Source organism: Rutilus rutilus (assembly GCF_951802725.1).
Source record: "Rutilus rutilus genome assembly, chromosome: 13".
In the NCBI taxonomy this organism is placed as follows: Eukaryota; Metazoa; Chordata; class Actinopteri; order Cypriniformes; family Leuciscidae; genus Rutilus; species Rutilus rutilus.
The window spans coordinates 4,810,517-5,035,546 of NC_140218.1; the positions used below are offsets into that span (position 1 = coordinate 4,810,517).

The following is a 225,030-nucleotide window of genomic DNA, read 5'->3' on the forward strand; positions in this document are numbered from 1 at the left end:
TATTCATTGATATTAATCTATTACTAGCTTTTTTCCCCAAGTGCATTGAAGTGTATGTATTAAAATGGATCTAAAATATGTAATAAACCATTCTTATTTTGTATTTGGTTCAGTTTGTTTATTATAATAGAAGTTTATGGTAACCGTAGTAACAACATGAAATTAATTTAATACAAAAAAAAAATAATAATAGAAATTTGGTTCCTGGAGGCACCCACAGTGGTTCCACACATACCCCTTTTCCACCAAGGCAGAGCTGGTGCTGGTTCGGAGCCAGAGCCTAGTTTCAAATCGGTTCTTTGTTTTTCCACCGCCAAAGCACCAGCTCCGAACCAGTAAAACTGGTTCTTAAGTAGCACCAAATCATTGCAGGGTCTAGAACGGAGCCAAGAAAGAACCGCTTGCGTCAGGGGCTGGGGGCGGGGTTACCGTGACCAACAAGACGAATAGAAACTTGTGACCGCCATTTTTAAATAGCAGCTAGTCGAGCTAATAGCAGCTCGATTATAATATCCGTCTATGTAAGTTACGGCGAGCTGCACGAACGCGTTGGATTCCGATGTATTTTTGCAAACCCATGAGCGTCCATAGTATTGCAACGTCCGTTATTGTTGATGGCTTGTTCGAGATGCATCGGAGCGGCGAGGACCGATCGGAGCTGCGGGAGTGTTTGGAGAGCATACGACTCCTTGTGCTTTTAGATCGCTATCGCAGTGCTTTTATGTCATGCGGCGATCGATCTGCGAGAAGCCGATGCATCTCGAACAAGCCTGGCGTGTTTGTGTTTGGCGCTACCGCACTAGCGGTTGCTGGGCAACATGAGACGTATACAGTGACGTAAGATCTGGCTCTGTTGTGGCTCTCTAGCCGGTGGAAAGGCAAACCGGTTCTTAGTAAGCTCGTCAGTCGAACCAACTCTGAACCAGCTCTGGCTCTGGCTCTGAACCAGCACCCGGTTCTTGTTGGTGGAAAAGGGGTAACAGTGCTTCATATAAGAGTTCCTCAGGAAACTTGTGTGGTTCCTCAGAGAACCACCCCTTTTTAAAGGGTGCCTAGAGGATCTACAGACGGTTCCGCCGGTGTGGCGAAGTGAAGAACCCCAAAAGGTTCCTCCAGGCACCTTTCATTTTTACAGTGTGATATGACCTTTGAACCGAGGCGTCGGAGCTGTAAGGGTATTGTAAATGACTTCTTTAGTTGTGATGTTCTATCCAGCCCACTAGGGGGACTCGAGGAGTACGGAATGCTAAAGTCACAAGAAAGTGAATAATGTATGTAAACAATGTATGTAAACAAGATGAAGACAGTATTGTGGTTCCATGCGGCTCTTCAATAAACATAATAGAGACGATTAATGCCTCCTTGCAAATGCATACAAGACATGGTGTCAGAAGTATAAGGACAAGGATTTTTTTATTTTATTTTTGTCAAAAAAGAAGGTGATACACGAGCGGGCGTGTTTTCACCAGAGAGTGCAGAGGCCCGGGGAAAAGGCGGAGTGCTACATCAGAGCCCTCTATGAACTCAGTGAGAACTGTGAATTCGGTGCAAGTCGAAACGAACATATAAGAGACAGACTTGTAGTAGGAATTCGGGATAAAGAGCTTTCGAGGAGGATGCAGCTAATGACAGCACTTACACTGGAAACTGCGGTGCAGATGACGCGGCAGGCCGAGGATGTCGATCAGCAGATCAGCCAGCAGGAGGGGCAGTCAACAAGAAGTGTGCAAGAGGTAGCCTCCAGGCGTTCATCAAAAGCGGCAGATCGGCCCTGGACGAGAGAGAAACACAAAAGAGCTGGTGAGAAAAGAAGAGCGGATACAAGAAAATGAGTGTGGCAGGTGTGGTAAGACAGGACACAAAGACATCAGAAAATGCCCAGCAGCAGATACTGAATGCAGAAAATGTAAAAGAAAAGGGCACTGGGCGAGAATGCGCAAATCGAAAACTGTGAGACAAGTGACGGCGAAAGAAGTGAGTGAAGAGAGCTTTTACCTGGGCACAGTGAGTAATAAAAATGAGTCCGAAGAAGCTAAATGGATTGTGTTGCTCAAGATAGGTGAAACTCCAGTTAGTTTTAAGATCGATACGGGAGCGGAAGTTTTGCATAGAAAATAAACGTGCGCAGCGCAAGGAACCTCTCCAGTCAACACCACTGCCGGAAAGGCCATGGCAATGAACAGCCACAGATTTGTGTATGCATAAATTGAAACAGTATTTGGCGGTATCTGACTACGATTCGCGCTTCTTGGAAATTCTTCTGTTACATGTCACAACGTCTGAACATGTTATTCAGAGACTCAAAGCGTTATTTGCGAGATTTGGCATACCAGAACAAATAGTTAGCAACAATGGACCGCAGTTCTCCAGTGAAGCCTGGAGAAGCTTTTGTGGTGTGTACGATATTCAGCACATTACATCGAGTCCGTACAATCCACAAGGTAACGGACATGCAGAACGGGCCGTTCAGACGGCGAAGCGCATTCTGAAACAGGATGACCCGATGATGGCACTCATGTGTTTCCGAGCCACACCCGCCTCCTCTACAGGGGTCAGCCCAGAGGAATTGCTTATGGGAAGAAAAATTCATACCACTCTACCCAGCTTACCGAAACATCTGAGACCAAAGTGGCCAAACAAATCAAGTGTGAGAGAGAAAGACAAAGCAGCAAAAGAAAAGCAAGCAAACTACTTCAACAGACGACATGGTGTGAAGGACTTACCTGTTCTCAGGCCAGGGAATTCAGTCTTGTTAAAGCTGGATGGTGAATCTCAATGGAAAGGACCTGCTACGGTGCTGGCAGAGAGCACTACACCAAGGTCACATGAAGTTTTCAACGAAAAGGGGGGAGAGACACGAAGAAATCGCAGGCATCTTCAGTTGCTGCCTGATGGAGTTCTGGGAACTATTGTAAAGATAGTGGAGAGTTCAGAGCAGTCGCCACAGAAAGCTCAGCTTCAGAGAGACTCTGATTCATCAGCAGAGACAACTGGAGTGAAACATAAAATCTCTAGGTCAGGTAGAGTGAGTAAGCCTGCCGAGCGGTTGGACTTATGAAGAGAGTGATAATATACTGTCGTTAATAAATGTCTTTATTGCTTTATATGGCCAGGCTTGGTTATACCTAAACATAATAATTAATATTCTGACACTTGATGTGAAGAATTAAGAAACTGACAGGTGATAGCAAGGACAGAGTAATGTTGTGTTTAAAGAAAATATGTGCTGGTAAGTGAGTTCTAGAGAGTTAAATACATTGTCATCTTTGTTATGTAAGGTTACTGAAACATGATGTTATAATCTGATAAACAGAATTGTAACCTGAAGTATTTGACTAAAAGGGGGAGCTGTAAGGGTATTGTAAATGACCTCTTTAGTTGTGATGTTCTATCCAGCCCACTAGGGGGACTCGAGGAGTACGGAATGCTAAAGTCATAAGAAAGTGAATAAGCGGCCCTTATGTAAACAAGCTGAAGACAGTATATTGTGGTTCCATGCGGCTCTTCAATAAACATAATAGAGACGATTAATGCCTCCTTGCAAATGCATACAAGACAGGAGCTTGTGTCGAGAAAAAATGGGCGTGCCAGATGAAGCCGCGATTCGAGGCTTGTGTTGTTAACGTGAAAATCACGTGACTAATGACAAACGAGGCCTCGGTTTGTGTGGATACGTCATCGGTTCGGTCTGAGTGTCGCTTCCGGATAAAGGGGTTCGAAACTCGCGCCACCTTGTGGCTGTTGCAGGAGTAGCAGAAGCAGTTGTAGTGTCAGAGAGTCAGAGAGTTAGAGAACTCCCATTGTCATTGTCGTTATTGTGTCATATATGTGTTAGGGCTGTATATTATTACATTATATCAGGTTAGAATAGTTATAGTATATTGTTATTATTAATTATAGTAGGCCTAGCTATATTATAGTCTTGTTATATTAATTAGATAGGATTGTTTGGATTGCTTTGTATTTTTGGATCTGGACTGGACTGCTTTTTGATTTGTTTGCTTTTTGTGACCTCTTCCTTTTTCCTGGTAATGGAGCAGCAATAAAGAGGAGATCCTCCCCTGTCTGGGCTCAACAGAAGCATCAGTGTCCTCATTTACACCAGCTGGCACTGCCATTTTTATGTTCTCCTGCATCCTCTGTGGCTGGAGAGGTTTTGTCCAAGAAGAGGGACTTTTCCCACCCCAGACTATTCTGTTGCAGTTTACTTTATTACACTCCCTCCACCATTAGCACTGCACTCAACACAGTGTCACTTTTGCTGTTCATACTGTCACTATCCAAACAATTTATGAATAATTAATTAATTGTGTGTGTGACAGTTGTCTCTGCATAAATAAATTCAGACAGAGAAAGATACATATTTTATTTTATACCCAGGCAATGGAGAAATGTCTGCTCAGGTCATTGGTTCAAAATTAATTAATTAGTCTGCTATGTTTTTGCACAGTAGCTAGGTGTCACTAGTGAGCAATGCTGAATGAAGCTTCGAGTAATGAACCTTTGGGTGAAGCAATGGGCTGCGAGGTCTCAGTGGTTCAGGAAGCCTCTTTTTTTTTTTTTTTTTTTTTTTTTATTGAACAAAAAGCACAGGGGATACAGTATCAAGCACAAAAAAAAAAGTAAAATAAAATAAAAAATAAGTCAGTAAACTCAAAGTAAAGCAAGGCAGCAAATAAGGGATAGTCTACTAAAAAACAAAACATTCATAGAAACTACAAATACAAAAAAAGAATACAAGTAATTAGAAATAAATAACAATGGGAATACATAAATAAATAATCTTCAGAAAATCAGGAAGTAATTTACAATGAAACCATAATTTCTTTGAGCAACAAAGAAGATTTAGCAGCTTTCTTATTAGCTGATAAACAAAGAGAGTCATAAAATAATTTCAAATCAACACAAAAAAGTCTAAAATTGGGCTTAGAATCAGTAACTTTACACTTATGGAGATGAAACTCGCCACATAAAGTAAGTAGTTTTAATCTGTCATCCATCTCCTTTGACCCGGAGTCCCAAATCAAAAACAGCACATTCACAACCTCAGAAATAAAGAGTTTGTAATAAGCAGAAAAATACTTTTTCCCAGAACTCCTTTGCATAATCACATTCAAAAAACAAATGTGGTATTGCTTCAAGATTAGAATTACAGAATGCGCAGTCTGAAGAGATGTCTAACTTAAATTTAGAAAGAAGAGAGTTACAGGGATAGTAATTATGTAGAGTTTTAAAGTGAAGCTCTTTCCACTTGTTAGGTAACAGAAACGTATTAATGCCAGTCCATATATTAATGGTAGAAAGAGAAGGATCATTTAATTTCCATTTGAAAAAAGCTTTAGGATGACAGCTGATTTTCCCAATAAGAAATCTTCTAATCCAAAAATTGTTACATTTGACATTGGAAAGCTCCAAACCTCCAATAGACAACTGGGGCATTTCACAAACGGATACTCTGTAGCTACAGTATGACCTAACCATATGCTAAAGTTTAGGGGAAATAGAATTACTAACCCAGTTATAAACTTTAGGCGAGGAATCCACTCCAAAAAGGTTGATAAATTCATTGTAGGAATAAAAGCTGCCATCCTTCTTCAACAAATCCAAAACAAAAAGAACACCTTTGTCAACCCAATCCTTAATAAAGATAGATTTTTTTTCTGATTATTCCATATAATACTCCTATGAGGGGGGAAATTGTGGCAAAAGGCAAGCTTACAGGCCTCCAAGGCTTGCTTATGAAAATTAGCTTGAACGGAAGTTTGTTGCATTTAAAATCACAAGACAATAAAAAAATGTAACCCTCCACATTTTTCAAAGATAACTTTAGGTATGTGAAACCATAACAGATGAGAATCAGCATTCAGGCAGCGTTTAATCCAGCCGATCTTGAAAACCTGACTGAGAGTACTGAAGTCCACAGCATTCACACCTCCCTCCAAAGTATTTCTTATCAGAGTCTTCCTTTTAACATACTCAGTTTTATTTTTCCACAAGAATTGAAATAGTATAGAGTCGATAGATGAGCAAGTTTACGGGTTGACATATAAGGACAAAGCTGGGTAAACAATCCTAGAAATGCCTTCAGCTTTAGCTATCAAGACACGACCATAGATAGTTACATTTCTTTGTGGCCAGCAATTAAAGACATTCGTTCATTTTTTTTGTCCGTTGTGAAAAATGATCTAAAATTCTATCTTTGGGTGATTTACTTATTAAAATGCCTAAATATCTAACAGAACTTTTGACCTCAATACCTTCTATATGACCTTTTTCAAGACTGTGAATAGGTATAATTTCACTTTTATTTCGATTAACAGTGAGACCAGAAGCATTAGAAAATGTTTTTAAAGCTTCCAAAATAACAGGAACCTGTTTCTCATCTTTTAAAAACAGACAGGTGTGATCCGCCAGTTGACTAATTAGAAAAGTGTGTTCAGCTACAACAATACCCTGAACATCTACACAGCGAGTAATACAAATATTAAGAAACTCTGTGACTAATAAAAACAAGGACACCCTTGTCTGATGCCCCTGCTAATCGTAAACCGGGGAGAAACACCATTCACCAAAGATACACTGCTGTTAATATTTTAACAGACTTTGTTGAATTCTGTTATGATGCACTAACTCTGGATGTACTGGCGCTCGTTGTATATGTGTGTATGCAATGTATTTTTCCCTTCGGGGCTTGCCGTAGATAGGCATGTGTCATGCCGCATGCGCACCTGGTACTAGAGTGTCGCGGGTTTTTGGAGTTGGTGATCTGAGGTGTTGGATAATAAAGTGGAGGAGAGTGAAGAGGTCAAACTGCTATCGTTTATTATTTTATTATTTCTAAGTGTTAGGCGAACCCTGTTTGAACGCTCGGTCACAATATTTTTGTACAAAGTCTGAACTATTCTAATAAAGGAAGAGCCAAAACCAAATTTGCGCAAAGATTCAAACATAAACTCATGCTCGACCGTGTCAAAGGCCTTATAAAAGTCTAAAAATTAAATGATTGCACCATCGTTGATCAATTTATTATAATCTAAAATATCTAAAACAAGCCGAATATTATTTGCTATATGCCTACCTTTCATAAAGCCAGATTGGGAAACTGAGACAATTTCTTCTAAGCATGGTTTCAATCTATTTGCATAAAGGGAAGCTAACAATTTATAATCCGAATTAAGTAAAGTAATTGGACGCCAATTATCTAAATATGAAGAATCTTTGTTAGGCTTTGGGATTAAAGTGATCAAGCCCTGCTTCATGGACTCAGTTCATTCTCCTTTCTTTATACAGTCTTTAAAAACTTCCAAAACAAGCTTTTCTATGTCTTGCCAAAAGGCAGTCCATCTGGACCAGGGCTTTTACTGAGGGGGGCTTTCTGGATAATCATATCCAACTCTTCCATTGTCAAATCCATCTCACAAGACGACCGATTTCCATCACTTATAATAGGTGTGAATGCTTGAACCCTCTCAAAGAAACTATCAGAAAAACGAGGTTTAAATGAAGAAGAATAAAGCTGAGAATAAAAATGAGAAACTCTAGCTTCATCTGTGACCAAAGTGCCCTCAATATTTAGAGAAATTATTTCCCTCTTTTATTTTCTAAATTAAAAAAATATGCTGAATTTTTTTCTCCGAATTCGAGCCACTCTTGATCTAATAAAGGCACCCTTAGCCTTTTCTGCATAAAAGTTATTTAATTCTTCTTTAAGATTGTGCAGTTTTACTTTATCATCTTCACTTGTCTGTTGTTTGCCTAAAATTTGATTCATTTCATTTAATATAAAGGTATACTTTAAAGATTTTGCCTTCGCTAACTGTTTACTAAATCGAATAGAGAATTTTCTACACTGGTATTTAAACATTTCCCAATTAGAAGATATTGAAACACCAGCTTTTGCTTTAAATTCTTCAATGATGCTCTTAATACCTAAACAATAAGAGGGAACAATTTAGTTTCCAATATCCAGGGTTTGTGTGACAACCAGTACCAGAATCAGATCAAATAAGATGGATAAAAGCATGATCTGTGAGGGGAGCAGGACAGATACTCTGGGTTACATCAGTTTAATAGTGTTCTTGTGGGCTCCTGCTCATGTGGGACTGGAGGCCAATGAAGTGCTTGATAAACTAGCGACGCAAGCTGTAAAACACTACGAGATAAATATTCAAGTGACTCTGAGCAAAACAGTCAAATGAAAGAATTCATAAACAACAAATGGCAAGAAGAATGGAATAGTGATAACAAGGGTAGACAAATGTATAGTATACAGAAACAAGTAGGAGATGGAAGAAGTGTTTTTAGGAATAGAAAAGAAGATACAATTATTTCTGGCATTCGAATAGGGCACACTAGACTAAATCATTCAGTGTTCAAAATAGGAAAACATAAAACAGGTAAATGTAATTATTGTAATCAGGCAGAAACAATTGAACATGTTAATAAAATGTATAAAATATGTAAAAGAACGGTTAGAACTTATGAACGAAGTAAGAAAATTGGGGGTTGTATCATTTAATATGGAAAGCCTATTGAAAACGCATGCCGAACAAGATATATAGTGTTATTCTGAAATATATTAAAGTCTGCGTGAACCGGAAGTTGCAAACGACTTTTCTCCAGTGCTGTGACGTATTTCCCAGTGAAAAGAAATATTGAACAGAGGGCAGGGTTTTACTCTAGCGCTCCTCCTCTCCATCTCTCGCTCATAGCAGACTAGCCCTAACCCTAACCCTAACCCTAACCTCGACGCAGAAGTATAAATTGGCCTTAACGGTTTGAGGGGAGTGGTTAAGCGTTTCCCAAACCAAGCCGTCAAACATACGTCATCAGAGAAGGTCCTCCAAGGCAGAGGGGAGGGGCATTTTCAGATTTTGATTAAAGATTACAAAGCCAAAATTTTTTTTTGTGTGGATTGACTTGCATGGATGAATTGTTCACCACAAAACTAACAATTTAGGCAAACAAAATAAATATGGTCAATTTTGAATTCATGTGGACTTTAAAGCAATAGGAGTATACTGGAGAATTTAAAGTAATGGGTTTAAAATAATATAACATTTAAATATATATAGTCTTTTTTTTATTTTTTATATAATCTCTTCCACTATTTTGTTTAAGTTGTTAATTTCCAAATGATTATTAGTGCTTCACACTCCAGTCCAGTTGGTGGCGGTAATGCACCGAAAGTTGGTTTGCCAACCGCCATAAAACTCCATTAGAAGAAGAAGAAGAAGAAGATAAAAAGTAGAGGAACACTAAAGAAAAAGAAAACATGAAAACACATCATATGACCCCTTTAATACATTAATACACATGTAATGCAACCATTATTAAAAACATGATGTATAAACTTGAGCTTCCATTCAAAAGTGAGCTTGAACTGTTTCTTCTCATAATTATGAAAAATGAATTATCATCAGTCTTTGTCTCCCTCTGCTGGTACAACACAAACACTGAGATATTCAGGCTCTTTATTTACTCTGTGACAAAACTCAGAGCTTTTTGAGTTACTGTGCGTTTATACACATAAAATGATTAATCTATGAATGAGAAACTGTAATTTGCTGTGAAATAAAAGGTGTTTCACTGCCGCCTCATCAGGTCTGTCAGAGGATCGCTGAGATCTACATGAAGTCTTCATTTCTAACAGTGAAGTCACTGTATCTTCAGTCTCTGTTGATTCTGTTGACTGAGTCTCTGTAGTGGATCCTTATTCACCATCAGATGATCAGCACAAGATCACACTGCCATCAATAACCTATAATAAAACACACACACAGTCACATATGCAGTATGAGATATTACATCTGTCACATCTTTTCATAAGAAAACTAACTAGATAATCTATATTAATTCATTCTCAAGCATGATCATATCGCTTCTATCTGATGCTCAAAGTCACTTTACAAAATCAAAAGCACATGAAAGGTCACTTTCACACACCGGACAGCTGATCCAGAACCAGCAGAAATGACCATTACACTCACTACACATTTAATATCAGTTCATAACAACCCAGATCTCAGATTATCACACACATAAGGCGTCTTTACACACAAACCAAATCTGAAGCGGCATAAAATCACAAAATGTGCATTTACACAGAATGTTTATTGCTTCTCTGACGCCGAGAACATAAATGCATTTACACAGGAATTAGTTATTAAAATCGCGGGAAATAATACTTTGAACATTACTATTTTAAAACTACAGTTTTAATAAAGTGTTATAAAATGAATTTAAAAGTAATTAAATATTAAAGAAATAAAACTCAAGATAAATAAAAACACAGAATGTCAGATTTCCTCTGTGTGATATAGCGATCTCACGCTCTGATGTTCGTCATGATTCTGTGGTACTGAGAGATATTTTATATTTCTTAATAAAACTATTCCAGATGGAACAAATGCTACAAATATATTATGAATTATTACACCGGGTCGATCACCGCAGGATTCATTCATGTTTTTCAAAGAGCCAGAAAGAACAATTCTGCTGTCGTCAGCGTTTCAGGCAGTGTGTGTGTGTGTGTGTGTGTGTGTGTGTGTGTGTGTGTGTGTGTGTGTGTGAAATATCGTCCTCAAGAAGATGATTTCTGGAATATAATATCACACAGTGACGGCGAATAAGCATTAGCGTATCTGAGAGAAATGTAGAAGCGCGTTGATCTGCCAGTCTCTTTAGAGGAAGATTACAAACGGCGAAAGCCAATTGATTACACACGTCGACTCTGTTATTCTGGTGGTTTCTTCACGATCTGAGTACAGGACACTTTTACTTTATTGTCTCTTGTTGGCTGACATTTTTTAATTTGGCTAAAACAATATGGATTATGGCTGATATGTTTAGACTTCCGCTTCTTGATTCTCGCGCCGCGCGTTTGGTTGTCATGACAATGACGTAGTTTAGAGCGACACAAGATCGCGTTCATTTACACTGAACAAAACAATATCAGAGTCATCTTTGACACTCGGGGCTGAGGCGGGTCAGACCCGGCATATTTTAAGTCTGCTTTCATGCGGCATTGTGTCTTTCCACAGAACTTTGAGCAGACACAGAGCCGCTTAAGAGCAGCCTTAACTCGCTGTGGAAAGATGCCTATAGAGACAGTTAAAGGGGAAAAGCTGAAATAACATTAATATTATTTTCACAGTCAGTCACAACAGTATGAGCAGAATTACACTCATATTAAACACAGTTTAAAGCATTCCGCTGATTCCGCTAATCCGCTCCAGGTTTTCCCGCTCGCTCCGCAGCATCACTCACAGTATACGACAGTTAACGAAAGCGGTCGCATTAACAGGTAGGCTATGCAAGACAGTGGTTGAATCTGCGAAATTAGTCTTTTTTTTCTTTTCTTTTCTTTTTTGTATTTATGTCGGTAATGTTTTGCTCTTGGTCTTCTGGCTCTTTCTACTAGTGCTAACAACTTGTACAACCAGGGCTGGACTGGCCATCGGGCATACCGCGCACTTTCACGGTGGGCCGACGTGCTTTTTGGGCCGATAGATCTCATACTCATACATTATTTTTATTATTATTATTTTTTCTTTTTAACGGCCCATAAAATGTGTACATCGGCGGCCCATTCGTTTTGTTTTGTTTTGCTTAATTGGCGGTGCTGGGTTTGTGCCGGTGTAATGCATTGGTCAGAAAAAGTCAGCGTTAGGTTTTTTTTTTCTTTTTCTTCTGACAGACCAGCCCATGAAACACGTAGATCAGCGGCCCATTGGTTCTTTTCTTGATTGACACTGGGCTGGGCCAATCACAACTTTAAACGAGTGAGCGAGCGTGCAGCAGTGTCAGTGTGTATCTGTCAAAATAGTCAGCAAGATGGAGAAGAAACGCAAGGAATGTGCAGAAAAACAGCGTGAAAAAATAGAAACAGGCCCTTAAAGCAGACACTGTAAAATGTGTCAAAATATACACTACCATTCAAAAGTTTGGGGTCAGTAAGATGTTTTAATGTTTTTAAAATAAGTCTCTTCTGCTCACCAAGGCTGTATTTATTTGATAAAAAAACAAACAGTAATATTGTGAAATATTATGACAATTTAAAATGACTGTTTTCTATTTTAATATACAGTAAAGTGTAATTTATTCCTGTGATCAAAGCTGAATGTTCAGCATCATTACTCCAGTCTTCAGTGTCACATGATCCTTCACAAATCACTCTAATATGATGATTTGATGATCAAGAAACATTCATTATTATGATCAATGTTGAAAACAGTCGTGTACAATTTTTTTTTCAAAATTCTTTGATGAATAGAAAGTTCAAAAGAACAGCATTTATTTAAAATAGAATATTTTCTAACATTATAAATGTCTTTACTGTAACTTTTGATCAGTTTAACTCATCCTTGATGAATAAAAGTATTGATTTATTTTATTTCTTTCCCCCAAAAATAAAATAAAAATTCTTACTGACCCCAAACTCCTGAACGGTGGTGTTTAATGTTACAAAAGCTTTAGATTTCAGATAAATGCTGTTCTTTTGAACTTTCTATTCATCAAAGCATCATGAAATAAAAATGTAAATAACTGTTTTCAACACTGATGATAATCATAAATGTTTCTTGAGCATCAAATCATCATATTAGAGTGATTTGTGAAGGATCATGTGACACTGAAGACTGGAGTAATGATGCTGAACATTCAGCTTTGATCACAGGAATAAATTACACTTTACTGTATATTCACATAGACAACAGCTGTTTTACATTGGAATAATATTTCACAATATTACTGTTTTTGTTTGCATTTTTAATCAAATAAATACAGCCTTGGTGAGCAGAAGATACTTATTTTAAAAACATTAAAAATCTTACTGACCCCAAACTTTTGAACGGTAGTGTATGTTTCCTGCCCTTCATCAGCTCCTGTGGCAGATGATGATAGTGAGGAGGATCAGGAGAGAGATGAGAAAGTGTAGAGCCTGCGGTAAGCAGAACTACTTTCAAAACACTTAGGCTATGTCATGAGTGTAGGAACCCATAACCCAGTTAATTTCCACATCTGCATAGTTGACGATTACCGCAATTCACTAGAAATGTAATGAGAGGCGTTTGTAAACCATGTTTTCCGCCAAAATAAAAGCTTGATGCAGTTTCCGTCAAAATAAAAGATCATGTGCTTATCTCTTTCAAGTATAGAAATTGGTACAAAACTAATTATGAAAGTTTCCTTTATTGTTTTAGTGCATTTGTTTTACAAAATATGGCTATTACTGTCATTGGATTAATATTATAACTATTATTATGTAGTAGGTGTAATGTAAATAGACACTGTAACTAAAAGAGGTTTGAATTTTTCTTTGTTTAATTTGGACACTGAATATGGGTTGGAGCTTTTAATCTTGAACTCTCAAAGTGCACCAGATTGATGAATTTAACATTAAAATGCACAAAATTTTCTTACGGGGAGGCATGCCCCCAAACCCCCCTAAGGACCGAGGTCCACCCACCACAGTTTTACCAAAAATCCTGTGAGAAACACTGGTATTGCTATGCCAATGCAGATTATAGCTTTATTTAGGCTTCATCACTGTATTAATAAATGCCAAATTTTTACTTATTTCATCTGTTAACTCTCACTCGTTCATATACTCACTCATTACATGGCATTAGTGGTTTTAAGGAATTGGAGTTGGTATGCATATATTTAAGGGCGTGCAAATATGGGTGGTGTTTATGATCATATAGTGGGCCAGTCTGGGCCAAAATGCCAGGGCCGATTTTTAATTTTTTTCCCCAGTCCAGCCCTGTGTACAACATATCCACGTTCTTAGAATTAGCTGCTTGTCTAATCAAATTATTGTACTCTCGATCAGATCTAATACAAATAACTACATTTTTTGTTGTTGGCACACTTTGTAGTGTGCCAACCCCCCCAAAAAAACAAAATAGTGCCCCTTTTTTGGTTTAGGCCACTGCCCCTTAAAATGTCTGTGCACGGCACACACACACACACACACACACACACACACACACACACACACACACACACACGGTGTTACTGAACCTGGTACAATTTACTTATATTTCTAGTGAGTAAATCAGCCATTTGAACTTTAAATAAAAAGATGATGAAAATCGTTAAAAACTGTTCTTACTGCAGTGTCTTCAGTTTATAATGTGGATCATCCCTCAGATCCTCTAACAGCTTCACTCCTGAGTCTCCTAGATTATTATATGACAGATCCAGATGTCTCAGGTGTGAGGGGTTTGATCTCAGAGCTGAAGCCAGAGCAGCACAACCTTCATCTGTCACACCACAACTCTCCAACCTGTAGAGAACAATGACACACATTAAGCCTATATCCAGAGATAAACATGACACTTAAAAAATAACATAATCCTGTCAATATGAAATATATACAAATACTCATTAGTTCACATTGTGAAAATTCATCAGTTAGGATTAGGGGATTGATTATAGAGTTTGTAGAGTATAAAAATCATTATTTCTATGGAAAGTCCCCATAAAACATGTAAACCTAACGTGTGTGTGTGTGTGTGTGTGTGTGTTAGCAGGGGAGGATTGGGACGATTCTAAGGGTCCAGCAGAACTCCATAATTTCCTGGATGATTTTGGTATTTACTTTGAAAAATAATCTTATAGGAAGAACGCTATAAAGAACGGGTATTCATTATAGTGTGAGTGTGTGTGTGTGTGTGTGTGTGTGTGTGTGTGTGTGTGTGTGTGTGTGTGTGTCATCTGTCAGTGGCCCATGCCGGCTCTCACTACATATCAGGGGGAAACTGGAGGATTTTACAGCGGACAGTGAAAGTCCTACCAGATCATTCAACACAACCTGTATTTTCCATACATTCACTATAAATGCATATATACTGTATATGATAATCATTTTCTCACACAAATGTCATAAAAACCGGTTGCGTAGTTCACACATCTACGTCCCTTCAGGACACTGACAATAAAGATGGACAGAGAAGACAGAAATTCTCGTAGCTCTCCTCAGAAAGACGCTTGTTACACACACACACACACACGCACACATACACACACACACACACACGCACAAACACACACACACACACACACACACACAGTTTGATTGTGTCGGTAGTTTCTGGCCAACCAAACGCCCGCAGCGAGTCTCGGCCTGACAGCATCACGGGGGAAGCCTGCAACACACTCAACTCTTGCTCCATGGACACCAGTGATGCGCGGGTTGCTCCAAAATGAGCGGGTGCCTGCGGTCACCCGCGGTTACAAGTCATCCAAAAATATTTTTAATGATATTCGGGTCGCGGACGGTCGGGTCAAATTTATATAAAAAGATTTTTTTTTTAAAGAAAGAATAAGAAAAGAGTTTTTATAAAAAGATAAACCTCGCATATTTCAGCCTTTAAATCATTATTATAAAAAGATTGAGTCAAAAAAGATAAATTACTGACATTTACAATGCACATTAGCTTATCTTAATTCGGTCCGATTGTCGTTGCTCTGCAACCATGCACTGCGCTCTCCACAACGACAAAGACGTTTTAAGAGCTAATGGATTTCCACCATCGGAAAACGCTTGCTGTAGCTCTGCTACTAGATTTATTTACGGAGAAGAAAAAAACACCCGTAGTTTGGGTCATGTTGACTCGCTGCGCCTGGACAAAAGGAGCGCGTCGCTTCAGTTATTTGAAATAACGAACTTGAGTGCGCAAAATACGCGATTATTATTAACTTAAATAAATGCTGACGCAGGACAAAATGCCCGATTTCCCAACACGTTGAACTGAGCAATGCCATTGTACCATTTTAATAGGCTACTATTAAACGCATATAGCTCAGTAATGTCAGTTTTATGTATTTTCTGAGAGGGGGCGGGATTTTTGTTGGGAGAGTCGGGGGAGAGTGTGTTTAAAGTAAAGGCTGTTAAATGTTTATCACCATGTCAAAGTGTCAGAGATGGGAAGCACAAATACTTCGTTACTCAAGCAGATTTTTCAGATATTTTTAACCGATAATTCTTTTCATTTGAAAGCCGATAACCGATATATTGGCCGATAAATCTAAATTCATATTTTGATATACTTTGATAGCCTGTGTACATAAACAAAAGACTCAGCATTAAAAGCCATGTCCCAAACACTTCAACATAAATCAGACATATACAGTACAGTAGCCTAGCCCTCTGGGGTTCCTCATGTTTTCGTCACACTTGGGGTCTTCGGGTCTAAAATGACCCGGAGGGGGATTTTTTTTAGTAAAATCAATGAAATTTATTTTTGTTCAATAATATTTTTTCTTTTTTTCTGTGGTGTTTTGAGAGAATTTTATGATGATAATAAATATTTATGCAATAATTATGATCCATTTTTTCCCATTGAATATAATAGATTTTTTTTTATTTTCTTTTATTAATTCTGTATTTCAGGTTAAAGTAGAGACTAGGCCTATAGAAAACAATTTTTGAAGTCAGATTGGTGCCATCTGGTGGATGTAGTGAGCATAATTATCGTGCAATATCATATTTTAACCACTAGATGGATTTACAGCTCTCTGTAGAAAGGCTTGAGAATTCTAGTTGTTTTTGCACATATTTGCCTATTTTTTTCAGGTTGTGGATTTTAATATATAATAAGAGATTCTCAAAGACTATTTTTGTCAAGTTTTTTGTTTGTTTGGTTGGTTTAAATGGTAATTTGAAGTGCCAGTTTTACTTTATAATACAGTCAAACCTGAACACTGCATTAGAAAGAGAACAAATGGAAAGCATTTTAATTCCCATTGTTTTAATTCTAACTTAATAAAAATGCAATTCTTTCAGTCATAACATTTTTTATTAACCTTCTATAATAAACATTTTCATGAAAATTATTTTTTGTACAATTCAATGAACAGTAACTCTTATTCAAAATTGGCAACAGCAATTATGAACAAAAAACTAAGGCATTTTTAGAGTTTTGTCTGAGTGACACACACAAAACTAAAGACTCATAACTCCAAAACTATAACTAGGAGAGTCTAAAGGTAGGTATCGTTTGATAGAACACTTTTCAAATTTATTGAAAATATAAATTACATTACATTTGGACATTCTCCTGCCGAGAAACTGCTGATAAAAGACAGGAAATATATATAATTTTTATTATGATTTTGCATATCTCTCTTGTTTGACATGCAATAATTCGTGAAGGAAATACAGTAGGAGGAAAAATCTTTTTTGGGGGAAGTCCCTCTACATATGAGCTATATCTGTATGCAGTATGTTTCATGAAGTTATGAGCGGAAATGTGTCTAAAATTCAGTATCCACATATGGGTCTCTTGAGGGGCGTCTTTTACACAAACCCTCATTAAGTTTAGTAAAAAGCCTGAAACAATTATGCTTGTTGTATTCTACTCTTGGAGACCTTTCAAATGACATATGACACAGGACTATCTCAGCTGTATGATGTATTTGACATATTGCTGTATGTAGTACAAAAAAGTGGTTAAATATTCATTCATATAATAAATTATGAAAACTTTTTTTTCTATTTATCAGCAAATAACTCAGCACTACATAGGAGTTTATCAAATTGGCTACATTCATTGTAAATTTCAGACTATAAGCTTTCAAATGACACCTATTTTAAGTTGATCAATGTAATATTTTTGAAAAATATTATGATTATATTTTTCGCAGCTAGGTGGCGCCTGCGGGGGGTACACTCTGTTTTAGAGTGATTACTCAGTATTCTTTAGGAGTTGATCAAAGTGATTAGATACATTAAAAAACTGAGATTCTAAGCTTTAAAATGACACCTATTTTGTGTTATCGTGGCTGATTTGTAGATTGTACGCACAAAAAAACCCTCTGTATTTTCATATTTTTGCCAATTTTCCATTCATTTCCTATGGCGGGTCATTTGCATTAACAAATGACACCTTATTGTAAAGTGTTACATCTACAGATTTGAGGGCATACATCACTTGCCATTTTTCTTTTGCTGGATGTCTATTGTCTATTTTTGGACCACACAAACTCATTATTTTTAAAATCAAAGATCATGAAGTTTTGTGACATTGCTGAGTTTCAAACAGTACAGATGTTATACGAAGCAAGGCACAAATTGTTACCGAGCCAAATACAAAGAAGGTTCCAAGAACGTACTGGTTGTTATGAATTACGAGATGAATTTAACTTCAATTGTGGAATAATTTGGAGATGGAGATGAAACGATGTCCAAACATCAACCTGTTCAAATATAGATACAAAAAAGATTTTTGAAAAGTATAGAGAAGAAATGAGTTGCCACTAGGGGGAGCATTAGGATCAATTTACATTTTATTAATTAAGGAAGAGTGTTGTTGCTCTGAACGGTTATGATTCAATTGCTCAGAATTACAAAAAAAGAGAATTACTGTAGGCGATCTATGGATCTGTGGAGAGGGACCCTCCCAACGGGCTCATCAAACCTCGTCTTTTAATGCACCTCACAGCATAGGTGTAAATGTAAAGGCCAACTTGTAAATGGTCATTTCTTTTTGCTGTTGTTTCCTTGTTGTTGTTTTGTTTCTTTTTGCACTATGTTCCTGTGTATTATTGTGAAATGAGAAATTTTATTGTATTAATTTTGGGGGTGGGCGCTTATAAGCTCTTTTGCTTCGGCCCACTCCTTTTAAGCAGAATGTTTACTGCTCACATAAACAAATAAACTAAACTAAACTATTTGCATATCAATAAAGATTTTTTTAATACAATGCACATTGAATTTGTCATTTCTACAACTTTTATAGCACTTCAATTGTAAAAATTGTGAGCCTGACATATTACATTTATTAGCATCAGCACTCCATGTTCAAAGATTTACTAGCTGTCAGTTCATCTCTTATACGCTGCTGCCATCTAGTGGCTGTTAGTTGTAACTCTAAAAGTATGGGGAACTGCTTAATTAATGTCTGTTTAGTAATTCATATTTTATCCTTAATTTGCTCTCCAGAAGACATACTTGAGCGCACACACACACACACACACACACACACACACACACACACACACACACACACACACACACACACACACACACACACACACACACACACACACACACACACACACACACACACACACACATACATACATGTAGATTCCTTTAAATGTTAAGAGGAAGATTAAAAAAGAGAAACTGGATCTGTGAATTCTCACAGAATCACAATTGAATTCATATCTTGCTACTCAGTCAGAATCTTATTAACCTGGAGTCCCAGTCTCTGTCACAATAACCATATATGTAATGTTTTAGGCCTATTGGCAGACATCTGTTTAAAATGTAGGCAATGGCATATAAAGAAGCTTTTCTCCATATCCACTTCAGTTTCTCAGCTTGCACTTTAATTATTGATTAGGCTACTTCTGTACTGGTTTGCGCTTGGCAAAGATGTTCAGATATCTCTATGCCTAGTAGACCTACACCAAACGCTCATTAAAAGGGTCCTGTACAGGGCTGTACAGTGCGACATATATCTACACAAAGATTGGTCTGTGCGATGAATAAATGTGTGCGATACAGTTTTGTAAACTCTGTTACTTGTGTTTGTTTTCAGACATGATAACAGTCGTTTTATACTTGTGCTTATGCGATATCACGATTTTTGATGGTGGATGATTTAGGGGCTGTTTACACCTGGCCACTTCATGTGTTTTCTGTGAAAAGACCAGGTGTAAATGCCCTCCAAAACGCATTCCAGACGGATTTGAATCCGATCGCTCAAACCACTTCAGGAGGAGGTCTGGGCCGCATTTCAGACCAAACTGGACAAGTGTAAATGCATCTGGTTGTTGAAACCACATATGTACATTTTACTCCTCCCAAAAATGCTAAAAAATAAGCGTGTGAGAGCGTGTGATAGGCTATATGTCATGTTATAGCCAGATATGACGCCGCTACTGCAACACGCATCACCGCAGACGAGCAGCTGAGCATCTGTTCATCAAGACAACGTTCAAACTATCGCAAATCAAAGTGAAAGTAAGTCGCAGACGCTTAACACACAATCATCATCATTAAAAGTAAAGAAATGAAATGATCTTCCAGGGCTGTTGCTGCTCTCTCTTATTGCGGTCTTTGATTTAGAAATTTTAGCTGATGATCAATAAAATGCAGCTCATATCTGTTGCTTTCGGTGACGTGCCCTCCATTAAATCTGCATATAGCGCGGGAACTGAAGATCGGATTTAAATCCGTTTTGCAAAAACACATTTATGTGACCAGGTGTAGATGGAGTCGCTTTGATAAATAGAGCAAACGCTTTACAAATATGAATTCTCTTACATCATATGAACAGACGTAAAAATAATTTGATGAATTTGATCATGATGTTTTAATAGCTTTGCTTGTAATTAATGAAATAGTAGTTATTTCCCTGCATTTGATTCCATTTTGATTATACTTTATGAATTCACAGTAGCCGCGTTTCCATTACCCTTCAAATTGCGCAAATTAAAATTGCTAATTGAAAATACGCCCAATGGAAACACGTCAATTTCGCAAAAACACCCATTTATGGAAAAAAAGTTTTTACGCTCACATGAGGAGGTTTATCAGGCAATTCAAAAAAGAAATATTTCGCAAAACTGCAATGGAAACAGTGTTTGTGCATTTACAGTCACCTGACGTAGACGACGCAGTGTGTTTGGACAGAATACGAGACAGAGTTCTTTATTAAATTCATAAAAGGCAAAAGAATTACAGGAAAAATTGGATTCTAAACCTCAAATAAATGCCACAATCAAGACCTTGAAGCAGAACTGAGGGAGAAACACCCAGAAACTCCTCATATGTGCCGCTCACAAGTATAATAAGGGTCGTTCCTCACCATTAATGCTTGGAAACACACACACATCTCCTTCCATTAATAATAATGGCCAGTGCAGTGGCTGGGATATACATAATCCTACCAACGTCCGTTAACATGATTTTTGGAATGATTTTACTGATCGCGAGAGGAAACAATGAAGTTTTAGTCGCATAACATCAGTTAATGGAAACACCGTCATTTCACAACAGCTTTTTGTCAACATTTAGAAGAAGAAAAAAAGAACACAAAAGTTTTGCGCAAATCTGTAATGGAAACGCCCCTAGTGACAGTTTCATGTGAGAGTAACGTATGATCTTACCACAGTTTCTCCAGTTTACAGTGAGGATTCGCCAGTACAGCAGAAAACAGCTTCACTCCTGAGTCTCCTAGATTATTCACAGACAGATTCAGATCTCTCAGGTGTGAGGGGTTTGATCTCAGAGCTGAAGCCAGAGCAGCACAACCTTCATCTGTCACACCACACCTCATCAACCTGTAGAGAACAATGACACACATTAAGCCTATATCCAGAGATAAACATGACACTTAAAAAATAACATAATGCTGTCAATATGAAATATATACAAATACTCATTAGTTCACATTGTGAAAATTCATCAGTTAGGATTAGGGGATTGATTATAGAGTTTGTAGAGTATAAAAATAATTATTTCTATGGAAAGTCCCCATAAAACATGTAAACCCAACGTGTGTGTGTGTGTGTGTGTGCTTAATGTATTTGTAAGCATTTTAAGGAACGTGTGTGTCTGTTTGTGTGTGTGTCTGTTTGTGTTTTTGTGTGTGTGTGTGTGTGTGTGTGTGTTAGCAGGGGAGGATTGGGACGATTCTAAGGGTCCAGCAGAAGTTGTGCAGATGTGTCCATTAAGAATCACAGGGAAAGGGATTGGGCGATTCGGCCGTGGTGAAGTTCTCTGGCACATGCCGTACATCACCAGTAGGGGGCAGTCCTGTTTCTCTCTCAGTTATAGCGGCACTGAAGACAATAATGTGCAGCGATGTGTTAAACTCTCTCTGGTGCGTATTGACAGCAAGCGGCCGAGCTCATAAACGTGTGAGAAACACATTTTTAAGTAGAATATATTGTTTATGGACAGCTCAAATAGAAATAAAATATTAATGATTCAGTGATCAATGGTTCTTACATGCTTGTCATGGGCGTTTGTAGCATAAAAGAGTGTTACAATAACTTTTTAGTGAACTTACAAGTGCAAATATCCCGTCCCATTTTATCAACCCTAATTCCCACATTGTGGAATTATTACACTGTGAATTCATTTCTTTGACATTTAAATAACATATAAAAGATCTTTTGCAAGGACGCAATGACGAAAATGTGACTTATGTCAGTCTAACATAAAATGATATTGCATTTTAATGTCTATCTTTGCCAAAGATATTAACTTTTCAGACATATTAAAATAATTAATAATATTGTTCATTCATTGGCCACTTAAAAGTACGATCTGTAAAAATGAATAAATGAATAAAATCCCCCGGTTCACTCGAGCAGAACCAGTCCTATTTTAACGTTTCTGATCCTGCGTTTCTTCTGTATTATAAACGTTCAGAAACCGGTTTGATTAGAACAAATACAGATTAATAACGTTATTTTGTTTTACTTTTTTTGTACCCTAGTTTATAATAATAATAATAATAATATTTAGGCTATAATACTACTACTAATAATAATATCTCTCTTTTCTTTTCTTTGTTTAATGCCATGCCAGCTTCTATGGATATATATTAAAGGTGAAGAACAGGTTTTTTATTTAAATAAAAAACTAAATAAGATGCCAAACGAATTAATTAAAGTGAAAAAGCCTACATTCCTCATTCGGCACGAATCCAGATGTTTCATGTTTTACCAAAAACAGGGCCGTTGCTAGGAGGGCGCCAGCGCCTCTACCTTTCAGCACCTCTGCCTCGCGAGTGGATGATAGCCCTGAAGACGCCTAGCAATGATATTCCTTTAGTGGTAGTATACCTTTAGTTAAGTTATACCTTAAGAGTCTTTGTAGCGCGCTAATGTTATCGGAAAATGCAGCCCAGGTATGATGCGTAATGGAGATTCCAAAGCGCTCTTCTTTGGTCAGAACCATAGAGAGCGAACACACACACACACACACACACACACACACACACACCATGGAGAGCGATCGCGGATAGGTCTGTCCTATGCACCGAAACTTTTAACAATGCAACAAAATATTTAAAGAGCATCAAGCTATTCAAATTATGTATACGCACAGATAATATAACAGTAGGCTATATTAGTCAATATTTTTTATTAGGTTAAGCAGTGATTGGATAACGTTTTTATTTTTTTATTTAACGTTTTTAATTTAAGGCCCACCCACAATTGGTCTGGCCCATCCAAAACTGGAATCCAGGTGCCGTGCCTGGGCCACACTGAGCTGTGCGTAACGCTCACAGACGTGAAGTGAACGAGACAGAGGATGTCCGGTACTGTCTGAAATGGTTAACTCTGTGGCGATGCATGTGCAAAACAGATTTAACTAATCATAAAGTCAATCAGTATACATAACACAGACCTACACTAACTATCTGTAATATTTTAGTGAAATATATTTCAGCCTTTTTTAGAAGAATCTGTCTAATATTTATTTTCCCAACAAAACATTAAATAAATAGAAATAAAAAAGGTTTTAGTTTAATTTCATTTTTAGTTTCAACTGACCATAAAAATTTTATTTGTTCAAACTCACATTTACATTTATGCATTTGGCAGATGCTTTTATCCAAAGCGACTTACATTGCATTTCAAGACACACATTTACATTCCTATCAGTTCTTGCTTTCCCTGGGAATCGAACTCATGACCTTGGCGTTGCAAGCGCATCACTCTACTGTTTGAGCTACAGGAACGATTCCTTAATTTTTAAAATTAATTTTAAACTCCTGTGGCCAACTTTCTTTATTAAAAAATGGTAACACTTTATAATGGGCTAAGGTTTCATTTTGTTAGCATTAGTTAACATGAACCAACAATTAATGAACAATATTCTACAGCATTTATTAATCTTAGTTAATGTTAAGCTCAACATTTTATAAGACATTTTTAAGATCCAAAGTTGTATCTGTTAACATGCACTGTGAACTAACATGAACACTAATATTTTATTAACTAACATTAATAAAGGCTATTGCTCTCTGTTAGTTCATGTTAGTTAATGCATTAACAAATGAGACCTTATTGTAAAGTGTTACCAAAAATGTAATACAATTAAAATAAAATACCTAAATAATGCAAACAACTCATTGGATAACATTGGGCTGCATATAAAGAAACAAAATGCATGTGCCATGGAGAAATAAACACTTGCCATTTTTCTTTTGCTGGATGTCTATTGTCTATTTGCATATCAATAAAGATTTGTTTAATACAATGCAGATTGAATTTGTCATTTCTACAACTTTTATAGCACTTCAATTGTAAAAATTGTGAGCCTGACATATTACATTTATTATCATCAGCACTCCATGTTCAAAGATTTACTAGCTGTCAGTTCATCTCTTATACGCTGCTGCCGTCTAGTGGCTGTTAGTTGTAACTCTAAAAGTATGGGGAACTGCTTAATTAATGTCTGTTTAGTAATTCATATTTTATCCTTCATTTGCTCTCCAGAAGCCATATTTGAACACACACACACACACACACACACACACACACACACACACACACACACACACACACACATGTAGATTCCTTTAAATGTTAAGAGGAAGATTGAAAAAGAGAAACTGGATCTGTGAATTCTCACAGAATCACAATTGAATTCATATCTTGCTACTCAGTCAGAATCTTATTAACCTGGAGTCCCAGTCTCTGTCACAATAACCATATATGTAATGTTTTAGGCCTATTGGCAGACATCCGTTTAAAATGTAGGCAATGGCATATAAAGAAGCTTTTCTCCATATCCACTTCAGTTTCTCAGCTTGCACTTTAATTATTGATTAGGCTACTTCTGTACTGGTTTGCGCTTGGCAAAGATGTTCAGATATCTCTATGCCTAGTAGACCTACACCAAACGCTCATTAAAGGGTCCTGTACAGGGCTGTACTAGGGATGCAACGATACCATTTTTTCAGAACCGATCCGATCCGATACCAAAAATTCTGAGTATCGGCCGATACCGATCCGTACCGATACCAGCGCGTTTTTTTTTTTAATCACGTAGAATTTCTATAACTCTGTGTTGAACTGATAAGAACTGAAAAAAGAAAAACAACAACAAAAAATATGATCATAATCTGACATAAATGCTATTATAAACTAGATTAATGGATAATTCAGCAGTAAAATTTAGTCTAGAAAAATTACGAGTGCACAATAATTGTATAAAATTTGAACATTTTGTGAAAAAAAAAATGTTTAGTGCGGAACAAATTAGAGACAATAAGTGTAACACTAAATCTGGTAAAACTTTACACATTGCTCTTTGTATTGTTGTAAAATACATTCATGAAAAACAACAACAAAAATAAAAAATATAAATTATTTTATAGCCTACAATAAAATTGAGACATTTTTTAAATGTACAGCACAGCTGTTTAATGAGGTAGCTACATAATAGATAGGACAGAACAAGAACGGCTATTGATATTGTTTCATTGCGTCACTGTATTATGATATGAAAGGCTCCAATACAGAGCGGCACAAAGCGCTTATGCGCATCCCGAGCGCAGAATGATGCGCTTGAAGCAACATGAGTCACAGCGTGCAGCGCGTCGAGTCCGCATTGAAAAGTTTATAGCACAAAGAAAATACATATTGATGCGTAGTGTATTGTACAGTATCTATCTATGCAATAGTCTATTCAGCATTTTCTTTTAACAGTTTTAAATTTCAGTTACTGTGCGTGTGAAGAACAAATAGTGCTCTGACTTTACTCCAGTGTTGTGATCTAACAGACACCCGGTAGAAAGTAACATGATTAAGGTACAGCAATAAAGTCCAGCAAGATAAAGTTGTTTTATGCGAAACCATAGACCTTTATCTACAGATCAAGTATAATAATAGTAACACTGAATCATCTTGGAGAGAGTTTCATTGTGTTAACTGTTGTAACCGAACGCGACGCGCTGTTTGAATGAAGAATGATCGACAGCCGCAGCTGAGGGAAACGTTTACGTGATCTTGAATTTAACGACTTAAATATTAATTTATATCTCACATTATACTATATAATGGCTTCAGAACACTTATAATATTGTGCACGAAAACTTATGGTGCTTTATAATGTTTGTGTGCCTTTTGTGGGGCTTAACAATAACACTGAATAGTATACGCACAATATCGGATTTGGATCGGCCTTGTCTGACCGATACCCGATCCGCCAAAAATGGCAGTATCGGAGCCGATACCGATACTGAGTATCGGATCGGTGCATCCCTAGGCTGTACAGTGCGACATATATCTACAATATAGCCTGCGATTGGTCAAAAAAGAATAATACCATTTTATAATAGATGGATTGACTTTTAAATCATTCAGCCTTGCAATTAAAAGATGTGGTTCCAACATATTAAAAGCTGAGCTAAAATCTACAAATAAAAGACGTGCATACGAGCTAGGATCCTCTAGATGCCTATTTATGAAATGTGTTATAGCTATAACAGCATCATCTGTACTTCTATTGCTCCTATAAGCAAACTGAAATGGGTCTGATAGACCACTCACGTCTGTTTTTACAAAATTAATCATAATTTTCTCCAAACACTTCATTATTATTGAAGGAAGTGCTACTGGACGATAATCATTATTCTCCTCACAGCTAGCCTTTTCTGGGACAGGGATAATAGTGGAGCTCTTCCACATAGAGGGAACTGTATGCGTGTCTATAGATTTCTGAAAAATAGGGCACCAGGCTTCGGCCAGCTCTCTACTACAAGATTTTAGTAACCGCCCAGAGATGCCGTCCGGCCCAGAAGCCTTGTTAGGACAGACCTGTGAAAACAGTCTCTCCACCATGTTCTGGTCAATAATTGTTTTAGGATTATCCGATATAGACAAGGCATCCAGTGCATTTGCCTGCTCCTGTGAGAAGTCTCTTACATCAAATCTACAATAAAAGTCATTCAGCTCATTTGCCTTTGCAAATCACATTAATAGATCTCACATCTCATCTATCACATTGATAGATCTTTTGTCATGTTTGTCATATATTTCATAGAATCCCATAATTCTTTGGTATTCATAGTCAAACAATGGGCCTCAAATTTCTCCCTCTCCTTTCTCCTAGCTTTCCTTAGTTTATAATTCAGTTCCTTCTGTACATCTTTCATAGCTGCAAGGTCTCCTCTCCTAAAAGCCATTTTTTTCTGTACTATGCACTCCTTAATTTCCTTAGAGATATAAGATTTATTGTTTGGATATATAGTTATTATTTTTTGGTCTAACACATTATCTTTACAGAAAAGTATATAATCTGTCATAGTCTCTACGGCCTCCTCTAGATCCAAACTTTGAGAGACGTTCCAGTCAGTGCAAGAGAAGCATCCTTTTAACGTTTCAATTCCATCATCATTCCACACATATACAGTTTTAGTTTGTGGTTTACTGCTCCTAAGCATGGACTTATATGTCGGAATTAAATGGACAGCATTATGATCAGAGGAGCCTAATGGCAATTTAACCTTAGCTGTATAGGCATTCTTAACATTCCCATAACATTTGTCCAAGATGTTTTTGCCTCTCGTATTACAGTCCACATATTGATCAAATCCAGGCAACACAGCGTCAAGTTTACAATGATTAAAATCCCCTAAAATGAAACAAGGTGCTTCAGGGGTACGACTTAATTGTCTATGAACACAGTCTGCTGTAAGTTTAGCTGCATTTGCAGCATTCCCACTAGGTGGAATATAAACAGTACATATTAAAATGTTCCCGAATTCGCATGGAAGATAAAAAGGCCTAAGGCTTACACATACCAGTTCTATGTCGGAGTCACAGAGCCGCTCTCTCACGGAGAATTGCGAGCACCACTTTTGGTTCACGTAAACACAAATACCGCCCCCTTTGCTCTTGCCTGAGTTGTCGTTCCTATCAGAGCGTACCTGAGAGAAACCTTCCAGGGCAACGAACGAGTCCGGCACGTCCTCTCGTGCAGCTCAAAAATGCAGCTCATATCTGTTGCTTTCGGTGACGTGCCCTCCATTAAATCTGCATATAGCGCGGGAACTGAAGATCGGATTTAAATCCGTTTTGCAAAAACACATTTATGTGACCAGGTGTAGATGGAGTCGTTTTGATAAATAGAGCAAACGCTTTACAAATATGAATTCTCTTACATCATATGAACAGACATAAAAATAATTTGATGAATTTGATCATGTTGTTTTAATAGCTTTGCTTGTAATTAATAAAATAGTAGTTATTTCCCTGCATTTTATTCCATTTTGATTATATTTTATGAATTCACAGTAGCCGCGTTTCCATTACCCTTCAAATTGCGCAAATTGAAATTGCTAATTGAAAATACGCCCAATGGAAACACGTCAATTTCACAAAAACTCCCATTTATGGAAAAAAAGTTTCTACACTCACATGAGGAGGTTTTTCAGGCCATTCAAACAAGAAATATTTCGCAAAACTGCAATGGAAACAGTGTTTGTGCATTTACAGTCACCTGACGTAGACGACGCAGTGTGTTTGGACAGAAGACGAGACAGAGCTCTTTATTAAATTCATAAAAGGCAAAAGAATTACAGGAATAATGGATTCTAAACCTCAAATAAATGCCACAATCAAGACCTTGAAGCAGAACTGAGGGAGAAACACCAAGAAACTCCTCATATGTGCCGCTCACAAGTATAATAAGGGTCGTTCCTCACCATTAATGCTTGGAAACACACACACATCTCCTTCCATTAATAATAATGGCCAGTGCAGTGGCTGGGATATACATAATCCTACCAACGTCCGTTAACATGATTTTTGGAATGATTTTACTGATCGCGAGAGGAAACAATGAAGTTTTAGTCGCATAACATCAGTTAATGGAAACACCGTCATTTCGCAACAGCTTTTTGTCAACATTTAGAAGAAGAAAAAAAGAACGCAAAAGTTTTGCGCAAATCTGTAATGGAAACGCCCCTAGTGACAGTTTCATGTGAGAGTAACGTATGATCTTACCCCAGTGTCTCCAGTTTACAGTGAGGATTCGCCAGTCCAGCAGAAAACAGCTTCACTCCTGAGTCTCCTAGTTTATTCCCAGACAGATCCAGATCTCTCAGGTGTGAGGGGTTTGATCTCAGAGCTGAAGCCAGAGCAGCACAACCTTCATCTGTCACACCACACACACTCAACCTGTAGAGAACAATGACACACATTAAGCCTATATCCAGAGATAAACATGACACTTAAAAAATAACATAATGCTGTCAATATGAAATATATACAAATACTCATTAGTTCATATTGTGAAAATTCATCAGTTAGGATTAGGGGATTGATTATAGAGTTTGTAGAGTATAAAAATCATTATTTCTATGGAAAGTTCCCATAAAACATGTAAACCCAACGTGTGTGTGTGTGTGCTTAATGTATTTGTAAGCATTTTAAGGAACGTGTGTGTGTGTGTCTGTTTGTGTTTTTGTGTGTCTGTGTGTGTGTGTGTGTGTGTGTGTGTGTGTGTTTTTGTGTGTGTGTGTCTGTCTGTCTGTCTGTGTGTGTGTGTGTGTGTGTGTGTGTGTGTGTGTGTGTGTTTGTGTGTCTGTTTGTGTTTTTGTGTGTCTGTGTGTGTGTGTGTGTGTGTGTGTGTGTGTGTGTGTGTGTGTGTCTGTGTGTGTGTGTCTGTTTGTGTTTTTGTGTGTGTGTGTGTGTGTGTGTGTGTGTGTGTGTGTTTGTTCGCGGGTTATTCAGAAACGACGCAGGGCAGAAACGGAAAATCACCAAGTGACAATAAAACTAGTCCAGTGATGAATATATTTAGGCTTTCTGAAGACTTGGAGCCGATTTCTGTGAGGAATCGATCAACATTTACGATGTCGTTCTAGTCATAGATATACATTTGTAATGATGTCCGATTCGTGAATGAATCATTTGAGTCGGTTCATTGCCGTGAATAGGAGAAACCCGTTAATAAACCAGTCTAGATGATTCATTCATGAACAGAACTGATTTAGTTTACCGAGTTCAAATCACTGATTCAATGATCCTGTCAATGTTTTAGTGAAGACTGTCTCAGGAAAGACTGAATGGTCTGGTCATGCTGTCTATTAAACACGATTGAGCACGACGGCTTGATTTCAAAGATCTGATCAGAGAATGGTGTTGTACTGTATGCAGTGTGTCATTATTTGTATAGTTATAAATGTATAATTTTAGTTCATTTAATAAACTTTCATATTTAGTCCTTTATTTTCTTAAATAATAATCGCTATGCTTGTAGATAATAACCCGTCCTTCGGATGAGACATTAAACCGAGGTCCTGACTCTCTGTGGTCATTAAAAATCCCAGGATGTCCTTCGAAAAAGAGTAGGGGTGTAACCCCGGCATCCTGGCCAAATTTGCCCCTTGGCCTCTGTCCATCATGGCCTCCTAATCATCCCCATATACTGATTGGCTTCATCACTGTCTCCTCTCCACCAGTAAGCTGGTGTGTGGTGGGCGTTCTGGCGCAATATGGCTGCCGTTGCATTATTGGTGGTGGTTGAGGAGATTCCCCCTTCCTTGTAAAGGGCTTTGAGTACCTATTAAAATTATTATTATAATGATTGTTGTTATATGTGACAATCTTTACGAGATGACATGAACGCAGCATATGAGTGTTGAGTGTCGTAATATCCATGTCAAGTGGACGTGTGGAAGAGCCGTGAGACTGAAAGCACTGAAAGCCCTCGCGCTGCTCATATGCTGAGAGAGAGATAAGACAGTAGAGCTGCACGATTCATCTTTACTGGGATCTCCATTCAAACACACACACCATCTTCTTCAGATTCGTCTGTCTATTAAACCTTTGACTAAATAATTTTGCGATATTGTAAATCTGTGTTGGCGCTGCCGCTGACCCAGAGAGAGTCGTCATCAAACAGCTTATTGGGAACAGCGGGTTGGGAATCATAAGACATTTTCCGGTTCCGGTTCCCATTCAATAAAATGATTAAAACAACTAATAAAACACAGCAGTAAGGGGAAAATGCACAATCCTGTGTGTGTTTATTTCTTATACTTGTCAAATGAGTTTAACAGACTGGTAATGTCAACAAACTTTTGCAAAAATAAGGAAAATAAACATTTCAGCATCCTCTTGGAGAATGTGGGACTCTCCTATAGCTTACAGTGTCTCCAGCAGTGGAGAACACCCTCTCAGAAAGGGGAGAATATGCTTGAACACACATGTAAGATCCAGACAGGTGAAACATACTATTTTTAAAATGGGTTTGAATGATTGATTCATAAAGACTTCACTTGTTTCACTACTGGATGAATCAGCGCTCTATCAGTTAATAAACTTCTCTCTGTTTATGTCTCTGACGCGGTGAGTCCCGCAGGCGCTGGGCTAACGTTACTCCGCCGCGGTGCGACCCGACCGCTGTAAAGTAGTCCGAGTCTAAACGCTTATTACAGGCTTACCGTAGTGATTCAGGATAGGACAAAAACACGCTTTGAAAAAAGCCATTCATGATGTACTCGCTTATTGTATAATACAATACCATCATATTACAGACAACTGGTGTAATTATGCAGTTGTGGAGACGAATGATGATTCCAGAGCAACACATGCAGATACACTACCAGCCAAACGTGCGGGATCGCTAATATCTTTAAGGTTTTAAAAAGAAGTCTCTTCTGCTGCATTTATTTCATTAATAATAACAGTAATATTGTGAAATATTATTCCAATGTAAAACAGCTCTTTTCTACGTGAATATATAGTAAAGTGTAACTTTCTATTCATCAAAGAATCCTGAAAGAAAATTGTACACGACTGTTTTCAACATTGATAATAATAATAATGAATGTTTCTTGAGCATCAAATCATCATATCAGAATGATTTCTGAAGGATCATGTGACACTGAAGACTGGAGTAATGATGCTGAGATTCAGCTTTGATCACAGGAATAAAGTACATTTGAAAATATATTAAAATAAAAAAACAGTTATCTTAAATTGTCTTGATATTTAATAACATTACTGTTCTTTTGTATTTTTAATCCAATAAATGCAGCCTTGGTGAGCAGAAGAGACTTCAGATCCAGATATATGGATATATTTTCTTTTTGTATTACCGTCATGTTCACTTTGTTTCATTTTCCATAAGAGTGTTATAAACACTCACTTCCAGCCAATGGTCGCACACGGGTTAATGATATCGGCGTGAAGCGACACAAGTGCGTTCTGAAGCTCACACCAGAAGTGATGCGGAAGATGAGCGGCATTCCTGTGAGTTTCACAGTTCGCTTATATCACGCTTCAGAACGTGCTGACGTTTAAGACAAACATGAACTCCTGAATGTGTGTGTGTTGGCCGGAAGCAAAGGCTTATATTGTGAAAAGTTTGAAATATTTGTTTCACTTCAGAAGCACTGATTCATCAGCTGGGGTTTATGGATTACCGTCATGTTCACTTTGTGTGGTTTCTGAATCCACTTGCATTTCATGGACTCACAGAGATGATTATTTGCTTACACTACAATAAGGTTTCATTTGTTACACACTAGTTCACTACATTAGTTAACATGAACGAACCATGACAGAGTCTTCTACAACAGTTATTAATCTTAGTTGATGTTCATTTCAACATTTATTAATACATGTTTGAAATCAAAAGTTGTGCAGATGTGTCCATTAAGAATCACAGGGAAAGGGATTGGGCGATTCGGCCGTGGTGAAGTTCTCTGGCACATGCCGTACATCACCAGTAGGGGGCAGTCCTGTTTCTCTCTCAGTTATAGCGGCACTGAAGACAATAATGTGCAGCGATGTGTTAAACTCTCTCTGGCACATATTCTTGTTTAGAACAAATACAGATTAATAACGTTATTTTGTTTGACTTTTTATTGTAGCCTAGTTTATAATAATAATAATAATAATATTTAGGCTATAATACTCCTACTACTAATAATAATATTTCTCTTTTCTTTTCTTTGTTTAATGCCATGCCAGCTTCTATGGATATATATATTCAAGGCGAGGAACAGGTTTTTTATTTAAATAAAACTAAATAAGATGCCAAACGAATTAATTTAAATGAAAAAAGCCTACATTCCTCATTCGGCACGAATCCAGATGTTTCATGATTTGTGAATCAAGCTGAACCATTAGGCCTATTATGTAGGCTAAGCTTTGTACTCGGCATTACTGACATAAAATATCATCTTCCCCATATAACAGCGCAGTGAGGCGGTGGACACGCTGAACGCCACAGATTATATTACAGACTATTCAGATTGAGCGCTGGAACATTTTATATGTTTGACTGTATTTTATTCAGAGGCGGCGGCGCGACCACTGGATTTATTCCTGCCAAGAGAGTAAACTCTTACTCTGTAATTTATGCTCATACAAATAAAAGCAAGACATAATTCATACATTTACAAAAGATATTCAGATTTTGTAAAATAACAGAAACAAACGTAATGTCTCTGTTTCCTTTATAGATGTTTGGAGCGCGCCACAATGAGCTGAAACTCAGCACGGTTTCTTTCGTGTTTTAATCTGTAATATTTAAGTGAAATATTTTTTCAGCCTTTTTTAGAAGAATCTGTCAAATATTTAATTTCTCAACAAAACATCAAATCAATAGAAATAAAAGGTTTTAGTTTAATTCCATTAACACAAAAAATACGACAAAATGGTCACATCAAAGCTTTTATTTTTGAAAGTGGTCATATTTTTGTTAAGCATATTTTGCAGCGATTTTTGTATGAGCATATCAGTGAACACCCCTGACCACTCGGTGAGTTTCACGTCTTTGTAAATGAAAGTTTAATGCGTTTTAGGAAGGACTGTTCCAGTGCACCTAGACACCCATTCTGGATGTTGTTTGGGGAGGTTTTGGGGTAGTCCTACTATGATATTAGACTACATAGCCTATAATAAAATGAATTTTCAAACCTGAACCAAACATATTTTTATTCAAAGATCAACAGTCTGTCATTAATCTTTAGTCTGCCACAAAAAAACAACATTAAAATCATGAACTCAAATGTCATTGTGACAAAAAAAAAAAAAAAGACTGTTGTAACAGTGCGTAAATCAGACATTTCAGGCTAGCCTAATGCTAATAAACCTTATGCCAAATTATTATTATGACGAAATTGTCGGTCATTAAATATGAAAACTAAATAATTGTGTAGATGATTTGCTTTTTGTAACCCAACATCAGACATTAGGCTGAAGTATTTTTAGTGCAATTTTCCACCGGACAAAATTGCGATTAACAACTCATGATTTCTGTTCTGTTCTGTCTGTGCGCACCAATCTTGCACTTCTATCTACTCCTCAACCAGACCACCTAGAGACTTCGGGTTTTCGGCATTATGTTAAGGAAGGTCTAATCTCGGGAACGCACAAAAAAAATCCTGGAAAAGATTTTGGATTTCCTGGAAATTCCAGAAAAAATTCAGTTTTTTGCAAATTTCTCAGCAACCATAATAGCTATCGAGTTGAAACAAATTGCAATGGATAGCTTCTAACATTTACAATAATATTAGAAAAAAAGAATTGATCAAAAATATTTCCTTTATGCTTCAAAAATTAATTAAAACTTTATATGAAGGGAAATAAGAAAAATATTGCCTTTTCACCTATAAAACTATTGTTCCACAGAAATACGTAAGGAAGGTATTCACAAGAGTCATGAGCACAATTAATTCCACTGAATTACGGCAAGAAATCAATGAAGGTATCGATCAAGATTTGGAGAAGGAGCAAGAATATATGAGAAAACGACAAGAGGTTGTTGCAAAATAAATGGAAGAACGTTCAGCAAAGCGACAAAAGATGGCGACATCCACACCAACGGCTTCCTCATCAGGCGTATCTGATTTCTACGATGACTCGTGGCTTTCAGAGGATGTTTTGGCAAATATCTCGAAAGCAGAAGAAGAGTTTACAAAGTCACAAGCCAATAGTCAAGCAGAAAAGAAGGAAGAATCTGAAGAGGACAAAGCAGAAAAGGAAGCTGATACAGAGAAAATCGAGGATATTGAGTGAACACAAGATGTAAAAAATAATGAGCTAATAAAAAAAATGATGTTCATCTAGTCAAGTGATTGTGCCTTTTTTATTATCCATTGCTGATTTGATTTCAGAAAGTTCATTTGAATTTCTAGAGAAAGTTATATTCTCGAGCAACTTATTTTCTCTTTCATTTACTATCTCTTATTGTTGTGATCCCATGACGTGAGAAAATTGCGCTAAAACACTCACTGAGTTTTTATTACTTGTTTTGCACACAGTGCCGCGACCAATCAATCACTCCTTTATGACTGGATGCCTGCACATTCACTGTCCTCACGGCTGCGGCAACTTGCGCTCGCTTATCAATGCATTTAAATTCGCGCCAACAGTATCTTTGTAGAACTTTAAAAAAAAGGAAAAAAAGATGCTGCAGCCAATGAGCAGCCGGCGGGGGCTGACTGCAGGACGATTCAACCTCCACGGACAGTTTTTAATGTTTTATCAGACAATAACTACTCAAGAATTTGCTTTAGTATAATTTTCGGGACAATTAGGGCCGGATTCGGGATTCGGGACAACGGCTTAGATTTCGGGACTGTCCCGAATTTTTCGGGACGTCTGGTCACCCTACCTGTGACCTACTTTCTGTAAGATCTGAATTTTTGAACTTGAATTTTTGAACTTGAATTAAAAAAAAACTGAATTTGAAGTTCCGAATTTCTTCATCTTGAAAACTTGAATCTGTTTTTTTTTTTAACTGAATATTTGCAGTATATGAATTCAGAACAAAAAAACTAGCTGTTTGAAAATACATGTCTATAAAATTCAGCCATAAAAACATTTCAATTTGTTAAATTTCAAATGTTCAATATTCGTTTAAAAAAATCAAATTCAGAACTATTTAAACTACCACCTAAAATTAAATTTTGTTAGATTACACTTGTAAATAATTCAAATTTACACAATTCAAATTCAAATCATATTGTCATATTTTAAGCTCCATACAGAGAGTGAGTTGGTCTACTCTAGAGTATGAATATGACATCTTCAAGCTACTCCCCTTCACCTTTACCAGTGAATATGTTCATATTCGTTTTGTTCATATTACATTTTTATTGTTAGTTTGAATTACATTAATTTGACAGACAGCATTCGCTGATGTTGACCAAGCTATCGCCAACGTAACCAGAGCTGCCAACTCTCACACATTCACCGTGAGACACACGCAATTGACACTTTTCACACGCTCTCACGCCACACATCAATATTCTCACGCCACACATCAATATTCTCACGCCACACATCAATATTCTCACGCCACACATCAATATTCTCACGCACAGAAAAATCGCGAAGCAAAGAGGACACGGAGACCGTCAGACTAGACAGAGCAGGTTAGTTATGATATAAAAAAATCTCAGCTCTCAGATTCTGTCAATTTTATTACGCAATTCAAACAATAAATACCGTTTTGGCGCTTGTAAATGTTACACGACAGATCCCTAGCGCACGTGAACCGATCATCTCTACTAATAGTAAAAAAAAACACGAACACCGTTGAAAGATACAGTAGGCTACAACTTACCAAAATGTATTCCTCATATATAATATCGACCAATCAGTGTTTTTTATCAGCGTGAAGAGGTCAATAACAGCTGGAGAACAATTATGTCAGATTTACCTCAGGAAAGCCATTTAATAAACATAATATAGGTCACGTAGTTGGCAAGAAGAAAAGAGCTATAGAGATTGTGCTATATATCTGTACTATTACAATACTATATTTATGTACGTTATATATACGTTTATCGAACAGCCTTCGATACATTTCTATGTTATAACTTCCCGAAAAAACTACACAAACATATAAAACAAACTTCTAACGAAATACTAACAGCATCCAAAAGAAATGTTGCAAGTTCGGAGTCGAACCTCATCTCTTTCATGTCCATTAGTTGTCTCCAGCGATGGAAAGCAGTGCCAATGTTTACTCTGGTTCTGTTCCTTTTTTTATCATATTTTATTTGAATGTAGTAGTGGCCTGTACTTTCCACACGATTGACATCAGGTTCAAGTACGCCCACAAGCCGTGCGAGTTATTCGTGTATTGCATGTTTGGCTGGTGGTTATGTTGCCCGCATACCGCCTCCCATGGCCGAAACTGGTATTACGACACCTGTCGGGCCGTGGCTAGTAATGCTAATGCTAATTCAGGTTGATATCTCTGCAGCACTATAACTTGTCATTTTTTTAATGACATCTTCGCCCTTATTTCTTCTCATTCTTTTGATGCGTGTAGCGTGTATTTTTACCTCAATTCTGACACATGGCACCTTTAATACAATGCACATTGAATTTGTCATTTCTACAACTTTTATAGCACTTCAATTGTAAAAATTGTGAGCCTGACATATTACATTTATTATCATCAGCACTCCATGTTCAAAGATTTACTAGCTGTCAGTTCATCTCTTATACGCTGCTGCCATCTAGTGGCTGTTAGTTGTAACTCTAAAAGTATGGGGAACTGCTTAATTAATGTCTGTTTAGTAATTCATATTTTATCCTTCATTTGCTCTCCAGAAGCCATATTTGAGCGCACACACACACACACACACACACACACACACACACACACACACACACACACACACACGTAGATTCCTTTAAATGTTAAGGGGAAGATTAAAAAAGAGAAACTGGATCTGTGAATTCTCACAGAATCACAATTGAATTCATATCTTGCTACTCAGTCAGAATCTTATTAACCTGGAGTCCCAGTCTCTGTCACAATAACCATATATGTAATGTTTTAGGCCTATTGGCAGACATCCGTTTAAAATGTAGGCAATGGCATATAAAGAAGCTTTTCTCCATATCCACTTCAGTTTCTCAGCTTGCACTTTAATTATTGATTAGGCTACTTCTGTACTGGTTTGCGCTTGGCAAAGATGTTCAGATATCTCTATGCCTAGTAGACCTACACCAAACGCTCATTAAAAAAGTTTTGCGAAAAATCTGTAATGTAAACGCCCCTAGTGACAGTTTCATGTGAGAGTAACGTATGATCTTACCCCAGTATCTCCAGTTTACAGTGAGGATTCGCCAGTACAGCAGAAAACAGCTTCACTCCTGAGTCTCCTAGATTATTATATGACAGATCCAGATCTCTCAGGTGTGAGGGGTTTGATCTCAGAGCTGAAGCCAGAGCAGCACAACCTTCATCTGTCACACCACAATCATACAACCTGTAGAGAACAATGACACACTCTTCACTCTCTCAGATCAAAACAGAAATCTTTGCTTTTCTTGATTGTGTTTATAATTTGTGCAATATCTCTTTTTTAAAACAATGAATTCAATATATCAGTAAGTTTAACTGTTATTGTAAGAGATTATGTCTCTATGTGAGGGAGAAAGATTATATGAAACTGATCAAATGGAATACATTGAATACATTACATACATTAAATATAAATGTTTATATGCATACATTACAAATGCATATATTTGAATATAAATTTCTCACACATATATCATAAAAACTGGTTAAGTAGATCACAAATCAGGTCAGATAGGTAAGAGCTTAAATGTGACTCATATTTTTTGTTAAACCATTAATTTATAATGTTTAAGTAAGAACTGTTATAATGTTTTAACAGTGATGCTTGTTCTCAGTGTTACTTACCAAGCGCATCTAGTTGCTGTAACCACAGGCATCAGCTTCTGGAGAACTTCATCTGCTGTGTTCTGTGTGCCACTAATTGAAAATAAAAATTATTTAAACTTAATTAAAGTTAAAGTTAATTATTAATGCTACTAATAATAATATAATAATAATAATAATTCATATCATAAGTAAATAATACATTATACCTTCCTAAATACCCTCAAATAATTGTTTTAATGAAACACTGCTTTATAAAGGACATGTGAAAAAGTGGTTTTATATCTATAACTGTAGAAGCCTCGTATTCAGCCGTCACTGATTAGTCTCTTCTTCTTCTCGTTAGTGTTGCTGTGGCAGGGCTATTAGTCTGCATTTACACTACAACACTATTATGACACATCAGGTTTGTTTGTCCTGTCCGTTGCTATGGTTATCACCATGGAGACGTTTAACTCCCGAGTCGGGCGGGGGGGCAAGAAAAGGGTATTTTTGTACCTGCATCAGCAAATTATTCCTAGAAATTAAGCACACGAGTTTGTTTGCTTGTTACTTGCTTATTTACATACTTGTTCATTTAATAATTAGTTTTATTGTCACAGGAAATGATGCGCACAAAATGTGAATCATTGTCAGCAACTGGTGATGAAGAAAAATGATGATGAGACATTAATCTAATTTATTTTCTTAATACTTCTCTTGTATAATAATAATATTAAAACTTCATTTAGGAAAAATACTTCCTATTAAATATCTTTATATTAACTGGCTTTTTTATGAATGCAATACAGTGACTGACAGCCGTCTGTGTCTCCCAGTGTCTTACATTATTGTCAGTTTAGTGTTCAGTGATTCATTTACACAGAAACAAAAGATAACATGTATGCCTTCATCTCCGAATACATTATCTGTGTCTTACATTTCATAATGAACTCAGATAAACTCAGTGCCGACTCGTTTTCCATCAGTTCTTTTACATTAATTAGAATGTGTGCAAAGGATTGTGGGAGATTGAAGAACACGAAGGATATACTTGATGCATCCTTCAAAATGAGCTGAATTAAAGACACAAAATGAAGTCTGTCTTCAAAACATCCTTCAAACTGAGACGGCCTTCAGAGGCGCTTGATGACGTGGCAGTCGAGATATGCAGTCTTACTAGGACACAGCCACGGTTTGAGGAACACACGCAAATGATCTACAATATCCCAGAAATCAGTCTGTGCCCCGTGATTTAAACACCTCTGATCTCTGAGTTTCTCTTTGTTCATAATGTTTTAGACTGTAATGATTGCACTCAGTGTTACTTACCGATCATCTCTGACTCCAATTAAGATGTTCAGGTTAAACACCTGCAGTGTCTCCTCTGAGGACAACAACACAAACACTAAAGCTGACCACTGAGACGAGGAGAGTTTCACAGCACGTAATCCTCTAGAGCTCGTATGAGGTTCAGCTTCGTCCACTAGAGAAAGATCACCCAGTTCATTCAGACAGTGAAACAGATTGATGTATTTATCTGGAGAGGGATTCTCACTGATCTTTTCTTTAATATAGTCAGCTGTTCTCTTATTGTTGTGAGAGCTGTTTGCTGTCTGTGTCTTCAGTTCTTGTAAGAGACTCTGGTTAGACTTCACTGACAGACCCAGAAGGAAACGAAGGAAAAGGTCCAGATGCCCATTTTTACTGTGTAAAGCCTCATCCACAGCTCTCTGATGGAGATCCGATAGGGAAACTCTGCCTCCATTAGTTGGTCTGGTAATCTGGTCAAACACATTGATGTTATTGTTGATAAAGGAGAGATGCACATATAGAGCTGCTAGATGTTCCTGAATGCTCAGATGAACAAAGCTGAAGACTTTCCCCTGACACAAGCCCAACTCCTCTCTGAAGATCTGAGTGCACAATCCTGAGTAAACTGATGCTTCTGCCTCATCAATGCCACACTCGCTCAGGTCTTCCTCATAGAAGATCAGGTTGCCTTTCACAAGCTGCCGATAAGCCAGTTTCCCCAGTTTGACAATCATGTCTTCATCTTTCACTTTCTTCTCATAGTCCTTCTCATGTTTGATGTTGGTCTGAATGAGCAGGAAGTGTGTGTACATCTGAGTGAGAGTCTTGGGAATCTCTCCTCTCCGTGATTTCCTCAACATCTCCTCTAGAACAGTGGCTGAGATCCAGCAGAACACTGGGATGTGGCACATAATAAAGAGGCTCCTCGAGGACTTCAGGTGTGAGATGATCCTGCGGGCCAGACTCTCATCACTGATTCTCTTCCTGAAGTATTCCTGCTTCTGTGTGTCACTGAAGCCTCGTACCTCTGTCACTCGATGGACACACTCAGAGGGGACGAGATCCGCTGCTGCTGGTCTGGAGGTGATCCAGATGAGAGACGAGGGAAGCAGATTCCCCTCAATGAGGTTCTTCAGCAGCTCGTCCACTGAGGCTGATTCAGATATATCACACAACCTCACATCGCTCTTAAAGGTCAGAGACAGACGACACTCATCCAGACCATCAAAGATGAACAACACTTTATACTCATCACTGGATATGTCCATTTCTTTAGTTTCGGGGAAAAAGAGATGAAGAAGATCTGAAAGACTGAGTGTTTTGTCCTTCATCAAGTTGAGCTCTCTGAAAGCGAGTGGAAATATGAGCTGGACGTCCTGATTCTCTTTCCCTTCAGCCCAGTCCAGGATGAGCTTCTGCACAGAGACTGTTTTCCCAATGCCAGCGACTCCCTTTGTCAGCACAGTTCTGATGGGTTTGTCTTGTCCAGGTAAAGGTCTAAAGATGTCAGTGCATTTGATCGGTGTGTCCTCTGTTTCTGCTCTCCTGGACTGTGTCTCGATCTGTCTCACCTCATGCTCATTATTGATCTCTCCACTTCCACTCTCTGTGATGTAGAGCTCTGTGTAGATCTCATTCAGGAGTGTTGGGTTTCCCCGCTTTGATATTCCCTCATACAAACACTCAAACTTCTGTCTCAGATTTGATCTCAATGTGTTGAGGACTTCAGCAGGATTAGAGTCATGGCTGTAAGATTAAAATACCACATTATTACACAAGTCAGAGAAGTAAATAGCCATAAATTACAACACTATTTATGGGACACAGAACATCATTAGGTTTCTGAAATGTGTAAATCATTAATCATGTGTGTGAGTGATGTGTGATGTGAATTGCAGCACCTAAAATTAAACAACAACAAAGTCCTGAATTTTACCTGAAACCAGGAAACATGCTTTCATTAAAGTCTTGTGGTTGAATCACAGGCTTGGACACAGTTTTGTTTTTAACTGGTCTGGATGGAAGAGTTGACCTTAAATCAGAATGAAGAGGGTAAAGAATCAGACACACTGATATTGATGTAATTGTGTCATTAACTGAGTAACAGACCAACAGCTTTTACAGTGTGTGAATGTATTAACAATACAACACATAGAGCTTTACACAAGAGCACAATGATGATCATTAATAGACCCAAACCAGCAAGATTGTAACTCATTAAACTGCTGTATATTAATGACAATTTCATACAAATAAAATACAATAAGCACATCTTTTATAGAAATGATATACCTGAGATCAGGCCGTTTGTCTCCACTCTTAAAGTTTAGTGGCGGATCCATAGAGCGGTTACTCTTCATAGACACACAGCTGGACTCTGGGTTTGAGCTCTTCTGCTGGACTGAACTGGGTTTAAAACTAAGTAAAATATAAAGAATACAGACTTATAAAAGACCACATAAATGTTGTGTACTTTTGCTTTAATGTCTGTAACTGTTTTGCACTGTGTTTCAAACTTTGATTACAATTATTTTGAGAAATTAACTCACTGGTTTAAAAATGTTAAGCATGATTCAACAATTGTACCAAAGCGACTGAGAAAACCGGTAATATTAGGAATTAGGAATTCAAAGCAAACAAACTGAAATCAACTATAGAATTATAGAATGATTCAACTCAGATGAACATCAACCATGATCACATGACTCTTCTCAAAGGCACAATGGAGGACGAAGGCTCAACCGACTAAAGAGACCAATGTTTAGCTGAGCTTTAAAGATAAACCACCTTACTGTACTCTAGTAACGCTACTCTTGCTGTGAAACATCACTGTTCTGACCAGACACCGTGAAGCTTTCAACAAATCTGAACCCGTATTTATCAAGCCTCTGAGAATTACTCACAAGAACACTGCTAAGAATGGACTTAAGAGTAAAACAACTCTTGGCTCAAAGCTGTGCTTAGAAGTTAGTTATCAAGCATCTCAGTCGTAATGTAAGTGAAGTGTAGGACTAAATCTTAAGTGTCAGTCTTAGAGATGATTCACAACACTTTGCTGTGCCACAAACGGGATTTTGGATGATGACATAGGCATGGACCAATCACTGAATAGATTTCCTTATTTAAGAATATGCTCAGATAAATTCCCATTGAATGGTGAAATTCCTAAGAGGAGTTTACATTCAACACTAATAATCATTCAATAAATAATTTTCAAAAGAATACATTGTGATACTCATTGCAGGGCTGTACAGTTACGGAAAGATTGGTCTGTGCGATGAATAAATGCGTGCGATACAGTTTTGTAAACTCCGTTACTTGTGTTTGTTTTCAGACATGATAACAGTCGTTTTATACTTGTGCTTATGCGATATCACGATTTTTGACCGTGGATGATTTAATGTCTCCACGATCTGCTTTTGAAGAAATATGGTAGTATCACATTCTATCAGCTGCAGTTCTGGTGCTCAGTCCCAATACTGTAAAACTCACATCACATGTTAACGCAGCGCTAGAGTTACACTCACAGGACTCTGCACTTATTCGCAATCACAAAAGTTCATTATTTGCTCGTGCTTTAAAGCTTTGCCGGGTAAACATTTCATTAGCGTTCTGTTCTGACATGATGCACTTTCTCTGAGCGCGTACGCCCGAATGGAAGGCGATCGGGGACAAAAGTCTTTAAACGAAACGCATGAATTTTGTTCTGTCTCTGTGTTGTTTACAGTAAACATTGTCTTGGAAGCTGCAGGCTGATGAGTGCTATAATGAAATTAGTACATCATATTTAAAATATGTTTTAATATGCATTACAGGCTCAACATTTACGCTTGTCCAGTAACATCAACATCATACGACCAAGAGCACTGAATACCATCACGATTGAAAATGTGACACTGATTTCATATTGCAGTTCAATAAACAAGTCATTAATATTAAGTCACTTGAATTTTAGACACAATATTGACATTTTTTGTTCTATTTCAGCAGCGAAAATAGTTTAAAAAAAGATCCTAGAAGAACCACAGCGCATGTCAAAGGAAAACTCAACTGTGTTTCATTCCTGAATGATTCAGTGTTTTGAACGAATCGGTTGAGTCAAAGATTAAATGAATTCCTATTCATTTACAACTGCCTTATTCCTGAGTGAATCAGCCGTTTGAATGAATCGTTTGAGTAAATGACTCAATGACTCGGTCTCCTGCCGCCTCCTACTGGCGGTTTAGTTTCGTGTTTAAAAGTATCATTCTTATCAAAATTTCTTAATTGTATATTCAAAAAATATTTAAAATAATCTCATTACATTATTTAATGCAGTTTCATTTGATTGGTAACATCCCTTTAGCATCTTATTATTCTATTTTAATTTATTGATGAAATTTAAGAATTTTAACTGAAAGATGACGCATTAGGGAAGCGATTAGGGAAATAAGCGATTAGGGAATCGATTAGGGATGAGGGAAAAATGCCTTTTATAAAGGTTAAAATATCATGAATATGCCGATTTATATATGTCAAAGCTGACTGAACAGTGATGAGAATATTGAATTCAGAATAAATTATATTTAAAACACACACAATGTTGAGACCTGATTTTTTTATTTTATTATTTATTCATTTATTTACCCATAAACTTGTCTTTAGGAAGCCATACGTTACAGTGGCAAGAATAACTTTGTGAAAGCTTTGTGGGTGGTGGACTGGGTTTACATTAAGACAGGAGTATGCCTTAATCTAGTTAATCGTGCATTTCTTTTCTTTTATTCCACAGCTGATGTGTGCAGTTTTTTTATTGCTTGCATTAAAATAATTTTCTCTTGTTTTGCTGTTTAAGGTTTTTTGGCAGTTTGATCAAATAAAAGAGCCTTTCTAAGAGCCATCGTTTAAGCTGTTGGCTTTTCTACCTTGAGAAAGAACGTTAAACGAACAACCAATGATGAACCACGAATCAAACCAACCACTGGAGTCACATGGACTATTTTAACAATGTTTTTACTACTTTTCTGGGCCTTGAAAGTTGCAATGACGTTGCAGTCAGTGGAGGGACAGAAAACTCTCAGGTTTCATCAAAAATATCTTCATTTGTGTTCCGAAGATGAACAAAAGTCTTACGGGTTTGGAATGACATGTTTTTTATTTTTAGGTGAACTAACCCTTTAAGACTAAAATGACACTTTGAGAAGCTTGATAAATACGGGCCCTGAACCAGCAGTTAAAAAAATCCACTCAGTTTTACACCTACTCCATTATATAAAGGTGGAAAAGATCTCAGCTTACATTTACTCGATGTCATTGCTAGTGTTAGACTGACTGACTGAGAAAAATGATGATTCTAATTCAAAAGTGTCGTACTATAAGCACATCTTTTATAGAAATGATATACCTGAGATCAGGCCGTTTGTCTCCACTCTTAAACGTTATTGGCGGATCCATAGAGCGGTTACTCTTCATAGACACACAGCTGGACTCTGGGTTTGAGCTCTTCTGCTGGACTGAACTGGAACAGAGAACAGATTCAGTTTAATCCTTTAGATTACTGTGAATACATTTATCCTGCATCAAAAAGTACTTTGAGGAAACAATTATCTTTTTACTGAATATTTCATTTTAGTAAAAAAAAAAAAAAAAAAAAGGCAAAAAATCATATTTTTTCTGTAAACTGTCTTTGATCTGTTTGTGTGTGTGTGTCTGTGGAGGGGTGGAGGTGTGGGGGTAATGGTAATGTAATGTTTGTTGAAAGTACCTGCATCCTGGAGAACAATCTCCATCTCTGGATCCTTGTGAATCAGCCATGATGAAGCTGCAGGAGAATCTGATGAGTTTGATCTCCTCCACTGACTCTGAATGAAGAAACATTCACATACTAAATTAAATGATTAAATTAAACAACCTTCATAATTGAGCTGAACATATCTGGAGTGTGTGAGAAAAGGATCATGTGACTGCGTTAACTCAAGCTCACAGGGCCTTTTCACACACACAAGTCGACCGTTGATGTTCGGGTGAAAAATAAAACAAACCCCGACCCACATCGACACACACTGATCCGATACAAAAAAAAAAAAAAACGTGTTTGTTGACGTTTTGTGTGAATTGGCCTATGTGTGTTTACACATAAGCTAAACTTCTGGAGAATCACAAACATCACGAAACACAAAGGAAACACTGAAGTAAAAAAAATTAAAAACCTTTAAGGTTTCATATCAAACAATCACGTAAAATATCCTCCAGAGATTCATATTAATATGAGAAAGTCACACATGAACACTCACCTTGATCAAACTTTTACAAGATACAGGATCTCAAATCCTGCAGCTTTAACATCATAAAACTACACTTAAATCCCTTTATAATGGCTGATAAACACTTTGATGTTCTGTTTTTTCCGTGTCGTATTTCGCATTTCTCCTGCTTAAAATGGCGACAGGTAAACTTTTTTTTTTTTTTTATGGCGACAGGTAAACTTACTTTCACTTTCTATGTGTGACGAGAGAGAGAGAGAGAGAGAGAGACAGAGAGTATGGCAGGCGATCGGGGTCAAAAGTCTTTAAACGAAACGCGTGATTTTGACCGTGTCAACTATAGACTGTAAAAAATATCCTCATGCTTGGAAAATTTTGTTCACAAATCTAAATATCTAAAGATGAAACCAATGTTCTGTGCATTTCATGGTGAAAATGTTTCTTATACAAAAGCCCTCAAAGTGATAAAAAAGAAAAACGCAATTAGTCTTTTTTCCACCATAGAAGAATGATTTAAAAGAAAAACATTAACCCCTTAATTCTATTTATTTATTTATTTATTATTTTTTGTTATGTGTATTTGTGGTTCTTTCATGCACCTGTCTTGTATGTTTTTTTTATGTAAAGATTTATTAATATTGCCATATTGTTTGTACATGAATAATTGTTCAATAAAAAAATAAAAACATAGACTGTAAAAAAATATGGACGACGCCCCTTCGCTCTCTTCCATCGGTGAGAAGTGAAGCTTTTTTTTTTTTTTTTTAAGAATAAACTTTAATCCAAAAATAAACATACAAAAATAAACATACAACAATACGAAATTTGGCAGCCCCTGACAGACGACTGCTGCATAAACTAAAACAAAATAGCCTATACGTGTCCGGGCCTGGTCACCTTTCGTCCTTTTTAATTTGATTTATTTCGTCCTTCATTTTTTACATTTTATTCTTTTTTTTTTTATTGAAAATATCAAGATTTACAAGCAAACATGGCTGCATAAAATCCGTTTCTTCAGAATAGGACACAGAGAAGATATAGCCAGAGGGAGCAGCTCTTAATACAAACAGGAAATATATATGTAGTCTTAGTAACAAAAATAAGGATGATTTATAAAAGGAAAAGAAACTTTCATATAAACAAATTTAAATAGAAAAAAAAAAAAACGTAAGAAATTATGACATAACATAAGGGGAGAATTCAGTCATTGTTCAGCTATTAACCTCAGCTGGGACGTGTTTTAGGGTATTATATATTTTTGTGCTTTAGGACCTTTCAGAGTTTTTAAGGATTTCATATACAGTTTAAATTCAATAAAAAAAAAAAAAAAAAAATTTGGGAGATGATTTCACAATTCTACATTTGTGAATGAAGAATTTAGCTAGACACACAGTTGTATTAGTCCAGAGCTCATCACCCTTGCTTTGCAATATCAGTCCAAATGTTATGTCGTCACTGGAGACAGAGTTTGGGAATGAAGACATCTGTTGCTTAACCCGTTTATGTATATCACACCAAAATATCTGTATCACGTTACATGAGAAAAACACATGGTCCGTAGTATCGACATCATTTTCACAGAATGCACATGTATTATCATCTGTACCAAAGCGACGTCTCAGTAATTCTTTAGAGGGGTAAATGTTGTTCATTACTTTGAAGTGCGTTTCTTTCACTTTAGGAGGTATAGGGAGTGTTAGATACATTGTTCTTAATTTAGTGATTGAATATTTATCAAATTTTTGTAGGATGTTATTTTTATTTGGCCTTTTAGGGTAAATATAATCAATAAAACAATTTCTAATAAAGTGGTTAGTGCATTTTTTATCCAGAACAAAGATCCCTTGAATTGATAGTGGGGCCAATTGTGGTTGTATCGGATAATATGCCAAAATGTTTCTTGTTAGAAGGACAAATTATTGGGCTAGTGCTTTATGTAATTTAGTAAAGTCTGATTTTAAGGGTTTGAAATTATGTTTGATGCAAAATTGTCCATAATTTAACAACTGTCCGTCGGTATCCATTAAGTCGGCTATGGACCATATATTTCTCCCACACCAATCCTCAAAGAACAGAGATGTGTTGCTGTGCAGAATATATCTGTTGTTCCAGAGTACAGATTTGTGGCGTGAGAAGTTATGCACGTATAACATTTTCCAGTACAAGAGTATTTATCAGTGAAACTCTGACAATGATATCGGTAATTTGTTAACACTAAAGTCCGCTCTAAGAAGAAATTCTAATCCTCCAATTCTCTTGAATAAGGTCTTGGAATACAATACCAAAAGGAGTTGCTGTGTTTGATCCAAGATTTTAACCAGTTTATTTTTAAGGTTCCATTAAGGCAGTCAAAATCAATAACTTTTAGTCCTCCATCCTTTGTGTCTTTGACCATATTGCTTTTCTTCATATAATGTGGTCTGTTTCTCCAAATGAAGTTTAGGTTGATTTGGTTGATAGATGTAATCAGTGTTGTTTGGAGTGGCACTGGAATAGGCTGGGCAAGAACATCTGGATAAATATTCATCTTAGTTAGGTAAACTCGGCCTAGTATTGATAGGTCCCTCTGTAGCCATATATTTAGTCTTGATTTGCATTCTTTAATTGTATTTTCTACATTCAGAAGCTGGCTTTGTTTTTGGTCCTTAGAGAGGTAAATCCCCAGGTATTTGATTTCTGATTTAATAGGGATATTACAGATGTTTTTCAGTGAAGTGTTGTAAGTTTAATGTTAGACCTGAGGCTTTTGAGAATTTTTCAATTTTGGCAATAGTTGTTGAAATTTGGTATCTATCTTTTAAGAATATTGTTGTGTCGTCGGCTAGATGGCTGATTATTATTTCTGTGCCAAGTACATTAAGTTTTTTAATATCATTACAGGTTTTAATATAGATTAGCATAGCATTTCTGTGGCTAAGATGAACAGGTATGGTGAGATGGGGCAACCTTGAGGAATACCCACATTAATCTTGAAGCTTGGGGTGGTACCACTAGGTAATAGGACACAGATATTAATATCTCGATATAATCCACCAACCCATTCTCTAAATTTGATTCCAAAGCCAAAGTGTTCGAGCGGCGAAAGAATAAATGGATGCTCCGCGGAGTCGAATGCTTTATAGAAGTCTAGAAAGAGAAGGAAACCATCATCCTCTATTTGGCTTCTACACTCAATGATGTCCATTACCAATCTTATATTATTATGTATTGACCTTCCTTTTAAGAGCCCTGACTGTGTATCTGCAATAAGATCTGAAATCCCTGTTTGAAGACGAGAAACAAAGATGTAAGTTAGGAGTTTGTAGTCTGAATTTCTGAGTGTAATGGGTCTTCTGTTATCTATAATTCTGGGATCTTTCCCAGGTTTTGGAATTGAGACGATAACTCCATGTCTCATTGTTGGTGCAAGCACTCATGTTTCAAATATTTGGGTAAAGACTTGTAGCAGCAGGTCTCTTAAATCTACCCAAATGTCTGTAAAAGTCACCTGTGAGAGCGTCGGATCCGGGGGCTTTGTTAAGAGAGAGGCGACCAATTACTGCGTCAAGTTCTGGAATTGTTATTTGATTATCACATGTTTGTTTGAGGCCATCCTCTATTTGTGGAATATGTTTTGCTCTATCCTGAAAAACATGTTGACAGTCCACGCTAGAAAATGTAGAGCTATAGAGCTGGCTATAGAATTCCCAGATTTCTGAAGAGATCAATTTTTCATCTGTGACTTCATTATTATCAACCATCAGGGATCTGATGCTATTTTTTTCCTGTCTTCTTTTTTCAAGACCACAGAAATACGCTGAATTGTTTCCCCCTCCTCTATCCACTAGCTCTGGGTCTAATAAAGCCCCCTTGGGCCTTACGACTGTGAACTTCATCTAGTTTTGGTTGGAGGTTTAATATCTTCTGTCTATCGTCTTCAGTTGGGTTTGGCCTATTGCAGTACATATTGAACTGATTAATAATGTCTACTTCTTCTTTTTTTAACTGTCTTTTTTAATTATTTTACTGAATGAGATGGTAAATTGGCGTATTTTATATTTTAAGAATTCCCACTTTTTGGTAGCAGTTGTGAGCTCCTCAGAATTGGCATTTTCTTTAATTAATAATTAGATTTTTTGGCAGTATCATTATTTTTGAGCAGACTGGAATTGAACTTCCAATATGTGTGTGAGTGGACATTGTTGTCATTGGGTTTGATCTGTAGTAAAATAACACTATGATCTGTTAGTGGTGCAGAAGAAATATCAGAGCTAATATTATAAAACAGCAAATGATTTGCAATTAACCAGTGATCAATTCTGGATTTATAATTGTGGCTTGAGCTAAACCAGGAGTATTTAGATATTTATGGATTTAAGTGTCTCCAAGTATCAACCAAATTTTGTTTTTCGCAAAAGTCTGTGAATATGGTGTTTGGATGACTGGCAGAGTATCTGAAAGGATATTTATAAAAAATTCATCATGAACTAGGTTTAGATCGCCTCCAATGATGATGTTATCAGTTGAGTGTGTTCATTTGAGATTGTCTAAATGTAAACCAATTTGTTCAATAGGGTTCGGTTTTCTCTACTGATGTTATATCCATAAATGTTGACTAAGATGAATTTCAGACCATCTATGTTTATGATAAGAATCAGCCAGTGAGCAAATTCATCTGCCATATGGGACACAATATGACCTTTGAAGTTACTTAGGAGGATGGCGACTCCTGCTGACCTTGAAGTGCCGTGGCTAAAGTAAGCTTCATCTCCTCATCGTTTAGACCAAAATATAACATCATCAACCTTAGAATGCGTTTCCTGCAAAACAATTATATTTGACTTCTTCCCTTTACAAAATAAGAAAATACTTTTTCTCTTTGTCATGTTTCTTAAACCCCTTGCAGAAATTAGAGAAATGTTACTCTTTAAACTGAACATAGAACAAAAACAAATTAATAAACAATCAACAACAATGGATTGCTGAACTTACTTAAAACAACAGTAGAAGTTTCCTATCAGGAATTTGTAATAGTAGCAAAACCCCGAGAATTTTCATTCAAACTCACTTGTTTTCGGGATTCAAAACCCCTGGATAGTTGTGTCTATGGTGAGACTCTTTGTCCATTAATGAAAGCATGGGGGGAACACTGTCTTTAGTCCTGCCTTCCTTGCCTGTTCAACTTTCGGCCACACAGCCCTCCGTGCCTCTCTGTCTTCCTTGGTGAGGTCTTCTGCCAAGCGGATGTTGAGATGCTTGCAGACGGGGGGGAAGTCTGGTGATCCGCCAGAGTTCGTCCCTGAAGTGGCGTCCTGTGAACTGCATGATGATCTGACGAGGGCGGCTGGTGTTACTCGGCCCCAGTCGGTGCACCGAATCCAGGATGAAATCCATCTTCTCCCTCCAGTGTGGCACAATCTTTCCGATGATATCAGAGATGATTTGTCGTGTGTTTTCGTCTTTTCCCTCCTGTAAGCCATTTACTCGCAGGTTCTTCTTTTATAACGCTCCGACTCTGCAGCTCTTTCCCCCAGATCTGTGTTCTCCTCTTTGAGTTGTTTCACCTCGACGTGCAGTTTTTGGCACTGGTCTTTACATTCTTTGATTTCGGCAGAGTTAAACTCTACCGCTTTAGCGATGTTGGCTATGGTCAGCGTGTTCTGCTTTAGCTCCGCTTTGAAGTCCTGCATCATGTTTTGAAGAGTGCCGATAGCAGGATCGCAGCGTTAGAGGCGTCTTCAGCATGGGCTCCAGCAGTCACGGCGTCGTCTGGTTTTGACTTCTTCTGTGGTGCTGGTGGTTTGGAAGGAGATGCTAAGGTGTTTTTGGTTCCTCTGGTGTTAGTTTCCATCCTTTCTGGACCACCATAGTCGTGTTCTTGGAGAGCCTTCAATTTAGCATTAGCTTTTGTGCTAGCCATGTTATAGCCTGCAATATCGTACTCCAGGAGGTGCTCAGGGTCACTCACACGTTTCTGAATTATTATGATAAGTTCCCTACGGTTTTACATCTGATATTTCAGGGTTTTGTTGAGATAAAAGTTTATTCCGTTGATTTTCAAGGCTTTGCTACTCTGAGCTATTCACAATGTGTCTGCTCTCTCCGCCATCTTCGTGAGAAGTGAAGCCGCCAGTGTCCCGATATGGCGCTGACATCTTGGGGCTTGAGTCTGCGCAGTAGCGATCTCGGGACCAGACCTGCGCAGTCGTGAGCAGGAAGTAAAGCCACGAAATCAAGGCCCCGTCCTCACTCTCAGTGTGAAATAATTAATTATAGAAATTTAGATATTAAATTTTAAAGCTCCGATCTCATCAGTCCTCCGAAGATCCCGAAAAAAGTCTGTTGGTGCTTCAGTGACTACTTCGCTCAAAAAACCTGTCAATCACAGCTGTCAATCATGACGTCAGACCACCGTTTTTATAGCATCAAATAACTAACTCAAAACAAACTTATTTTAAAAACAAACACTTGAATTTACATCAGCGTGATAAAAACTACAGTAAATGACAGAAACCACCTTCGGAAAAAAGATATTTGAAGTGTAATTAAATTGTTTAGTTGGTCTCAAGTCCCGTTGAATAACACGGGGAGGCGGGGCTTATGACCTATAATAGGACCAGCCACTGGGGGGCGATCAAGACGTTTTGGCTTCACTTTTCAGGGCTTGTGCGGCACACTTGGTGTCAACACGCACCATAATACGCCAATTAAATTGGACAATAGGTGTGTTGGACATCGGCTGGATGTAACCGATCGGCGAGAGTAGCCGCGTGCCGGCGGGAGGAGCTGCAAACAGAGATGTGAAGTCGGACACTTTCTGGTTCCCGTGGTGACCGCTCACTTGGTGTTTGCATACTTTACCACAGCTGAAGTGAAATAAATGCAATATTTACCAAATAATACACAGATGTTTCAGAGACATTTTCATTCAACACTTTATGTACTGCTTCGTACAGCGTCTGTTTGAACAAGAATACAGTTCAACATAAGCTACTATCAATGAAGTGGAGTCTACGTTTTTTAATCAGTTTTAATTTGATAAACATGACACAATATAACATCGTAACTACATGAAAAGAGTGTTTACTGTTATAAAAAAACTGATTTGTGAGCTTTAGAGGAACTAAAGGTGTTCGAATAAACACGAAACACATGTGATCGTTGTCATGCGGTGAATCCGGCCAATCGTGTAACAGCTTTGTCGTCATCAGCCCTCCTGCAGCCGCTCTTGAAAAGCTGCGTTGGCTGAGTTCTCCGGCTACTCTCGAATCGCTCTCGTGGTACTTTGATGGCATACGTCACAGTCACGTGGCGTCGGCGCTGTATCAGAGAGCGTGGCCACTCCCTATTAAGTCCTATTGTACCGAACTTTGGTTGTAGTTCCACCAGAGCTCCACTGGGGGCGATCGCCCATGAGTGCAGAATGAATGGGAGTCAATGGGGCTAGACGGCTAAATTTGTCTCTTTCACCCGATTGCCGTTGAGAAATCTCAGATTTGATTGTAGGTTTTGCAAGTTCAACATGGGTTATAGGTCGAAAGTTGAATGAACGAGTACTTATGTCCTTTCGATTTCTTACTGGTTGAGTTGTTGTTGACCAGAGATACCGCTTGATGGCATTGTGGCATCCGAAGCGGGACCAGAAACAAACAAAACAAAAACTCTTCTAGCGCGTGTATTTCCCTGTGTCAGCTGTGTTGTGTGTTTACCTGTGTGTTTACCTGTGTCAGCTGTGTTGTGTGTTTACCTGTGTGTTTACCTGTGTCAGCTGTGTTGTGTGTTTACCTGTGTGTTTACCTGTGTCAGCTGTGTTGTGTGTTTACCTGTGTCAGCTGTGTGTGTTTGCCTGTGTCAGCTGTGTTGTGTATTTCCCTGTGTCAGCTGTGTTGTGTATTTCCCTGTGTCAGCTGTGTGTGTTTGCCTGTGTCAGCTGTGTTGTGTATTTCCCTGTGTCAGCTGTGTTGTGTATTTCCCTGTGTCAGCTGTGTTGTGTATTTCCCTGTGTCAGCTGTGTTGTGTATTTCCCTGTGTCAGCTGTGTTGTGTATTTCCCTGTGTCAGCTGTGTTGTGTATTTCCCTGTGTCAGCTGTGTTGTGTATTTCCCTGTGTCAGCTGTGTGTGTTTACCTGTGTCAGCTGTGTTGTCGATGCCTCGAGAGAAAAGAAAGTGCAGAGCGCGAAAGCACCAAAGTGACTGAAGGATCGCCATAAAGCAGTATCTCTGGTCGTACGATGTGTATGACGTCATTGACATTTTAAAAGACTTTTTAAAGCAATTATGTGACTCTAAAAAATCTAACAATCTGATTAATTTCTTTGCATCTCCTTTTAAATACAACATTAAAATTACTAGGCAATAAATTATAGATTTCGAGGGGTATAGCTTCATAGACCTCCGTTCATTCTGCACTCGTCCTGTGAGCGCCCTCATGTGGAGCCAGAGTGGAACTGCAACTGGAAGTTTACTGAGAGTGGCACTTCTCCCCGTATTAGACATTCTCTGGCTGTGTCAAGTTGGACAAAATTTCAAACCTTCATGCAATGCTTCAAGTCAGCCACCGATCGGTCTGCGCAGAGCTGCATGAAGTCGAACAAGCCTTATATTTGCATATATGACGTGATGGTACGTTGGTATACAAACATCAGAGGTCATGTTCATTCACGAAGAATGTCGTAATGGTATACTGGTATGCACGTATGCAAACATCAGACGTTATATTAGTTCATCAGTACGTTGTGAGTGATGTCAGTCTTATGTCATGATTTGTCAAAAAAAGTATTACAAACAACAGAAAAAGGTGCTATTTTATACAACATCATCCCTGCTTACAATGCTATCAGCTCTAATTGCCTTTTCACTTGTGCAATTACACAAAACAGAACAATAAAGCTTCAAATCATTTTTAAAGCAAGAAAAATTAGGTTTGGAGACCATTTCATTTTATGAATATGAAACTTCCCCATTAATATTAACAATTGTATGAAGTATGCCTTATCTTTCTCAATCCCATTATCATTGAAGTGTATCATTATGTCAAATCCACTCAGCTGTAAATCAATGTTCAATTTGTTCTTAATTAAACACTCCACATCAATCCAAAATATGTTTGTATGTATGAAATGGAAAAATAAATGAAAAATTGTTTCCTTTTCACCTTTACAAAAATTGCAGGAGTAATCAATATCTAATTTAAACCGTTCCAGCACATGTTTTACTGGATATATTCTATGCATTATTTTAAAAGAGACTTCTTTTACTTTGTTATTAATGTAGAATTGATCTACTGTTCGCCATCATTACGCCAGTTTACATCTCCAAACACAGATGACCAAACGAGCTGGAGGGTAAACAATATTATTAAGTATATTCCTAATGTAGTTATTTGAGACTTTATTTTGTAAAATATTTGTATTACCAAGAAATATTTCCCCCATGATATCTGTCAAATGTAGATCTTCCTCCTGTGATGCATTTCTAAGAAGGATCAATACTTTCCTGGGAATTGCATCCATTACAACTGCAAAGTCTTTAGGTCTGACTGGTATTTTAAATTTACTCAAAAATTCTCTATATGTTAATAAATTTCCATCATTATTCAAAAGCTGACTAACTAATATAATATTGTTTTTAAACCAGTAATCAAAAAAGAGAGATTTATTTTTGTAAAGGATGTCTTTGTTGTTCCAAATATAATATCTCCTGGTGAAAAGTTATGTTAGTAGGCCCGTGTCCATGCCATGAGAGCCTGTTTATTCAATTTTGCTATTTTTTCAATTGAATAATTACACTTCAGTGAAAATGAGAGGTCGCCCAATTGTTTAAATAGAGAGTTAGGAAAGGAATTCCAGATACTGTCTTTATTTTTTAAATACTGAATAAGCCGATTTATTTTAAATACATTGTTCAAAGCGTCATAACTCTAAACCTCTAAACCACCATGATCTTTGGGGTTGCATAACATTTCTTTTCTCAAATAATGTGGCTTGTTTTTCCATATAAAATCAAAAAGCATTTTTTCCAATTGTTTGGTAACTTTAGGGGGAATATCCAATGATAGACACATAGACTGATCTGGAGATTCCTTCAGCTTTTGACAGAAGTACCCGTCCCTGAATTGACAGATCCCTTTGTAACCACGCATTAAACCTCTCACTAGTTTAAATTGTTACGCAGATTTTCATCTTTACATATAACAACTCCCAGATATGTTACTTGATTTGCAATTGGAATATTAAAAATAAATCGTTAAACTACATTCTTTAAGAGGAAACAGATTTATTCATATTCATTCCTAGCCCTGATACATCTGACAATTATTTTATGCATTTCACTGCTTTAATGATTTCAATCCTATCTTTCAGAAATAAAGCAGTGTCATCTGCAAACTGACACAACTTCAATGTTTTCCCTAATGCTGTAATTCCTTGAAAATGTCCTTTTTTAATGTGAAGGGCCATTATTTGCGTTGCTAACAAAAACCAAAATGGGGAGATGGGACACCCTTGTCTGATCCCTCTACCTATCTCAGATCTGCCAGAAGTCCCCCTTGATCATCTTCCAGAGCTGGGACATCCTCTCTATAGGGGTTTGATAGCTTTCTGGAAATAACTGCCAAACCCAAACAATTCAGTCGCTTTAAATAAGAAGTGATGTTCTATGTGTGACCCCTAGGCGGCGCTCAAACGCACGCAATTTGAATATCTAAACTAGAAAATCCAAACAGCGCTCCCCTTTACACTATTCAGGCAGGTTGTGTCCAATGAAGGAACAGAAATGGGACTGATGTACTCAAATATAATTGTATTAAACACTAAACACCATGATACACTGATAGGCAATCAGAGCAGACAAATGTTCCCTGTAGATAACAGTGAACACTTCTACAATAAATAAATCACAGTGTATAAAAGTCTCATAGTGAATGAGTTACAGGATATAAAGTCTAACAATACCTAGACTACAGTGAATAAAGTCAAATAAATAGATACGGTCCACATACACACACTCAAACACTGCAAGAGACACTTCAAACCAAATCATTGCCGTGCATACACACACCTAACACAGCATTTCACACTTCACACTAGTGAACATTGCAAAATAAACACTGTCCCCAAAGGAGATATTACACAATGCCCATGGGCCGAATATTGGAGTATGATGATTGCCAAACAGACAAAAAACAAACATTTAAATTAATAAGCTACCAGTAGCAGGACTCCATCAGGTCCAGGTCATCACAGAACGGTGTAGCAGATCCCCCAGACACACACACACACACACACACACACACACACACAAAGAAATAAAAAGTAAAACAGAATGATTAAATCCAGGAAAAACAGTGGCTAGTGACAGACGAAGGCAATCCTCCTGTAATCACAAGCATAAGTGGTTTATGATGCGATGTTTGATAGCATCGTGACAATTTAAAACAATATTAAATCTCTGATTGAAAGATTAGGACAAAAAAAAGGATTAGATAAACTTACGTTTTTTCTTTGGACACCTGCCAGTTAAAAGTGTTCAAAACACATAAATAACCCCTTTATTGTAGATTTATCCTGCAATGAACTTGTAAGGCATATTTTGATGTGTGTTTGGCGTCGAGTGTGTTATATTATATCGAGTTATTTTGACATTGTAAGTATTACGAGGCACAACCGCAATTAATTTGTGCATTGTCTTGTGTTTTATGTAGAATTGATTCTATTCTCTGTGAAGTGAAACCCCTATTTCCACGTTTGTATCTCCATTGTGCAGGTAATGTGTATAAAATATATTGTTATAATGTGTTTTATGGATTAATTGCTTTATTCATGTAGAATTGTGCACGTTCACCACTAGGTGGGGGTGTTTCCCTTTCTATTGAATTTAATTGAATTGAATTGGTCTGTTTTTCATTGAGTTGATTTGTGATTAATTCACTGAAAATGTTTTATAATTGTCAATCTGCAAACTTGTACTCATCATACGATCACAACGCAAAAGAAAAAGATTAAAAAGAAAGAGTACTGTTTTAAATAAACCGCAGAGATAACGAGATATGCTGTGGAACTGATTTATTCTCTGTGAAGTGAAACCCCTATTTCCACGTTTGTGTCTGTGCAGACGGCCCAGGCCACACCGTCACACTGGTGCCGTGAAGTTGTGATGCCGCTGTGTTGTTATGGGTCGCGTCTTCAAGCAAGTTGATGGAAATCACCGTCATCAGTTTAACAGCTCGTCCTTGGGTCACAGCCGTTCGTGTTCAAGAGACACTTTCACTTGATCCTTTTTCAGTTTATGGGACATTTCGCTCTGATCATTGACATTGAGTTTATGTTTATATGTGTGTGTGAACTTGCAGCACATTTGTTTCGTTCATAATGAGTAATAGCAGGAGATATTTGCCTGACCAATTCAGTCCTAGTCCAGTAGGCAGAGCAGAGGCAGAGGGGTTTTAGGTGTACCACTTCCCTTTTCAATGGACAGCCCCAATACTGGGAATAGTGATAGCAGACCTGACATTACCAGTAGGGTGTGTACTGTGTACTGTGGGAGATTGTGATGCAGCAGACATGCAGTCAAACGTCAATCAGAAGTCTAGAGATTTCAGCACGTCAACACCTAATGCTGACCATGGTGTGCCTGATATGTTAGGACAAATGAGTTCAATTGTCCATCAAATTGGCCAACAGTTAGCAGACAACATTATGTCCCATCTTAATCCTTTTAGCTTGGACATTGACATGCCAAATAGACAACTGGCGATTCTAAGGCTATTAACAGCCCATCAGGCATGGTAAATCTGTGGCAAAGTCAAGTAATTCAGCACAGAAAAGTCAAGGAGCCACCTTCATTCAGAGGGGATAGTTCTGACACAGTTGAAATTGAGGAATGGGAAGATCTGTTGAGGACATTTGTTAAAAAGAGCAACATGAATTCTGACGAACATGTGGAAGAGATTCTTGTGCACCTGCGTGGTAAAGCAAAGGATGTAGTCAAACTCTGGATCAGGACCTGTGATTCTGCCACCACTGTCTGTCCAAACTCTGTCTATAGCCTGTTGCGCAAACATTTCAGTTGTAATCATTACTCGCCGGTCCCGCTTGCTGATTTTTACACTACCTTGCCTGAGGAGGATGAGAATCCGTACGACTACTGGCTGAGACTCAACAAGGCAGCGGATGTTGCTTCAGAATGTCTTCGAGAGCACGGTAAAACACTTGACAAGCCCAGTGTGGAAGTGGTGCACATGTTTATCAGACACTGCCCGAGTAAGTCCATCGGTCCAAACCGATTGACAAGTGGTCAGCACATGAAGTACAGGCTGTGCTTAACGACTATCAGTCAGAGTTGTCTTTCAAAGCCACCAGTACAGGGCATGGTAATCAAAATGAGAGAGTTTCAGTCAACAAGACTGATTTTAATGCAGCTCCAGTGCCCGTTCCCACAGTGTGCGAGCAACGACAGAAATGTACAGATTTCTCTGCTCTTGAAAAGGTCATTGACATGCTTGGAAAAGTCCTGCTGACCAACACTAACAGACCTCAGTCTCATCCAAAACGCCAGCCTTCTAGGAGTCTCCCTAGGATCGAAGGTTTTGATGCTTTAAGCCTGGCTCACACTACAGGAGTTTTACAATCCTAACCGATTGTGAAATCTGGTTGCAGCACACACACTTAAGGAGAATCTCTGCAGATATTCTTCCCTCAGATCTTAAACATGCTCACACTACAATATTTGAGAATAGTGGCGCATCACACACTACAAGATATTCTTAAGATTTAGCACCTCACGTGACGCGATCTCACGGGGAAGCGCATGCAAACAAAATGGATAGTGTGTCGCGGCAACTTGCTGTATTAATACTTATTCTTTGTAGCAATAAAAAACAAAAGAAAATCAAACGAAGCGTGGACGAGAAAATGGTTGGGAAGTCGGGATCAGCATGGTGTCAGAACCAGGACCTGAACTCGGGTCTCCGGTGTGAGAGTCAGACTCTCAAACGTTGAGCCACTGGAGGATGGTGAACCCAACAGTAAGACGCACGATGGAGAACTTGATGCAGAAAGTCTTTTAATAAGTGTTCAAGCAATAGTCCACAACTGGAGCAAGAAAACAGCAAAAAGTAGTTCTCAAACAAAACAAGTCCAAAAAGGGTATTCCAGAAAAATATACAAAAGATTCAAAAAATCTTAAAGCAAAAACCTCCAGAGGAGAAAGTCCACAAAAAAATAAAACTGATAAGGAAAAAATCCACAGGCAAAAGGAAATACAATGTCTCAGAGTTAGAGAACACTTACTCAGGCAACTGGCTTCAGAACAAATAAACACCAAGCAGAGACAGAGTCACTTAAATACACAAGGCAGAACGAGACACATGTGAACCTAATAACATAATTACAAGCTGAGTAAGCTGGGCATGAGGGCACCATGAGGACCTCTAGAGGCCAAAACACAACATAAGCAAAATACTGACACATGGATTGTCTGTTCTTCAGCGAGAACTAGAGGTACGATTTTTAACTGTTTTAAAATGTTTACAGTAGTGCGCTAGCAAGGGCTAGATTGTTTACAGTTGTTTGGCAACATGTTAGCACTAGTTTATATGATATTTTTTCTGTATGCTTACATTTTTTATTAATTTAAGTTCCACAGCAACTTGATGTCCAAAGGAACTGTAAGGATCTGGAGTGGCAAGAACTGAAGTAACTTGCTGTAACATATTAAAGGGATAGTTCACTTTGAAATTAATTTTTGATATGTTTTAGCTTACCTCAAGGGCATCCAAGATGTAGGTGTCTTTGTTTCCGCAGTAGTTTCAATTTTGATATTTTTAGGTCAAACCGTTCTTGTCTGTCAGTCATATAATGCAGGTCGATGGTCACTGTCTCAAAACACAAGCACAGAGTCCAAATTAAAACAATTCCCCATCGTCCAAATGAAACAATTCCCCATCATAAGTACACATTGATGGCCTAAGACACGAAACGAGCGGTTTGTGTGAGAAAATGAACAGTATTTATATCGTTGTTATCTCTTGAAAACAGCACACGTCCAAATGATCTGACGGCGCGGGCGGGTATAGATATATACATAGATGTCGCCTTGGCTACGGTTTCGTTCCAATGAACTGCAGTAGCCAAGGCGACATCTATGTATATATCTATACCCGCCCGCGCCGTCAGATCATTTGGACGTGTGCATGCTCTTTGAGACAGTGACCACAGACCTGCATTATATGACTGACAGACAAGAACGGTTTGACCTAAAAATATCAAAATTGAAACTACTGCGGAAAAAAAGACACCTACATCTTGGATGCCCTTGAGGTAAGCTAAAACATATCAAAAATTAATTTCAAAGTGAACTATCCCTTTAAGTTTCTGTCGCTCGACAGAATCTGCATCCCCTTTGTGACGTTTCGATCCCGATTTGGGAGTGGGAAAAGAGGTGGTGAGTTCTTCACCCCTTCTTTGGGCAGAGGGATGTGGTGCTGTGGTTAATGAGATGATAATTAAAGTAAGAGAAATTACATTGTTATTACAGCACAGTAGAGAATCCAAAGATCTTGCATTTAGAAATATATCAGAGCATATAGTAGAATATTTATAAATGATTAAATATCTCCATAACATGTAAAAGAATAATAATATGTAAAGAATAATTAATAAAATAAATCATTTGAATAAAGACATTATCATAAACATTGACCATTTTGGATACACCAGTTATGAAAATGTCACTGCTTGATCTGTTTTGTGCAAACTTTTAAAATAGGACACCTGGCATCCTGAATGACAAAACAACTAATCTGTCATCACTTTTTCAGCATTTTATTAGTCTTTACATCTACAATTGTTATTTTACCTGGTGCCTCGGATGTATTTATAATGTCCTCATCGCTGGTGGGGTCATCCATGTCCTGCCCGTCAATCAAGTCTTTGACAGATTGATCAAGCTGAAAAACAATTTTATGTCAGTGCAAGAATTTAAAGGATTAGAAAATTTCCTGATAATTAATATCTAATTATGCAAATATCTCCATTACTTAAGCACACAATATGCCTGTCCATAATACTGCTCTGCTTACACTGGTCTCACTGGGGCGTTGGGCAACATGTTTTTTGAGGAACTCCAGATTCCTCAACAGCCAAGCCTGCTTATGAGTGAGCCCTTTCTCCACACTCCCACTTGGTTTAGGTTTGAGAAGCTTGGTGTATTGTGTCCGTAATGTTGTTGCTCTTGTTTTCACCTCCTCCACTGAAAATATACACTGACATACACTGTGTTTCCTCTCTAAATTCAACTGAACTAATATCATTAAATATTAGTAATATTATTCAAACTAACTAACTGTGCAATTCATCTTTTGTTAGACCTGAATGTAGCAGATGATCATTGACCTCGATCTAATGTTTACATTTGCTAGCTAGTGCGCTAGCAACTTTTTACACTCACCCGGTACGTTCAAATCTGAAGCGATCTCTCCCCAGCTCTTCTCTTTGTCACTCCGGTTGTGGTACTCTTTTGAGGAGACATTAAATAGGCACTCATACTGTTGCCACATCTCCACCATCCGTTCTTCCATCTGCTCACTTGGACGTGGCTGTGTACAAGAGTTAAAAACGATATAAATACTGTTCGTCTTCTCACACAAACCGCTCGTTTCGTCCATCAATGTGTACTTACGATGGGGAATTGTTTAATTTGGACGATGGGGAATTGTTTTAATTTGGACTCTGTGCATGCTCTTTGAGACAGTGACCACAGACCTGCATTATAGGACTGACAGACAAGAACGGTTTGACCTAAAAATATCAAAATTGAAACTACTGCGGAAAAAAAGACACCTACATTTTGGATGCCCTTGAGGTAAGCTAAAACATACCAACAATTAATTTCAAAGTGAACTATCCCTTTAAAGTCCCCCTGTAATCAATAATTGTATCCCTTAAAGGTAGGGTAGGTAGGAATTGTCTAAAAAACTTCTTTTCCAAATTTGTTTAAACTTTATTTATATATCAATACATAATTAAAATGTAAGTACTCTGAAAAAGAAAGTATAAAAATCGAGTGTCTGTAGACCTCTCACGACTGTTTTAAAGACAGCTCATTATTTCCATTCACTCCACCCCCTCCCTTCTGGGCTCCTTCCAAAGCCACGCCCCCAAAACACATGAACGTGCGACTCCGACCGCTGAGCTGGAAGACGCATTATTTACCTGAGACGAGCTGAGAGGAAGGAGCACAGTGCATGTAGTGACATCATGTCCGAATCACATGTAATAAAAAAATCTAACTTTATCATTATGAATATAAACAAATAAGATGTATTTTAGTACTCACTATCAAGCTAGCATATTGATATTGGTAAAGTTTAAAATATATATTTTTTGATTCGCTAACGAGGTAGTTATATCTATAAGGCAAAGCTAAAAACAGGTTGCATTGATACACGTTTTTCCATTACCATCAGTTACATTGTGATGAAGATGAATTTCGTGTAAGATTCATAACATATATGGTGTTCTGCATGTAGGGGTGGGAGATATTGACAAAAATGAATATCTCGATATTTTTTCCCAATATCTCGATATCGATATTCAGGCGATATTTTTGCCATCCTTCAAAGAAATGTGTGCAAACTGGCAAAGAAGGTCCAGTTGGTCTTTTGACTTGCTGCATTTGACCTATTATTGTAGGCTTTAGAAAAATAAAAAACAATAAAGGATCCGAGCTAACTAAACAGAATCTGAGGTAGCCCCTACTTTTTCCACTCACTAAAAAAGAAAAGAAAAACGGAACTAGGTATCTCTTGCAACAGTGATTATTAAATCAAACAACAATATTGTTGATGATCAATTCAAAGTAAAAAAATATATATATATTTTCAAAACGCTATAAATCCATCCATTTTTTTCCCCAAAACGCTATAAATCCATCTTTTTTATTTTTTCAAAAATGTATGGTTTGTCTTTTTAAAAAAGTCTTGCATTTATGAGGAAAAACAATATTACGTGACAGTTCTCCATTATGGACGTGAGCGCTCTGAAAGCGCACTAAAAGACTTTCAAACTTTCACAGAGACCTCAAAACAGAAAGCACAAAGCCTTTCTTTAAAACGAATTTCGTTTTGTTTTAATTGTATCTTAATTTTAATATTTTTTTCATTAACCAATTTCCTGGATTTATTACATAAAAGTAAATATATCAATCACAACATAAGGTGCTTGAACTGGAGATTATATCATCACCTCGCCTCACAGGCCTAAAAAATGTGAAATATATTTACAGAAATCTGGTTCTAAACAAAACCATCCAAAAATAAAATAAAACTATGTAATAAATGTGCATTTCTCCGGTGCGTTCACTACTGCGAAGATCGTGAGTCAATAGCCTATCGTCAATTTCATCTTTGCAGCCGACACAGAAATTAATAAACAATTAAAATGTCTTATTGCAATATTTTACATATTCATAATCATTACTTTTGCCGGTTCTTTGAGGCAGCTTTTTAGGTTTATGGCGTTTTGGAAAAGAGCTCTTCACGTAGGCTACAAACACCGTTTCACCAAGGCACAGCAGCCCTTCAGCACATAAGAAAAAAAAGAGAAAAAGCACGGACTTACTAATTACGAAACTTTGATGTGGTTGAACATGTGAAACAGTCACAAATTCCTCTGCAACTCAAACCTTCTCAGTACGAGTTATGAAGGAAGAGAACAGCATTACAGTTTTCAGCGCGTCCTCCTCTGATTGCGGTGTTGTGACTGGAAAAGTGCGTGCAGAAGCACATGCAAAACGTAGGTTTGTAAAATGTCCTTTTGTCTTCCTTTTTTAGCCTTGTTTGCTGGTAATGTGAATTTTGATTGCTCTTTCTCTGCCATTGTTTTGCTCCTAGGTTCCGTGCCTTTTGAATTCCTCAAATCAAACGTGCGCGCGCAAGTGGGCAGATCGCGTGGCAAAAGGGTGGTTGCTATGGTTGCGAGAGAGAGTGACAGTTGCCTAAGCCAATCCTTTGTTTCGTCCCGAATGGAAATAATGAGCTGTGTTTAACACAGATTAAACGGTCTAGAGTCACGCGATTTTTATACTCTTTTTTTTCAGAGTACTTACATTTTAATTATGTATTGATATATATAGAAAGTTTAAACAAATTTGGAAAAAAGTATTTTATAAAATTCCTACCTACCCTGCCTTTAAAGCTGGGGTAGGTAAGAATGGTCTAAAAAACTTATTTTTAAAATTTGTTTAGACTTTATGTATATATCAATACATAATTAAAATGTAAGTATTCTGAAAAAGAAAGTATAAAAATCGAGTGTATGTAGACCTCTAACGACTGTTTTAAAGACAGCTCATTATTTCCATTCAGTCCACCCTCTCCCTTCTGGTGTCCTTCCAAAGCCACGCCCCCAAAACACATGAACGCGCGACTCCGACCGCTGAGCTGGAAGACGCATTATTTACCTGAGACGAGCGGAGAGGAAGGAGCGCAGTGCATGTAGCATCATGTCAGAATCACATGTAATAAAAAAATCTAACTTTATCATTATGAATATAGACAAATAAGATGTATTTTAGTAGCCTACTCACTATCAAGCTATCATATCGATATTGGTAAAGTTTAAAATATATATATTTTTGATTCGCTAACGAGCTATAACTATAAGGCAAAGCTAAAAACAGGTTGCATTGATACACGTTTTTCCATTTCCATTAGTTGCACTGTGATGAAGATGAATTTCGTGTAAGATTCATAACATATAACGTTAGGCCTACTAGCTGTTAAACATGTATTTTGTTATGTAAAGTTCCCCCCACAGCGGAGCCTGCCGTGAACGCGCAGGCTAGTAAACATGCAGGGTCATCACCGATGACGACGGATAAACAGTTATGGCACATTCACTGGTAGGGACGAAATGCTTTACATTGACTGGCCTGCCCATACTTTGACCACAAACTTCGTCCTCAAATCATTACGTATTATGCAATACATGCAATGTAACTTTATAACGTTGCACTCTTTCTATGAGTTATAAATAGCTTGTAAGATAGTATAATGGTAACTAACGTTGCAGTAGGCTATGTAAATAATTATTCTAGCGATATGTAATGCTAAATAAGGTTTGCTAGTACATTATTTTAGCAACATGACAAGCCAGTGAATTAGCAGGTTTCAATTGTTGCTTTGCACAGTGCGTGACATTTTATCTGTATGTTATGCGGCTAGAGTTTTAACACTGAGTCAATGGGCTCCGACGGGCTTGTTTATCGTCATCGGTCTTTTTCCGTTTACCTGTCTTTGTTGTATGAGCAGGTTCCACTCGAGAAATTGGCAGTTTTGGTTGTTTGTCCGCCATTAGCACAGCTGCTCAGCACACCGGCAATCTTGATTTTGAATGACGGTACGCGCTGTGCAAGAGAGGGGCGATCAGCGCGTACGCGAACTTGATTGACACTGCTAAGACACTCCTCCTGGCTCTGAAGGCATCTGATTGGTTCTTTACACTCGGACCGAGTGGCAGTGATTGGTCAGAGTTTTTACTGTCCTGCAGCTGCTACAGAGGTCTGATTGTTTTCATTCCTTTTTCTGAACACATAATGTATTGACTACTCTCAGGATGGAAGGACCATTTCACCCAGTATTAAAAAAAGTGTTTCTGAACAGGATCACCTACCCTAGCTTTAACCCTCTGATTATCTTCATTTTGGCCGACACTCGTTGTATTTGGGTCTCCAGGGACCCCAGAATATAACATGCAATTTTGAAACAGAATAATAGTTTTTTTTTTTTAACAAATGTAATTTTACTCTGTTTATTAATGTTTTTACTCTACATTTGTGCTGTATTTATGCTATATTTTAAAGTTATATACATTTTAAAAAGTTTTTTTTTTTAAATAGGTTTTTATACAAAAACAGCTTTTTATGTAAAATTCACTTTATAAAAGACCCACATTTCTAAATTTAATTTATAGGGATAACATGGATAATTGTACATGGTTGGTTTAGTGTAACATTTTTGCCCATATTTTGGAAAATGTAGTTTTAAAAGTAAAAAATGATAATTTTAGCCACTAAACAAAATTTAGAAATTTGGGTCTTTTATAAAGTGAATTTTACATAAAAAGCTGTTTTTGTATAAAAACCTGTTTTTAAAAAAAAGAAAAAAAACTTTTTTTAAAAATATATCATAAATCCTCCAAAACTGCATAAATGTGGAGAAAAACCATTAATAAACAGAGCAAATTTACACTTGTTAATAAAAAAACTATTATTCTGTTACAAAGTTGTACAAATGTTATTGTCTGGGTCCCTGGAGACCCGTAAGACAATGAGTGTGACTATTTTTTTTACGCTAACATAAAATAAAAATGTGTAGATCTATAAAGGGTTGAGAGTCGTACAAAGTTTCATGCCATTTGGACAAAGAGAACATTTTTTAAAATTCAGCAAAAGTCATTTGCGGGTTAAAAGGACCCCGAAGAAACCCAGAGGGTTAAAGGGATGGTTCGGAGTAAAATTAACCTAGGGTCCTTTGCACCATGAGCCCGAGCCAAACACCCCCAGAAGCCTTTTCCCCCTCGGTCGAACATTATTACAGTTAGAGCTTATTTAGAGACATCAGCCGGATGGTTTAGTGCAGGCGCTAATGGATCCAATGATGAATCTCGTAAATTACCCCACTAATAATGCCCAGAATGGCACCAAACTTCTACAGTAAAACAAATAGGTTCTGTACTCATAAAACGAGGCTTTGGAAAGTTTGTAAGTACATCAGGAGTTTATTTAAATAACACTTGCCTGACGGCTCATGCTAGCGCTAACCCGGACACCGACGTCACTTCAGTGAGTTGAGGAAAGCCCGTAAAAGTCCTGCAGAAAGCGATCATGAGGATGGAGTGTGACGACGCCCAGCTCCAGGAGTGCACTCATATTTTGTTGGTAGTACCAGTTTATAACAATTATTAGTTAACACGAAGTTGTTAACACTTCGGAAAAAATAATAAATTGTCGTTAGTTTTGTTCACATTTTCATGTTAATTATAACCGAATGCATTTTGTTTTATTGACCACAATATTATCATTGATATTTGTTTGAGAGGGGCACTTCTGATTCATTTTGAAAAAGGGGCTCGAGCACCAAAATCTTTTGTAGGAGACTTTGAGCTTTGTAAGTTTGTAGATCTTATACATGCAAAAACATCTACATAACACACTAAAGAAAAAGAAAACATGAAAACACATCATATGACCCCTTTAATACATTAATACACATGTAATGCAACCATTATTAAAAACATTATGTATAAACTTGAGCTTCCATTGTTTTCCAAAAGTGAGCTTGAACTGTTTCTTCTTCTAAAATATTGCAAGAATTAGATGCTTTGTTTCCAGACAAGACTTAGAGAAACTTGTTCATGCTTTCATCACCAGCAGGGTGGATTACTGTAATGGACTCCTCACTGGCCTTCCCAAAAAGACCATAAGACAGTTGCAGCTCATACAGAACGCTGCCGCCAGGATTCTGAGCAGAACCAGAAAATATGAACATATCACACCAGTCCTCAGGTCTTTACACTGGCTCCCAGTTAAATTTAGGATTGATTTTAAAGTATTATTAATGGTATATAAATCATTCAATGGCCTAGGACCTCAATACATAGCAGATATGCTCACTGAATATAAACCCAACAGATCACTCAGATCATTAGGATCATATCAGCTAGTGTAGCTGCCAGCAGAGACAGTTGCATAATTTAAGTTCCATAAAAGAATAGTTTTAATTTAATAAGTAACCATGCTTAAATATATCATAATATATTTATATTTATCTGCATTTCTTTTACTTTGAAATATGTGTACAAGCTGACTTGTTTATGTAGGCTTGTATAGCGGAACTATTGTTCTGAGGTTCGGTTGGTTCAGAACTTTATTGATGTCACACCAGCATCGGAGAATGTAGCGCAAGCCGAGCTAACTGCGGCTCGTTAAGTTTTTGGTAATGTTATTACATTTGTAAGTTTATCGAGAGACACACGGAAGAGAAGTTGCCTTTGTTACCTGTTTTTCACTCCCTGGAGTTAACGCGGTCAATGAGGTATGCATAGTTCTTTCAATGTGTAATTATCAATGTAAAGCATAACTGTGTGACGGTTTATTAACAGTCTGTCTAACGTTGTGTTTATTTATTTAATATGCTATTCTCTGTGAGAATATTATTCCTGTAACTTTTATTCTTATTTCTGTGATTTTTATGTTTTTATTTAGTTCTCACGGCATGTTTGATGGCATTAAGGATGACATGGTTTGACCAATAAATGCCCGTAAAAGAGAACGCCTTGTGTCCGTGTCCGTTGACTGAAGGGGGTTACAGTGAGAACTCAGCCTGCTCGACACGAGGTGGAGACGTGGGGGAGATGATGATCCGCGCCTGCCGTCCGTCGACGGAGCTGCACGCACGTTTACATTGAATGTGAGCGTCAAAAGATAAAACTGTGCATACAATGTTAACATATTAAGAGGCAAGCAGAACCCGGGAGCATTGCATGGTTAAACCTACAAGAAGCTGAATATTTAAAACAAGTTAAATATTAAGAAGTGGAATAGCCTTCAACTGCTAAAGGGGCTCTATAAGTGCTAAAAGTTAAATGTTCATTGTGATGTGCATGTTTACATGTTGAAGTGATTACTCTACTCACCAAGTTATTTACTGCTAAGCTATTTGAAGGGTAAATAATTATTTAAAGGGACCAGCATAATATTTCAAATTTTTTTTTTCTCTTTCTTTTTTTTATTATTTTGGTGTTAAAGAGAAGTGTTTATTCTGTTTTAAGTGAAAATAAGTTAATTAGAGTGGAAAGTGTTTCTAGCAGAGTACACTGTAAAACATACTTGCTTAAATCTAACGTTAAAGTTAAGGTACATTATTACAATGTAAACAAAAGCTTACTGGTAACATTAAGTTAGGTTTGTCACTTATTTTATTTAGCCCATTTTAAGTTTTAGCTACTGCCAATTCAAAAATATAAAAATGTCTGAGCACGAGTATGAGACAAATGAAAAGGGCTTAGATGCTAATAATGGAGCAACAGGTTTACAGCAGCAGTTTAAAGACCTTGATATAGATGCAAACCCATCAAAAGAGACTGAGGTAGCTGTAGAGACCCAAGCTGCTGTAGAGGAAAGTCTAAGAAGAAGCCAAAGAACCCGAGAGCGTACTGAAAAGGGTCAAGAACTGTATGACAGCCAAACTAAAAAGCTTCAACATCGCTTTACTACCTCTTATGACAAATGGAAAGTTCTTGCTAAAGAGACTAGGAAAGCAATTGATGGAACATTCTCCACTGAAATCCTGCAAACCTACATAACCAAGATCAGTAACGCTTCAACAAGTGTAAAACAAGCTTATCAAGATTTACGCCAACACACTACTCCGGATGGCAAGACGCGCCGCCGAGTAGACACGTGTGATGCTGTCTCAGGAAAGCTATTGGAACATGCAGAGGATTCTCTTGAATTAAGAGAAAGGGTACCAGATACTCACAAAGAACGAGCATACTGGACTGAGACTGGCTCAGTGCTTACACGCACAACCTCCAAAAGGTCTAGTATATGTTCACGAAGTTCAAAGTTTGCAAGCATCAGTTCAAAGCAATCAAGCCTGACCTCTTCAAAGAAACTGGAAGCTGCAGCAGAACTAGCTGCAACTCAAGCCACATTAAAGGTATTAGAGGACATGGAACTTAAGGAACAAGAGCTTGGGAACCTCGAAGTTGAGAACAGAAAGAGGCTTGCACTGCAAGAAGAAGAAAATGCTGCAAGAAAAAATTTATTAGAAGAGAAGCGTAGGCAGTTAGAGCGCTTAGAGACAGTTAAGAAAATGAATGCTGCAAAAGCACGTCTACAGGTCTATGAACAGGAAGTGGGTTCGGACGAAGAGATATCGGAGTTGCTCCATAGCAGTAAGCATGTGAAAAGCGAAGCTAAAACTACTCAAAGAAGTCTTTCTGTGCATCATGTGGCAACACCACAAAACGCCACACATGTACAACCTGCTATGGTGACACAGACTGTTGAAAGTGTGCAACCTGCTGCCATTGCTCATCAAGAAGATAGCACTACAGCTCTTGCCAAAGCAATAACAGAGTCGATCAACGCAAGCCATCTCCCAATACCAGAGCCTTCTGTTTTCAATGGAGATCCACTAAGGTATAAAGACTGGAAAACATCCTTTGAGACATTGATCGGTAGGAAGAATATTCCAGTGAATGAGAAGGTCTACTACCTCCGCAAGTATGTTGGAGGACCTGCAAAGAAAGCTATTGAAGGTTACTTCCTGTTAGGCACGGATGCAGCCTACTATTCAGCATTGGACATCATGGAAGAAAGGTATGGAAGCCCCTTTGTGATTGCCAAGGCCTTCAGGGATAAGATAACTTCATGGCCAAAAATAGGACCCAAGGACAGCATTGAACTAAGAGAATTTTCAGATTTTCTACGAAGCTGTGAAGCAGCAATGTTTCAGATTAAGAGTCTCGCAGTCCTAAATGACTGCGGTGAAAACCAAAGAATGCTCAACAAGCTTCCTGATTGGCTAATAGCAAGATGGAACAGAAAGGTCCTGGAGGTTGAAGAATCAACACATGATTTTCCAAGCTTTAGCGAATTTGTTCAGTTTGTTGCAAGAGAAGCCAAGATAGCATGCAACCCTGTGACATCTCTTCATGCTTTGAAGTCTGGTGATAGTGAAAAGGTTAAGACACCAAAGTTTCGAAATGTTGGTGCAAAGGTGCTGGCAAGCAGCTCAGAAGAAAACCCAGACTCTAAAACATGTGTCTTTTGTGAGAAGTTGCACCATGGCATTCAAACATGTCGAAAGTTCAAAGAAAAGTCAATCTCAGAAAGGGTCAAGTTTGTGCAAACTAAAGGACTGTGTTTTGGATGCTTGAAGACAGGACACCGTTCTAAGAACTGTGAATGGAGGAGTGTCTGCGACACATGTAAAAGGAAGCACCCAACCTGTTTGCATGAAGACCGGGTCAGGGATGATGGAAAGAAGGATCACAGAGATGACGAGAGAAAGGAGAGCTGGAAACAAGCCAAAGAGAAGGAGAGGTCAAAAGAAAGGACGGATTCTAAGCAGTCAAAGGAAGCATCTAAGGAAGCCACCTCCAACCGTGTGCTGCAAAACATGAATGGAACATACACGTCCACCGTTATTCCAGTGTGGTTGTCAACAACAAGTAGCCCAGAGCATGAAGTTCTCGTATATGCTTTACTGGATAACCAAAGTGACACCACCTTTATCCTGAAAGAAAAGGCAGACACTCTGGACACACAGAAGGAGCCAGTGCAACTAAAGCTCTCAACATTGTCATCGAGAAGTACAGTCATTCCAAGTCAGAAAGTAACTGGGTTGCAGATCAGAGGTTTTTATTCAGCGAAGAAAATCACTCTTCCGGTAACCTATTCAAGAGACTTCATTCCTGTCAATATAAGTCACATCCCAACGCCCAAAACAGCAAGAGCATGGCCTCATCTAGAGCATCTTTCAGAAGAGATTGCTCCTTTAATTGACTGTGACGTTGGTCTGCTTATAGGTTACAATTGTTCTCAAGCCCTGTTACCCAGAGAAATTGTGGCAGGCAGAGATGAGGAGCCTTTTGCTCAAAGAACAGACCTCGGCTGGAGTATTGTTGGCCCTGGAAGTTCCTGTGTCGACTACGGAGATGCAATTGGAAGCAGCCACAGAACTATTGTCAAACAAGTAATGCCATGCCTTCAGTCGTCTGCCAATCTGACAAGTGAAGTCCGATACATATGTCGAACACAAGTCAAGGAGTTAGTCACTCCGCCAAATGTTATGAAGATATTGGAGTCAGACTTCAATGAAAGAAGCGTGGAGGATGCTCACTTCTCACAAGAAGATCTTCGCTTCATTTCAATAATGGAGGAAGGAATCAAGATCAAGCCTGATGGTCACTGTGAAATGCCTTTGCCATTTAAAGAAGACAGGCCAAGTCTGCCTGACAACAGGAAATGTGCTGTTCATCGCCTTAAGTGTTTGAGGAGGAGATTTGAGAAAGACAAACAGTACCACAAGGACTACTTAATCTTCATGAACGAAACAATGACGCGTGGAGATGCTGAGAAAGTTCCTGAAGAAGAAATGAACAAGAGCCCTGTTTGGTACATCCCTCATCACGGGGTGTATCACCCACAAAAACCAGGCAAGATACGCGTTGTGTTTGACTGCTCAGCAAAGTTTCAAGGCGTGTCATTGAACGATTATCTGCTTACGGGGCCAGAGTTGACCAATTCATTGATAGGTGTTCTCTGTCGTTTCCGCAAGGGTCCAGTAGCAATAATGTGCGACATAGAGCGCATGTTTCATCAATTTCACGTAAGAGCAGAAGACCAAAACTATCTAAGGTTTCTCTGGTGGGAGAATGGGGACTACGACTTCGAACCATCCGTCTTTCGGATGAAAGTGCACTTGTTTGGTGCAGCATCGTCTCCCGGCTGTGCAAACTACGGCCTCAAACACATTGCTGCACAAGGGCAAGGTCGTTTCAGTGAAGCATCCATCCGCTTCATTGAACGAAACTTTTATGTGGATGATGGGCTGACCAGTGTGTCGACGGAAGAAGAAGCGAAACAGCTAGTCAGTGAAGCAAGACAGCTTTGTAGCGATGGCAAGCTACGCATCCATAAATTTGTTTCTAACAGCCAGGAGGTGCTAGAATCAATCCCCAAAGAAGAGTGTGCTCAAACAGCAATACATCAAGACCTAGCCTTGGGAGAGTACCAAATGGAGAGAGCCCTAGGGGTTAACTGGTGCATTACCTCAGATCAGTTCAGATTCAGAATAGTGGTGAGTGAACAACCGTTCTCTAGAAGAGGAGTGTTATCGACTGTTGCGTCTGTCTATGACCCTCTTGGCTTTGTTGCACCGTTCGTTCTAGTCGGAAAGCAGATGCTTCAGCAAATGTGCCGGGACAAAGTCGGATGGGATGAACCACTGTCAGATGATCTTCGACCACAATGGGAATCCTGGCTCTTGGACCTACAGAATCTAGGTGATCTCAAGATAGACAGATGTTACCTTCCAGCAAGTTTTCCAGAAGACCGGAAATATGAGCTCCATCACTTCTCTGATGCTAGCATCACAGGATATGGAGAGTGCAGCTACCTGAGAGTGACTGGGACATCAGGACAAACTCACTGTGCTTTGGTGATGGGAAAAGCCAGAGTGGCTCCTACGAAAGTCACAACCGTTCCAAGACTTGAGCTTTCAGCAGCTGTTGTTGCTGTGCGCACAAGTGATCTGCTCAGAAAGGAGTTGGATATAGCAGAGGTCCAGGAATTCTTCTGGACTGACTCCAAGGTCGTCCTTGGATACGTCAACAATGATGCAAGAAGATTCCATGTTTTTGTGGCAAACCGGATTCAGCGCATCAAGGACAGTACCAAACCAAGTCAATGGAGATACGTGTCCTCGGAAGAAAATCCAGCTGACCATGCGTCAAGGGGCCTTAAGGCAAAAGAGCTCATTGCTTCTAACTGGGTTAACGGTCCAGATTTTCTTTGGTGTGAAGAGCTTCCCAGTGGAGATAGTAAGGTGGGAGACATTGCAGTTGAAGACCCAGAAGTTCGTAAGGTCATTGTGCATAAAACATTGACAACAGAAGATTCAATGCTTAAACGCTTCCTCAAGTTCTCCAGCTGGACGAGGTTGGTCAAAGCCATCGCTAGACTTAAGCGATGTGTCAAAGAGTTCAAAGGGTTGACATCGAGAACCAACGAAGCCAGCAGCCTGGAAGAGAGAAAAGATGCAGAACTTACCATCATAAGCATCGTCCAGAGGAATAACTTCTCTGTGGAGATTCAAAGTCTTCAGTGCAAGGAGGAAATAACCAAAGGCAACCTGCAAAGGCTAAATCCTTTTGTGGATAGACAAGGCATCCTCAGGGTGGGAGGTCGATTAGAGCATGCTGCTCTGCACCCTCACATCAGGCACCCGGCAGTCTTACCAAAGACCGGTCACATAACAAAGTTATTGGTTGCACACTACCATCAGCGAGTGCAACACCAAGGACGTGGCATTACAATGAATGAGCTAAGGGCTAACGGGATCTGGATACTTGGATGCAGTCATGCGGTGTCGTCCTACATCTACAAGTGTGTCAAGTGTCGAAAGTTCAGAAGGTGTACAGAGGAACAAAGAATGGCAGACTTACCTCGTGAACGTATGGAGACAACGCCCCCCTTTACATATTGTGGGATGGATTGTTTCGGGCCATTCTACGTTAAAGATGGAAGAAGGGAAGTGAAGCGTTATGGCCTGCTATTCACTTGTCTGTGTTCTCGTGCTGTGCACATAGAAGTGCTTGATGATATGACGACCGATGCTTTTATCAATGCTCTTCGTGTTCTCATTGCTCTGCGTGGTAACGTTCGACAACTTCGTTCTGACCAGGGCACCAACTTTGTTGGCGCAAGACGTGAGTTCCTGGAAGCGGTTAAAGAGATGGATCAAGAATGCCTCAAGCAATTGGGCTGTGAGTTTGTCATGAACCCTCCGTCTGCTAGCCACATGGGTGGAGCCTGGGAAAGGCAGATCAGGACAATACGAAGTGTGTTGACTTCCATTCTAGATCAGGCATCCCAAAGACTGGACAGTTCATCTTTGAGAACTTACCTTTACGAAGTAATGACAATTATAAACAGCCGACCTTTAACAGCACATTTGCTGAGTGATCCAGCTGGGCCACAGCCTCTTACGCCCAATCACATTTTGACGATGAAGTCTTCCATAGTCTTGCCACCACCTGGAGACTTCGTGAAAGAAGACCTTTATCTTCGCAAAAGATGGCGTAAAGTTCAGCACTTAGCCAATGAGTTTTGGTCTAGGTGGAAAAAAGAGTACATGTTAAATCTTCAAGAGAGACAAAAATGGCGCAAAACCCGCAGAAATGCGCAGGTCAACGATATCGTGATCGTGCAAGATGACAATGCACCACGAAATGAGTGGAAACTCGCCAAGGTCACTGAAGTGTATCCTGGTGAAGATGGACATGTAAGAAAGCTGCGATTGCTGATCAGTGAATCAGCACTGGATGACCAAGGAAAGCGGGTCACAAAGCAGACTTACCTAGAGCGGCCTATTCACAAGACAGTAACCCTGCTTGAAGCTGATTAATGCAGTCTTGGTTGTTGCTACCTCACTTAAACTCAAGTCTCATAATTTTAATTTGGAATCTTTTGTTTATTAAGTTAATAAGAAATCACCAGTGATTTGGTGGGAGTGTAGCTGCCAGCAGAGACAGTTGCATAATTTAAGTTCCATAAAAGAATAGTTTTAATTTAATAAGTAACCATGCTTAAATATATCATAATATATTTATATTTATCTGCATTTCTTTTACTTTGAAATATGTGTACAAGCTGACTTGTTTATGTAGGCTTGTATAGCGGAACTATTGTTCTGAGGTTCGGTTGGTTCAGAACTTTATTGATGTCACACCAGCATCGGAGAATGTAGCGCAAGCCGAGCTAACTGCGGCTCGTTAAGTTTTTGGTAATGTTATTACATTTGTAAGTTTATCGAGAGACACACGGAAGAGAAGTTGCCTTTGTTACCTGTTTTTCACTCCCTGGAGTTAACGCGGTCAATGAGGTATGCATAGTTCTTTCAATGTGTAATTATCAATGTAAAGCATAACTGTGTGACGGTTTATTAACAGTCTGTCTAACGTTGTGTTTATTTATTAGTGGTGCTTTTTTAAAAGCATCACTATTGTTATTGCTCATACTTATTATTAGTGGTGCTTTTTTAAAAGCATCACTATTGTTATTGCTCATACTTATTATTCTTCTTCTTCTTCTTATTATTCTGGACAAAAGTTTGGCGCGTAACTCGCCCCGCACCGTTTGTCACAGACCCCTGAGTGAGGTGTCAAATCGACCGGCTCATTGAGGAGAGGTGTGCTATGACTTTTCTAAGCGATCGGGTGTACGATGTTCGCACAGCGGACGAAAAAGCGGCCAAAAAAGTCCCATTGACTTAACATGGGGCATTCTAAAAACATTTGAATCCAAACCGACGTTTTCACACACACAGACTCCAAAAGGGCCTGACACCCCTGCGTCTCTCCCTCTCTCTCTCCCTCAGAGGATTTATATTATCAAGCAGCCAATAAGTAATGGCCTAAAATCTTCATAGCCACACCCTAGCAACCAGTTTCAGCACCCTAGCAACCACTAAGAGCTCCCTAGCAACCACCCTAAACCAAAAAAAAATTGTTTTTACATTTTTTAGTATTTTTTAAAGCAATATTACACTCGTGGCCTTGCAATATCGCTCCATGCTTGTGCCTATTCGGCCATAGGCACGAGGCCGCAGGCCGAGTGCCGTACTGAAGGCACTAGTTATTAAAGATTTTAATAACTCTATAAAAACTCCATAGTAACCATATTTGACAACTACCAACCACCTAGTAACACCATAGCAACTAACAAAAATACCTTAGCAACCACCCTGAACAGCCTAGCAACGTCTAGAAATGCTCTAGTAACCACCAAAAAACTCTAGCAACCACCCAGAACACCCTAGCAACTGCCTAGCAACCACCCAGAACCCCTAGCAACTGCTTAGCAACCACCCAGAACACCTAGCAACTGCCTAGCAACCACCCAGAACACCCTAGCAACTGCCTAGCAATGCCCTAGCATCCACCCAGAATACCATAGCAACTGCCTAGCAACACCATAGCAACCACCCAGAACACCCTAGCAACCACCTAGCAACGCCCTAGCAACTGCCTAGCAACCACCAAGAATACCCTAGCAACTGCCTAGCAAACCTTAGCAACTGCCTAGCAACACCATAGCAACCACCCAGAACACCCTAGCAACCACCTGGCAACAGCATCTTGCTAAAAACATGCTATCAACATGCTAATCATGCTAGCATCATGCTAGCAACATGCTAATCAAGCTAGCATTATGCTAGCAACATGCTAATCATGCTAGCATTATGCTAGCAACATGCTAATCATGTTAGCATTATGCTAACAACATGTTAATCAAGCTAGCAACATGCTAATCAAGCTAGCATAATGCTAGCAACATGCTAATCATGCTAGCATTATGCTAGCAACATGCTAATCATGCTAGCATTATGCTAGCAACATGCTAATCAAGCTAGCAACATGCTAATCATGCTAGCATTATGCTAGCAACATGCTATTCATGCTAGCATTATGCTAACAACATGCTAATCATGCTAGCATTATGCTAGCAACATGCTAATCATGCTAACATTATGCTAATCATGCTAGCATTATGCTAGCAACATGCTAATCAAGCTAGTATCATGCTAGCAACATGTTAATCATGCTAGCATAATGCTAGCAAAATGCTAATAATGCTAGCATCATCCAACCAACATGCTAATCATGCTAGCAACATGCTAATCCTGCTAGCATCATTCTAACAACATGTTAATCATAATAAATCATACTGGAATGTGGTAAATCGTAGTAAATCATCTTAGAAACATGGTAAATCATGGTAAATGATGCTAAAATGTGGTATATCATGGTATCACAACATGTCAATTGTGTTAGCATCTGCCCAGTGGCGAATTTTGCCACTGCAAGCACCACTTCACATTTTTGTTGTGATTACTATTCACCTAGACAAAACTTCGGCGCGTAACTCGCCCCCCACCGTTTGTCACAGACCCCTGAATGAGGTGTCAAATCGACCGGTTTATTGAGGAAAGGTGTGCTATGACTTTTATAAGCGATCGGGTGTAAGATGTTCGTCTGGCGGGCGAAAAATTTGCCGAAAAATGTCCCATAGACTTAACATAGGCACAAAATTTGCAAAATCATATCTTTGGCTCAGAAGGTCATAGAGCCTTGGGGTTGGGCTCTTTTGATTCATCCTATCAAGCAGCCAATAAGTAGTGACATAACAACTTCATAGTCATGCCCTAGCAACCAGTTACAGGCCCCTAGCAACCATTGAACAACATTTACAAGCCATATCTCAGCAACAAAACATTGTAAAAACACAGAGTTGGGCATTTTCAGCACCAGAACATCGTATAGACATGGGGGTGTGTTTGTTTGTTTTGGTTGGGACACCAGTCTGTAAATATCATCATGGTAACTGTGTAACCACACCTTAGCAACCATTTAAAGCTACCTAGCAACCATATTGCAACATATAGAAGCCATATTTCAGCTCCACAACATCGTACAGACATGTTTGATGGCTTGTATGCAATCATGTACAACACCCTAGCAACCGGGTGGTGAGTTTTGCCACTGCAAGCACCACTTCACATTTTCTTCAGGAAATGTACATTCTAGTGTTGTGATTACTATTCACCTAGACAAAACTTTGGCGCGTAACTCGCCCCACACCGTTTGTCACAGACCCCTGAATGAGGTGTCAAATCGACCGGCTCATTGAGGAGATGTGTGCTATGACTTTTATAAGCGATCGGGGGTGCGATGTTTGCCCCAGGGGCAAAAATGCGGCCAAAAAAGTCCCATAGACTTAACATTGCGACCAACTTTGACGACTCATAGCTCAGAGCGAGGATTTCACATAAACTTGTGATTTGCCACATTTGAAGAGGCTGACAGGCTCTGTAAGAACATACCTCACAATGGGGTAAAAGTTGCACTCCTGGGGGGCAGAAGCTGCCCAAAGTTGCCCCATTGACTTACTATGGGGAAGGAACGTCCTGTGAAACACACTTGCTTTTCCTACTATGGTAAATTGCATAGGGATTTTGTATTGAACATAGCTCTGGATCACAGTGTCATAGAGACAAGGGGGCGGGCTCATTTTACTCAGACGACCAATCAGTCTCTCACGATCATTGTGACGCTATCAAGCCACGCCCTAGCAACCATTTAGAGCACCTTAGCAACAAGTCCCATAGACTTCCATTGAAAGAGATCAAAGGGATATCTCCGGACTGAATTGTCATAGAAACATGAGGGTGGTCTCGTTTGACTCGGGGCAGCAAACAGCCAATCATGAATCACCTCAACACTTCCTAGCCCCTCCCTAGCAACCATTGTCGAGCACCATAACAACCAAAATCCAAAGAGGGATATCTTCCATTCTGAATGTCACAGAGGCATGGGAGTTGGTTTATATCATTCACCATGACAAGAAGCCTTTGGAGTTTCATCATTGGCAGCTGTCAAGAAACTCCATAGCAACCAAACAGAGTACCCTAGCAACCAAAATCCAAAGAGGGATATCTTCCATTCTGAATGTCACAAAGGCATGGGAGTTGGATTATATCATTCATCGTGACAAGAAGCCTTTGCAGTTTCATCATTGGCAGCTGCCAAGCAACTCCATAGCAACCAACAGAGTACCCTAGCAACCAAAATCCAAAGAGGGATATCTACCATTCTGAATGTCACAAAGGCATGGGAGTTGGATTATATCATTCATCGTGACAAGAAGCCTTTGCAGTTTCATCATTGGCAGCTGCCAAGCAACTCCATAGCAACCAAACAGAATACCCTAGCAACCAAAATCCAAAGAGGGATATCTTCCATTCTGAATGTCACACAGGCATGGGAGTTGGTTTATATCATTCATTCTGGCAAGCAGCCTTTGGAGTTTCATCATTGGCAGCTGCCAAACCACGCCATAGCAATCAAACAGAGTACCCTAGCAACCATTTTGCAAGACATATATCTCTGCATCAGAACATTGTAAAGAGATGGGGGTTGGTTTATATCATTAATACTGACAAGCAGCCTTTTCAGTTTCATCATTAGCAGCTGCCAAGCAACTCCATAGCAACCAAATAAATATCCTTAGCAACCAAAATCCAAAGAGGCATATCTTCCATTCTGAATGTCACAGAGGCATGGGAGTTGGTTTATAGCATTCATGCTAACAAGCAACCTTTGGAGTTTCATGATTGGCAGCTGCCAAGCCACTCCCTAGCAACCAAACAGAGTTCCCTAGCAACCAAAATCCAAGAAGGGATATCTTCCATTCTGAATGTCACATAGGCATGGGAGTTGGTTTATATCATTCATAGTGACAAGAAGCCTGTGCAGTTTTATCATTGGCAGCTGCCAAGCAACTCCATAGCAACCAAATGGAGTACCCTAGCAACCAAAATCCAAAGAGGCATATCTTCAATTCTGAATGTCGCAGAGGCATGGGAGTTGGATTATATCATTCATACTGACAAGAAGCCTTTGGAATTTCATCATTGACAGCTGACAAGCTACTCCCTAGCAACCAAACAGAGGACCCTAGCAACCGTTTATCAAGACCCATGTCTCTGCATCAGAACACCGTGAAGAGATGGGGGTTGGCTCTTTTCTTTTGGTTGGGAAACAGTCTGTAAATATCCCCATGTTAACTTTTTATTCACACCCTAGCAACCATTTACAGCCACCTAGCAATCATATTGCAACATATAGAAGCCATATTTCTGCTCCACAACATCGTACAGACATGATTGTTGGCTCGAATGCAATCATGTACAACATCATACCAACCGAGTGGCGAGTTTTGCCACTGCAAGCACCACTCACATTTTCTTCAGGAAATGTACATTCTAGTGTTGTGATTACTATTCACCTAGACAAAACTTCGGCACGTAACTCGCCCCACACCGTTTGTCACAGACCCCTGAATGAGGTGTCAAATCGACCGGTTTATTGAGGAAAGGTGTGCTATGACTTTTATAAGCGATCGGGTGTAAGATGTTTGTCTGGCGGGCGAAAAATTAGCCGAAAAATGTCCCATAGACTTAACATTGGCACAAAATTTGCTAAATCATATCTTTGGCTCAGAAGGTCATAGAGCTTTGGGGTTGGGCTCTTTTGATTCGTCCTATCAAGCAGCCAATAAGTAGTGACATAAAAACTTCATAGCCACGCCCTAGAAACCAGTTACAGGCCCCTAGCAACCATTGAACAACATTTACAAGCCATATCTCAGCACCAGAACATCGTATAGACATGGGGGTGTGCTTGTTTGTTTTGGTTGGGACACCAGTCTGTAAATATCATCATGGTAACTGTGTAACCACACCTTAGCAACCTTTTAAAGCTACCTAGCAACCATATTGCAACATATAGAAGCCATATTACAGCTCCACAACATCGTACAGACTTGGTTGTTGGCTCGTATGCAATCATGTACAACACCCTAGCAACCGGGTGGCGAATTTTGCCACTGCAAGCACCACTTCACATTTTCTTCAGGAAATGTACATTCTAGTTCTTCTTCTTCTTCTTATTATTATTATTCCGCCCAAAGTTTGGCGCGTAACTTGCCCCGCACCGTTTGTCACAGACCCCTGAGTGAGGTGTCAAATCGACCGGCTCATTGAGGAGAGGTGTGCTATGACTTTTCTAAGCGATCGGGTGTACGATGTTCGCACAGCGGACGAAAAAGCGGCCAAAAAAATCCCATTGACTTAACATGGGGAGTTCTAAAAACATTTGAATCCCAACCGACGTTTTCACACACACAGACTCCAAAGGGCCTGTCACCCCTGCATCTCTCCCTCTCTCTCTCCCTCAGAGGATTTATATTATCAAGCAGCCAATAAGTAATGGCCTAAAATCTTCATAGCCACACCCTGGCAACCAGTTTTAGAACCCTAGCAACCACTAAGCGCTCCCTAGCAACCACCCTAAACCAAAAAAAATACATTTTTACATTTTTTTGTATTTTTTAAAGCAATATTACACTCGTGGCCTTGCGATATCGCTCCATGCTTGTGCCTAATCGGCCGGCCTCGTGCCGTACTGAAGGCACTCGTTATTAAAGATTTTAATAACTCTATAAAAACTCCATAGTAACCATCTTTGACACCCAGAACACCATAGCAACTGCCTAGCAACACCATAGCAACCACCCAGAACACCCTAGCAACCACCTGGCAACAGCATCTTGTTAAAAACATGCTAGCAAAATGCTAATCATGCTAGCATCATGTTATCAACATGCTAATCAAGCTAACATCATGCTAGCAACATTCTAATCATGCTAGCATCATGCTAGCAACATGCTAATCATGCTAACGACATGCTAATCATGTTAGCATCTAGCTAAAAACATGCTAGCAAAATGCTAATCATGCTAGCATCATGCTACCAGCATGCTAATCAAGCTAGCATTATGCTAATCAAGCTAGCATTGCTATCAACATGCTAATCATGTTAACATCATGCTAGCAAAATTGCTAATCATGCTAGCATCATGCTACCAACATGCTAATTATGCTAGCATCATGCTAGCCACATTCTAATCACGCTAGCATCATGCTAGCATCATGCTAATTATGCTAACATCATGCTAGCAAAATGCTAATCAAGCTAGCATCATGCTAATCATGCTAGCATCATGCTACCAACATGCTAATCAAGCTAGCATCATGCTAGCAAAATGCAAATTATGGTAGCATAATGCTAACAACATGTTAATTAAGCTAGCAACATGCTAATCAAGTTAGAAAACATGCTAATCATGCTAGCATCTAGCTAAAAACATGCTAGCAACATGCTAATCATGCTAGCAACATGCTACCAACATGCTAATCATGTTAACAACATGCTAATCATGCTAACATTATTCTAACAACATGTTAATCATAGTAATTCATCCTGGAATGTGGTAAATCATAGTAAATCATCTCAGAAAAATAGTAAATCGTGGTAAATAATGCTAAAACGTGGTATATCATGGTATCACAACATGGTAATTGTGTTAGCATCTGCCCAGTGGTGAATTTTGCCACTGCAAGCACCACTTCACATTTTCTTCAGGAAATGTACATTCTAGTTTAATATGCTATTCTCTGTGAGAATATTATTCCTGTAACTTTTATTCTTATTTCTGTGATTTTTATGTTTTTATTTAGTTCTCACGGCATGTTTGATGGCATTAAGGATGACATGGTTTGACCAATAAATGCCCGTAAAAGAGAACGCCTTGTGTCCGTGTCCGTTGACTGAAGGGGGTTACAGCTAGAAATACCAAGGGTTCACTCTAAGCATGGCGAATCTGCTTTTAGCCATTATGCTGGACCAGCTTCCAGAGGAGATCAGACGTGCTCCTACTGTAGTCACATTCAAATCCAGACTCAAAACACTTCTGTTTAGCTATGCATTTACTGAATGAGCAGTGAGCACTGTGCCAATGTTCGTCCGACTGTTTGTACTGTACTGTATTTTATTTTATTTTTCTAAACTGTTTTAATTATTCTTATTTCTTTTATTATTTTAATGTCTTCTATGTAAAGCACTTTGAATTGCCATTGTGTATGAAATGTGCTATATAAATAAACTTGCCTTGCCTTGCCTTGCCTTCTCATAATTATGAAAAATGAATATTTCATCAGTCTTTGTCTCCCTCTGCTGGTACAACACAAACACAGAGATATTCAGGCTCTTTATTTACTCTGTGACAAAACTCAGAGCTTTTTGAGTTACTGTGCGTTTATACACATAAAATGATTAATCTATGAATGAGAAACTGTAATTTGCTGTGAAATAAAAGGTGTTTCACTGCCGCCTCATCAGGTCTGTCAGAGGATCGCTGAGATCTACATGAAGTCTTCATTTCTAACAGTGAAGTCACTGTATCTTCAGTCTCTGTTGATTCTGTTGACTGAGTCTCTGTAGTGGATCCTTATTCACCATCAGATGATCAGCAGAAGATCACACTGTCTTCTGAAAGCCAATACTAAAATAAAACACACACACACAGTCACATATGCAGTATGAGATATTACATCTGTCACATCTTTTCATAAGAAAACTAACTAGATAATCTATATTAATTCATTCTCAAGCATGATCATATCGCTTTGAGCATCAAAGTCACTTTACAAAATCAAAAGCACATGAAAGGTCACTTTCACACACCGGACAGCTGATCCAGAACCAGCAGAAATGACCATTACACTCACTACACATTTAATATCAGTTCATAACAACCCAGATCTCAGATTATCACACACATAAGGCGTCTTTACACACAAACCAAATCTGAAGCGGCAGAAAATCACAAAATGTGCATTTACACAGAATGTTTATTGTTTCTCTGACGCCGAGAACATAAATGCATTTACACAGGAATTAGTTATTAAAATCGCGGGAAATAATACTTTGAACATTACTATTTTAAAACTACAGTTTTAACAAAGTGTTATAAAATGAATTTAAAAGTAATTAAATATTAAAGAAATAAAACTCAAGATAAATAAAAACACAGAATGTCAGATTTCCTCTGTGTGATATAGCGATCTCACGCTCTGATGTTCGTCATAATTCTGTGGTACTGAGAGCTATTTTATATTTCTTAATAAAACTATTCCAGATGGAACAAATGCTACAAATATATTATGAATTATTACACCGGGTCGATCACCGCAGGATTTATTCATGTTTTTCAAAGAGCCAGAAAGAACAATTCTGCTGTCGTCAGCGTTTCAGGCAGTGTGTGTGTGTGTGTGTGTGTGTGTGTGTGTGTGTGTGTGTGTGTGTGTGTGTGTGTGAAATATCATCCTCAAGAAGAGGATTTCTGGAATATAATATCACACAGTGACGGCGAATAAGCATTAGCGTATGAGAGAAATGTAGAAGCGCGTTGATCTGCCAGTCTCTTCAGAGGAAGATTACAAACGGCGAAAGCCAATTGATTACACACGTCGACTCTGTTATTCTGGTGGTTTCTTCACGATGTGAGTAAAGGACACTTTTACTTTATTGTCTCTTGTTGGCTGACATTTTTTAATTTGGCTAAAACAATATGGATTATGGCCGATATGTTTAGTCTTCCGCTTCTTGATTCTCGCGCCGCGCGTCTGGTTGTCATGACAATGGCGTAGTTTAGAGCGACACAAGATCGCGTTCATTTACACTGAACAAAACAATATCAGAGTCATCTTTGACACTCGGGGCTGAGGCGGGTCAGACCCGGCATATTTTAAGTCTGCTTTCATGCGGCATTGTGTCTTTCCACAGAACTTTGAGCAGACACAGAGCCGCTTTAGAGCAGCCTTAACTCGCTGTGTAGAGATGCCTATAGAGACAGTTAAAGGGGAAAAGCTGAAAATAACATTAATATTATTTTCACAATCAGTCACAACAGTATGAGCAGAATTACACTCATATTAAACACAGTTTAAAGTTCAGAGACCTACAGAAACTGAAGCTGAATTTAAGACTCATTATCTGATGATCTCAGACAAAATATCCACACACACACACACACACACACACACACACACACACACAGTGGTGTTACTGAACCTGGTACAATTTACTTATATTTCTAGTGAGTAAATCAGCCAATTGAACTTTAAATAAAAAGATGATGAAAATCGTTAAACTGTTCTTACCCCAGTGTCTTCAGTTTATAATGTGGATCATCCCTCAGATCCTCTAACAGCTTCACTCCTGAGTCTCCTAGTTTATTATCAGACAGATGCAGTTCTCTCAGGTGTGAGGGGTTTGATCTCAGAGCTGAAGCCAGAGCAGCACAACCTTCATCTGTCACACCACACCTCTGCAACCTGTAGAGAACAATGACACACATTAAGCCTATATCCAGAGATAAACACGACATTCAAAAAATAACATAATCCTGTCAATATGAAATATATACAAATACTCATTAGTTCACATTGTGAAAATTCATCTGTTAGGATTAGGGGATTGATTATAGAGTTTGTAGAGTATAAAAATCATTATTTCTATGGAAAGTCCCCATAAAACATGTAAACCCAACGTGTGTGTGTGTCTGTGTGTGTGCGCGTGTGTGTGTGTGTGTGTGTGCTTGTGTGTGTGTGTGTGTGTGTGTGTGTGTGTGTGTGTGTGTGTGTGTGTGTGTCATCTGTCAGCGGCCCATGCCGGCTCTCACTACATATCAGGGGGAAACTGGAGGATTTTACAGCGGACAGTGAAAGTCCTACCAGATCATTCAACACAATCTGTATTTTCCATACATTCACTATAAATGCATATATACTGTATATGATAATCATTTTCTCACACAAATGTCATAAAAACCGGTTGCGTAGATCACACATCTACGTCCCTTCAGGACACTGACAATAAAGATGGACAGAGAAGACAGAAATTCTCGTAGCTCTCCTCAGAAAGACGCTTGTTACACACACACACACACACACACACACACACATACACACACACACACACACACACACACACACGCACAAACACACACAACACACACACACACACACACACACACACACACACACACACACACACACACACACACACACACACACACACACATACACACATACACACACATACACACACACACACACACACAGTTTGATTGTGTCGGTAGTTTCTGGCCAACCAAACGCCCGCAGCGAGTCTCGGCCTGACAGCATCACGGGGGAAGCCTGCAACACACTCAACTCTTGCTCCATGGACACACACACTTGCGACCCATGAACGCCTCTCTAAACTACTGCCTGATTTTACAGTTTGAAGCGTCTGTCATAGAAAAACACCGTGTGCTGTCATGAAGAAGAGAAATGTCTTCTCATAGGATAAGAACACGCAGTCTCATTAATAATACACACACTGACGTGTCATCGATGTACTATAGTGTTTCTCCAGGTCATAATCTGTGACATTGACATGATGTAGACTTTAAACCTGGAGAAAAATCTCTACAGTTTCCAGTTTCCCCCTAAAATTAAAATGAATGGACTGTGTTAATTCTGACTGTGCTGAGATTGAGTGTGTTTAAAGTAAAGGCTGTTAAATGTAGATCACCATGTCAAAGTGTCAGAGATGGGAAGCACAAATACTTCGTTACTCAAGCAGATTTTTCAGATATTTTTAACCGATAATTCTTTTCATTTGAAAGCCGATAACCGATATATTGGCCAATAAATATAAATTCATATTTTGATATACTTTGATAGCCTGTGTACATAAACAAAAGACTCAGCATTAAAAGCCATGTCCCAAACACTTCAACATAAATCAGACATATACAATACAGTAGCCTAGCCCTCTGGGGTTCCTCATGTTTCCGTCACACTTGGGGTCTTCGGGTCTAAAATGACCTGGAGGGGGATTCAGATTTTTTTTTTTTTCAGTAAAATCAATGAAATGTATTTTTGTTCAATGATATTTTTCCTTTTTTTCTGTGGTGTTTTAAGAGAATTTTAAGATAATAATGAATATTTATGCAATAATTATGATCCATTTTTTCCCATTGAATATAATATAATAATTTTTTTTTTTTTTTTTTTTTATTAATTCTGTATTTCAGGTTAAAGGTCCCGTTGTATGCCCCTTTTCACAAGATGTAAAATAAGTCTCTGATGTCCCCAGAGTGTGTATGTGAAGTTTGAGCTCAAAATACCCAACAGATCATTTTTTACAGCATGTTTAAATTGACATTTTTTGGGGCTCAGAAAAACGAGCTGTTTCAGTGTGTGCCCTTTAAATGCAAATGAGCTGCTGCTGGAAGACCCAGGGGGCGGAGCTTCATGAGCTCGCGCTCAGTCTCTCAGGACAAATTCATCTCATGGAATGATGATAATATCAGAAACTCTCAGTAACGGCGTTCATTTCGAGTCGGACAATAATGCCTTCAGAGTCAGAGTGCTGTATAGAGATGAAACAGGTATGGTTTAGTAGTTTAATTACGGTTATTATAACGTATTGTCATCTGCTTGTATGTATCCATTATTTATTAACAGCCTACAAGTCTGCTGTTTCGGACCAGGTCCGAATGATGATCAAACATGTACTGATGAGTTTAATAAAGTTTATTGTACATCACACAAAAAATGAAGCGTCAGTTTTACTTCAGAAAATCACGGTAAGAGCTGAGTAAACACAGTAGCCTAAGTTATAAGAAGTGCGCAAGTAGCCAGTAGAGTTGAGGGAGCATTCCTGTGGGCGGAGGCTAGTCTAAACACGGTTCTGGTGATGTCACTAATGAAGGAAGTAGAGGGGTGTAGTCCAATCGAGCCGTTTTATGTAGTCAACTTCTGTTAAATAAAATATCTCGCTTGGCATTGAACTTTGAGCTTTATAATTTTACAGATATTATTTATACTCTAACAACAACATTACACACTAACTAAAGTTTGAAACATGGGATCACTTAGAACGGGACCTTTAAAGTACAGACTAGGCCTATAGAAAACAATTTTTGGAGTCAGATTGGTGCCATCTGGTGGATGTAGTGAGCATAATTATCGTGCAATATCATATTTTAACCACTAGATGGATTTACAGCTCTCTGTAGAAAGGCTTGTGAATTCTAGTTGTTTTTGCACATATTTGCCTATTTTTTTCAGGTTGTGGATTTTAATATATAATAAGAGATTCTCAAAGACTATTTTTGTCAAGTTTTTTGTTTGGTTGGTTGGTTTAAATGGTAATTTGAAGTGCCAGTTTTACTTTATAATACAGTCAAACCTGAACATTGCATTAGAAAGAGAACAAATGGAAAGCATTTTAATTCCCATTGTTTTAATTCTAACTTAATAAAAATGCAATTCTTTCAGTCATAACATTTTTTATTAACCTTCTATAATAAACATTTTCATTATATATTTTTTTTGTACAATTCAATGAACAGTAACTCTTATTCAAAATTGGCAACAGCAATTATGAACAAAAAACTAAGGCATTTTTAGAGTTTTGTCTGAGTGACATACACAAAACTAAAGACTCATAACTCCAAAACTATAACTAGGAGAGTCTAAAGGTAGATATCGTTTGAAAGAACACTTTTCAATTTTTTTGAAAATATAAATTACATTACATTTGGACATTCTCCTGCTGAGAAACTGCTGATAAAAGACAGGAAATATATAGAATTTTCATAATGATAATGCATATCTTTCTTATTTGACATGGAATAACTCAGGAAGGAAATAAGGTAGGAGGAAAATTATTTTTTGGGGAAGTCCCTCTACATATGAGCTGCATCTGGATCAAATGTTGTGGTGATTGGATAAAGGAATCAAAAGATACACCTTTTGTCGACATTTAGAAAAAAAAAAAAAAAAAATCGCAAAAGTTTTGCGCAAATCTGTAATGGAAACGCCCCTAGTGACAGTTTCATGTGAGAGTAACGTATGATCTTACACCAGTGTCTCCAGTTTACAGTGAGGATTCGCCAGTCCAGCAGAAAACAGCTTCACTCCTGAGTCTCCTAGATTATTCTCAGACAGATCCAGATGTCTCAGGTGTGAGGGGTTTGATCTCAGAGCTGAAGCCAGAGCAGCACAACCTTCATCTGTCACACCACACTCCCTCAACCTGTAGAGAACAATGACACACATTAAGCCTATATCCAGAGATAAACATGACACTTAAAAAAATAACATAATGCTGTCAATATGAAATATATACAAATACTCATTAGTTCACATTGTGAAAATTCATCAGTTAGGATTAGGGGATTGATTATAGAGTTTGTAGAGTATAAAAATCATTATTTCTATGGAAAGTCCCCATAAAACATGTAAACCCAACGTGTGTGTGTGTGTGTGTGTGTGTGTGTGTGTGTGTGTGTGTGTGTGTGTGTGTGTGTGTGTGTCTGTGTGTGTTTGTGTCTGTGTGTGTGTTTGTGTCTGTGTGTGTGTTTGTGTCTGTGTGTGTGTTTGTGTGTGTGTGTGTCTGTGTGTCTGTGTGTGTGTGTGTGTGTGTGTGTGTTAGCAGGGGAGGATTGGGACGATTCTAAGGGTCCAGCAAAACTCCATAATTTCCTGGATGATTTTGGTATTTACTTCGTAAAATAATCTTATAGGAAGAACGTTATAAAGAACGGGTATTCATTATAGTGTGTGTGTGTGTGTGTGTGTGTGTGTGTGTGTGTTCGCAGGTTATTCAGAAACGACGCAGGGCAGAAACGCAAAATCACCAAGTGACAATAAAACTAGTCCAGTGATGAATATATTTAGGCTTTCTGAAGACTTGGAGCCGATTTCTGTGAGGAATCGATCAACATTTACGATGTCGTTCTAGTCATAGATATACATTTGTAATGATGTCCGATTCGTGAATGAATCATTTGAGTCGGTTCATTGCCGTGAATAGGAGAAACCCGTTAATAAACCAGTCTAGATGATTCATTTATGAACAGAACTGATTTAGTTTACCGAGTTCAAATCACTGATTCAATGATCCTGTCAATGTTTTAGTGAACACTGTCTCAGGAAAGACTGAATGGTCTGGTCATGCTGTCTATTAAACACGATTGAGCACGACGGCTTGATTTCAAAGATCTGATCAGAGAATGGTGTTGTACTGTATGCAGTGTGTCATTATAAATGTATAATTATAGTTCATTTAATAAACTTTCAAATTTAGTCCTTTATTTTCTCTTATTGAATAATAATCGCTATGCTTGTAGATAATGATTGTTGTTATATGTGACAATCTTTACGAGATGACATGAACGCAGCATATGAGTGTTGAGTGTCGTAATATCCATGTCAAGTGGACGTGTGGAAGAGCCGTGAGACTGAAAGCACTGAAAGCCCTCGCGCTGCTCATATGCTGAGAGAGAGATAAGACAGTAGAGCTGCACGATTCATCTTTACTGTGATCTCCATTCAAACACACACACCATCTTCTTCAGATTCCTGTGTCTATTAAACCTTTGACTAAATCATATCGTGATATTGTAAATCTGTGTTGGCGCTGCCGCTGACCCAGAGAGAGTCGTCATGAAACAGCTTATTGGGAACAGCGGGTTGGGAATCGTAAGACATTTTCCGGTTCCGGTTCCCATTCAATAAAATGATTAAAACAACTAATAAAACACAGCAGTAAGGGGAAAATGCACAATCCTGTGTGTGTTTATTTCTTATACTTGTCAAATGAGTTTAACAGACTGGTAATGTCAACAAACTTTTGCAAAAATAAGGAAAATAAACATTTCTGCATCCTCTTGGAGAATGTGGGACTCTCCTATAGCTTACAGTGTCTCCAGCAGTGGAGAACACCCTCTCAGAAAGGGGAGAATATGCTTGAACACACATGTAAGATCCAGACAGGTGAAACATACTATTTTTAAAATGGGTTTGAATGATTGATTCATAAAGACTTCACTTGTTTCACTACTGGATGAATCAGCGCTCTATCAGTTAATAAACTTCTCTCTGTTTATGTCTCTGACGCGGTGAGTCCCGCAGGCGCTGGGCTAACGTTACTCCGCCGCGGTGCGACCCGACCGCTGTAAAGTAGTCCGAGTCTAAACGCTTATTACAGGCTTACCGTAGTGATTCAGGATAGGACAAAAACACGCTTTGAAAAAAGCCATTCATGATGTACTCGCTTATTGTATAATACAATACCATCATATTACAGACAACTGGTGTAATTATGCAGTTGTGGAGACGAATGATGATTCCAGAGCAACACATGCAGATACACTACCAGCCAAACGTGCGGGATCGCTAATATCTTTAAGGTTTTAAAAAGAAGTCTCTTCTGCTGTATTTATTTCATTCATAATAACAGTAATATTGTGAAATATTATTCCAATGTAAAACAGCTCTTTTCTACGTGAATATATAGTAAAGCGTAACTTTCTATTCATCAAAGAATCCTGAAAGAAAATTGTACACGACTGTTTTCAACATTGATAATAATAATAATGAATGTTTCTTGAGCATCAAATCATCATATCAGAATGATTTCTGAAGGATCATGTGACACTGAAGACTGGAGTAATGATGCTGAGATTCAGCTTTGATCACAGGAATAAAGTACATTTGAAAATATATTAAAATAAAAAAATAGTTATGTTAAATTGTCATAATATTTAATAACATTACTGTTCTTTTGTATTTTTAATCCAATAAATGCAGCCTTGGTGAGCAGAAGAGACTTCAGATCCAGATATATGGATATATTTTCTTTTTGTATTACCGTCATGTTCACTTTGTTTCATTTTCCATAAGAGTGTTATAAACACTCACTTCCAGCCAATGGTCGCACACGGGTTAATGATATCGGCGTGAAGCGACACAAGTGCGTTCTGAAGCTCACACCAGAAGTGATGCGGAAGATGAGCGGCATTCCTGTGAGTTTCACAGTTCGCTTATATCACGCTTCAGAACGTGCTGACGTTTAAGACAAACATGAACTCCTGAATGTGTGTGTGTTGGCCGGAAGCAAAGGTTTATATTGTAAAAAGTTTTAAATATTTATTTCAGTTCAGAAGTGAAATTTATGGAAATTTATGGTATGTTCACTTTGTGTGGTTTCTGAATCCACTTGCATTACATGGACTCACAGAGATGATTATTTGCTTACACTACAATAAGGTTTCATGTGTTACACACTAGTTCACTACATTAGTTAACATGAACGAACCATGACAGATTCTTCTACAACATTTATTAATCTTAGTTGATGTTCATTTCAACATTTATTAATACATGTTTGAAATCAAAAGTTGTGCAGATGTGTCCATTAAGAATCACAGGGAAAGGGATTGGGCGATTCGGCCGTGGTGAAGTTCTCTGGCACATGCCGTACATCACCAGTAGGGGGCAGTCCTGTTTCTCTCTCAGTTATAGCGGCACTGAAGACAATAATGTGCAGCGATGTGTTAAACTCTCTCTGGTGTGTATTGACAGCAAGCGGCGAGCTCATAAACGTGTGAGAAACACATTTGTAAGTAGAATATATTGTTGATGAACAGCTCAAATAGAAATAAAATATTAATGATTCAGTGATCAATGGTTTTTACATGCTTGTCATGGGCGTTTGTAGCATAAAAGAGTGTTACAATAACTTTTTAGTGAACTTATAAGTGCAAATATCCCGTCCCATTTTATCAGCCCTAATTCCCACATTGTGGAATTATTACACTGTGAATTCATTTCTTTGACATTTAAATAACATATAAAAGATCTTTTGCAAGGACACAATGACGAAAATGTGACTTATGTCAGTCTAACATAAAATTATATTGCATTTTAATGTCTATCTTTGCCAAAGATATGAACTTTTCAGACATATTAAAATATTTTAATAATATTGTTCATTCATTGGCCACTTAAAAGTACGATCTGTAAAAATGAATAAATGAATAAAATCCCCCGGTTCACTCGAGCAGAACCAGTCCTATTTTAACATTTCTGATCCTGCGTTTCTTCTGTATTATTAACGTTCAGAAACCGGTTTGATTAGAACAAATACAGATTAATAACGTTATTTTGTGTTACTTTTTTTTGTAGCCTAGTTTATAATAATAATAATAATAATATTTAGGCTATAATACTAATAATAATAATAATATCTATCTTTTCTTTTCTTTGTTTAATGCCATGCCAGCTTCTATGGATATATATATTCAAGGCGATGAACAGGTTTTTTATTTAAATAAAACTAAATAAGATGCCAAACGAATTAATTTAAATGAAAAAAGCCTACATTCCTCATTCGGCACGAATCCAGATGTTTCATGATCTGCGAATCAAGCTGAACTATTAGGCCTATTATGTAGGCTAAGCTTTGTACTCGGCATTACTGACGTAAAATATCATCTTTCCCATATAACAGCGCAGTGAGGCGGTGGACACGCTGAACGCCACAGATTATATTACAGACTATTCAGATTGAGCGCTGGAACATTTTATATGTTTGGCTGTATTTTATTCAGAGGCGAATAGAGGAGATTCCTTAACTTTTAAAATTAATTTTACACTCCTATGGCCAACTTTCTTTATTAAAAAATGGTAACACTTTATAATGGGCTAAGGTTTCATTTTGTTAGCATTAGTTAACATGAACCAACAATTAATGAACAATATTCTACAGCATTTATTAATCTTAGTTAATGTTAAGCTCAACATTTTATAAGACATTTTTAAGATCCAAAGTTGTATCTGTTAACATGCACTGTGAACTAACATGAACACTAATATTTTATTAACTAACATTAATAAAGGCTATTGCTCTCTGTTAGTTCATGTTAGTTAAAGGAGTCATAATGTAGAAATTTCACTTTTCCACGAGAATCAATGTATGTTATGATTGCATAATGATTATACACTGGCCGGGAAGCCGATATTTAAAAGTGAAGCGTTTGTTTACCTCGGGGTTTGTAAAATAGGCCACGTGCACGCGCACGAAAAAACGAGATTTTGATTTCTTCCCCTTCTTGACGTCAAGACGGGGGAGGATATACCAAATATGGACACCGCAAACCTATGCCGCGGGAAGCCCGCCCCTCTCCCCCTCAGATTCAGTTTAGTTGACTCGAGAAAGATGGAGAAATCGAGTGCACACCTGAGATGCTCTGTGGGTGACTGCCACAAACAACATGCAAATGTGTTTTATCTACCAAAAACGGACGAAACTATCAGGGAACAGTGGAGGAAATTCATTTTTAATGACGCTGTCCCAACAACTCTTTCAAGTGGCGTATCGTTAGGTGTGTGTGCTAAACATTTTACACCGGAATCTTTTACAAATTTGGGGCAGTATCAGGCGAACTTGGCCTCGAAGCTCCGTTTGGGAAAAGGTGCCATCCCAACCATCAGGGACTTGCCAGAAATTGAAAAGGTAAGACTGTGTTTTTATTGCTCTACTGTGGTTAACAAATAGCAGCTAACAGCTAATGCGGCTATTGTATGTAACTTTACCTTCGAGGTAAACACGGGGAATGGACTCTACGAATGCTAGCCACATCTTTCGACTTTGTTTTACACTAGCAGCTACAGTAGTGACGGTACAGGAGTCCATGCTCAGTGGCTAAAACTGTTTAAATGCAAGTATGAAAACAATATACCACTAAACATTATTAGCCAAACTCATGCAAAACATGCAGTTTGAAAATAGCTTTCAGTTAGTGGGGCTTCTGTAAGAATGTATCTGGCAATGGTGTATTTTTTCTTTTTTCTTTGGTTGTGATTACAATTTCACTAACAATAAGTACCGTCACATTTATTGAGCTATTGCAGTATTTTGTCTATGTTTTTGTACCGCTTGGAAGTAGTAAAATACATTTTTTTTTTGCATATGAGTCTTTTTTTTTTTCAATCAACGCGCCCCTCATTTGCATTATTATAATGACCGTCCACGACAGCCAAAACATCGCATCAGATCTCGCGAGACAATAATGCCTTTAGAAATAAGGGTCTGAGGGGCTCTGTGTTGATTTTTTTTCCACTTTTCTTTTTTAGAAGTGCCTAAAATACTATAATAGAGCATTTGGGTATCCAAGGTAACACAACATTATGACTCCTTTAATGCATTAACAAATGAGACCTTATTGTAAAATCAAGTCAAGTCAAGTATATTTGTATAGCGATTGTATCAAAGCAGCTTCACAGTATTAAATTAAAATAATACAACAAGGTTTGTTTCTAGTGGAATTTATTGATTTATTGAATTAAATATCCCCAGAATATCCCCAACTGAGCAAGCCAAAGGCAACAGTGGCAAGGAACCGAAAAACTCCATCAAGTGACCTAATGGAGAAAAAAGATTGGAACTGGAGCTAAGCCGTTTAGGGCTTTATAAGTCAGTAGCAATACCTTGTAATTAATACGGAACTTTATAGGTAACCAATGCAGTGATGATAAAATCATATTTTCTTGATCTAGTAAGAACTCTAGCGGCGGCATTCTGGACTAACTGTAGCTTGTTAATTGAGGATGCAGGACAACCGGCTAATAAAGCATTACAGTAATCTAGTCTCGAGGTCATGAACGCATGAACTAACTTTTCTGCATCAGAAACTGATAGCATATTACGTAGCTTAGCAATGTTTCTAAGGTGGAAAAAGGCGGTTTTTGTAACATATGAAATATGATTTTCAAAAGACAGGTTACAATCTAGTATAACATCCAGGTCTTTTACTGTAGAGGATAAAGTAACAGGACATCCTACTATATTAAAGTTGTATTGTGAGAGGTTTTGTGGGCGGGTTTTTTAACCGATGATTAGTACCTCTGTCTTGTCTGGATTTAATAAAAGAAAATTACGCATCATCCAATCTTTTATATCGTTAACACACTCTGTCAATTTGGATAATTTAGCGTTTTCATCCGGCCGTGATGAAATATATATTTGAGTGTCATCAGCATAACAATGGAAACTAATTCCATGTTTCCTTATAATATTTCCAAGTGGCATCATATATACTGAGAATAATAGAGGGCCTAACACAGATCCCTGCGGCACTCCATAGTTTACTGGAGTTATGATCGATTTTTCTCCATTTAAATAGACAAAATGGTAGCGGTCAGATAAGTATGATCCGAACCAGCTTAATGCTTGTCCTTGAACACCAGTATAATTTTGTAGTCGATCTAAGAGTATTGTGTGATCTATAGTATCGAACGCAGCACTAAGATCAAGTAAAACTAGTATTGAGATACAGCCTTGGTCAGAAGCTAAAAGTAAATCATTTGTGATTTTAACGAGCGCAGTTTCAGTGCTATGATGCGGCCTGAATCCAGACTGAAACTTTTCATAGATATAATTTTCTTGCAAGAAAATGTTACCAAAAATGTAATACAATTTAAATAAAATACCTAAATAATGCAAACAACTCATTGGATAACATTGGGCTGCATATAAAGAAACAAAATGCATGTGCCATGAATAAATAAACACTTGCCATTTTTCTTTTGCTGGATGTCTATTGTCTATTTGCATATCAATAAAGATTTTTTTAAAACAATGCACATTGAATTAGTCATTTCTACAACTTTTATAGCACTTCAATTGTAAAAATTGTGAGCCTGACAAATTACATTTATTATCATTAGCACTCCATGTTCAAAGATTTACTAGCTGTCAGTTCATCTCTTATACGCTGCTGCCATCTAGTGGCTGTTAGTTGTAACTCTAAAAGTATGGGGAACTTCTTAATGTCTGTTTAATAATTCATATTTTATCCTTCATTTGCTCTCCAGAAGCCATATTTGAGCGCACACACACACACACACACACACACACACACACACACACACACACACACACACACACACACACACACACACACACGTAGATTCCTTTAAATGTTAAGAGGAAGATTAAAAAAGAGAAACTGGATCTGTGAATTCTCACAGAATCACAATTGAATTCATATCTTGCTACTCAGTCAGAATCTTATTAACCTGGAGTCCCAGTCTCTGTCACAATAACCATATATGTAATGTTTTAGGCCTATTGGCAGACGTCCGTTTAAAATGTAGGCAATGGCATATAAAGAAGCTTTTCTCCATATCCACTTCAGTTTCTCAGCTTGCACTTTAATTATTGATTAGGCTACTTCTGTACTGGTTTGCGCTTGGCAAAGATGTTCAGATATCTCTATGCCTAGTAGACCTACACCAAACGCTCATTAAAAGGGTCCTGTACAGGGCTGTACAGTGCGACATATATCTACAATATAGCCTGCGATTGGTCAAAAAAGAATAATACCATTTTATAATAGATGGATTGACTTTAAAATCATTCAGCCTTGCAATTAAAAGATGTGGTTCCAACATATTAAAAGCTGAGCTAAAATCTACAAATAAAAGACGTGCATACGAGCTAGGATCCTCTAGATGCCTATTTATGAAATGTGTTATAGCTATAACAGCATCATCTGTACTTCTATTGCTCCTATAAGCAAACTGAAATGGGTCTGATAGACCACTCACGTCTGTTTTTACTAAATTAATCATAATTTTCTCCAAACACTTCATTATTATTGAAGTAAGTGCTACTGGACGATAATCATTATTCTCCTCACAGCTAGCCTTTTCTGGGACAGGGATAATAGTGGAGCTCTTCCACATAGAGGGAACTGTATGCGTGTCTATAGATTTCTGAAAAATAGGGCACCAGGCTTCGGCCAGCTCTCTACTACAAGATTTTAGTAACCGCCCAGAGATGCCGTCCGGCCCAGAAGCCTTGTTAGGACAGACCTGTGAAAACAGTCTCTCCACCATGTTCTGGTCAATAATTGTTTTAGGATTATCCGATATAGACAAGGCATCCAGTGCATTTGCCTGCTCCTGTGAGAAGTCTCTTACATCAAATCTACAATAAAAGTCGTTCAGCTCATTTGCCTTTGCAAATCACATTAATAGATCTCACATCTCATCTATCACATTGATAGATCTTTTGTCATGTTTGTCATATATTTCATAGAATCCCATAATTCTTTGGTATTCATAGTCAAACAATGGGCCTCAAATTTCTCCCTCCCCTTTCTCCTAGCTTTCCTTAGTTTATAATTCAGTTCCTTCTGTACATCTTTCATAGCTGCAAGGTCTCCTCTCCTAAAAGCCATTTTTTTCTGTACTATGCACTCTTAATTTCCTTAGAGATATAAGATTTATTGTTTGGATATATAGTTATTATTTTTTGGTCTAATACATTATCTTTACAGAAAAGTGTATAATCTGTCATAGTCTCTACGGCCTCCTCTAGATCCAAACTTTGAAAGACGTTCCAGTCAGTGCAAGAGAAGCATCCTTTTAACGTTTCAATTCCATCATCATTCCACACATATACAGTTTTAATTTGTGGTTTACTGCTCCTAAGCATGGACTTATATGTCGGAATTAAATGGACAGCATTATGATCAGAGGAGCCTAATGGCAATTTAACCTTAGCTGTATAGGTAACATTCCCATAACATTTGTCCAAGATGTTTTTGCCTCTCGTATTACAGTCCACATATTGATCAAATCCAGGCAACACAGCGTCAAGTTTACAATGATTAAAATCCCCTAAAATGAAACAAGGTGCTTCAGGGGTACGACTTAATTGTCTATGAACACAGTCTGCTGTAAGTTTAGCTGCATTTGCAGCATTCCCACTAGGTGGAATATAAACAGTACATATTAAAATGTTCCCGAATTCGCATGGAAGATAAAAAGGCCTAAGGCTTACACATACCAGTTCTATGTCGGAGTCACAGAGCCGCTCTCTCACGGAGAATTGCGAGCACCACTTTTGGTTAACGTAAACACAAATACCGCCCCCTTTGCTCTTGCCGGAGTTGTCGTTCCTATCAGAGCGTACCAGAGAGAAACCTTCCAGGGCAACGGACGAGTCCGGCAAAAGTTTTTACGCTCACATGAGGAGGTTTTTCAGGCCATTCAAACAAGAAATATTTCGCAAAACTGCAATAGAAACAGTGTTTGCGCATTTACAGTCACCTGACGTAGACGACGCAGTGTGTTTGGACAGAAGACGAGACAGAGCTCTTTATTAAATTCATAAAAGGCAAAAGAATTACAGGAATAATGGATTCTAAACCTCAAATAAATGCCACAATCAAGACCTTGAAGCAGAACTGAGGGAGAAACACCCAGAAACTCCTCATATGTGCCGCTCACAAGTATAATAAGGGTCGTTCCTCACCATTAATGCTTGGAAACACACACACATCTCCTTCCATTAATAATAATGGCCAGTGCAGTGGCTGGGATATACATAATCCTACCAACGTCCGTTAACATGATTTTTGGAATGATTTTACTGATCGCGAGAGGAAACAATGAAGTTTTAGTCGCATAACATCTGTTAATGGAAACACCGTCATTTCGCAACAGCTTTTTGTCGACATTTAGAAGAAGAAAAAAAGAACGCAAAAGTTTTGCGCAAATCTGTAATGGAAACGCCCCTAGTGACAGTTTCATGTGAGAGTAACGTATGATCTTACCACAGTGTCTCCAGTTTACAGTGAGGATTCGCCAGTCCAGCAGAGAACAGCTTCACTCCTGAGTCTCCTAGTTTATTATATGACAGATGCAGATGTCTCAGGTGTGAGGGGTTTGATCTCAGAGCTGAAGCCAGAGCAGCACAACCTTCATCTGTCACACCACAGCTCTTCAACCTGTAGAGAACAATGACACACATTAAGCCTATATCCAGAGATAAACATGACACTTAAAAAATAACATAATGCTGTCAATATGAAATATATACAAATACTCATTAGTTCATATTGTGAAAATTCATCAGTTAGGATTAGGGGATTGATTATAGAGTTTGTAGAGTATAAAAATCATTATTTCTATGGAAAGTTCCCATAAAACATGTAAACCCAACGTGTGTGTGTGTGTGCTTAATGTATTTGTAAGCATTTTAAGGAACGTGTGTGTGTGTGTCTGTTTGTGTTTTTGTGTGTGTGTGTGTGTGTGTGTGTGTGTGTGTGTGTGTGTGTTTGTGTGTGTGTGTCTTTCTGTCTGTCTGTCTGTGTGTGTGTGTGTGTGTGTGTGTTTGCGGGTTATTCAGAAACGACGCAGGGCAGAAACGCAAAATCACCAAGTGACAATAAAACTAGTCCAGTGATGAATATATTTAGGCTTTCTGAAGACTTGGAGCCGATTTCTGTGAGGAATCGATCAACATTTACGATGTCGTTCTAGTCATAGATATACATTTGTAATGATGTCCGATTCGTGAATGAATCATTTGAGTCGGTTCATTGCCGTGAATAGGAGAAACCCGTTAATAAACCAGTCTAGATGATTCATTCATGAACAGAACTGATTTAGTTTACCGAGTTCAAATCACTGATTCAATGATCCTGTCAATGTTTTAGTGAACACTGTCTCAGGAAAGACTGAATGGTCTGGTCATGCTGTCTATTAAACACGATTGAGCACGACGGCTTGATTTCAAAGATCTGATCAGAGAATGGTGTTGTACTGTATGCAGTGTGTAATTATTTGTATAGTTATAAATGTATAATTTTAGTTCATTTAATAAACTTTCATATTTAGTCCTTTATTTTCTTAAATAATAATCGCTATGCTTGTAGATAATAACCCGTCCTTCGGATGAGACATTAAACCGAGGTCCTGACTCTCTGTGGTCATTAAAAATCCCAGGATGTCCTTCGAAAAAGAGTAGGGGTGTAACCCCGGCATCCTGGCCAAATTTGCCCCTTGGCCTCGGTCCATCATGGCCTCCTAATCATCCCCATATACTGATTGGCTTCATCACTGTCTCCTCTCCACCAGTAAGCTGGTGTGTGGTGGGCGTTCTGGCGCAATATGGCTGCCGTCGCATCATCCAGGTGGATGCTGCACATTGGTGGTGGTTGAGGAGATTCCCCCTTCCTTGTAAAGGGCTTTGAGTACCTATTAAAATTATTATTATAATGATTGTTGTTATATGTGACAATCTTTACGAGATGACATGAACGCAGCATATGAGTGTTGAGTGTCGTAATATCCATGTCAAGTGGACGTGTGGAAGAGCCGTGAGACTGAAAGCACTGAAAGCCCTCGCGCTGCTCATATGCTGAGAGAGAGCTAAGACAGTAGAGCTGCACGATTCATCTTTAAAATACTGGGATCTCCATTCAAACACACACACCATCTTCTTCAGATTCCTCTGTCTATTAAACCTTTGACTAAATCATATCGCGATATTGTAAATCTGTGTTGGCGCTGCCGCTGACCCAGAGAGAGTCATCATGAAACAGCTTATTGGGAACAGCGGGTTGGGAATCGTAAGACATTTTCCGGTTCCGGTTCCCATTCAATAAAATGATTAAAACAACTAATAAAACACAGCAGTAAGGGGAAAATGCACAATCCTGTGTGTGTTTATTTCTTATACTTGTCAAATGAGTTTAACAGACTGGTAATGTCAACAAACTTTTGCAAAAATAAGGAAAATAAATATTTCTGCATCCTCTTGGAGAATGTGGGACTCTCATATAGCTTACAGTGTCTCCAGCAGTGGAGAACATCCTCTCAGAAAGGGGAGAATATGCTTGAACACACATGTACAGATGGTGGACAACCAGAGTGCCTATTACCGCCGCGCCAGCTGCCGCGGCGAAAATAATCCAGCCACATTTCAAAGTCGTTCCCGAAATGACCGCCAGGTGGCGCAAAGGGACATTGTGCAAAACAGCAGCAATTGCCGTATTTTAAAATGTAAGTGGGTTAAATATAAAACCCTAAGGCACTAATAGGCATATTTTTCATATATATAAATAGGCCTATTAGGCTACAACAGAATAGAACCAAAGATAGAATCAATTTTAGAACTGAAAAAATAGAATCAAAAGTTAAAAATAGAGACGATATTAGGAGCAATGACGCGGAATATTTTTACTATTCTATTGAGGAATTAGATAAATGAAGAGCTCTCGTGAGCGATACAATTGCATAGTAATTTATAGTGATTTCAAAAGCAGTCCTTAAAAAAAAAAACATGGAGTAGTGTGGCATAATTTTTGAGAGATTACTCGGAACGCATTTTAGTTAAGATCCTGGTTTCAATGCCCTTAATGTATAGGCTAGGCTACTGCTTTAAAAAAATGTCACAACGCGTTTTGAGATTGTTTTGAATTAAACATTGAAGTTTAAAATGTAGTGTTTTGGGCACACCAGGCCGAGTGGCGTTACGCATTGTTCAAAAATCAGGTTTTATTCTGGCATGTTGAATTGACGTTTTTTTTTTATTTATTAGATTTAGATTTTAGATTTCGTTAGATTTATTTTTCTCATAACAGCTAAAATAACTAATATATGCCTTGTCTTAATATGACTTAATATAGGCAATAGGCATATAATTTTGTAATTTAATTTTATTAAATTGAACAAGCGCAACAATCAGCATTTAATCAAATATTCTAAAAGATGTATTATTAATAATAATGTTATTTCAACATAATATTTCGTTTTTTTCGACATAATGTGTGCGTGCAACAAGCAAGATGTGTATTTGTAAATCCGGTGATGCGTGCATTGATTTTTATCAAGAAACTAGTGTTTTCTGACAGTGTCGACTGCAAAGATGAAGTTGACGATCGCCATATTTGTAGTGAACGCACCTAGAGATAAATGCACATAAAGACATAATCAGAGAGTAGCCTTTTTCTTTTCGTTTTGAATTATTTCGTTTGAAGACATTTTAAGCTTTGTGTATTTGATGTATTTATCATGTCTGTGTGAGGCATACGCTGAGTTTCGTTAAGTTAGGAGGATGAGATGCGCTCCAGCAGAAGCTGACATGCAACGCAAGTGACCGCGCGGGCGCCTCCATGACAATTGGTTGATGAAAAATTGATTAAAATTAAGATACAATTTATAGAAAACGAAATTCACTTTAAAGAAAGGTTTTCTACTAAACAAAACTTAATGAAGTGGTCAAAATCATGTCTGACCCACTCCATATCCATCTCTCGATATAATGCATCCTATCTTACTCATGCTGTTCACTTTTCATATATTCAACATAGATGGAAAAAAATAACATTATAATATTTTAACAAATATGATACTAAATGAGATTATTTAATGGCTACAACAGTATAGTAGGCCTATAGACTATAGTAGGCCTATTTTTTTAGAATAGAATTTTGCTGTGCACTTGCATATTAGTGTCAGCTGGGAAGGAAATATAGAGACCAGACCTCTTGGAACTTTAATTGAATACATAGCGTTGGTAAAGCATACTGAAATTACATCCCTACAAATTTATTGGGCCCTCCTGAAAATAAATGTATCGAATTTAAGCAAAGTAGCCTAAATGTTAAGAGTGTAAGCCCTTTGCTTTTTTACGTAGCCTATAAAGGACTCTTATAGCCGACTTTGTGTTCATTTAATTTGTAGAGGATTTTTTTAACTCAAACATTAACCCTGAAATAAATGAAACTAAATTATTGTAATTTTTTTGGCACACCACGACGAGTGGCGCTATGCATTGTTCTAAAGCCAGGTTTTATTCTGGCATGTTGAATTAGTGTTCGACAAACGCGGCGGCGCGTTCATTTGAATGAAGAGCGTTTGAGCGAACACACACTGGAACGTTAGGCCATGACGCAACGAGTGAATCGTGGCCGAGTGGTTGAACTTACGTTACGATCATTTAGATGACACGGGTTCGAATCTTGGACTACTGATATTTTTATATTAGCCTATTAAAGCATTTTATAGTCTATTGTTGATGCAGGGAGATTTGTCTAGTTCTAAAACATAGTTTTTTGCTTATAGCCTATTTACAAAATAAAATCACCATGCATTTCCATTTTACACTAAGGAACAAATATTATACAATGACTTTACTTATAGCCTATAATAATTCCAATCGTAATTTCAAAAGCAGTTCTGTTAAAAAAAAAATATATATATATATATATATATATATAGGGGAGAGCAGGGGCGAAAGTACCATTTTTCAGAAAAACATAATTTGAAAAGATGATGTTTTAGACAGAGATATATTTTTGCTGTGGTCAGTCACTCACAAGTGTGGTCTATCAATACCAGGTGGTATTTTGTAAAAATGTAGAAGGACTTCAGTATAATTTCACTTTGAACTTAAGACTGCTCATGTTACTTTCGACCCCGTCAGTTGGGACGAAAGTAACACACAGGTGGGTCAAAAGTAACACAACAATATACAAGCTAGATTGTTTGTGTTACTCTTGTTTTTTTTGTTTTTTTTTATTAGCCTAAATATACCTGAGTATATGACCTTGTTAACATGTAACTGCAAACATATTTTGGCCTTTATATTTGCAAAAAATTGTTAATTTACATTTTCATTTTAAATTTCAGTTTCATCAATGTTTCAAATAACCCAACAGTACAAACTTGAATTCTTTAGAATATTTTTTTTATTGGCAATGTCAATCTATTTTATAAAATGTGTTTTCAACATGAACAATATGAAAATTAAATTAAATTACCATAATATAAATTCTCAACATAATGTAACAATAGTCATGTTTCCATCAATTTTTTATGCATAAATTTAAAATCTGCATTAAAACATCAGGATGGAAACCCTGCAAATACATAGGTGGAGGTGGAAAAGCTATAAGGTATGGCTAAAACCTAAATGTGACTAAGGTAAATGGAATGGTGACAGAAATCAGCTGATTTAAATGTGAATGCCCTCTCTTAAAGCACATGCAAATAATAAACTTTTGTGAACTGCAGTGTCCCGTTCCTCTGCGTTAACATTTGATGTGCATATACGTCGTGCTGCAGTGTAGCCTAGATGAAGGCGCTGCAACTGAATAAATGCGCAGTTGTTTGGTGTGATTTTACGATTCCAAATTTAGGGGGGCCAGAGGGGGGGCCAAGCTTGTTGACACGGGGGCACTATAGCCCCCACTATAAAATATTAGTGTTCATGTTAGTTCACAGTGCATGTTAACAGATACAACTTTGGATCTTAAAAATGTCTGTTGTCTGTCTTAAAAATGTTGAGCTTAACATTAACTAAGATTAATAAATGCTGTAGAATATTGTTCATTAATTGTTGGTTCATGTGAACTAATGCTAACAAAATGAAACCTTAGCCCATTATAAAGTGTTACTATTTTTTAATAAAGAAAGTTGGCCATAGGAGTGTAAAATTAATTTTAAAAGGTAAGGAATCTTTCCTGTAGCTCAAACAGTAGAGTGTTGAAAACACACACACACACACACACACACACACACACACACACACACTACAGTAGAGTGATGCGCTTGCAACGCCAATGTCATGAGTTCGATTCCCAGGGAAAGCAAGAACTGATAGGAATGTAAATGTGTATCTTGAAATGCAATGTAAGTCGCTTTGGATAAAAGCATCTGCCAAATGCATAAATGTAAATGTGAGTTTGAACAAATCAAATTTTTATGGTCAATTGAAACTAAAAATGGAATTAAAATAAAACCTTTTTATTTCTATTGATTTGATGTTTTGTTGGGAAAATAAATATTAGACAGATTCTTGTAAAAAAGGCTGAAATATATTTCACTAAAATATTACAGATTAAAACACGAAAGAAAACGTGCTGAGTTTCAGCTCCAAACATCTATAAAGGAAACAGAGACATCACGTTTGTTTCCGTTATTTTACAAAATCTGAATATCTTTTGTAAATGAATGAATTATGTCTTGCTTTTATCTGTATGAGCATAAATTACGGAGTAAGAGTTTACTCTCTTGGCAGGAATAAATCCAGTGGTCGAGCCGCCGCCTCTGAATAAAATACAGTCAAACATATAAAATGTTCCAGCGCTCAATCTGAATAGTCTGTAATATAATCTGTGGCGTTCAGCGTGTCCACCGCCTCACTGCGCTGTTATATGGGGAAGATGATATTTTACGTCAGTAATGCCGAGTACAAAGCTTAGCCTACATAATAGGCCTAATAGTTCAGCTTGATTCGCAAATCATGAAACATCTGGATTCGTGCCGAATGAGGAATGTAGGCTTTTTTATTTTAATTAATTCGTTTGGCATCTTATTTAGTTTTATTTAAATAAAAAACCTGTTCCTCACCTTAAATATATATATATCCATAGAAGCTGGCATGGCATTAAACAAAGAAAAGAAAAGAGAGATATTATTAGTAGTAGTATTATAGCCTAAATATTATTATTATTATTATAAACTAGGCTACAAAAAAAAGTAAAACAAAATAACGTTATTAATCTGTATTTGTTCTAATCAAACCGGTTTCTGAACGTTTATAATACAGAAGAAACGCAGGATCAGAAACGTTAAAATAGGACTGGTTCTGCTCGAGTGAACCGGGGGATTTTATTCATTTATTCATTTTTACAGATTGTACTTTTAAGTGGCCAATGAATGAACAATATTATTAAAATATTTTAATATGTCTGAAAAGTTCATATCTTTGGCAAAGATAGACATTAAAATGCAATATAATTTTATGTTAGACTGACATAAGCCACATTTTCGTCATTGTGTCCTTGCAAAAGATCTTTTATATGTTATTTAAATGTCAAAGAAATGAATTCACAGTGTAATAATTCCACAATATGGGAATTAGGGTTGATAAAATGGGACGGGATATTTGCACTTATAAGTTCACTAAAAAGTTATTGTAACACTCTTTTATGCTACAAACGCCCATGACAAGCATGTAAGAACCATTGATAACTGAATCATTAATATTTTATTTCTATTTGAGCTGTTCATAAACAATATATTCTACTTAAAAATGTGTTTCTCACACGTTTATGAGCTCGCCGCTTGCTGTCAATACGCACCAGAGAGAGTTTAACACATCGCTGCACATTATTGTCTTCAGTGCCGCTATAACTGAGAGAGAAACAGGACTGCCCCCTACTGGTGATGTACGGCATGTGCCAGAGAACTTCACCACGGCCGAATCGCCCAATCCCTTTCCCTGTGATTCTTAATGGACACATCTGCACAACTTTTGATTTAAAACATGTATTAATAAATGTTGAAATGAACATCAACTAAGATTAATAAATGTTGTAGAAGAATCTGTCATGGTTCGTTCATGTTAACTAATGTAGTGAACTAGTGTGTAACAAATGAAACCTTATTGTAGTGTAAGCAAATAATCATCTCTGTGAGTCCATGTAATGCAAGTGGATTCAGAAACCACACAAAGTGAACATGACGGTAATCCATAAACCCCAGCTGATGAATCAGTGCTTCTGAAGTGAAACAAATATTTCAAACTTTTTACAATATAAGCCTTTGCTTCCGGCCAACACACACACATTCAGGAGTTCATGTTTGTCTTAAACGTCAGCACGTTCTGAAGCGTGATATAAGCGAACTGTGAAACTCACAGGAATGCCGCTCATCTTCCGCATCACTTCTGGTGTGAGCTTCAGAACGCACTTGTGTCGCTTCACGCCGATATCATTAACCCGTGTGCGACCATTGGCTGGAAGTGAGTGTTTATAACACTCTTATGGAAAATGAAACAAAGTGAACATGACGGTAATTCAAAAAGAAAATATATCCATATATCTGGATCTGAAGTCTCTTCTGCTCACCAAGGCTGCATTTATTGGATTAAAAATACAAAAGAACATTAATGTTATTAAATATTATGACCATTTAAGATAACTGTTTTTTATTTTAATATATTTTCAAATGTACTTTATTCCTGTGATCAAAGCTGAATCTCAGCATCATTACTCCAGTCTTCAGTGTCACATGATCCTTCAGAAATCATTCTGATATGATGATTTGATGCTCAAGAAACATTCATTATTATTATCAATGTTGAAAACAGTCGTGTACAATTTTCTTTCAGGATTCTTTGATGAATAGAAAGTTACACTTTACTATATATTCACGTAGAAAAGAGCTGTTTTACATTGGAATAATATTTCACAATATTACTGTTATTTTGAATGAAATAAATGCAGCAGAAGAGACTTCTTTTTAAAACCTTAAAGATATTAGCGATCCCGCACGTTTGGCTGGTAGTGTATCTGCATGTGTTGCTCTGGAATCATCATTCGTCTCCACAACTGCATAATTACACCAGTTGTCTGTAATATGATGGTATTGTATTATACAATAAGCGAGTACATCATGAATGCCTTTTTTCAAAGCGTGTTTTTGTCCTATCCTGAATCACTACGGTAAGCCTGTAATAAGCGTTTAGACTCGGACTACTTTACAGCGGTCGGGTCGCACCGCGGCGGAGTAACGTTAGCCCAGCGCCTGCGGGACTCACCGCGTCAGAGACATAAACAGAGAGAAGTTTATTAACTGATAGAGCGCTGATTCATCCAGTAGTGAAACAAGTGAAGTCTTTATGAATCAATCATTCAAACCCATTTTAAAAATAGTATGTTTCACCTGTCTGGATCTTACAGATGGTGGACAACCAGAATGAGACTTTTACCGCCGCCGTTCCCGCAGCGGCAAAATTGGGATGTGTATTTGTTGCCTTTTACCGCTGAGTGGCGCTGTAATCACAGACTTTGAAAAGTGTCAGTTTATTCTCTTTATGACGTAATCTGCCGCGGCAGTAATCTGAGCTGAGAGGCCACAGATAAATTCAAGATAAATATTGTGGTTGAACGAATTCAAATTCATTAAATTTAAACAAAGTAGACACGTTAAAATTGTGTGCCCAGTTTTTCTATAATTTAGAAAGGCTATGTCAATAGGTTACTTGTCATTTACTTACGTAAAATTAAAACATTTTCAGGACTTGCAGTTACTAACCGATGTTAGTTGGTTTAAGCATTCTTTGTTATATTCAGAATTAAATAGGCTTACATGTTGTTATGATTATCAATTGAATTATTTAATAAATAATCAACCACAATGCCTATTACTGCCGCAGCAAAAATAAACCAGTCGAATTTCAAAGTCGTTCGCGAAATGACTAGGCTAAACCGGGTGGCGCAAGTGACAGGGCAAAACAGCAGCAACTGCGGCATTTAAAAGGTAAGTTTCCTATCTGTTTATTTAAAAAAATTTTTTTGAAAAAAAAGAAACATGGCGCAAAAAAACACAAATTTTTTCATTATTTGAACAAAAATGAGACTGATTGAATATGTAAAAATATAAACAAACAAAGCAGAGAATAAAACAAACTTTTAGGGAAAAAATATAGGCCTATTATGCTACAACTGAATTGGTTAACATTAACGAAAGAAAAATATGAAAAAATACATTTAAAACAAAATAAAACAAAACAAATTCGTGGCCGAATTCAAATCGGTTCAAATCCCGACCAAACAGTAGTAGACCTAGGCTATTCAGACGATAGCTCTGTGGTCAAAGCATTAACAATAGCCTCTCGGAGCTTTAAACGATCTGAGATCGAATCTCAGTGCAGCCGACAGTGTTTATGTTTTTCCGTTCTTGATGCTTAAATATGCATCTGTTTAAAGTCAATCGTGTTGTTTAATTATCAATTGTACATAACAACATAAATTTGCAACATTCCAGTTGTGTCTGATGAAGGAAGACTGTCAGCCGATTGCACCAGAAAATGAAGATGATGAAGCTCGTCTTTAATCTGCTAAATTATTTTTTGTGTGTGTGTGAATCATTCACGAGATTGAGATGACTGACAGTGATACCCGGCCATAGCAACGGAAGACATTTTTCAAAACAGATCGAACAAATCAGAAAAATACTTTCAATACAGTATTACTTTCAATTAAAAAATAAACAATGAAAATGTAAAAGAAAAAGAAAATTAATTAAGTTTGAAAACCCATCGCACATTTCAAGGTATGAATAAAGTGTCGGGACAGTTTATTTATTTAAACAGGGTTGCATCGATAGTTTATAGTTTATTCCCTTTGTGATGCAAAATAAGAATCTTATTCTTGCAACATTTAAAATTTCTATTGTCAAAGAAATTGCAGCTAAATTAAAAAATTAAAACGGTACAAAACGAAAAAAGTTCAAAGCAACATAAATTAAGAACAGCCGTTTTTCTTTGCCTCTCTCGCGCTGGATATTTTTTTTGTAAGTTTGGTCTCCCTCACTGCGCGCGGCGGGTCTTTCTCGAAATTAAGCATTTCAGCGTAAAAAACACCATACAGCTGATAATACTGTATATGTCGCTGTGTGTCATCCACACAAATCACGAAAGAAAAAACTGTAACAAATAGCTTTTGTTCCTTCAAAGATACAACATGCCTTGCTGAATTCACCTTACAATAAAACGAGGTGGGTCGCGAATTAAAGAGCTCTGTATCTGCTAAATTGAAATTGTGTGTGGAAAACCTTTAAATACAATCAATAAAACTACAATATATAATTTAATAAGATATAGGGCCTACTGTACATAGGCTATGGACTTTTGGAGATTTTGAGATTAATCCTTAAAAGAATTTAGCCTTTGCCTGCTCATCAGGCTGGCTCCGACACTCTCCATATGAAAGACGGAACATTAACACCTCTGTCCTGCACCCCCACGATAAAGCAACTATTGCCTTCTCCAAACCCCCCACAGGCTAGCTGAGTTTGCAAAACAAAACAAAGAGTTTGCTACTCGTCGTGGTGTGCCAAAACACTTCATTATAAACTTCAATATTTCATTCAAAACAATCTCAAAACGCTTTGTGACATTCTGAAAAGCCGTGGATGCATTACTGCCACTGGAACCATGAACGCAAATACTGGTTCTGATTTTATTGTTTGTCGTTTAAACGTCATATATATATAGGCTATATATATATATATATATATATATATATATATATATAGGCTATATATATATATATATATAGGGGAGAACCGGGGCGAAAGTAACGCGGGACGAAAGTAACAAAGCGATTTTCTCAGAGCCCTGACTATATTAGCATTTCAAGCTATGACAGCACGTTCAGTACGCAACCCTTGACGGAGCTGCCAGATATCACGTGATTTCGTCATCGTTTCCCGCAGTTAGGTCCAGTAAGCAGTTTTCGAGTTCGATAAGTAAATTACTGAAGCGGTAGGCTACTTTTTTTCTAATTACAAGATGTGTTTTTCGTTTCATGTCAAACAGTAATGATCAATGAATCTACATGTTATTGAGTGCTGTAACACATCCTGAAGTTTGCCTTGTTAGAGTTTTTCATTATAAAAGTAAATCGGGTTTAAACGTCAGGAGTTCCTGTCGGGACGAAAGTAACACTTGTTACTTTTGTCCCGCTATAGTGAAAACAAGTGTTTCTTTTGTCGCGCTGCTAATGTGGTGACTTTCTCTGTGTTGCAGCATTTATTAAAACATGTTTATGTCATATTATACCAACAGAACATGGCAAGAGTGAGGGTCAGTAAGACAGATAGAGGTCTGATTCAGCCAGATGTTTAAAGCCTTGCCGGTTAAACGTCATTCGCTGCTGATGCGCTGTTCAAACATGCGCTTTACTGAGCGCGTACACTCGACGCGCACATGCACTAAAAGCCTGTTACTGGACTAAGTTATCTTTTGAGTCTTCTATTGCGCTAATACTGTCAAATACAGACATTGTTTACATAAACAAAGTTGGTTATGTCTAAAGTGAAAGCAAACAGAGAAAATTAATTAAAATCTGCTTGTCATATGTAGGCTATGTGTGTATATTAGACGCGTCGCGTGCAGTTCTTAAAGAGACAGTAGCCCTAATAATAAACATGCTGCCGCTTGTCCTTAAAGAGATAGTTCACCCAAAACCAAACAGTTGCTGGTCCCCATTGACTTCCATACATAGTAGGAAAAAATATATACTATGGAAGTCACAGGGGTACATCAACTGTTGTGGTTACTCGCATTCTTTCAAATAACGTTTATTTTCAACAGAAGAAAGAAACTTATTCGGGTTTAAAACAACTTAAGAGAGTAAATTATGACTTTTTTGGGGGAGAATTATCCCTTTAACCCTAAAACCGTATTCTGGACAAATGTGGGCAAAATAATTTTGATTTATTTTTAAAAAATACTTCCCTTGATCTGAGCGGTACAAGACTTGGCTACTTTTCCTAAGTTTGCCTCCTGAACACAATTTTTTTGACTCAATTCTACAATGTTAAGTGGGTGAAAAAAAAAACAACTCCTTAATCTTGTATTTGGGTCAAAAATGGGCACCCATAGAAATTAATGGGAAAAATTAATGGGAAAAACTGTAATTTAGAGCATTCTTCTTGTTTTTTTGTAAAAATAAATCAATAGATCCAATACAATGCATATCTAACATACACACAAATGAAGGGCTGATCCTGTACAACATTCTCATCATGGCAAAAACTCACACTCATACACACACACACACACACACACACACAAACAATGCTTTCAATGAGCCTATGTATGAGCCCTGTATGAGCTGGGCTTATATATAAATATATAAAAACTCACACATACAAAAACAAATAATTGAATGAGCCAATGTCTGACCATGTTTTTTGGTATGATCCAATCATCCACCTGGCTCATCACCCTCTCTCTCTCTCTCTCTCTCTCTCTCTCTCTCTCACACACACACAAACAATACATTCAATGAGCCTATGACAGAGCTGGGCTTTTTTTTTTTTTATATAAAAACTGAATTGAATGAGCTAATGTCTGACCATGTTTTTTGGTATGATCCAATCAACCACCTGGCACCTGACACCTTCAGAGTCAGATCATAGTCATGATAAATGATCTACTACTTTCGTCTTTTCCTTATAGCATGGTCATATTTATCTAAGCATATTTTGGCATCTTTGTATAGTCTCACCTAACACAGATATATATATATATTTTTAAATTACAATTTTAACTTGTGATAGTCAAAAACTTAAGAGGTCAAATTCATTTTATACAGTGGTTCATAGAGTTCAGCCTATATATGCAGCCATTAAGTACTATAGCCATCTAGTGGCTATTGATATTATTGTTTTTTTGTTAATTTAATACCAAAATAAGACACCAGGTGACAGCAAAGTCACTTCATCTTTAGGTTTCAGCTCTAAGAACTTATTGGAATGATATTTTAATGTAGTAAAAAAATTTAAAAAATAAGCATAATTTACATAGAAAATATGGTACTTTTTGAAGTAAATAAATTCAAAAATACCCCCCCCAAAAAAAAAAAAAACCATAAATGGATAGACAAAATTTTATCGAAGACAGTGATATAACATTTATAATAAATAAAACATAGGATCACACCTGAGTCCTCTGTGCCCACATTTGTCCACATTACAGGATTAAGGGCTATAAAGTGAATACGGTTTGAGGGTTAATGTTAATAAAACAACAAAACACACAGAGGAAATCATTCACTGCTCTTGACTGAGAACTTTAAGTCTGTTGTGTTTTATTTTCATATTTGTTCATTTAATTACTTTCTCATACTGTTAAATACACCTATAGCTGAAAAAATAAAGCAGTTTATTTCATTTGTATATTAAGTTGTGTATGTGTAATGTGTATCTCTGTTCTTAATTTTTAATAACAAAGAAAATAATGACAAAGATTTTTATCTTCGCCACTTTGGCCTAAATGTCTGCCATTCTTTTTTATTTTATATTTTGTTACCTATAAGGCTTTGTTTTTAAAATAGGGAAATGAGTTTGGCTGTAATGCTCAGTCACTTGCAAAATAGTAAAACCAACATGAAAAAAGAATCGTGATAAAATCGTGATTTTCCTGAAAAAAAAAAATCGTGATATGATATTATTGCCATATCGCCCACCCCAGGTGTAAAAAAGTGCCTAGATGTGCTTAGATGCTAAAAATGTGTTATTATTGATCATTATATCACACTACAATTAAACATAATGAAACATTCATTTGAATTGAAATTGTTTTATTAGCTTAGCTAATATAATTTATTAGCTTTTTCTAGAGATTGCAGTCATACATGACATGGTGAAATATGACTAGAAATAATACTGAAAATAGGTTAAGATGAATGTTAAAGGTGTGCCCCCTAAAAGCACAAGTGGCCCCTGCCTGGCCCCCCCAGTTACTGTGGTCTAGAACCGCCACTGATCCTATGTGAGATTAATCAGATATTTATATTTCATAAACTTAATATTACGACTTATCATATATCTGCACAAAGTGCCGTGAATGCACAAGTGAGCTTGACTGTGCTGGTCAGAACGTGTAATCGCTGTTCTGGACGCGCTATTTCTACAACAACGCGCTGAAACACGGCCACTAAACCCAGAGAATACACAACATTTTATTACAATAGAGTTCTCATTATAATGGCATGTATATGACAGTCCCAGTTATAGTTATAAATGCACATTGCTGTTTGAGCTGCGCACGCTAAAGATAAAGATGATCACACACACACACACACACACACACACACACACACGTTTTCTCACTCACTCACTCACTGTCCTACACACAATTACGTTATGACACGTTACACTATACAGAAGGTGTGTATACTCTAGTTGCTCCCGAGTTCTTGAAGGGATTCAGGACAAATCCATGCACATCTACAGATTTGAGGGCATACATCACTTGCCATTTTTCTTTTGCTGGATGTCTATTGTCTATTGTTGGAGATTTTCCTTTGCCTCATGTAAAAATCTGTATTTCTGTGTCTCAGTCAGAACCGAGGTTAAATCAGGATACATCAGGTCAAATTAGGTCAAGTGGTCTGTGAGGATGAAAGAGTACCTAACAAGCTCAGAGAGAAGATGTGTATGGGTAGCTGATAAGATGGTACTAAAAACGTCAATTAAAAATGATGGATGGTATGACAACACTGCAGGTGCATTGAATCATGTGACCAAAGATATTCTAGAAAATGGGTATGACCAAAGATTTTTCCACCAATAGAATAATGTCTCCGGGAAAGATGATGCTAACGGTAGCGAAATCTCGATAGCTGATTGGCTACCTAGTGATAAGAAAAGGTATAAAACCTGAGGTTCTGACCATTGCAGATCAGATGAACAGCTGCATCTCACTTTGTTGCTTGTCAATAAAGTTACTTCTTCTGAAACCTGGAAATTCGACTCTTGAGAGATTTCTTCGGGACCCGATTTGAGGAATTAGAATTTGCTACAACACTATTTGCATATCAATAAAGATTTTTTTAATACAATGCACATTGAATTTGTCATTTCTACAACTTTTATAGCACTTCAATTGTAAAAATTGTGAGCCTGACATATTACATTTATTATCATCAGCACTCCATGTTCAAAGATTTACTAGCTGTCAGTTCATCTCTTATACGCTGCTGCCTCTAGTGGCTGTTAGTTGTAACTCTAAAAGTATGGGGAACTGCTTAATGTCTGTTTATTCATTAATATTTTATCCTTTATTTGCTCTCCAGAAGCCATATTTGAGCACACACACACACACACACACACACACACACACACACACACACACACACACACACACACACACACACACACACACACACACACACACACACACACACACACACACACACACACACACACACACACACACACACACACACACACACACACACACACACACACACACACACACACACACACACACACACACACACACACACACACACACACACACACACACACACACACACACACACACACACACACACACACACACACACACACACACACACACACACACACACACACACACACACACACACACACACACACACACACACACACACACACACGTAGATTCCTTTAAATGTTAAGGGGAAGATTAAAAAAGAGAAACTGGATCTGTGAATTCTCACAGAATCACAATTGAATTCATATCTTGCTACTCAGTCAGAATCTTATTAACCTGGAGTCCCAGTCTCTGTCACAATAACCATATATGTAATGTTTTAGGCCTATTGGCAGACATCCGTTTAAAATGTAGGCAATGGCATATAAAGAAGCTTTTCTCCATATCCACTTCAGTTTCTCAGCTTGCACTTTAATTATTGATTAGGCTACTTCTGTACTGGTTTGCGCTTGGCAAAGATGTTCAGATATCTCTATGCCTAGTAGACCTACACCAAACGCTCATTAAAAAAGTTTTGCCAAAAATCTGTAATGGAAACGCCCCTAGTGACATTTTCATGTGAGAGTAACGTATGATCTTACCCCAGTGTCTCCAGTTTACAGTGAGGATTCGCCAGTCCAGCAGAAAACAGCTTCACTCCTGAGTCTCCTAGATTATTATCAGACAGATTCAGTTCTCTCAGGTGTGAGGGGTTTGATCTCAGAGCTGAAGCCAGAGCAGCACAACCTTCATCTGTCACACCACAATCATACAACCTGTAGAGAACAATGACACACTCTTCACTCTCTCAGATCAAAACAGAAATCTTTGCTTTTCTTGATTGTGTTTATAATTTGTGCAATATCTCTTTTTTTAAACAATGAATTCAATATATCAGTAAATTTAACTGTTATTGTAAGAGATTATGTCTCTATGTGAGGGAGAAAGATTATATGAAACTGATCAAATGGAATACATTGAATACATTACATACATTAAATATAAATGTTTATATGCATACATTACAAATGAATATATTTGAATATAAATTTCTCACACATATATCATAAAAACTGGTTAAGTAGATCACAAATCAGGTCAGATAGGTAAGAGCTGAAGTGTGACTCATATTTTTTGTTAAACCATTAATTTATAATGTTTAAGTAAGAACTGTTATAATGTTTTAACAGTGATGCTTGTTCTCAGTGTTACTTACTGAGCGCATCTAGTTGCTGTAACCACAGGCATCAGCTTCTGGAGAACTTCATCTCCTGTGTTCTGTGTGGCACTAATTGAAAATAAAAATTATTTAAAGTTAAAGTTAATTATTAATGATAATAATAATAATAATTCATATCATAAATAAATAATACATTATACCTTCCTAAATACCCTCAAATAATTGTTTTAATGAAACACTGCTTTATAAAGGACATGTGAAAAAGTGGTTTTATATCTATAACTGTAGAAGCCTCGTATTCAGCCGTCACTGATTAGTCTCTTCTTCTTCTCGTTAGTGTTGCTGTGGCAGGGCTATTAGTCTGCATTTACACTACAACACTATTATGACACATCAGGTTTGTTTGTCCTGTCGGTTGCTATGGTTATCACCATGGAGACATTTAACTCCCGAGTCGGGCGGGGGGGCAAGATAAAAGTCTTTTTGTACCTGCATCAGCAAATTATTCCTAGAAATTAAGCACACGAGTTTGTTTGCTTGTTACTTGTTTATTTACATACTTGTTCATTTAATAATTTACTTAGTTTTATTGTCACAGGAAATGATGCGCACAAAATGTGAATCATTGTCCATCATTTTGCCAGCAACTGGTGATAAAGAAAAATGATGATGAGACATTAATCTAATTTATTTTCTTAATACTTCTCTTGTATAATAATAATATTAAAACTTCATTTAGGAAAAATACTTCCTATTAAATATCTTTATATTAACTGGCTTTTTTATGAATGCAATACAGTGACTGACAGCCGTCTGTGTCTCCCAGTGTCTTACATTATTGTCAGTTTAGTGTTCAGTGATTCATTTACACAGAAACAAAAGATGACATGTATGCCTTCATCTCCGAATACATTATCTGTGTCTTACATTTCATAATGAACTCAGATAAACTCAGTGCCGACTCGTTTTCCATCAGTTCTTTTACTTTAATTAGAATGTGTGCAAAGGATTGTGGGAGATTGAAGAACACGAAGGATATACTTGATGCATCCTTCAAAATGAGCTGAATTAAAGACACAAAATGAAATTTATCTTCAAAACATCCTTCACACTGAGACGGCCTTCAGAGGCGCTTGATGACGTGGCAGTCGAGATATGCAGTCTTACTAGGACACAGCCACGGTTTGAGGAACACACGCAAATGATCTACAATATCCCAGAAATCAGTCTGTGCCCCGTGATTTAAACACCTCTGATCTCTGAGTTTCTCTTTGTTCATAATGTTTTAGACTGTAATGATTGCACTCAGTGTTACTTACCGATCATCTCTGTCTCCAATTAAGATGTTCAGGTTAAACTCCTGCAGTGTCTCCTCTGAGGACAACAACACAAACACTAAAGCTGACCACTGAGACGAGGAGAGTTTCACAGCACGTAATCCTCCAGAGCTCGTATGAGGTTCAGCTTCGTTCACTAGAGAAAGATCACCCAGTTCATTCAGACAGTGAAACAGATTGATGTATTTATCTGGAGAGGGATTCTCACTGATCTTGTCTTTAATATAGTCAGCTGTTCTCTTATTGTTGTGAGAGCTGTTTGCTGTCTGTGTCTTCAGTTCTTGTAAGAGACTCTGGTTAGACTTCACTGACAGACCCAGAAGGAAACGAAGGAAAAGGTCCAGATGCCCATTTTTACTGTGTAAAGCCTCATCCACAGCTCTCTGATGGAGATCCGATAGGGAAACTCTGCCTCCATTAGTTGGTTTGGTAATCTGGTCAAACACATTGATGTTATTGTTGATAAAGGAGAGATGCACATATAGAGCTGCTAGATGTTCCTGAATGCTCAGATGAACAAAGCTGAAGACTTTCCCCTGACACAAGCCCAACTCCTCTCTGAAGATCTGAGTGCACAATCCTGAGTAAACTGATGCTTCTGCCTCATCAATGCCACACTCGCTCAGGTCTTCCTCATAGAAGATCAGGTTGCCTTTCTCAAGCTGCAGATAAGCCAGTTTCCCCAGTTTGACAATCATGTCTTCATCTTTCACTTTCTTCTCATAGTCCTTCTCATGTTTGATGTTGGTCTGAATGAGCAGGAAGTGTGTGTACATCTGAGTGAGAGTCTTGGGAATCTCACCTCTCTCTGCTTCACTCAACATCTCCTCTAGAACAGCGGCTGAGATCCAGCAGAACACTGGGATGTGGCACATAATAAAGAGGCTCCTCGAGGACTTCAGGTGTGAGATGATCCTGTCGGCCAGACTCTCATCACTGATTCTCTTCCTGAAGTATTCCTCCTTCTGTGTGTCACTGAAGCCTCGTACCTCTGTCACTCGATGGACACACTCAGAGGGGACGAGATCCGCTGCTGCTGGTCTGGAGGTGATCCAGATGAGAGACGAGGGAAGCAGATTCCCCTCAATGAGGTTCTTCAGCAGCTCGTCCACTGAGGCTGATTCAGATATATCACACAACCTCACATCGCTCTTAAAGTTCAGAGACAGACGACACTCATCCAGACCATCAAAGATGAACAACACTTTATACTCATCACTGGATATGTCCATTTCTTTAGTTTCGGGGAAAAAGCGATGGAGAAGACCTGAAAGACTGAGTGTTTTGTCCTTCATCAAGTTGAGCTCTCTGAAAGCGAGTGGAAATATGAGCTGGACGTCCTGATTCTCTTTCCCTTCAGCCCAGTCCAGGATGAGCTTCTGCACAGAGACTGTTTTCCCAATGCCAGCGACTCCCTTTGTCAGCACAGTTCTGATGGGTTTGTCTTGTCCAGGTAAAGGTCTAAAGATGTCACTGCATTTGATCGGTGTGTCCTCTGTTTCTGCTCTCCTGGACTGTGTCTCGATCTGTCTCACCTCATGCTCATTATTGATCTCTCCACTTCCACTCTCTGTGATGTAGAGCTCTGTGTAGATCTCATTCAGGAGTGTTGGGTTTCCCTGCTTTGATATTCCCTCATACAAACACTCAAACTTCTGTCTCAGATTTGATCTCAATGTGTTGAGGACTTCAGCAGGATTAGAGTCATGGCTGTAAGATTAAAATACCACTTTATTACAAAATTACAACACTATTTATGGGACAGAGAACATCATTCGGTTTCTGAAATGTGTAAATCATTAATCATGTGTGTGAGTGATGTGTGATGTGAATTGCAGCACCTAAAATTAAACAACAACAAAGTCCTGAATTTTACCTGAAACCAGGAAACATGCTTTCATTAAAGTCTTGTGGTTGAATCACAGGCTTGGACACAGTTTTGTTTTTAACTGGTCTGGATGGAAGAGTTGACCTTAAATCAGAATGAAGAGGGTAAAGAATCAGACACACTGATATTGATGTAATTGTGTCATTAACTGAGTAACAGACCAACAGCTTTTACAGTGTGTGAATGTATTAACAATACAACACATAGAGCTTTACACAAGAGCACAATGATGATCATTAATAGACCGAAACCAGCAAGATTGTAACTCATTAAACTGCTGTATATTAACAACAATTTCATACAAATAAAATACAATAAGCACATCTTTTATAGAAATGATATACCTGAGATCAGGCCGTTTGTCTCCACTCTTAAACTTTAGTGGATGATCCATAGAGCAGTTACTCTTCATAGACACACAGCTGGACTCTGGTTTTAATCTCTTCTGCTGGACTGAACTGGGTTTAAAACTAAGTAAAATATAAAGAATACAGACTTATAAAAGACCACATAAATGTTGTGTACTTTTGCTTTAATGTCTGTAACTGTTTTGCACTGTGTTTCAAACTTTGATTACAATTATTTTGAGAAATTAACTCACTGGTTTAAAAATGTTAAGCATGATTCAACAATTGTACCAAAGCGACTGATAAAACCGGTAATATTAGGAATTAGGAATTCAAAGCAAACAAACTGAAATCAACTATAGAATTATAGAATGATTCAACTCAGATGAACATCAACCATGATCACATGACTCTTCTCAAAGGCACAATGGAGGACGAAGGCTCGACCGACTAAAGAGACCAATGTTTAGCTGAGCTTTAAAGATAAACCACCTTACTGTACTCTAGTAACGCTACTCTTGCTGTGAAACATCACTGTTCTGACCAGACACCGTGAAGCTTTCAACAAATCTGAACCCGTATTTATCAAGCCTCTGAGAATTACTCACAAGAACACTGCTAAGAATGGACTTAAGAGTAAAACAACTCCTGGCTCAAAGCTGTGCTTAGAAGTTAGTTATCAAGCATCTCAGTCGTAATTTAAGTGAAGTGTAGGACTAAATCTTAAGTGTCAGTCTTAGAGATGATTCACAACACTTTGCTGTGCCACAAACGGGATTTTGGATGATGACATAGGCATGGACCAATCACTGAATAGATTTCCTTATTTAAGAATATGCGCAGATAAATTCCCATTGAATGGTGAAATTCCTAAGAGGAGTTTACATTCAACACTAATAATCATTCAATACATCATTTTCAAAAGAATACATTGTGATACTCATTGCAGGGCTGTACAGTTACGAAAAGATTGGTCTGTGCGATGAATAAATGCGTGCGATACAGTTTTGTAAACTCCGTTACTTGTGTTTGTTTTCAGACATGATAACAGTCGTTTTATACTTGAGCTTATGCGATATCACGATTTTTGATCGTGGATGATTTAATGTCTCCACGATCTGCTTTTGAAGAAATATGGCAGTATCACATTCTATCAGCTGCAGTTCTGGCGCTCAGTCCCAATACTGTAAAACTCACATCACATGTTAACGCAGCGCTAGAGTTACACTCACAGGACTCTGCACTAGAGATGGCTCGATCCCACAATTTTGGTTTCGGTACGATACCAGAACCTAATACTTCGGTATCGATACTAAATCAATACCACAGCTGACAAATAACTAGCCTCAAAATTGAAGTGAGTTGAAACAATTTGATTAAAAAACACTGCTTGAAACTCTGCTGTATCGAATGTGCAAACAAAAAGTATGAAAATGTTAAGAAAAAATAACTAAAAGACAGTCAGGGAACATACAGTAGGTTAAATTTTGTTTTTGGGAAAAAAAACTGAAATGATACAATTAAAATAGGTTAATATCTATAATAATTGATTAATATAGAATAATAATAGAATACTGAAATTACATGTAAACCATTAGCTGTCACGCATCAACAGAGAATTATCAACATTTATAGCATTTATTCATCTTGGTTTGATTACTGTTTGGTTTGTGTTTGGGTTCATATTAGTTTAATGCATTGCATAATGTTAACATGCCAAACATGTATTAGTATGTTTAAATAATAATTACTGATTGATCTAGATTAATAAATGCTAAAATACTGTTAGGTCAGGTTAATGAATGTTGACAAATGTATCTGAAATGTAAAGTGTTATTCTAACATTCATATTAGTAATATCCATATATTACTATTACTCTCTCTCTCTCTCGGCTGATTCCTCTAGGGGTCGCCACAGCAGCAGCCATTCATTTTACTATCACTAATACTAAAATTAATATCACTAATCTCTTTATTCATTCAAAGTGCAAAAATTATGAGACCTGAACTTCATTGGTTCTAGCGTGTCATGCAAGCACATTTGAGCTTTCGTGTTTACCGTGTCATATTTAATTGATAAGCTCTGATGTAACTTATGTGCGCTGATCAGTGTTGTGAATAAAAGTCTAAATGAAATCAGTTGAATGACGGACTCACCTGTCGATCTCTGAACTCTTTGAACAAGTCAGGATGAGCAAGTGACAGTGCTTAGCCAGATTTGATGTGTTGCCTCCCGTGGCTAATTTAAAGCAGCGTTTGTGGAGTGGTGCATTGAGGTCTGTTGCTTCACCTTTCTCATTACTTTTGTAGGCAAAGTAATGCCATATTTCACTCCTACTGCTCTCTTTATTTATTCATTTCGGGCGTGTAGAATGAGCTTCATCTGTTTGATCCATCGTGTTCCTCTGTTGTCACCGTTTGCCGGTTTTGCGTGACCCGCGTCAGTTTGGATAGCGCACTGCCGCCTAGCGCATAGTTCGAATTACAGTATTATTACTATACCCCCCAAAGGGACAGAAATATCAGTTTTGGGGGGGTCAGATAATTTTTCTGATATTGTGAAAAAATATAATTACAGTTACAATACAAGTCAACTCCTATTTTCACTGTAGGAACATTTTAATGTAAAGCGATTTCAGACACCCCTATTGTGGACCGTACCATTTTTAACCACCGTGGCTAGAAGCAACGGAGATAGAGAACGACTTCAACTTCTCAAGCAAGTGTCAACGTTTAATGACAAAACGCTAGTTTCATAAAGTATCATTCTTTTCAACATTCCTTATTTGTATATTCAAAAATATTTAAAATAATCTAATTTAATACAGTTATAATTTTTCAATGTAAATTATTTAATTTTATTGGTAACAGCCAATATTTTAATTGAATATATTTATCAAATTTAAGAATTTGAAATGAAAGATGGAGCATACATTTAATAAAAATTAGGGGAAAATGCCCTTTATAAAGGTACAAAACATTATTCTGAGTGTTTTCAAACAGTGATGTAATGAAACATTGACAATTTAAGTTTGAAGGGAGTAAAGCCTCTGTTTAAGCTATTAAGGAAATGTAATTTTTCCAAAAGAAGAACTTTTATTTTAAATAAATGTTCATTTTAAAGCAGCCTACACAGTGTGATATGTTACCATATTATCGAATTTGAATAATTGTAATGTGATGATCAGATGCAGATATCTTAATCAAAGAATATAGGCGGTTTGCGGGTGGATTATTTATTTTTAATAGTGGATTCGGGTGACTCAAAGTGCACCAGATTAATGAATTTATCTTTAAAATGTACAACATTTTCTTCCGGGGGGGGGGCATGCCCCCGGACCCCCCTACAGATACCAAGCTCCACCAACCAAAAAATTTGGGAAACACATTAGGCTATATGATGATCTACAAAAAAAAAAAATACACATTTTATTATCTTATTATTAAAATACATTATTATGATTTTACCACCTCTGCCTCATTTTGAGCCAGGAAAAACCCTGGAATAGGCAATAGGCTTCTTGTAAAGGTATTACTTTTACCAGTAATTAGAATGGTATTTCAGTGCACTTAACTTCTAACTTTTGGTTAGAAGTTGATCAAAACAGTTCTCTTTGGATATATAATAACAATGAGATATTCTGTAGCCTACTGATTATCAGTTTGTGGCATGTTTAGACCTTGTATGTGTGTTGCACAACACATGTTGCACTTGGCGATCACGGTGGGGATTTATATGGTAGTGGACCATGATGGTCATAGAAGAAGTGAAGGAGCAGTACCCCCCAATTACGGTGGGGTAATTCGCACTCTGGGTGAACTTTGAAACAGCAGCCCATCAAATACCGAATTGAGCAAAATTATGATATTGTACCGTTTGAAATATAATATATACCGGTATTTTTGCAGTACCGGTATACCGCGCATCCCTACTCTGCACTTATTCGCAATCACAAAAGGTCATTATTTGCTCGTGCTTTAAAGCTTTGCCAGGTAAACATTTCATTAGCGTTCTGTTCTGACATGATGAATTCCTGAATGAATCATACGTTACAGTGGCAAGAATAACTTTGTGAAAGCTTTGTGGGTGATGGACAGGGTTTACATTAAGACAGGAGTGTGCCTAATCTAGTTAATCGTGCGTTTCTTTTCTTTTATTCCACAGCTGATGTGTGCAGTTTTTTTATTGCTTGCATTAAAATAATTTTCTCGTTTTGCTTTTTAATTGCAGTCTTTTTCTTCTGCCATTCATGCTTATCAGCTCCATGCAATCTTAAGCTTTTCTTGGTTCAGCTGCACACAGTCTGAAAAGGGTTTATGGCAGTTTGCTAAAATAAAAGAGCCTTTCTAAGAGCCATCGTTTAAGCTGTTGACTTTTCTACCTTGAGAAAGAACGTTAAACGAACAACCAATGATGAACCACGAATCAAACCAACCACTGGAGTCACATGGACTATTTTAACAATGTTTTTACTACCTTTCTGGGCCTTGAAAGTTGCAATGACGTTGCAGTCAGTGGAGGGACAGAAAGCTCTCAGGTTTCATCAAAAATATCTTCATTTGTGTTCCGAAGATGAACAAAAGTCTTACGGGTTTGGAACGACATGAGGGAGAGTAATTAATGACAGAATTTTTATTTTTGGGTGAACTAACCCTTTAAGACTAAAATGACACTTGGAGAAGCTTGATAAATCCGGGCCCTGAACCAGCAGTTAAAAAATCCACTCAGTTTTACACCTACTCAGGGGCGGTTCTAAGGTCAGTGGATATTCGGGGCTTTAGCCCAACCTAAAATTGGGTATTTTTATTTAAAGGAATTAATTAACTATAAAAAGCGATTTAAGGGAATAAAGAAAAAGAAAGGCTTATTGTATTAGTGAAATAATTGTAACTATTTGCAAATAATATTTTATTTTTAATTATGCATGCATTGTCTCTAAATGAATCAAGGAAATTATAGCATATTTTCAATTCAAAAAGGCAAAATTGTATAAATTTTTTTTAAAAGTTGAGTAATTTGCGTCACCGGATACTGTCGGTAGTTGAACATTTCTATTGTAAAACAGTCAAAAATTAAATGTTTTCCACTTACATTTTACCAGGCATTCGTTCACTTATTTAATCATTTTAACACTGATGAGCTAGACCGCTGAACTTTTAGTCATCCTAACAACAAACAGAGCGGTGCGTAATGGAGCGCATCAGAGCAGCATCAAGAATATCAAATACATTGCAGTGAATCTCTTATTTGCATCTTAAGTTTATTGCCAATAATAATGACATGTTTGCGAAAGTGTAGAACTCGGTGAGCTAGCACAAAACACACCTTCAGCACAGCGACTCATTTAAACGCCTCTGATTGGCCGATGCGTTCAACAGACATGTCTGTGATTGGCTACAATGCTCAACGCTGCAAACGCACGTCGTAAGTATCTTTAATGCAAAGGGAAAAATATAAATAAAACTGTAATATGCACTTTTCATGTTAATCGCAGCTGCTGTAATCTTATTCACGTTTGTTTTTCTGATTAATTGTTTTGCTCTATGAGAAAGACAAGGTAACAAAATATTTGGGGCTTCACTAAAAACATTCGGGGCTTAAGCCCTCTTAGCCCAGCCCTAGCGCCGCCCCTGCACCTACTCCATTATATAAAGGTGGAAAAGATCTCAGCTTACATTTACTTGATGTCATTGCTAGTATTAGACTGACTGAGAAAAATGATGACTCTAATTCAAAAGTGTCACACTATAAGCACATCTTTTATAGAAATGATATACCTGAGATCAGGCCGTTTGTCTCCACTCTTAAACGTTATTGGCTGATCCATAGAGCGGTTACTCTTCATAGACACACAGCTGGACTCTGGGTTTGAGCTCTTCTGCTGGACTGAACTGGAACAGAGAACAGATTCAGTTTAATCCTTTAGATTACTGTGAATACATTTATCCTGCATCAAAAAGTACTTTGAGGAAACAATTATCTTTTTACTGAATATTTCATTTTAGTAAAAAAAAAAAAAAAAGGCAAAAAAATCTTCTTTTTTCTGTAACTGTCTTTAATCTGTTTGTGTTTGTGTGTGTGGAGGGGTGGAGGTGTGGGGGTAATGATGAGATGAGATATACTTTATTGTCCCCGAAGGGAAATTTGTTTTGGACTCTGTCCATTCCATAGCTTTACAGAGACAACACACACACAAAAAAAAAAGACACTGTACAAAAAGAATGAGCATTTCATACGTTTAAATAGGTACGTATGTATAGTAGTAGACACATTAACGCCTTCCATTGGCACTTATAAAACTTTAAAACGGTTACTTATTTAAAAACTGGCATATTGCACACAAAAGCACACAACTGATATATTGCACACTCTCCATATGGCCTACAAAATACAAAACTGACATATTGCATACTCCATAGCACCCATTAAAATACACAACTAACATATTGCACTCTCCCTAAGGCCCATAAAATACACAATTGGCATGCTACACACTCCATAGTACCCATAAATACATAACTGATATATTCCACAAGGCCTATATAATACACAATTGGCATACTGCACACTCATAGCAGGGATGGAAATTAACTTTTTTGTCCACCGGCCACTGTGTTTCAAAATCTACCAGCCACTCAATGTTTTGCCAGCCACTTTCTTGTTTTTAACCGACAATGTGTAACTGCATGTGAAAATTAATACTACAAGATCTACAATACTTAAGCAGTTTATTTAATCTCAAGTCTCAATGAAATACTGACATTTTCTCTTTCTCTCTTATATATATATATTTCTTTTTTTTACCTGGATGTGGCATTTTAATGATTCGTGGTCTTTTATGGCTTCCAGTTTTAGGTTTTTAGTCCCAACAATGAAACTAGGGCTGGGCGATATGGACCAAAAGTCATATCCCGATTATTTAGGCTGAATATCGATATACGATATATATCACAATATTTTTTCCGCAAAGTGAGAGCAAATGTTCAGTCAAAGTCAAAGCCAAATATGACATGTCACAAGTAGTTTTATTGAAACCGGCTATTTCCACACACACAAGTACTGTCCCCCTTTACTTAACATAAATTGTAAGAATATGACTAATAGTAAAGACTAGTACTAATAAATAAACATTAGGCCTATGCTAAAGCTATTAAATAGCAGTCCCAAACTAGTTTTTGTTAATACAATGTTGGTATGAGCCACTAGAGTCATTTAAAAATATAAAAAATAACACAAAGAAAAATAAAGTGGCATTTTGGGGTTAATATGGAAACGACAGTTGCCATGGTGAATACACAATATTAAAAATAACTGTTAATGAACCATGGAAACTGCTCCTGATGAATAGTATGAAAATCATCCCTGCATTACTTTTATTTTGTGTAATTTACAACGTAACGGCGTTGCATGCTCGTAGTGTTCGCTACGAGAACAGGATAACGGCTGACCTGACAGGACAAGAAAGTCCGTTTTTCTGAGGTGAAAGACTTTATTTCAGCGTACACTTATGTCCTCTAAAAGTGTCCGCCGTCTGTGTGAAACAGTATATTTTTATTTACCCGCCACGGTGGCCGGTAGGTGAAGCGAGTTTACCCGCCACAACACAAAATCACCCGCATTTGGCTGGTGGCGGGTGCTAATTTCCATCCCTGACTCATAGTACCCCTAAGATTCACAACTTATGTATTGCACACTCTATCTGGCCTACAAAAATACACAATTGACATATTGCACATTCTCTATGGCCGACAAATCGCACAAATGACATATCACACACCTCAACAACCAACATATTGCACACCCCAAAAGCCTACAGATTGCAAGAAGAACACGTTACACACACCTACATATTAGAGTTAATGAGCTTAATAGACATAGGTAAAAAATGAGTTTTTATAACGGTTTAGCCTACATTTAGGAACTCTAAATCTTCTACCAGATGGTAAAAGCTGAAATTCTGGATGAAGAATGTGGGTCGGGTCAGAAACTATTTTTTGTGCCTGTCTGATAACCGACTGCTCATAGATTTTCTGGGGGGGCAGATAGTTTTTGACCCCCATAATCTTCATAGCTGTCTTTACTTGACAAGCGATCTGTGATTTTGATTGTACTGTCAGGTTACCATACCAGCTTGTAATACCGTACTTTAAAATACTCTCTAATATTGCATGATAGAACAACAACATACATTTTTGTTCTACTCCATACAATCGAAGTCTCCGTAAAAAATGCATCCTCTGCTGGAGTCTGGAGCAGGCAGTGTTTACATGGTCCTTCCAGGTCAGTGCATTATCAATATGTACACCCAGGTACTTGTAAGAGCTAACCTGAGTAATGGGTACATTGTTAATTACTACAGGCCTGGTATCGCCTATGGCTTTTGGGTCAAACACCATCTCCTGAGTCTTAGTTACGTTTAGCACAAGATAATTATCATCGCACCACTGAACAAATTCCTCAATTTCTGTATGATACGCGGTTGGGCTTTTATCTTTATGCTAGGGCTGCACGTTTTCAAGTTTTTCATTAACCGTTAACCGAGGCCCTTAGCGGTTAATACTCGGTTAACCATAGTGTGCGCGCCGCAACCCCGAGATAGGCGTAATTTGCGGGTGAGACATATCCCCACGACCCCACCACTATTTTCTAAGGTCGATATTGTATTGTCCCCACCACTTTTGAAATATCTCGCGGCAGGAATACCAATACAAATAAACAAAACATCTCCAGTTAACTAGCAGAGCATTCATTTCGTTCGTTTTTTTTTTTTTTTTTTTTTTTTTTTTGGCGATCTAGCGCTGAAATGTTTTGTTTTTTAAATCAAGTGATCAAAGTGCTCGTTGCCGCTGCGATCGAGAAGGGTCTTGTAAAACGTGCGGAGGTATTATTAATTCGTGGCCACGAAACAATTCACCTGAATATTCACCCGTTCACATCACACACACACACCAAAAAAAGGAATAAAAAGCTGTACGAGAATAGTCGGCCTTCACTGAAGAGCTATCTTCACAGGTAAGAAAAACAGTTTAATAATTATTATTAATTCGTGGCCACGAAATAATTCACCTGAATATTCACCAATTCACAAAAAATAGGTCTTTAGCATTCACTAATTAATAGTATCAAACTGTTTTTGGCCACGTTGTAATTCGTTAAATCAAAATGAGGGAGGGAATTTGTTCAACGTGTCCACGATTTATTAAAACGAGGGAACAAATAAGTCGTCGTAACAACTAATTATTTAGATCAGTGGACAGGGAGCATAAGAACAAACAGTGAGAGAGCCCCGGCCGCGCGCGCGCACTCTCACCGCCTTCAAACAACACGAGCGCTGTATTGCTCTCTCTCCCTCGCGCATATCAACACAATAGTAAAAGGTCGGAAGACCGATTGTGTTTTATAGATTAGTAGTTTGTTCAGATAAAGTGTTTGATTAGCAAGTACATGTTTAGGAAATGCATAATACAAATTGTATGGGTTAATGTAACGGTAAACGGACTCTGCGGGTAAAACTGTTGTGATGAAATTGCGCATGCTCGAGGTAAAACTGCTGGGGTAAAGCTGTGGCTCTGCGGCTCTGCAGACAGATATTATTGTGCTGCCATCAGTGGCGCGGATACTATGTTTGTTTCTGGCTCGCGCACGCTCGCGCACAGCCTTCACTCTCGCACAGCCTTCACTCTCGGACGCGCGCTTTCTTTGCCCGCTTCATATTAGAAAACTGGTCTAGCGGTCTCTGGTGGTGCAAAAATGTATTACAACTAAATTCAGTGCACGCCATTGACGCCACTTAACCGAGCAAAATGTTTCACTCGGTTACGCAATTTTTAACGGTTAATCGGTTAATCGGTTAACCATGGACACCCCTACTTTATGCATGAGGCCAAGGATTGCTGTATCATCGGAGAATTTAATAATGTAATTATCGGTATGAAGTCTAAGGCAATCGTTAGTATATAATGTAAAAAGGGCTGGCGAGCTGACACAGCCCTGCGGGACACCAGTGCTGATTGGCCTGGGCTCCGTAAGAGCATTATTCACTTTAACCTGTTGAGTACGGTTTGTTAAAAATGAAAAATACCAGTTAAGAATAAAAGAATTAACATTCATGTGTTTCAGTTTCTGAATAAGCATATAAGGCTGTAGAGTGTTAAAAGCCGAACTAAAATCAACAAATAAAATACGTGCATAGGCTTTAGGGTCTTCGAGGTGTTTACTGACCAGATGTGAAATGCTATTGATAGCATCGTCTATGCTGCGCCCCGGCCTATAAGCAAACTGAAACGGATCCAAAAATGCACCAACATCTTGTTTAAGAAATGACACCATTATCCTCTCAAAACATTTCATAACAATAGAAGTTAGCGCCACAGGCCTGAAATCATTATTCACATTTGGGCATGGTTTTTTAGGTACTGGTATAATTTCTGATTTCTTCCACAGAGTGGGTATGACGTGCAAATCTACTGATTTTTGAAAGATTGGAAACCATGCAGCTGTCAACTCATCTGCACATGTCTTTAGCAAAAATGCGGATATTCCATCCGGTCCCGTTGCCTTCTTAGTACATAAGTTTTTAAAATGCAATCTCACCGCCTTGGGTTCTATCACCAGTCTTACATCCTGCTCTGTGACAGCAATTGTCTCTAAAATATTCTTCCTTTCTAAAGAGAAGTCCTGAGTTTCAAATCTCAGATAAAAGTAATTCAGTTCATTAGCTCTTTGCAGGTCATCTGAAGTGCTGATGCTTTTTTGAGCCGGTGTCATATTCGTGAGCGGTGCGTAATGGAGCGCATCAGAGCAGCATCAAGAATATCAAATACATTGCAGTGAATCTCTTATTTGCATCTTAAGTTTATTGCCAATAATAATGACATGTTTGCGAAAGTGTAGAACTCGGTGAGCTAGCACAAAACACATCTTCAGCACAGCGACTCATTTAAACGCCTCTGATTGGCCGATGCGTTCAACAGACATGTCTGTGATTGGCTACAATGCTCAACGCTGCAAACGCACGTCATAAGTATCTTTAATGCAAAGGGAAAAATATAAATAAAACTGTAATATGCACTTTTCATGTTAATCGCAGCTGCTGTAATCTTATTCACATTTGTTTTTCTGATTAATTGTTTTGCTCTATGAGAAAGACAAGGTAACAAAATATTTGGGGCTTCACTAAAAACATTCGGGGCTTAAGCCCCCTTAGCCCAGCCCTAGCGCCGCCCTCCTACGTACTTCCGCTCAATTTCATTTTCCTTCAGTACTACGTCTGGGACTGCTGTATATTCTTAGGTTTCCAGAAACAAATTTTTTGTAGGACCAATCAGCGAATAGAGGGAGTGGCTGAGAACGATGACGTTGATGTGATCACACACATGACTAGCGTCGGCCAGTAGTGAGCCTACGTGTGACGTACAACACACAGACGCGCTGCTTTATCAAGACTCGAGGAACAGAGAGAAGGAAATGAATAGTGGAATAAAGTCGTTTTTTTTGTTTGTTTTTTTGCGCACAAAAAGTATTCTCGTCGCTTTATAAACTTTATAAAAGACAGACATCTTATTCTAAACATAATCCTCTGATCATTCGGACGACCACACGTTAGCGATTGGTTATGGCAGATCCTGAGTGACTCTGGGCAGATCCAATAGTTTTGAAATTTAACAGAGAACCCGCCTTCAAGGAAGTAAACGTTTCTCAATGGAGCGAGGCCAGACTCTCTGTACAAATGAAATGTACGAGAGTCTGGTAGAACCAGGCTACCTTAGCCCAGCCCTAGCGCCACCCCTGCACCTACTCCATTTTATAAAGGTGGAAAAGATCTCAGCTTACATTTACTTGATGTCATTGCTAGTATTAGACTGACTGACTGAGAAAAATTATGATTCTAATTCAAAAGTGTCACACTATAAGCACATCTTTTATAGAAATGATATACCTGAGATCAGGCCGTTTGTCTCCACTCTTAAACTTTAGTGGCGGATGATCCATAGACCAGTTACTCTTCATAGACACACAGCTGGACTCTGGGTTTGAGCTCTTCTGCTGGACTGAACTGGAACAGAGAACAGATTCAGTTTAATCCTTTATATTACTGTGAATACATTTATCCTGCATCAAAAAGTACTTTGAGGAAACAATTATCTTTTTACTGAATATTTCATTTTAGTAAAAAAAAAAAAGGCAAAAAAATCATCTTTTTTTCTGTAACTGTCTTTGATCTGTTTGTGTGTGTGGGGGGGGAGGGAAGGAGGTGTGGGGGTAATGGTAATGTAATGTTTGTTAAAAATACCTGCATCCTGGAGAACAATCTCCATCTCTGGATCCTTGTGAATCAGCCATGATGAAGCTGCAGGAGAATCTGATGAGTTTGATCTCCTCCACTGACTCTGAATGAAGAAACATTCACACACTAAATTAAATGATTAAATTAAACAACCTTCATAATTTAGCTGAACATATCTGGAGTGTGGGAAAAAAGGATCATGTGACTGCGTTAACTCAAGCTCACAGGGCCTTTTCACACACACAAGTCGACCGTTGATGTTCGGGTGGAAAAGAAAACAAACCCCGACCCACATCGACACACACTGATCCGATTATATATATAAAAAAAACGTGTTTGTTGACGTTTGTGTGAATTGGCCTATGTATGTTTACACATAAGCTAAACTTCTGGAGAATCACAAACATCACGAAACACAAAGGAAACACTGAAGTGGAAAAATAAAAACCTTTATTTAAGGTTTCATATCAAACAATCACGTAAAATGTCCTCCAGAGATTCATATTAATATGAGAAAGTCACACATGAACACTCACCTTGATCAAACTTTTACAAGATACAGGATCTCAAATCCTCCAGCTTTAACATCATAAAACTACACTTCAATCCCTTTAAAATGGCTGACTTTGATGTTCTGTTTTTTCCGTGTCGTATTTCGCATTTCTCCTGCTTAAAATGGCGACAGGTAAACTTTTTTTTTTTTTTATGGCGACAGGTAAACTTAGGCTGCGTTCGAAACCGCATACTCAATGAGTAGGTACTTAATTTCAATGAGTACTTACTTAACGAGCGCTAAAAGAGTAGATACTTTATAGCCAGATCTCGTTGAGTATGAATGAGAACCGGACATCTGCCATGTTGACGTTATCATGTGACCTACGACGCGTTATCACAAGCGCAACAACTTAAAAGATTTGAACGACACGCTTAATTAATCTGTCTGTAAATATCATGATATTGATTAAACTTGCTCATTTTGTGGTCTTTTTGAAAAAACTGCTTCCCATTTATTTTGTGAGTACATTTAGGGTTGATTTAAGTTCTTATATTTAACCCTACTAATGTGACCCACCGTTTTATCCTTAACGATATTTATTTTTATTACGAAATCCCAAAATTGTCATCTCTTGAATATGTTGTTAATTTCTTTATTTTATATCCAAACATTTTCATCCATAAGCAAAAGTGGCTTACTGCTTTGTTTTCCTCTTTTTCTTGTTAAATTTAACTCTCGTTTCATCCCTCAGGCCTATAAATAACAGAAAATGCTTTTTTTTTTAAATGTATTATATAATTAATTATTTAAGAAAATAAATATTGATATTCAACCTTATAGGTTTTTTCCTGTGTATAAAATATCATAATATGTTTGCAAACCCATGATTGATATATATATATATATATATATATATATATATATACATAGCCTACATGATATACCTCATAACATCAGTAACTCGACAGCCCTACCTAGAACGGTTTTCCTCAGCGTTTGTAATGTCTGCACAAAGGGAGATTCACCTTTGGGGAAAACTGTTGATTTTATACTCGAAAAATTTAAGTATCATTATTAAAAATTAATATTACCCCAGAATGAATTGCATTGCTATTCCAGCCCCAAAACATACAATAATAACAACGATAAATGCTGATCAATTAATTATATTACTTTTTACTGTAAATTATATAATTCAATAAAACAAACAAAATGTAATGTATGTCATTTGAAATAGCTATGCATGAATACACTCTAGATGTGTATATAGTGAACATCTACATTTTCATTCAAACAATAAATAAAGCATTAATTAATTGTATTTTATTTACTGACAACAATGAGAAATATTAATAAATTAGTAAAAGAATTAATCAAAGTCACCATCACACAATAAACAAATGCATATACAAGTCAACACATGAAACAAAGCTTTATTAAAACTACAGTCAATCATGTATGTATGTAGGCTACAGGCGCTGAACCACATCCTTCTGCCATCTCAACACAGCGGTTCCCATTCTGCGGCTCTGATGAATCAGCTGACCGCCAGAGGTGAGCCGTGCCTTCGTGCCGGAGGTTGTTGCGTGATGTGTTGTGCTTCACAATCTGAGGCAATAGAGCTTTTTTTCCACAAATGCCGCCACATCATCTTTCCTTGCAGGTCCTGCTCCACCACAAAAGCTGTGCAGCAAATGCACAGAAATCAAGAATCAGAAAAGTGCTGTAATAGCTCTGTTTGAAACTACAATAATTAAAATAAACTACAACTTAATATTTAAATAGTTGTTGTATTCATTTCTGTAATGTCACAGAGCCTTTGATTGTAGCATTCAGCTTCATGAGCCACTCTCCACCGGATAAACACACATCTGTTCATCTGTCCCTGTAACATCCAGACCAGACTCACATTACCTCTGTGATTTATGAGCTCAACACTACATTTACATGTTGAGGTTGTTTTAACTTTTTATCCTACATAAATGTTCCTGAATTTATCAACAGTACTAATGGACAAATAAAATAGATAACTTATGTTTAGTTACTTTATAGATTTGTTCTACATAATAGCACACATACATCACTCAGATGCCTATTTCATATCTATATTAGACGTAGTAATCTGCATTTCTTATAGAAGATTTTCTTGCCAGATATTAAATAGACATTTAGTAATTGTATTTAAGATGTATACGGTTTAAAATGTATGCAAATCCACTTTGGAGACGTATGTGTCCTTACTGGAGCTTCTCTGTTAGCTACATAATAAAATGTGATTTACAGCAAAATCACAAATATAGCGTCTTTACATCTTCAACAATTCAACAGTTTATTGTACAGTAGTTCAACACATGCGATCATTTGATTTGTAATACTCACATTTGAAAACAGTCTCGTCCGTCATCCTTTCCGTCACGTTCGAGTATGACCTATCCTTCTTCTTCTTTTTTATGACGTATCCTCTCGCGTGGCCTCCTGGGATAGAAGAGTATCCATCGTTGAGCACTCAAAAATCTGGGCGGAAGCGAGTAAGCCATCCGGGAACTTCTCGCCTACTCTTTTATGAATACTGATGTTTCGAACGTACTGCTTCCTTCACGTACTGTTTTCGCCTACTATATAGTAGGAAAGTAGGCATATTCGAACGCACTTAAGTCCGAATCTCGCGATAATTAGTACGTCACCCAGGTAATTCTCGCCTACTCTTTTGGATTCATACATACTTTTTCGCTCGCCTACTCTTTTTCCCATACTAAATAGTAGGGAAGTATGCGGTTTCGAACGCAGCCCTACTTTCACGTTCTATGTGTGACGACAGAGGGAGAGAGAGGGAGAGAGAGAGACGTAAACAGAGTATGGCAGGCGATCGGGGTCAAAAGTCTTTAAACGAAACGCGTGATTTTGACCGTGTCGACCATAGACTGAATAAATATCCTCATCCTCATATCCCCCAATCAAAATATCAATGAAATCATTGTTCTGTGCATTTCATGGTGAATTTGTTTCTTATACAAAAGTCCTCAAAGTGATAAAAAAGAAAAACGCAATTAGTCTTTTTTCCACCATAGAAGAATATGCTTTAAAAGAAAAACCTTAACCCCTTAATTTTGTTTATTTATTTCATTTTTGTTGTTGTTGTTGTTGCTGGTCCTCTTTCGTCCTTTTTTTTTATTATTATTATTTTTTTATTGAAAATATCCGTTTCTTCAGAATAGGACACAGAGAAGATATAGCCAGAGGGAGCAGCTCTTAATACAAACAGGAAATATATATGTAGTCTTAGTAACAAAAATAAGGATGATTTATAAAAGGAAAAGAAACATTCATATTTATAAACAAATTTAAATAGAAAAAAAAAAGTAAGAAATTATAACATAACATGAGGGGAGCAGTGTTAATTTTGACAGCAAATTTTGATTTAGTTTTAGTCATAGTCTTTTGACTAAAATGCCATTTAGTTTTAGTCATATTTTAGTCATCTGAATTGTTTTAGTTTTAGTCTAGTTTTAGTCGACGAAAATACAATAACATTTTAGTCGACTAAATCTACAGTATATTTAGTCGACTAAAATCGAATTTAAATTGTAATGCATTAATTTAGAATTTCTCTTAAATTTCCAAACCCATTATAGCCTACTCCCAAAACACTATTAACCTGTTAATATGAATAATTTGTAAAGTTTGAACATGCAATACAGACACATTTTTAACTGCTGTGAAATACAAAAAACATCTTAAAATTAAATAAAACCACTTCTCCTAAAGAAATAGCCTAGTCTTTTTTTTCAATGCATGATATATGTAGTATTCATTCTTTATTCTTTCAAGCAGACATATTTATATAAATTAAATATAATTAATCCTTATTACAGCTTTTAAAGAGCAGTGAGTGCTTTTCTCTTTTTATTTTGTTGTTTGATTAAGTGCACAGACGGCATTATGTGTATTACGCACTGTCACTTTAAGAACGAGTGTGCAGATCCAATGGCACTGATGCACATGATCCGCTATTCTCACAACGGTACATTCTTTATTCTCACAACAACGGTACATTCTTTAAAGACATAACCGACTGTGTTTACGTGAATACTCTCCAAAACTGACATTTAGACAATGTTGTGTGTATTTTATCCATTCAGACGCGAAAGAGAGCTCAGTTCAGTCCTCGCGCGCTGTATAGCTGTGCAGGCACGCTTCGGGTCGGGTGTGTGTGTGTGTGTGTGTGTGTGTGTGCGCGCGCGCACAGAAAAACATTCAGATCTATCCATGTCTGCTCTTCTCTTTCTCCCAGACGTTTACATTTTTTAACGATCTATAGACATGAATCAAGCGCATGCCAACTCCTGTCCGCGGGTAGATCAGCACGTCACAATTCAAATCTGCGCTTTACCACAAACGCATCAGTTATGACTGGATCTCTTCCTCAATCGTCCCTCCCCAACATTTTCGTCTAGTTTTTATTCGTTGACGAAAATGTCAATACATTTTCGTCATAGTTGTCGTCATTTAAAACTGTTTTTTATTTAGTTTTCGTCTCGTTTTCGTCACTGAAAAAATGTCGTTGACGAAAATAATGACGAAAATTATTCGTCAACAAAATTAACACTGGAGGGGAGAATTCAGTCATTGTTAAGCTATTAACCTCAGCTGGGACGTGTTTTAGGGTATTATATATTTTTGTGCTTTAGGACCTTTCAGAGTTTTTAAGGATTTCATATACAGTTTAAATTCATTTAAAAAAAAAAAAAAAATTAATTTGGGAGATGATTTCACAATCCAAATGTTATGTCGGCACTGGAGATAGAGTTTGGGAATGAAGACATCTGTTGCTTAACCCGTTTATGTATATCACACCAAAATATATGTATCACGTTACATGAGAAAAACACATGGTCTGTAGTTTCGCCATCATTTTCACAGAATGCACATGTATTATCATCTGTACCAAAGCGACGTCTCAGTACTTCTTTAGAGGGGTAAATGTTGTTCATTACTTTGAAGTGCGTTTCTTTCACTTTAGGAGGTATAGGGAGTGTTAGATACATTGTTCTTAATTTAGTGATTGAATATTTATCACATTTTTGTAGGATGTTATTTTTATTTGGCCTTTTAGGGTAAATATAATCAATAAAACAATTTCTAATAAAGTGGTTAGTGCATTTTTTTATCCAGAACAAAGATCCCTTGAATTGATAGTGGGGCCAATTGTGGTTGTATCGGATAATATGCCAAAATGTTTCTTGTTAGAAGGACAAATTATTGGGCTAGTGCTTTATGTAATTTAGTAAAGTCTGATTTTAAGGGTTTGAAATTATGTTTGATGGAAAATTGTCCATAATTTAAAAACTGTCCGTTGGTATCCATTAAGTCGGCTATGGACCATATATTTCTCCCACACCAATCCTCAAAGAACAGAGATGTGTTGCTGTGCAAAATATATCTGTTGTTCCAGAGTACAGATGTGTGGCGTGAGAAGTTATGCACGTATAACATTTTCCAGTACAAGAGTATTTATCAGTGAAACTCTGACAATGATATAGGTAATTTGTTAACACTAAAGTCCGCTCTAAGAAGAAATTCTAATCCTCCGATTCTCTTGAATAAGGTCTTGGGATACAATACCAAAAGGAGTTGCTGTGTTTGATCCAAGATTTTAACCAGTTTATTTTTAAGGTTCCATTAAGGCAGTCAAAATCAATAACTTTTATTCCTCCATCCTTTGTGTCTTTAACCATATTGCTTTTCTTCATATAATGTGATCTGTTTCTCCAAATGAAGTTTAGGTTGATTTGGCTGATAGATGTAATCAGTGTTGTTTGGAGTGGCACTGGAATAGGCTGGGCAAGAACATCTGGATAAATATTCCATCTTAGTTAGGTAAACTCGGCCTAGTGTTGATAGGTCCCTCTGTAGCCATATATTTAGTCTTGATTTGCATTCTTGTATTTTCTACATTCAGAAGCTGGCTTTGTTTTTGGTCCTTAGAGAGGTAAATCCCCAGGTATTTGATTTCTGATTTAATAGGGATATTACAGATGTTTTTCAGTGAAGTGTTGTAAGTGTAATGTTAGACCTGAGGCTTTTGAGAATTTTTCAATTTTGGCAATAGTTGTTGAAATTTGGTATCTATCTTTTAAGAATATTGTTGTGTCGTCCGCTAGTTGGCTGATTATTATGTCTGTGCCAAGTACATTAAGTTTTTTAATATCATTACAGTTTTTAATATAGATTGCTAGCATTTCTGTGGCTAAGATGAACAGGTATGGTGAGATGGGGCAACCTTGAGGAATACCCACATTAATCTTGAAGCTTGGGGTGGTACCACTAGGTAATAGGACACAGATATTAATATCTCGATATAATCCACCAACCCATTCTCTAAATTTGATTCCGAAGCCAAAGTGTTCGAGCGACGAAAGAATAAATGGATGCTCCGCGGAGTCGAATGCTTTATAGAAGTCTAGAAAGAGAAGGAAACCATCATCCTCTATTTGGCTTCTACACTCAATGATGTCCATTACCAATCTTATATTATTATGTATTGACCTTCCTTTTAAGAGCCCTGACTGTGTATCTGCAATAAGATCTGAAATCCCTGTTTGAAGACGAGAAGCAAAGATGTAAGTTAGGAGTTTGTAGTCTGAATGTCTGAGTGTAATGGGTCTTCTGTTATCTATAATTCTGGGATCTTTCCCAGGTTTTGGAATTGAGACGATAACTCCATGTCTCATTGTTGGTGCAAGCACTCATGTTTCAAATATTTGGGTAAAGACTTGTAGCAGCAGGTCTCTTAAATCTACCCAAATGTCTGTAAAAGTCACCTGTGAGACCGTCGGATCCGGGGGCTTTGTTAAGAGAGAGGCGATCAATTACTGCGTCAAGTTCTGGAATTGTTATTTGATTATCACATGTTTGTTTGAGGCCATCCTCTATTTTTAGAATATGTTTTGCTATATCCTGAAAAAAATGTTGACAGTCCACGCTAGAAACTTTAGAGCTATAGAGCTGGCTATAGAATTTCCAGATTTCTGAAGAGATCAATTTTTCATCTGTGACTTCATTATTATCAATCATCAGGGATCTGATGCTATTTTTTTCCTGTCTTCTTTTTTCAAGACCACAGAAATACGCTGAATTGTTTCCCCCTCCTCTATCCACTAGCTCTGGGTCTAATAAAGCCCCCTTGGGCCTTACGACTGTGAACTTCATCTAGTTTTGGTTGGAGGTTTAATATCTTCTGTCTATCGTCTTCAGTTGGGTTTGGCCTATTGCAGTACATATTGAACTGATTAATAATGTTCTTCTTTTTTTAACTGTCTTTTTTAATTATTTTACTGAATGAGATGGTAAATTGGCGTATTTTATATTTTAAGAATTCCCACTTTTTGGTAGCAGTTGTGAGCTCCTCAGAATTGGCATTTTCTTTAATTAATAATTAGATTTTTTGGCAGTATCATTATTTTTGAGCAGACTGGAATTGAACTTCCAATATGTGTGTGAGTGGACATTGTTGTCATTGGGTTTGATCTGTAGTAAAATAACACTATGATCTGTTAGTGGTGCAGAAGAAATATCAGAGCTAATATTATAAAACAGCAAATGATTTGCAATTAACCAATGATCAATTCTGGATTTATAATTGTGGCTTGAGCTAAACCAGGAGTATTTAGATATTTCTGGATTTAAGTGTCTCCAAGGATCAACCAAATTTTGTTTTTCGCAAAAGTCTGTGAATATGGTGTTTGGATGACTGGCAGAGTATCTGAAAGGATATTTATAATAAAAAAAAATCATGAACTAGGTTTAGATCGCCTCCAATGATGATGTTATCAGTTGAGTGTGTTCATTTGAGATTGTCTAAATGTAAACCAATTTGTTCAAGTAGGTTTCGGTTTTCTCTACTGATGTTATATCCATAAATGTTGACTAAGATGAATTTCAGACCATCTATGTTTATGATAAGAATCAGCCAGTGAGCAAATTCATCTGCCATATGGGACACAATATGACCTTTGAAGCGTCCTGTGAACTGCATGATGATCTGACGAGGGCGGCTGGTGTTACTCGGCCCCAGTCGGTGCACCGAATCCAGGATGAAATCCATCTTCTCCCTCCAGTGTGGCACAATCTTTCCGATGATATCAGAGATGATTTGTCGTGTGTTTTCGTCTTTTCCCTCCTGTAAGCCATTTACTCGCAGGTTCTTCTTTTATAACGCTCCAACTCTGCTGCTCTTTCCCCCAGATCTGTGTTCTCCTCTTTGAGTTGTTTCACCTCGACGTGCAGTTTTTGGCACTGTGTTTTACATTCTTTGAGTTCGGCAGAGTTAAACTCTACCGCTTTCGCGATGTTGGCTATGGTCAGCGTGTTCTGCTTTAGCTCCGCTTTGAAGTCCTGCATCATGTTTTGAAGAGTGCCGATAGCAGGATCACAGCGTTAGAGGCGTCTTCAGCATGGGCTCCAGCAGTCACGGCGTCGTCTGGTTTTGACTTCTTCTGTGGTGCTGGTGGTTTGGAAGGAGATGCTAAGGTGTTTTTGGTTCCTCTGGTGTTAGTTTGTTTATGTTTATTTGTTTAGTACAAGTACAAAACTATGCAAGGAGGGAACGAAGCCACTCTAGGCTTGTACAGAGTTCCACTCCTGCTCATATTCACTCATGAGACATGCAGACTAAACACTCAAACAAAAAAAACTAAATAAAAAAACAAACAACAATCGAAACAAAGCAAGAGCATAAGCAGAAAAAAACAAAACAATATAGAACAACAATTCAATAACAAAAAACAAAAAAGATGCAGAAAGAGCATGCAATACCTATAGAAAGAAATACTTAAAGGCGTCAGGCTGGCAATAGTAGTGTCTTCAAATGCTTTTTAAAAGCAGAATAAGAGGACATTGATCGCAAAGATGGACTTAAATCACTCCAGAGCTTAGGACCTCTAAAAAAAATATTAAATTGATGTCTTGCAGTTCGTGTGTAAGGTAAGAGTAGGTTATTATTGCTGTGTCTAGTTTGAAATGAGTGTACATGTGAAATGGGGATAAATTCTGAAAGGAGTCTGGAAGATCTTGTTTCCTATATATAAACTTATGCATAAATAAACATGTTTGATAAATATTTACCTTATCAATAGGGAGAACTTTGAATTTGTTATAAAGGGGTGCTGAGGGTGCATATCTATTTGAATGAGATATAAATCTAAGATATTTCTTCTGTATGACTGTTAATTTCTTCAGGTAAGTAGAATAGGTAGCTGCCCAAACAATATTGCAATAATTAATGAATGGGAAAAAAAAAACTATAATATAAGGTTAAAAAAGCTGAGGAGTGAACTAAAGGACAAACCCTCCTCAATATACCCAGCATTTTAGCTGACCTCTTAGATACGAAATTGATATGGTTAGACCATTAAAGACCACTATCTATAATGACTCCCAAAAATTTGGTATGCTGAACCAATTCAATTTGAATGTTATTAATAAAAATTTTCGATAATTCTTTAGGGTAATGTTTGTTAGTATTACAAAAAATCATAAAATTGCATTTTTTTATATTGAGGGTAAGTTTGTTCCATTGAAACCATTCCACAATGGAAGATAGTTCCTCATTGACCGTTTTGATTAAAATATTAAAGTCTTGGTGAGAAGCTACAAGATTTGTATCATCTGCAAATAGTACTGGTAGGAGTTTGGTGCAAGTCGTGGCCATGTCATTAATATAAATTAAAAATAAAAGAGGCCCCAAAATTGATCCTTGAGGGACACCAATCATAATTTGTGACTTCATGGAGGTATAGCCTTCCAGATATATACATATTGCTCTCTATCAGCTAAGTAGCTTCTAAACCATCTCAAGGCAACATCCTCCACTCCGTATCTGCTAAGTTTGGCAATCAGAATATTGTGACTGACCGTATCGAATGCCTTACTCAGGTCCAGGAAGACTCCAAGAGCAAATTTTTTATTGTCAAGAGCTAAAGAAATGTAGTTCACAAGTTGAATGAGGGCATGCTCAGTAGAGTGTCGCTTCCGAAAACCATATTGATGTTTATATAAAATATTATTGGCATCCAAGTGATTAAATAATCTTTCCAAGATTTTCGATATACACGGGAGAATTGATATTGGCCTATAATTACCAAATTCCTTGGAGTCACCGGTCTTGAAAATTGGTATAACCCTAGCAACCTTCAAATCCCGAGGGACAATTCCAGTTTTAAGAGACAGTGAGAGAATATGAATGAGGATTTAATGATATAGTCAGTTGTCTCTTTGATAAGAACACTTTTGATGCCATCATGACCATGGGCTGCATTTTTAAGTGATAAAATAATATTACGAACCTCTTGAACAGTTGGTGGGTCAAAATTATGGAATGAAGGATCCTGACCTTTGATTAAAGAACAGGGGTGTCTATCCGAGCCATTAGTGCTAAATGCTAGTTCAGAACCAACCGATATAAAGAAATCATTAAAGCCATTAGCACTATCAACAGGGTTGGAGAGAACCCCCTTCTTACTGTTCATTACTACAGGGGCGGTAAATGGGCATTTAGTACGGTTCAGTAAGTGATTAATGAGGTGCCATGTTGTTTTAATGTTTTTAGAAGCTTGTGCAAATTGATTTGAATAATATGCTTTCTTTGTTTTTCTTACTAAAGATGTGAAGTAGTTTTTACATTTCTTATAAGTTTCAGTATTAATTGAAGAAGGGTTAAGAATAGACCTCCTATAAAGTTTATTTTTTTTCCGGGAAAGGTTTTTTAGTTCATCAGATATCCACGGCTTCCCCTTAGAGTATTTATTTCTGGATTTTGTACTCATCAACGGAAATGATCAATCTAAAGCCTTATTAAAAGACTTTAAGAATAAGCTGTATGCACTGTTAACGTCTTGTGACACAAGTACCTCATCCCATATGGTATTGCCAATGGCAGACTTAAAAATGATCAATGCTGTTGTTTCTAGAGAATTTACGATATTTATTTGGCCCATTCTTAGGATAGCTAGACATTAGATGGCATGATTGGATAAACTGGAAGACAGGAAAGTGGTCAGAGACATCACACATCAGGAGGCCTGAAGTGACCTCAAAGTTATAAGAATTAAACAAAATATTATCAATGAGAGTATAGCAGATGAGGAGGTGATTCTGGAAGGTTTAGTAATAAGAGGGAAAAAAATAAAAGAATGGAGTGCATTTAAGAAATCAACTGTTTGTGTTAAATCACATTTGAGTAAATTAATATTGTAGTCACCGAGTAAAAAACATAATTTGCTTTCTTTGGTTGTTAACTCAAGTGTTGATTGAAGTGCATCAATAAATGTGTTATGGTCTGAATCTGGTGGTCTATAGATGCATCCGATCAGAATGCTCTTTCCATTGAATTGCTGACAAGATGGGATTTCAATAAATATAGACTCTGTGTTAGTGGTGTCAAATTCTGCACTAAGTTCATCTCTAACACCAGCATCAAAGGAATTCAAAACATATAAAGAGACACCCCCCTCCTCTTTTGTTTTTTTCTACAAGAATGAAATGATACATAATTAGGTAGGGGGAATAAAGTAAATACATCATCAGTCAGCCAAGTCTCAGAAAAGGCCAAGACTGAGAAGGAAAAACTTAAGCTAGACAGAAAAGTTCTCAATTCGTCATGATTTTTAGACATACTACGAATATTCCAGTGAAAAGTAGAGAAAAGATTTTTAGAAAAGTTTATGGTTTGATGCAGTGAGTTTACTTGCCCTTCAGAGTAATAGTTACAAGACAGTTTTAATAAGTTTAAATTAGGTTGATTTACATCAGGATTAAAGAAATTATCATAAATGCCACAACTGTCCATGTTCTGCTCAAACGGATTGAAAATAAAAGAGTTATCGTCAGAGATGGGCAAGTCAATAGAAGCCATAGAAATTAAGCTGGCAAGAACATCGACACAGACTCACGTGATAAAAACTGAGCGTCCCCTGGTTGTGAAGGCCTCCTACTTCAAAAAGGCTAATAACCAAAGTTAACTGAATATTCCATCTGTCCCGGAGGATTAAGTAATCTTCGTCCATAATCAGCGACACAAAAAAATAAAATAAAGTAGTAAGTCCACACATCCACAGCTCATATTGTGACTCAACTCTAATCATCATTTGTACAAGTTCAATTCGTCCATTTCTTTCACCATCACTGCTCTTTCCTCTTCTGGTGTTGCTCCAATCGTTCGGATATAAACTTTACCATTCCGAGACCAGGTCGCTTTGATCTTTTTAGCCTTTTTCAGTTGCCGCGCTGCATAAGCAATATTCCCGTTCTTCCTCGTTAGATGTTCATTCACAAACACTCCCGTGCCTTTTAACTTGAACCCCTGTTGTAACAAGCCGATCTTGTCTTTTCTGTTGACAAAGCGGATTATGATTGCCGGTGGAGTAGGACTATTTTTGTTATTCTTGTTATTCCGAGGGAGTGTATGACAGGCCGAGATCTGATTTCTGTGAATGGGAATATCCTTACTACCGAAGAATTGGATAACCTGGAATTCCAGGGTCTCCGTCTCAGCAGTTGTGTCATCAGCACTGATTCCCGCAGCGACACTGGAGTAGGCACGGTGTCGTGTTTTCAATCCAGAGATAATCAGATCATCCATACGGTAATATTGCTCTACATCATCCAGTCTCTTTTCCAATTCTTTGATCTGATCGTCTTTCTTCTTTAATTTAATTTCATAGCCGCTCACCCAGGTCCGTAGCCAGACTATTGAAAGGGGGGGTTCTTCTTTTCAAAAAAGTGGACCTTTTTGCAGTTTTTCTCGTCCTTTTGTATTTTGTTTGTTTTATTTCCTGCGCCCTGGGCATCAAGAGTCAAGGCCCCGGCGTAGTTAGGGGGGTTCGGGGGCATGCTCCCCCGAGAAAATTTGTATTTCTCTGATCTGCATATGTGCAATTTAGGGCTTTTGAAGGCCAAAAAATTATAAGAAATAGGCTTTAAAACCTATCATTAGATTATTTGTCAATACCTCTCCTCATCTTCATATTTCTTTTTTTCTCAGTCTTCTTATCCTGGCCTATTTCTTCCCCTCCTAAAGCTGAACTTAGTCTTTTCATTTTCGTCAGTGACGAAAGTTGGCTCAACTGATATTTATACGTTTTATGAATAATTTTCTTAGACAAGTTAATTTACTCAAGGCTAAAGCTGTAGCCTAAGTCAGTATTGACATTATGAACCTTCTGCAAGCTTTGGAATTTGAAAACGTCTGTTTTTAAATGTTAAAAGTAATTTTAAATCATACAAATTACGTTTACCGCAGTTGGTGGAATTGGCAGACGTTCCCTTAAGCATTGTGCGCTGTGGAAACGCGTCAAAGCATTTTCAGGTATAATTATGCAGCATTAATGCACGAATGATTTTGAATTAATATTTTAATCATGTCGATATACAATGGTCACATAATAATTATGTGACCATTGTATATCGACATGATTAAAATATTAATTCAAAATCATTCACAGGTCCGTAGCCAGACTATTGAAAGGGGGGGTTCTTCTCTTCAAAAAAGTGGACCTTTTTGCAGTTTTTCTCGTCCTTTTGTATTTTGTTTGTTTTATTTCCTGCGCCCTGGGCATCAAGAGTCAAGGCCCCGGCGTAGTTAGGGGGGTTCGGGGGCATGCTCCCCCGAGAAAATTTGTATTTCTCTGATCTGCATATGTGCAATTTAGGGCTTTTGAAGGCCAAAAAATTATAAGAAATAGGCTTTAAAACCTATCATTAGATTATTTGTCAATACCTCTCCTCATCTTCATATTTCTTTTTTTCTCAGTCTTCTTATCCTGGCCTATTTCTTCCCCTCCTAAAGCTGAACTTAGTCTTTTCATTTTCGTCAGTGACGAAAGTTGGCTCAACTGATATTTATACGTTTTATGAATAATTTTCTTAGACAAGTTAATTTACTCAAGGCTAAAGCTGTAGCCTAAGTCAGTATTGACATTATGAACCTTCTGCAAGCTTTGGAATTTGAAAACGTCTGTTTTTAAATGTTAAAAGTAATTTTAAATCATACAAATTACGTTTACCGCAGTTGGTGGAATTGGCAGACGTTCCCTTAAGCATTGTGCGCTGTGGAAACGCGTCAAAGCATTTTCAGGTATAATTATGCAGCATTAATGCACGAATGATTTTGAATTAATATTTTAATCATGTCGATATACAATGGTCACATAATATTAAAACTAATCTTGCTATTGATATCTTTCTTAGACTACCGACCCTATAGAACAAATGTCCGGCTAATATCGAACCTAAAACGAATTTACCGCGCTCAACCAGCGGGAGTGCATTTCACGAATTAGTAATCGCTGGCGTTCAGCGGGGAGGGAGGAAAGTCTGCGTGAACCCGCGTAGATGCACTTTATGCAGTGAAGACTGTAAAGTGTTTGATAACTTTATTAAATTTCTGTGTATTTCCTCCTACATGTAGCCTACCTGTCAGTGCCCCTTAGATGTCATGTGCCCCTGAGCAAGTGACCAGTTGCCCTAATGGTTAATCCGGCCCTCACCTGCCATGTCTATCGGCTCGCTTTCGGGTTATAGCCTACTTTCCGCGACTGCGCAACTGGGTTATAGGTTGCCAGGTTGAAGTGACAATAATGGGTTGAAATTGTAGGCTATATGATGTGTGGATTGTGTGAATATAATGCATTTAATACAAGATGTCTGGCAACTGGTCAACATTAGACAAACATATTGGTCCGATTATACATTAAAGGTGTTTGGGCCATGCAAATTACGGGGGGGGGGGGGTCTGGGAGATAGGGCTAAAAAACGGGAGAAACCCGGGAAAAACGGGAGTGTTGACAGGTATCCGCGGCACACACACACAAGTCCAGCTACAATAATCATATTAATTTGAAACGGCAACCCAGAATATTTGTCACAAGCATTGATTAAAACAATGATGACAAAATCACATAAAAAAAAAAAAAAAAAACACTTAAATTCTGGACCTTTGACAGTGAGGGGGGGTTCGTTCGAACCACCCGAACCCCCCCTGCCTACGGGCTTGTCACCTGAGCTTGTAGTAGATTCACCTGTTTCGTGAGCTGCAGGATCTCCGTTTGTTGCGTTGCGATTTTGCCGACCTCTAGTTGGATTGAGGCCAGAGTTTTTTTTAATATCTTCCATATTGACGATAATCGTAAGCTTTCTCGTTGTTGTAATACTAAACAGGCGCTTCGATCACTTTTGCTTGGTTTCTCTGGAGGATCAAATCCCCAACAGGGAAAATGCTGCAGTCAGCTCAAACACGAGCTGAACATGTACATACACTCGCTTTCCGAGCGCCATCTTGCAAATTACTAATGAGAGACAGATCCATCCTTTCTGGACCACCATAGTCGTGTTCTTGGAGAGCCTTCAATTTAGCATTAGCTTTTGTGCTAGCCATGTTATGGTCTGCAATATCGTACTCCAGGAGGTGCTCAGGGTCACTCACACGTTTCTGAATTATTATGATAAGTTCTCTACGGTTTTACATCTGATATTTCAGGGTTTTGTTGAGATAAAAGTTCATTCCGTTGATTTTCAAGGCTTTGCTACTCTGAGCTATTCACAATGCGTCTGCTCTCTCCTCACAGCTATTCTCTGGCTGTATCAAGTCGGACAAAATTTCTAACCGGCATGCAATGCTTCAAGTCAGCCAGCGATCGGTCTGCGCAGAGCTGCATGAAGTCGAACAAGCCTTATATTTGCATATGTGACGTGATGGTATATGTTGGTATATATGTATACAAACATCAGAGGTCATGTTTATTCACAAAGAATGTCGTAATGGTATACTGGTATGCACGTATGCAAACATCAGACGTTATATTAGTTCATCGGTACGTTGTGAGTGATGTCAGTCTTATGTCATGATTTGTCAGGCCCTTTTAAGTTGTTCGTTTAACGTTCTTTCTCAAGGTAGAAAAGTCAACAGCTTAAACGAGGGCTCTTAGAAAGGCTCTTTTATTTTATCAAACTGCCAATAAACCTTTTCAGACTGTGTGCAGCTGAACCAAGAAAAGCTTAAGATTGCATGGAGCTGATAAGCAGATACTGTCTTTATTTTTTAAATACTGAATAAGCCGATTTATTTTAAATACATTGTTCAAAGCGTCATAACTCTAAACCTCTAAACCATCATGATCTTTGGGGTTGCATACAATGTCTTTTCTCAAATAATGTGGCTTGTTTTTCCATATAAAATCAAAAGGCATTTTATCCAATTGTTTGGTAACTTTAGGGGGAATATCCAATGATAGACACATAGACTGATCTGGAGATTCCTTCAGCTTTTGACAGAAGTTCCCGTCCCTGAATTGACAGATCCCTTTGTAACCACGCATTAAACCTCTCACTAGTTTTGTTAATCATTGGATTGAAGTTTAAATTGTTACGCAGATTTTCATCTTTACATATAACAACTCCCAGATATGTTACTTGATTTACAACTGGAATATTAAAATAAATCGTTAAACTACATTCTTTAAGAGGAAACAGATTTATTGATATTCATTCCTAGCCCTGATACATCTGACAATTATTTTATGCATTTCACTGCTTTAATGATTTCATTCCTATCTTTCAGAAATAAAGCAGTGTCATCTGCAAACTGACACAACTTCACTGTTTTCCCTAATGCTGTAATTCCTTGAAAATGTCCTTTTTTAATGTGAAGGGCCATTATTTGCGTTGCTAACAAAAACCAAAATGGGGAGATGGGCCACCCTTGTCTGATCCCTCTACCTATCTCAGATCTGCCAGAAGTCCCCCTTGATCATCTTCCAGAACTGGGACATCCTCTCTATAGGGTTTTGATAGCTTTCTGGAAATAACTGCCAAACCCAAACAATTCAGTCGCTTTAAATAAGAAGTGATGTTCTATGTGTGACCCCTAGGCGGCGCTCAAACGCACGCAATTTGAATATCTAAACTAGAAAATCCAAACAGCGCTCCCCTTTACACTATTCAGGCAGGTTGTGTCCAATGAAGGAACAGAAATGGGACTGATGTACTCAAATATAATTTTATTAAACACTAAACACCATGATACACTGATAGGCAATCAGAGCAGACAAATGTTCCCCGTAGATAACAGTGAACAATTCTACAATAAATAAATCACAGTGTATAAAAGTCTCATAGTGAATGAGTTACAGGATATAAAGTCTAACAATACCTAGACTACAGTGAATAAAGTCAAATAAATAGATACGGTCCACATACACACACTCAAACACTGCAAGAGACACTTCAAACCAAATCGGCCGTGCATACACACACCTAACACGGCATTTCACACTTCACACTAGTGAACATTGCAAAATAAACACTGTCCCCAAAGGAGATATTACACAATGCCCATGGGCCGAATATTGGAGTATGATGATTGCCAAACAGACAAAAAACAAACATTTAAATGAACAAGCTACCACTAGCAGGACTCCATCAGGTCCAGGTCATCACAGATCGGTGTAGCAGATCCCCCAGACACACACACACACACACACACACACACACACACACACACACACACACACACACACAAAGAAATAAAAAGTAAAACAGAATGATTAAATCCAGGAAAAACAGTGGCTAGTGACAGACGAAGGCAATCCTCCTGTAATAACAAGCATAAGTGGTTTATGATGCGATGTTTGATAGCATCGTGACAATTTAAAACAATATTAAATCTCTGATTGAAAGATTAGGACAAAAAAAAAGGATTAGATAAACTTACGTTTTTTTCTTTGGACACCTGCCAGTTAAAAGTGTTCAAAACACATAAATAACCCCTTTATTGCAGATTTATCCTGCAATGAACTTGTAAGGCATATTTTGATGTGTGTTTGGCGTCGAGTGTGTTATATTATATCGAGTTGTTTTGACATTGTAAGTATTACGAGGCACAACTGCAATTAATTTGTGCATTGTCTTGTGTTTTATGTAGAACTGATTTATTCTCTGTGAAGTGAAACCCCTATTTCCACGTTTGTATCTCCATTGTGCAGGTAATGTGTATAAAATATATTGTTATAATGTGTTTTATGGATTAATTGCTTTATTCATGTAGAATTGTGCATGTTCACCACTAGGTGGGGGTGTTTCCCTTTCTATTGAATTGAATTGAATTGTTCTGTTTTTCGTTGAGTTGATTTGTGATTAATTCACTGAAAATGTTTTATAATTGTCAATCTGCAAAATTGTACTCATTATACGATCACAACGCAAAAGAAAAAGATTAAAAAGAAAGAGTACTGTTTTAAATAAACCGCAGAGATAACGAGATATGCTGTGGAACTGATTTATTCTCTGTGAAGTGAAACCCCTATTTCCACGTTTGTGTCTCCATTGTGCAGACGGCCCAGGCCACACCGTCACATCGGTGCCGTGAAGTTGTGGTGCCGCTGTGTTGTTATGGGTCGCGTCTTCAAGCAAGTTGATGGAAATCACCGTCATCAGTTTAACAGCAAAAAAACACTTGACAAGCCCAGTGTGGAAGTGGTGCACATGTTTATCAGACACTGCCCGAGTAAGGATTTAGCCCTAACCTTCAGGTCCAAACCGACTGACAAGTGGTCAGCACATGAAGTACAGGCTGTGCTTAACGACTATCAGTCAGAGTTGTCTTTCAAAGCCACCAGTACAGGGCATGGTAGTCGAAATGAGAGAGTTTCAGTCAACAAGACTGATTTTAATGCAGCTCCAGTGCCCGTTCCCACAGTGTGCGAGCAACGACAGAAATGTGCAGATTTCTCTGCTCTTGAAAAGGTCATGCTTGAAAAAGTCCTGCTGACCAACACTAACAGACCTCAGTCTCATCCACAACACCAGCCTTCTAGGAGTCTCCCTAGGATCGAAGGTTTTGATGCTTTAAGCCTGGCTCACACTACAGGAGTTTTACAATCCTAACCGATTGTGAAATCTGGTTGCAGCACACACACTTAAGGAGAATCTCTGCAGATATTCTTCCCTCAGATCTTAAACATGCTCACACTACAATATTTGAGAATAGTGGCGCATCACACACTACAAGATATTCTTAAGATTTAGCACCTCACGTGACGCGATCTCACGGGGAAGCGCATGCAAACAAAATGGATAGTGTGTCGCGGCAACTTGCTGTATTAATACTTATTCTTTGTAGCAATAAACAACAAAAGAAAATCAAACGAAGCGTGGACGAGAAAATGGTTGGGAAGTCGGGATCAGCATGGATTGTCTGTTCTTCAGCGAGAACTAGAGGTACGATTTTTAACTGTTTTAAAATGTTTACAGTAGTGCGCTAGCAAGGGCTAGATTGTTTACAGTTGTTTGGCAACATGTTAGCACTAGTTTATATGATATTTTTTTCTTTGCCCTGGTCTGTATGCTTACATTTTGTATTAATTTAAGTTCCACAGCAACTTGATGTCCAAAGGAACTGTAAGGATCTGGAGTGGCAAGAACTGAAGTAACTTGCTGTAACACATTAAGTTTCTGTCGCTCAACAGAATCTGCATCCCCTTTGTGACGTTTCGATCCCGATTTGGGAGTGGGAAAAGAGGTGGTGAGTTCTTCACCCCTTTTTTGGGTAGAGGGATGTGGTGCTGTGCTTAATGAGATGATAATTAAAGTAAGAGAAATTACATTGTTATTACAGCACAGAAGAGAATCCAAAGATCTTGCATTTAGAAATATATCAGAGCATATAGCATATATATTCTTCTTAGTAATTTTTGTGATGTGTTTTATGTATTGTGTTTTAGTAGAGTTGTGTATAGTGAGTATTTGTTATTGTGTGTACCTGCCTAGGGAATACAGACGTAAATTAGCAATATTGCTATAATCCGGCTTGTTTACATTTTGTATTTTGTACAAATGTTCATCAACATGTCCCTATCAAATAAATGAAAAATGAAATGAAATATAGTAGAATATTTATAAATGATTAAATATCTCCATAACATGTAAAAGAATAATAATATGTAAAGAATTAATAATAAAATAAATCATTTGAATAAAGACATTATCATAAACATTGACCATTTTGGATACACCAGTTATGAAAATGTCACTGCTTGATCTGTTTTGTGCAAACTTTTAAAATAGGACACCTGGCATCCTGAATCGTTCTTAGATATGGTACTATACTACCAACATTTTATAGAAAGATGTTCACTTAAAGCCAAACCCTTGTTCGATCTTATCTCGAAGACAGACACTAAGGGCTCCAGAGGCAGAAGGAGGAAACTCACCTCAAAGGCTGTGTGCGTTAAACTCTCACCTACAGACTGGACGGACAAATGCCAGAAAGCATTTGATACTTTGAAGGAGGACCTTCTCACAAGTGTAACGCTGGCACACCCAGACTTCGAACGTGACTTCATACTGGCGGTAGATGCCTCGTTTGATGGATTGGGTGCTGTTCTTTCCCAGATCCCAGAGGGTAGCACTATGGCCAGGCCGGTAGCATTTGCTAGCAAGACGCTATCACGTTCGCAGATAAATTACCCAGCTCACAGGCTAGAATTCCTCGCACTTAAATGGGCGATATGCTACAAGTTCCATTTTTGGTTAAAGGGGCGTCATTTTACAGCTTGGACGGATAATAATCCTCTCACCTACATACTCACCAAGCCAAGACTCGATGCTTGTGAGCAGCGCTGGGTTGCTAAGCTAGCCTCCTTCAGCTTCGACCCGAAATATGTACCCGGTTCTAAGAACATAGTCGCAGACGCATTGAGCAGGGAACCTTTCGTCCAATCGAGTGTAAGTCATCGACTGGTGACAGAACCTTACCAGTCTTTGCTTAATCAGGTTGATGGAGTTGTAGATCGAGTCGTCCAAGATTCCTTCCGATTTACCACTAACTGTCAAGTCCTGCTGATGATGCTTCTGGTGCAGCTGGAGTTGGGAGTCGATGTCAGATGTCTACAGATGCTTTGAGTTCACAGGATGTAGCTGCAGTATTGGACGCACATTCTTCTTGTGGTGTTGGACAATTCATGGGCGTGGAATCCATTCCGCAATTCCTCGATGTGGACCAGACTACTGCACTCAATGTGAGCACACTTTCAGCCGCACAAGAACAGGATCCCGCTGTGAGTAGAGCACTCTTTTACGTTCAGAGACACCGACGTCCTGACAAGCGTGAACGTGCTAGTGAACCTCATACTGTCCTGAGACTTCTTAAGCATTGGACTAAACTTATCATCAGAGATGGTATGCTTTTTAAAGTCAAAAGAGACAATCAAATGAACAAAAAGTTGTATCAATTCAGTGTCCCAGATGTTTTAAAACAACAAGTACTTCATGGTCTGCATGATGCAGCTGGTCATCAAGGGCGCTCCATGACTCTCTCATTGGCCAGACAACGGTTCTTTTGGACAGGCATGGAATACGACATAGCGAATTATGTGAGGACCTGCATGCGATGTATCGTAGGCAAGACACCTGAACCAAAAGATCATGCCCTCCTTGAAAAATACGCACCTCTGAGCCGATGGAACTCATCTGCGTTGATTTCTGGACAGCAGAGCAGGGTGATAAGAGTGTGGATGTCCTGGTAGCAACAGACCATTTCACCAAATTAGCCTACGCATTTCCCTGCAAGAACCAGTCTGCAAAGCAGGTTGCTCATCATTTATGGAATAGTCTCTTCTGCATTTATGGATTCCCTAGGCGTGTGCATTCAGATCAAGGTCCAAGTTTTGAGAGCAAACTGATGAAGGAGTTGCTGAATATGGCGGGTGTCATTAATTTGTGCATTGTCTTGTGTTTTATGTAGAACTGATTTATTCTCTGTGAAGTGAAACCCCTATTTCCACGTTTGTATCTCCATTGTGCAGGTAATGTGTATAAAATATATTGTTATAATGTGTTTTATGGATTAAAGCAGCACTCAGTAACTTCGGGATTTCTTCGCTGTATTCTCGCTTTTTGCTCGCAGGTTTCTCTCTAGAGCTCCCCCACAGCTTCGGAATAGATATTTGACAACACTGTTGTAAAAACTCGTTGGCTATTCTCAGACACCAGAGGCTAGTAGATCAACGACATCAAAGCAGATGGGACATTCTTTAAAACATCTTCTTCCTTCGGGTTCGAACAGCGTGAGGGAGCGCAATAATGACGGCATTTTAGCAGATTTCTTTTGGCCGTAAAGCAATTGTTTACATCGCGAGACCTGATATCACGCGATACTTCCTGACGCGGCGGCCGGCGGCCCGCCGTCTCAAAGTTGCAAGTGCGAATTTTCCGCTCACGGGCACCAGGGGGGTGCGAAACGACCACCATTCAACCCGAAATAAGTAATATAACCATTCCAATGACTCCGAAGCTGTTCAGTTAAGGTAAAAAAGTTACTTAGTTCACCTTTAATTGCTTTATTCATGTAGAATATATGTTCACCACTAGGTGGGGATGTTTCCCTTTCTATTGAATTTAATTTAATTGTTCTGTTTTTCATTGAGTTGATTTGTGATTAATTCACTGAAAATGTTTTATAATTATCAATGTGCAAAATTGTACTCATTATACGATCACAACGCAAAAGAAAAAGATTAAAAAGAAAGAGTACTGTTTTAAATAAACAGCAGAGATAACGAGATATGCTGAACTGATTTATTCTCTGTGAAGTGAAACCCCTATTTCCACGTTTGTGTCTCCATTGTGCAGACTGAGGCAACACCGTCACACATGACCTTCCAAAAAGACTCACGTTCTCCCGTTTACACAGCCAATACACCAAGAGGCTCACTCTTCAACTCACACCACATTAATGTTTTCCTGTCCATGTCTCGTCACGACACATTTAAAGGGACGCGTCACTTACGCCACCTGATCCGAATAATCAGTGCCAGTGAGCAGGCCTTAAAGGTACACTTCCCATCTCAACCACCCTACCCACTACATACGGTATCAAATGCCTTGTGAAAATCAATAAATAAGATAAAACTATCATCTAAAACACAATCATTGTAGTCTACCATATCAAGTATCAGTCTAATATTATTACTAATGTGTCTTCCTTGAATAAATCCAGTCTGTTCCTCATCTATAATATCTTCGGTACTATACGGTTATCCGGACCACATGTGATGACCCACCCCAACCCCGCCCCTAAACCTACCCGTCACTGGGGTTACGACCAACCAAGAGCGGTTGTGGTCACGTGTGGTCAGGTGTGGTCCGGATAACCGTATAGTACCGTATCTTCTAATCCTTTTTTCAGTCTCTTGGCAAAGATCAAAGCAAATCATTTGGCATCATTATTTAATAGACTAATGGGTCTCCAATTCTCTAAACAAAGAATATTTTTGTTTGGCTTTGGAATTAATGTAATAATACGGTGTTTTAAAGAGGAGGGCAGTTCCCCCTTTTCAATAGATTCTAGAAATACGGCCAGCAAAAATGGAGCCAACTTATCTCAAACACTTTATAAAACTCACTGACAAGTCCATCATTACCTGGAGAACGATTATCTTTAAGGTTGCCAATACACTCTTTAACTTCCTCCAACCTTAAATCACCATCACAAAACTATTTAACATCATCCTCAATAACTTTGGCTTTATCTAAGACATTATCTACAAAGTTATTCAGATCTGAAGACACAAAGTTGGGAGCGTACAGACCTTTGTAAAACTAAGTAACAAACTGTGATATATTTTTCTCATCCTCTGTGACTGTATTATTAATTAACTATTTGTTTATAGAGGTCAATTCGCCATTTCTTTTTTCCAAATTAAAAAAGTACTTAGTATTTCTTTCCCCCCAAATCCATTAGTTCTCGATAGGCGCATTATTCCTTTGATAACAATGTATTCTTTTTGTCTTTTAACTGAAGCAATCGATTCCCCATTGAAATAGCTAGGTTTCTAATTTAGTATTTCATTACTTCCCAATGTTCTCCATAGACATTTGTTATTTTAGCCTGAGACCAGTGCTTATCAATTAACTTTGATGCCATCAGTTTAAAATTGTGATCATCTAATAACTTTTTATTCAGTTTCCAATAACCCCTTTTAAATTTAGATTCGTCTGGACCGTGAATATTTATCAAGAGTGATATACCCTTATGGTCAGTTAAGACTGACGGCTCTACAGAAACCATCTGGACACACTGTTCCAGTTCATGTGATATTAGGAACAAATCAATGCGTGATTGTTTGGAATAATCTTTGTTATTGTTGTGGAAAAAATGTATAGTTTACTTTTAATTTATTTATTTCCTTAAACATTGTGTGGGTTTTCTTTCAATTCAATTATGTGTTTTCTCTCCTGGAATGAATGCACCTGGCAGGGACAATAATCACACAGTAAAACAAATGGTCAGATGAGCCTTTGAACTCTCTAGTGTGGGTAATTTGTGTTCAGGAAAGACAGAGGGATTGTTTAGCCACAAACAAAGACCTTTTGACCTCACGGGAGTGAGAACAGTAAAACCCCAGGGGGGTTTAGAAGACCACTGTATTCCTTAAATCCAGCTAGATCTGGTTTACTGGGGGAGCGGAAAATTACAGGAGAAGAGACTGTATAAAAAGACTGTCTGTTTTCTGTGTGATCAGGTTTTTGCTCCTCTCACCGGTTAGCTGCGGTGATTTGTGTGACCAAGCCTCTTAAAGAGAATAAAACTTCTTCTCTTTAATACAATTTGACCCTGAATGTTTCTAATGCCTTGATGCTGTTTGTTAATTATTGTTTTTGCCACAACAATTGGTGTCAGAAGTCGGGATCTCGTGGAAGTCTCTTCTGGTCCTGAGACAGCGGATTTGACGAATTGATCATCTCAAAACACCCGGCTTTGATCTTACCTCGAATATTGAGAGAGAAGAGCCAAACTGCTTACAGGGCCAGGAGGGACTCAACTGAGATCAGAAAGAACCCGGTGGCAGCAAAAGCATCTCGGGTAAGAGACAGTAAAATTATTTAAATTTGTGTGGTGTAATTTGATATGACTGTGAGTGAACCATAGTGGCTGAAACTATCTCTTTGGTACGGGCAGAGAAGATTTTCAAGGGGGATGTTGAAAAACTAGCTCGTAGAAGTGGACGGAAGAGCCACACCTGATAAATTAGGTTTACTCAAAATCTCTGTAACCTGAGGAAGTCTTGTAGAAGTGGACGAAAGAGCCACAAGTGGACGGAAGAGCCACACCTGATTAATTAGGTGAACCAGAATCAGTCGAGCGCTGGAAAGTACTCACGGAAAGATTTTGAGTAAACCGTAATTACAGGAAGCATATTTGCTAAACCTTGCCGATTTGAGGTGACAAAATCATATCTGTTGAAGACGTTTGACAGATTATTAGACGCGTGTCGAAGGAAAATCCAGGAGAGATAGTGTCGGCCAGTATGGGGTCACCTAACAGTAAGCCTAAGCTGAATAATTTTAATACACCAGTTTTCTGTCAAATGAAAAAGAATTACGGACATAAATGTATGCTGGACATAGAAAAATTTATTAAATATCATGATTTTCCCAAAGAAGGGACATTAAGCAAAGTAAGATTGAATGTTGTTAAACAGTCAGTTGAAAAAAGCAGTAGGGCTAAGAAGCAGCAGAGTTGTTGCGGTTGTTTTCGTCATGTGTGTAAAGAATGTGAGCAGACTGTGGATTGCTGGCTTGAAGAAGCTGACAGGAGAGTTTCCCAAAATGCAGCCGAGATTGTCTCGGCGCCGCCGGCATATAACCATCACTACCCCGGGGCAGAGCTGAAAGCACTGAAACTGGACCTCGATCTCGACTGCTCTCCAATGTTAGTCTTTAGAGCTTGGACAGTGTCTGATATGAGAGATGCGATGGCTCATCTGACAAACAAGCCTGCAACTCAACAAAAGACAAGAGGAAGAGGTGACGGAAAGAAATGGCGGTGCTACGTGTGTGCTACGAATGATCACACGGTCAGAAACTGTATGCAGAGTGTGCAAGAAAGACGAGCATTGGAGCAATGCGTGCCCAAATCTACATTCGGATTGAAACAAGAGGAGCCGTGGCGATCAGGTCGTGGGAAGACAGGGAAGTGACCATTTATTACTAACACGCAAACACGACACACACACAAACACTGATTTACATTCTGATATCTGCAATGAAGAAACTGCTTGCAAATCTTTGCGTGTGAATGACGACATTTTTGCAAAAGATGTGTCTGCTGAATTGTTTGAGAATGTATAAAAGTTCAGGGTTTCTTACAAATGCCCAGACTGTGGATTGCTAGCTTGAAGAAGCAGATAAAAAATTATGTAGAAAGAATTAGCATTTAGGGAAAGATAGTAGGAAAATGTGGGTTTTTCCTGATAGAATTTACAAACAGTGAATTGCTGGATTGAAAAAAGCAGATAAAAGAGAACAGACACAGAAGGAACTGAATGTAGGGAAAGATAGAATTCATGAAACTATTTATGAACGCCTGTTTAGTCAAATTAAGTTGAAATGGTATGAAAAGTGAGTTTCAGATAAAAATAAGGCATTGAGTATGATTAACAGGGATTAACATGATATAAAGATAAGGAATGTTTCATTAAGCAAAACGGGGAAAAAATTCTATATTTTAGTGGTAAAATAATGATTGAAATGATGTTTATTTTTAGTTTGACAACCATTGTCTTTTGAACCTAAAGTGTCCAGCAATGCTGGGAGTACAGCAACAGCGCTTGCTTGTTCAAACCGGCTTCTGGATGTTAAATGTATACTTGTTTTGTAATCAGTGTTGTTGATGATACTACCAAATTAGAAATGTCCAAAGATTGGATATTTTGTTGATATTAAGCCATTTAAGGAAAATATATTGTTTTATAAAGGAAATTATGGGTTGGAGATAATTTCCCCAGACACGTGTGACTAAAGTTAATCAGAAACTTTGTGAAACCCGCTTAGAATATTTTGATTTTCCGTGTCGATTATGAAAATTAATGTTCTGCCAATAATAATGATTTAAATGTGATTTATTGCATTAATGTTATGAAAACAAGAGTATTGAAGAATAGATTGCTATATTTTTTATAACAAGAGTTGAAGGTGCAAGCGGCTATGATAGCTGTCTGTGTAATTTAGGGACTGAGATATGAGTAATATAATCTTGTGATTTAAGTTGAATCTGCAAACTAACCATTTGATAGAAGAATAAGCTTTCAAACCAGTGTTAATGAAATTGATGACATGCTAAATTTCTTTATTCTGTATGAAGAGTAACTGAACAGTCCTGATACAAATAGTGAGACAGAAGAGAGCAAATGCTGTAAGCAGCTCTGCTCTGAAGCTCTCAGTTTAAAGAGATTTGCAGATGATGTTTTTGTAAAAGTTTGATTCTGATTGGAAAGATAAACAATAACTTGACTGGCTCCAAACAAAGAAAGTGCCAAAATGACTCAAATTTAAAGAAAAGTCTGTGTTAATATGGGTTAGAAAGTAGATTAATGTTAATATGATGAAGACTATGATTCGGCTATTGTAATTGAATTTGCAACTGGGACAGTGGGGGAAAATACAGAGAACTGCTTATCAGTGGCTCTGTTTGCATTTCCTGAATACAACACACTGCTTCAGGAGTGTGAAGTAGGGTGGAGCTGAGAAAGATCACAGTGATAAGACTATAGGCAGGATAACAGAGAGTGTTTTATTGTGGTCAGCGGGGTCATTTGGCAGTGACTGTAAATGCCCACTCGGTAGGTGTATTGATGTGGGTTTGAAAGTGGAACAGTGTTTGGATGACGATATTGAAGTTTTCGTCTGAGAAAGAACTAAGAATGTGAATGCAGTGCTAAGGAAAGTGAAGAGAATGTGCGAGTAAATGAGGGAGAAAAGAAAGTTGATAGATGGAACCTTTGAAAGTTGTAAGAAGATTGAAAGATTTAAGTGTAAGGAATTCCTTTTGAAAGGAAAGAACTATAAAAAGTACCGGTTGATGTAAAATTACAGATAAGACTAAATGAGTTGCAAAATATTTTAAAAGTACCGGTCACTAAAAGGATGACTGTGTTTAGAATGAAACACTTTGATAAGGTTTTAGATGATATGGAGAGACAAATCTAACGAATGATTTATAATGATAATTTAGGCAAAGATGCCTTAAGTTGGGCTAGAATTAAAAGTTTTCTGTTTTTGAAGATGCAAAGTCCTGAATGCCTCTAAACAGTCTGTCTCTCTCATTCAATGTCAGCTAGAAGCTGTAATCTGAGCCTGTGTCATAAGTGATAATAAGCTATTTATAGTAAAGCACAGTGTTTCAGTTGAAAACCGTATGTTAAAATAAATCATACTACAGGCAGTTCAGATCTGACATATTTAGAGGTCAATTTGTAAAACTGAATGATTTTAAAGAAGTGATTAAATACTGTTGTTATTAGCCTGTCTCCCTGTGAACACTATTAGGTCCGAATGGCTCTGTGTGACTCTTGAATGTGCCTTCCCTAAGCTCCAGAGAACAACTGATTCTGTTGAAGAAAACTGATTTTGTGATGGGAAAGAGCGGTTACCAGTGTGCATGAGGTGTTGACCCAGAGATGGGTAAGATTCTCCGATGGCCAGAGGGGGACAACCTAAGCCAGGGCTACGCCGCCACTGGGCACCTGCCCAATAGAGAAGGGAGGTGTTTTATGTGAGAAAGGTTAGAGTTGAGCGATGACTGTGTGAAGCCAACATCATCATAACATTGAGAGGGGGTATGGAGCTGTGAGGAGTTACAACAGTCTGCCCCAGAAATGTGAGTTCCTCTGTACCACTCACCAGAAACTGCGTTGATTGCTTGTTTTTCATCGTGACAAGCATTCTCCACTATGCCAGGGGACAACACCCTGAAGAAAATCAAGAAATTTGATGATCAAGAAACTATGTAGAATTGTTTTTCTGGAAACAGGGCGATGGTCACGTGTTCAATAAAGGAAAAACCTGCAAACTTTCCCAGCTGAGAATCCTCCCATTTGATCCCACTCATGAGTTTATGAATGTAAGAGGAAACAGAGATGAATGTCGGAGATGAGCAATAATGTAATAATAACTGAAAGGTCATGTGACATACCATAATGTTGAAGATGTAACAGTCTGGAAGCTCGTGATACCTAACTGTCTCCAGGTTAATGGATTTCAGAGTGAACTGTACAGTCACTGCCAACAACCTGACGAACGAAAAAAAAAAAAAAGTACAGGAAATCATTTTAATGGAAATCATTTAAAAAAAGAACTTGCTATAGGCCACATACTAATAAAGGTCAGGGTTTCAATTTGGTGACAACTAATGAAGAACAAGTTAAAAAGATCATCTGTTCTTTAAAGAATTCTAAAAGTAGAGATGCTTTTAACATGGATAGTATGTCAGTTAAGAAACATTTAGAGACTTTAACCCCCCCAATTACACATTTAATTAATCTTTCAATTACACACAGCTGCTTTCCTGATAACTGGAAGCATGCAGTTATCTCACCTATCTTCAAATCTGGAGACCACTATGAAGCAAGTAATTATAGACCGATAAGTATATTACCAGTTGTCACGAAACAGAAACTCAAGTTCCAATTGCAGTCTTTATTTGACAACTCCAAACACACAGTCTCAGTAGAAGTGCAGAATAATCCGGACATGCAAAGTCTTCAACGAAGACAAGGAATAACTTCATCCAGTCCTCACCATCCAGAGAATGAGAGAACAGCAAAGCAGTAGAATACAGACTCGAGTCACTAGAAGAGCTGACAGAGAGCAAGACAAGACATGAGCAACAACGATCCGATAACACACACACAGAACGCCAGCCAGATGAAGACAGTGTAGATGAGTTACACCTGTGCCCACTCTGATTAACTTATCAGGTGCGCAGTGATTAATTAACCCTAACAAGCCCAACGAGTGGACCTACACACAGACACACACACAGAAATGAGCATACGGATCCATGAACCGTGACAGTACCCCCTCCCTCAGGAGCGCCATCTGGCGCTTCAAGAGGAACTTACCTGACGGTTGTAATCATCGATAAGAGAATGATCCAATATGTCCCTTGCAGGCACCCAACTCCTCTCCTCCGGACCGTAACCTTCCCAGTCCACCAAGTACTGGAATCCTCGTCCCTCCGTCTCGAATCCAGAATACGATTTACCGAATAAGTTGGTTCCCCATCTACGAGTCGCGGCGGTGGGGGAACCAGGGCAGGCGGATTAATATCTGAACGAAATACAGGTTTCAATTTGGACACATGAAAAACGGAATGAATCCTCCTGTACGCCGGAGGAAGTTTGAGGCGGACTGCCACCAGATTAATGATCTTGGAGACAGTAACGGGGCCAATATATTTGGGAGCTAGTTTGTTAGAGACGGAGCGGAGAGGAATATTCTTGGTTGAAAGCCACACTTTTTGACCAATGACGTATACGGGAGGCTTCGACCGGTGGCGATCGGCCCTAGCCTTGGTGCGCGCCCCCACCTGGAGCAGAGTCTCAAGGGCTCTGGTCCACGTGCGGTGACACCTCTGGACGAAAGCGTGGGTGGAGGGGACTGCGACTTCGGATTCCAGACTGGGAAAAACTGGTGGCTGGTAACCTAAGCCACACTCAAACGGAGATAGGCCCGTGGATGACGCTGGTAACGAGTTATGTGCGTACTCAACCATCGAGAGCTGCTGACTCCAGGAGGAAGGATTCTTGGACACCAAACATCGCAATTTGGCCATTGCTCTGGGGATGAAAACCAGAGGACAGACTGACAGTCGCTCCCAGTAATCTACAAAATTCTCACCAGGACCCCTGTCGGAGACCACGTCTATCGGAAGGCCATGTAAGCGAAAAATGTGGTCAACCACAGCCACCGCTGTCTCCTTGGCAGAGGGTAATTTAGGCAAGGGAATAAAATGAGCCACCTTCGAGAACCGGTCCACTATGGTCAAAACGACCGTCATGCCCTGGGAGGGCAGGAGGGCGGTGATAAAATCTAGCGCAATGTGGGACCAAGGTTTTGAAGGGACAGACAGCGGTTGGAGTAACCCATCTGGGGGTCAAGTCAAGTCAAGTCAAGTATATTTGTAGGCTATAGCGCTTTTCACAATACAGATTGTATCAAAGCAGCTTCACAGTATTAAATTAAAATAATACAACAAGGTTTGTTTCTCGTGGACTTTATTGATTGATAAGATTAAATTAAATATCCCCAAAATATCCCCAACTGAGCAAGCCAAAGGCAACAGTGGCAAGGAACCGAAAAACTCCATCAAGTGACCTAATGGTGTCCTAAAACTCCATCAAGTGACCTAATGGTGTCCTGAAACTCCATCAAGTGACCTAATGGAGAAAAAAAAACCTTGGGAGAACCCAGGCTCAGTCGGGGGCCAGTTCTCCTCTGGTGTTTATGAACTAGAGACCGGAATTAACTAAGATTAAAAAAAATATATTATACGAATGCCTGGCTGAAGAGATGCGTCTTTAATCTAGTTTTAAACTGGGAGAGCGAGTCTGAGCAACGAACAGTATCAGGAAGGTTATTCCAGAGTTTTGGAGCTAAATGTGAAAATGCTCTCCCTCCTTTGGTGGACCTGAATATCCTAGGTATGACCAAAAGCCTCGAATTTAGTGTTCTTAACCCTCTGGGCTTCTTCGTAAAATAGTCACACTTAGCTTCCTCCCGCCCGAAAACGGGCGAAGCCTTAAAATTTTACTTTACTTTTTCCCAGGATAACCAATCAAATATATTTTTGTTCTATAATGTTTTCTGATTATTATTTAGAATTTTTAGAATTTTTTATGATACTTTGCATTAATTATATAATTTTTATGAGCTATTTTTTCCATTAGAATTAATATATATATTTTTATTTTATTTATTTTATTTTATTTTTCAATAAATGCAACATTTCACATCAAAATAGAGTGCAGGCCTAAAAAAAAATTTTTTTCAAGTGAGAAGAGCGCCATCTAGTGGCTTCAAAATGTATTAATTTGTGTCATGTCCTATTACCGCCTATAGGCGGCCTATAGCTTTTTTATTTATTTATTTGATTTATTCCCATTCGGAAAGTTTTTTTTTATTACTAAGCAACCACTGAATGGAACAACACAAATTATATATCATTTTAAAGCTTAGGATCTCAGCTTTTTAATGCATCTAATTACATTTATTAACTCCTAACGAGTGCTGAGTAATCCCTCTAAAACCGAGTGTACCGCCAGCAGGCGCCACCTAGCTGCGAAAATATTCTTTACCATATTTTAAAAAAATCTTGCCTTGATTAACACAAAGTTGATGTCATTTGAAAGCTTAGAGTCTGAACTTTACAGTGAATGTATCCACTTTGAAAAACTCTTAAGTATTGCTGAGTAAATAGAATTTCTTTTTTTTCATAATCTATAAAATAATGTACTGCAATGTGTCAAAAACATCATACAGCTCATGATTTCTCAGATAATTGAAAATGGCACTTCATTTTTTACAGCATATTATTACAATTAAAATGAGCCCAAAATTAACATAATCTATTGATTTTATGACAAGATATTCTTCATGGAGAAAAAATTGCCCATGAGGGGTGTCAAAGACTGTACAAAAAGGCTGTCTCTTTTCCAAATGCTGTAACTTTTGATTCCTTTATCCAAAAATTATCATTTTAATTCCAGATGCAGCTAACATGTAGGGGGACTTCACTAAAAAAGAATTTTCCTCCTACCTTATTTCCTTCCTGAGTTATTCCATGACAAATAAGAAAGATATGCAAAATCATAATAAAAATTATATATATATATATATTGTATTTTATCCGCTGTTTCTTGGCAGGACAATGTCCAAATGTAATGTAATTTATATTTTCAAAAAATTTAAAAAGAGTTCTTTCAAACGATACCTACCTTTTGACTCTACTTGCTATAGTTTTGGAGTTATTATGATTATATCATTTTTATATAGTTTGGGGCAAAATTTGCTGTTTCAGTCTTACCAGTTCATTTCTCTCTGTGTGTGTGTGTGTTTGTGTGTGTGTGGGTGTGTGTGTGTGTGGGGGTGTGTGTCTTATTTGCACTCTTGATGTTTTAGAGTGTCACCCCTTCATTGCTGTACACTTTTTTTCAGCACAGTGGCTGATCTGTAGCTTGTACCACCAAAAGTTTCTCTGAGTTTTCCTATTTTTTCGTATTTCCCATTCATTTCCTATGTCGCCCGTTTTCGGCGGGAGGAAGCTAAGTGTGACTTTTTTTTTTACGACCCTTTAACATATCAGAATCATCTCCTTGATTTTTTTGTGTGTTCATATAGGTAATAAAACAAAATTCACCAAGTTTCACCCCCATCCGATGAAGCAAAAAAATTAAACAATTCGAAACGTTCAAGTTTTCGCCCGTTTTCGGGCGAAGAAGCCCAGAGGGTTAAAGAGCGCGATGGATTATAGGGCGATAGAAGATCCGTTAAATAGACTGGAGCTAAGCCGTTTAGGGATTTATAAGTCAGTAGCAATACCTTGTAGTTAATACGGGACTTTAGTATCAACAGTATCACCTGTTGGGGACAGGCCAGTGAATCTGCCATTAGACCTCTAGAATCATTATATAAGCAAGCTATAAAAATCCTTGATAAAAAGCCATTTCGTCACCACCATTGCAAGATCCTAGAGAAACACAGTTTATTGAGTTTTGAAAATGTCAGACTCTTTTCAAACTGGACTCTAGTGTATAAGATTCTACACAGCCTGGCCCCTGCATGTTTATTGTTTTTTGTTTGCAATCGCCCTGCAATTTCTATACAATCTACCAGAATAGCTTCTATTTTTGACTGTAACATACCTCTTTGCCGCTCAACCTTTAGACAATCTGCTTTTTCTTTTAAAGCTAGATGACATAAAGAGCTGCAGTTTCATCAAGAGTTTTAAATCACAACTGAAATCTTTTCTGAAGACCACTCAAATCTGTACCCACTGACACTGATGTGGTGCAGACAAAATGTGTTTTGTGTTTGTGTGTTTAGGGGGCAGGGGGTGGAGGAGTGTTATTTGTATGTTTTTTGTTTTTTTATGTACCCTGCCCCGGGACTGCAGATGTAAATTAGCCTGTAGCTAACTCTAGTACAATGCATCAAATGGTAACATTTATGTTTGAAATTGTACATGGTCCCTAATAAATAAAGAAAAAAGTATGTGTAATATTTACATAAATATTTGATTTAATACACTGCTTTTTTAGTATAATAATGAAAAACTTTTATAGAGCACCTTTAAATGTTACTTCTCAAAGTGCATTACACAGAAAAGGATACGATGTAAAACGTAAAAAGTAAATGCATAAATAACATTAAAAATTAAACGTTATAAAAACATTAAAACAATAAACTAAACATACAATATTCAAAATACAATATACAAGATATAGCCTACAATATAGTAGTACATTCTACGCGATACCTCTCATCAGGAGTTTATTTAAATAACACTTGCCTGACGGCTCATGCTAGCGCTAACCCGGACACCGACGTCACTTCAGTGAGTTGAGGAAAGCCGTAAAAGTCCTGCAGAAAGCGATCATGAGGATGGAGTGTAACGACGCCCAGCTCCAGGAATGCACTCATATTTTGTCGGTAGTACCAGTTTATAACAATTATTAGTTAACACTAAGTTGTTAACACTTCGGAAAAAATAATAAATTGTCGTTAGTTTTGTTCACATTGTCATGTTAATTATAATCGAATGCATTTTGTTTTATTGACCACAATATTATCATTGATATTTGTTTGAGAGGGGCACTTCTGATTCATTTTGAAAAAGGGGCTCGAGCACCAAAATCTTTTATAGGAGACTTTGAGCTTTGTAAGTTTGTAGATCTTATACATGCAAAAACATCTACATAACACACTAAAGAAAAAGAAAACATGAAAACACATCATATGACCCCTTTAATACATTAATACACATGTAATGAAACCATTATTAAAAACATTATGTATAAACTTGAGCTTCCATTGTTTTCCAAAAGTGAGCTTGAACTGTTTCTTCTTCTTCTCATAATTATGAAAAATGAATATTTCATCAGTCTTTGTCTCCCTCTGCTGGTACAACACAAACACAGAGATATTCAGGCTCTTTATTTACTCTGTGACAAAACTCAGAGCTTTTTGAGTTACTGTGCGTTTATACACATAAAATGATTAATCTATGAATGAGAAACTGTAATTTGCTGTGAAATAAAAGGTGTTTCACTGCCGCCTCATCAGGTCTGTCAGAGGATCGCTGAGATCTACATGAAGTCTTCATTTCTAACAGTGAAGTCACTGTATCTTCAGTCTCTGTTGATTCTGTTGACTGAGTCTCTGTAGTGGATCCTTATTCACCATCAGATGATCAGCACAAGATCACACTGTCATCTGATAGTCAATCCTAAAATAAAACACACACACAGTCACATATGCAGTATGAGATATTACATCTGTCACATCTTTTCATAAGAAAACTAACTAGATAATCTATATTAATTCATTCTCAAGCATGATCATATCGCTTCTATCTGATGCACAAAGTCACTTTACAAAATCAAAAGCACATGAAAGGTCACTTTCACACACCGGACAGCTGATCCAGAACCAGCAGAAATGACCATTACACTCACTACACATTTAATATCAGTTCATAACAACCCAGATCTCAGATTATCACACACATAAGGCGTCTTTACACACAAACCAAATCTGAAGCGGCATAAAAATCACAAAATGTGCATTTACACAGAATGTTTATTGCTTCTCTGACGCCGAGAACATAAATGCATTTACACAGGAATTAGTTATTAAAATCGCGGGAAATAATACTTTGAACATTACTATAAAACTACAGTTTTAACAAAGTGTTATAAAATGAATGTAAAAGTAATTAAATATTAAAGAAATAAAACTCAAGATAAATAAAAACACAGAATGTCAGATTTCCTCTGTGTGATATAGCGATCTCACGCTCTGATGTGTGTCATAATTCTGTGGTACTGAGAGCTATTTTATATTTCTTAATAAAACTATTCCAGATGGAACAAATGCTACAAATATATTATGAATTATTACACCGGGTCGATCACCGCAGGACTTATTCATGTTTTCAAAGAGCCAGAAAGAACAATTCTGCTGTCGTCAGCGTTTCAGGCAGTGTGTGTGTGTGTGTGTGTGTGTGTGTGTGTGTGTGTGTGTAATATCGTCCTCAAGAAGAGGATTTCTGGAATATAATATCACACAGTGACGGCGAATAAGCATTAGCGTATCTGAGAGAAATGTAGAAGCGCGTTGATCTGCCAGTCTCTTCAGAGGAAGATTACAAACGGCGAAAGCCAATTGATTACACACGTCGACTCTGTTATTCTGGTGGTTTCTTCACGCTGTGAGTACAGGACACTTTTACTTTATTGTCTCTTGTTGGCTGACATTTTTTTAATTTGGCTAAAACAATATGGATTATGGCCGATATGTTTAGTCTTCCGCTTCTTGATTCTCGCGCCGCGCGTTTGGTTGTCATGACAATGGCGTAGTTTAGAGCGACACAAGATCGCGTTCATTTACACTGAACAAAACAATATCAGAGTCATCTTTGACACTCGGGGCTGAGGCGGGTCAGACCGGCATATTTTAAGTCTGCTTTCATGCGGCATTGTGTCTTTCCACAGAACTTTGAGCAGACACAGAGCCGCTTTAGAGCAGCCTTAACTCGCTGTGTAAAGATGCCTATAGAGACAGTTAAAGGGGAAAAGCTGGAAATAACATTAATATTATTTTCACAATCAGTCACAACAGTATGAGCAGAATTACACTCATATTAAACACAGTTTAAAGTTCAGAAAACTACAGAAACTGAAGCTGAATTTAAGACTCATTATCTGATGATCTCAGACAAAATATCCACACACACACACACACACACACACACACACACACACACACACACACACACACACACACACACACACACACACACGGTGTTACTGAACCTGGTACAATGTACTTATATTTCTAGTGAGTAAATCAGCCATTTGAACTTTAAATAAAAATATGATGATGAAAATCGTTAAACTATTCTTACCACAGTGTCTCCAGTTTATAATGTGGATCATCCCTCAGATCCTCTAACAGCTTCACTCCTGAGTCTCCTAGTTTATTCTCAAGCAGATCCAGATCTCTCAGGTGTGAGGGGTTTGATCTCAGAGCTGAAGCCAGAGCAGCACAACCTTCATCTGTCACACCACACCTCTGCAACCTGTAGAGAACAATGACACACATTAAGCCTATATCCAGAGATAAACATGACACTTAAAAAATAACATAATCCTGTCAATATGAAATATATACAAATACTCATTAGTTCACATTGTGAAAATTCATCAGTTAGGATTAGGGGATTGATTATAGAGTTTGTAGAGTATAAAAATCAATATTTCTATGGAAAGTCCCCATAAAACATGTAAACCCAACGTGTGTGTGTGTGTGTGTGTTTGTTTGTGTGTGTGTGTGTGTGTGTGTGTGTGTGTGTGTGTGTCTGTGTGTGTGTGTGTGTGTGTGTTCGCGGGTTATTCAGAAACGACGCAGGGCAGAAACGCAAAATCACCAAGTGACAATAAAACTAGTCCAGTGATGAATATATTTAGGCTTTCTGAAGACTTGGAGCCGATTTCTGTGAGGAATCGATCAACATTTACGATGTCGTTCTAGTCATAGATATACATTTGTAATGATGTCCGATTCGTGAATGAATCATTTGAGTCGGTTCATTGCCGTGAATAGGAGAAACCCGTTAATAAACCAGTCTAGATGATTCATTCATGAACAGAACTGATTTAGTTTACCGAGTTCAAATCACTGATTCAATGATCCTGTCAATGTTTTAGTGAACACTGTCTCAGGAAAGACTGAATGGTCTGGTCATGCTGTCTATTAAACACGATTGAGCACGACGGCTTGATTTCAAAGATGTGATCAGAGAATGGTGTTGTATTGTATGCAGTGTGTCATTATAAATGTATAATTTTAGTTCATTTAATAAACTTTCAAATTTAGTCCTTTATTTTCTTAAATAATAATCGCTATGCTTGTAGATAATGATTGTTGTTATATGTGACAATCTTTACGAGATGACATGAACGCAGCATATGAGTGTTGAGTGTCGTAATATCCATGTCAAGTGGACGTGTGGAAGAGCCGTGAGACTGAAAGCACTGAAAGCCCTCGCGCTGCTCATATGCTGAGAGAGAGATAAGACAGTAGAGCTGCACGATTCATCTTTACTGTGATCTCCATTCAAACACACACACCATCTTCTTCAGATTCCTGTGTCTATTAAACCTTTGACTAAATCATATCGCGATATTTTAAATCTGTGTTGGCGCTGCCGCTGACCCAGAGAGAGTCGTCATGAAACAGCTTATTGGGAACAGCGGGTTGGGAATCGTAAGACATTTTCCGGTTCCGGTTCCCATTCAATAAAATGATTAAAACAACTAATAAAACACAGCAGTAAGGGGAAAATGCACAATCCTGTGTGTGTTTATTTCTTATACTTGTCAAATGAGTTTAACAGACTGGTAATGTCAACAAACTTTTGCAAAAATAAGGAAAATAAACATTTCTGCATCCTCTTGGAGAATGTGGGACTCTCCTATAGCTTACAGTGTCTCCAGCAGTGGAGAACACCCTCTCAGAAAGGGGAGAATATGCTTGAACACACATGTAAGATCCAGACAGGTGAAACATACTATTTTTAAAATGGGTTTGAATGATTGATTCATAAAGACTTCACTTGTTTCACTACTGGATGAATCAGCGCTCTATCAGTTAATAAACTTCTCTCTGTTTATGTCTCTGACGCGGTGAGTCCCGCAGGCGCTGGGCTAACGTTACTCCGCCGCGGTGCGACCCGACCGCTGTAAAGTAGTCCGAGTCTAAACGCTTATTACAGGCTTACCGTAGTGATTCAGGATAGGACAAAAACACGCTTTGAAAAAAGCCATTCATGATGTACTCGCTTATTGTATAATACAATACCATCATATTACAGACAACTGGTGTAATTATGCAGTTGTGGAGACGAATGATGATTCCAGAGCAACACATGCAGATACACTACCAGCCAAATGTGCGGGATCGCTAATATCTTTAAGGTTTTAAAAAGAAGTCTCTTCTGCTGCATTTATTTCATTCAAAATAACAGTAATATTGTGAAATATTATTCCAATGTAAAACAGCTCTTTTCTACGTGAATATATAGTAAAGTGTAACTTTCTATTCATCAAAGAATCCTGAAAGAAAATTGTACACGACTGTTTTCAACATTGATAATAATAATAATGAATGTTTCTTGAGCATCAAATCATCATATCAGAATGATTTCTGAAGGATCATGTGACACTGAAGACTGGAGTAATGATGCTGAGATTCAGCTTTGATCACAGGAATAAAGTACATTTGAAAATATATTAAAATAAAAAATCTTAAATGGTTATAATATTTAATAACATTAATGTTCTTTTGTATTTTTAATCCAATAAATGCAGCCTTGGTGAGCAGAAGAGACTTCAGATCCAGATATATGGATATATTTTCTTTTTGTATTACCGTCATGTTCACTTTGTTTCATTTTCCATAAGAGTGTTATAAACACTCACTTCCAGCCAATGGTCGCACACGGGTTAATGATATCGGCGTGAAGCGACACAAGTGCGTTCTGAAGCTCACACCAGAAGTGATGCGGAAGATGAGCGGCATTCCTGTGAGTTTCACAGTTCGCTTATATCACGCTTCAGAACGTGCTGACGTTTAAGACGAACATGAACTCCTGAATGTGTGTGTGTTGGCCGGAAGCAAAGGCTTATATTGTAAAAAGTTTGAAATATTTGTTTCACTTCAGAAGCACTGATTCATCAGCTGGGGTTTATGGATTACCGTCATGTTCACTTTGTGTGGTTTCTGAATCCACTTGCATTACATGGACTCACAGAGATGATTATTTGCTTACACTACAATAAGGTTTCATTTGTTACACACTAGTTCACTACATTAGTTAACATGAACGAACCATGACAGATTCTTCTACAACATGTATTAATCTTAGTTGATGTTCATTTCAACATTTATTAATACATGTTTGAAATCAAAAGTTGTGCAGATGTGTCCATTAAGAATCACAGGGAAAGGGATTGGGCGATTCGGCCGTGGTGAAGTTCTCTGGCACATGCCGTACATCACCAGTAGGGGGCAGTCCTGTTTCTCTCTCAGTTATAGCGGCACTGAAGACAATAATGTGCAGCGATGTGTTAAACTCTCTCTGGTGTGTATTGACAGCAAGCGGCGAGCTCATAAACGTGTGAGAAACACATTTTTAAGTAGAATATATTGTTTATGAACAGCTCAAATAGAAATAAAATATTAATGATTCAGTTATCAATGGTTCTTACATGCTTGTCATGGGCGTTTGTAGCATAAAAGAGTGTTACAATAACTTTTTAGTGAACTTATAAGTGCAAATATCCCGTCCCATTTTATCAACTCTAATTCCCACATTGTGGAATTATTACACTGTGAATTCATTTCTTTGACATTTAAATAACATATAAAAGATCTTTTGCAAGGACACAATGACGAAAATGTGACTTATGTCAGTCTAACATAAAATTATATTGCATTTTAATGTCTATCTTTGCCAAAGATATGAACTTTTCAGACATATTAAAATATTTTAATAATATTGTTCATTCATTGGCCACTTAAAAGTACGATCTGTAAAAATGAATAAATGAATAAAATCCCCCGGTTCACTCGAGCAGAACCAGTCCTATTTTAACGTTTCTGATCCTGCGTTTCTCCTGTATTATAAACGTTCAGAAACCGGTTTGATTAGAACAAATACAGATTAATAACGTTATTTTGTGTTACTTTTTTTTGTAGCCTAGTTTATAATAATAATAATAATAATAATAATAATAATAATAATTAGGCTATAATACTACTACTAATAATAATATCTCTCTTTTCTTTTCTTTGTTTAATGCCATGCCAGCTTCTATGGATATATATTCAAGGTGAGGAACAGGTTTTTTATTTAAATAAAACTAAATAAGATGCCAAACGAATTAATTTAAATGAAAAAAGCCTACATTCCTCATTCGGCACGAATCCAGATGTTTCATGATCTGCGAATCAAGCTGAACTATTAGGCCTATTATGTAGGCTAAGCTTTGTACTCGGCATTACTGACGTAAAATATCATCTTCCCCATATAACAGCGCAGTGAGGCGGTGGTCACGCTGAACGCCACAGATTATATTACAGACTATTCAGATTGAGCGCTGGAACATTTTATGTGTTTGACTGTATTTTATTCAGAGGCGAATAGAGGAGATTCCTTAACTTTTAAAATTAATTTTACACTCCTATGGCCAACTTTCTTTATTAAAAAATGGTAGCACTTTATAATGGGCTAAGGTTTCATTTTGTTAGCATTAGTTAACATGAACCAACAATTAATGAACAATATTCTACAGCATTTATTAATCTTAGTTAATGTTAACCTCAACATTTTATAAGACATTTTTAAGATCCAAAGTTGTATCTGTTAACATGCACTGTGAACTAACATGAACACTAATATTTTATTAACTAACATTAATAAAGGCTATTGCTCTCTGTTAGTTCATGTTAGTTAATGCATTAACAAATCAGACCTTATTGTAAAATCAAGTCAAGTCAAGTCAAGTATATTTGTATAGCGATTGTATCAAAGCAGCTTCACAGTATTAAATTAAAATAATACAACAAGGTTTGTTTCTAGTGGAATTTATTGATTTATTGAATTAAATATCCCCAGAATATCCCCAACTGAGCAAGCCAAAGGCAACAGTGGCAAGGAACCGAAAAACTCCATCAAGTGACCTAATGGAGAAAAAAAATTGGAACTGGAGCTAAGCCGTTTAGGGCTTTATAAGTCAGTAGCAATACCTTGTAATTAATACGGAACTTTATAGGTAACCAATGCAGTGATGATAAAATCGGTGTTATATGATCATATTTTCTTGATCTAGTAAGAACTCTAGCGGCGGCATTCTGGACTAACTGTAGCTTGTTAATTGAGGATGCAGGACAACCGGCTAATAAAGCATTACAGTAATCTAGTCTCGAGGTCATGAATGCATGAACTAACTTTTCTGCATCAGAAACTGATAGCATATTACGTAGCTTAGCAATGTTTCTAAGATGGAAAAAGGCGGTTTTTGTAACATATGAAATATGATTTTCAAAAGACAGGTTACAATCTAGTATAACACCCAGGTCTTTTACTGTAGAGGATAAAGTAACAGGACATCCTACTATATTAAAGTTGTATTGTAAGAGGTTTTGTGGGCGGTTTTTTGAACCGATAAGTAGTACCTCTGTCTTGTCTGGATTTAATAAAAGAAAATTATGCGTCATCCAATCTTTTATATCGTTAACACACTCTGTCAATTTGGATAATTTAGCGTTTTCATCTGGCCGTGATGAAATATAGATTTGAGTGTCATCAGCATAACAATGGAAACTAATTCCATGTTTCCTTATAATATTTCCAAGTGGCATCATATATACTGAGAATAATAGAGGGCCTAACACAGATCCCTGCGGCACTCCATAGTTTACTGGAGTTATGATCGATTTTTCTCCATTTAAATAGACAAAATGGTAGCGGTCAGATAAGTATGATCCGAACCAGCTTAATGCTTGTCCTTGAACACCAGTATAATTTTGTAGTCGATCTAAGAGTATTGTGTGATCTATAGTATCGAACGCAGCACTAAGATCAAGTAAAACTAGTATTGAGATACAGCCTTGGTCAGAAGCTAAAAGTAAATCATTTGTGATTTTAACGAGCGCAGTTTCAGTGCTATGGTGCGGCCTGAAACCTGACTGAAACTTTTCATAGATATCATTTTCTTGCAAGAAAATGTTACCAAAAATGTAATACAATTTAAATAAAATACCTAAATAATGCAAACAACTCATTGGATAACATTGGGCTGCATATAAAGAAACAAAATGCATGTGCCATGAATAAATAAACACTTGCCATTTTTCTTTTGCTGGATGTCTATTGTCTATTTGCATATCAATAAAGATTTTTTTAAAACAACGCACATTGAATTAGTCATTTCTACAACTTTTATAGCACTTCAATTGTAAAAATTGTGAGCCTGACATATTACATTTATTATCATCAGCACTCCATGTTCAAAGATTTACTAGCTGTCAGTTCATCTCTTATACGCTGCTGCCATCTAGTGGCTGTTAGTTGTAACTCTAAAAGTATGGGGAACTGCTTAATGTCTGTTTAGTAATTCATATTTTATCCTTCATTTGCTCTCCAGAAGCCATATTTGAACACACACACACACACACACACACACACACACACACACACACACACACACACACACACACACACACACACACACACACACACACACACACACACACACACACACACACACGTAGATTCCTTTAAATGTTAAGGGGAAGATTAAAAAAGAGAAACTGGATCTGTGAATTCTCACAGAATCACAATTGAATTCATATCTTGCTACTCAGTCAGAATCTTATTAACCTGGAGTCCCAGTCTCTGTCACAATAACCATATATGTAATGTTTTAGGCCTATTGGCAGACATCCGTTTAAAATGTAGGCAATGGCATATAAAGAAGCTTTTCTCCATATCCACTTCAGTTTCTCAGCTTGCACTTTAATTATTGATTAGGCTACTTCTGTACTGGTTTGCGCTTGGCAAAGATGTTCAGATATCTCTATGCCTAGTAGACCTACACCAAATGCTCATTAAAAGGGTCCTGTACAGGGCTGTACAGTGTGACATATATCTACAATATAGCCTGCGATTGGTCAAAAAAGAATAATACCATTTTATAATAGATGGATTGACTTTAAATCATTCAGCCTTGCAATTAAAAGATGTGGTTCCAACATATTAAAAGCTGAGCTAAAATCTACAAATAAAAGACGTGCATACGAGCTAGGATCCTCTAGATGCCTATTTATGAAATGTGTTATAGCTATAACAGCATCATCTGTACTTCTATTGCTCCTATAAGCAAACTGAAATTGGTCTGATAGACCACTCACGTCTGGTTTTACAAAATTAATCATAATTTTCTCCAAACACTTCATTATTATTGAAGTAAGTGCTACTGGACGATAATCATTATTCTCCTTACAGCTAGCCTTTTCTGGGACAGGGATAATAGTGGAGCTCTTCCACATAGAGGGAACTGTATGCGTGTCTATAGATTTCTGAAAAATAGGGCACCAGGCTTCGGCCAGCTCTCTACTACAAGATTTTAGTAACCGCCCAGAGATGCCGTCCGGCCCAGAAGCCTTGTTAGGACAGACCTGTGAAAACAGTCTCTCCACCATGTTCTGGTCAATAATTGTTTTAGGATTATCCGATATAGACAAGGCATCCAGTGCATTTGCCTGCTCCTGTGAGAAGTCTCTTACATCAAATCTACAATAAAAGTCGTTCAGCTCATTTGCCTTTGCAAATCACATTAATAGATCTCACATCTCATCTATCACATTGATAGATCTTTTGTCATGTTTGTCATATATTTCATAGAATCCCATAATTCTTTGGTATTCATAGTCAAACAATGGGCCTCAAATTTCTCCCTCTCCTTTCTCCTCGCTTTCCTTAGTTTATAATTCAGTTCCTTCTGTACATCTTTCATAGCTGCAAGGTCTCCTCTCCTAAAAGCCATTTTTTCTGTACTATGCACTCCTTAATTTCCTTAGAGATATAAGATTTATTGTTTGGATATATAGTTATTATTTTTTGGTCTAACACATTATCTTTACAGAAAAGTATATAATCTGTCATAGTCTCTACGGCCTCCTCTAGATCCAAACTTTGAAAGACGTTCCAGTCAGTGCAAGAGAAGCATCCTTTTAACGTTTCAATTCCATCATCATTCCACACATATACAGTTTTAGTTTGTGGTTTACTGCTCCTAAGCATGGACTTATATGTCGGAATTAAATGGACAGCATTATGATCAGAGGAGCCTAATGGCAATTTAACCTTAGCTGTATAGGCATTCTTAACATTCCCATAACATTTGTCCAAGATGTTTTTGCCTCTCGTATTACAGTCCACATATTGATCAAATCCAGGCAACACAGCGTCAAGTTTACAATGATTAAAATCCCCTAAAATGAAACAAGGTGCTTCAGGGGTACGACTTAATTGTCTATGAACACAGTCTGCTGTAAGTTTAGCTGCATTTGCAGCATTCCCACTAGGTGGAATATAAACTGTACATATTAAAATGTTCCCGAATTCGCATGGAAGATAAAAAGGCCTAAGGCTTACACATACCAGTTCTATGTCGGAGTCACAGAGCCGCTCTCTCACGGAGAATTGCGAGCACCACTTTTGGTTAACGTAAACACAAATACCGCCCCCTTTGCTCTTGCCTGAGTTGTCGTTCCTATCAGAGCGTACCAGAGAGAAACCTTCCAGGGCAACGAACGAGTCCGGCACGTCCTCTCGTGCAGCTCAAAAATGCAGCTCATATCTGTTGCTTTCGGTGACGTGCCCTCCATTAAATCTGCATATAGCGCGGGAACTGAAGATCGGATTTAAATCCGTTTTGCAAAAACACATTTATGTGACCAGGTGTAGATGGAGTCGTTTTGATAAATAGAGCAAACGCTTTACAAATATGAATTCTCTTACATCATATGAACAGACGTAAAAATAATTTGATGAATTTGATCATGTTGTTTTAATAGCTTTGCTTGTAATTAATGAAATAGTAGTTATTTCCCTGCATTTTATTCCATTTTGATTATATTTTATGAATTCACAGTAGCCGTGTTTCCATTACCCTTCAAATTGCGCAAATTGAAATTGCTAATTGAAAATACGGCCAATGGAAACACGTCAATTTCACAAAAACTCCCATTTATGGAAAAAAAGTTTCTACGCTCACATGAGGAGGTTTTTCAGGCCATTCAAACAAGAAATATTTAGCAAAACTGCAATAGAAACAGTGTTTGTGCATTTACAGTCACCTGACGTAGACGACGCAGTGTGTTTGGACAGAATACGAGACAGAGCTCTTTATTAAACTCATAAAAGGCAAAAGAATTACAGGAATAATGGATTCTAAACCTCAAATAAATGCCACAATCAAGACCTTGAAGCAGAACTGAGGGAGAAACACCCAGAAACTCCTCATATGTGCCGCTCACAAGTATAATAAGGGTCGTTCCTCACCATTAATGCTTGGAAACACACACACATCTCCTTCCATTAATAATAATGGCCAGTGCAGTGGCTGGGATATACATAATCCTACCAACGTCCGTTAACATGATTTTTGGAATGATTTTACTGATCGCGAGAGGAAACAATGAAGTTTTAGTCGCATAACATCAGTTAATGGAAACACCGTCATTTCGCAACAGCTTTTTGTCGACATTTAGAAGAAGAAAAAAAGAACGCAAAAGTTTTGCGCAAATCTGTAATGGAAACGCCCCTAGTGACAGTTTCATGTGAGAGTAACGTATGATCTTACCCCAGTGTCTCCAGTTTACAGTGAGGATTCGCCAGTACAGCAGAAAACAGCTTCACTCCTGAGTCTCCTAGTTTATTCCCAGACAGATCCAGATCTCTCAGGTGTGAGGGGTTTGATCTCAGAGCTGAAGCCAGAGCAGCACAACCTTCATCTGTCACACCACACACACTCAACCTGTAGAGAACAATGACACACATTAAGCCTATATCCAGAGATACACATGACACATTAAAAAATAACATAATGCTGTCAATATGAAATATATACAAATACTCATTAGTTCACATTGTGAAAATTCATCAGTTAGGATTAGGGGATTGATTATAGAGTTTGTAGAGTATAAAAATCATTATTTCTATGGAAAGTCCCCATAAAACATGTAAACCCAACGTGTGTGTGTGTGTGCTTAATGTATTTGTAAGCATTTTAAGGAACGTGTGTGTGTGTGTCTGTTTGTGTGTCTGTGTGTCTGTGTGTGTGTGTGTGTGTGTGTGTTTGTTTGTCTGTCTGTCTGTCTGTCTGTCTGTCTGTCTGTCTGTCTGTCTGTCTGTCTGTCTGTCTGTCTGTCTGTCTGTCTGTCTGTCTGTCTGTCTGTGTCTGTGTGTGTGTGTGTGTGTGTGTGTGTGTGTGTGTGTGTGTGTGTGTATTCGCGGGTTATTCAGAAACGACGCAGGGCAGAAACGCAAAATCACCAAGTGACAATAAAACTAGTCCAGTGATGAATATATTTAGGTTTTCTGAAGACTTGGAGCCGATTTCTGTGAGGAATCGATCAACATTTACGATGTCGTTCTAGTCATAGATATACATTTGTAATGATGTCCGATTCGTGAATGAATAATTTGAGTCGGTTCATTGCCGTGAATAGGAGAAACCCGTTAATAAACCAGTCTAGATGATTCATTCATGAACAGAACTGATTTAGTTTACCGAGTTCAAATCACTGATTCAATGATCCTGTCAATGTTTTAGTGAACACTGTCTCAGGAAAGACTGAATGGTCTGGTCATGCTGTCTATTAAACACGATTGAGCACGACGGCTTGATTTCAAAGATCTGATCAGAGAATGGTGTTGTACTGTATGCAGTGTGTCATTATTTGTATAGTTATAAATGTATAATTTTAGTTCATTTAATAAACTTTCATATTTAGTCCTTTATTTTCTTAAATAATAATCGCTATGCTTGTAGATAATAACCCGTCCTTCGGATGAGACATTAAACCGAGGTCCTGACTCTCTGTGGTCATTAAAAATCCCAGGATGTCCTTCGAAAAAGAGTAGGGGTGTAACCCCGGCATCCTGGCCAAATTTGCCCCTTGGCCTCTGTCCATCATGGCCTCCTAATCATCCCCATATACTGATTGGCTTCATCACTGTCTCCTCTCCACCAGTAAGCTGGTGTGTGGTGGGCGTTCTGGCGCAATATGGCTGCCGTTGCATTATTGGTGGTGGTTGAGGAGATTCCCCCTTCCTTGTAAAGGGCTTTGAGTACCTATTAAAATTATTATTATAATGATTGTTGTTATATGTGACAATCTTTACGAGATGACATGAACGCAGCATATGAGTGTTGAGTGTCGTAATATCCATGTCAAGTGGACGTGTGGAAGAGCCGTGAGACTGAAAGCACTGAAAGCCCTCGCGCTGCTCATATGCTGAGAGAGAGATAAGACAGTAGAGCTGCACGATTCATCTTTAAAATACTGTGATCTCCATTCAAACACACACACCATCTTCTTCAGATTCCTCTGTCTATTAAACCTTTGACTAAATCATATCGCGATATTGTAAATCTGTGTTGGCGCTGCCGCTGACCCAGAGAGAGTCGTCATGAAACAGCTTATTGGGAACAGCGGGTTGGGAATCGTAAGACATTTTCCGGTTCCGGTTCCCATTCAATAAAATGATTAAAACAACTAATAAAACACAGCAGTAAGGGGAAAATGCACAATCCTGTGTGTGTTTATTTCTTATACTTGTCAAATGAGTTTAACAGACTGGTAATGTCAACAAACTTTTGCAAAAATAAGGAAAATAAACATTTCTGCATCCTCTTGGAGAATGTGGGACTCTCCTATAGCTTACAGTGTCTCCAGCAGTGGAGAACACCCTCTCAGAAAGGGGAGAATATGCTTGAACACACATGTAAGATCCAGACAGGTTTAAAATGGGTTTGAATGATTGATTCATAAAGACTTCACTTGTTTCACTACTGGATGAATCAGCGCTCTATCAGTTACAGTTTTTTTCAATTGTTTACACGCAATTTTGAAAATCGGGTTCTTTTTTTCAAAACAGAATAACAATTATCCAAACACCACACTCAATTTGCATAATTCCTAGATTGTTTGCAAAATGACACACTTCAGTCAAAACATAAACACATATTTGTGAAAATGCTATTAGTTTTCATTTGACCAACACAGTGCTCAATGATCAGACACTATTGCAGCCAGTTACACACAGCTGTGATAAATATAAAACACATTTGTAAAAAAACTAATTTTAGGAAATAGCATGTGCTAGATTTTTGGCCAGACATTGTTATGTAAGGGATAATTTAGATGACAAAAAAAAAAAAAAAAGTGACATACCCACAACATTCTTCATGATTAGTTTGAGATATAGGGAGAATGTACACAAATAGGCCTACTATAAATTTACAAAGCACTGCACAACACTGATGCTGTGACTGAATATTTCAAGTATTTATTTCAATACTTACACAGTATTTCTTACCATAATCAGTTACAGTAATCAACCAACAATGAAATCAATGAAACAAAATAAAATATGTAGACAAATAAAAATTACTGCATGAAGTACATACACTTTGACTCTGAAGAAAAACTACTGTAAAAGCAACAAGAATACTGTAACTATTCATCATCTCTCCGTCTGGCTGGATCAGGCCATAAGATTTCATCCACATCACAGGCTATGTCTTCAATGGCATAAGTCCTTCCCTACCTCTTCCTCTACCTAGGCCTCTTCCTCTACCTCCTTCTCCTCTTCCTCTACCTCCTTCTCCTCTTCCTCTACCTCCTTCATCTCCTCTTTGAGCTCCCTCTCTCATTCTCACTCTTCTTTTTCTTCTAGCTCCTTCCATCTTCGTTGAAGACAGGTGAATTCACCTGCTACCTTTTATAGCACACCTGAGTGCTGCGTTTTCAAATTAGCACATGTGTGCTTCCACACCTGGTGGTTGTGTTTATCCAATTCGTTCATTAGTGTGGTCATTGGCAATCCGGTGCTTTGTAATGACAAGGAAGTAACCTCACAATCCTTATCTGTGTCTAAGGTGTGAAAATGTGTGTAGAGTTTTACAAATCACTGTGTGTAATGTTTTGCAAAAAGGGTGAAGCAGACATTGTGTGTAATGTTGTGCAAATCTGTGGAGGTGTTTTGCTCCTTGGAGTAGAATTTTGCAAATTGTGTGGAAATTTTTATTTTAGTGTGTAAACAATCGTAAAAAACTGTAATAAACTTCTCTCTGTTTATGTCTCTGACGCGGTGAGTCCCACAGGCGCTGGGCTAACGTTACTCCGCCGCGGTGCGACCCGACCGCTGTAAAGTAGTCCGAGTCTAAACGCTTATTACAGGCTTACCGTAGTGATTCAGGATAGGACAAAAACACGCTTTGAAAAAAGGCATTCATGATGTACTCGCTTATTGTATAATACAATACCATCATATTACAGACAACTGGTGTAATTATGCAGTTGTGGAGACGAATGATGATTCCAGAGCAACACATGCAGATACACTACCAGCCAAACGTGCGGGATCGCTAATATCTTTAAGGTTTTAAAAAGAAGTCTCTTCTGCTGCATTTATTTCATTAATAATAACAGTAATATTGTGAAATATTATTCCAATGTAAAACAGCTCTTTTCTACGTGAATATATAGTAAAGCGTAACTTTCTATTCATCAAAGAATCCTGAAAGAAAATTGTACACGACTGTTTTCAACATTGATAATAATAATAATGAATGTTTCTTGAGCATCAAATCATCATATCAGAATGATTTCTGAAGGATCATGTGACACTGAAGACTGGAGTAATGATGCTGAGATTCAGCTTTGATCACAGGAATAAAGTACACTTTAAAATATATTAAAATAAAAAAAAACTGTTATCTTAAATTGTCATGATATTTAATAACATTATTGTTCTTTTGTATTTTTAATCCAATAAATGCAGCCTTGGTGAGCAGAAGAGACTTCAGATCCAGATATATGGATATATTTTCTTTTTGTATTACCGTCATGTTCACTTTGTTTCATTTTCCATAAGAGTGTTATAAACACTCACTTCCAGCCAATGGTCGCACACGGGTTAATGATATCGGCGTGAAGCGACACAAGTGCGTTCTGAAGCTCACACCAGAAGTGATGCGGAAGATGAGCGGCATTCCTGTGAGTTTCACAGTTCGCTTATATCACGCTTCAGAACGTGCTGACGTTTAAGACAAACATGAACTCCTGAATGTGTGTGTGTTGGCCGGAAGCAAAGGCTTATATTGTAAAAAGTTTGAAATATTTGTTTCACTTCAGAAGCACTGATTCATCAGCTGGGGTTTATGGATTACCGTCATGTTCACTTTGTGTGGTTTCTGAATCCACTTGCATTACATGGACTCACAGAGATGATTATTTGCTTACACTACAATAAGGTTTCATTTGTTACACACTAGTTCACTACATTAGTTAACATGAACGAACCATGACAGATTCTTCTACAACATTTATTAATACATGTTTTAAATCAAAAGTTGTGCAGTGGTGTCCATTAAGAATCACAGGGAAAGGGATTGGGCGATTCGGCCGTGGTGAAGTTCTCTGGCACATGCCGTACATCACCAGTAGGGGGCAGTCCTGTTTCTCTCTCAGTTATAGTGGCACTGAAGACAATAATGTGCAGCGATGTGTTAAACTCTCTCTGGTGCGTATTGACAGCAAGCGGCGAGCTCATAAACGTGTGAGAAACACATTTGTAAGTAGAATATATTGTTGATGAACAGCTCAAATAGAAATTAAATATTAATGATCAGTTATCAGTGGTTCTTACATGCTTGTCATGGGCGTTTGTAGCATAAAAGAGTGTTACAATAACTTTTTAGTGAACTTATAAGTGCAAATATCCCGTCCCATTTTATCAACCCTAATTCCCACATTGTGGAATTATTACACTGTGAATTCATTTCTTTGACATTTAAATGACATATAAAAGATCTTTTGCAAGGACACAATGACGAAAATGTGACTTATGTCAGTCTAACATAAAATGATACTGCATTTTGATGTCTATCTTTGCCAAAGATATGAACCTTTCAGACATATTAAAATATTTTAATAATATTGTTCATTCATTGGCCACTTAAAAGTACGATCTGTAAAAATGAATAAATGAATAAAATCCCCCGGTTCACTCGAGCAGAACCAGTCCTATTTTAACGTTTCTGATCCTGCGTTTCTTCTGTATTATAAACGTTTCGAAACCGGTTTGATTAGAACAAATACAGATTAATAACGTTATTTTGTTTGACTTTTTTTTGTAGCCTAGTTTATAATAATAATAATAATACTATTTAGGCTATAATACTACTACTACTAAGTGTTGCACGGTGTACCGATACTTCAAAAGTATCGCGATACTCGGAAATTAAAAACGTCACGATACCTAAATTTATCAGTATCGATACTTAAAAAAAAAAAAAAAAAAAAACCTCCCTATGGACGTCTGTGTTTATTTCCTGACGCACGCAGCAAAGAACCTGCCGCTGTCAGTGTCATGTGACAAAACACTACAGCGAGATGGCTGCATGTGCGAACACAAGTGGTCCACGACTCGTAGAAAAAGATGACGCGAGGAGTGACATATGGAAGTACGTTGCCTACCTTGCTCTGTTGCACGGTGCACCGATACTTCAAAAGTAAATCGGAAATTAAAAACGTCACGATTCCTAAATTTATTAGTATCGATACTTCTAAGAATGACCGCGTTCCAGATTTGTAAGGCCGGCGACACACTGGCTGCGTGTCGTGTCCGTTTTTATTTCGGCTCCTATGTTAACTGCCTGCGTGACACACGCGTCTGGGCGCAGCTCGAGACGCGCGGAAAACGCGTGCATGCCAGAAATAGAACCGGCGCCTATTTTTCATGCGTCACGCAAGCGTGTTGGAAGCGTTCCCAGACAAAATAGAATAGGAAAAGATGTTTCTATGTCATTTTGACACGAATACATATTAATAAATGACATTTTGATGTTTGAAAGTTTTGACATAAATACAATATAAATGTAATTTAAAAAGATTTTCAAATATTGCACCTCTCAATCCAGAACGAATTATTCTGTAGCCTATTTTGCCGTCAACACTGCCGACGTTGTATTTGCTGCTATATATTTATGTTTAACATGAAGTATAGGCCTTCCACAACTCTCTCCCCATATGTCAAATATATCACCAATGAGGCTTATCATATGTTACTAATATTAAACATTGTTTAATATAATCGCTGTTCATATTTTTATTCAAAGTTCAGAATCAAGATAAAGCTCTTATGTTTCTTATGATAAATGAGATAATGCTGCTAAATTTATAAAAAAATTTACCTTGAATGTCATTGCTCTAATTTATTTTTTATATTTTGATATTTCATATTTTGTTCAAATGTTTAATATATCTGCTGTTAATATGTTCATTTATTAGTGTGTTATATTATTAGAATGTTGTCCCGGTTTTAAAATAAAGCACAGCAATGATATTTGAGAGTGTTTCTCCCTTTTCAGGAAAAGTATCGAAAAAGTATCGAAATCGCAATACTTGACTTGGTATCGGTATCGAAACAATAATTTTGGTATCGTGACAACACTACTACTAATAATATCTCTCTTTTCTTTTCTTTGTTTAATGCCATGCCAGCTTCTATGGATATATATATATTCAAGGTGAGGAACAGGTTTTTTATTTAAATAAAACTAAATAAGATGCCAAACGAATTAATTAAAGTGAAAAAGCCTACATTCCTCATTCGGCACGAATCCAGATGTTTCATGATTTGCGAATCAAGCTGAACTATTAGGCCTATTATGTAGGCTAAGCTTTGTACTCGGCATTACTGACGTAAAATATCATCTTTCCCATATAACAGCGCAGTGAGGCGGTGGACACGCTGAACTAACATTAATAAAGGCTATTGCTCTCTGTTAGTTCATGTTAGTTAATGCATTAACAAATGACACCTTATTGTAAAGTGTTACCAAAAATGTAATACAATTAAAATAAAATACTTAAATAATGCAAACAACTCACTGGATAACATTGGGCTGCATATAAAGAAACAAAATGCATGTGCCATGGAGAAATAAACACTTGCCATTTTTCTTTTGCTGGATGTCTATTGTCTATTTGCATATCAATAAAGATTTGTTTAATACAATGCAGATTGAATTTGTCATTTCTACAACTTTTATAGCACTTCAATTGTAAAAATTGTGAGCCTGACATATTACATTTATTATCATCAGCACTCCATGTTCAAAGATTTACTAGCTGTCAGTTCATCTCTTATACGCTGCTGCCATCTAGTGGCTGTTAGTTGTAACTCTAAAAGTATGGGGAACTTCTTAATGTCTGTTTAGTAATTCATATTTTATCCTTCATTTGCTCTCCAGAAGCCATATTTGAGCACACACACACACACACACACACACACACACACACACACACACACACACACACACACACACACACACACACACACACACACACACACACACACACACACACACACACACACACACACACACACACACACACACACACGTAGATTCCTTTAAATGTTAAGGGGAAGATTAAAAAAGAGAAACTGGATCTGTGAATTCTCACAGAATCACAATTGAATTCATATCTTGCTACTCAGTCAGAATCTTATTAACCTGGAGTCCCAGTCTCTGTCACAATAACCATATATGTAATGTTTTAGGCCTATTGGCAGACATCCGTTTAAAATGTAGGCAATGGCATATAAAGAAGCTTTTCTCCATATCCACTTCAGTTTCTCAGCTTGCACTTTAATTATTGATTAGGCTACTTCTGTACTGGTTTGCGCTTGGCAAAGATGTTCAGATATTGTAAAGTATAGACTAGTGGTTCGTTTAGGATGGGAGCACTACAGAAAGATTCCGGCCAGAGAATCCTTTATCAGCTTTATTTCCAAGATCAGGATGCCAATATACAAGTTCAAATGTATGTGGTCTAAACAGAGAGAAAGAAAAAGAAATAATGCAATGGTAATAATAACTGATTAATAAACAAATAAAGGAATACTAAACAATGCTCATTGTCATCATTAACAACAGTACAGTACAGAAAATAATAATTTACGTTAATACAGTGCAACAAAATATGTCACTATATGCCCTTTAATATCTGTACTGCTGCACCTTTAAGTGGCTATGCAGAATGACACTGTATCACTATAACACTCGATGCAGGTAGTACCAAATAAACAGTAAATGCACTGCACTCGAACACAAAAGCATATCTCTAAATAACTAACACAAATAAGATCTAAATCGACATATAAAGGGCTAATTATTGCATACAGGAAACATGTTGCATATTACAGCACGATCTGGCATCATGACTACACTAATTAGTCACGCAGTTCAACAAATAAAACTAGTTCGCGTGAACATACATAAATTTCAAAACATTCATCACAACGCAGTACAAACATGCCACAGAAGTAAAAACTTACTTGCTTTTCATAAAACGCACACGAAAGTAAAGAAAAGGGTCTCCGAGTCTTCTCTCATCATCCCTGAGCACGAACAACTGAGCAGCGCACTGCATTTCCTGTCCAGGCGCAGTTCACGTGATGGAGCGTTCAAACGCACATAGGAAACTTCAGCGCTGAACAAATAGGCTTTCAGACAAGGCCGCCCCCAACTGTCCGCATGGCAGTTGAAAGAGTAGGAGAAAGTCTATTTGGTGGTCTCTTCTTCGTCCTTGTCCTCCAGTGCTGGGAGCAGGATGAGCCGGGCGACTGGACGAATGTAGGTGCGGTCCTTCACTTGAACACTGATAGTCCGTACGCGTCCATCTGCTCCTGGATGAGTCTGGGTAATCCGTCCTACTGGCCATGACGCTCTGGGAAGTTGGGGATCCACGATTAAAACAACGTCGCCTATGGAGAGTGCCTTACCGTCTTTCCTCCACTTACTGCGCTCTTGTAGCCCTGGTAAGTAGTGACTGATGAAGGATGACCAGAAACGATCGGCGATAGCTTGGCTGTGCCTCCAACGTCTTCTCCCGAGGTCACTGGGGTCGTAAACTGCTTGAGGCAGCGACGAGTCGTGACGGCCCATGAGGAGGAGGTTAGGCGTGACCGGGTCTGGATCAGAGGCATCTGATGACAAGTAGCCTAAGGGTTTCGCATTCATTATGCCCTCGACCTCCACTAGGATTGTCATCAGGACAGGTTCAGGAACAGTCTGATCTTTAAGGACAACGCGAAGTGCAGTCTTGATAGATTTCACTTCCCTCTCCCATGTGCCACCAAAGTGCGGCGCACTTGGAGGATTGAATCGGAAGGATATCTGCTGTTCAGCGAGTTGCTCTCTCCACTGAGGTGCCATGGCAGCAACGGCTTCACGCAACTCTCTCTCTCCACCAACAAAGTTGGTACCATTGTCCATGAGGAGTTCGAACGGTCTGCCACGTCGAGAGATGAATCTTCTCAGTGACAGCAGGAAAGCATCTGTATCAAGGCTTTCTAATAAATCCAGATGCACCGAGCGAGTTGTCATGCATTTGTAGACAATGCCCCACCTTTTTTCAGTGCGACGACCGATCCTCACTTGGAAAGGTCCAAAGCAATCAACTCCGGTTGAATAGAACGGTGGCTTATGGAGTCGTAGTCGAGCTGGTGGGTAATCTGCCATCTTCGGTACGTCAGGTTTTGCTCTCCATCGTCGGCACTCCAGACATGAATGCTGATGCTTTCGAATAGCCTCTCTACCACGAATGATCCAAAACCTGCGTCTGATCTCGGCAAGAACTCGTTCTGGCCCAGGGTGCAGTAGTGACTCATCAAAATCCTTGATGATAAGCTTCGTCACGGGATGGCTTGGGTCCAGGATAACTGGGTGGATAGTATCCAGGTCTAGTCCTTCAGCATGCCTTAACCTGCCACCGACTCTGAGTAGCTCCGTGGCTCCTTCATATTTTGGTGACAGAGATGCGAGACGACTGTCTGAAGGAAGAGTACGTCCAGCTTTGAGAGCTCTCAATTCTTCAGCAAAGCAGTCGTCTTGAGCCTTTTGTAACATCAGCTTCTCTGCTTGCAGAAAATCGGCAGCGGGAAAGTGTACTGTAGTATTAGCATCAGCCGCCCCGTGAAGGGAACTAGCAGTTTCCTTCAGAAGCTCTTTCCAGTTGGAGAACTTACTGGGGTCCGGAAGTTGAGTTGGCAAGATGCTGGACACAGTTCCCACAAAGGCAGACTTCCTTAACTCTGTGGTGTCTGGTTCTACCTCAGATGAAGGCATGTTGGGCCACTCCCTCTCAGATAAATGGAGGAAATGTGGACCTTTGTTCCAGCGATGATCCTGTACCATCTCTTGCAGAGTGAGTCCGCGGGTTTTATCATCAGCTGGATTGCTTAGAGAATCAACATACCGCCATTGAACAGGGTTGGTCAGGTTCTGGATTTCTGCGACGCGTGTTCCAACGAACACTTTATAACGGCATGATTCTGATTTGATCCAGTGCAGCACAGTGGTGGAGTCTGACCAAAGAGTGATGTGCTCAGGTGGTACTGCAAGCTCTGTCTCGATCACTCTAGCCAGCTGTGCACCTGTAAGCGCGGCACTGAGCTCGAGACGCGGAATAGACAGCTGCTTACGGGGCGCGACTCTCGATCTGGCAAACACGAAGGAGACATAGACTTGTTGACTGTCGTCTGTCGTCTGCATGTAGGCTACTGATCCGTAGGCGCGCTCCGAGGCATCACAGAAAATGTGGATGTGACGGGTCGCGTTAGCAGTATCGGCGGTGGCTGGTGCATAGGGACGAGGCAGCTTGAGATGTTGCAAAGTGGGAATTTCCTTCACCCAACTCAACCATTTCTCCAGAAGGTCAGCAGGTTGGATCTTGTCGTCCCAGCCAATGTTGGCCTTCCACATGTCCTGAACAAGCACTTTACATCTTGTTGTGAATGGCACTATGTAGCCCAATGGGTCGTAAAGCTTGGCAAGGACACTGTAGACGTTACGAAGAGTAGCATCTGAAGATTCAGTATGGCGATGTTTGTAACTCAGGGTGTCGTTCAAACAGTCCCAGCAGAGTCCAAGCGTGGGCTCTTGGAGGTTGTCACTGGCCTTGGATAGCCATAGCTCACTACTAGCCGACTGTGCTTCAGGAGGTAGATGTGCTACAACTTCAGGCATGTTACTAGCCCATTGCCGGATCTCGAAACCTCCCTTGTTCAGAAGTGCTCGCAGGTCATCGACTAGACCCTTGGCATACTCAGCTTTACTCACACTGTGGAGGCAATTGTCGACATAGAACGAGTGCTCGATCACGTGCATGAGAGGAGAGTCTGGTGGTTCATGGTCTCTGATGTGCTGCTGCAGGGCAAAGACCGCACAACAGGGGCTGCACGTTGTTCCGAATGGTAACACCTCCCATTGGAATATGCGTGGTTCAGATGTCCTCTGCATGTCACGCCACAGGAATCGTAGGAGTGGTTTATCACTGGGCAACAAGCGGATCTGGTGGAACATTGATTTAATATCTCCGCTGATGGCCACAGCATGACATCGAAACCGCATCAGGACTCCAATCATGGTCGGACCGAGCGTTGGTCCCGGCAGGAGTTGGTCATTCAGGGACAGGCCGTTAAAGGAGAAGGAACAGTTAAAGACTACTCTATCCTTTCCATTGTGGTGCACCATGTGATGAGGTACATACCACGACTCTGTGGACTTTGCTGCCTCTTCTGTAAAGATTTCCGCGACATAACCAGACTGAACAAGTTTATCCATCTCCTTGCAATATGAGGCTGCTCGAACGGTGTCCTTGGCCAACCGGCGCTCAGTGCTGCGTAGGTTAGGCATCACGGCATCTTGCTGAGCACAGAGTTGGATGACTGGCTGACGACGCAACAGTGGAGTAGCGTAGCGCTGGGTACCGTCGACAGATACACGTTCGGAGGCTGTCTGTAAGAGGATGAGTGCCTGCTGATCTTGCTTGGAACGCGTTGCAGTCTTCTCACTGACATAGGGAACTGTGTCAATGTGCCAAAGGCGTTCCACATTCCTGAGGAGTTCAGTATATGAAGACTCGGTGGCGATGTGCAGACAGGAAGACTGGTGAGAAGAGACTGGCATAATGTCAGAAGGACCTTGCAAGGACCAGCCTAGCCTTGTGCAGATGGCTATAGGACCGCCAGATGGGCCTGCTCTGACTGGCTGTGTAGGAGTGAGAAGCTGAGGCATATCAGAGCCGATGAGGAGCAGAGGTTGGGCTCTATGGATAGACGTCAAAGGAAGTCCTTTGAGATGCTCATAGCGCTTCTGGAGAGCTGCTACTGGGTATGTGTGTTCAGATAAACTCAGACTGCTTGCAGTGAACGCATGTTGAATCCAAAACTTTTTGTTTGGCGTGAAGATGGGGGATACATGAAAGCTAACTGAGGAACCTTTCAGTTCCTTCACCTCTTGCTGGACTGTCCTCAGATGAAGCATCTCTGGATGCTGAGAGAGTTGTAGTTTCTCTACAGCTTGTGGGAGGATAATCGTTCTCTCCGAACCATCATCGAGCACTGCAAATGTCTCAAGAGTGCGATCTCCATGATGCAGAAGCACTTTGACAACCTTCAGCAACACTCTCTGAGGGCTTCTGGGCTGCTCAATGTAGACAATGGGCTTCGGATTAGTGACCATCAGCACTTTCTGGGATGACTCTTGGATAGCGTCATGCAGGACTGTAAGGTGTTTCTCTTTGCAAATCTTACATGGGCGTTTAAGCGTACAGGCTGTAGATTTGTGGCCGCGGCCGCATTTCCAACATCTGTCGCCTTCCTGGATCCACTTCTTAATCTCAGCAGTAGACAGTTTCTTGAAGTCGGAGCATGAGTTAAGGTAGTGCTCCTTATTGTTGCAGAACGGACAATAAGGACTGAGTTTGAAAGCTTGGGACTTCGACTGAAAGGTCTCCTTGTCAGCTGTCTCCCCAGAGCAGAGGAAGACTGACGCTGTTTTATCTTTGGGCTTTGAACTACGTTGATCTCTCTTTGGAAGGGTAGGCCCTGTAGAGTTGTAGAGAAGAGTAGCTCGACTGGCGAGACGCTTGGCTTGAGCCTTCATCTGTAGCCACGCAGCGAGGTCGGGCAGGGAGTAGGTGAGCTCTGAACCTGGCTGCAGGATGCCGCGAACGAGACAATATTCCACAAATCCATCTCTGTGGGAAGGAGACATTTTGCTTAATAGACGGTCAACATGGGAACCACACCTGAGCTCGTATCCAACAGGTCCCTCTAAAGTGCGTAGCATACCGACAAGCGACTGGACTGAGAGAGCGAAGGAGTCGAATGCCTCTGCGTCTCCTGACTTAATGGCTGGGGAGTTGAGTATTGCCGCTAGTTCACTTTGAACCAGTTGTCTTGGCTGGCCATATTTGTCTTGCAGAGCTCCCAATGCAGCTGTATACGGTGCGGGGTCATACATATATGATTTGGCCAGCTGCAGAGCACTCTGAAGCTTGAGCTGACTCAGGAGAACTTGATATTTATAGTGCTCGCTGAGATGAGGGTGACTATTCATCAAGTTGTCGAACGCCATCTTCAAAAGTGCGAAATCACTTTCTTTGCCGCTCTCGAAGAAGGGAAGTGTCGGTTTAGGAATGCCGTAAGATGTAGCAATTAGGGTCTCCATACCCGGGTAGGTCCAGGGTGGTGCCGTCTGAACTGGTGTTACAGTTGGTATACTGTGGTGAGCATACTGCACTGCGGGAGGTGGCGGTGCTACTGTAACTGCTCGTGGTGGCATTGTGAAGCTTGTACTAGTAGCTGAAGCCCCTAGGTAATGAGACGGGAGACTCGTTGTGACAGAAGACCTTGCTGCTCCACCTGCCTGGGTAGTTACCGTGGAGAGGACGGGAACGAATGAGACAGGTGCAGATGGAAGTATAGAGACTGATGCAGCAATCGGTGCTGCGCTGACAGGAACACTGATCTGGGCACTCGTGACGGGATTAGCAGGTGGTGCTAATATCTGAGTAGGAACAGTGGAGAGAGGTGCTACCTGAACTGGCGCTGGATTTGGCTGTTGCACAGGTGGATGCTGCATGGGGACCAATGGCACCAGAGGTGGCTGTTGAGCCAATTGTGATGGCAGAGGTAGATTGGAGAATGTAGCAGGAGCTGACGACGTAGACAAGGAATCATCGTTTGTCCCTGTCAGGTAGGTCTTTACAAGACTGGCAATGTGTACCTCCTTCTCGAGTTTCTTCAAGCGCCTGCGTCTTCCCATCTCTCTAGCTATTCTCTCTTTAGCCAGATGTGCTTCCTCTTGTAGCCGCTGTCCTTCTCTGGCTTGTGCATCCAATGCTGCAGCTTCTAAGTCAGCTTTCCTTTCTTCTTCTATTTCCTGTTGTAGGTCAGCTAGCTCCAATCCTTTGATCTCCTCCTCTAAAGCAGCTTCTTGTATATCAGACGTACTTCGAAATAGATGGAGTCCGTAAGATAACTGAGAGGACCGTCGTGAATGTGCAGCTGACCGGTAACTTGTCAAACTCCTAGCTCTGGTTGACTGAGCCTGGTCTGGTTGTCCTACAGGGGTAGAGGAGGCTTGGATCACAGGCTGTTGATAGGGCAGAAAAGTGACTTCGTACTGGGCCAAATGTGCAGGTGGACGAGGGTCTCTCTTGGGTCGGTCCGATGACTCCTGTTGCTGACCATCAGTTGCTGACTCCATAGTGTCGGTGTAACCCTAATCCGGCTCGAAGGACCAATGTAAAGTATAGACTAGTGGTTCGTTTAGGATGGGAGCACTACAGAAAGATTCCGGCCAGAGAATCCTTTATCAGCTTTATTTCCAAGATCAGGATGCCAATATACAAGTTCAAATGTATGTGGTCTAAACAGAGAGAAAGAAAAAGAAATAATGCAATGGTAATAATAACTGATTAATAAACAAATAAAGGAATACTAAACAATGCTCATTGTCATCATTAACAACAGTACAGTACAGAAAATAATAATTTACGTTAATACAGTGCAACAAAATATGTCACTATATGCCCTTTAATATCTGTACTGCTGCACCTTTAAGTGGCTATGCAGAATGACACTGTATCACTATAACACTCGATGCAGGTAGTACCAAATAAACAGTAAATGCACTGCACTCGAACACAAAAGCATATCTCTAAATAACTAACACAAATAAGATCTAAATCGACATATAAAGGGCTAATTATTGCATACAGGAAACATGTTGCATATTACAGCACGATCTGGCATCATGACTACACTAATTAGTCACGCAGTTCAACAAATAAAACTAGTTCGCGTGAACATACATAAATTTCAAAACATTCATCACAACGCAGTACAAACATGCCACAGTAGTAAAAACTTACTTGCTTTTCATAAAACGCACACGAAAGTAAAGAAAAGGGTCTCCGAGTCTTCTCTCATCATCCCTGAGCACGAACAACTGAGCAGCGCACTGCATTTCCTGTCCAGGCGCAGTTCACGTGATGGAGCGTTCAAACGCACATAGGAAACTTCAGCGCTGAACAAATAGGCTTTCAGACAGATATCTCTATGCCTAGTAGACCTACACCAAACGCTCATTAAAAAAGTTTTGCCAAAAATCTGTAATGGAAACGCCCCTAGTGACAGTTTCATGTGAGAGTAACGTATGATCTTACCCCAGTGTCTCCAGTTTACAGTGAGGATTCGCCAGTACAGCAGAAAACAGCTTCACTCCTGAGTCTCCTAGTTTATTATCAGACAGATCCAGTTCTCTCAGGTGTGAGGGGTTTGATCTCAGAGCTGAAGCCAGAGCAGCACAACCTTCATCTGTCACACCACAGCTCATCAACCTGTAGAGAACAATGACACACTCTTCACTCTCTCAGATCCAAACAGAAATCTTTGCTTTTCTTGATTGTGTTTATAATTTGTGCAATATCTCTTTTTTAAACAATGAATTCAATATATCAGTAAATTTAACTGTTATTGTAAGAGATTATGTCTCTATGTGAGGGAGAAAGATTATATGAAACTGATCAAATGGAATACATTGAATACATTACATACATTAAATATAAATGTTTATGTGCATACATTACAAATGCATATATTTGAATATAAATTTCTCACACATATATCATAAAAACTGGTTAAGTAGATCACAAATCAGGTCAGATAGGTAAGAGCTTAAATGTGACTCATATTTTTTGTTAAACCATTAATTTATAATGTTTAAGTAAGAACTGTTATAATGTTTTAACAGTGATGCTTGTTCTCAGTGTTACTTACCGAGCGCATCTAGTTGCTGTAACCACAGGCATCAGCTTCTGGAGAACTTCATCTCCTGTGTTCTTCTGTGTGGCACTAATTGAAAATAAAAATTATTTAAAGTAAAAGTTCATTATTATTAATAATAATAATAATAATAATAAATATCATAAGTAAATAATACATTATACCTTCCTAAATACCCTCAAATAATTGTTTTAATGAAACACTGCTTTATAAAGGACATGTGAAAAAGTGGTTTTATATCTATAACTGTAGAAGCCTCGTATTCAGCCGTCACTGATTAGTCTCTTCTTCTTCTCGTTAGTGTTGCTGTGGCAGGGCTATTAGTCTGCATTTACACTACAACACTATTATGACACATCAGGTTTGTTTGTCCTGTCCGTTGCTATGGTTATCACCATGGAGACACTTAACTCCCGAGTCGGGCGGGGGGGCAAGAAAAAAGTCTTTTTGTACCTGCATCAGCAAATTATTCCTAGAAATTAAGCACACGAGTTTGTTTGCTTGTTACTTGCTTATTTACATACTTGTTCATTTAATAATTAGTTTTATTGTCACAGGAAATGATGCGCACAAAATGTGAATCATTGTCCTTCATTTTGCCAGCAACTGGTGATAAAGAAAAATGATGATGAGACATTAATCTAATTTATTTTCTTAATACTTCCTTTTGTATAATAATAATATTAAAACTTCATTTAGGAAAAATACTTCCTATTAAATATCTTTATATTAACTGGCTTTTTTATGAATGCAATACAGTGACTGACAGCCGTCTGTGTCTCCCAGTGTCTTACATTATTGTCAGTTTAGTGTTCAGTGATTCATTTACACAGAAACTAAAGATAACATGTATGCCTTCATCTCCGAATACATTATCTGTGTCTTACATTTCATAATGAACTCAGATAAACTCAGTGCCGACTCGTTTTCCATCAGTTCTTTTACATTAATTAGAATGTGTGCAAAGGATTGTGGGAGATTGAAGAACAGGAAGGATATACTTGATGCATCCTTCAAAATGAGCTGAATTAAAGACACAAAATGAAGTCTGTCTTCAAAACATCCTTCAAACTGAGACGGCCTTCAGAGGCGCTTGATGACGTGGCAGTCGAGATATGCAGTCTTACTAGGACACAGCCACGGTTTGAGGAACACACGCAAATGATCTACAATATCCCAGAAATCAGTCTGTGCCCCGTGATTTAAACACCTCTGATCTCTGAGTTTCTCTTTGTTCATAATGTTTTAGACTGTAATGATTGCACTCAGTGTTACTTACCGATTATCTCCGTATCCAATTAATCTCCACAGTTCAAACCTCTGCAGTGTCTCCTCTGAGGACAACAACACAAACACTAAAGCTGACCACTGAGACGAGGAGAGTTTCACAGCACATAATCCTCCAGAGCTCGTATAAGAGCTCGTATGAGGTTCAGCTTCGTTCACTAGAGAAAGATCACCCAGTTCATTCAGACAGTGAAACAGATTGATGTATTTATCTGGAGAGGGATTCTCACTGATCTTTTCTTTAATATAGTCAGCTGTTCTCTTATTGTTGTGAGAGCTGTTTGCTGTCTGTGTCTTCAGTTCTTGTAAGAGACTCTGGTTAGACTTCACTGACAGACCCAGAAGGAAACGAAGGAAAAGGTCCAGATGCCCATTTTTACTGTGTAAAGCCTCATCCACAGCTCTCTGATGGAGATCCGATGGGGAAACTCTGCCTCCATTAGTTGGTTTGGTAATCTGGTCAAACACATTGATGTTATTGTTGATAAAGGAGAGATGCACATATAGAGCTGCTAGATGTTCCTGAATGCTCAGATGAACAAAGCTGAAGACTTTCCCCTGACACAAGCCCAACTCCTCTCTGAAGATCTGAGTGCACAATCCTGAGTAAACTGATGCTTCTGCCTCATCAATGCCACACTCGCTCAGGTCTTCCTCATAGAAGATCAGGTTGCCTTTCACAAGCTGCAGATAAGCCAGTTTCCCCAGTTTGACAATCATGTCTTCATCTTTCACTTTCTTCTCATAGTCCTTCTCATGTTTGATGTTGGTCTGAATGAGCAGGAAGTGTGTGTACATCTGAGTGAGAGTCTTGGGAATCTCTCCTCTCTCTGCTTTCCTCAACATCTCCTCTAGAACAGTGGCTGAGATCCAGCAGAACACTGGGATGTGGCACATAATAAAGAGGCTCCTTGAGGACTTTAGGTGTGAGATGATCCTGTGGGCCAGACGCCGATCACTGATTCTCTTCCTGAAGTATTCCTGCTTCTGTCTGTCACTGAAGCCTCGTACCTCTGTCACTCGATGGACACACTCAGAGGGGACGAGATCCGCTGCTGCTGGTCTGGAGGTGATCCAGATGAGAGACGAGGGAAGCAGATTCCCCTCAATGAGGTTCTTCAGCAGCTCGTCCACTGAGGCTGATTCAGATATATCACACAACCTCACATCGCTCTTAAAGTTCAGAGACAGACGACACTCATCCAGACCATCAAAGATGAACAACACTTTATACTCATCACTGGATATTTCCATTTCTTTAGTTTCGGGGAAAAAGCGATGAAGAAGATCTGAAAGACTGAGTGTTTTGTCCTTCATCAAGTTGAGCTCTCTGAAAGCGAGTGGAAATATGAGCTGGACGTCCTGATTCTCTTTCCCTTCAGCCCAGTCCAGGATGAGCTTCTGCACAGAGACTGTTTTCCCAATGCCAGCGACTCCCTTTGTCAGCACAGTTCTGATGGGTTTGTCTTGTCCAGGTAAAGGTCTAAAGATGTCACTGCATTTGATCGGTGTGTCCTCTGTTTCTGCTCTCCTGGACTGTGTCTCGATCTGTCTCACCTCATGCTCATTATTGATCTCTCCACTTCCACTCTCTGTGATGTAGAGCTCTGTGTAGATCTCATTCAGGAGTGTTGGGTTTCCCTGCTTTGATATTCCCTCATACAAACACTCAAACTTCTGTCTCAGATTTGATCTCAATGTGTTGAGGACTTCAGCAGGATTAGAGTCATGGCTGTAAGATTAAAATACCACATTATTACACAAGTCAGAGAAGTAAATAGCCATAAATTACAAAACTATTTATGGGACACAGAACATCATTAGGTTTCTGAAATGTGTAAATCATTAATCATGTGTGTGAGTGATGTGTGATGTGAATTGCAGCACCTAAAATTAAACAACAACAACAAAGTCCTGAATTTTACCTGAAACCAGGAAACATGCTTTCATTAAAGTCTTGTGGTTGAATCACAGGCTTGGACACAGTTTTGTTTTTAACTGGTCTGGATGGAAGAGTTGACCTTAAATCAGAATGAAGAGGGTAAAGAATCAGACACACTGATATTGATGTAATTGTGTCATTAACTGAGTAACAGACCAACAGCTTTTACAGTGTGTGAATGTATTAACAATACAACACATAGAGCTTTACACAAGAGCACAATGATGATCATTAATAGACCGAAACCAGCAAGATTGTAACTCATGAAACTGCTGTATATTAATAACAATTTCATACAAATAAAATACAATAAGCACATCTTTTATAGAAATGATATACCTGAGATCAGGCCGTTTGTCTCCACTCTTAAACATTAGTGGCGGATCCATAGACCAGTTACTCTTCATAGACACACAGCTGGACTCTGGGTTTGAGCTCTTCTGCTGGACTGAACTGGAACAGAGAACAGATTCAGTTTAATCCTTTAGATTACTGTGAATACATTTATCCTGCATCAAAAAGTACTTTGAGGAAACAATTATCTTTTTACTGAATATTTCATTTTAGTAAAAAAAAAAAGTAACTGTTTCTGTAACTGTCTTTGATCTGTTTGTGTTTGTGTGTGTGGAGGGGTGGAGGTGTGGGGGTAATGGTAATGTAGTGTTTGTTGAAAGTACCTGCATCCTGGAGAACAATCTCCATCTCTGGATCCTTGTGAATTACCCATGATGAAGGGTAATACTTAATACTTCCTTTTGTATAATAATAATATTAAAACTTCATTTAGGAAAAATACTTCCTATTAAATATCTTTATATTAACTGGCTTTTTTATGAATGCAATACAGTGACTGACAGCCGTCTGTGTCTCCCAGTGTCTTACATTATTGTCAGTTTAGTGTTCAGTGATTCATTTACACAGAAACTAAAGATAACATGTATGCCTTCATCTCCGAATACATTATCTGTGTCTTACATTTCATAATGAACTCAGATAAACTCAGTGCCGACTCGTTTTCCATCAGTTCTTTTACATTAATTAGAATGTGTGCAAAGGATTGTGGGAGATTGAAGAACAGGAAGGATATACTTGATGCATCCTTCAAAATGAGCTGAATTAAAGACACAAAATGAAGTCTGTCTTCAAAACATCCTTCAAACTGAGACGGCCTTCAGAGGCGCTTGATGACGTGGCAGTCGAGATATGCAGTCTTACTAGGACACAGCCACGGTTTGAGGAACACACGCAAATGATCTACAATATCCCAGAAATCAGTCTGTGCCCCGTGATTTAAACACCTCTGATCTCTGAGTTTCTCTTTGTTCATAATGTTTTAGACTGTAATGATTGCACTCAGTGTTACTTACCGATTATCTCCGTATCCAATTAATCTCCACAGTTCAAACCTCTGCAGTGTCTCCTCTGAGGACAACAACACAAACACTAAAGCTGACCACTGAGACGAGGAGAGTTTCACAGCACATAATCCTCCAGAGCTCGTATAAGAGCTCGTATGAGGTTCAGCTTCGTTCACTAGAGAAAGATCACCCAGTTCATTCAGACAGTGAAACAGATTGATGTATTTATCTGGAGAGGGATTCTCACTGATCTTTTCTTTAATATAGTCAGCTGTTCTCTTATTGTTGTGAGAGCTGTTTGCTGTCTGTGTCTTCAGTTCTTGTAAGAGACTCTGGTTAGACTTCACTGACAGACCCAGAAGGAAACGAAGGAAAAGGTCCAGATGCCCATTTTTACTGTGTAAAGCCTCATCCACAGCTCTCTGATGGAGATCCGATGGGGAAACTCTGCCTCCATTAGTTGGTTTGGTAATCTGGTCAAACACATTGATGTTATTGTTGATAAAGGAGAGATGCACATATAGAGCTGCTAGATGTTCCTGAATGCTCAGATGAACAAAGCTGAAGACTTTCCCCTGACACAAGCCCAACTCCTCTCTGAAGATCTGAGTGCACAATCCTGAGTAAACTGATGCTTCTGCCTCATCAATGCCACACTCGCTCAGGTCTTCCTCATAGAAGATCAGGTTGCCTTTCACAAGCTGCAGATAAGCCAGTTTCCCCAGTTTGACAATCATGTCTTCATCTTTCACTTTCTTCTCATAGTCCTTCTCATGTTTGATGTTGGTCTGAATGAGCAGGAAGTGTGTGTACATCTGAGTGAGAGTCTTGGGAATCTCTCCTCTCTCTGCTTTCCTCAACATCTCCTCTAGAACAGTGGCTGAGATCCAGCAGAACACTGGGATGTGGCACATAATAAAGAGGCTCCTTGAGGACTTTAGGTGTGAGATGATCCTGTGGGCCAGACGCCGATCACTGATTCTCTTCCTGAAGTATTCCTGCTTCTGTCTGTCACTGAAGCCTCGTACCTCTGTCACTCGATGGACACACTCAGAGGGGACGAGATCCGCTGCTGCTGGTCTGGAGGTGATCCAGATGAGAGACGAGGGAAGCAGATTCCCCTCAATGAGGTTCTTCAGCAGCTCGTCCACTGAGGCTGATTCAGATATATCACACAACCTCACATCGCTCTTAAAGTTCAGAGACAGACGACACTCATCCAGACCATCAAAGATGAACAACACTTTATACTCATCACTGGATATTTCCATTTCTTTAGTTTCGGGGAAAAAGCGATGAAGAAGATCTGAAAGACTGAGTGTTTTGTCCTTCATCAAGTTGAGCTCTCTGAAAGCGAGTGGAAATATGAGCTGGACGTCCTGATTCTCTTTCCCTTCAGCCCAGTCCAGGATGAGCTTCTGCACAGAGACTGTTTTCCCAATGCCAGCGACTCCCTTTGTCAGCACAGTTCTGATGGGTTTGTCTTGTCCAGGTAAAGGTCTAAAGATGTCACTGCATTTGATCGGTGTGTCCTCTGTTTCTGCTCTCCTGGACTGTGTCTCGATCTGTCTCACCTCATGCTCATTATTGATCTCTCCACTTCCACTCTCTGTGATGTAGAGCTCTGTGTAGATCTCATTCAGGAGTGTTGGGTTTCCCTGCTTTGATATTCCCTCATACAAACACTCAAACTTCTGTCTCAGATTTGATCTCAATGTGTTGAGGACTTCAGCAGGATTAGAGTCATGGCTGTAAGATTAAAATACCACATTATTACACAAGTCAGAGAAGTAAATAGCCATAAATTACAAAACTATTTATGGGACACAGAACATCATTAGGTTTCTGAAATGTGTAAATCATTAATCATGTGTGTGAGTGATGTGTGATGTGAATTGCAGCACCTAAAATTAAACAACAACAACAAAGTCCTGAATTTTACCTGAAACCAGGAAACATGCTTTCATTAAAGTCTTGTGGTTGAATCACAGGCTTGGACACAGTTTTGTTTTTAACTGGTCTGGATGGAAGAGTTGACCTTAAATCAGAATGAAGAGGGTAAAGAATCAGACACACTGATATTGATGTAATTGTGTCATTAACTGAGTAACAGACCAACAGCTTTTACAGTGTGTGAATGTATTAACAATACAACACATAGAGCTTTACACAAGAGCACAATGATGATCATTAATAGACCGAAACCAGCAAGATTGTAACTCATGAAACTGCTGTATATTAATAACAATTTCATACAAATAAAATACAATAAGCACATCTTTTATAGAAATGATATACCTGAGATCAGGCCGTTTGTCTCCACTCTTAAACATTAGTGGCGGATCCATAGACCAGTTACTCTTCATAGACACACAGCTGGACTCTGGGTTTGAGCTCTTCTGCTGGACTGAACTGGAACAGAGAACAGATTCAGTTTAATCCTTTAGATTACTGTGAATACATTTATCCTGCATCAAAAAGTACTTTGAGGAAACAATTATCTTTTTACTGAATATTTCATTTTAGTAAAAAAAAAAAGTAACTGTTTCTGTAACTGTCTTTGATCTGTTTGTGTTTGTGTGTGTGGAGGGGTGGAGGTGTGGGGGTAATGGTAATGTAGTGTTTGTTGAAAGTACCTGCATCCTGGAGAACAATCTCCATCTCTGGATCCTTGTGAATTACCCATGATGAAGCTGCAGGAGAATCTGATGAGTTTGATCTCCTCCACTGACTCTGAATGAAGAAACATTCACACACTAAATTAAATGATTAAATTAAACAACCTTCATAATTTAGCTGAACATATCTGGAGTGTGGTAGAAAAGGATCGTGTGACTGCGTTAACTCAAGCTCACAGGGCCTTTTCACTAGAGGTGGGCGGATCGATCCTAAAATATCGATACTGACGTGGTATCGAAAAGGATCGATCCTCACATAAAAATATCGATCCAAATGTGTGTTTTTTTTTACCAGTAATTTTTATTAATTTAGCACGCAATTCAGTGCGTAAAATAAGCTTCTAAGTGGAAAAATAAGCGAATGTTAGCGGATAATTGTGTAGGATAGAACTTTTTCTCCTAATCATCTGGATACAAGACGAAACCAATCAATCACAGAGAGCGTTCGATGCTGGTCATAGGCACGTTTGGGAAACAAAGCCTTGCTTAGATGACAGAGAAACAATCGGGAGTTATTTAGCAATAAACAAACCAAAAGTGTACATAACGGTTCAAAATGTTGAGGACAGTAAGATTTTTTTAAATGAAATTAATATTTTTATTCAACAAGGATCGATGCATTATATTGATCAAAAGTGACAGTCAAGGGTTTTTCACTGTTAAAAATCTACTTCATATAAATGCTGTTCTTTCAATTTGGTTCATCAAATAATTCTGCATCATGGTTTCCACAAAAAAATTAAACTGTTTTCAACATTGATAATAAGAAATGTTTTCAAAGCTGTAAATCAGCATATTAAAATGAATTATCATCATAACTGGCGTAATGATGCCGAAAATTACGCTTTGATCAATTGAATAAATTACAGTTTAGTATGACATAGAAAACAGAAAGCCTATGTTAAATTGTAATATTACAGTTTTTACTGTATTTTTGATCAAATAAATGCAGAAGAGAATTAAAAATCTTACAGACCGCAAACTTTTGAACAGTAGGCTAGGTGTACAATAGTACTTTTACTATAATTAGGGTAGTTTTGTATAAGTCACTGACTAATAATTACAGGCGAGTTGAGAGCACAAATCACAAAATATTTAGTAGTCATGAAAACGTTTTCAGATTTAGCGATGCATTCACCTCATAAATCATGACACACTGCTCTAGCACAGGAAAGTGCATACAAGTTCAAGTGCATGCTTTTAATATTAAAAAATATTGGTATCGGTATCGGTATCGGCGATACTGGCCCTGTATTTAGGCTACATGGTATCGGATCATACCAAAATTTGGAGTATCGCCCACCTCTACTTTTCACACACACAAGTCGACCGTTGATGTTCGGGTGAAAAAGAAAACAAACCCCGACACACATCGACACACACTGATCCGATACAAAAAGAAAAAAAAAACGTGTTTGTTGACGTTTGTGTGAATTGGCCTATGTATGTTTACACATAAGCTAAACTTCTGGAGAATCACAAACATCACGAAACACAAAGGAAACACTGAAGTGAAAAATTAAAAACCTTTATTTAAGATTTCATATCAAACAATCACGTAAAACGTCCTCCAGAGATTCATATTAATATGAGAAAGTCACACATGAACACTCACCTTGATCAAACTTTTACAAGATACAGGATCTCAAATCCTCCAGCTTTAACATCATAAAACTACACTTCAATCCCTTTATAATGGCTGATAAACACTTTGATGTTCTGTTTTTTCCGTGTCTCGCATTTCTCCTGCTTAAAATGGCGACAGGAAAACTTACTTTCACTTTGTATGTGTGACGAGAGAGAGAGAGAGAGAGAGAGAGACGTAAACAGAGTATGGCAGGCGATCGGGGTCAAAAGTCTTTAAACGAAACGCGTGATTTTGACCGTGTCGACCATAGACTGTAAAAAATATCTTCATCCTCATATCCCCCAATCAAAATATCAATGAAATCATTGTTCTGTGCATTTCATGGTGAATTTGTTTCTTATACAAAAGTCCTCAAAGTGATAAAAAAGAAAAACGCAATTAGTCTTTTTTCCACCATAGAAGAATATGATTTAAAAGAAAAAACTTAGCCCCTTAATTTTGTTTATTTATTTCATTTTTGTTGTTGTTGTTGTTGCTGGTCCTCTTTCGTCCTTTTTTTTATTATTATTTTTTTTATTATTGAAAAAATCAAGATTTACAAGCAAACATGGCTGCATAAAATCCGTTTCTTCAGAATAGGACACAGAGAAGATATAGCCAGAGGGAGCAGCTCTTAATACAAACAGGAAATATATATGTAGTCTTAGTAACAAAAATAAGGATGATTTATAAAAGGAAAAGAAACTTTCATATAAACAAATTTAAATAGAAAAAAAAAACTGTAAGAAATTATAACATAACATGAGGGGAGAATTCAGTCATTGTTCAGCTATTAACCTCAGCTGGGACGTGTTTTAGGGTATTATATATATTTGTGCTTTAGGACCTTTCAGAGTTTTTAAGGATTTCATATACAGTTTAAATTCATTTTAAAAACAACAAATTTGTGAGATGATTTCACAATCCAAATGTTATGTCGGCACTGGAGACAGAGTTTGGGAATGAAGACATCTGTTGCTTAACCCGTTTATGTATATCACACCAAAATATCTGTATCACGTTACATGAGAAAAACACATGGTCCGTAGTTTCGACATCATTTTCACAGAATGCACATGTATTATCATCTGTACCAAAGCGACGTCTCAGTAATTCTTTAGAGGGGTAAATTTTGTTCATTACTTTGAAGTGCGTTTCTTTCACTTTAGGAGGTTTAGGGAGTGTTAGATACATTGTTCTTAATTTAGTGATTGAATATTTATCACATTTTTGTAGGATGTTATTTTTATTTTGCCTTTTAGGGTAAATATAATCAATAAAACAATTTCTAATAAAGTGGTTATAGTGCATTTTTTATCCAGGACAAAGATCCCTTGAATTGATAGTGGGGCCAATTGTGGTTGTATCGGATAATATGCCAAAATGTTTCTTGTTAGAAGGACAAATTCTTGGCCTAGTGCTTTATGTAATTTAGTAAAGTCTGATTTTAAGGGTTTGAAATTATGTTTGATGGAAAATTGTCCATAATTTAACAACTGTCCGTCGGTATCCATTAAGTCGGCTATGGACCATATATTTCTCCCACACCAATCCTCAAAGAACAGAGATGTGTTGCTGTGCAAAATATACCTGTTGTTCCAGAGTACAGATGTGTGGCGTGAGAAGTTATGTACGTATAACATTTTCCAGTACAAGAGTATTTATCAGTGAATCTCTGACAATGATATAGGTAATTTGTTAACACTAAAGTCCGCTCTAAGAAGAAATTCTAATCCTCCAATTCTCTTGAATAAGGTCTTGGAATACAATACCAAAAGGAGTTGCTTGTGTTTGATCCAAGATTTTAACCAGTTTATTTTTAAGGTTCCATTAAGGCAGTCAAAATCAATAACTTTTAGTCCTCCATCCTTTGTGTCTTTAACCATATTGCTTTTCTTCATATAATGTGGTCTGTTTCTCCAAATGAAGTTCAGGTTGATTTGGTTGATAGATGTAATCAGTGTTGTTTGGAGTGGCACTGGAATAGGCTGGGCAAGAACATCTGGATAAATATTCATCTTAGTTAGGTAAACTCGGCCTAGTGTTGATAGGTCCCTCTGTAGCCATATATTTAGTCTTGATTTGCATTCTTTCATTTTATTTTCTACATTCAGAAGCTGGCTTTCTTTTTGGTCCTTGGAGAGGTAAATCCCCAGGTATTTGATTTCTGATTTAATAGGGATATTACAGATGTTTTTCAGTGAAGTGTTGTATGTTTGGCAATAGTTGTTGAAATTTGGTATCTATCTTTTAAGAATATTGTTGTGTCGTCCGCTAGTTGGCTGATTATTATGTCTGTGCCAAGTACATAAAGTTTTTTTAATATCATTACAGTTTTTAATATAGATTGCTAGCATTTCTGTGGCTAAGATGAACAGGTATGGTGAGATGGGGCAACCTTGAGGAATACCCACATTAATCTTGAAGCTTGGGGTGGTACCACTAGGTAACAGGACACAGATATTAATATCTCGATATAATCCACCAACCCATTCTCTAAATTTGATTCCAAAGCCAAAGTGTTCGAGCGGCGAAAGAATAAATGGATGCTCCGCGGAGTCGAATGCTTTATAGAAGTCTAGAAAGAGAAGGAAACCATCATCCTCTATTTGGCTTCTACACTCAATGATGTCCATTACCAATCTTATATTATTATGTATTGACCTTCCTTTTAAGAGCCCTGACTGTGTATCTGCAATAAGATCTGAAATCCCTGTTTGAAGACGAGAAGCAAAGATGTAAGTTAGGAGTTTGTAGTCTGAATTTCTGAGTGTAATGGGTCTTCTGTTATCTATAATTCTGGGATCTTTCCCAGGTTTTTGAATTGAGACGATAACTCCATGTCTCATTGTTGGTGGAAGCACTCATGTTTCAAATATTTGGGTAAAGACTTGTAGCAGCAGGTCTCTTAAATCTGCCCAAATGTCTGTAAAAGTCACCTGTGAGACCGTCGGATCCGGGGGCTTTGTTAAGAGAGAGACGACCAATTACTGCGTCAAGTTCTGGAATTGTTATTTGATTATCACATGTTTGTTTGAGGCCATCCTCTATTTTTAGAATATGTTTTGCTATATCCTGAAAAAAATGTTGACAGTCCACGCTAGAAAATGTAGAGCTATAGAGCTGGCTATAGAATTTCTAGATTTCTGAAGAGATCAATTTTTCATCTGTGACTTCATTATTATCAACCATCAGGGATCTGATGCTATTTTTTTCCTGTCTTCTTTTTTCAAGACCACAGAAATACGCTGAATTGTTTCCCCTCCTCTATCCACTAGCTCTGGGTCTAATAAAGCCCCCTTGGGCCTTACGACTGTGAACTTCATCTAGTTTTGGTTGGAGGTTTAATATCTTCTGTCTATCGTCTTCAGTTGGGTTTGGCCTATTGCAGTACATATTGAACTGATTAATAATGTCTACTTCTTGTTTATTCACTGTCTTTTTTAATTATTTTACTGAATGAGATGGTAAATTGGCGTATTTTATATTTTAGGAATTCCCACTTTTTGGTAGCAGTTGTGAGCTCCTCAGAATTGGCATTTTCTTTAATTAATAATTAGATTTTTTGGCAGTAGTCATTATTTTTGAGCAGACTGAAATTGAACTTCCAATATGTGTGTGAGTGGACATTGTTGTCATTGGGTTTGATCTGTAGTAAAATAACACTATGATCTGTTAGTGGTGCAGAAGAAATATCAGAGCTAATATTATAAAACAGCAAATGATTTGCCATTAACCAATGATCAATTCTGGATTTATAATTGTGGCTTGAGCTAAACCAGGAGTATTTAGATATTTCTGGATTTAAGTGTCTCCAAGTATCAACCAAATTTTGTTTTTCGCAAAAGTTCGTGAATATGGTGTTTGGATGATTTGCAGAGTATCTGAAAGGATATTTATAAAAAAATTCATCATGAACTAGGTTTAGATCGCCTCCAATGATGATGTTATCAGTTGAGTGTGTTCATTTGAGATTGTCTAAATGTAAACCATGTTCAAGTAGGTTTCGGTTTTCTCTACTGATGTTATATCCATAAATGTTGACTGAGATGAATTTCAGACCATCTATGTTTATGATAAGAATCAGCCAGTGAGCAAATTCATCTGCCATATGGGACACAATATGACCTTTGAAGTTACTTAGGAGGATGGCGACTCCTGCTGACCTTGAAGTGCCGTGGCTAAAGTAAGCTTCATCTCCTCATTGTTTAGACCAAAATATAACATCAACCTTAGAATGCGTTTCCTGCAAAAACAATTATATTTGACTTCTTCCCTTTACAAAATAAGAAAATACTTTTTCTCTTTGTCATGTTTCTTAAACCCCTTGCAGAAATTAGAGAAATGTTACTCTTTAAACTGAACATAGAACAAAAACAAATTAATAAACAATCAACAACAATGGATTACTGAACTTACTTAAAACAACAGTAGAAGTTTCCTATCAGGAATTTGTAATAGCAGCAAAACCCCGAGAATTTTCATTCAAACTCACTTGTTTTCGGGATTCAAAAACCCTGGATAGTTGTGTCTATGGTGAGGCTCTTTGTCCATTAATGAAAGCATGTGGGGAACACTGTCTTTAGTCCTGCCTTCCTTGCCTGTTCAACTTTCGGCCACACAGCCCTCCGTGCCTCTCTGTCTTCCTTGGTGAGGTGTTCTGCCAAGCGGATGTTGAGATGCTTGCAGACGGGGGGAAGTCTGGTGATCCGCCAGAGTTCGTCCCTGAAGTGGCGTCCTGTGAACTGCATGATGATCTGACGAGGGCGGCTGGTGTTACTCGGCCCCAGTCGGTGCACCGAATCCAGGATGAAATCCATCTTCTCCCTCCAGTGTGGCACAATCTTTCCGATGATATCCGAGATGATTTGTCGTGTGTTTTCGTCTTTTCCCTCCTGTAAGCCATTTACTCGCAGGTTCCCTCTTCTTTTATAACGCTCCAACTCTGCAGCTCTTTTCCCCAGATCTGTGTTCTCCTCTTTGAGTTGTTTCACCTCGACGTGCAGTTTTTGGCACTGTGTTTTACATTCTTTGATTTCGGCAGAGTTAAACTCTACCGCTTTAGCGATGTTGGCTATGGTCAGCGTGTTCTGCTTTAGCTCCGCTTTGAAGTCCTGCATCATGTTTTGAAGAGTGCCGATAGCAGGATCACAGCGTTAGAGGCGTCTTCAGCATGGGCTCCAGCAGTCACGGCGTCGTCTGGTTTTGACTTCTTCTGTGGTGCTGGTGGTTTGGAAGGAGATGCTAAGGTGTTTTTGGCTCCTCTGGTGTTAGTTTCCATCCTTTCTGGACCACCATAGTCGTGTTCTTGGAGAGCCTTCAATTTAGCATTAGCTTTTGTGCTAGCCATGTTATGGTCTGCAATATCGTACTCCAGGAGGTGCTCAGGGTCACTCACACGTTTCTGAATTATTATGATAAGTTCCTACGGTTTTACATCTGATATTTCAGGGTTTTGTTGAGTTAAAAGTTCATTCCTTTGATTTTCAAGGCTATTCACAATGCGTCTGCTCTCTCCGCCATCTTCGTGAGAAGTGAAGCCGCCAGTGTCCCGATATGGCGCTGACATCTTGGGGCTTGAGTCTGCGCAGTAGCGATCTCGGGACCAGACCTGCGCAGTCGTGAGCAGGAAGTAAAGCCGCGAAATCAAGGCCCCGTCCTCACTCTCGGTGTGAAATAATTAATTATAGAAATTTAGATATTAAATTTAAAGCGCCGATCTCTTCAGTCCTCCGAAGATCCTGAAAAAAAACCTGTCAATCACAGCTGTCAATCATGACGTCACACCACCGTTTTTATAGCATCAAATAACTAACTAAAAACAAACACTTGAATTTACATCAGCGTGATAAAAACTACAGTAAATGACAGAACCCACATTCGGAAAAAAGATATTTGAAGTGTAATTAAATTGTTTAGTTGGTCTCAAGTCCCGTTGAATAACACGGGGAGGCGGGGCTTATGACCTATACTGGGACCAGTCACCGGGGGGCGATCGAGACGCTTTGGCTTCACTTTTCAGGGCTTGTGCGGCACGCACCATAACACGCACAGCAGCCAATGAAATTGTTGTATTTGAGACAATAGGTGTGTTGGACATCGGCTGGATGTAACCGATCGGCGAGAGTAGCCACGTGCCGGCGGGAGGAGCTGCAAACGGAGACGTGAAGTCGGACACTTCCTGGTTCCCGTAGTGACCGCTCACGTGGTGTTTGCATACTTTACCACAGCTGAAGTGAAATAAATGCAATATTTGCCAAATAATACACAGATGTTTCAGAGACATTTTCATTCAACACTTTATGTACTGCTTCGTACAGCGTCTGTTTGAAAGCAGTATCTCTGGTTGTACGATGTGTATGACGTCATTGACATTTTAAAAGACTTTTTAAAGCAAATAAGTGACTCTAAAAAATCTAACACCCAGCAATGTGTAATTTCTTTGCATCTCCTTTCGAATACAACATTCAAATTACTAGACAGAAAATTATATCCTGAGAAAAGTGGATTTTGAGGACTATAGCTCCATAGACCTCCATTCATTCTGCACTCGTCCTGTGAGCGCCCTCATGTGGAGCCAGAGTGGAACTGCAACCAGTTCAGAACCCGGAAGTTTACTGAGAGTGGCACTTCTCCCCTTATTAGACATTGGCTGCGTTTGAAACCGCATACTTCCCTACTATATAGTAGGGGGAAAAGAGTAGCCGAGGGCGCTCGCAGGCGAGTGCAGAATGAATTCCATCTTTCGCGGTGTATGTCGACCAAACGGCTGAGAAAGTACCGTTTATACACAAACCTGTTGTTGAAAGTCTCCAAAAGTGTCTTTACAAATGCATAACTAGCAATACTAAGCAACCATACGATTTAAATCTTATTAAATTAAGTGGACCCTATGTTTCTCTGTCCCCGCTCAAAATACACCAACCGCTCACGTTGCCCAGCATGATGTGACCTTTGAACCGAGGCGTCGGAGCTGTAAGGGTATTGTAAATTACCTCTTTAGTTGTGTCAATCTTACCAAAGAATTATTTACCGGATCAACCAGAGATTATAAAAAAAATTGGGAGTTCTTTAAATATAAGGCCAGATATATTGCAGTTAAAAGAAGTAAGGAACTTAAAAATATTAAACATAAAATTGATTCAGAGTTGGTTAATAGACTTAATGTATTACTAGCCAAAGATAAGATTTCAGAAGAAGAAGATATGGAAATAAAAAAATTTAATCTGGAATTCGATAGAGTTTATTTAGAGTCGGCCAAAGGTGCATATATTAGGTCTCGGGCAAAATGGCTTGAGGAGGGGGAAGAGAATTCTAGCTATTTCTTTGCCCTGGAAAAAAGAAACAGTCAGAGGAAAGCTCTTTCAGCACTTAACATCGATGGAGTTACCTCTAAAGATCCAAAAGAAATATCAGAATTTGTTAGCAAATTTTATAGCAATCTTTATAGGCTACATCTAAATTTAACTATGACAGCTGTGAAAAAATGTTTTGATACAATTAGACACCGTATTACAATTATTGATCGTGAGTTTAGTCGAATTTGTGACGCTGATTTGTCAATAGATGAAATTAATCAAGCTCTGCACTCAATGAAAAAAGGTAAATCCCCTGGTATTGACGGGCTTTCCGTAGAATTCTATCTTCACTTTTGGGAGTTTATTAAATTGCCTTTATTTCATATGTATAAGGAATGCATCAGTCAGGGAGAAATGACCTCTACAATGAAACAGGGAGTTATATCCCTTATACCCAAGTCAAGCAAGGACCCTTTATTAATTGACAATTGGCGGCCTATTACTCTGTTAACATTAGATTATAAAATGTTAGCCTCTGTTTATGCTAAAAGATTATGTTCTGGTCTAAATAACATTATTTCAGAATCTCAGTCGGGATTCATGAAAGGCCGTCACATATCTAATAATATAAGGTTAGTATTAGATGTGCTGGATTACTCTAATTTAATTCAGTCAGATGGTCTCATACTTTTTCTTGATTTTCAAAAAGCTTTTGACTCTTTAGAACACAAATTTCTTTTTCGCACTCTTGAGTTATTTGGATTCGGTAAATCATTAATTGATACTGTAACCATGTTTTATAGAGATATTAACAGCTCAGTGATCGTTAACTTTGATACGTCCAAAAGGTTTGACATCCATCGTGGAGTCAGACAGGGCTGTCCAATCTCCCCGTTTTTATTTCTTTTAGCCACTGAACTACTTTGTCTAAGGATTAACCAAAATGAAAGTTTGATAGGAATCTCTATATTTAATCGAGAGTTTAAAATTGCACAGCTAGCTGACGACACCACACTATTCTTGGAGGATAAAAAACAGTTACCTAATGCTCTGGAATTGGTGGAACAATTTTCATGTGCTTCGGGTCTAAAACTTAACATTTCAAAGTGTGAAATTATCTCAATTCATGATATAGATGAGACATCATTGGAGGGGATCCCAGTTAAAAACTGTGTGAAATATCTAGGTATCAATATCACTAAAAATCCAGTTACCAGACATCTTTTAAACTTTTCTGATAAAATGATAAAAACTAAAAACGTCTTCAACATCTGGCTTCAGAGAGATCTCTCATTATACGGTAGAGTCCTTTTATCTAAGGTGGAAGGGCTCTCTCGCTTTGTATACCCTGCTCTCTCTTTGTTTATCAATGATAAAGCTATAAGGGAAATTAACAAAATATTTGTGGATTTTATTTGGAAAAATAGGCCTCACAAACTGAAAAAAGAAGTACTCTCTAATTCCAGAGGTGAAGGCGGCCTTGACTTTTTAGATTTTGCTGATACTATAAACACCTTTAAAGTAAACTGGCTGAAAAGATGCCTTGTGAATCCAGTGTCGTTATGGTTTTTCATTCCTAATAATATCTTTAACAAACTGGGTGGCCTGTCTTTCCTATTAAAGTGTAACTTTTTACCAAGTTACTCATTTCCTTATCTAACTTTCATCAGCAATGCCTTCTTTCGTGGAAATTGTGTTTTGTCCATTGCTTTTTCCCCCACAAAGTTCTCCTTTGGAATAACGCGGATATAACCATTAGAAATAAATCTCTCTTTTTCCCTAGATGGTTTAACAATAATTTTAATTGCATTCTATCTGTCTTTGATGATTCTGGTCATATTCTAACTTACAAGCAATTTTTGAATCACCATAACTTTCCAGTTCCACCAAAGGAATATAATTCCTTGATAAAAGCTATCCCAGCAGGCTTAATTCAGCTAATTAAAAATCACCTTACCTTCAGTAAAGGTAATAGTGTTTATCCGGCTTTACGCTTGGGCGAGATAGATTTTTTAGATGGAAAATGCAACAACAGACATATTTGCTCAATTTTTCAGATGAAGAGAAAGGTTAGCCTACTCCAAGGGGTCAATTCTATTGGGGATCCCTTGTAACAAACGTAATCTGGAGAAAGGCCTGGCTTTTGCCTAGTAAATTTTGTGTATCCAACAAAGTTAAGGAAATTCATTATAAAATCCTTCATAAAATCTATCCTGTTAACTCTTCTATTTCTAAATATTCTGATATTGATGAGACTTGCTCTTTTTGTGGTTTTGTTGAGGAAACTGTCACCCATTTATTTTGTGAGTGTAATAACCAATAGATTTTGGGCTCATTTAAGTGCTTTTGTTTTTGGCCCTACAAATGTGACCCACACCTTCATTCTCAAAGAGGTTATCTTTTATTATGAAAACCCAAAGCGGATGTCCCTTGAACATGTTGTTAATTTCCTTATCTTATATGCAAAATTCTTCATCCACAAGCAAAAATGGCTTAAGTCTCCTTTGAGCTTCCCTCTTTTTCTGGCTGACCTTAATTCTTTTATTTCTTCCCTTAGACTTACAAATAACAAAAAAAAAGTGCAAATTTTTTGATGCATTATGATGTTTTATTCAAAGATATGACTTAACCTTGTTGTTATGCTTTTCTTTTTTTTATGTATAATTACATATTGTGCTGTATGCAAATCCAGGATATTTATGTATTATTATTATTTTATTTTTTTCTCTTCGTATCATTGTTTGTTCATTGTAAGTGATACAACCTTGCTTCACTTCCCTGAGCTTGTATTTATGTGTAAGTTCTGCATTAAAAATAAATAAATAAAAAAACTCTTTAGTTGTGATGTTCTATCCAGCCCACTAGGGGGACTCGAGGAGTACGGAATGCTAAAGTCACAAGAAAGTGACTAAGCGGCCCTTATGTAAACAAGCTGAAGACAGTATATTGTGGTTCCATGCGGCTCTTCAATAAACATAATAGAGACGATTAATGCCTCCTTGCAAATGCATACAAGACAGGAGCTTGTGTCGAGAAAAAATGGGCGTGCCAGATGAAGCCGCGATTCGAGGCTTGTGTTGTTAACGTGAAAATCACGTGACTAATGACAAACGAGGCCTCGGTTTGTGTGGATACGTCATCGGTTCGGTCTGAGTGTCGCTTTCGGATAAAGCGGGTTCGAAACTCGCGCCACCTTGTGGCTGTTGCAGAAGTAGCAGAAGCAGCTGTAGTGTCAGAGAGTCAGAGAGTTAGAGAACTCCCATTGTCATTGTCGTTATTGTGTCATGTGTTAGAGGGCTGTATATTATTACATTATATCAGGTTAGAATAGTTATAGTATATTGTTATTAGGCCTAGCTATATTATAGACAGTAGGCCTAGCTATATTATAGTCTTGTTATATTAATTAGATAGGATTATTTGGATTGCTTTGTATTTTTGGATCTGGACTGGACTGCTTTTTGATTTGTTTGCTTTTTGTGACCTCTTCCTTTTTCCTGGTAATGGAGCAGCAATAAAGAGGAGATCCTCCCCTGTCTGGGCTCAACAGAAGCATCAGTGTCCTCATTTACACCAGCTGGCACTGCCATCTTTATGTTCTCCTGCATCCTCTGTGGCTGGAGAGGTTTTGTCCAAGAAGAGGGACTTTTCCCACCCCAGACTATTCTGTTGCAGTTTACTTTATTACACTCCCTCCACCATTAGCACTGCACTCAACACAGTGTCACTTTTGCTGTTCATACTGTCACTATCCAAACAACTTATGAATAATTAATTGTGTGTGTGACAGTTGTCTCTGCATAAATAAATTCAGACAGAGAAAGATACATATTTTATTTTATACCCAGGCAATGGACATTGGTTCAAAATTAATTAATTAGTTTGCTATGTATTTGCACAGTAGCTAGGTGTCACTAGTGAGCAATGCTGAATGAAGCTTCGAGTAATGAACCTTTGGGTGAAGCAATGGGCTGCGAGGTCTCAGTGGTTCAGGAAGCCTCTCTTTTTTTTTTATTGAACAAAAAGCACAGGGGATACAGTATCAAGCACAAAAAAAAGAGTAAAATAAAATAAAAATAAGTCAGTAAACTCAAAGTAAAGCAAGGCAGCAAATATGGGATAGTCTACTAAAAAACAAAACATTCATAGAAACTACAAATACAAAAAAAAGAATACAAGTAATTAGAAATGAATAACAATGGGAATACATAAATAAATAATCTTAAGAAAATCAGGAAGTAATTTACAATGAAACCATCATTTCTTTGAGCAACAAAGAAGATTTAGCAGCTTTCTTATTAGCTGATAAACAAAGAGAGTCATAAAATAATTTCAAATCAACACAAAAAAGTCTAAAATTGGGCTTAGAATCAGTAACTTTACACTTATGGAGATGACACTCGCCACATAAAGTAAGTAGTTTTAATCTGTCATCCATCTCCTTTGACCCGGAGTCCCAAATCAAAAACAGCACATTCACAACCTCAAAAATAAAGAGTTTGTAATAAGGAGAAAAATACTTTTTCCCAGAACTCCTTTGCATAATCACATTCAAAAAACAAATGTGGTATTGCTTCAAGATTAGAATTACAGAATGCGCAGTCTGAAGAGATGTCTAACTTAAATTTAGAAAGAAGAGAGTTACAGGGATAGTAATTATGTAGAGTTTTAAAGTGAAGGTCTTTCCACTTGTTAGGTAACAGAAACTTATTAATGCCAGTCCATATATTAATGGTAGAAAGAGAAGGATCATTTCATTTCCATTTGAAAAAAGCTTTAGGATGACAGCTGATTTTCCTAATAAGAAATCTTCTAATCCAAAAATTGTTACATTAGACATTGGAAAGCTCCAAACCTCCAATAGACAACTGGGGCATTTCACAAACGGATACTCTGTAGCTACAGTATGACCTAACCATATGCTAAAGTTTAGGGGAAATAGAATTACTAACCCAGTTATAAACTTTAGGTGAGGAATCCACTCCAAAAAGGTTGATAAATTCATTGCAGGAATAAAAGCTGCCATCCTTCTTCAACAAATCCAAAACAAAAAGAACACCTTTGTCAACCCAATCCTTAATAAAGATAGATTTTTTTCTGATTATTCCATATAATACTCCTATGAGGGGGGAAATTGTGGCAAAAGGCAAGTTTACAGGCCTCCAAGGCTTGCTTATGAAGATTAGCACGCTTGAACGGAAGTTTGTTGCATTTAAAATCACAAGACAATAAAAAAATGTAACCCTCCACATTTTTCAAAGATAACTTTAGGTATGTGAAACCATAACAGATGAGAATCAGCATTCAGGCAGCGTTTAATCCAGCCGATCTTGAAAACCTGACTGAGAGTACTGAAGTCCAAAGCATTCACACCTCCCTCCAAAGTATTTCTTATCAGAGTCTTCCTTTTAACATACTCAGTTTTATTTTTCCACAAGAATTTAAATAGTATAGAGTCGATAGATGAGCAAGTTTACGGGTTGACATATAAGGACAAAGCTGGGTAAACAATCCTAGAAATGCCTTCAGCTTTAGCTATCAAGACACGACCATAGATAGTTACATTTCTTTGTGGCCAGCAATTAAAGACATTCTTTCTCTTTTTTTTTTGTCCGTTGTGAAAAATGATCTAAAATTCTATCTTTGGGTGATTTACTTATTATTAAAATGCCTAAATATCTAACAGAACTTTTGATCTCAATACCTTCTATATGACCTTTTTCAAGACTGTGAATAGGTATAATTTCACTTTTGGGTCATTCTTCAATTGCCATGCAAATGAGAGGCAGAAATTGTAAAAATGCTTGTTTGTTTTCTTTTAATAAAATGTATTGCTATGCATTTAAAAGTAGTTTAATATTCTATATTCATTCAAATTGAAGCTTAATAACATTTAGATTTTTAAATAATTTGAATCAAAAACTGGTGAAACAACCACTTATGTCTATGGTGTTACCAATATTTGAAGTAAAATTTTGTTCTAAAATGAGCAGGGATATGCAACTTTTGGTAATAATGAATAAATACATAAATTACTTTAAGGACTCAGTTTCATTGATCATTTAAATTTCATTTTTCAAAAGAAAAGTTTAATTGTTCATCTTGGCCCCAATTTTTGCCAAAGAAGAATTGTTTCTTTTGTTTTTTAAATGTGTACATACATAAAAAGGCAGGAACATGGTCTGCACTACCTTTATAGTCTTTATTCTAAAATATTGAAACCACTTTACAGTCTAAAAACATTAAATTATAAGATTAAATGGCTCTGAAGGAAAGAAATTTCAGATACGTTTTGAAGTAACACCACAGACGTAATATTGCATAATAGGTTTAACAATTAAGTTTATTGAGCAGAATAATGAAAATCATCATGAGTAGGATTACAAGAGAGATACAATTAGCCTATATGATTATGGATGTCCTATGTGTTTTATTAAAAATACAACATTGCTGGTTGTATATTGTCTGTGGAGTTACTATAGAGTCTGTAGTGTTACCCATAGGGTGTTACCAGGAAAGACAGTAACACCACAGACAGTAACAACACAGACAAATTAGCCTAAATCCAGACTTTTCTAAAATGGAGGCTGACATCATGATGATTTAAAGATCAGGGGACATTTTGGAAATATGAATAAGTATGTATGTATCAAAATTTTTATTAAAATATGTAAAATCTGCAAGTTATCAACATAACACCACAGACACTAATAAAGTGCGACACATGAAATTGTCAGGAATTTAGCTAATTTTAAGAAAATTAATAAGAAAGAATATACTTACCATGCACCCCTCAGATTAACCAGCACTTGCAATCACCTTTACATTCAGGAAGTAGTCCAAATAGATTTCTCCCTTTTCTTAAAGGGCAGACGTCCATTGATGTAACACCACAGACATGAATATGGGGGACACTACTTTTTTCTTAAATATTACAAAATATGTATTTTTTAAAACAATTTAATAAAATTGTACATGTTAAATAAAATCTATATTCACAATATAACCACTTTATTTGTGTTAAAATTTTTATATTGTTGCAATTACATTCCATGATACCTCTCTGAGGTATGGCGGGAACATGCATATTTTGTTATACATGCAATCTCTCAAACTCAATTAAATATGTATTTTAAAACAAAAATGTAACTATTAATAGTGCACAAATTGTGTTTATCCTACAAAATACAAAAATGCTAACATTTTAAAATGTATTGGTATTTAAAGTTTATTTCAACTGTTGTAAAGTAGAGGGACACCACTTGCCACCACAAATGAAGAATGACCCTTTTATTTCGATTAACAGTGAGACCAGAAGCATTAGAAAATGTTTTTAAAGCTTCCAAAATAACAGGAACCTGTTTCTCATCTTTTAAAAACAGACAGGTGTGATCCGCCACTTGACTAATTAGAAAAGTGTGTTCAGCTACAACAATACCCTGAACATCTACACAGCGAGTAATACAAATATTAAGAAACTCTGTGACTAATAAAAACAAGGACACCCTTGTCTGATGCCCCTGCTAATCGTAAACCGGGGAGAAACACCATTCACCAAAGATACATTGCTGTTCATATTTTAACAGACTTTGTTGAATTCTGTTATGATGCACTAACTCTGGGTGTACTGGCGCTCGTTGTATATGTGTGTATGCAATGTATTTTTCCCTTCGGGGCTTGCCGTAGATAGGCATGTGTCATGCCGCATGCGCACCTGGTACTAGAGTGTCGCGGGTTTTTGGAGTTGGTGATCTGAGGTGTTGGATAATAAAGTGGAGGAGAGTGAAGAGTTCAAACTGCTATCGTTTATTATTTTCTTATTTCTAAGTGTTAGGCGAACCCTGTTTGAACGCTCGGTCACAATATTTTTGTACAAAGTCTGAACTATTGTAATAAAGGAAGAGCCAAAACCAAATTTGCGCAAAGATTCAAACATAAACTCATGCTCGACCGTGTCAAAGGCCTTATAAAAGTCTAAAAATTAAATGATTGCACCATCGTTGATCAATTCATTGTAATCTAAAATATCTAAAACAAGCCGAATATTATTTGCTATATGCCTAATTTTCATAAAACCAGATTGGGAAACTGAGACAATTTCTTCTAAGCATGGTTTCAATCTATTTGCATAAAGGGAAGCTAACAATTTATAATCCGAATTAAGTAAAGTAATTGGACGCCAATTATCTAAATATGAAGAATCTTTGTTAGGCTTTGGGATTAAAGTGATCAAGCCCTGCTTCATGGACTCAGTTCATTCTCCTTTCTTTATACAGTCTTTAAAAACTTCCAAAACAAGCTTTTCTATGTCTTGCCAAAAGGCAGTCCATCTGGACCAGGGCTTTTACTGAGGGGGGCTTTCTGGATAATCATATCCAACTCTTCCATTGTCAAATCCATCTCACAAGACGACCGATTTCCATCACTTATAATAGGTGTGAATGCTTGAACCCTCTCAAAGAAACTATCAGCAAAACGAGGTTTAAATGAAGAAGAATAAAGCTGAGAATAAAAATGAGAAACTCTAGCTTCATCTGTGACCAAAGTGCCCTCAATATTTAGAGAAATTATTTCCCTCTTTTATTTTCTAAATTAAAAAAATATGCTGAATTTTTTTCTCTGAATTCGAGCCACTCTTGATCTAATAAAGGCACCCTTAGCCTTTTCTGCATAAAAGTTATTTAATTCTTCTTTAAGATTGTGCAGTTTTACTTTATCATCTTCACTTGTCTGTTGTTTGCCTAAAATTTGATTCATTTCATTTAATATAAAGGTATACTTTAAAGATTTTGCCTTCGCTAACTGTTTACTAAATCGAATAGAGAATTTTCTACACTGGTATTTAAACATTTCCCAATTAGAAGATATTGAAACACCAGCTTTTGCTTTAAATTCTTCAATGATGCTCTTAATACCTAAACAATAAGAGGGAACAATTTAGTTTCCAATATCCAGGGTTTGTGTGACAACCAGTACCAGAATCAGATCAAATAAGATGGATAAAAGCATGATCTGTGAGGGGAGCAGGACAGATACTCTGGGTTACGTCAGTTTAATAGTGTTCTTGTGGGCTCCTGCTCATGTGGGACTGGAGGCCAATGAAGTGCTTGATAAACTAGCGACGCAAGCTGTAAAACACTACGAGATAAATATTCAAGTGACTCTGAGCAAAACAGTAAAATGAAAGAATTCATAAACAACAAATGGCAAGAAGAATGGAATAGTGATAACAAGGGTAGACAAATGTATAGTATACAGAAACAAGTAGGAGATGGAAGAAGTGTTTTTAGGAATAGAAAAGAAGATACAATTATTTCTGGCATTCGAATAGGGCACACTAGACTAAATCATTCAGTGTTCAGAATAGGAAAACATAAAACAGGTAAATGTAATTATTGTAATCAGGCAGAAACAATTGAACATGTGTTAATAAAATGTATGACAATATGTAAAAGAACGGTTAGAACTTATGAACGAAGTAAGAAAATTGGGGGATGTATCATTTAATATGGAAAGCCTATTGAAAACGCATGCCGAACAAGATTTTTAGTGTTATTCTGAAATATATTAAAGCAATAGGAGTATACTGGAGAATTTAAAGTAATGGGTTTAAAATAATATAATATTTAAATATATATAGTCTTTTTTTTTATTTTTTATAATCTCTTCCATTATTTTGTTTAAGTTGTTAATTTCCAAATTCATAAAACTCCATTAGAAGAAGAAGAAGAAGATAAAAAGTAGAGGAACACTAAAGAAAAAGAAAACATGAAAACGCATCATATGACCCCTTTAATACATTAATACACATGTAATGCAACCATTATTAAAAACATGATGTAGAAACTCAAGCTTCCATTGTTTTCCAAAAGTGAGCTTGAACTGTTTCTTCTTCTTCTCATAATTATGAAAAATGAATATTTCATCAGTCTTTGTCTCCCTCTGCTGGTACAACACAAACACTGAGATATTCAGGCTCTTTATTTACTCTGTGACAAAACTCAGAGCTTTTTGAGTTACTGTGCGTTTATACACATAAAATGATTAATCTATGAATGAGAAACTGTAATTTGCTGTAAAATAAAAGGTGTTTCACTGCCGCCTCATCAGGTCTGTCAGAGGATCGCTGAGATCTACATGAAGTCTTCATTTCTAACAGTGAAGTCACTGTATCTTCAGTCTCTGTTGATTCTGTTGACTGAGTCTCTGTAGTGGATCCTTATTCACCATCAGATGATCAGCAGAAGATCACACTGTCATCTGATTGCCAATCCTAAAATAAAACACACACACAGTCACATATGCAGTATGAGATATTACATCTGTCACATCTTTTCATAAGAAAACTAACTAGATAATCTATATTAATTCATCCTCAAGCATGATCATATCGCTTCTATCTGATGCTCAAAGTCACTTTACAAAATCAAAAGCACATGAAAGGTCACTTTCACACACCGGACAGCTGATCCAGAACCAGCAGAAATGACCATTACACTCACTACACATTTAATATCAGTTCATAACAACCCAGATCTCAGATTATCACACACATAAGGCGTCTTTACACACAAACCAAATCTGAAGCGGCATAAAATCACAAAATGTGCATTTACACAGAATGTTTATTGCTTCTCTGACGCCGAGAACATAAATGCATTTACACAGGAATTAGTTATTAAAATCGCGGGAAATAATACTTTGAACATTACTATTTTAAAACTACAGTTTTAACAAAGTGTTATAAAATGAATTTAAAAGTAATTAAATATTTAAGAAATAAAACTCAAGATAAATAGAATGTCAGATTTCCTCTGTGTGATATAGCGATCTCACGCTCTGATGTTCGTCATAATTCTGTGGTACTGAGAGCTATTTTATATTTCTTAATAAAACTATTCCAGATGGAACAAATGCTACAAATATATTATGAATTATTACACCGGGTCGATCACCGCAGGATTTATTCATGTTTTCAAAGAGCCAGAAAGAACAATTCTGCTGTCGTCAGCGTTTCAGGCAGTGTGTGTGTGTGTGTGTGTGTGTGTGTGTGTGTGTGTGTGTGTGTGTGTGTGTGTGAAATATCGTCCTCAAGAAGATGATTTCTGGAATATAATATCACACAGTGACGGCGAATAAGCATTAGCGTATCTGAGAGAAATGTAGAAGCGCGTTGATCTGCCAGTCTCTTCAGAGGAAGATTACAAACGGCGAAAGCCAATTGATTACACACGTCGACTCTGTTATTCTGGTGGTTTCTTCACGCTGTGAGTACAGGACACTTTTACTTTATTGTCTCTTGTTGGCTGACATT

At 38.0% G+C, this 225,030-nt stretch overlaps 3 protein-coding genes and 1 long non-coding RNA gene across 5 annotated transcripts in view; all 4 read right to left on the bottom strand.

Annotated features, from left to right (window-relative positions):
- Positions 1-8,794: 8,794 nt before the first annotated feature.
- Positions 8,795-206,586, bottom strand: LOC311302516 (uncharacterized protein). 2 transcript variants are annotated; one of them, XM_084428460.1, is made up of 18 exons: positions 206,407-206,586; positions 204,750-204,846; positions 204,412-204,525; positions 204,056-204,151; positions 202,123-203,862; positions 201,095-201,208; positions 200,739-200,834; positions 198,806-200,545; positions 197,521-197,595; positions 196,908-197,081; positions 180,956-181,129; positions 117,482-117,655; positions 100,888-101,061; positions 90,339-90,512; positions 28,990-29,163; positions 21,127-21,300; positions 14,117-14,290; positions 8,795-9,760 (listed from the first exon to the last, which is right to left on the bottom strand). In XM_084428460.1, the coding sequence occupies exons 2-18, from the start codon at positions 204,797-204,799 to the stop codon at positions 9,742-9,744; spliced, it is 5,436 nt and encodes a 1,811-aa protein (XP_084284586.1). In that variant the 5' UTR covers positions 204,800-204,846; positions 206,407-206,586; the 3' UTR covers positions 8,795-9,741. The 2 variants fall into 2 exon arrangements, with proteins under 2 accessions (XP_084284586.1, XP_084284587.1); XM_084428461.1 differs by lacking the exons at positions 8,795-9,760; positions 14,117-14,290; positions 21,127-21,300; ... (2 more) ...; positions 100,888-101,061; positions 117,482-117,655 and adding exons at positions 169,037-169,749; positions 171,430-171,603.
- Positions 135,832-137,224, bottom strand: LOC311302586. The gene is made up of 2 exons (XR_014629603.1): positions 136,794-137,224; positions 135,832-136,299 (listed from the first exon to the last, which is right to left on the bottom strand). It is a non-coding gene; the product is annotated as an uncharacterized lncRNA (long non-coding RNA).
- LOC311302515 (uncharacterized protein) lies at positions 189,122-196,801 on the bottom strand. Its single transcript, XM_084428459.1, has 2 exons — positions 196,614-196,801; positions 189,122-196,108 (listed from the first exon to the last, which is right to left on the bottom strand). The coding sequence occupies exon 2, from the start codon at positions 195,944-195,946 to the stop codon at positions 189,953-189,955; it is 5,994 nt and encodes a 1,997-aa protein (XP_084284585.1). The 5' UTR covers positions 195,947-196,108; positions 196,614-196,801; the 3' UTR covers positions 189,122-189,952.
- Positions 206,587-223,398: 16,812 nt separating the features above from the next.
- LOC311302531 (protein NLRC3-like) overlaps positions 223,399-225,030 on the bottom strand; it is a 43,590-nt gene continuing 41,958 nt past the window's right edge. The window contains exon 12 of the mRNA XM_084428493.1: positions 223,399-223,989. Within this exon, the coding sequence (XP_084284619.1) occupies positions 223,965-223,989 (25 nt within the window). The 3' untranslated portion in view covers positions 223,399-223,964. The remainder of the gene's footprint in view (positions 223,990-225,030) is intronic.

Bases quoted from the DNA above. Each gene is read 5' to 3' on its own strand.
- LOC311302515 (XM_084428459.1), bottom strand. From the start codon at position 195,946: ATGGAGTCAGCAACTGATGGTCAGCAACAGGAGTCATCGGACCGACCC.
- LOC311302516 (XM_084428460.1), bottom strand. From the start codon at position 204,799: ATGGGTAATTCACAAGGATCCAGAGATGGAGATTGTTCTCCAGGATGC. The intron at 181,130-196,907 runs GTAAGATCATAC...TGTTCTCTACAG, and splicing joins TGTAAACTGGAGACACTGGG to GTTGAGTGTGTGTGGTGTGA. The intron at 29,164-90,338 runs GTAAGATCATAC...TGTTCTCTACAG, and splicing joins TGTAAACTGGAGACACTGGT to GTTGAGTGTGTGTGGTGTGA.